We start from the raw sequence: 236857 nt of genomic DNA, 5'->3' as shown, positions 1-236857 counted from the left end.
AGTGGTACTTAAAGGCCAGGATTTTGGTGAGGAGATAAGCCCAGATATTCTAGCTTCTCCAAATCGTAGTCAGAACCTCATCTCTCCTAATATGGGTGGAGGAATGATAATTAAATCTAGGTCACTGAGTTCTCTGAGAATCAAAATGGGATAACCCAGAGAATGTGCGGTATGCAATGCCTTGCACATAGTAAATGCACAAAGAATCTTAACCAGTATTAATACTAATAGTCGTTTTACATTTATAAGCTGGGGGGACATGGTGCTAAACTTGCATCACTATTAGTTAAATAGCCTTATACTGATGTGGTCAGCTGCTCTTGGTACCTCAACTACTGTTTATAGCTGTGCCCGAGGCCCCTCCCTTCGCCCCTTCCTCCTCATTCAGAGCTGGGCACCACCTGTGCTATTCTGGCTGGTGCTAACGTTCACCCAACTCCTCAAATGTTCCTTAGAGTCCGCTGCCTCACCGTCCTGGAGAAGGAGCTGCCCGAGTCCGCCAAGCATACTTGGTCAAATCCCTACCACTTATATCCAATAAATATCAAGTGTGTTAACTGAAACCACATAGCACCATGGTTCAGGGTAATCAATTTTCAGAGGAGATTCTCAGAAGCGTGCCACCTTAGGTACATCCATTATGGAAAGAATTGTTTGTTCCCGTTATTTGGTCAAACAAGGATGTGTGGACTCAGCGGAGAGAAATGAGAACATTGGCTCCAGATAAGTAATATTCGGGGTGCCCACGTCAGACCGGAAGCTACCAGAAGGATGGGGGTTTGGGATGGAAACTTGAGGCTTTTGCCTACATACAATTTGAAAGTTTATTTTCATGACTAACAAAGATTCTAAGGATAACTACCAACAGCATAAAAAAGACGCAAGTATTTTACGCTGTCAGTTATACAAATTAGGGCAATACATAGAATGGGAAATAGTGAAATTCTTCCCTGCACACAGAGATACATAGATTTCTGAATAACCTCAGACTCCTGTCCTTCTGACTTCGTAAGATCACATCCTGTGGGCACCTTGCAGATCCCACTTTTATTGTTTTCCTTAGTTTCTTTTTCATCATTTTACTTCTTAGGAACATTTTCTTAGAATTCAGCACCTATTTCTCTATCTCCTTTCTTAGCCCTTATCCCAAACCCCCTTTGTCGTGACTGTGGCTAACACCTGCCTGTCAGAAGCAGTGCGTTCCCATTTCTGACCTCTCTCTGAACTCCAATTCTTGTCACCAGACCTCCAGTGGATATTGTCTCTTAAATGCTCCCCACTCATCACTTCAAATGCTCACCTATCAGGAACTGAAGCTATCATTATAATCTACCCTTAACTCCCTCAAAACTTTCTAGTTTCTTCTCTCTGACATCACTGCCTTGGTATCTGGTGCTAAAATTCTCTCATTTACTGTGAGTTGAAGCCATGGAATCATTTTAACCCATTTTCCTTCTTCATGGAGTCATGGTATAACTGAAAGACATCGAATTTGAAATTAGAAGACCAAAGTAAAAATCCCATTTTTGCTACTTTGTAGCAGTATGATCTTAGTAAATTTCTTAACCTTCCTAAGCCTCAAGTTTCTCATCTATAAAATTAGGTCAGGGGCCAGCCCAGTGGCACAGCGGTTAAGTTTGCACGTTCCACTTCTCGGCTGCCCAGGGTTCGCCTATTCCGATCCCAGGTGTGGACATGGCACCACTTGGCATGCCATGCTGTGGTAGGCGGCCCATGTATAAAAGTAGAGGAAGATGGGCATGGATGTTAGCTCAGAGCCAGTCTTCCTCAGCAAAAAGAGGAGGATTCGCAGTGGTTAGCTCAGGGCTGATCTTCCTCAAAAAAAAAAAAAAAAAATTAGGTCAATAGTACCATTCAAAAAATATGGCTTGAGCAGGTACTTATCTCAGCCTCTTGCTAATTAGATCAGACTCTCACCCTCCTCTCTAAAGACGTTTTGGACCTGATAATTCTTTGTTGTGGGGCTGCCTTGTGCATTGGAAGATGTTTAGCAGCATCCTTGATCTTACTACCCATTAGATGCCAGTAGTAACCCTCCTAGTCATGACAATCACAATTGTCTTCAGACATTGCCAAATGTCCCCTGACTGGGGGCAAAATCATCCCCTGTTGAGAACCACTGGGTTAGAGGAATTCTGGGAAGAGCAGTAGTGCCTTCCTTTCTGAGTCTCCAAGGATTGCATGAGATGAAGAATATGAAAGTGGCTGCACAGCGCTTGACCAGGTCAACATTTGCAGAATGTGGATGTCAACTCATTCTTGAAGCTCTGTCAGTTGAGGTGTTCTCTGAAGATCACATTGAAAAACATTTTTAGAAAAAAAATGAGTTTACATTGTATTGTCCTGAATTATTCTTATATCCTAGCCAATATTGTTTTTTAATTTAAGCAACAATAAAACAAATTTCTTATATTACATTTTTTTTAATAATTTTGCTCTCTCCCTATCTATTCTTACTGCTCTCCAGACTCATATCTTCTCCTGCATGGATCACTAGAATTTCCATTGCTTGAGTACTCCCTTAGTCCTGCCAATCTATCCAACTAGCCCTGCATGCTATGTATGCCTTACATTCTTTCTACCGGAAGCTCTAGTAGTTCCTGTTTCCCCTGTTTACTTTCATGGAAAGGGGACTCCTCTGCTGGTTGGCTGAAGTTTTCTTCCATCCAGCCTTCCTATCCGCCATTCCTGATCATGTTCCCTAACGCTAACTGTCATCCCCATCATAGCCTCCTTCTCATTGTTCTATGAGGTCATCATCCACATTCCTGCCACAGTTCTTTCACGCACACTCTTTCCCATACTTAGACTCCTCTCCTCTCTCTCTTCTGCCTTTGTAGACTTGATAACATCCTTCAAGGCCCAACTCAAATCCCACCTTCTACTAATGTTTATAACTTCCTTTGAAAGGCATCACAAATGTAAGCTGGGTTAATGGTGAGACGGAGAGATGGAGAGTTAGGTGACCAGTTTAGTAAAATGTTAATCTAGGACCTAGGAAGCAGTATATAGATTCACTGTATAATTTTTTCAATTTTTCCTATGTTTGAAAATTGTCATAATAAAATAAAAATAAGTGAGATAGAATAAAACAAGCATATAAAAGCCTTCCTACCCAACTTTGGCCCATAGTGGTTAAGAATCCAGGCTTTGCTATCACGCCGATCTGGGTTCAAGGCCAATTTCACCTCTTGCTTGCTGGGTGACCTTGGGCAGGTTACAAAACAACTCAAAACTTCAGTTTCTTTGTTTAGAAATGAGCTCAATAACACCTTCCTTGTGGGACTATTGTGAAAGTTAAATGAAACATATACTTGTGAAAAGCATGGAATAGTAGCTGACACATAGTAGGTACTTAATAAATGTTAGCAGAATTATTCACAATAGCAAAGATATGGAAATAACCTAAGTGTCCACTGATGGATGACTGGATAAAGAGAATGTTGTTCAGTCATATGGGGCCGGCCCAGTGGCACAGTGGTTAAGCGTGGACATTCCGCTTTGGCAGCCCAGGGTTCTCTGGTTCAGATCCCAGGTGCAGACATGGCACTGCTCAGCAAGCCATGCTGTGGTAGGCGTCCCACATATAAAGTGGAGGAGGATGGGCACGGATGTTAGCTCAGGGCCAGTCTTCCTCAGCAAAAAGAGGAGGATTGGCAGTAGATGTTAGCTCAGGGCTAATCTTCCTCAAAAAAAAAAAAAGAATGCTATTCAGCCATAAAAAAGAAGGAAATCCTGCCACTTGCAACAACATGGATGAACCTGGAGGACATTATGCAGTGTAAAATAAGCCAGACACAGAAAAACAAATACTGTATGATCTCACTTTTATGTGGAATCTAAAAAATTCAAACCCACAGGAACAGAGAGCTGAACAGTGGTTGTCAGGGGCTGGGTGGTGGGGGAAATGAGGAGGTGTTGGTCACAGGATATAAACTTTTAGTTATAAGATGAGTACGTTCTGGGGACCTAATGTACAGCATGGTGACTACAGTTAATAGTACCGTACTGTGTATTGAAATTTGCTAAGAGAGTGCATCTTAAGTGTTCTCACCACACACACAAAAAATGTAACTAACTATGTGAGGTGATGGATGTTTTAATTAGCTTGATTGTGGTCATCATTTCACAATGTATACGTATATGAAATCATCACATTGTATATCTGAAATATATTCAATTTTTATTTGTCAATTATACCTCTAGAAAGCTGGGGGAAAAATTTAAAACAAAATAAATGTTAGCTGAAAATAAAAAAATACAAACAGACCTCCCTTGACTACATAGAGTGTAGTGCCATTTGACGGCAGGAATCTTCTCTGTCTCATTTACTATTCCCCTAATGCTGAGAGAGTAGGAACTTCAGTAAATCTTTGCAGAATAAGTAAACGTTAGTTATGCATTACCTTTGTTGTTCATCTCTGTTGTTCCTCCTCTCGTAGATTCATTCAGTTAGTATTTGTGAAGCATTTACTCTGAACAAGGCAGCAACCGTGGGCAGGACCATGATGGCTCTACAGCTCACCCAGTAGAGCTCAGAGCAACTGTGCAGTCTGAGAGTTCTCTGACCAAGCCAATTCACCTCCTGAGAACACATCTGAGATAGAAATGCGTGTTTACATGGAGAATGCGAAAGACAGAAAAGCTACTGGTTTTGTTACCCAATCAGATACAGAGTATGAAAAAAAGGAGGTAAGAAATCCCCCATGATCTGACCCACAGATTATGTGACCTACCCTTTCTTGACCCGATCGGATCAGCACAGTAGGTCGTACTGATTTTAATAACATTGGGCCTCACTTCCCAGTTAGTTTATTCAAAATCTTTCAAATTACTGCTCCAAATCTTATGTCTTTTTTTTCTGAAGTAGGTGTTTGGTTTTAGCATTTTGTTTCTCCAAATTAAATTTAAATAAAATGATTTAATTTCCATAATATTAAGAGATGGTTTACACCTCTTTTCCTTCTCTGAACCTCTGGAAGGAGAGTTGTAAGGAATTTATTGATGTTTGTTGAGTTTCCATAAAGTCCCAGGCCCCGTGCGTAAATTTCTTTCAATTCTCACAGTACCTATTTTCCAGTTGAGGAAAAATGGCTTAGAGTGGTTAAATGAATTGCCCAATATTGTGTGACTCGAAAACAGTGCTGGTATATAAAACCAGGTCTGTCTAACTCTGGGGTAGATTGATTACAAAAACAGCTAGGATTCTCTCCACCTCTGTTTCCATATCCTTTGCAATGTGAATTTGTAGCTCCTCAAAGAACTGAGGCCTATTTCCCTGCCCCTTGAATCAGGGCTAGTCCCGTAATTGTTTTAGCCAGTGGAGAAGAGGAATACTGGTGGACCAATTCTGAGTCTAGCCCTTAAGGAATCGTGCCCCCATCCGGCTCTTTCTGAGAAGTCTGTATCACCATGAGAAAAAGCCTGGGCTAGCCTGCTGGAAGATGAGAAAACACGGGGGCTGAGCTCAGTCAGCTCAGTCACCCCAGCCAAGGCCCCAGATACCAGGAGAGCCAAGCCAAGATCCGCAAAGCTGGCTACTCTCCTCACAGCAGGCTTCAGATGCACGAGTGAGCCCACCGAGACCAGCTCAGATCAGCACAACTGCCTAGCCAGCCTACACACTCATGCACAAAAATAAAGGTTTACTGTTGTAGCCACTGAGGTGCTGTGGTTGTTTGTCATGTGGCATTATTTAACCAAGAGATAACTAATATAAATTCACAATGCCTGCAGATCTTGTATATGCCTTCTACTAGTGTAAAGAGAATGGTTTTTGCAAACACATCTATCAAGTCTTTTTTCCTCTGTTTTTATCATACTATTATGTTCTTTTCAATTACTCAAGAGAAAAAAACATGTTGTGAGCAATATATTAGAAGAGAAAAGGAATTAATTTTAATAGGCCAATTTAATGAGTGACTACATTCCAAACTGAACTACAGTGCATGTCTTTCCTTCATTTCTGTCATCAGACAGATCCAACACAAACAAATCAACCAGGAGTTTTGAGTGTCTAGTCTGTACAGGCACTATGCACAGTACAAAGGTCTTTTAAGACATGGTTCCTGTCTTCAAGGAATTTATAATCTAATTGAAATATAAGTAGCCATGCAAATGACAGAAGTTTATAAGTATAAAAGATTTCAAGAACATCTTCACCACAACCTTACATTTCCAGAAGAAAAGGTGCATGATCATTTTGATGAAGTCAACACTTGCTAGGAGAATAGAGAGGAGAAGCAGAAAGCTTAGGAGAGAAGGTGCGTAGGTGAAGGCTGACCTTACAGGTAGGGGTGGAACTCCTTCTTGGAGGATTTCAATAAGGAGATAAGAAGACTTTCTGGGAAGGTGAAACTACAGGTAATAATATTAGCAGGGGGAAAGTGCAAGGTGTATTTGGCAGTGAGTAAATAAGTCATTTTGATGAAAACAGAAAATCAATAGGACAAAGTGACTGATTAGACATGGAGTGGAAGAGACATGGGAAGCACGTGTGTCTCCAGCCAGGAGGATGGTGATCATTAACAGAGAGAAAAGTTAAGAGGTAGCAGCTGGTGAACTATTCAATATTAGACACGTGGAGCTTGAGATGGGAGTGAAATACCCAGCAGGCTGTTGGAAATTCAGGTCAGGGAACAAGGGAAAAGGTCAATGTCAGAGACATAGCTTGAAAAATCTTCCATGCTACAGAGCTGAGATGAACCAGAGCAGAAGGGCAAGGACTGGACCTCGGGGAATGCCGGCAATGTCTAGTAGGTGAGATAAGAAAGATGCACAGCTGACTACTAAGCAGGATGTAGCAAGTGCCACATGAGTCACCTAAGCATGATAACCATTCAGAGAAGGGAGAGAGGTTTACAACAGCAGAGCGGAAACATTCTCTTTCAAGAGAAGAATGAGTGATAATGAGCAGGACCTGCTCACAGTAGGACCAGGCGGCTTCTATAAGTCATTGAAGGGATGCATGGTTCCAGCTGGACAGCTCACCTGCTAAGAACAGAAACACAGTGGAGACTGATTAAACTTATTTGCAAAAGAAAATAAGCCGGCTTTGTTTGCAGCTGATTTACCCTTTTTGACTCCCTGTGTTGATCTTTGTAATGGATTAATTAGCAAGTTTCTGCTGCGTCTTTGTTCATTTTGATAAATTCAGAAAGTGCAAATTGAAGAAACTATTTGATGAGGATAAAGTCAATCCAAATAAATAAAGCCTCAAGGTAAACAAACAATGGCCAAATCTTTTATTTCCGTAGAGTGTGAAGAATAAAAAAGCACAACATGAAAGAAAAAAACTCTACAATGTTTTTTATAAAAAAATAAGTTCGCAAAAAGTAGCCATAAGTCTGCCAGCAAACTGCTTGCCAGTTGGGTTAGAGTATTTCCAACTGATTTCACGGTTAGTTGAAAGCAGTGGATCTGAAGTTCTTGTCACCAGACGCATCCACACTAACCATTCTGGTCTCTGTGTGCTCCAAGTGCTCTGCTCCAGGAGCACTGCACGTAGGAACTGGTATTTTAACAAGCTTTGCAAGTAGCTCAGCACCCTAAAATTTGAGAACCATGACATAGTGTTCTAGGGAGTTCCAAGGGCAGTCGGAAAGGAGGAAGGCATCCCAGGAGACAGGACCCAAACTCTCCCCTTTTCTTTTTCTCCTCTTTAAGTAGAGCAGCTCTACTTTGTGGTTTTATTATATTGGGCTTCCATCCCTTCCATTCATCAAGCCGGAAATCTAGCAGTCATCCCCTACCTCCCACATCAATTCATCAGCAAGTCCTTTCAATTACCTCATCAGAATATATCTCGAAATCTGCCTCACTTTTTTTCCATCTGCACTGCCAGCACCCTGATCTGGTCTGCCATCCTCTGTTGCCTACTCCAGCAGTAACCTCCTAGCTCATCTACGTGTTTCTACTCTTGGCCTCCTCCAGTCCATTCTCATTAGAACACCAAGAATGTTCTTCTCAAAATTTAAATTAGATCACACTGCTTCACAGCTTAAAACTTTTCTATGGCACCCAAAGCACTAAAGTAAAATCTGGGTTCCCCTGACCAAGGCTCATAGTGCATCATGCCCCTGCCTGTTTCTACATCATCTCGTGCCGCATTCCCCATGTCTCCCTGTGACTCTAGCCACACTGGATTTTCTTCTCGGCACCAAGCCAAGGAGGCGGAGGCCTCTGCATTTGTTCTTCCTCCTGCCTGGAAAGCTCTTCATCGTTTTTGCAAAGACCTCAGCTTAAGTGTCACCTCCCCAGAGGTCTTCCAAGACCATTCTGTTTAAACTCAATCTCCCTCCTCTCTTACTCTCCATCTTAGCGCTTTTTTTTTCCCCTTCATAACTTTTGTTGCAACTTGAACTTTTTCTTGCCGCTTGCTTTCATTTTGGTTGGCTCCAAACTAAAAGCCTAATGAGAACAGGAAGCCAAGTCCCTTATGTTCACCATTGCATTTCTGGCACCTCGCTTGGTGCCTGACATACACTAGGAACTCAGTCATTGGATGAATGGATGAAAGGATCCAAAGGTTTCAAGGTGTGGAATTCCCTGATATAGACAAGTTAGAAACTTACATTTTGGATGGGATGAGAGTGTGCATTCAAAAACGAAACTCCATCCCAGAGTTACGTTGGTGAGTGGTAATCTAAAATTCTCCAACCCATTGCTCTTCCAACCTAGTGGAGCTAGATCACATTGTCATCAGGAAACTTCTATGAAGCTAAAAGGTTGTTTTGCCCCTTATAAAGAGAGATTTACTAATGTTTATATGTAAGTACAAAGATGTCACATAAGAAATAAGAGGAGCTTGAGCTCTTTGAGGGAGAATGACAATTGGTTATAAAACACTCATTGTTAACACTTATTGTCATTGTATTAAAACTCATACAAATCCCATGTAATCTCATTGTAAAAGTGTAGGCCTTTGGCCAAGAACATTAGGACAATCTGTCTTGGAGTTAGGCATCATCTGGAGAGGGTTGAGTGCAGTATTACTGAATTAGATTTGGCTGCTTGCCAACTATGGCACACTAGTACATTGTATTTTCGATCACCAATGGAAGTGGATGTATGAGAGGAGGGAGCAGTGTCATACTCGGAGGGGTGGGAGTGGGTGCTGATGATGAGGACTAGCTTTAAGGTCCCTTCCAGTTGCTTCTGAATCTTCAATTCCAGCCAAGCCAATTCAGCCCAACTAAACAAAGTTATTGAAGGGCTTCTGAGTGCCAGGGACTGAGCTGGGAATATGACAGTGAACAGTTTAGATGTCTACACTGCCCTAACAGAATCTGGAGGCAGTAAATGGGAGGTGGACAAGACTTACCAAAACCAGACGGTGACATCAGCACTTGGCTCTCCTCTCAGAATGTCAGTTTGACACGAGAATCAGCCACATGTAGTGAACAATCAAAGACATAGCACTTTCTTGAATGGTACCAAAATATTTTTAGTCCCCAGTTCTATGAAATGACCACTAGATGCATTTGGAATGGCCCCTGAATTTGAAGGCCCAACTCCCTTCATCCCCTCATTCATTTGAGCTCCTTCACTATACCTGCATGTTTATTGTGTTTCCTGTGTGATATTCAGCCATTCTTTCTTAATTTAATAGTAAAATACATATGCACTTCTCTTATTAGATTTATGAAATATTAGAACGTCTGACTCACATAGAATTTCTTGATATGCTATCCTGCAGCTGTTTTCCAATACACTGTTGTGTTCCTACATACTCACATTTGATAGCACCATCATCTGCCTATTTGTAACCCATGGCAGCGAGTCTCAAATCTTTTGTTTTCTCACTCGCCCCTCTGCAATGATTCTCATTTTCCACATTAGTTACTACATTCATTGTTAGTTTAAACCACACTGTCTTGAACTGTCTCAGCACCAACATGGCCAAGTAGCATGGCTCATTTCAAGCCTAACTTATTTAAAGTTGACAATAGTTGTTTCACTAGATGTCAGACATTTCCTCCACTTTTTTCAACTGTTTATGAATGAATGGAAAGAATACAGATTATGTGGTAATGTTGGGCAAGTCATTAACTTCTCTGAGTCTCTTATTTTGTCTGTAAAATTAGAGGATTGAATTAGGTTAGAGATTAAACTACTGGACAATGAGGCAAATTTAGCTCTTAGATGAGCTTGGTTTGGCCCTTGCAGCATTTTAAAAATTATCATTCATTGGCAACCTTCTAAAATTGGGAGACTTCCCAGGAAACTCCAGATTTCCGGCTTCTCTTGAAAAGTCAGAATCTGAATTCTCTCGAAACTCTGGCCTTCGAGATTCCTTGCCTCGGTCTCACCCTCTTCGCACATTCACAGATGACAAGGGAGGAAAGCACAACTAACCCTCCTCGTTTCTCTCTGGTAGCACCTGAAGATGGTGATGCCCCAGGCCCTGTTCCTGGTGAAATCTAACCGGAGACTTAGAAGAACCAGATTCAGAAAAGGAAGCTCTCTTAATGGCCTAGAAAATTCTTTAAGGAAAGAGGAAAACAGAGACCTCACCTAAACCATAGCCTTTGGTCACTGTTCCTGTTGTGGTCTTGCATTGTTCAATATTTTTCACAGTTTGGGTTGAATAGGTTTATTTTAAAAATATATTTGGGGGGCTGACCCAGTGGCACAGCAGTTAAGTGCACACATTCCACTTTGGTGCCCGGGGGTCGCTGGGTCCAATCCCGGGTGTGGACCTACGCACCACTTATCAAGCCATGCTCACATATAAAGTAGAGGAAAATGGGCACGGATGTCAGCTCAGGGCCAGTCTTCCTCAGCAAAAAGAGGAGGATTGGTGGCAGATGTTAGCTCAGGGCTAATCTTCCTCAAAAAAAAAAAAAAAAAAAAAACTGGGGAAGAGGTGGGGTGGAGGACAAGGTGGTTTATCTTGCCACCTCGTCCCTCCTGATTCTCCAAATCCACCTTTTTTAGAGCAGTTCTTTCTGTTTGGTGACATTAGGAGAAGGGGTGTGGTGTGTTGAGGGGAGCAGGTCTTGTTTTTGGTTGTAAAAAAAAGAGAAGAAAATTCTAGCCTGAGCTGATTGGGAGGGAGTGGTCTTTAGATTGGACACCTGCTCTTCCCTTAACGGCAGTCCCCACCCAGCCCATTTCCTTTATTTATATTGTCTGTCTGGACCCTGGAAGCATCTGAGTTTCCACTAGATAATCTCTAAATCTCCTTCCATCTTAATAAATCTAAACATTTCTAAGATATTCTTTCAAGGGTGTTTAACCTCTGCAAGCAGGTGTATCCCATCCTCCTTCTCCTGACAGAATATCCACCAGGCTAAAAACAAAGGTACAACCCTTGTCTGTCTTCCTCACTCAAATCCCCAGCACCCAGAGAGATGCCCAGCACCTAGCAGGCACTCAGTAAATATTTGTAGAATGAGGTATTCAGAGTTAGCAGTTCGCTTTGGAAAGTGTCCATGATGATTAACAGAGCAAATTAGTGTTTGCGAGGGCACGGATAATCACCTTAATTGCAATATAAATGCTTTGTATTACCCAGTAAAGAGGGATAGCCAGCTTAAATTGCTTTGGTTTAAATATTTTGTTTAAACTCCCTAATAACAAATCCTGGGTACAAATACAGTCAGGCTTTTAAGTTTCATTTTTATTTCTACTGAAGGATAGGTATGCATTCCAGGTAGTAGGGAAGCAAAACCAGTAAGCCTGAGCCTTAAAGGAATAAAGAGCTTGCTTCCTTCAAGAAACAAACACATGGATAAGGAGAACAGATTACTGGTTACCAGAGGGGAAGGGCATGCGCAGGAGGGCAAAAGGGGCAAAGGGGCTCATATGCACGGTGATGGATACAAACTAGGCTATTGGGGGTGAGCAAGATCCAGTCTCTACAGAAACGGATACATAATAAGGTACACCTGAAATTACACAATGTTATAAACCAATATGACCTCAATAAAGCAATTTAAAAAATTGCTTCCTTGACTAAGACTAGGCTCAAAAAATGCACTTTCTGAAATTCAAGTTTCTGAGTGGAGCCCAGGCAGGGATAGGTGGCAGATCACTACCCCCTTGTGTTTACTGCTGGGACTTCCATCACCTTTCCAGCTGACAGTCTGCGACCCTCAACACTTTTGTGTACCAGGCACCGTGCCAGGTTCTAGGGAGCAACCATGAGCAAAACACACACAGCTCCTGAGATCTTCTGAGAGAAACACTCATCAATGACACAATCATTCAAATATGTATGGAATTTCAAACTGCAGTAACTGTTTTGGAGGAAAGAATATGGTGCTTTGAAAATGATTCAGCTTTATTCCCTGCCTCTCAAGATAATTAATATAACGCAGCTCAATTTATTGAGAGTTTTATATGCCCAGGCACTGTGCTAAGCACTTCTCTTGCATTATCTCATTTAATCCTCTTAAAAACTATATGCAGGTAATGCACAGATAAATAACTTGCACAAAATCACACAGATAGTAAGTGCTGAGACTAAGCTGTTTAACTAATGTTTAACTCCAATATTCTCTACTAACTGAAAAAAAATAAAAAGGTAAACAACCCAAGATATTACAACAGTGTTTCTTAAATATGAGGAATGTGTGAACCCCTTTTAAAGGAATAAAAAATTTCCTTCAGATTTCCCCATCACCACTTCCCAAGGTCAACTTAAATTGTTTTGATTATAATGCTTGCTGCTTTAGTACATGCAAAAAGATTAGGCATGAATTCTGTATGTCTTTAGCTCTTACATGAGTCTAAAACAAAAACAAATGTACAAGTTAAATACAAACAAAACTATCATTCAACAAGGTGCATTGTAACACCTTCAAATTAACAGCAATGATGTAGCACTCATTTAAAAATAGGAGCCAGCCCAGTGGTGCAGCGGTTAAGTTTGCACGTTCCACTTTGGCAACCTGGGGTTCACCGGTTCGGATCCCGGGTGTGGACCTACGCAGCACTTGTCAAGCCATGCTGTGGCTGGCATCCCACATATAAAATAGAGGAAGATGGGCATGGATGTTAGTTCAGGGCTAATCTTCCTCAAAATAAATAAATAAATAATAAATAAATTAATTAATTAAAAAAAATAAACATATACAGGGCTCAGCCCGGTGGTGTAGTGGTTGAATTTGCGTGCCTGCTCTATTTTGGCAGCCTGGGGTTTGCCAGTTTGGATCCTGGTGCGGACCTACACACCGCTCATCAAGCCATGCTGTGGTGGCGTCCCACATACAAAATAGAAGAAGATTGGCACAGATATTAGCTCAGGGCCAATCTTCCTCACCCCAACAAAACAAAACAAAACAAAGCAAAACATATATGAGTTGCCTACCATAGGTCAGGCACTGTTCCCATTATTGGAGTACACTGGCAGAGACACGTGACAAATAAGTAACCAGTAAAAGACAGTCTGCCCTCTGTATCTGTGAATTTCACATGTGCAGATTCAGCCAAGAGCAGACCAATTCGCAGCTGGTTGAATCCATGGGATTCAAAACCTGCGGATTCAGAGAGCCAACCATATTTATTGTACTACACGGTTTCATATAAGGGATTGGAGCATCTGTGGATTTTGGTAACCACTGAGTTTCTGGACCCAATCCCCCGCAGATATCAAGGGATGGTATATAAGTGTCAGTTGGCAATAAGTGCTGTGAAGAGAAACACAAGGAAAATGGTTAGCAGGGTGGTCCGGGCAGTGCCATTTACGCACAAACCTGAAGGAGGCGAGGGAGCATTCCTGTCGCTATCTGCAAGGAGAACGTTCCACATGAGCCTGGGGCAAAGGAAAAGATCCTCAGCGTGGAGAGTACTTGGTATATTTGAGGAAAAGCAAGGAGGCCAGTGGGATTGGAGCAGAGGGAACCAGGGAGGAAGTGGTAGGAAATGAGGTGGGATCAGGGCAAGGGCAAATTGTATGCCAGATAATGGTGTCTGCTGAAACCACCTCTTGGAGTCATCCCCTACCTCCCTACGTAACTAGTTACAGTTCTCCACATGGATGGTATTCATTCACCCTTCCATGCCTTCTCTGCCTGTCTAGGCTGACTTCTCTTCATGCTTCTAGTCAAACTTAATCACAGCCTTCTCTGGAAAATCTCCCTCCACCCTGATGGGACAAGCATCCCCTCCGAACACCTTGACACCTTGTGCACAGCTCTTTCCTGGTGTCCATCACTGTGTTATAGCTGGTGACTTATTTATCTGCTTTGCCCACTAGAAAACAGGCTTCTTGAGGGCAGGGAGCTTTTGTTCTTTTTTTTCTCAATATCTTCGATGTGCAAATACCTGTATGGTCATAATAGATAATTAAGATAGATAATGTTTGTTGAATGACTAAATAACATTGGTAATAGTTCATAATAATGCCAATCCAGATTGTAGGACCTGCTTGGCATGTTGTCACATAATACTTGCCAATTATGAAGAGTCACCAGGTACCAGGGACTGAACTGAATTAGGCTCTTTATCGTTGGTCATTATTCATTATCTTCCAATAACCCTAAAAATTAGATATTAGTATTCCCATCTTTAAATGTAAAAGGGAGAAAATTAGGTTAAATAACTTACATTTTACCACCCAGAGCCAGGATTTAAATCCAGATTTATCTAAATCCAAAACTATACCAAACTATAAACTGGACACATGTAAATTAGGAACTGCTTTTGGGATACTTTTCCAAATTCTTTGATAAATAATTATCATCCATAAGAGATTTACAGAAAACCTTTGCATTCTGTATTTACACTGCTTGATATCCCTGTGGTTTTTAAGGAAGAAGGATGCAAGTCTACCTGTCAGTAATTCAGTAACCGTGAAGAGATTGGCATAGTTTGAAACAAGGAATATATGGGAACCATCTGGAATGGAAGTAAAACGATGAGGAGGAGATGAAGACTGCAGATCCTATAGAAATATTCACTCTGCGGGGGAGCATTTATGCACACTGGCATTTCTGTAGTTGTTAAGTATTATCCTAATTTTTTTCTACACTGTATAGAGCTATATTTGTATACTCACAGAGAAAATAGGCCCAAAGAGTATAAAGCAAAAGTGTTTTAATTATTTCTAAGTTATAGAAGTTTTTTTTCCCTGTGCTTGTCTTCATTTACTAGTCTCCACAACTTTTTAAAAATATTATGGTGAAACTCAATAAGAAAATGAATCCAATTAAAATCGGGCCAAAGACCTGAACAGACACTTCACCAAAGAAGATGTATAGATGGCAACTAAGCATGTGAAAAGAAAAGGTAGTTAACATCACATATCATTAAGAAATTGCAAATTGAAACAATGAGATACAACTACACACCTATCAGAATGGCTAAAATCCCAAACTCTGACACCAAATACTGATGAGGACGTGGAGCAATAAGAGCTCTCACTCATTGCTGGTGGGAACACAAAACAGTACAGCTATCTTGGAAGACACTTGTGGTTTCTTACAAAACAAACATATTAGTACCACACAATCCAGCAATCACATTCTTTGGTACTTACCCAAAGGAACTGAAAACTTATGTCCACACAAAACCTGCACACAAACACTCATAGCAGCTTTCTTCATAGTTGCCGAAACTTGGAAGCAGCTGAGATGTCCTTCAGCAGGTAAATGGATAAAATAAACTGTGGTACATCCATACAATGGAATATAATTCAGCACTAAAAACAAATGAGCTACCAAGCTGTGAAAAGACACGAAGGAACCTTAATGCATATTGCCAAGTGAAAGAAGCCAATCTGAAATGGCTACTACGTATGAACCCAACCACGTGACATTTTGGAACAGGCAAAACTATGGAGACAGTTAAAAGATCAGTGGTTGCCAGTGTCCTGACTAATTGCCCCAACTGAGCCTGCGCAAACGAACATCTGCCTCTCCCTTTTAAATATTCATTCCCCACCTGAAACAAATGGCCCCTGCTTTCCCATGCTCGGGGAGTCACGGCTTTGGGAAATAATTCCCCTTGGGATCCTTATTTCAGGGAAATAAACTTTACTTTGTGTGACAACTACTTCTGGCGAAGGCTCTGATTTCAACTCACCAAGAAGCCGATCCACTTTGGTTCAGTAGCACCAGGGGCTCAGGGGAGGGACGAATGAACAGACAGAGCACAGGAGATTTTTAGCGCAAGGAAACTGTTAGATATGATACTATAATGGTGGGTACATGTTATTCTACATTTGTCCAAGTCCATAGAATGTCCAACAGTAAACCCTAACGTAAACTATGGACTTTGGTTAATAATGATGTGTCAGTGTAGGTTCATCGATTGTAACAAATGTACCACACTGGTGCCAGATGTTGATGGTGGAGGAGCCTGTCAGGAGGAGGGGTGTGTGGGAATTCTTTGTATTTTTCTCTCAATTTTGCTGTGACCCTAAAACTGCTCTGAAAAATAGTCTATTAACTTTTTAAGTCCATGATGAAAAAGTTTGCTATCCAGCAGAATGCAATCCAAGAACTCTTGTGTTTGTTTGTATTCCTTGCCATTCTGGCAACAGAAATATTCCTGATAAGAAAGTGCAGGTGACAGCAAATTCAAGAGATACAGAAGAATATACCTCAGACTGCGCAGTATTTGGAAAAGCACTTATAAATATTCATCTCAGAGTAAGAGATTGAGAAAACTAGCAATTTGACTTCAGAATAAACTAGCAATCTTAACAAATCAACTGGTAGTGCTGGAAGCAAAGCAAAGATTTGTAGACATTTCCAGTTACTTCATAAACTCACCCAACAAACGTGTATTGAACATCTAGATGGAAGTCACTGGAATGGAGATGGTGAATAAGATCACAGAGTCACAAGGAAAAATTCCACTCTCCCCCAAATTTGGATGGTTCTCGGTAGGGTTTAACTACAGTGTGTAGTCCCCCTTATCCACAGGGATACATTTGTTCCAAGACCCCCAGTGGATGCCTGAAACTGAGTATAGTACGGAACCCTATATATACTATGTTTCTTCCTATATGTACATACCTATGATAAAGCTTAATTCATAAACTAGGCGCAGTAAAAGATTAACAACCATGACTAATAATAAAATAGAACAATTATAATAATATGTTGTAATAAAAATTACCTTAGATTTTAGCAACCTCAACATACGATTTTTTTTCCTTATTAAGTCAAGAACTTTCACCTTTTCACTTAAAGGAATCACTTTATAGCTTCTTTTTGGCATATCTAAATTGCCAGCATCACTACTCTTGCATTTTGGGACCATTGTTAAGTAAAATATGGGTTACTTAAACACAAGGACTGCGATACTGATAGCTGATCTGATAACCAAGACTCACTAATGGGTGGGTAGCGTATATAGGATGGATCTGCTGGACAAAGGGATGATTCACCTGCCGGCAGGATGGAGCAGGATGGCTCAAGATCTCATCACACTACTCAGAACAGAGTGAAATTCAAAACTTATGAATTGTTTATTTCTGGAATTTCTGGGTTAACATTTTTGGACCATGGTTGACCTAGGTAACTGAAACCACAGTAACTGACCGTGGAAAGTAAAACTGCAGATAAGGGGGAAACTGCTATACTGGTCCTTCTCTGCAAGACCACTTGGCCATCGCACTCTCATCTGGGAGCTTTGTGCAGAGGATGACCTTTCCTTCAAAGCCTCACCATCCTAACTTCCATGGCTCAGGACCATTAAAGGATTGGCGCAATTTTTGCCTTGTCATTGAGAACTAGTCTAACTGGGTAATATTGAGAATAATGCCTAACATTTAATGGAATGTACGCCTTTGCCTTGCCCTGCTCCACGGGTTTTACATGCATTCACTTGTTTAGTCTGCATGATGACCCAGCGAGGTGAATATTAGCATTGTCTCATTCTACAAGTGAGCAACCAAGGCACAGAAAGATTATTCTGTTACCAGGCATCCGCTGGTCAGCTGGGGCAGCAGGCCAACCCTCTGTCGTGCCATCTCTTAAAGATACTACCTAGCCCCAGGACCTCCAAAATTAGCTCTGCAGGTTATGCATTGTGCAAGATTGCCGCCCAAGAGAGCTTAGGGAAAGAAATCCAGTCTCCACTCAGCTTGCCAAACTGTAGGCCCTCAGGGCTGCACCTGCCCAGAGAGGACTTTACCTAACTAGCACAAAGATACTGTGAACCAGGAACTGGGTTGAATGCTTCGTGTGGATTATCTCATTTAATCCATTTGTCTCCACTCCTCCACCCATTCTGTTTTCAAGAGCCCAGTGCTTCCTACGCATGCGAAGAACTCTGTGTTGCCTATATTTCAGGAAATTGAGGTCACATGAATCATTTATAAACCTACCTATGAATACTACCTCCTTGCTTTGGTTTTCTCTGTACAAAGATGTTAACTACTTGGGCAGCTTTAATTTAGCAACTAGGTCAACTAAGGGAGAATGAGTAATTTTGGAATAGGCTGTTAATAATTTAGAAACATAACAAACTATTTTAAACTTATATTTTCTGCAGTTTTAGTGGTAATCTATTTATCTGTTTACTTATTCACTTATGCATCCAATAAACACTTCTTGTAATTTTTGGGGGGAGGGCCAGGTAACTATTTGGTAACAAGAATTCAATAAACAATAAAACTGTTGTTACCTTAAAGAAAATCCTAGTGAAGAAAGGGAGAAATAGAGGAATTGGAACTCATTTATTCGTTTGTCCTTATATGCTTAAGGCTTATTATATGTCAAACTCTGTTGGGCACTAAATGTACGAAGAAGCTCTGAACTATTATCACTACTCAGGACAAATGTTTCTCATACCAAGATATATTTCAGTTAAGTCAAAGTTATCTCATCCAACTAAATTAAACAAACTAGGAATTTCCAGTACAGAGGTCACTTACTTAAAATTGCCGTAATTTCCTTATAGAATCTTCTCAAATCGTTCTCTCCAAGGGTAGTTTCAGAGAGACGCTCAAAATGGAATTATTTTTTAAACTGCCAAATTCCCAATAAGCCCTGAGCTTAATTACACTGATCACCTTAAAAAGAATAATATTTTTATGCATGATATAAATACTGATGAGTATGAATTTTTAAATCCTCAAAATTAGTAACAATTATTATAGTGCTTCCAAGATTACAGCACGTTTTCACAGACAGATTTCATTTGATATTCATGAAACCCTAGAAACAAGGTGTTAATGTACTTTCATCCCTTTCAGCAAGTCGAGTGAGGTTTGCCCCTGGTCTCTTAGCTAGTAGGTGGAGCCACGTCTCAACCAAACCAAGTATCATGCAGATTTCACAATGACGTTACAAAATCCCCATAGTATTTTGTAATTCCAGTCTTGACAGGGATATTATTATTCATTAACAGCTTAATAAAAATATTCATGTTACAATAATTCAATATGAAATAGATATTTTAAACACATCTGAAAAGTAGTATCTACTTTCCTGGAAGCCACTCTTGCTTATAACAACATATTATGGCTAAATCAAGACATATTGTGTGCTGTAGTGCCAAAGCACCCATAATGGCTAATTCATTAGGCGTCAATAGCTTTGCACTGAAAGCAGTTCTTGAACTGATATAATTTCACAGTTTAGTTAATTTCATTAACTAATATGAGCAACAACCAGGAATTCCCAGGAAAGTGATGCCATCTGGTGGTAAAATCCGGCAGATGTAATGTATATGCAATAAATTGCAAATAAAATACATAGAATAATTTATTCAGCCATTAAAAGGAATGAAATATTGATACATGCGGTATTGTGGGTGAATCTTGAAAACATTATGCTAAATGAAAGAAACCAGATACATTTTACGAAATATCTAAAACAGGTAAATTCATAGAGACAGAAAGCAGATTAGTGCTTCCTAAGGGCTCGGGGGAGGGGAGCATCCGGAGTAACTGCTTAATGGACGGGTGGGTTCTTTTGGGTTGATGAAAATATTTTGGAACCAGATAGTTGATGCATAAGGTTTTGAATATACTAAACCCCACTGAATTGCTTACTTCAAAATGGTTAATTTGGGGGGCCAGCCCCGTGGCCAAGTGGTTAAATTCATGCACTCCACGTCGAAGGCCCAGAGTTTCACTGGTTTGGATCCTAAGTGTGGACCTAGCACCGCTCATCAAGCCATGCTGAGGCAGCATCCCACATAGAACGACTTACAGCTAGGATATACAACCACGTACTGGGGGACTCTGGGGAGAAGAAGAAGAAGAAAAAAATTGACAACAGATGTTAGCTCAGGAGCCAATCTTAAAAAAAAAGGGTTAATTTTATGTTATGTGATTTTCACCTCATTAAAAAATATGTTTTAAATAAAATAAATATATAGAACATATTAACTTATAATATCTACATTTACAAAAACATATAATAAACCATATTTGTCCTGTCATTTGTTGGCTGAGGCAAGGTGCTATGTACTGCGAGGATATGAAGATGTATAACCCAGTTTCTATCTTTAAAAGTTACAATTTAGTGATGAAGATTTGTACATTCAAATAACAATACTATAAGGTGGAATATGATAAGTGGTACAAAGGAGAGAAAAGATAACTACTCTGGTCAACTGGAGAGGGTGACATTTCACAGTGGGGGCCCACGGGGTGGCGGTATAGAAAAGACTCTTAGAAGGTGGTTTCAGAGGTGGAGCTTGATAGAAACCAACACAGTGTGCCTATAGGTAGAATTATGATGAGCATGACATCTAGAACACAGACTAATACAGGTATATAGTGTTGGTAACAAATGCACAGGCATCCACAAAAACTTGTACAAGAATGTTCATAGCAGCATTAGTCACAAGAACTAAAAATTGGACACAACCCAAATGATCATCAAATAATGAATGGGTAAACAAAATGTGTATATCCATGCAATGGAATATTATTCAGCAATTAAAAAGAATGAAGTGTTGTTACGTGATACAACATGAAGGAACTCTGAAAACATTATGCTAACGGGAAGCCAGTCACAAGGACAACCTACTGTATGATTCCATTTATATGAATTGTCCAGAACAGGCAAATCTGCAGAGACAGAAAGCAGATTAGTGGTTACCTAGTGCTTGGGGAAGGGCTGGGGAGAAATGGAAACTGACTGTTATTAGGCATGGATTTTGGAGGGGTAGTGATGAAAACGTTCTAAAACTTACCATGGTGATGGTCAGGCAACTCTGCAAATATACCAAAAGCCATTGAATAGCACACTTTAAACTGGTGAATTGCATGGTTTGTAAACTATGTTTCAGTAAAGCCGTTTTTAAAAGCAGTTTACCAAATATATAATCTGAAAGAGCGCCCAGTGGCCAAGCTGGGACAATTTGAGCAACAAAATCAGTAAGTAGCATTGGACTATAACCTAAAGAATAAAAAAAAATCCATGAGTCCAGACTGATATAAATAAATGATTGAATAAATAAATAAATGGGTGAGAAGAGACAAGCGTCCCACGCAGAAGAGTTCCACATCAATTACGTAGAGGTGGAGTGTAACTCGCCTCTCCCGTGTTTGGGCTGCACATAGTGACTGCCTTCCAAAGACCACAGTATGGAGAGGGGAGAGAAAAGGAGAGACTTTACACGGAGAGATCTGACAAACACTACCTCAGCCAGGCGACCAAGGTCAATCTCATCGGTCATAAGTTATGTTGACAGTATTACTTTTGATATAATGTGATGACAATGGCGCTTTACCTCTGGGGTCTTCCTCCCCCAAACCCCTTACCCCAGTCTAATCATGAGAAATTCTAGTTGAGGGACACTCTACAAAATGCTTGCTCAGCACTTAAAACCGTGAAGGTCATTGAAGACAAAGGAAGTCTGAGAAACTGTCACAGCCAAGAGGAACCTAAGGAGACATGACAACTAAATGTAATGTGGTGTCCTGGATAGGAGCCTGAACAGAAAAAGAACATTAGGCAAAAACTAAGGAAATCTGAATAAATTATTAGTTAATAATATTGATTCATTAATTGTGACAAATGTAAAATGTTAATAGAGGAAACTGGTGCGTGGTATATGGGAACTCTTTGTACTATCCTCGCATTTTTTTCTCTAAGTATAAAACTGTTGTAAAATAAAAATATATTTTAAAATGTATGTGAACACAAAATGAAAACCTATATTTGGTACAATTAGAGAAGTATAGGTAATAACATAAAGGACACTCATATATACCCAAAACCCATCTTATTTCTCAACATATGAAACCACTTCCTGTTCACCTGCTATGTCTTTCTCCTCCTCTCATAACCTTACCTTGAACTTCATGTTTATTATTCCCATGCATGTTTTTATATTTCTAATATGTGAGTATGCATCCATAACATATAGTATTAAATATATCCAATATATATCCAATCTCTATGTATCCAATATTTAGTATTAAAATGATATATTTCCATGAGTACCTACAAATACAAGCAAGAAAAAAAATTGGAAATGTATATACCGAACTGACATCAGTGCTTACTTCTGGGGAGACAGGGAGAGTAGAATACGATACGAGAAAAGTAGGACTCTCATTTATATGCTATTATTGAATTATTAGAAGGAGGTTGTGTTACTCTTACATTTTTTAAATTGGCAAAAAAATTAAGAAACATGGTTTTGGTCACATCATCCTTCTGCTCAGAAAAGCTTTCACTAGTTTCCTTCACCTCATGCAGTGTTCTGCAGCCGGAAGCTCTCACGAAATGTTCATTGACACTGAAACATTATGAGTGCTTACTTCAATATTCTTTTTAGCCCATTAATCCAGTGGTTTTCAACTCTGATTGCACAGTAGAAACACTTAGGGAGATTTAGAAAAATACTGACAACCTGACCCCTTTCCCAACAAATTAATGGGAATCTCTGCAGATAGGGCCCAGGAATCTGCATCCTAAGAAGTCGCTCGAGTGATTGCGGTGCTCATTGCTGCCTATTTCACAGCCCAAAAGTTTAGGCAGGCTTAACTTACCACTTGACTGAAGATGCCTAGATGCTTCTTGGCCTCATTAGCAAAATAAGTATCCTGTGTTGTGAGAAAACCACTGACTACCAAACAGAAAAAAACGCTTGAAAAATTAAACAATATTTATTTATTTATTTATTGCTTTTTATTTTTTTGGTGAAGAAGATTGGCCGTGAGCTAACATCTGTTGTCAATCTTCCTCTTTTCTTTTTTTTTTTCTCTCCAAAGCCCCCCAGTACATTGTTGTATATCCTAGTTGTAGGTCATTCTAGTTCTTCTATGTGGGATGCCACCACAGCATGGCCTGATAAGTGATGTCTAAGTCAGTTCCAGGATCCGATCTGGTGAACCCCAGGCCACCCAAGTGGAACGTGCGAACTTAACCACTAGGCTGAAATATATATTTCTATAATAAAATCTTGTGGATAGAAATCAAGTATTTAGGTAAAATATTTGTCAAACTCTTTGCATTGTTGTGGGCTCTTAGTAGGCTCTCACAAGATGTCCTTTGGTTGAACAGATGAAAATATAATTGAACAAATAAAAAAATTACCAGTGTGTCGAAATAAACTGAGGAAAGTCTACCTTGAGGAAACATTCATTTGTTCAAGATTTACTGAGTACTTACTATGTGCCAAACTCTCTGCTAAACACTGGGGTCATTAAGGTTCTATCAAGATAAGGACTGTTGGGTCTTTAATAGCTGAAGTGGGGAGAGAAACGCTAGCAATATGCATTTTGCCTCCACACATTCTTCTATGCTTTTCTTAATCTTTTCTGATGAGGAAAATGAATTGTCTTAGTGTAGGAATATGTGTCAGCACCACATCTCCGAAGACTCAGAAAATGAAGTAACTCTCCTAGCGGAGGACAAAACAAGTGAGCCAGAAGGCGATGGCAGGCGAGAATCCTGCAGCTACCGCCGCTTACACTCACTCTCCTGAACAGCTGTACCTGTCTTCAGAGTCATTGTTTCTGAGTGAGCATTCCAAACCTTCTTTGTTCTCCCCCAAGGACAGAGTAAAAGAGGGTAAACTACGTCTTCTCAAACTTCAATGCAGGGAAACTTTAAGAAAGTTCAAATGGATTCCTTTACTATTAATGCACAGTGCCAGTGTCATCCTGTTGTCTGTTTTAAGATACGAGTGCCACAACTGTACATATCCTCAAATGAATATTTGAACCAGCTGCCAGGATGAAATTTTGTTAATAACACATTTTTAAATCATATAATTCCAAGTCTGATATTTAACAGAACTACGAAGAGTTTTTAAAAGGGTGGAAAGCCCTTTACAAGTGGAATGGAATGTAAAAGTCAATTATATGCTGATTTTGTTTCTCCCCTAAAACAAGAAAATTTGCCTTTCATAATCACCCCAGTTGACTTTTTTAGTTAGTGTGAGTTATTAATCACCATCATAACCCTTACTTGATTTAAACACAAAAATGTGGTGTGGTCATATGATTAGAATGTTCTTTATAGTCCCTGCCTTTGGTTAATTAAAATGCCAACTTTAAATCTTTTTGAAAGAGGTCTGTCTCCTACCTCATTCCTCATATCAGTACCTTCAGGAAAGTGAGGGTTATTGAAAATAAAGTAACGGGAGGAAAAGAAAGAAACAAACAAAAAAAGAGAGACAGACAGACAGACAGAAGTAATCAGTATGCAGTGTTGATTCTGGAAGCAGAGTATGTGCCTCAAAGTCTTAACAAACACCCTGCTCAGTGGGCGGGTGGGTAGCCAGCCAGTAGAACAGTCGGCTGGGACTTTGCAGAACAAGGAGTCTTGGCTCAAGTGATATGATTGGTTCAAATGTCAAAAACATTTGGGGATTTTGTATACCCCCTGTTGACTCTTTGTTTAGGTGCCACAAGGAAGCTCTAGGAGGTCATAATTGCGTGAAAGGCAACAATTAATAAAAGTTTAGTTTGAATAGAGTTTTTAATATAGTATAAATGTTATAGTATTAATATTTAGTATACATGTAGTATTAATGATAACATACAATAGCAATCTATGAACACACACTATAAGTCCATGAAACAGCTATATAGACACAGATGGAGATAGAGGTATACGTCTTTGCAATGAAATGATTCATATAGCTTAAGCTTTCAAAATGATGGACCTTATACTTTCAGAATAATATAGTGTATGCAGTGCAAAAACAAAAAGTAGGCTTTTTAAAAAATTTTTTTTAATTAAAGATTTTATTTTTTTTCCTTTTTCTCCCCAAAGCTCCCCGCCACATAGTTGTATATTCTTCGTTGAGGGTCCTTCTAGTTGTGGCATGTGGGACGCTGCCTCAGCGTGGCTTGATGAGCAATGCCATGCCCGCACCCAGGATTCGAACCAACGAAACACTGGGCCGCCTGCAGCGGAGCGTGCTAACTTAACCACTCAGCCATGGGGCCAGCCCCAAAAAGTAGGCTTTTTTTCTTTATATTTTCACTTCATTATCACCTCATTAAGAGGGAAAAAACGTGTCTCTAGTTCTAGATAAATTAAATGTCCCTGGGGAGAAAATTTTTAGCAATTACATAGGAAGAGTGGAAGACAATATGCTTATTTTAATAATTTTTAATTTAATGTGGATTAGGTTTTTCAAAGTAACATTGGTTATGGATATACTGGAAATTACTAAGGCTTTGTAAAGATACCTCCATACCGAGAGGAATAAGTGATTTGTAGTCATCTGGGAATTTTGACATTCCAGATCCTGAAGAATTTAAAACAACCCTTCTTCCCCTCTTCTCACTTCATGGGGAGCACTACTTATTTAAAAGAAGAAAAGGAAGAAGAAGACAAAGGTGACAATGACAACGATGACGACAGTGGAAACGAAGAAGAAGAAGAAATGATTCTTAATTACCTCTGTGTTGAAATTTGGGGGAAATGGAAAGACATTTCTCAAGATAATGAGAGGGCTGTGGATTCTGCCACCTCAGAGATGGGATTTGGAACTAAACACAGTGCTGGGCTCATGAGAGAGGGTTGATAAATATGTGTTGAGTTTAGTAGGCCTTTCATGGACTGGAGATTAACAAACAGAGTTTAGCTTAACTTCTGTCATGGAAATCTTTATAAATATATTCCCTGTTAGAAAACTGAGTTTTTTGTCATAGATTTTTGTTGCTGGAGAGAATTTGGAAGGTTCCTAGGTGGAGAAGGACGACATGATTGCAAGATCTAATTGTTGCTTCCCCATAGCCTAGAATAATTATACCACAACACTACCTCTGTGATTCAGTGTAACGGTCTTTTTGGAAGAAATGGAATCTTTAAGCTTCTGTGCAAATTGTCCTTAAGTTTTCCAGTGTGTTTGCATAGCAATACAAAATGTTTATTTGAGTAATCAGAGACGACAGCAATAAGAAGCGCAGTCTGACCTGATAAAGTTGTCTTTTATCACCTCCATATTTGAAAAGAGGATAATGGCTCACCCAAGATGAACTTCAGACAATCTTTTTATTTTATTTTACTTTTTATCTTTTTATGCCTTTTGGTGAGGAAGATTGGCCCTGAGCTAACATATGCTGCCAATCTTCCTCTTTTATTTTTTCTCCCCAAAGCCCCAGTACATAGTTGTATATCCTAGTTGTAAGTCATTCTAGTTCTTCTATGTGGGATGCTGCCACAGCATGGCTTGATGAGTGGTGTATAGGTCTGTGCTCAGCATCCCAACAGGCAAACCCTGGGCTGCCAAAGGCAGAGCTCGCGTGCTTAACCACTCAGCCACGGGGACGGCCCCTCAGACAATCTTAAGCAGAGTAACTGCCCAGTTAAGAGATTCCTTCTCTCCTGCAAACTAATCTCAGAACATTCCCTTCTTACACCAAAGGAGGTATTGAAAAACGTGGGAGTGGAACAGAAACTGAAAACCAGACTGCAAAGCTGTGCTGGCAAAATCAGTTTCAACATAATGTAGGGGACACCTTTGCATCCATGATTTAAGGGGTGCCAGTCACATACAGAAGCCATGGTTGATTGACGTTGGTGTGGTGCCTTCCTTCTGAACATAGAGACAGCAATTGGGTTTGTTTAATCAGTAGCTGATCATTAAACAAAGCTGCTTTCCTGCAACTGAGTGTGACCTGCCAGAGAATCAGGAAGGTTTAAGGATGGATACAATTTTTAATGCTGATAGGAATATAACCTTTAAGACCGTGAGTCTCAAACTTTAAGTGTTTAACGATCATCTGGGGAGATTTTTTAAAATGTGTTCTCGGACTCTACTCCCAGAGATTCAGATTCAGAAGGTCTCGGGGCAGGTCCCCAAATAGGAATTTTAAGCAAACTTTCAAACTTTTTCTGACGCATGTTGGCCTACACCACACTTTAGGATATTCTACTTAATAAACATCTTGTTCAATAGAAGTCATCTGACATCTAAGATGCTACGATTACTTAAGCAATTGTGCTGGGCTAAGTTATTGAGAACATAGGATTCCATTTTAAAAAAGAAAACTGTCTTTGACCTACATCATTACTAGGGATGAAAGAAACTGAACAGGAATAAAAATAACTCAATAAAAAATTCATTTTTAAACCATCTTTTTTTTTTTTGAGGAAGATTAGCCCTGAGCTAACATCCGCTGCCAATCCTCCTCTTTTTGCTGAGGAAGACTGGCCCTGAGCTAATATCTGTGCCTATCTTCCTCTACTTAACACGTGGGATGCCTACCACAGCATGGCTTTTGCCAAGCAGTGCCATGTCCGCATCCCGGATCTGAACCGGCGAACCTCAGGTCTCTGAGAAGCAGAACATGAGGACTTAACCGCTGTGCCACCGGTTAACCGGTGTTTAACCACATAGAAATTTAGTCAATAAGTTTGTAATTTTTTTTGTTTGTTTTATAAGCACTCTAGTGTGTACAAGTCTAGCATCAATATTTGTTTAGAGTGTGGTGGAAATATGATGAAGGAGAAAGGAGAGAAGGCCAAATGGAGAAATGTCAACGTTAGCTGAATAACAGAGAAGGAAGGTGCTTGAGCTAGGACTTCAGACCAACCAATGGGAAATTCTGAGCCTGGGCATGAAAAAATTTCATTGAGATGAATGGTAGGAGTGATAGTTACCTAGTCAGACATTGCCTCTATACACAATCCCTTTTGGAGTATGGAAGGAAACATCTGGATCATTTGGACCCGAAGAAGCTTTGATTTTTCCCAGAAGGCCATTTCAGGATTCTCGATTGTTAGTACGTGATCGTGGGCATGTTCCTGTACCTCTCCAAGCCTCAGTCTTTTCTTCTGTGAAATGAAGACAGAAATGCTCACCTCATGCATTGCCTCGAGACAATTCCACGAGAAGGTTAGGGACAAAGACTGCCAAGCAGGTGACAGGCTGAATCCATCAGAGCTGTCATTGCGATGAACTCTTTCACGTAAACACTTTTTATTCCCATGCGGTAGCTTTGCATAGGGCAGGCTCGGTGCCTGACTCTTAGAATCACACAAGCTCAGGTTTGGAAGGAGGTTAAATGTCATCTCTGTGCCAAGCCCTCCCACATCATCCAGAGCCAGGTCAGAACCTGTGAGAGTTCAAGAGTGTTCAAAGCAGGCTAATAATTTGGCACCGTCCTAACTGACGTTCCCTAAACAATTGTTCAACATTTATTTAGGAACTTAAAATTTAGAATAACAGCAAAAAGTGTAATTTCTACTTCTCATACTTGCCCAACCTTGCTTAGGGTAAGGCCTTTAGCATAGTTTTGTAACTTACCACTTGAGTGATCAAAATTAACTTCTGATTTGAAATGTAAGACTTGGTTATTGCTTCCAAAGTCTCTTTTGCAGCACTAGATCAATGAGTAAAAGCTGACGTTAAGACATGAGTAGTAAGTAATCAATAATTAGTATTATATAAGTTAATAAATCTCTATATCTTAAAGTTCGCATGCCAGTGTATTTAGAATTTGCTTGGCATCCAAAAATTAGGCATGGTTTGGTGTTTTCTTTTTAAAATCTTAATGCCATACACCCACTTAAAAAGGTTCATATCTTATGTCCAAGCGAGGTTATATCTTGGTAATATCTTTCTCTGTGGCCACTAAAGCAGATTATACTACAGATGCAAAGGTCCTTCAGGTTCTCTGAGACCAAGCTTTCTAAAGGCCAGGGAGCCCTACAGCTTGCTTTTGCTGACACGGTCCTCGTGGTTAATTAACCACCACAACCGTGACTGCCACGGACAGCTGAGGTCAGGCACGGGCTGCAGAAACACAGGCTAAGCGACGGGAAGAACTGTGTCGTTAACTAAATGTTCAGGGCAGAGCCAACAAAGCTCAGTTGTTTTGGACAACCAAACCATTTTCTCTGCATTGCTGAAAGTCGTGTGGGTGGGATCTACAGATAATTGCCTCCCGTCTCCATTTCATTTTGCCCGTCCAAACATTGCATCAATAACTACTTGATAAATTCAGTGTTGATGTTGGCACTCAGACAGATGATTGACAACTCATTTTAAATTTATAAATCCAGTATAAATAGTAATCAAAGCCCAAAGGGGAATGCTTAAAAATATTCCTGTTTAAAATTCACCATTATGTTTAACTTGCCTAATTTCAACCCATACACTTATATATAAAACCCATACACTTATATATGCACCTATATATAAAATAATGTGACATTTGACAAACTATTCAAGTATTGGATTTAAAAATATACTCCGCCTAAATTATAGTTTTAATACAAACTCTAGAGCCATTACTTGGAGGATTAACTTGGGATCTCTCTCTTCCCCAGTATACCACTTATACACACACACACGCACAACGCAAATACTAGAAAACATAGCCTGAGAACAAACTATGAAAAAGTATTTATGTCATAGTAAATAAACTTGATAATGGAAAACAATTATTTTAAAATTTGTTTTCTTTAAAATTAAAATTTAAATATCTCTTAAACATACACAAGGGGACATAGAACACCTGCCTCACTTGTGGGGAATGTGCTAAAATAGACACAATTCATTAGCCATACGTGGCAGCCAAATGGCATAAATTCTTTAGATGCCGAACCTGGTTAAAATAGCAACAGCAAATTTCATGAACTGAGTGCAGGGGAGGAAGGGAAGAGAGAAGAAAAAGGCTAACATGCAAAAAGTCCAATTCTTTTTAGTTGCTTTATAACTTAAGGGCAAATTTCAAACTCTTCTTAAGCCGTAACTGCAAAAATTAAAAAAGGAAATCTGTTTGTTTAAAAAAAACAAACTAACATATGCGACTGGGGCTGAGGCTGTTTGCGATTTTGTCATAGTGCCCCTGCTGTAACCACACCAACTTCAGGCCACATGAATGTGACTAAATGCAATTGGTGGCTGTGTCTAAAAGCGTGACAATTCAAGGAACATACACGGAAAATAAAGTGGAAAAGCAATAACAAATAGAATATTTTACAAAATTGAAAATGACACCAGTTAGATTAAAAAGAAACCTCTCCTATTAACATACATAATTTCACTTTTGTGCTATATTTGAAGGATTTTTTTCAATCTTCAAACTTAACTTGGTTTTGAAAAACAGCTTTATTGAAATATAATTCAAACTCCATTTAATTAATCCATTTAAAGTGTATAATTCAATGATTTTTAGTTGAGTTGTAAAACTATCCCCTCAATCAATTTTAGAACATCTTCTTCACCCAAAAAGGAAACCTCATATCTGTCAGCACTAACTCCTCATTTCTCCCAAATCTCCAGCCCTAGAAAACCACTAATTCACTTTCTGTCTTTATAGATTTGCCTATTCTGGACATTCTGTATAAATGGAATCATATGGTGTGTGGTCTTCTGTGACTGGCTTTTACACCTAGAATAATATTTTCAAGGTTCATCCATGTTGTAATATGTATCGGTACTTTTCTCCTTTAATTGCCAGATAATATTTACAGGTATAAATTTCCCCCAAGCACTGCTTCAGTTGTTTCCAATAAGGTGTTGTCATTTTCATTCATCTCTAAGTTTTCTGATGACCTCAATTTTCTGATTTCCTTTGTGATTTCTTCTTTGATCCATTAGTTATTTACGAGTATATTGTTTAATTTTTACGTACTTGTGAATTTCCTGTTTCTTTTGTTATTGATATCTAATTTAATTCCATTGTCCTAAGAGAGCATAATCTGTATGGTTTCAACCCTTTTAAACTTATTGAGGCTTGTAGTACGGCTGCACATATGGTCTATCCTGGAGATGTTCCACACACGCTTCAGGAGAATTTGCACTCTGCTGCTCTTCAGTGGAGGGTTTTATAGATGTCCGTTAGGTCTACTTGGTTTTTAGTGTGGGTCAAGTCTTATATTTCCTCGTTGATCTTCTGGCTAGTCGTTCTATCCACTATGGAAAGTAGGGTATTGAAATCTCCAACTGTTATTGCTGAATTGTCTACTTCTCGCTTCAATTCTATACATTTTTGCATCATGTACTTTGGGGCTCGGTTGTTATGTTCTTTTGATTTTTTTAAATCAGTAGACTCAGATTTTTCAGAAAGTCTTATAGTATAAGGGACTCTGAGATGGCAACTATTTTTAAGGATCTGTCCCTGCTATTAAACTATGGTCAAAATTAGGTTGGTTTGCCTTTTTGTAACACATTATAACAGAAGCTTAGTTCATCACTTTGCAGAATGGAAATGCGTGTACTACTACGAACAATAATTCTAATACATTTGTAAGGAAAATATCTGAACTATTTTGCACAGTTTCAAAAACCATTAGACATTTCAGAAATGAAGTATGTTTATGAATAACTGATATCTTCATTATAATTCATCCTCATTTACTTATTAGAGTAGGTATTCATATATTACACCAGATTAGTCCACCCCGAATAAGGTGACATTTTGACACTTAACTTTTTTTTTTTTTTTTATTAATGTTATGATAGATTACAAGCTTGTGAGACTTCAGTTGTACATTTTTGTTAGTCATGTTGTGGGTACACCACTTCCCCCTTCGTACCCTCCCCCCACCCCCCCTTTTCCCTGGTAACCACCGATCAGATCTCCTTCTCAATATACTAATTTCCACCTATGAGTGGAGTCATATAGAGATCGTCTTTCTCTGACTGACTTATTTCGCTTAACATAATGCCCTCGAGGTCCATCCACGTTGTTGTGAATGGGCCAATTTCGTCTTTTTTTATGGCTGAGTAGTATTCCATTGTGTTCATATACCACATCTTCTTTATCCAGTCATCAGTTTCTGGGCATGTAGGCTGGTTCCACATCTTGGCTATTGTAAATAATGCTGCGATGAACATAGGGGTGCAACGGACTCTTGAGATATCTGTTATCAGGTTCTTAGGATAGATACCCAGTAATGGGATGGCTGGGTCATAGGGTATTTCTATTTTTAACTTTTTGAGAAATCTCCATACTGTTTTCCATAGTGGCTGTACCAGTTTGCATTCCCACCAACAGTGTATGAGGGTTCCTCTTTCTCCACAACCTCTCCAACATTTGCCGTTCTTGGTTTTGGATGTTTTTGCCAATCTAACGGGGGTAAGGTGATATCTTAGTGTAGTTTTGATTTGCATTTCCCTGATGATTAGCGATGATGAACATCTTTTCATGTGTCTATTGGCCATATTCATATCTTCTTTTGAGAAATGTCTGTTCATGTCCTCTGCCCATTTTTTGATCAGGTTGTTTGTTTTTTTGTTGTTAAGCAGTGTGAGTTCTTTGTATATTATGGAGATTAACCCTTTGACACTTAACTTTTAAAATCTAAATTTCCATCCAAGGGGCAGGCCCTGTGGACGAGTGGTTAGGCTTGTGGGCTCCGCTTTGGCCCGCAGGGTTTCGCCAGTTCGGATCCTGGGCACGGACATGGCACCGCTCGTCAGGCCACACTGAGGCGGCATCCTGCATGCTACAACTAGAAGGACCCACAGCTAAAATATACAATTATGTACTGGGGGGATTGGGGGAGAAAAAGCAGGAAAAAAAAAAAGATTGGCAACAGTTGTTAGCTCAGGTGCCAATCTTTTAAAAAAAAAATTAAATTTTCATCCAGGATCTGCTACCAACTTACTTTTTTTTAACCTAGAGGAGTTGCTTTGGCTTTCTCTGTCTTGGTTTCCTCAGGTGTAAATTAGAGATAACACCACCTATTTGCTTAGTTCTTAAGGAGACTGTGAGGATAAAATAGCTAATAAATGAGACATTTTGAAAATTAACTGTACTTTACAAATTTATTTATTTATTTATTTTAAAGATTTTATTTTTCCTTTTTCTCCCCAAATCCCCCCAGTACATAGTTGTATATTTTTTAGTTGTGTGTCCTTCTAGTTGTGCTATGTGGGATGCCGCCTCTGCATGGCCTGACAAGCAGTGCCATGTCCGTGCCCAGGATCCGAACCAGCGAAACCCTGGGCCACTGCAGTGAAGCGTGTGAACCCAGCCACTCGGCCACAGGGCTGGCCCCTACAAATTTATTTTTATGACTTACGGACCTTGCATAAAAAGAAAATGATTGCTTACACATGAAAAAACAAATGAGCATTTTGAAAAGGCGAGAAAAGAAAGACAACGTGCCAGGTCACATCTGTAAGTCCTGGAGGCAGAGGCTGAGGCAGTGTGAACGGCTGCTCCCCCTGGGGGTGCCCATGGCTGGCGTGAAGGAGCGCTTTGGCCAGGCCCAGTTTTCTGCTCTTTTTCATTATCATTTAATCCTCACAATTATATAACGGAAGAATTAATTTTGTTCCCATTTTACAGATGAGCTGACTGAGGCTTTCAGAGGTTAGAGGCCTCACCCAAGGTCCCACAGCTAGCTTGAAAGACCGTCAGGCCTTAACCAAAGCAGGCTCATTACAGAGCTTTTGCTAACTTACTTGACTGTGCTGTTTTCCCAAAGACTCGAAGATTGCTTCTCTTTTGACCTGACAAAGTTGTTATAATTCCCAGCATTAGAATCAAAACCTCAGGATTAGGAAGATCTTAAAGACTTTCTATGCATATTAAAATGAGATACCATTTTACACCTATAAGATTGGTAATGATGAAAAGATTGATAATATGTAGTGTGGGGGAGTGTTTATGAAAATAGGCACTATTAAAAGTCATTTACAATGTGTACACTTATACTTTTTGGAAGAGAAATTTGGCAGTAACTATAGAATACATACAAAATAGAGGAAGATTAGCAACAGATGTTAGCTCAGGGCCAATCTTCCTCACCAAAAAAGAAAGTCCTGAGTTGGTCAATATTTGTCATCGTTGTGGGCAGGGTATGGTATTGAAAATAGAGGAATTAAGTCAAAGGACTGTTTGTGATAATAGCTAACACTTATTTGATGCTAGGATAGTCTTTTTAGCATTTCATGTATATAAATTGATTTAATCCTCCTAACAATCTTCGTTTGCATTTAACAGATGAAGAAAGTGAAACATAGAGAAGTTAAACAACTTGCCTAAGCTCATACAGTAGGTGACTCCAGTGAGCTTTCTCTTAACCGCTACACCTTACTGCATCTTATTCTGAATGTTCAAATTCCTCCCTCCTCTCCACTCCCAAAATCCTGCAGTCAAGCTTATACCCTCCAAAGAGGAGATGAGAAGTATCTTCTCTGGAGAACATGACCATCCTCAGAGAAAAGATCTAAAGATACTGACAGGGGGTTCTCCCAAGAAACGGCTGAGCTGGATCAACTTTCATTGAAATGAGAGAACAAAACAGACAGAAAAAAGCAACTTGGAAGAGAGATTCTTCAGAGACATGAAAACATAAAAGACAAATTATTTTTTGAGAAATGAAACATAGGCTACAAAAAAAAAAATCAGAGTCAAAAAAGAGTTCTTGGGAATTCAAGCATGATAGAAATAATAACTCAATAAAAGAGCTGGGAGATAAAGTTGAAATGGAGCAAAAAGATGAAGGATGGAAAATAGAAGAAAAAGAACATGAATGTTAGAGAACTAGTACAAGAAGTCCAACATCCAAGCACTAGTGGTTCCTGATGGAGAGGACAGAGAGGGGATGGAATTATCAAAGAAATGATACAAGAAAATTCCTTAGAGCTGAAAGATATGAGTTTCTAGTTTGAAAGAATCCATCATGTGACCAGTATAGTCAATGAAAATACATTCACACGAAGGCCTATCTTTATGAATTTTCAGGATACTGGTGGCACAGAGTAGTTTCTATCAACACTTCAAATATTTTTAACCCCCTCTCTTTTCACTTGCACAGTCTCTGAGGAGAAGTCCACTATACTTATAAATTGTTTCCCCCCAACCCTGGCTTCTTTCAGAATTTTCTCTGTCTTTGATTTTCTGCAGTTTGAATATCATATGCCTAGGTGTAGATTTTTTGGCATTTATGCTGCTTGGATTCTTGAGCTTCCTGGATCTGTGGTTTGATGTCTGTCATTAATTTTGGAAAATTCTCAGCTGTTATTATTTCAAATATTCCTTCTGCTCTGTTCTCTCTTCTCCTGCTGGTGTTCTAACTATGCATACGTTATAATTTTTGAATGTCCCATAGCTCTTGGATATTCTGTCTTTATTATTATTTCTTCTCTTGGAATTTCATTTTTGAAGGTTTTATTGACATATATTCAAGCTGACTGATTCTTTTCTGAGCTGTGTCCAGTCTCCTGATGAACCTATCAAAGGCATTCTTCATTTCTCTTACAATGTTTTTAATTTTTAGCATTTCCTTTTGATTCCTTATTAGAATTCCCATCTCTGTTTACATTACCAATCTGTTCTTGCATGTTGTCTACTTTTTCCATTAGAGTTTTTAATCATAGTTAAATTCCCTGACTAAATTCCAAAAATCTATGTCATATTGGAGTCCAGTTGTGAAGCTTGCTTTGTTTCTTCAGGCTGTCCTTTCCCACCTTTTAACATGTCTTGTAATCTTTCATTGAAAGCTAGCTATGATGTAATGGGTAATAGAAATGTAATGGGTAATAGAAAGGACTTTTGTGTGAGGTTTATGTTAATCTGGCTAGGAGTTAGGCTGTGTTTAATATTTGCTGTAGCTATAGGTGCCAGAGGCTTCAAATTCCTCTAGTGTCCTTGTTTTTAACTCCTCTGTTGTTTTTGTGTCTCCCTAATAACTTCTTTTTAAATAGAGTCTGCATCTTGCAGCTATTTCAACTGTAATTATATGGGAGCCCTGTGGAGGTGGTGGTAAGATGTGAGAAGGGTAAGCATTCCATCATCTTATGACAAAATCTCAGTTTTTAGTGGGCCTGTATTCTTGGGCTGTGATCTTCACAAGTGTCTCCTGGCAATCTCATTTACTCCTTCCCCTTCCGAGCCACCTCCTCCCTCCTTAATGAAATAGGAAGGCAAGATAAGCCTGAAGTTATGTAACTGCCCTTCTCCTTGAGGTAAGATAAGTCTCTGAAAAAAATCTCTTCCCTGGAAAGCAGCCCTTTGTCATGGAGAACACTCTCCATGTATTTCAAAATGGTTACTTTTCCTTTCCCTCTGCCAGAGACACAAGTGAACTTTTCTTGGCTCCTCACTATGAGAATCTGGTAGGGTTCCTGGAGGTACAACCCGTGAATGTGTGGAGACATCCCTAAGACTGTGAACCCCAGGAATTTCTCAATCTAATGCAAGTTCACACTCAGCCTCCACCAAGTCATCAAAATTACCATTTAAGTGTTCCTACCAGTTTATGGATGGTAGGTAGGTAAATTGATTTCAGCTGTGATTTTCTGTATTTGTCTGTCTCTCAGATTTTAGGGTGGCGGTTTACCCTATGACCTCAATTCTCTGAGAAAAGTCATTGTTTTTCAGATTGTTCTGCTTTTTTCTTGTTGTAAGGATGGGAGTGATGAATCACAAGCTCTTTACCTGCTGGAGCTGAAACTGGAGGTTGAAAAGTTTCTAAAAACTTCCAGAAAAGAGAGGAGAAAATAGTCATATACAAAGATCAGGAGCTAGAACAGCATCAGGCTTTCTCACAACAACACTGGAAGCTTGGCTGGGGCTATGCCTTCAGAATTCTGAAGAAAAATAATATCTAACCTAAAATTCTATACCTTGCCAAACTCTCAATTAGGTATGAGGGTAGAGTAAAAATATTTTTAGAAATTTTTAGACATGTAAATACTCAAAAAAATTTCCCCTCATCACCCTACGCTTTTCTGGGAAGCTGCTATGCTCAAAATGGTGAAATAAAACAAGGAAGAAAAGAAAACGCAGGTACTGCTATTTTTCAGTCTTGTGGAACTATTTGACTTTTTAGATTGTGCATGTAAAACTCGTTGAAATTTAAAAAATACTTAAAAAAAAGATGAATTCTCACTGGGGACTGGTTGAAAATTGTTTGACAACATTAACTGAAAAAACCTCCATTAATTTTAGTTTGGAATGTTTAGTGTTTACCTGATAGGGTGAGTATAAAAAGAGGCAAAGAGTTTTAATACAAATTTTCTTTTATTTTTGTATTGTAAGTGATGAATACTTGTAAAGTAGTCTTTTTAAAAAAGGCTCTACATAAAACAAATGATTGCACTGTGGCATCACCAATATACACCTTTTGGAAAATGAAACAAACAATCGAGCTCATTATGGGAGTAGATGCTTGTGGCTTGATTAAAAAGAATTCAGTGTCAATATCATACATAGATTCAAAACTGCTGTGTGTCAAACTTGGTGTGCTCTGGAAAATACTAAATGACTGGTCAAGATGAAGGCATTGACAATGAGGATTCAAATGAACAGTTCAAATAATATTATTTCATGAAATGAGTGAGTAGTAAAAAAGGTGCATTACTAAATTAATATATTATTTCATGTAATATGTGATTTTGAATACATATGTGAACTAAGTTAAATATTCTAAGTAAAATAAAAAGAAAACGAATTAGTTAGCAAACTGTTTCCCTGAAACATCTTTCATTTTCATGGAGGAGGTGGTAATGAAGGAAAGCAAGAGGAACTTGACTGTCATTCCTCGAAAGCCGAGGCCATAACTTATTCATATTTGTGTCTCATGCCCATATGACTAAGGAAGTGCTTCTCCTTCCTATCACATCTCTCTGTTTCATTCCTTCATAGCATTTATTGCTATCTGATATTTCCTTATTTATTGGTTTATGTGCTTAAAGTCTATCTCCCTCACCAGAATGTGAGCCCACTGAAAGCAGGAACCTTACTGTCCTATTCACAACCGAATGTATCCTTAATGTTATCCAATGCCTCCCAGATTACAGGCATTCAGTCAAAATTAAATAAAGAGTGAATGAATGAACACCTACTAGATCCAGTAGAAAACGTGCATCAATTAAATCTTCCTCACAAATTTGGGGTCATCTTCTGATCCCTTGGAGGAACAGAGCCTTCTCTCCAAACAATTCTCACGGGTAATGGAGTTTATGGTGATCACTGGTGTTGAACCTTCCCTACTCGCTGAATAGAATCATAGTAGAGTTGGATATATTAGTAGCCTTTGTCCTGTGGGAAAATTCTCAAGAGTTTATATAACCATCTTGGTTACAGAGAAATGTGGTCTACTGCATAAGGTTTGGCACAATAGAGGAAATAAACATGATATTGGCATGGTTTTATGTATTCAAAAGCACAATAACTGGTTTACTCATTTACCTCAATAGGACATTTTGCTCTATTATCACTAAAACCAGATTAATTCTAGTCTCAATTTACTTGAAACTCTTCAATGGCTCCACACTGACTACAGAAAAGACTGGAATCTTGAGCATGGAACATGAGTCCTTCCAGAATCTGGCTGATTTCCTCTCTCCCAGTATCTTGCTTCTCTCTCTCTCTCACTATGCTCCCACTGAAGGAAACAGCTTCCAGTTCCCTGAATAAGCCAGGCTGTTTCTTCTCTAAATGCTTCTCTCACCCTGCTCTCGCTGCTTGGGAAGCCCTCCCCTCCTGGTCCTACTTGTTGGTCTCTACTTGTTGGTTTAGACTCTGAAAATTTTTGTGGCAGCTTCCTCCAGGAGAAGTGACCAATCCCTCCTTCCAGAACAGCCCTCTGCTCTCACAGACTTTAGCACCTGGCCCACAGCTTCTCCTAAGACTGCATGTCCCACCACTCTTCACATTGTTTACTCCAGGCACACTGGCCTCCTTGCAGTCCTTCGAAACCTCCATTCTCATTTGCCAGGAGTAAAAAATTTTCTCCCAGGTATTTACATGGTACATTCCCAACTTCATGTGACTCTGCTCAAATGTCCCCTCCTTGGAGAGGTTAGCTTTGACCACTCTAACCAAAGAAGTTTCTCGTCTTCTCATTTTCTAAATAGTACTTACCCCCCTCTAGCCCTTTACCCTACCTTACTTTCTCTCTGTAGTACTGATCTAACATTATATATTTAGTAAGTTACCTGTCTTCCCTTCTAGAATGTAAGCTCTGCGAGGATGGGTCTTTGTTTCATTCACTGCTGTAAATACTTGTGAATGAATGAATGACACTGGTGACACTTTGCTACATGTTGGTTTGAGACTTCTTTCTCCCTCCACTGGACAGCAGGGGTTGCCCAGCTCCTTCCCGGCACAAAGTAACTTCTTAATATTCCTTATACGACTGAATGATGTCAAGTATAAACTACCCTTTACAATGGTTCCCAAGAAAGGGACTCTGACTCCATGTATACTACGTAAGCTGAAGACTACAACTGTATTTCTACAAGCCCTTTAGCTGAAACTCTTGGGATCAGATGTGTTTCAAAACTGAGAATTATTCACTACTTAACACTCCTAGTAGGGTCTTGAGCAGCACCCTGTAGTCAAACATATAAATAGCTTTGCAACAAAACATGTGAAGAGTCCTACAAACTGTGATAAATTATGCTCAAGTCAGCCTTTTCTGTCAAGTGAGTCGTCCAGATAAATTTTAAGAGTTTGGGATTCTGGAATTGTGGACACGGGCTGTGGACATGTACTAGCATATGGAGATCTGTGAAGTGTCTCCACACCAAATTGGGTTCCCTACATTCCAGAAGGTTAGAAATCACTGATTTAATGCATTTGCTTAAAACATCTGTTTTCTTCACTATAGGTAACGTTAATGAAGCAGTTACTATGTGTCAGCCCTTGTGCTAAGCTCTTTAAATATGGAGGTAAAAACTACTATTTGCCCCATTTTATAAGTGAGGAAACTAGGGTTTGGAGGGAGGGTTAGCAACTTATCGGCACAGCCAGTCAATGGCTGAGCTGGACCCAAACTGAAGCTTCCTCACCATCAAAGCCACGCTCTGGACTACTGACCATCCTGAGTTCACATAGTTCAAGATAAAAATTCTTGAGTCTTGCCAAGTTTCTTCGTGACGTTGAACCAAAGGAAAATTTCTGGAGTTCAAGTGAATGTAAAAATTCTCAGATTATAAGTTCTTCATGGTAAAAAAAAAAGACTGGCTATATGTAGCCAACATTTAACTCATATTTGTATAATGGAATAATTTATTCCTTCAGTTAAACCAATGTTTCAAACATTTGTATTGAGAGATCAAGCGATTCCAGATAATTAAAAAATTATACAGTCACACTAACTTGCCCTGATTTCTTTTGCAGAACCGTGATCCAAGGTCTGCTATTCCCTGACAGATAAGGGTAGGAATGGGAGAAGACAATAATCAAAAAAGGCACTAACATAGATAATATGTAGATTTTTACACTTATCTATTTCAAGAACATCTTAGTTGCTTGAATTTTTTTAAGCTAGGTAGAAGTTGATAAATGTATTTATGATGACCAAATTTTGAAACTCTTTTGGAACTACCAAATATAGTAGTGATATTTTGACAATAAGAATTAGTTGTATTCCAGAAAGCTATTAAAAAAAAATCCCTGCATAGGGCTACAGCTTCAATTGAAGACACAGTGTTTTGGACCTTATCACACTTATGTGAAAGCTTCAAATTATGAAACGTAGACTAGCAAAAATACAACACACATTCATTTCATGAAACAAAAGCAGATAATATGAACATGAAGATTAAGAAATGAAAATAACATATACACTAAAAACATCACAACAGAAACAGGCTTTATTTCAACCAGACAAGTGAATACTTCAGTTAACATCAACTTCTTCAAGACTTGAAGATATGGAAATTAAAGGTGGTGCTCAGAAGGCAGAGAAGGAAAGATTCATCATACAGCAAATATTCTGCCCTTCAAAAATCCCTTTCAACAATAAGTTCAACTCAAAGATGAATTAGTTCTAAATCATTAGATCTCATGCATTTCAATATTTGTACAAGACCCTCACCTGAAAGTTACCCAGCAGTCCCAATGACATCTTTCAAAAAGAAAAAAATATATATATATGGATCAGTATCATAATTTTTTTTTTAATTTTAGAAACTAAGATTGAAATACAGTTTTCATTTTAAAATATTTCAAATGAAAAAATTTCATTATTTAAGATGCCTTGTTACAAAGCTCCTTGGCATATACATGTACAAAACAAATAGATGTGACTACCTGACACCTCAACCCATGACTTCTCCTAAATCTCCCAGCGTGAACAGTTAATCTACTGGGAGACTTTCCTCCATAAGTCCCAACGTCCTGCACAGGGATTTGCTGCCATTCATATGCTGTGCACGGATGAGGACATTTCATCCTGGAACACTTCAATTTAATATAACCTAATATAAAATAAATCCAAAAAAACCCACCCCACTGTATATTCATAAGGGATAAGACTAAATTGCATATAATTTTCAACCTTTGCCAGACTCATTAAATTCATGAACTCTTTCAGAGTTTTTCTCTTCAAGGGAACTTTGGAGAGCTTTAGATCTCATGCTTAACTTTATATTGAATTGGTCAGCACCTTGATTAACGTGAACAATTACATTAAAGAAAGGTATTGGAGGGGAGGGGGAGTCGTCCGAAGACAGAAACAGCGGGAAGGACTCTCTCTTTCCATAAGACATTTGAACAGAAAAAACAGGATGAAAAAAGGTAAACAAACAAACAAAATAGTGTTCACAGTAAAACATGCCAGATTTGTAGTTTCATTTGAAACCAACAGCAAATCATGAAACGTCATGAAAAATATAAGTAAAGGTCAAATCTCCTAGAGTAATTACTAAATGAAGTTAAAATTACCACGCTGATCAGTAAACCCCAGAAGAAAAATAAACAGCACTTACACTTCAGGTCCTTCTTAAACATCATACAACTTTTCAAAGTTAATGCATACAATTGGTAAGTTTGGCCACGCTGCACAAGTGTTTTTTTTAAAAAATACAGTATACAGAAAAAATTCCTGTATTCCCCGTTTTGAATCATAAGCTCAAACCCCAAGAGTAAAAGATCAACTAGAAGGATTTTCAATTATTTACAAATCCAGCAGGGTCATCTGCCATAATGGCTTGGCTTCCATCCACAGCGGCTTTCACCTTCTCCAGCAGCAGTTCTCAGGGACCTGTTCTCATGGAAGGCTCTTCTTCGTCGACTGCTCATCTCTACTGGTCATCAGTCATTTTGAACAGTTCCAGCAGTGCCCCAACAGCTCCAAAATAACCCTGCCAAAGCAATGGGAACACTTCTGTACAGTTATCTCTGAACCTTATCCAAGTTCCTAATGTTTTTAATAATTCTAGAAATGCTGCCCTCTAATGTAGAGAAAAGAAATTTAAAACCTGAACTCTGCCATGAAACACGGTGGAATAATAATAATAATAAAATTTATTGGACATCCACTTGTTTATATCTATTAAGTAAGCTAACTCACATCTAGCACACAGTGTGTGCTATATAAGCGCTGGGTATTATTAGCATTAAAATTATTTTATTGTAATCCTTGCCATGGCAAAATTCATATTACCCCCATTTCACAGGTGAGAAATGGAAGGTGATAAAGTAAATGACCCTTTCAGGGTCACATGACTTGTGCCAAGGCTTGCCTTCAAATCTGTCTCACTTCAAAGCTGTAGTGTCTCACAGGAAAGAACTCTAAGCTTGGAAAGGCATCTAAAGCAACCCGAGCTTCACTCTGCTCATCTGTAAAAGAAAAGCCCACGTTTTTGGGAAAAGGAAAGGAACTGAAAAGTAAGCATTTTTAGAGAACCTGGCTTCCAAAAGGCAGGAGACCACTCCTCTGTCTTTGCCTGACTCCAACAGTTACTGCAGAAATGGGTGGCAAAATGTCAGGATGCTACATAGCAGGATCTTTGCTGCAGCCAGCTAACATTTATTGAGGGCTCACTATATGCTGGAAGTTATTCTAGGCACTTTACATGGATTTACTCATTTAATCTTCACAAGAACTTTATGAGACAAATTCTATTATCATCCCATTTTACAAACGCTAAAACAGAGATGGAGGGGTAGGGACAAGATCTAAGGTCTCCCAGTCAGTACGAGGCTGCGCTCTCAATTGCTCGGCTGGACCACTTCTCTTCGGAGACGTGCAACTAATATGCACTGAATGAATGAAAGACCGTGAGTGAGGACTCCTGAGGCAGGGCAGGAAAGCCACCATACCAGCACCTCCTGACAGTTCTCTCTCCACAGTATCCTCCAGTAAGGCCTGTCTAAGCCAGAGCGAACTTACGAATGTAGAGAATTTTCTGAGAAATACCTATAAGGGGTTATAAAAACCCTCTACTTGCATTGGCCATAGAGACTGAGTTATGATACTTAGTGACAAACCAAAGCCCAAGTCCTCAGAGGCCTGGGATTGTACAAAGTCACACAGGTGACTGCATTTTTACCTACAGAAGTGAGTTTCCCCAAAATATTCCCTACCGTACCACCAACTAACTACCCACATGACCTTGTAGATGGTTTTAAACCCTGACAGCTTCCAGTCTCTGTTTTCTGCATTAGTCCAAGAGGATCTGGACTTAGAGATGCTGGATAAAAATATGGATAAATGTGAGATAAAATACCTGAGTGTCCTGTATTTTTAATTGCTAAATATGGCAACCCCAGCTGGATTAGAAGAGTGGTTTTCTTTTTCATTTTAATTAATTTTTTAAAGCTGAGGTGCTTTTTTCTCTTTCAAACAAAATCTTATGTGGAAACGATAAATAAGCAAAAAAGATTTTTTTAGGCTTTCTTTAGTGTTAATTTCTATTATTCAGCCTTAACTATTTAGTATTTAAATTTCTGTTGCTTTCTATGCTTTAATAAAACAAAATATGGGCTTGGAGAGCTCAAAATAACTTATAAGTGCATCAGCGACTTTTCAAATAAATAATTCAATTTGGAGATGAGAAAAATGCCACAGTAGTTATTCGTTACAAATTTATCATTCTCGTTCTCTCCACGTTTTTTCTGCTGCAAAATACTGAAGGGATTTAGGAACCTCCTGTGATAAATAGTTGCTCTCTATAGGACTGATTTTAAAGGGAATGAAAAAGGAGGTTAGAAAAACGGAGGGCCCCCCTAACTTGCTCTTAGAAACCTCTGATTTATATTATCATAGAAACTCCACATAAGGGACTCTCTGAATTACCCAATACTCTCCATTTCCTGTGTAAGCAGGCTGGCTGATGTCCAGGCACACCAGCCTCTCAAGGCCACCAGGCAACTCTTAGTAGCCCAAGCTCTTCTGTTCACACAAGTCGAGGTGTTTATGTGCCAAGAGTCAGCTGTGTTTATCTTCAGATTTACTTATGATAGTTCTATTGTTAATGTTATAATCTAATATAATTAGATACCACCTAAACCAATAAAAAGAGTACAAAATGAATGGTCACTTCTATGAAAATCCAGTTAAATTCTTGAAAAAGGTCAATACCAAAAGTTGCTAGGAGAGTAAATCTTAAAAGTTCTCATCAACACCATGTCTTCTTGGACAAGGGAAATAAAAGAAAAAATAAACAAGTGGGACTTCATCAGACTCCATCAGACTAAAGAGCTTCTACAAGGCAAGGGAAACCAGGATTGAAATGAAAGACAACCTACCCACTGGGAAAAAATATTTGCAAATCATATATCTGACAAGGGGTTAAGCTCCATACTATGTAAAGAATGCACACAACTGAACAACAAAAAATAAAACAACCTGATCAAAAAATGGGCAGAGGATATGAACAGACATTTCTCCAAGGAAGATATACAGATGGCCAATAGGCGCATGAAAAGATGCACAACATCACTGATCATCAGGGAAATGCAAATCAAAACTACACTAAGATATCACCTTACATCCTTTAGAATGGCTATAATAACCAAGACAAAAAACAACAAATTTTGGAGAGGTTGTGGAGAAAAGGCAACCCTCATACACTGCTAGTGCGAATGTAAACTGGTGCAGCCACTATGGAAAACAGTATGGAGATTTCTCAAAAAACTAAAAATAGAACTACCATATGACCCAGCCATTCCACTACTGGGTATCTATCCCAAGAACTTGAAATCAACAATTCAGAGAGACTTATGCACCCCTATGTTCATTGCAGCATTATTCACAAAAGCCAAGACATGGATGCAACCCAAGTGCCCAATGACTGATGATTAGATAAAGACGACATGGTATATATATATATATATATATATATATATATATATACAACGGAATACTACTCAGCCATAAAAAATGACAAAATCGTCCCATTCCCAACAACATGGATGGACCTTGAGGGTATGATGTAAAGCAAAATAAGCCAGACTGAGAATGAAAAACAGGGCCAGCCCCATGGCCGAGTGGTTAAGTTTATGCGCTCTGCTTCGGTGGCCCAGGGTTTGTGGTAATCATTTTGAAATATAGTCAGTCCCCCACATCCATGGGTTCCATATCTGCAGATTCAATCATGTAGATGGAAAGGCCTATGATGGTTTCATCTTTACTGAACATGTACAGACTTTTCTTTCTTGTTGTTATTCCCTAAATAATACATTATAACAACAATTTACATAGCATTTACATTTTACTAGGTATTATAAGTAATCTAGAGATGACAAAGTATACGGAGGATATGGTAGGTTATACACAAATACTATACCATTTTATATAAGGGACTTGAGCATCCTTGGATTTTGGTATCTGTGGGGATCCTAGAACAAATCCCCTGCAGATACTGAGAGACAACTGTGTACACATATATCAAATCATTATGTTGTACACCTTAAACTTATACAATGTTGCATGTCAATTATATCTCAATAAAACTGGAAAATAAAATGAAACAAATATTAGGGGCCGCCCCGTGGCTGAGTGGTTAAGTTCGCGTACTCTGCCTGGGCAGCCCAGGGTTTCGCTGGTTCGAATCCTGGGCGTGGACATGGCACCGCTCATCAAGCCATGCTGAGGCAGCGTCCCACATGCCACAACTAGAAGGACCCACAGCTAAAAATACACAACTATGTACCGGAGGGCTATGGGGAGAAAAAAGGAAAAGATAAAATCTTTAAAAAAAACAAAAAAAAGATTAAAAAAAGTGGTTGCAAACCATTGCTCTCCATTTAGGTGGATCCCACACATGAAAGACTGAGGCAAAAATTTAGGATTCTGCAACCAAATTGCTTCTTAAGTATCTTTAATTTCTTGATCCACTTTAATAAAGGATCAAGACAACCAGAAATCAAAGAAGCTGCATAAAATTTGTGGATTAGGAAAAAAAGGACAATTGCACAGCTGCAATCAGCAGAACCCAGGCTCCAAAACAAGTGTTGGTCCTACATCAAAAAATTGGTGAGTGAATGAGCATTTATACATATTACGTTAAAATAAAATGGCTAAAGTAGGGAGATATTTTTTAATGATTACCCATTTTAACTGATTTTTTTTTTGATTAACCAGCAACCAGTCCTGATTATTGGATAAGAGAGCTTCCATTTTATATATAGCTCTTCCTTACCCTTTGCGTAAATGCAAACTAAGGGACGCATTCATGTTAGACAAACAAAACCACTCCACTTACGACAATTAAGTCCACACAGACTCAACCTACCTCATGTTCCAAAAACAGAGCTTTTAGCTGTCCTTTGGACCAAAAATCCATGGCATATGCTAGCAGCTTCATGGAAACCATATTGATTCTGAGAAAATTCCCAACAAACACAACTCTATCAATATTCTGGAAAAAAAAATTACAGGAAAACAATTAAACCATGGCACAAAAATAGCATTTAGCAAAGACCCAATGTTCCATACGTCATTGTACTCCCAGGACTTTGCAAAGTAAATTTTTTTTTAAGTAGAATTATTTCAGCATTTCAAGATGAAGTTGAACAAACATCAGAGTGCACTGCACAAGAACAAGAGGGTAAGACTTTTGTTGGGCAAGGCAGAGACTGATACTGGCCTTCTCTGCAGGTATTACATTAGGTTGCCTTAGTCCTGATAAGTAATTCAGCTGCCAACACACATCTAAAATTGTAACTGGAGTTCAAGTTTAGCTACATTTGTTTGTGCTTTCCTTCAATCCATCAAACTTCTAATGATAAAATCTTATCATAACCAACTCATAAATAAAAGGCCATGGTATAGGTTATTCATCTCCCAAGTTAGCTCAGTGCCAAACACTGGGAATACAAAAAGGAACACCATCCAGCTTCTACCCTTAGGATATATGGTGGAATATCCCATTTAGTCAACATGTGGGTTAAAATAGGGTAACAAAAAATACATTTATATTTTTCTTCTCAAGGACATTGACTTGCATTCTGAACATACACTTCACATGGAGCTCAGCTCCTCTACCATGCAGAGGCTGCTCACCCCTCACTCACTCACAGAGCAAGTTGCTATGGTCACTCATAGCAAAGGGAAGAGAGTCTTGGAAGCTGGCATTATTTTCTGAACAGTCTATCAATAGCAATCAGAGCCTGGGAACATCGCCTTTTAACTGGCTCAAGTTTTAACAATGCAAGTTGATGAGTAACCACTGTGAAAATTTTCTACCAGTGGAGGGGTGGCAGGTGGTTTTAATTTGTTGCTGTCAGTGCCCACAAGTTGATTCCGACTCCTAGTGACCCTGTGTACAGCACGGCAGGGTTGGCGCCATACTCTCACCTTCCGGTGCTGTATCAGACAATGCTCTGAGCCATTCATAAGGTTTTCATGGCTAATTTTTTAGGAAGTGGGGGGCCAGGTCCTTCTTCCTAGTCTGTCTTAGTCTGAAAGCTCTGCTAAAGCCTGTCCACCATGGGTGACCATGCTGGTATATGAAATACCAGTGGCTTAGCTTTCAGCAGCACAGCAACGTGCAGCTGCCACAATATGACCACTGACAGACCGGTCGTGTGGTTCCCTGACCAGGAAACAATCTAGGCTGTGGGGATGAGAGCCTGAATCTTAACCATTAGACCACAGGGGCTGGCTGGTGGTTTCAATAAGTTTCCACAAATAAGAACTGTTAGCCACAACTACTCAGACTGAGGGGTGGCAAGGAACACTCAAAATAAGAATCTCAGATTAAAGAGGAATTTAATAAAATTCAGGAGTTTCGCCTTCCCCCCAAAACAAGGGAGTCTGAATTACTCTGGTACAAAGCCAGAAGGAATAGAAGTGGCATTAAGAGCTTATGGACATTCCTTCTTTCAAATAAATTCCAAGTGGGTCAAAGGTACAAATGTAAAAAAAAAAAAAAAAAAAAAAAAGAAGGAAAGAGACTAGAGGCAAACATGGGAGAATTCTCTCTGAAAATAATGTTGAGGTAGAAAAGGTATAACACTCAGATGTATTATCATGTAAAAAAGCAAGAAGCAGTATTTCCAGAAGTGCATATTGAAGTATGTAAGGTGGACTGATATCATGTCTGGGATTTGCTTTCCAATATTTTAGCAAAAAGAGAGAAGGAGGAGGAGGAGGGGGGAGGAGGAGAGAGGAGCAGAGGGATGATGAAGAAAAAAACAGAGATAAAGCATGTGTGGAAAATCTTGATACCTGTTGAGTCTGGGTTGGTGGATATATGGAGGTTTTTTTATACTATTCTCTCCCTTATATGTATGTTTACCAATTTTGACAATATAAAGTTGATAAACAACCAAGGCAAGATGTAGAATAGCATGCAAAGGATGAATTGTATGGTATGTGATTGTATCTCAATAAAACTGTTGTTAAAAAAAAGAATGTTATATAGAGTTTGCTGCCTTGGGAAGGATGTGTTTATCTTATATTGCATACAGTATAGAACAAATGCAAAAAACCTAAAAACAATGGCTACCTCTAGTGAGGTGAAATTGAGGATCAGAGGTAGAAAAGCAGACTCACTTCCCTGTACATCTTCTGGTGTCTTTAAAACTCTGTATTATGTGTTTGTATTTTCTATTCAAAAAAATGAATTAAAAATTTTTAAGTTGATTGAGAAACATTTCATAGCATTTCAGTAATCACAGCAAAAATATTTCAGATTCAGTAAATGTGGTGTCCCTCTATGAAATGGCTGGAATCAAAGGTTCTCCGATCACTGGGTCAGGGAGCAAAGCAATGACTGGAGAACCTGCGTCACGGGTCTGACAGGGAACTTGACGCTGCCGGTTCCTGGTGCGTCCACAGGGAGGCTGCGCTGGCAGGATGCCAGCTAATGGAGCCCTTGCCCAAGGCGATCCGTGATTCCCCTCGTTCATTCCACTCCACAGAAACATCTAAAACAGTTATTCACACTAGCAGGTGACATGACTACCCTTTCAAATAGCCACTTTGCTATGCTCCAACAATAAATGGTATTGAAATTGAAATCAAAAGTGAAAAAAATCAGTTGCCTTTCCCTATAGTGATTACGAGACAGGTAAAAAGAACTGCTGGCTCACTCAAGCTCTGTGGAAAGCAAGGGAAAGGGCATCTATTGCTCTGTTGGGCAGGAGGTGTTCCCACTGAACCGCCCTTTGAGAGTCCATGAGTCCAGCCAACTACATGCATGTTTGTCTCAGGGCTTCTTTGGCTACTTGGAAAAACTCCCTTTAAAGGTTAATGTCGAAAGAGAAATCCTCTGTTATAGCAAGTCCCAGGACCAAAGCGGACTTTGAAAAGGCCCTTCTCTGGAATACATTCTTTCATCTAATATCAGCCCCACATGTAAACTCCGTCTTAAATGGGGACTTACAAAAGGTTACCACCCTGAAGCACAGACCAGTGACATACTCTATTTAATATCATGAAAGAAGGGTGGCTCTCTTGTAATCCCACAGCTCAAAGGCAGGGCTGGCACCCATCTACCATAAAGACTGCCTCATACCCTGCTTAACATCTCAATATTCAGCTAGCAGGGGGCTGGGCGGGATTTCTGCAGTACCCGTAATGTTCTGTTTCTTGATCTGAGTGGTGGCTATACAGGTGTGTGTATGAAAACTCTTGGCTATACATTTATAATTTGAGCCCTCTTCTACATGTATGCCATATTGCTATGAAAATTATATTTAAAAAAACCCTATTAGTGATGCTATGATTAATACTTCTCCTATTACTTTTTCCACGTCCCAGACCCTCTTTCTTGTCTTCCTAACTCAGTGACAGCTGTTTGACTTTACATATCTTGTATTTCAGATAAGGGTTCCATTTTTTCCAAAGGAATTTTGCAATGTTTTGAAATGTGTAACAAAGCTTTGTCAGTCACCAGCTCCACCCCTTCTTATGCCTGGGGCCCTGGCTGGCCTCAGCTGTAGCAAGGTCTCTGTGCTTTGATAGCCCTGTACAATGCTGCTTGAACTCCATGCCACAAGGCAACACTGTAAAGAAGCTGAAAGCAGAGAGAATATCGAATAGTTCAAGTGGAACACTTTACCTGCAATTATTTGCAAGAATGTACAAAGCTTTTCCTCTACTTTAGTAGGCGCATGGTAACAATGATGCTTAGAGAGACTATGGCATGGGTTATAATTTTACCTTGTTTCTATGGCTCCATGGTTTATCATTTGTCATCATCCAGTGCCTACTTAAAAATAAACACATACCCCTCCCCCTCCCCCACATTCTACAAGCTGTGACTACGATGAAGGGACGGTTTCCCAAGGATCTGTAGTTTTGTAAGGGTCAATGGTTACTGCGTTGCCAAAGAAGGTATGTATGAATGACACAGGGCTTTCCCTGAGTTAAGGCCTTACCTCATTCAATGCACACATCCGAGCAATGGAGCCAATGTTGTTGGTGATGGTGACCAGTGTGGCTCGTGCGAGGTCTTCCTTGCTGATGGAATCTCGCTTTTCCTTACTCATCATGTTGCCAAAGCTATGTTGGAAATATTAGCGAAAGTGTTCAAAATCATCCTCAGGCAGACCCCACGCTTCCACCAAAGTACTGTGGAAGGCTTTATGAATAACTCTGTTAAAACTCAAATGACCTGATTTGGCTACCATGATGTATAAGCAGACAGGATTACAATATGGATGGTTGGCTGCCCTTTTCTTAAAAGGGACAAAATAGCATGGCTATTGATGGGGAAAAATTTTTTTAATGCCTCTAGCTATCTGGACAAGAATGGAACGGGGGAAACTGTTGCAGTTTTCCAGAACCTTCTTTCAAAGCTGCCCTATTTTAAACACAAGCTTCAAGAGCTAAACATCTCATTGCTTCATAAAGGGCAGGAGATGGAGTCGGAGCTCTGATACCATAGTTACTTGCACCAGGCTGGTGGGTTGACATTTTTAGAAATAACTAAATGAATGGCCAGGGTGGAGAGGCTGCCTTGTGTTGAATCACTACTACTCCTAGCTACTTATTCTCTACCTTGATGCTACAGCAGATCCTTGAAGGCCAAATCGTTCATAGTCTCCTCCGTAAATGTCCTTCACCAGCTTATCAACATTGGTGCTGTCGCCTTTAGCTGCCATTTCCAGAGCTTCTTCAAAGGTCTCACAACCAGTCAGCAAGCAACATAGGCCTAGGAATGTTCCACCTCCAAGACTGAAGGAACAATAAGGTTTATTTTTAAATTTTACTTTAAGAAATGCTCATCCAAGTCCCCAACTAAATCAAGTCCACTAATATGGGTTAATCAAAACAGAAGAGAAACAAAGGGGTATTTGAATTAAAGTGCTAGGGTGCAAAACAGCTGTAGGGTAGATTGGATGAAAAAGAGGGCAGAGACTAAGACAAAACATCAAGGAAAGCTTGCCCCTACAGTTAAGAACAGAACCAGAGAAAGACTCTCACTGATTTCTGTTGTGAGACCTTCAACTAGCCACTAACCTAAGTGTTTCATTTAGTCTTCCCATCTATAACATGGAGCCAAATCATGATTTCTCTTATTTGGGCAGTCTGAAAGCAGTAAATAATCAGAGAAATGACTGCTATGTTAAAAAAAAATGTAGCTGAATACAAATTCTTAGAAAAAGAAACTGCGTGTACATGAAGCATAATTCATATCTCTGTGACGACAAAGCTGACCTAGGACTCTGCCAGGAATGGTCAGCCCAAAAGCTGTTATCTTTCACCTTATCTTGCTTCTCTAGCAGAAATAATCTCATTTAACCTCCTCAGAAATTTCTAAAAGGAAACCACTGATGGCTCACATATTGGTTTTTTTCTAGTAAACTCTGGGAAGGGTTATTAATACTTTACTTACCACCCAATAGTCAAAAATAGTAAAAAAAAAAAAAAAAAAAAAAGGTCATAAAATGGTTCCAACGCTCGAACTATGTTTTAAAAGCTTTCAGTTACTTTGAGGGAAATTCCTCTAAAATAGTCTTTTTGACAAAATTAGAAACTAATTATGTTGGTTGAGAATGAACTCGTATATTAATATCAAAGACACCTGAGGGAAAGAAAAACAGATTCAGAGTAAAGCTTCCACCAGTGAAGTCCTGGCAGGGACAGGGGCAGTGAGAGTGGCATGGTTCCACTCGTATCTACCATGCAGAAGAGCACATGTGGAGAGTAAATGGCTCTCACTGATTTGTTCGGAAGCCCCAAGAGCGGCTAGCCCTGGGACTCATATATGAGTGTGGGCACTGGCTTTTAATTCCAAGAGAAAATTCAAGTTGATTAAGGTTATTTTAAACTTAAATTTGAAAAAAGAAAATTTAGGGTAAGTATACTTAATAACCATTAACAAGAAGGTACCAGATTATAGACAGGCACATAGTCTTTAAACTGCATCTAAAGTGAAACTGTATGTAATATTTCTTAAGCTGTGATTCTTGAAAAAATACATACTTCATTGAAATTATAGGTTCTCATGGAGAATTATGTAGCCAGGCACCACCAGCAGCAGATACCCAAACTGTAGGTGCAGGACTGTGAGGAAATAAAGAGCTCCGTGGACATCATTGCCTTGACAGCTCTGTCACAGTAGAAACTCTGGATTTCCTCTAAGAGTTTATCTTTATTTACATTTAATGTGGTGTGTCATGCTATGTTATTGGTTTCAGTCTACCCTACAAAGCTAGTATGTTTTAAGGGGAACACTTTTTGGTTTGTATGCCACCTGGATTTGTCTTGTTTTCTCTCTGTATATTTTTAAAAAGTATTTACTCACATTTCTAGCTTCTATCTTTTAACCACACTAATTACCTCTCTTTGAACATCAAGCATTTGTACTAATCAAGGCATTCAAACACAGGCAACTGAAGTCATTGGCTTACTTAGAAAGAAGGCAACTTGACTGATGTGTTGGTATGAGTGAAAAAGGACAAGTGCTTTGCATGACTGGAAAATGACAGGTGACTCCAGACGAAGAATCAGAGCTGAATGGGGAAAGCGAGCATGCATTTGCACAACTGGTGCACTGCAGACAGGAGGAAAGAATGCACAGTCGCAAAAGAGCACTTTATTAATATCCTCAACCTGCTAACTGTTATTTTGTCAAGTGTTTCTCTGGCTCATAATCAGATACATCTGTTTGTTTCAGCAGACACACAGTAAGACCCTCAGTAAATCAGAGACATAAACATATTGCTAGAAACAGCCATTGAATATCATTTTTTTTTTTTTTAAAAAACCAACAACTTTGAAGTGAGGAATTCTAGGGAGAAGTGGAAGAAAGCTTCAGTTACTGAGTGCTTGTGTGCTTAAAATAGATTCCAAAACAATGAGATGAGGGGTACTGCTCTTTTCCCCGAAGTTTCAAAATTCTTTACATTTCTCTTTTAATAGACTACACCTTCTAACGATGTCAGCTGTAAAGTCCTAGTTTGTTTTTTCATTGACTTCTATAATAAAATTGGAGTTGTGTCAATAGAAAAAAAAAAATGTTGCTACCTAACCTAGGATGTAATAAAATGATACATAATCCTGAAATGAAGCAATTAAAATCATATATTTAAAAGAAAACTGGTATCCTGTAATGATGTGGCTTCCTAAAAATAAAAAAGCTTAATGAGAAAATAGGGTCTGATACAATAACAAAAAAACCGGGGTTACAGCCATCAATTCACAATAGGAGTAGCAAAACTTAAAGCGTAAGCCATTTGCTTAGATCAATGATTCCCAAAGTATGTTCCACACGCTGACGTTCACTGTTGACCAGAATAGTTTATATCAGTGGTTTTCTAACTTGGAACAAAAGAAAACTTTGGCAGAACAACTCTGGTTGGACAAGGAGGCTCTGGGGCCCACAGAATTGATGTTTCAACTCCCTCCTCTACCTGTGGCAGCCCCTGAAAGAGCTCTCTATTAACCTTCAGTCTCCTGGAGCACATTTCCAGAACTACTGGTTGAAGAGAACCTATAGAGAAGCTTGGACATCCAGACAGGATTTGTGGGTGATTGTAAAGCAGAAGTCATTAGTGGGCATTTACCAATAACTGGAATTCAGAGGCATTATTACACATGTAATAGAAGCCAAACACCATAATTAGCTCATTAATAGCTATTTAAGAGGATGACCCAGATCCCTGGAACCACCAAGTTTGAGAAAGTGTAATTGTGATGTAATTCATGAATTTGTTAAGTGTTAACCAACAAAATTATAAATATCTCTAATTGTGGAAAATAGTTAGCTTGTTGTTACCTTGGGACTAGCTCTACCAGGTCAATTGCTCTCTCTGCAAGGAAGTCTGTAGTTTCTTAAAAATTGTACGTTTATCAGGAGATCACTCTCCAAGGCAGAATCAGCTCAGCTGAAATATTCACGTGTCTCTGATACTCCTGACAGTCCTCATGAGGCCATGGGGTCAGTTGTGATTCTTGTGTAAGCAACTAAGCTTGGTTGTGTATTCTCAGTGAGGAAATGTATGCCTAGTGGCAACCAAAGTACACATGAAAGCCTATATCCTGGACACAAGCAGGATTCAGTCAGAATGTGTGTGTGGATGCCAGGGTTTCTCAACACCAGGACTACTGACCTTTGGGGCTCAATACTTTTTTGTGGTGGGAAACTGCCCTATATACTGTAGGATATTTAGCAGTATCCCTAACCTCTGGTCACTAGATGCCAGTAGCACCCCACTTCCAGTTGTGACAACCAAAAAAATGTCTCCAGACATTGCCAAAATCCCCTAGGGAGTTAAATCTTCCCTTCCCCAGTGGTAAACCACTGATTTATGCAGACTCATCACAAGTCATGGAAAGACAGTAGAAAAGCAATGCTTTTTTCCTAATGGGTCAGTAGTACTGCAGAATTTCAGTCCTGGAAAAGCTTGTAGAAACTACCTAAGAAACAAACCCTTTCATGGCACAAACAAGGATACCGAGGCCCAGAGAAGTTACATGATATCTTCACCTATCAAAAACAATGGTTTCAATACCATGGGGCAAAGAACATTCCACATGGCACTAGTTCCTTAAATTGTTCCTCCAAAAATGGGTTCTGTAGTTCAATAAATTGGAGAAACACCTCATACCAAATCCTTCTCTTAGAAGTAAAGAAAATCTGTTTAATTTTGTTTACGCTAGAATTTCTCAAAGATTTCTGACCCGGGATCCTTTTCCCGTGTTGAATCCCCATTAACAGGAAGCTGAGCCCATCTGCCCTTGCCGTGTGCACTAAAACACAAGTCGCTCTGCCTAGTTGTGTGGCAGGGCTGTTTTCCAGTCCGGTGCACTCCAAAATTCCCTATGAGGTGTGCTAACTATTCCAGTTTTCAGCTGGAGCATTTACCTGGGGGTAAAAAGCATTCTTTGTAAACCCAGTTTGGTTTACTGGTTGGAATGATGTATTATTTCAAGCAATTCATCCTGTGCTAGGCACCAAGTTGGTTCCAAAAGGTGGTTTCTGTTGAGGACCTCTCTGACCATCCCAAGCATCCCTCCATCTAGATTCGATTGTGTTTCTATTGTCCTTGCCATTCATTTGACCCTTAACGTGTACTGCCTTTTGGGAAAACTTCTAATGTGTGCAACCTTTCTTCCCCCAACTCGACCAGTTTCCAGCAGGGCAAAGCCTGTGTTTTATTAACATTTATATAAATCACCCTCTTTAACATATCCAATAAATTCTTTTTGGTTGGCTGAGGAGGTTAAGATCTTTCTTTAAAAATGTATTCAATATAAATAAACTTTTAATAAACTGGTCTTCAAGGAAGAGGCCTGGGTTTAAGTACAAAAAGGTTCTCCTAGCGGAAACCGTGTTTACCTGGTCCCTGTAACTCTTTTGTAGTTGTCCTTGGAGTACACTGCTAGAATGCTCACACCTGAGCCCATGTTCACCAGCAACATAGGGTATGGGTTATCAAGGCAGTACGGCTTTTTTTGACACAATTCAGGATTTGTGGGATTTTCAAAATAGTAACATTCCGGCTTGCCATTGAAGCCGACCGAGTCAACGTAAAGCAGGCCCTGAATCAGGCAGTCCAGTTCATCCAGTTTGTGGAGCTGTAGGTCAGCAATCTGAAAGAGAACAAAACTTTGTGAGAAAGGCTGCAACCACCTCAGGGGAAGCCCCACAGGCTTCTAGCAGGACTTAAAATGTGACATTAATGTTAACTGTGGAAACATCCTTGAAACACCAAGTTGTGAAATCTTGTTGAAAATCAGTCCCTCCAGTGGTAAACTAGCCTTTGGGACATCTGTCTGCCCACATGTGTGCTAAAGAATGGGAGTTTGCCTGGTTGCTGGAAGAGCATCCATTAGTGTGCATAGTGGGTTGAATGGTGGCCCCTGAAAGATATGTCCATGACCTAATTTTCAGAGTGAAATTTTGTGAATGTTACTTTATTTGGAAAAAGGGTCTTTGCAGATGTAACTGAGGATGTTGAGATGAAGAGAACATCTTGGATTATCTGGATGGGCCCTAAGTCCAATGACAAGTTTCCTTATATGGGACACAGAGGAAAAATTTGATAGATACAGAGGACAAGGCCACGGGAAGACGAAGGCAGAGACTGGAGTGCTGCAACACAGGCCAAGGCATGCCAACAGCCATCAGAAGCTGGAGGAGGCAAGGAATGGACTCTGCCCGAGAGCCTCTGAAGGACGTGGTTCTGCTAACACCTTGAGTTTGGACTTCTGGCCTCCAGCACTATGACTGCATAAATTTCTGTTGCTTTATGCCACCAAGTTTGTGGTAATTTTTAAAGCAGCCACAGGAAACTAATACAGCACGCCACTGAGACCAGGGTTCTCCCTCAGGGTGAGGAGAGTGAGAATGTTCTGAAAGCAGCACGAATCCTGCACTTCCTTGGCAGGACATGAGATCCTGAGGGAGGCAAGGTGAGCTTGGGAGCTGGGGACACAAAGCCCAACTCCCCTTTTCCCAGGCTTGGGCTTTGGAATTCAACAGACCTGGCTTTGAATTCTAGCTCTAACACTTACTCAGCTGAGGGATGTGGGGCAAGTTACTAAACTTCTCAAGCCTCAGTTTCCTCATCTGTAAAATGGGAATAATAACATCCACTACACAGTGTTGTTGTGAAGATTACTTGATAATGATATATGTAAATGCTTACACAGGGCTTGGTATGTACAAAGGGCTCAAAAAATGTTGGCTCTTTAAATAATAGCTAAGGTGGCACCAAAGTGTCCTTTCACGCTCCCATGAGACAAAAACTCCCACTCTCTTAGGTACAGGAGGAAAAATGTAAAGAGTTAGCTGTGGGCTAGACTTAGAGGTGAGTGGCCACTTTGCATCCTTAAAAGTTTAATTCATGGTCCTCAAGAGTGATATTATTGCTGGTCCAGAGGTTTGGGTGGATGCTTATTTTCCATGGACAAAAAAAAAAATCTAACAATCACCAACATGAAACTGAACCAAGGAAGGAAGATAATTTGTAAGATCTAACTTAAAGTTTTAAAAAATCTCTTTAAGAAAATAATAGCTCATATTTATTGTTTACTACACACCAAGCACTTGTACTAAATTATTTAATTCTCACAAAAACCCTAGAAGTAGGTATTATTATTCTTATCCTTTGGTTACGGCTCATAGAGCTTAAGTAACTTTCCCCAAGTGATACAACTAGCAAATAGCTCCCATTGACTCACTGTTCTTCCCTTGTCTCCATTCATCCTGGGTACTACTTCTGGGATCTGGAAACAACCTATGCAAGTCCTATACTCAGATATTTTGCCAAAAAGGCATCCTCTTCATTACAAAAGTTAACAGCTAGAAGAAAACTTTTGACTTTGTATCACTCATCTGAATTTCCCATTCAATAAAATCCACTGAAGCTATACCCACAGGGCAGAATTAACTAGAATAGGTTCGGCCACAGCAAGGTGGGAGAAGTTTTCTTGATACACAGAAACAATTATTCTAAGTGACATTTGGTAATAAAGTAAATCTATCTCGTTTATGATTCCAAACGCTTCACTTTTTATCAAGTGAAACTTTTGGGTGAGATGCATGTAATTATACACGTTTTAAGGGGGTAATACTATAGTTATAAAACTATCTGGAGACCTAAAAGACTATAGTGAGAAACAGCAGTATAAATGCCATCTTCTCAGTCCTCTCCGATTCCTTGGCCCTAGTAACCTCTTCCATTGCACTTACAGCACTGGTCACGTTCTGGCTTGTTTTCTGCTTCATTAGGCGCCCCTGACCACCACACTCAAAGCCTTGTCCGTAATGCTTAATAAACATTTGTTAAATGCAGCTGGGAAAGTTATCACCTCCCGGTTCACCCCAAACTGAGAAGTAGCAATTTCATCAGCCAGTCTTGGGACCATAGGTTAACTTGCTTAAAAATTAATCAGAAGTCCATCTACAATATTGACAGCCCTTTCCAGGAACCAACATCACAAACACAGACAGAGACACGGTTTGTCCACCTGGATATCCTGAAGCTATGCTCCAGGAAAAGAAAAACCTGTCAAGGCAGATAAACTCAGCACGTACAACTTTGACCTGAAAAGAAACATCATGTTCTCACCTTTCCCCTCAAAAACTATTTCAAAGAAAGTGCTAGCAGCAAGCAAACATCTCTTCTACCCATTTGAGAGGAATGGATATTTCTGAAGCCTGAGGTCATGCATCCCCAAACTGGGAAACAGAAATATCAGCCACTTTCATTGAGACCTACAGAGACCTCCCTCACAAGTCCTCGCCACCCAGGAAACAGGACAGATGCCCAAGAGTAAGCAATGTGTCAGATCATTACTTGGACTTTCCAACAGGCCATCTGAAATTCAGAACACGATGGGAATTACTCCTCAGATTTTGCAGTTCACTCGGACAATTGAATTAACTTTGTGCAAAGCCTGAAACAGCATGTTCAGATCCCAGCTTCGGAGAACCACTCCTTCTCTGAGCTTCATTTTCTTTATCTCAGGGGTAACAAACACAAATGCCTACAGGAGACAGTAAGAAAACAAAAAGGAGGGAAGCCCTTGACCAGATGTAAAGTAACAGGATGATGGGGATTGTGGCACACAAGATAACCCACACATTTAAAATTCACCTGCAGTCCAATGTTGCCATGTGGTAATAGGGCCTCAGTGTTGTCAGATGATCCTACTTTTCAAGGCCAGAAATCCAGATTTTATGTGAAATCTTCCAATTTTTAGATGCTGGCAGCTACTTTAAAAACTTTTTACTAAAAATATTGAAGGCCAACAAAACACATCTGTGGCCTGAATCGGACTTCCATCTTACTAATTTTACGTATATTCCAATGCTGATCTCTATAATCGGCCTTAAATGATGACACCTCTGAAATATCAGATCAGCAAATATGTAGATGAGGTTTCAGCTAATGTAACATAACCTGGTAACTAAGGTGTGCTGGTAAATGTTTTAACAACTGGCTCTCGGGGAGCAAAAGCCTTGGTTTATAGCATTTACCAGTTTCCGTGGTATAATCACCCCCACCATGGCCAATGTCAAGCTACCAACATGGTGTCGCTAACCACAGAGTTGAGAAGACAGGCACATAATGGGCTCCCTTAAGTCGTAGGAGCTGACTTCAGCACCCCACTGCTTGTAACTCTCCTCAGCACCTTCTTGGAGAGTATGAGTTCCGTCAATTCCTAAATCATTAAAGCTAAGTTTAGACCACTCCTCAAACTTAAAAACAACAAACCTAAGCTTGCCCTAAGGCTTAAACTCTGTAAATAATGGAAGCTAATATAAAATTGTATAGATTTCATCTGTAGTACTTTAGGCTAGGAAGCTATTATCATCACCCATTTTGAAGATGAAATATATCACTAGGGGTCAGCAGAGCAGGTTAAGGGATCCACTCTGGATCCCAAGGCTAGCGAGTAGGGGAAGAAATAAAGCAGAAAAAACTTTCAAACTACACCTAGGATGAACTGACATTGTTTTGCCTAGTAACCAAAGTCACCCAAGCAAGTACGGGCACAGCGGGGTTCTCAAAATCACCTGGAGGGTTTGTTAAATTCCACAGTGCTGGGCCTCACTCCCAGAGTTTCTGACTGCAATTCTAACAATATTCCAGGTGATGCTGATGCTGTTGGTCTTGGGACCACACAGATTTTGGAGCTGAAGAGCTGGGATGAGCCCATTACACACGCCAGTACAATAATAACAGGTGTTTGATAAAGTCACATACTCTCCGTAATAGCAGCTGCCCGAGCTAACTCGCAGGGCTGTTTTCAAGAATCAAATGAGACAGCTGTGTGAAAATGCTTTGGAAACTGTAAAGTACTATATACATGAGTTATAATTATGTGAGAAGTAAAATGATTCAGGTCTTCTTATGTCAAGTTGAAATGCATTTGGAAACACCATTTCCAAACTGAAGATTCTAATTTTTAGAGTTCAGTGATTCCCTTTATGCTAAAATTAGAAAATATTATGGGTCCTAAACATAAGGCACACTCAGGATACAATTTTAAGAGGCTCTCCTTATGTGCTTCAGCTCTGTCTGTCAAAAATAACTAAATAGCTAAATAAATAAATGTGGTAAAAACCATCCCAAGAGGTTCCATACCTACTCCCTATGGGAATACTCTATGGACCTACCCCTAACCAGTTATAACACTCCCTTGCAGTTGAGAAATGAATCACCGAATTGTATTTCAGAAATGAATAAAATACACATCTGTAAGATACCTTCCACTTCTCAAGGTGCTTTGCAGACAGTGGCTCCATAAATCAAATTGGAAGTGACAGAAAAGGTTATCTTACTAAACCAAGAACAATCTGCATATAAAATGGTTGATTCTGAATAAAAAATAACACTCAGGGCTCTTTTCTCTTCACAAAGGAGAATTAACAGAGACCTGAGAGAGAGATGAATTTCAAACATGTTCTGGGAGTGAGAAAGATAACAAAACCTCAAAGACAGCTTCTTCCGCCCCACATTCAATGATAAAAGGGGCCATACATGAGGGATCAAAAGTGTTAAGCCAGAACAAAGTGGAGAATGACACTATCTGCCAAACCTTATACTCCTGCAATATCACAAATCAGTCCCCGGATTAACAATAGGAACCAAGGTAACAAATATTCTTGAATGGTCCACTTAGATTTAGAATTTCACATATCTACAATTACCCTACCCCCGACCCCGATGATTTTTCCATCATCATTAACTTTTTTAGTTGTTTCCTTGGAGATTTCTGACTTAAGGAAGGCCAATTCTTAAGTCCTCACACCTTGAAAAAAAATATAATGAAGCAATCACAAAATCCTTTTCTGTTACCTAAATCTCATGTCAACCAAATAAGATTGTTGTTATAATCCTGTTTGTTCAAAGGGTAGGTCTTTGTTTTTTTTAAGTAACTAAAAGAGTCACTTCTAACTTCTAATTAGCATTAGTCTTGGACTGAACAAAACTGACAAGGGAAAGTATCTTTTCTAATGAAGAGCTAAGTGGACAGAAAGGATGACTTTTTTTCTATAAACTTTCTATTGGTAGAATACTTTGAATTCTAAAGCGTACTCTTGTTGAAGTTAGGAAGTGTAGTTGTGGATAAAAATATTAGAATTACATCATAAAATATCCTGGTAGGTTCTTTAAAACAAAACCCACAGAATATAGACAGTGGGGAAAAAAAAAAAAGTCAACTGAAACCTACAGCGTTAAGGGTCCCGGTGCACAGCTACTGGGAGTCTTCCTCTTGAGGACCATTTTTTTCAAATGGTGGGATTCCTCACTTGCTCATCAATTTTTAGACCACTTTTAGTTAGATTAAGTTTTTCTTTTGTGTTCCATTTTGTCAATCATTAATTTTGCAGGCTAATTTCTGCCAGTCAGAAATTTTTTGATAGTGATCCTAAAGTGTTAAAAGAATAAGGAAGACAGGAAACGAGGAAGGAAGAAGAAAAGGAAGGAAGGGAAAAATGGAAAGAGAAAAAGAAGAAACAAACGTAGCTTTGTTCAGTTGGAAGTATTCTACACAGCGGTCTAATTTAATGCTTGTCTCATAGTTTCTAGCTCTTTCTTATACATTCTAAATTGGATGAAGAATAGTTAACAGTTTCTAAGGATTTAAGTACATTTACTATAAATAGAAAAGATATAGTCATCAAACAACAATTACTAACTATTCAGGGTCTGCTGAACATATTTTAGTTAGCCCTAATTACTCAGATTTTTAAAACACTTATCTGTAAAGTTGTAGCAGACCAAAAACACTGATTTTATACAATAACAATGACAGGACTTTACAGGTATGTATAGGCACTGCTCTATTGTCTAACATATACAGCAGTATATATTGATTCTTTACAAGTAAGTAAGCGCTTTCCATTTCCTATTCTGGAAAAGGGAAGAGCTTGGATATAGTACGTCTACGAGCTTTAGCACTTACCATTCCGTCTGCCTAAAAACTCTTCCCTGGATACCAGCAGGGTTTGCTCTATTACTTCTTCTGGTCCCTGCTCCAATGTTACCTTATCACACAAAGACCCTCCCAACACTCCGTATCCCCCTTGTCCCACTTTTTTCCCAGTCATCGCCATTTGGTATGTCCTAAATGGCATGTTCTATGTTCACTTGCGTAACTGATTACCGACTGTCTCCCTGCACTGGAATATAAGCTCCAGGGCGCAGGAGCTTTGTTTTGCTCACAACAGTACTTGGCACATAGAAAGAGCACGATAAATACTAGTTGAGTGAGTGAATGAGTGCTTAGGAAAGAGGATGATCAAACCTATTCATCCTCATGAACTTTGGAAGGATGAGGGCACATTACTTCCAAACAGGCCATAGGAAGACCTCTGTCTTCTTCAATTCTGTCTCCACTTTGGCCAAGACTGAGCCTGGAAACAGAAGGCAGCCCATATATGACTGCTGTGCAAATATTCCAGGCCATTTCGCAAACACTCTTGACTTCCTCCCTGTTTAGGGATATTCATTAGGTTCTGGCAGCCTACCTGAAGGAGCAGAGGCTTCTTTATCTTGGTTGTAACAAGACACAACCGTTCTCAGTTCAGAACCTTGAGAAACATACTTGCTTACGGCCAACATATATTGAATAACTTTCTCCCCAACCTGGATTATCTCAGAGGAGGGACAGAGCCATTAATGGAGGTTACATAAATGCCCTAGGTTGTAGGTTCACTTCAGGCTCCCTAGTGGAGACGGCCAGACAGGGCGTCCTTGAGTGACCTGGGGAGCTCACAGCACTAGGGGTGGGTCAGCATTTCCTTCTGAATCAGAATTGAGCCGATGCCCTAGCTCTTACCCAGGAAGAACCGCGAGAGCCTGTCAATCTCTCTTTAGCTTTAGTTTCCTTGACCATGTAGCACAGGAATGCTATACTTCCTGTTCTCCAAAGGTCACTTCCAGTTCTGATGTCCTAGACATCCTTTCTCCTCTCTCCAACTTACGCCCAATTTTTTGCAGATGATGAAACTGAGGCCCACAGGAGGGCCCTGTGTCTCGGCCAAAGTCACCCACCTAAATGCAGAAACGGGACTAGAATTCAGGTTCAGTGCTTTTTCAATTATAGACTCAAAGGTAATTTTCATGACCCTGGACCTCAACCTTCTCGGTTTCAAAACTCTTTGATCATTGGGTCCCCTTTGGTGGGAAAAAGCTCCCATGGATTGTTTAAGTAAGTGGTGGTGTCAAATTCTGCTGCTGGAGAGGGAAAGGGGACACAGAAGAGAAAGCCAAAACTTGAATATAATTGGTCTCACTTAGATACTGCTCTAGGACTCTGTTGTCAGCTCTTGCAGAAATTACTTACTACAATCAATGAGATAAATGATGCTACTTTTGATGATACAAATAAAACTTGCATTTACAGCTTTATTAAATATCATGAATAATGCGTTGATTTACTAATTTATTCATTAATGGTAGACTTTATGGCAAGACTGGATTACATTAGCTCCATTACAAAATGCCAGTAATTTGCACTCTAGGCTCGGAGAAAATGCACTTTACAACTTACCTCACTGTATGTTCAACGACCTGGCAAGACTAATCCCCAAATCTTCCAACCCTTCCTTCTCCTATGTTCAGTCACTTCTGTTAATCTAGCTGCCTTTATTTTCTCCATCTATTATGTCACTTTATTTTCATTTTGTTCCCTGTGAGATGAGGCTGGACAGTAGAGAGATGATTTTGACTGTAGAAGATGAGGAAATTGGAACACATGGGTGTTAAGGCATTGCTAAATAAAGAAAAACTCTGGACTCCATGTTACTCATCAATATCTTCCATTTAGCCCAATTGGTCAAATCTAAACAAGCAACACAGAGCTGGTACGTATTGCCGGTCAGGATACAGCATTATTCTTATTATGTAGAACCATAATTCCTAAGTCATATTCATTCATAAAGGAATTCACCTATAAATAATACCCAAGATTTCATTTTAGTTTGTGAGCTAAACTTCTGAATGATATTCAGAAAAGATACTTGGAGTAAATGGGTAGACAGAAGTAATCATTTTCAGTAGGATTTATAGAAAGGCTTTCCTGCAGGCCTCAGTCTGTGTATCTATAAAACTGGCATGATTATGCTTTATATGATAGTGTAGTAAGAGTCTGTGGAAAAGTCTAACTGAAATACTTCAGAACGGGGTTTATATCGTCTTGTCTTCAGCATACTGCACAGCAGTAATTGTACCAAAAATGATGATGATAGCTAATATCTATTAAGCATTTATGAAGTGCCAGGGACATATTATCTCATTTAATCCTTTCTGTAACAACCCAATGAGGTAGGAACTACTTTTATTCTCCTATAGATGAGGAAACTGAGGCACAGAGAAGTGAAGTAAACTTGTCCAAAGTTCTAAGGCTAGTAGTCTAGTTCTTTGCCATGAGAAGCCATGATTACGGACATGTGGGAGGTTTTCTTTCTTTCTCTAAGGGAAGGTTTTGTCGTTTTAACGAGAACAAACCCAACGTACCATTCTGAAGTCCTCTTCGAACTTGAAAGCCCCGCCTCCTGTGGCACAGAGAGTGGTGTGAAGGCTGGAGAAGTTCTTCTCGCTGCCCATCTGAATGAACCTGTGCATAGCACAGCTGGGAAAGCGGATGAAGTGCAGGTTCCCTTTGCGCCCACACATGGTCAAGTTTTTCAGTTCCAGGTGGACATCTCGGATCCCGGTTTTCCCATAAGCAGTATTAGAAGTCAAATACTTCCTGATGCTCTTCAGGTTCTCCACTTCCTCTTGTTCCTCTTCAGCTGTAATATCCTTCGGTTCAAAGTAAACCAATTTAACCAGCGTTCCACCGATATCCATGCCAAACCACGGGAATGCTAGAGGACAGAAAGACAGAGTGCCGATGAATTCTGCACATTCAAAGAAATGTTCGATTTTGAATATTTAATAATGAAAAGCAGTAGTGTCACATCTATATGTGCATTTAATATTCAATTTACTATATGTGCCTAAAAGAAGACAGGCAAGGAGAAATTCACAATTTAAACGGTGCCCATGATTCTGCCCACACTCCACTCAATTAGAGCCTGCCTCAGAATTACGAGATGAGAAATAGGATTCTGCAGCTCCCATGTGCTTCTCAGGGCTTGACAATTTCACTGTGGAGAGTGCAATTCCAATACTTAAAGATACATATTTTGCATACACTGTGGCTCCCAAATGCTACTTATTTTACCAGAAACTCACCCAAAGAAACAGTGCTTTGTTCCAATGCCAGAGGAAAAACTGGCTATGCTACATGTACTGAGAGATGGTGTGTTGGTCTCTCTAAGCCTCACAGTGTCTTCCCAGGGCACTTTTCAACAATAATTTTTACAGTATTCAATGTTTGCCTCCATGAGCTGACTTTATAAGATGTAACTCCACTGTTAATCTACAGAATAGGGAGGAGAAAGGAAGAGAAAGGGGGCTATGAGAGATGATGGGCACGACATGATGACTCCTTGGTGGCAGAATTCTAAAAACAAAACAGCTGGTGTTACATCTCATTTCTTTCTTCATTAAGCAGAGACACTCTTTCCATCTCAAATAGCCAGCCCAAAAGTCCTCAACCCAACTGAGTGTTAGAATTGTCTTTTAACATTCCAATTTCTGGTCTCCTCTCCCACAGATTCTGACTTAATTCAGGGGTGGGAACTGGGCATTTTTTAAAAACTCCCCAGTACTTCCAATCTGCAGGCTTGGCAACTACTAAACCAGAAGAACCATGGCTACTGACAGGCAAGCCCACAAACAAGCACAGCTCTTGATCAGGTCTGCACACAAAGACATGCCTTTAGATGTGTGTGTATGTGTCTGTGTGTGTGTGTATAAAATCTACTGAAGATGTTTATCTATGATAAAATGAATCTCCATCATAAGTATTTTTATTGTTATTAAAAGAGAACGAGCTGAGCTCCCTGAATGGGCTGATTTTATTTAGAGGCAACGTGGAAATTTAATGCTGTGCTGTAAAACGCTCTGCAAGGAACACAGAGCAAACCTAATGGGAGTCCAAAATTTAGACTCTCCCTTTTCATCTCCCTCAGCAGACTCCATGGGCTAAATCTGAAACTGATACTAAAACTGAGTTTAAAGACTCAGGGAGCTAAAGTGACTTCTTTCAAAAAGCTTATTTTATTAAGCCCTAGAGAACATCCACCTGCGCCCTGGTCAAATTGTGCATATCATACCCAGAGATTAATTACACTGCCAGGAATGCAAGTGGGACCTACAGAAGTTCTTTCTTCTAGGCAGTCCTACTACTTAGCTCCCCAGATGGGCATGTTGGGGAGGAAGGAGGGAGGGGGACACGGGAGGAGCCCTGTACACAGAATCTTCTCTCCTGTGCTTCACTGTTGTCATTTTAGCTGTGATCCAAGCCAGCTGCTCCACATTTGGTAAGCAGTAATTCTAACAGTATGGAAAAATGAAATCCCAAACTCCCAAAAAGATTAAGAGGAGTCAATTCCATTGACAAGATCAAGTTAACCAATGTCCTATCATCTTGGTGGAAGTTTGCAAAGCAAATGCCACACAGCCCAGTATAGGTTGGGAAGTTTGCTTGTCCCAGCAGGAAACAGCTCATCCCTACTAATAAATTCAGCTCACAGATGACATTTCTTGGCCCATTCTCTAAAATTCACTGCCAGCATGGCCCACAGTGTGGGTAAGACGTAAACTCCCAGGTCAGGATTCAGAACAACTGCTGCCTGAAGCAGCAGCCAGTAACTAGCTCACTGTTACAACTCCCTCCACCTCTCTGGGTCTCAATGCCAGTACCTGTGAAAGGAGTGGCTTGCATTAGAATGGTCTCCAGTCTCCTCCCTACTATAAACTTTCTATGGATTCTTTAAGAAATACAAAAAATCACAACCACCCCCAATCATATAGGCTGACCAGAGCCCTAGTTTTAAACACCACTGAAATACGCCACCGCATATCAACAGGTGTCTGGGTTATGCAGTCACTGTTGTAGTTACAATCCATTCTTATCCAAGTAGGGAAGAGACCCACTACTGGATGGGATGGGGGAAGGGTATTCTGGAACATTGCTAGGATGACTATTTTGGCAAGACTCTGGCAACATCTATTAAAATTAAAAGTACACATACATTTTTAACCCAGCTAACCTTTCTCCTGGACCATATAAAAAAAGCACCAGTGTTGGAGGATAGGTATAGAATGTTGACTGCAGCACCCTTTAGAGTGGCCAAATTAAAACAAAACTCAACTAAACTAGAAACAAAGTGTGTGCCCTTTAACAGGAGACTGTTTAATAAAGTGTATGATTTCCAAACCATGGGATACTGGGTAGCCATTGAAAGAATGAATGAGAGCTATATCAGTGGCCTGGAGAGATATCCTCAATCTTCTGTTAATGAGAAAAGCAAAAGATGCCTAGAAGTGTAAATAATTTATTTGCTCTTTTCGCTTTGGAAAAAAAGGAGGGGAGGAAGGGAGGGAGGAAAAGAGGAAGAAAAGGAGAAAGGAAGGGAGGATGAAGAGAAGGGAAGGAGGGAGGGAGGGAGGAAGGCAGGCAGGCAGAAGGAAGACTCCTACATGATTATGATTACATGAGCCTGCAGAAGGGTACAGAAGGCTGGCCCTCCAGGTTGTTAATCCTGTTAGGATTAATCATGTTAGGGGCTGGCAGGATGAGCAGGTTGTGGGTAGAGGCTAGAGATCAGGAGAGGCGATGGAGAAAATTCTACACTTAGCACTTTCAGTATACGCAGAAGTAAAAAAATAAGAATTCAGTGATAATGGAAAACAGGACACATCTCAGCACAGAATGGACAGTACAACCTGTGTGAAATCCAGAAAACAATCTAGTTCTGCATCAGAAATCCAATATTCACCCAGCCACAGCTGTCACCAGCTCTCTGAGACGAAGAGTCCCTACATGGCTTTTTATTTGGTTGGATATTGGTAAGTACATGGAACTGCAAAGAGGTCTCTGAAAAATGTAACAGGGGACACATAAACATTTTATAGGTTATTTAGAATGCTGGCTTCTTCTTCTTTCCTCACCTCCTGCTCATTTTTGAGCCATTTCAAACCTTTTGTTGGCAACTCAACAAAACAGTGGAAAAAGGGATAGAGTTTTGAAAATTCAGTTAAACGTTTTATCTGCGATTTTAGTTAAGGTGAAAAACAGATACTAAGGATTGGAGTACTGTATTAGTTTAAATGGCAATAGAAATTGCTTTCACTAACCCACATTCATTTCTTACCTTTGCGAAAAATTGAATGCTCTTCTTTTCACATTTTAATGCTTTTACAGGACACTATCATATTTTAAATGTACAGTTTTATTCATCTTCCTGATACCAAAGTCTACTTATACCTATGCTTCCCATACATAAGCTGTAGATGGAGAGAGAAGGGGAAGCAAGGAATCCCAATGCAGCTATCACCCACGGCTCACATCCTCTTTAATCCAGGATGTCCAGATATTTTGATAAATTCCGCTGAACTGGTGATAAGAAGAGTCTATTCTGTGCTTGCCAGAAGTGATGCTGGTTCTAGACATAGAACATTTGCATTCACCCTTTATTCCTCCTTCTCAAACCAGGTGTCTGTCATTTAAAAAAAAAATTTCTAGAATTTTCATCAAGGATGCTCAGCAGGAGACTCTATTCAAACTGCACAAGACGACTTCTGCAAACAAGTTAACTGATCTCATTCAAAATGGTTTCTACCATAGTGAGGTGTGCATAAACCAGAAAGTGATGTTCATAAAAGAAGGTGCTATAGGTAAGTGGTTGACTTTTGGTGCATCTTCTCTCAGCATATTCCAAAGAATAAAAGGAACTATTTCCTAATGAAATTCTTGCACATGTGCACTAAGAGAAATACACAAAGATGTTCACTGCAGCAATTTGTAGTAACGAAAAACTGGTAACAATCTAGCTGTCCATCAATATGTAAATAAAATGTGATATACTTATATGATGGAATACTATATAGCTAGGAGAATTAACTAGATTTCTATGTCTCAAGATGGATAGAGCTCAAAAACAATGAAAGAACACTGCTTTAATGGTGAGCAGAAGTGATGTGTAGCTTGTTAATTCCAGGTCAGACCATTTAGTTAGAGGCACAAGAATTTCCAGAGCTCTCCCACAGGCATGGGGAGCATTCCCGATAGTGGCTGCTCTGTCAGCCCAGGTCCTGGAGTGAGGACACAGCCAATCCTTAATGCACATACAGCATGAGCATGAAATAAACCTTTTTTCTTTAAACCACTGAGATTTGGGAATTGTTACTACAACAGAACCTGGCCTATTCTGGCTGCTACTTGAAGTGGAGTGCTGCTTTAACAGCAAAAAAATATTTGTGGCATTGGCTTAGAGGCCAGGCAGCAGGGAGTGAGGAAATGGATTTTGGAGGCCAGCAATGCATTTGGTGAAACTATCATGTATGATAACTTGGAAGGCAGATAATAAACCCAAAGAATCAGTAGCTCTCATCAAAAAGGTTGAAAGTCAAATGTTAGTAGCATGTGTTGGTTTCTGTTGGCTACTGTTGGCTGCATTTTAAATGGTGTGACCAAAAAAAGAGAGGGAGAGATAGTCTCAGAAAGTAATTGGCTGGTTTACAAAGAAAAAGGAAAGGGAATAGAGTCCATCAAGTCAGACTTGCAGGGTTGGAAAAGCAGCTGCTTCTCTTCCCCAAAAGGTAAAGAAAAAACTGAGAAAGTCTTTGCATGAAAAAGGTCAATGAGAGCTTAGCTTTGGGGTGAGGTTCAAAGGAAGAGAGACTGGCTAACACACCCACTCTTAACACTTAGAAAGGGTTAAGATGTCTCCAAGTAAAGATGCAGTTAAGGTTGTGGCTTCTTATTTAATTCTTTCAATTAGAACGGCTCAGGGAAAAAGGCTTCCCCACCAAAGCCTAACAGGTTCAAAGTATCGTCAATTAAGTCAATAAAGAAAGACATGGAAGCCGAAACACATTCATTACACAGTGATTATAAGTATGTCAAAAACTGAGGGCTTGATTGATTGGCGTATGGCAATAAACTGGAGTTAAACAGATAAGAAACCTATTTCCTTTTGAAAAGAGTTGTACTGCCCAAGAAACCAGGAGCATGAACCTAAAAAGGCTGGGGAAACTTTAAGACCTAGAAGAACTCTTGAGTCCCCAACCCTCTAAAGTTAGGAAGCAGCTGAGAAAGCTGCTCAGCTCCTATGGAGGGCACATTCTTCAGTGCTCACTTCAGATGTGATCCAGGAGGCTGTTGGAAAAAGCCAACAGCTGAAGAGAACAACGCACTGGGAAGGCCCTCCCAGAGAGAAGAATTAGGACCCCAAAGGAGCATTCTCCATCTACAAGTCAGGGAGTCCAGAGGGATCTCAGAACCGCTTCAGCATTTTAGAATGACTGAGGACCCGTGAATGGTGTCTCCTATTCACACCCCTTCTGAATAGGAGTGTATACTGGGTTTTCCAATCTTTGTTTCACCATTATATATTAACATACAATGTGGAAGGTGGGGGGGGTCAATACCAGGTAACTTGCCTCTTCAGTTCAGAAATCACTAGATCAAGAGGACCCACATTGAGGGGCCGGCCCAGTGGCACAGCTGTTAAGTGTGCACGTTCCACTTCGGCGGCCCAGGGTTTGCTGGTTCGGATCTGGGTCTGGACATGGCACCGCTTGGCAAGCCATGCTGTGGTAGGCGTCCCACATACAAAGTAGAGGAAGATGGGCACGGATGTTAGCTCAGGGCCAGTCTTCCTGAGCAAAAAAAGAGGAGGATTGGCAGCAGATATTGCTCATGGCTAACCTTTTTTTTTAAAAAAAAAGGACCCACATCTAGAGTTCATGTTGAAACGACTTTGAAACACCCCCTAACTTAGTGCCAACTGTGCATCATCCAGATGCTGGGACTGGGTGGGACTTTGGGGTTGGCTCCTTTGGGGAGGGGATGAGTGTATTTCACCTGCGACGGGGAAAGTGAGCCAAAAGTCTGGTAATCACAAGAGCAAAGTGTGCTAGTCATCAGTGCTGCTGGGCAAATATTTCAGTGAGTTGTGAATGGAAATGGTGTGGGTCACTTCCAGGTGTGTGTCACTGTGGCTGGTGCGAGACGCTTCAGAACTCTGTTACCATAACCAGCAAAATTCAAAATAATGATTGCTCTATCAGCTGGGATGCGGAATGAAGATGAGCCAGAATGGAGCCGCCAGCCACGCCTCAACGGACTGACAGTGTGAATGAGAACTAAACCTTGTTGTTTTAAGCCACTGAGATTTGAGGGTTATTTGTTACTGCAGTATGATCTTGCCTGTCCTGAGAAATATACCCTCCAACAAAATCTTTGGCTGTTTTTCCCCCTGGAACCCTCCCTCTCCTACAGACCAAGATCCAGGGGCTGCCAGTATTGCTGATAAACATGTGGTAGCTGAGTGTTAATAAAAAGGTATGTAGGTCTGGTTGCATTTATTTCTATCTAAAAATTTCTCCAAACACAAACCAAGATTGGCAATCTGGTAGTAGTTAGAACCATGAAATGAATCTGTATTCTAAATATTGTGGTGAAAATATTTTAAAATTTTACTGGTAGTCGATGGCTTTAAAACAAAGCCTGTTTCTTAAAGATCTTTGCAGAACACTAGAATAGTCCCTGAGGGGCAGTTATGCTTCCTGCAGTAAATTTCAAGAGTACACTGAACTCCAAATAGCAAAAATGACCAAAGACCAAAAAAAAAATAACCCACAGAAAAGGTTTCCTACAAGTCAAAGAAACAATTTTAAAAAGCTAAGGGAGCCTGATATGAGAAAATCTACCTCCTCTTGAACAACCAGCCACAGAGCTTGAAGAGGTGTTCCTGGAGAGGCAAGGCTCCCTGACACCAATATTTCTCCCTGTATGGAAATCAGGCACCTAGCGCTCAGGATCATCTCCTCTGCGTACGGGTCTGACTCAGCTGCCTGTTGCTGTCATGCACAGTTAAACCGTTCCCTCAAGGTTCCACCAAGTTGGAATTTGTTGTAATAATTATGAACAGGGAGCAGGAGAACCAGAAATTTTTTTTTTTGGAAGATTAGCCCTGAGCTAACTGCTGCCAATCCTCCTCATTTTGCTGAGGAAGACTGGCCCTGAGCTAACATCTGTGCCCATCTTCCTCCACTTTATACGTGGGACGCCTACCACAGCATGGCTTGCCAAGCGGCGCCATTTCCGCACCCGGGATCCGAACCAGCGAACCCTGGGCTGCTGAAGCGGAACATGCGCACTTAACTGCTGCACCACCAGGCTGGCCCAGAACCAAAATTTTTACCCACCATTTATGAATAGATTTGTTAAGCAACCTAATGGGTGGAAAAGATGTTTGAGGATTCTGTAATCAACAGAAAAAAAGGCTTTCAAAGCACTTTGGGGGTATTTTTACACTATATGAATGCTAATCATGTTCAAGTGGCCTAAGGACCTCTACAAGTTACAAACAAAAAACAAAAAAACAAAAAACTTTGTTAACTTAGAATTGTATTTCTTTGAAAATCTGCTATCTGAGGGCTAGCCTTCCCTTCACCAGGTCTAAACTTGGTTGATAGTATAATGTAATTCTCTGCTACTATATTCATAGAAACATTTAACTTTAAGAGGTGGAAGTGGCCTTTGGTGAGTCCAACACCGTGTTTACAGATAAGAAAACTGAGGCTTAGAAATATCAGAAGTGTCCGAGGTTAGTAACAGTAGGGATCAGAACCCATTTCCAGCTTCATCAGCCAATAAATTCCCCATTTTGCTAGGCTAATCTGAGTTGAGTTGCCTGTCACAACAGGCATGACTGTGGGCAAGTTTCTTTCTTGAGCCATTTACTAATCTGTAAAATGGAGGTGAATTACCCTACCACTAAAGTTCTGTCTAGTTCTCACCTTCCATCATCCTAAATACAACATACAAAACCCTCCCAAACGATACTTTTAACAGCTTAAAACATGAGAGCTGAAAACCTAAGAACTATTTAAGGACCTTGAAGAAAGTAGGAAATGTAAAATTTAATAAAAGGGTTTCCATAACACTGTAAAGAAACCCATAATTATTGCACACAGAGAAATCTGCTAAACATTAAATACTCTATGCAAAAAACTTAAGTCATGGTTTCTTTCAAATTAATGTATACCAGATTTCTTTAGTTTGAATTTTAGTCACATGGCAATAACCAGTGTTGGCAAGGGGACAAGGACACAAGCACTTACAAAGTACCAATGGGAATGTAAACTGCTGTACTCTTCCCTTGGGGGCATTTGGAAATATATATTAAAAAGCTCCAGATTCCTATACCCTTTGATATATTAGTTCCACTTTAGCCTAAAGAAATAATTATCCATGCATTCCAAAATTTACCTTCAAAAAATCTTTGAAGGTTTACTAATCATAGTGAGAAAACTAATTTGTTGTCCAAAAATAGAGGGCGGGTTAAAATAAATGATCATCTGTTAACACAAAGGAACAATACACTGCCATTAAAATCATTTTCTAGGATGGCACTTAATGATGTGAGGAGAATGTTCATTATATATTGTTAGGTGAAAAGAGCAGGTGATTAAATGGTATATTTTGTATGATTACAATTTTGTGGAAAAAGTAAATGGCTGTACACAGAAAATGAGACTAAGGACGTTAGGCCAAAACATTAACAGCACTTATCTGCCGATCGTGAATTAGGGTGATCTTTTCCTTTTGCTGGCTTTCCTGATGATGCTTATCAATTTTTTACAACCAACATGCTTAATCTTCATAAACAGAGTTATTTTAGGGTTCTCAGTCAAAAACTTGTCTTTAACGATGCAAAAGAAAAAGACATTGTTTTAATTTTGCTTCAAGGAGCAGACAAGCAGATCTGTGGTCCTGCCCATGGAAAAGAGGATGTCAGCATTCCCCATCTCAACAGTTCCTTCCCTTCCCATGCAGCACCCTACCCACACCAAGCCTGTCTTCGAAATCCTTAGACACAGCCATCAAGAATGACAAGGAAAGCCTGACACCCAAGAGCAGAGTTGTTCAGCCAGTTGGATGCATGACACCACCAGGGCTCCCTCAAGAAGACATCTGACTGACCCACCGGCACTGCTGTCAGGGCAAAACTTGTATGTTCAACTTGGCAGTTCTAAACATACTTAAGGGCACACAGGTATGTTTGTGGGAAAGGTCACACCCCGCCCACCCACCCGTGTGACAATAACCCTTCTCCCTCTGGCACAGCCTCAGATTCCCATCAACTTTCTCCCTCTTGCCCAGACAAGAATGGGAACAAAAGAGCTGACCGTATCATATGCAAGAGGGAAAAAGAGAATAGCCAGGATTCCTTTCAGAACTTCTGAGACAAGTAGAAGTATTATCTGTCACACGCGCCACCAGAATGAAAGTCTGGATTTCATCACCTCTGCCATGCGAGCCCAAATCATCTATTAGGCATAACAGGTTCAATGTCTAGGACCTGCGACATTTTTAGGCACTCGTGAAAATATTTTAATTTCTTTTAAAATTAGGAGAAAACACGTGAACTTTCGGGTCAAAAAATACTGTAATATACCATATTAATACATTCATCTTTATACCAATGCAGTCATAAAGCAGAATTTTTCTTTACTTTTTAAGGAGGAAGGGGTGCATGAAGGCAAAAGTCCCTGGAGTCCATGAAAATCAGCCTTTTCACGGTTTGCTCCACAGCCAAGCCCAGCTTCGAGCTGGCGTGATACCATCCATACCAGAGTCTACTTGTCACTTGCAATTTGAACTGGATCTCTACGGTTTCTTCACAATTGTATTTTCTTAAAGCAACTTCAATTTTAGTATTTAGTGCAACTAAATTTTAAAGTAAAGTTTTAATTATTTCAAAAAACAGCTGGCTCTGTTCAACCACATTCTTTCTCAGATTTGCCTCATCATAAAAACCACCTAAGGCACTTGTTAAAAATACCGACCCCCAGGCCACTGCCTGAAGATTCTAATGCAACGGGACTGGAGGAAATGTTTTCAATGAGGGGGCCTGTAATTCTCACTGGTCAAATTCAAAACCACTGTTCTAGTGGAATCAAAATGAATGCTTAAGTAGCCGGACCATGATTTAAAAGTGAGAAACCCGGAGTCTGAATGAGCTGCCCTTGCTTGTAACTGTGAGGGAACTCTGAGGCTGACAGCTTGAGGGCAATGCACAGTAATGACCCAGCAGCTGGTCCCATCCCCAGGAGGGTCTTAACACATCTAATTGCTTGTTAATGAAATTATTTACGAACAATTTATAACATGAGTGCCGCAGGTGATTTTCAAATTTTAAATACAGCTTTTGAAGTTATCATCCATCCATGGCTAAATCCCATGGCTATGAGTTTAGAAACGTTGTACATGTAATCAGATTTTGTCCACGTGCTCTTCTCTCCCAGTGACTCCCATTTGAAAGGTAACCATGCATTCCTCCATAAAGAAGATAGCTCTGGCAACAGTATTCATGTATTTAGGTCAGGCAAACAGACATTCTTTGATTTCCAGCCCATGTGGCTGACCTTGACACAGACAACCACATGAAATCAGAACAACAAACAGAAACACTAACATAAAAGCTACGGTACTGTTTTTTTTAAGCTTAAGATTTGGGAGAAAGAAAAACCTCTTGCAGGGCGCCATTCTGGCACCAGTAAAGGTATTCTCAGCTTGGATCTGGACCAGGAGGAAGCAGGGGCAAGATGAGCTGAAGATGAAGGGATCCAAAATGTGAAACCCACAAGGTTAAAAAAACTTTTCCTTGAGTCTCTGCCTCAAGTTCCTGAGCGGCTCAGTGAGGTGCAGTTTCTTTCCCAAGGTTCTAGGGCCTTTCCCTGCCACCCTTGCAAAAGAAACCAGACTAGAAGGAGGGGTGTCACTCTAGTGAGCACCAAGATCATTTTCTCCCTATCATCTCTGCAGTCAAGCCCTGTATTTCTGCTCCAGGAGAAGCAGTAAGCAGATGAAATTTATTTCCCATTCCAAAGTAATGTTCTCAGGCTCAGGAGCTGGGAATAAAACACAATTACAGACAGTGACGATCATCATCCCTATTTCTCACCAAGAAGATGCCCGTCGTGCCCAATCTAGAGGCAACGGAAGGTGAATATCAACCTTCCATGTGGTCCTCACCTTTAATTGTGCCACGTTCTTCATTAGAAATACAGTCCCTGGACTAAAAAGAAGATTCCACAGTTGTGACTGTGCAGAAATATGCCCAAGACGACGGCTACATGCACCTGTGTGACTATCTCAGTGTGATCATTTCAGCAACCAGAGCTGATCACAGCTACCACCCAGCACGGCTCCTCTATCTACCTAATGCCCTGCAATGAGGCTCAAGATGGTAATCTCATTACTTGCTTAAACAAATCCCAGTTTAAACCACCAAGAGGTTTAGCTTTTTGTCTTGACAAGCCACCAGAGCATGCTTACTTACTCCAGGGGTGCTACTGACAATTTAATAGCAGGGAGTGGCTAATTAAAGCAGCTTTGGGGAGAGTAGCATTGCTAGGTGGCACCACCAGGCAAAACAACAGGTCTCCCAGAAATGGGCTTTGATCATTTATTTTAGCTCGACTGTGAAAGTCTGGCAAATCTTTAAAGATGGGTGGGGAAAGATGTGCCAACTGCTCACATGGCAATGGAAACTGAAATAAAAGGGAGGTCTTTGCACCCTCCTCAAATAATCTGAGCCAAACTCCACGCTTATGCATGCATCGGTTCACTGAACAGATATTTATTTTGTTCCTAGGCACTGTGGCACAGAGTCGGGAGGCAGCAATGAACCTGTCCCCTTGGCACTCACATTTCAGTCCACAAAGACTGACTGTTAATCAAGAACAGCCTGGAAAGAAGGTGTGAAAACTCTGCTATGAGTGAAATCCACATTGTCCTAGTACCAGACTTCATTTGTTAATAGACTTAATTAAAACAATCTTTTAATATTTACAAATGGCAGCTCTATGCAGGGTTCCCTCTTAACCAGAGTAACTATCAAAACATAAAGCCTGACACTTTCTAGCCATTTGAGAACCTTATAATTAAACTGGAGATGACACTCAAACCTGCGAAAAGTTTAAAATCATAGGACATTAGCGTTGGAGGAACATAAGAGCTCTTTTAGGGAAATGCACCTCAAAACCACAATGAGATAACACTTCAAACCCACCACGATGACTATAATTTAAAAACGGAAAATAATGAGTGTTGGTGAGGATGTGGAGAAATTGGGATCCTCATAAACCCCTGGTAGGAATAAAATAGTGCAGTCCCTTTGGAAAACAGGCTGGCAGTTCTGCAAGAAGTTAAACCTAAGAGTTAGTGTATGATCTGGTGAGCCCACCTTTAGGTATACGCCTAAGAGAAATGAAAACCTATGTCCACAGAAAAACTTGCATGCAAATGTTCATAGCAGCATTATTCATAATAGCCAAAAATAGAAGCAACCCAAATGTCCAACAACTGCTGAATGGATAAATAACATCTGATGAAATAGTATTTCCATACAATGAAATATTATTTGGCAATAAAAAGGAGGAAAATACTGATACACACTACAACACGGATGAACTTTGAAAACACTATGCTAAGTGAAAGCAGCCAGTCACCAAAGCCATCACAGATTATATGATTTCATTTATATGAAATGTTCTTGATAGGCAAATCTATAGAGACAGAAAGGTTAGTTGTTGCCTAGGATTGGGAGCTGTGGGGGAAAAGGGCAGTGACTGCTAAGTTTTTGGGGGTGGCAAAGTGTTCTAAAATTGATTGTGGTGATGGTGGCACTCTGTGACTATGTTAAAAACCACTGAAATATACACTTTAAATGGGTGAAATGTATGTGAATTATATCTCAATAAAGCTGACTTTATACATATCTAAAGCCCTGGCCCAATCCCATCATTTTTTTTTTTTTTAAAGATTTTATTTTTTCCTTTTTCTCCCCAAAGCCCCCCGGTACATAGTTGTATATTCTTTGTTGTGGGTCCCTCTAGCTGTGGCATGTGGGACGCTGCCTCAGCGTGGTTTGATGAGCAGTGTCATGTCCGCGCCCAGGATTCGAACCAACGAAACACTGGGCCCAGCGGAGTGCGCGAACTTAACTGCTGGGCCACGGGGCCAGCCCCGCCCAACCCCTTCATTTTATAGATAACTTTTAAAATATAAATGCCAAATTATAATAGTTTTCAAAGGAAATCTTTCTAAAATGCATGACCCACTTTCCCATATTCTTAAACAAAATAGAAGAAAATTTTAGCTCTTTCTGATGACTCAAGGTCATATGAGAATCAATTATTGTGCCTGTTATATAGTTATGCCCTTAGGAACCACATAAACCTGTGTTTCCCAGCTGCTATGGTCTGAGTAATTTTTTGTCTCTATTGTAGCTTTCTATGTCTTGCTTTTGGGGTGTTATTGCCTTTTGTCTACTAAGAATATGCTGCATAGGAATGCAGAGCAACCAGAAAATCAAGACTGTTAAAACTGTAAATTGGTAAAGGTAAACAGACTCAGAGAGAGCACAGGAATTACTCCAACTGTAAAATGCATAAGCATCTCCAGTTTTATCTACTTTCCAACACTGATTTTGGTTGTTCAGAAGTATTTGCTTCCTTCCAGGTTCTTACCTGCCTTCTAGGTTATCGCTGGTAAGTTGCCAGAGTTGCTGATCACTGAAATTAGTAATAAATGTTTTTTTTACTGTAACAATTTTTTTTTTTTTTGAGGGAGATTAGCCCTGAGCTAACTACTGCCAATCCTCCCATTTTTGCCGAAGAAGACTGGTCCTGAGCTAACATCCATGCCCATCTTCCTCTACTTTTATACGTGGGACGCCTACCACAGCATGGCTTTTGCCAAGCGGTGCCATGTCTGCAACCAGGATCCGAACCGGTGAACCCCGGGCTTCCAAGAAGCAGAACGTGTGAACTTAACCGCTGTGCCACCAGGCCGGCCCCTACTATAGCACTTTTTCCTGAAGGCACAGCTAGATGTAATGTCTAATTGGGAAAAGAGATTAAAACTTAAAAAAAGTAAATGTGAAGATTTGAAAGATTTTACTTATCTAGCACCATTTAGTTTGGGGGCATAACTAGCCTTCTATATCATGAAGGTGAGATTTTCAAACTCTTAGTACTGGAACTTTTTTTTTTATTATATCTTTACTCTGGATCTCATCTTTCAAAGAGATAAAAAGCAACATCTTATTTACTTTGGTTTATTTTACAAATCATATCACACATTTAATGTGAAGTTAACAAGACTGATGCTGTTTTGATGAATATAAAGCCTGGAAAATTATTACTTAACGGATGAGAGCTGCAGTTTCATGAACTTCAGCATCCAATTTATTTCTGTACGTTGGTTGGATTACACAATATGGAGAAGAGCTTGATTCACAGAGGGCAGGTGCAAAATCCTAACTGTTTTTTTGAACAGCATTCCTTGCCATCTCAAGAATTTCTTGCATCAAAACTGATTCAATAGCTTGAAAAGACTTACAGAAAATGTTTCACAAAAAGCTGAATACTAAAAATATCTAACAACTCCTCGCTTTGCTTGTAATAAATATAAAAATCAAACAAAACCCATCTGAACCTTATAATAAGTGCTAAAACCCTAAGACAGCAAAATCAGGACTTGACAGGTTACCCATTTTCTTGTTATTATGTAACTGACCGAAGTCACAGTGAGAGCATTTGCCAAGCAAACAGGCCTAGGCCTTGCCTAAAATTTAATCCAGTGTGGTACATATGTGCTGAAGTGCTGTACTGGCTTGTACAATTTTATGCTGACACATATGCACAGGTCAAATTTTTTTAAAGACTTCAGAGCTACACACTTGCCAATCAATGAAATAAACAAAAGAGCAAACCCAAACACTTTGTACACCATTACTTATACAACCCAGTATAAAAACTGATATTAATGATGTCCCTAAATTATTAGAAAATATTAAATGAGGGGCCGGCTCCGCGGCCGAGTGGTTAAGTTCGCGCGCTCCGCTGCGACGGCCCAGGGTTCGGATCCTGGGCGCAGACATGGCACCGCTCATCAGGCCACGTTGAGGCGGTGTCCCATATGCCACAACTAGAAGGACCTGCAACTAAGATATACAACTGTGTACGGGGGGGGTTTGGGGAGATAAAGCAGAAAAAAAAAAAAAAAAGATTGGCAACAGTTGTTAGCCCAGGTGCCAATCTTTAAAAAAAAAGAAACAAAAAAGAAAATATTAAATGATACTCTTCTATTGAAGAAGGCAGGGATGTATAAAATGCGTGGAAGCACATTTTTCATAAAACTGAAAAAGCCTTAAAACTGACAAAAGTAAACTGGTAGTTATACAGATAAGAATTCAGTGATGTTTAACTGGTTTGATCACCAGGAATGCTTGATAAACAAGACTGATACTATAGATTCAGGATCTGTTTTTCATTCTTGTGGTTAACTTAAAATACAGAGGCATAGGTCTAAAGATTGTCTGGAATGGCATATCTCACAAATTTCAGCAATACCCCTCCTGTAAACCTCAGGTTCAACCCCGACTCCAGCACCTCCAGATTCTCAGGGCTAAGCCCAATCCTACGCCCTAGTTAGTTGTCTTCAGGATAAATGCTAGCTTGCCTGCTCCCACCCTAATGACTTGAGAGGAAAGGAGAGGGTTGGAATTCTTTTAATACTGTTCCTAATCGCTCAATCTGAAAACAAAAATGATATAGGAGTTTCTAATCACTTCTAGTCCAGTGATTTTGGGGTGATCCCAAAGCACCTTTTCTGGCACAGGACTATTTCATTCCAAGAATGAGGTTTCAAACATCAGATTATGAAGCAATGGTTAAAAAGTAATCATAAACAAACAATAACAGGTACTGGCAAACAAAGGAATCTTCTAGAGCAACACAATATCAGATTTTCATCTATCAACAAACAGATGTAACAATTTTAACTGAGGTTAGTTAACTGAATTTATTTATCTAATCTTATCTAAAGCATCATAAAATACTATAATCTCAACTGGATAAAATACATTGTTAACTTTTTCAGCAAATAACAGATTATGGTTATGTTTTTTAAAAGTGTTCTTGTCTTTTAGAAATATATATATGAAAACATTTACTATTGAAATGATATGATATCTGAGATTTGCTTCAATATCATCCAGTTTGGGAAGGGAAGTCTCATGTAATAGATAAAATAAAATACGCTTGGACATGAGTTGATAATTATACAAGCTGAGTGAGTAATAATTAGCAATTAGTTATACTATACACTCTAGTTTTATATAACATTTGAAATTTTCCTAAATAAAAAGATGTTTTTTAATTCCAAAAATCTCCATATATTCACTCAGGACAGTGAAAGGACTAACGGAGCACAATGAGTTATCTTTGGAGTATAACTCAAAGGGTTAGGAACCAGGGAAGTTTCTTGTTTGCTTACAGATTCTGCTTATGGAACCAAACACACCCCGTTCCTTTCCCCCTTGGCTGAGACAAATTTCAACCTGCCTGCCTAACCAGAAACATGAAATGAAGATATGTGGCAACTCCACCATGCCATTTCAGCAGCACTAAATAAACTATAAATCACCCTGGAAAGGTGTGAGGCTCAACCAAAGCCAAATTTATACCTGTTTAAAGGTATAAAGGATTAAAGGTATAAAGGATTAAAGGTATAAAGGATTGGGCGTTCCCCAATCCACAAGTAATGAACATGTAACTCAAAATAATTCAAGTCATTCAAAATAAAGACAATAGTGAATCATGAAATAAGTATAAAGAAGGCCAAAGTTATGATTTTCCTGTGATTAATATTTTGGTGCATGCATGTGTATATATCTATAAACATAAAGACGTGTATATTATTTTCTTTTCCTTGCCTTGGTTCCCCGGCTGGGAACTGCTGTACACCAACACCTGCGTGTTCCACCTATTGGGTAATCCAGCCCTGAGCCCAGCTATATTTGGGGCAGCAATTTAAAAGGCAGGAAGAGAAGCAGATAACAATGTGATTCTAAGTTCCACCCTTACACCATAGTGGGCCCTCAAATATTTGTAGAACAGTTTCTTTCCTGAGAATGAGGCTTCCTTGTCTAACTTCTCATCTTCTGGCATTATCCTACTTAGCAGAGGACATATTGACCTTTTCTTCCCATTCTCTGCCTCAGTGGGACTTTTCTCTGAGGGACCTGTGACCTGTATCCCAGCCAGAGGTGGACTGATAAATGTTTAACAACTGGCTCTCTGAAAATAAAGCCCTGATTTTCAGCATTTGCCCATTTCCATTGTTTAAATACACCCACCAATTTCAAGCTATCAACACAAGGACTTTGAATGTAGAGTTGGGAAGTAATGTTTACAATTAGCTCCCAGAGCCTTTAGGAGCCGGCTCCAGCATACCACTGGGACTCCTGGTTTGTCCAAGATAATACCAATTTATGCCTATAGTCCTGGCATAATTATTATTGGTACTTCCCAACAGTCTCTGCAAGTGTTGATGAAACATGATGTGGTCACTCCAAAGAATAAATCACATTTGGGCCACTTCTTCACAGTAAGGACCCTCCATAAAAGGTAAAAAGATGTGATATCTCCTTGCCCAAACTGATATTACCTTCTCTCTCCTAAACGCATAGCATCTCTTTAGATTTTCATCAAGCATAGGTAGTTGGGGAAGTATGAATAGTAAACAGTCCCAACTGTGCTCAAGTCCTCTGACTCATACACACAGAGTTGAGTAACTCGTGGAATTGTCATAGCATTTGAGTAAACTCAAGCCAGAGAACTGACTTCAGGCAACACCACCAGCTTGGAACCACATGAAACCAAAGATCATATCCAGAGTCTAGCACAGTGCTTGGTTCAAAGGAATAAAAATTGTTTGGCCCCTGTGGGACCATGAGGATTATTAAATGTTAGCATTCAAGGCGACCCAGGTCAATACTTACCTGATTCCCTTTATGACAACCCCAAGTGCTATCCTCCAGCCTAAGCTTTAATACTTTCCAGCAACCCAATACAACCCACACTAAATCTCATGGGTGATGAAATGTGGCAAGGGAGAGTGTGGGTCTTGGTTCTTCAGAGGGTAGGACCCCAAGGAAAAGTCAAGATACAATAGCCATCTTTAAATATCTAGCGAGCTGTCACGCAAAAGACAGATTAGATATACCGTATTGTCAAGGAACATAGGGTAGAAGTTATGGGGAGGCAGATTTTGACTTTAGAATAGGGAAGGACATCTAACCCTCAAATAATAGCTAACATTTATTGAGTGCTTATGTTTTGCTGGAAGCCTCACCACACTGCTGACCTTGAGCTTGAAGTCAACTAAGTCCATCCCTGCCTCTTTCAATCCTGGCCTTCCTCCCTCAGGCTGCACAGGAGTTGTTTGTTCAGAAGCCCCAGAGGGTTCCTAGTAACTGGCACTTCCCAGGCTCGACAGAGCTCACAGAGGTTCACGCAGGTCCAGAGTGTCCTGAGCCTCCATCTAAAGTCCTTGTGGCCTCAGATTCAGCATAGGGTCAAGGCCAGGCACAGCAGAAGGTTCACGTGCTGCTCTTGAAGGCAACAAGCACCCAGAAATATCCATCCCATCATCTGCCAAAACCACGTTTGCTAGGCTGTGGGTCAAAAGGAAGGCCCAAGAACTGGATGCAGTTGTTTTGAATTCTGAAGTCTTGTTCAATTCTGCAGCTTTTATAAAGGAAAAGTGTTCACTTTTCTAATGCCTCTCATGTCTTTTGTACATATCTGCCTCACTCAAGGGCTCAGATATCAAACAGTAAAGATCAAAGGAAGATACTTCCTTTTTTAAAAATAACTTTGTGCTGACACTAGATTAGCAGTAAAATAAATTACGCAGTCTTCTTATTCACAGAGTGGCCAACATCATTCTCAGACAGGGCACGCTGTACTGGGTCTCAGGAGCTGCAATGGGGCAATCTATGAAAACGACAATGAGGTCAAGACTTGTGACACAGGCTGTGTGCCCTGCTTCTAAAAACGTCAGAGGGAATTAGAGGAGCTTCTCATTCAGGAGGTGATGTCAGATCCACTTGGAGGATATTCTGAAACCCAGTCCCAAAAAGGTCTCAACTGGGGCAAGATGGGGTCATGGAAATCTTGAGATTTCCAAAAGTTTTAAAAGCCTCTGTGACTAAATAACAGCAATAATATTAATAATAAATACCCTTTACTAATAGTAGCTAGTATTAATAGTAAAACATCTTTTACTGTGCACATACCAGAGTTCAGGCATTCTACTATACGCTTTATATACATTTTCTACATTTGGCCCTCAAAAGTGAGAAGATGGGCACCATTATCTCTATTCAACAAAGTAAGCCTCTGAGAAGTTAAGGATCTCATGTAAGTCTACACTGTTAAAAAGTAGTGGAATGAGGATCTGAATCCAGGTCTGCTGGCTCCAAAGCTCTTCCCAATATAGAACACTACCCACACTTCCTGGAAACCCTCTAGGGTCCTGAGTCTGGTCCCATGGCCCAGCAGAGTAAAAATCTGAATTCAGATAGTTTTACCCTGAGTCCTTGAGACCTCCCTTAGTTTCTTGACCTGTAGAAGGAAGATCATGCTAGTACCTCTGTCTTAGTCCATTTGGTCTGCTATAAAAGAAATACCATAGACTGGGTAACTTATAAACAACAGAAATGTATTTCTTACAGTTCTGGAATCCAAGATCAAGGCACTGGCAGATTTGGTGTCTGGTGAGGGCCTGATTCCTAGATAGCTGTCTTTTCACTGTTCCCTCACATAGCAGAAGGGATGGGCTAGCTGTCTGAGGTCTCTTTTATAAGGGCACTGATCTCAATCATAAGGGCTCCACCCTTAGGACCTAATCACTTCCCAAAGGGCCCACCTCCTAATACCATCACCTTGGGGGGTAGGATGCCAATATATGAATTTTAGGGAGACAAAAGCATTCAATCTAGAGCAGTACCTATCTGACAGGGTGCTGGGAGTGTTTGATGAGATAATCCATGTAAAGTGCTTAGCTTCCCAGCACAGTTAAGTGTCCCTTAATGTTGGCTACTGTTACTTCCACAGACACAAGGATGAGTTTTTTGCCAAAGGTATAAAAACTGCTTCCACTTATCTTTTCTGAAAGTTTACAGAACACACTTCCTTTTCTCAACATAAATAATAGGTTTCTTGTGGCAGAAAAGAAAGCCAACTGACCAGCAATGAGTTAGACTTGGGTTTGTGTTTTGGCCCCGCCATTCACTGACTACAGGTCCTCAGGCAGTTTGCTTCACTTCTCTGGGCCTCTCTTTACCCATCAGTACAATGGAGAGTGGGAGTGGTAATTGCATGCTTTTGTAAAAACACATATAGAAAAATGGATGCATAGCTGTTGCTCAATAATAGCCACTCTAATCACTCAGTCAGTCAAAGCGACTACGACTGCCATGAGTTTTTCCACCTCTTTTTAAACTACAGAGAAATCTGTTAGAGGCCCAGATCATTATTTTGACGTAACTGCCTCTAAAAAGAACTTTCTCTCACTCTTTTAAATCATCTGCTACTTTCACAAGACGTGGAAGCAACCTAAGTGTCCAGCAACAGACGAATGGATAAAGAAGATGTGGTACATATATACAAAGGAATACTACTCAGCTGCAAAACAGAACAAAATCATTCCATTTGCAATAACATGGATGGACCTTGAGAGAATTATGTTAAGTGAAATAAGCCAGCGAGAGAAAGATAATCTGTGTATGACTCCACTCATATGAGGAATTTAAAATTATGGACTAAGAACAGTTTAGTGGATACTAGGGGAAAGGTGGGGTGGGGGGTGGGGGGTGGGCACAAAGGGTGAAGTGGTGCACCTACAACATGACTGACAAACATTAATGTACAACTGAAATTTCACAAGATTGTAACCTATCAATAACTCAATAAAAAAAAAAAATTCATCTGTTACTTTCAAATACATTCCCAAGGAGAAAATACACACACACACACACATACACACACACACAGGACTAGCCGACTTTAAGTACCGAACAGATGTCATAAATTAAGTAATGAGATACCAAGCTAGACAGCTGCACTATCAGAGAAAAGGTCTGCTTAGAAATTCTGTGTGCCACGTTGTGTACAATGAACAGTTTTCATATCTGATTCAGAACATTGTCATCCCAAGGTGAATACTGGCTTATATACTAAAGCTAAAGCACCTGCAACTAAATATAATAAAATCCAAACCTTGATTTATTTTCATGGTAATTGGTTTGTATTGAACACATACACATAATTAAAAGCCAGGCTATCACCAATACACACATACACATACACACACACACAAAACCCCCAAAACTTGTCACTTAAAACCAATACTCCTTTGTTTCCATACTAATTTTGCTTCCAAAATCATGATGGATTTTGTTTTATTCATTTGTTGAATGTCCCACATGTTAAAAATTAACAGCACTCTTTCCATCTTTGGTTATTATGCCAAACAAAATATGCTTTGTCTTAATGCTGAAATTCATTTACTGGTCTTTGGGGGAAAAGTGTGTTCATGTGTCTAACAGATCCTGATGTCCGACTTAACCAGTTAGACACTGGACCTGCTAGGCCTTTGATTCTTAACCTTCCATTCTAATGTGCCTTGTACGCTTCATAACTTCATTGACAAACCTGGAAACCTGACCATGTCCCAGAAGGTAGCAATACTACAATGTGCTCTTGCTTTCCAGTTTAGTCTCTTGTTCTTGAATTTGCAATGCTTCTCTTCCATCTAGAAGTACTGAATACAGTAAAAAAGAAAAAAAAAAAGTATGTATATCCACACTCTATGCAGATACAACCAGAAAATTCTATCTATTTATCTTTTTATCCTGGTTTTTCTAATTATGCTGATTCAAAGGTAGCGGAAAACTCAAATGCCAAAGCTAACTATCCTAATATTTAGAAAATTGAAGCCTTGTCCTGCTTTCACAATGGTGGCCACCTAAAACTGGTAACAGATTTGGTTTCTTCACTTTGCACCCACAGGATTGTTAGGTGCATTGTGAACTCTCACCCATTTTCTGCTCTTGCTCTGTCTGGAGGATTAGAGAAGTAAGATCTTCCAGGAGGCCGCTGGCACTGATTCTACCTATTGCCACACACTGAGAAAGAAGAGGGCAGCTTACATTCTCCAGCCTTCTGACGATGCTCAAATATTTGTCTTTCTCCAGCATAGTGTTTGGCGACTCAAACAATTATCTCCCTTGCATTTTTCTTCTCTCTCCACTAGTGTGGCTCATCTAACAGCATCCTTGGCCTTGAAAATATCCAGGATTTCACGGCAACGTTTATACACTACTTTGTGCCATTTCTGTTCCTCCTCCAAAAAGTTGCATTCACCAATTTCATCAAAAATAACTTAAGAAAGAGTTATGTACAAAGTTGTTGCTGTAGCACTGTTTATGATATTGAGACCCTAGCTGCAGCCTAAAGCTATGAGAGACAGTTTAAATAAATTATGGTATATCCATATAAAGGAATGTTGGGAATATAATACAACCACTAAAAATGTTGTTTTAATGCCATAAGAAAATGCTTATGCTAAAATTTTTAAATAAAAAAGTTATCAAAATCTTATCTTAGTAGGATCCAAAATTACCTTTAAAATATGGCACATTTTAGGTAGTTGTTTTCTCTGAGTGATGGGACTATACTTTTTCCTGCTTTTCTTCTACCATTTTTTCCCCCCACAGAGGAAGATTTGTCCTGAGCTAACATCTGTTGCCAATCTTCCTCTATTTTGTATGTGGGCCGCCACCACAGCATGGCTACTGACAAATGGTGTAGGTCCATGGCTGGGCACCAAAGCCAGGCTGTCAATGCGGAACATGCCAAACTTAACTACTAGGCCACTGGGGCTGGCTCTTTTTCTACATTTTTCTACTGTCCAATATTTTTACTGAGAAAAGGTGAAAAAAGAATTTTGGGACTAGCAGTGTTATAACTAATCGAATAAAATTTTTAGTCTTTCTTATTCTAGGCCTAGATATGTAAACATTTTTTTTTTTAACTAAGAAAGTCAGTCTAAGTTGTCTCTGCCTGCTCAGTTGTCTTGTGCTATGGATTACCAGCAGACAGTGTTCTGTGTGGTGTGATGACAGCTGGCATTTACTGAATGGCTATGTGCCAAGAAGGAATCAAAATTCTTGATATATATTATTTCATTTAATCCTCACGTCAACCAGATGAGGTAGTAGAATTATCTCCATCTTAACAATACTGAAACTGAAGCATACACATTAAATCACTGGCCCCAGGTCATCCAGTTACAATTCAAACTCAAGCCCTGCAGAGTTTGAATAACTACACCATTTGCAACACATTAGGCTCTCAAGCATTTTATTAGCACCATCATTAGTTTCAAAATATTTGGGAAATGAGGTAACTCCATAAGATGTTACTATGTATGCTTCAAGGAAGCAGAGCACCAAGAAGCAGACCAAAGGAATTGCCCTATTGGTACCTTATGGAAACTCCACCGAAGGACTTTTGCGAAAGTCTGTCCTAGGGATGGCGACAGCTACCTCAGTGAGGTGGTGATGTCCCTTGTACCTTTTTTCTGCAACATCAATTGAATATGCATGTACCCAAGGTACCCAAAAAATATATATCCTCTATAATCAGGCTTCCAACTTAACTGGGGAGATAAGACAAATAACACACATGAAACAACTGGTACAAGGCGAAAACAAAAAAGCATAATTAAACGCTAAGTCATGTGGCAGAGCGGATAACTAGCGTGGAAGTCGTGCAGGAAGAACTGTCAGCTCTGAAGTATCTGAGAATTTTGAAGGTACAAGAAACAACACTTGGACATCACTTAGCCAACTCCAGCATTTCAAGATGAGCGTTAGTAACCTGGGTGAGGTAACACAGCTGCCAAGCAGCAGGTAAAGGAACTGAAGAAGCTTGATGAAGCAGTTAGTCTTGGAAAAGCTTTCCAAGGACAAGCAGAGGTAGTGAGGTGACAGCACATTAGATGAACACAGTGGACAATATTCCCCTCTCCTGGTTTAACAAAATCACCTGCCACTGGTCTGGTTTTTAGATTATAAGATTGCGAATAGTCCCTGCACTGAGGGGTCAGATTTAAAATTTTTAAATAATTGAAAACTACTGAACCGTTTGTTTCATTCCACCCACTGTTCTTAAACATTAAGTATTTTAAGGTGTATTGCACTTTACCCCAAATATTACCAAACAGAAACACACCCATCTACCTATGCGTTCCAGGTGCCTGTCTGAGACAAGCACTATGTGGCTGTCCTTACACACCTCTGGTTTGGACAGAAGCAGGTATCTGATGTTGTAAACTCCTAAGTAGGAATTATTTGTCCAGCTTTGATGCTTCCACCACCAACATACTCTTAAATTTCATTTAAAGCACCTAAATACCCTTCATAATAACTGCTTCCGTAAAATCTGTCATCAGAAAATGGGGAGATGCTCACCTCTAAGCAGATTCATCTTAGAGTACCTAAATATCAACTCATTGAGCAAATTTTATAAAATATACCTGAATGTTAATAGGCAAGGTATAAAGAGATTAAATTAAGCCTAGTTTTAACTAAGAAATTTTGGTGGTGAACACAGCAGATGTGACTCAGAGCATGTAAAATCTACTTCAGAAACGTTTGTTCAAATTAGAGACAAGAAAACAGGGTAGGATAACGAAAAGTCAACTTTGATGAATCCTTTTTAAAAGTTTTTAAATAACTATGGTCACTAAACTTAAAATAACTCAGGTTCCTATTTTTGTAAAAAATACAAACCACTTTAGTTCTTGACAAAGCACACAGGCATAAAGTTATATTTTCTGGTATTCTAAAATAATTCCTATGGATTTGCAAGCAAAAGTGAAGGCTCGAGGTTATTTTTTCTCTGCCTCCAAGCTATTGTTAAGAGAATGTATTTACAATTCCTCAAAAATTATTTCAAGGGATGTTACACCCTCAACTAAACATAGACCATTTAAGCCAGCAATACTAAACAAAAGCTCAATATAGTCTCTTTCTTTATATTTTAGTTATTTACATTGTAAACTCTTGAACAATTTGTTAACATGGATCAGAGAAATATTTAAAATGTGGTTTCAAAAGAAGTAAAACAGGTTAATAAATCATAAATAATATTGTCAATAAAGAAAGTCATTTTCTAACAAGTCTCAAAAATAAAAGTAAATACAAATTCAGTTGCTAGATGCCTTCCTTACAACCATAGCCAAATCTGCTGTGTGGCTTTAAAGTTCCAGAAAACTTTCAACCTAACCTAAACTTCATTTTCAACCTAAACATTTCAGATCTACAAAATACATGTATCAGAATTACGTCCTATAGTCGGATTAAAATGCTTCCCAAAGTCTCAGAAACTTTAATTGAATGCAGAAAAGCTAAGAGTCTGAAGTGAGAAACAAAAAGGAACAGAAACAAAGTGAAGCTGTTGTCCAAATATCAAGCTTTTACGACAAATCCAAAATATATCTAGCAATTCCCCTATATCAAACAGAATAACCTATATGTAAAAGGTGCATGTTTGAATGCAATCACCTATTAGCATGCATTTTACTTACTTTGCTTTTTGCCATTTATCAGCTTCATTAAAGAGACCCAGAGTGAAGTAACCAGTTGAATGAGGTTTGGCTCAGAAAAGAAAAACCAGTTGTTAACTCGATCTACAAATTTACAACTCAGAACAGCCTGCGGGGAAGGCACTCTTTACAAACTAATATCATATACATAAGCTTTAGATTCCGAAATAATGCATTTCAGCTTTCTGCGCTGTACATTACGATTAGAAATCCTCAACTCTACCTCCCCACTCCCCGAAAAAAAATCCACCTCCGATCCTCATTGGTCCACATAGTTCCGGCCCACATGGTATCAGTGGGTGTGTCCCTCCCATCAGGTTCTCTCACTGGCTGCGAAGAAACAGCATTTAATAGGCTGTGATTTGGAAGGTTGTCAAGCTCCACGCCTCCAGGCTTTGCGTACGCCAACAGACCCAAGGTGCTGGCCGCTACGCTGCGATTCAAAGGGCAAGCAGGCTGCCTGAGCGCCAACCCCAGAAAGACGAGCTCTGACAAGGGAAAGGGGCAAGCAGAAGGGAGAGGGCAGCTCCGCCTGTCCCTCCTGCTCTACCCCTACTCCCAGACCCCAGCAAAAAAATGTTCACCCACGTGCACTTTCCCACCGACAAGTTAGAAAAGCAGGCAGTGCGTTCGCCTTTCATAGAGCTGTGAAGCTCTGCGTCCAACCGGCCCATTCTCCAGATGGAAGGAAGCAAAAGTCAGGCTCAGGCAGTGATCTTTAGTGCTTGGCATCCCGGGGGAAAGAATCAGCCCCGGGCGGCCCCTGCGACTACTCCCCGACGGCGGGCGCTGGGACCCACCGGGTGCACCGTGGCGCCTGCCCCGCCGCTCCCGGGCGCCGGGCCCCGCGCGCCGCGCCTGCCTCGCGCCCGCGCTCCCCTCCCGGCGAGACTTACGCGGCCTGTTCTTCCTCCCCGAGTCCATCCTCCTCCGAAGCCGGCATTTCTTGGCTGGAGAGTCGTGCTGAGGGGGCGGCGGCTGCGGCTGGAGCTCGGGCAGGAGCGGGAGGCGTGGGGGCTCCGCGTCGCCGCCGCCCGCGGGGCTCCGGCTGCAGAGGCGCGGCGGCTGGACCGGCGGCGGGTGGAAGCCGTTGTGCAGCAGCAGCCCGTTCACGGCGGCAGCGCCGGCGTCGGCGGGGGCCGCCGGGGCGTGCGAGGCCGAGCGCTCCGGCTGCCTGCCCCGGTCGCCCATGACCGGGGCTGGTGGGCCAGCGCGCTGGCCCCGGCTCAGGCGGCCTCGCTGGAGGTCATTCTCGGGCGTCTTTATTTCCCCGGATCCTCCCTGCGGCTTCCGATTCAGCAGCCGCAGAGCCGGCGCCGGGGGATGGCGAGCCGGGCGCTCCTCCCCTCCTCCCACCGACTCCCCGCCGTCCTCCGCGCCCTGCCCCCCGCGCGCCGGCCCCGCCGCGCCGGCCTGGAGCATGCCCGCCCCGGGCGCGGAATCGGGGATCCCCGTGCACCCGCAGCCGGGGCCCCCGCAGCCCGCCTTCCCCGGATCCCCCGGCCGCGCGACTTCAAACGCGGCTTCCTCGCCTCCTAGACCTGTCCCCGCTACTGAGCATGCCCAGTCCTGCCCGCCACCGCCACCGACGAGTTTCAACATGGGGACTGAAGTTCTCTGGGTTTGCAAAGAAGAGAGAGGCGGGTTGGGCTTTGTATGGCGGAGCGAGCCGTGGGGGGACTTGGGCGAGGCGGGCGCGATGAGAGCGAGCAGCTTCGGGAGGAACGCAGCGGGAAGACAATAAATATTTGTAGAGGTTTCAGGTTTGCTAATCCTGTCCCCCGTGGACCAGATACCTTTGCAAGGTCATTCACGTTGTCCCCTCCTCCCCGAAAGCTTTGTGAATGTGTGTGTGTGTGGTTAAGTGACCAAACTACTCACAGGCTTGAGGGGAGGGAGAATGATTATTTATAGAAAGGTAGGCCGATTTGAGGAGGGAGAGGACTGAAATTTCTTTGCTGGCACACTTAGAAACACCATTTGGTCTCGTGGATGGTCTTTTGCAGGGAGGAAACCTAGGAATACAGTGTAAGGACAGCGAAGGACACAGCTGTAGGCAGGATTAACCAGTGCTGGAAGAGACCAAGTAAACAGACGCGGTCCCAAGCTATAAAAAGCACTTTCCTCACCCAGAAAGGACTTCAAGAGACAATGTCATCCTATTTATAGATTAAGGAGTTGCCTGTGTTTTAAGAAGAGAAGGCAGCATCGCATGGTGGTCAACACCATAAGCTATGGAGTCAGCGCTGGGTTCAAATTCTTACTCAGCCACTGAGCAAACCCGGAGAAAATCATGGCTCAAGTTAACGCAGCGGACACTAGGAAACACGACAGGGCACGCTCAGCGGGCAGGACAAATTTGGGTGGTGAAGACCCTCCTAAAATTGTGTAATCCCTTGAAGCTTCAGCTTTTGACTCTATCAAGGAGCTGTTGAGAAATCAACCTAAATGTACCTGGTACAATCCTGGCACACAGTAAATGCTTAAAAGAGGTAGTTATCCCTATTACACTGTTACTATTAGTGGTTCACCCTTCATTTCAAATGAGGAGAACCAACCATGCCTAGAGCCATATTTACTGTGTGGTTTATTATGGGTGATGTTCTCCATCATTTATATTCACTTAATCTACAGAGGAGTCAGAGGCCAGCAAGTGCTGGCTGGGCCACTAAGTCGCCAATCCCCTGGGCCTCAGTGCATTCAGCAGCAGCCAGGGCCTGAACCTCCGAATGGCACTGCCTTCCAGCAGAGCCTTACCTAGAATCCCAGCTTTAGAACCACAGGGGCCATTTGAGAGCTCTGGTCCATCCACTCATTTTTTTCAGATAAGGAAAGAGCCATAGAGAGATGGCTGAGGTTATTAAGAGCAAAGCAAGGGCTAAATCCTAAATCTTCTAACTATCTCTGCTTCCCTGACCTTATTATACTATTTGAAGGCACAGAGAAAAAAAAAAAACCTAGGTGATATGGCCCGTGCCTAACCTCTCCTGCCTCATCTCTGTCTCCCTGTGCTCTCGCTACAGGGCAGTCTGTCAGTTCCTCTAACAAATGATTATCCTTTTGCGTCTGTTTCTGTTGCCTGAAATTCTCTTCCCGCAGACCTCTTTGTCTACTGGATTCCAACTCAATCCTCAGATGTCTGCTTCAACCTCTCATATTTAGAGAAAGCTTCCCTGACATTTAGGCCTACATTAGGTCTCCCTACACTTTACCTTCATGATTCTATCAGTTGGTACCTCTGCAATTCATCTGTTATGGATAACAACAGGACATCACTGAGGTGTTAAAATGATGAAATGAATTAATATATGAAAGGGCCCAGCACATTGTGCTATGAAAACATTAGATATTACTATTTGATTGTTCATCTCCCTCACCAAACTGTAATCTCCATTAAGGCAGATGACTCTTTGTTTATCATTGTATTCCTAGGAAACCCTTGGTAATTATTTGTGACTGAATAAATGACTGTGATATTTTACCCAGGGTGTCTCTCACTTCCTACTGTAAATTTGCTAAAAAATTTCTATTGCTATTCTTAAATATTCAAATATATACTTTTCAAATTCCCACATAATTTAAGCTAGGTCGTTTAGGAAGCAATTTACATCAGAGATGCCAGTAGAAGCTTTAGCAGTGCGGTGTCTCCAAGGACATATTCTCTCCAGCTTGATTCCCAGGCATGGTGAGGAAGGCCTGAGCCAGGTGGCTCAGACCCAGGTAGGCCAGAAGTACTGGTACTGGGGGACAGGACGTCCTCCACCTGCTTCCCTTCTCCAGTCCTTGTTGGCTGGTGCCCTGGATCAGTTACAAACGGCATGTGGTAGGGAGGAAGTCAGGCGGCATCTCACAGATTTATTCAGGGGGGTGTGTCTCAGAGGTTAGCTTTGAGGCACGAGAGATCATGTGCTCCAGCAGGGGCATGGAACAAAATGTTTGGAAGAGAGGGAGGAAGGAACCCGCAAGCCACTTCTCCCTCCCTCCATTCATTCATTCATTTACCAATCATTTATTAAGTTTGTACTATGTTGTAGGCACTAAAACAGATAGTGGGAATACAAAGACAAAATAGGCGCCTTCACTGCCCTCTATGGGCCTACAATTCAGTAGAAAGAGAGAGAAGTCAATGGTTCTCCAACATCAGTGTACAAATGAATAACCCAGGGAGTTTTTACTTTTAACTCTTTGTTGAAAATAACATACATAGAGAAATATATACACATTCTAATGGTAGAGCTCAATGAATTTTACACAAATGAACACCTTGTATAACCAGCACCTGATTAAGAAATGCAACATTACGAGGCAGCTAGGAGATTTTTTAGGAGTAGATTCTGGGCCCAGGTCCATAGACTGTTTCAACAGGTTTGGAGTACAGGAGTCTGCATGGTGATGAAGAAAATGGTAAGTATTTTTAAGATTAAGGAAACAAAACAGTAACGACAACTTTTTAAGAAATGTGATTATAATGCAGATGATCCTTGTTTGGAGAAACAATGATCAAAGCAAAATACAGTCATGTACTGCATAACGATGTTTTGGTCAACAACGGACCACATATATGATGGTGGTCGTGTAAGATTAGTACATATAGCCTAGGTGTGGAGTAGGCTATACCATCTAGGTTTGTGTAGGTACTGTAGAGGAGGAAGGAATCTTCCTCTACGCTTCTAGGTTCTTCTGGCTGGTCTAAGAATTAAATTGACATGAGACATATTAATAGGATAAAAACAAAGAAGATTTTAATAATGTGCATATATAGGAGAAATCCAGGAAAACCTAGTAACTCGCCAAAATGGCTGATGCCCTCACCTTAAATATGATCCTCAGCTAAAGACAGAAGAAGATGTTGGAGGTGGGGAGAGTCAGGGACTTCAAAGGGAAGGAAGGCAATTCATAGGTAGGCGAAAACGTTTGAAAAACAAGTGTTTGTTTGGCCACACAGAAACAGAAGATGACAGAAGGGAGCCCAGCAAACAGGCTTTCCTAGGTTCTTCCCTATTATCTAGTCTATGTTATGCTAAGGTGACAGCTCGCTTCCTGAGACAGGTTTTTTTGTTTTTTTTTTTTTTTTAAAAAAAACTGGAATTCTTTTAGGTAGTTAAGGGGGAGGTAACAAGAAAAATCTTCTGAGTCTTTTGTTTCTTAAAAATAATTAGCCTAAACGTGATCCTCATGGTAAAAAGACACATTTTGGGGTGGCATATTTGGTTCCCCTTCAGTACACTCTATGATGTTCACACAACGATGAAATCAACTAAAAATGCATTTATCGTAATGTATTCCTGCCCTTAAATGATGCATAACTGCATGTCACCTATGCAGTGGGAGGTAACTCCAGAGGAATCCAGAGAGTGAGCTTAGGCGAGGAGGAAGGGAGGTGGTGCTGAGACGGATGTTAAAATTGTCTTCAGGGAGGAAATGACCCTTAAACTGAATTTTGAATAATAATGAGATTTCTTCAGGGAAGTTTATTAAAGAAAATCTGTTCAGAAATGAGGGAGTGGAGACTTTGCAGGTGGGTTTGAAACCATCTGGCATGTTTGGGAAACTGCCAGGAGTTCAACGAGGCTGAAGGACAGCTTATGAAGGAAGAAGGTGAGTGATAGCAGCTGAAAAGGTTAGATGGGGTCCAAATCTCAGATGGCTTTCTGCCCATAGGAAAGAGTTTGGACTTTTTTGTGAGAGCCAAGGGAAACTATGGAAGAGTTTATAAAGGCTATAGAAAACTTGCATTCTGGAAGAATCTCTGGTAGCAGCCTGGAGAATGGATTGGGGGAGGAGGTCCCTAGTTGGGGATACCAGGTAGAAGACTATCAGAAAAGATCCAATAAGAGATGATAAAGGACTGGGTGAAGGTCACAGCAGTCAGAATGACACATCAGGCATCAGGTGGATTCAAGAATTGTTTAAGGGTAGAATCCATAAGACTTGGCGACCAGTTGGAGGGTGAAGGGGAGGTAAGGCTAAGATGATTTCTGTTTCCAGTTTGGGCAACTGGGAATATGGTGGTTTCAACATGCATGATAAAATTAACAGAAAAGGAGCAAGACCTTCTGCATATATTCTCTCTGCATCTGACACTTTAAAAAGGATGATGTTTAAAAATATAGATCTGATCATGACATTCTCATACCTGAATTCCTTCATGGATGCTGCATATTTCATAATACATCTAAACTCTTTGGCAGGGCACATTCAGGGCCTGCACGCCCTGCCTGCCTTGCCTCCTGCACTCCCACTCTCACCCTGTGCTCCCATGAAATCACAGATGCAGGTCCCCAAAGGTCCTGTGTGATTCTCACCTACTCATTGCTCAGGACTCAACTAAAGTACTCAATGGAAGGCCTTCTCTGAGCAGATCTCCCCAGATTGGGTTGGGTGCCTGTCTGGTGTATGCTTCTCTGGTATCACTCTTTGCTTGTCTCAGTCTAATTTCAACACTTATCACATTTCATTGTAAATATTTTTTGGGAGGGGTCTTTTGAAGGATGAGAAAACAAGAAACCAAATCTCCCTCCTAGCCAAGATGTGTTCTTTTTGACCATCTGGGTGCTTTAAAATTAAAAGTTTGGATTAGAAAACAAGTAAGCTAAATTTATACTTGCATGCTACCTGCCTGGCCCCTGAATCACTTCTGACCGCTCTCATTCTCCCTAACCGGGTATTGGGACTCTCATCCTTGAATCCTCAGGACAGTGCTGGGCACAAACTGGAGCTGATAAAAATGTGCGTTGAATCAATGGAGGATGCAGTTCCCTCACTGTACAGATGAAGAAGTTGAGGTCGAAGAGTGGAAGACAGGTAGAAGCCCCACTTTTTGGTGAGCATGGGCTGTAAAACTCCCCAAGGAGGTGGGCCCAAACTCAGGACAGCAATCCTCATTGGCTTAAGTCTCTGATTGACTTAGGAACAGTCTGGCTAATTAAGTATCAGGGAAAGTCTGTGGAGTCTGAGAAAGCTTTTCTCCCATAAAAAGAGGGAGGTCAGTACTGTGGGTTAGTAAGCTAATTTTTAGTTACTCTAAATAAGACTTGTAATTTACTGTTATTTTCTGAAGACACAGGTAAAACCTGTCCACCATGCCATCATTACACATTATCAGTGAAGAAATTCTAGTTACTTGCTAAAATGGAAATAAAGTCAAATATGCCCAAGCTTTCATCCACCTAATAACTACCTTGATGCTACAATGTGAGCTCAGAGAAAGGGTACACGTCAAGACACAGTTTAAAAAGAATTACTAGGACTTTGACTGCCAAAATAATATTGACCCAAGATGAATTTCTTTTTCATTTTTGCTTCTCCGCTCATTGTTGATGTTGATGCGTTCCTTAGAGATTCGCCATGAAGACACCTCATACAAAAGACTATTTTTGAGTAAAGTGCTATTTTTGATTACAGTGCTTTTCATACTGCTTTCTAAAATACTTGATAAATAAAAGGATGAATTGACCCTGTCCCTCTCAACAGGCCAAAGCAAATGTAAGGCAAATTACTCACTGGATCAAAGCATTAAAGTGGGTTTAGGCCAATCCCTTTCTACTGTTCTTCTGTATTGGTTGCTTTTTTTCCTGATGATGGAGTATTTTCTACTCAATACGCTTATTGCCTATTTAAGTGGGGGTGTTTTTGATCAACAGAGATGGAATATATAGCATCAGCAGCTGCACATACCAGTAATAGCTGTGTGTACAGGAATGAAACACTTGCCATGTGAACAAACTTCCTGTCAGTCACTAATATTTTTTGAGCATCTACTAATCACGATCTGGTGAAGGGGCATGGAGTGTGGCTGTCTAGAAATTTGATAAGCTATAATAAGAGTAGCCCCAAGTATTGAGCATAATTTCAGGAATGGAGCTGGGTTTAGCAAAATTAAAATTTCCTAGCTATAACAATCTCTATTTTGTATATTTATTCAATAGAAATTTTTAAGTGATGCTACCATGTGCTAGGCACTGTTGCAAGTACTGAGGTTACAGTGATGAGCAAGGCAAAAAGGTCCCTCCCATCATGGAGCATACATTCTTCTGGGGGCGGGGGCAGGGGAAGACAGACAATAAACAAGCAGATAAATAAATACAGACAAAGTGAAATAAAAATTAAAGAAAATTATGTGAAAGAGAATAACTGTAAGAGGGGGGCCAGTTTAGACGGGGGTAGCTGAGGAAGCCACATTGATGCTGGTACCTGAAGGTTGAGAGACTGAGATGAGAACTGTCACATAAAGAGATCTGGAAGAGCACTCCAGCTTACAGAAGAGGGGAAAAATGTGTGTATATCTAGCTAGCTAGCTAGCTATATCTATATTTCTATATCTGTTTCTGTGTATGTATATGTATGTATATATATATAGTCATCTTTCCATAACCAAAGTTCCAGTATTTTGGGTATGTTAGTGATTAGGGAGTATGCACATTCCTTCGAGAAGGATAGCAGTGGTGGAGAGAGTCGTATCTTAGGGTCCCAGCATTCGGGACATTCATATTTGTCTTATAGCTTCCCTGTTTTCCAGGTAAAGTCCCCTCTGAAAAGTGAAGGTCCTTCAGCTGCAAATAATAAAAGTCACTTTAACTCAACTTAGCATAAAATGAATTAATACAGTGTGAATTAATTGGGTGAATAAAAATCACAGGAAAGGCTGAAGGAACAGCCTCTAGGCGAGGTCCCAGTAATGATTCCCAGAATTCTGCCACAGAATCAGCTTACCAAGGGAACTGCTGGACAGGAGCGGCTACTTCCGGAACAACAGTAAACCAAGAAATCAGGGAGTCATGGCTCCTACTGCTGGTCCACGACTGACTGTTTCAGACTGAATCTACACCTGCCAAATGCACGCCTCGTATTCTGTGTCTCCAAATCCATGATATCCAGGACAACACCCTGGGACCTCTGCTGCTTTTGCACTGCCCATCAGACAAAACAGCAGAAGTGCAGCCTCCTCCTCAATTTGGCCTTCCAGATGTTGCCCAAGTGCATCTGCTTGGCTGTGCTAAGCCATGTACAGAATCCAAGCTCTAAGGGAGTCTGGGAAATGAAGTCTTCAATTTTCTCTCTTCTACCATGCCATACAGCAGATTACAAGGGGTCGAAATGGTATTGAGTGAGCCCATGTATTTACTGGCCACAACCCTCAATAGAGAATTTTGATACTTAGGTAGCATGGTTTGCCCAGGACCTTTTGGCATCCTGGGAACTCCCTGAGTCCCAGGCAAACTGGGACAGTTGGTCCAGCGATGAGGTAGCCAGGTTTGAAGCTCCCTGTAAATTCTTTCATACGGGTTGAAATCGAAAGCAGGACTAAGCAAGTAATGATAACTATGCTGTGGTGTTAAGAGTTCTATCCCTAAAGTCACTCAGACATAGATTTGAATCCCAGCTCCTCCTCTTAGTAGCTGTGCGACCTTGCTTAATTTACCTCTCAGCCAGTTTCTTCTTCTATCCAGCACTTTCCAACAGAATTCTGTGATGAGGTAAATACACTATATCTACATTGTGTTAGTCACTAGTCACGTGTGGCTTTCAAGTGCTTGATATGTGGCTAGTGCAATAAAACTGGATTTTTAATTTTATTTAATTTTAATTAATTTACATTTATTTTTTATTTACTTATTTTTAAGTCACTTTATTGAGGTACGATTGATGCACAAAAAACTGTACATATTTGATGTGTACAACTTGGTGAGTTTAGAGATAAGTATACACCTGTGAAACCATCACTACAATCTATGCCATAAACTTATCCATCACTTTCAAAAGTTTCCTCTGCCCTCTGTATTTATTACATTATCATTATTATTATTAATGTGATAAGAGCACCTAGCATAAGATCGACCTTCTTAGTAAATTTATAAGTATACAATATAGTATTATTAACTATAGGTACAATGTGTACCATAGACCTCTAAGACATATTTTGCATAACTGAAACTTGGTGCCCTTTGGCTGACACCTCCCCATTTCTCCCTTCTCCCAGGCCCTGGAAATCATCATTCTATTCTCTGCTTCTGTGAGTCTGACTATTTTAGATTCCCTTATATAAGTGGTATCATATAGTATTTGTCCTTCTATGTCTAGTTTATTTAACTTTGCATGATGTCCTTTAGGTTCATCTGTGTTACTGCAAATGGCAGGATTTCCTCTTTTATAAGGCTGAATAATATTCCATTGTATGTACATACTACATATTTTTATCCATTCATCCACTGATGAACACTTAGGTTGCTTCAATGTCTTGGCCCCTGTGAAGAATCCAGCCATTAACATGGGGGTGCACATATTTCTTTAAGATCCTGATTTCAATACCTTTGGATATATACCCAGAAGTGGGACTGCTGGATCATATGGTAGTTCTGTTTTTAATTTTTTGAAGAACCTCCATATTGTTTTCCATAGTAGCTGTACTACATTTAAATTTAAATAGCAACATGTGCCCAGTGGTAACTGTATTGGGCAGCACTGTATACCATGGGGATAACAGTAATGTCTACCTCATTTATTTATTTATTCAACAAATATTTATTGAGTATCTTCCATGAGCACCTGCAGGTATTGTGCTAAGGAAAACATCATGAAGCTTATAATCCAGTGAGGCAGTCAGACCTTAACAAGTTAACAAATAAAATAACCTCAGTTTATGGTTAATAAATAGTATAAAGCAAGTAAACAGGATAGAGCTCTGCAGAATAATAGGGGGTGTATTCTTTAGATGGGGCATCAGGGGGACCTTCCTTGAAGAGATGGTGCATGACCCAAACTTCATCTACCACTGTCTCCCAGCTCAGAGTGGCTATGTGGCACAACTCTGCCAGTGAGATAGAAGTGGAAACTGGCCAACTGATGTTTCAGGAAAGTTTTTGTTTTTCTGATAGAATAGGAACAGGTGAACCAATTTGAGGACACTCCCAAAGGCCAAAGATGGGATAATTTGAGCATCAATAAGGATAATAACTGCAATATATTGAAACACATCAAATATGTCTAAATCCATAAGTTCACAAAGACAGTTTTTTTAAAAAAAACCTTGACTGGTTATCACTGGAGGATGCTAGTGAATCAATTCATTATTTTGGAAACTGGTAAACTAAGGAAAAGAATCAAGCATTTATTTTTCCTTATTGTCTGTACCCGTTGGGTAACCTAATAAGAGAGGGAGTAAGTTTCTCTTTATAAAAGTATTCCAGCTAATAAACGAAGAAGGAATGATAGACTTCAAACATCACCATTTTATAGCATAATGAATTAAGGAGTCTAGACATTAATCATCAAAAGCTGCTAATATCACAAAAAGAGAGACAACCAGACATTAGATGCTTCCAGATAGCAGAACATTACACCTCCTACGAAGTGTTCTTGCCAAAAAAGACGACAAAAACAACAACAAACAAACCTGAATCTAGTCAAACCTATAGCTCCAAGATACAGAGGACAGAGGACACCATCTGGATGCGATTAGGAAAATCCAGATTGTGGGAAACTCTATAGGCAAATGACCTGGTTTCTTAAAAAAATAAATTAAGAGGGAAAAAGAAGATGAAGGGGAATCCTCCAGATTAAAAAGGACTTCAAGGACATATCAATTGCAAGTATTGGTCTTATTTAGATACTTTAAACTGTAAAAAATACTTTTATGGGACAATTGGAAATTTGCATACTGTATATTTGATGATATTGCAGAATTGTTGTTAATTTTTTTGTGATAATGGTATTGCGGTTATGTTTAAAAAGGAAGAGTTTTATCTATTAGAGATACACAGTGAAATATTTGTGGAAAAATGATACAATGTCCGTGATTTGCTTCAAAATAATAATATGAGAGGGAGAGGTAGGTGGGCAGGGTTAAACAAGATTGGCCACAGGTTGATAATTATTGTAGCTGCATGATGGATCCATGGAGAGGGTGTCTTAATACTATTCTATTTTTTATGTTTGAAATTCTGCATGATAGAAAGTTAAATAGGGGCCATCCTGATGGTGTAGAGGTTAAGTGTGTGCACTCTGCTTTGGCAGCCCAGGTTTCACAGGTTTGGACCCCGGGCATGGACCTAGCACTGCTCATCAAGCCACACTGTGGTGGCACCCCACATAAAACAGAGGAAGATGGGCACAGATGTTAGCTCAGCAATAATCTTCCTCAAGCAAAAAGAGGAAGATTGGCAACAGATGTTAGCTCAGGACCAATCTTTCTCACCAAGAAAAAAAAAGTTAAATAAAAAGTGGGCTTTGCTCCTTGACCCTCCCCTTCTTCTGCCTGGAAGATGGAGTTAAGGCCTTAAGGTGGAGCAGTCATCTTGTGACCATGAGGCAGCAAGTATGAGGTCAGACATGAGAGGTCAATATACGAAGGATGGTGGAGCTGAAGACAGGAAGAGACCGAGTCCCTGTGATCTCATGGAGCTCCTGTGCCAGCCCTAGAATGTCTACTTTTGGAAATTTCATTATAGAAGATAAATAAACCTCCATGTGTTTAAGTCTATCTTTGATGAGGCTTCTTTTATTTGCAGGCAAAATCATTCATAACTCATATAGCTAAGACCCAAACTATGAGAAGGAACAATTTAGGTGAAGAGCAAAGCAGAGGGCACCATGGTCAAAAGGGCCTTGGACAGGAAAGAATTTGGAACTTACAGAAGGCCTGTGTGACTGGAGCATCATGAGGGAAGAGAAGAGTGGGATAAGATGAGGTTCAAGGTGCAGACATGGGCTTGAAGACTTGAGTCACAGCAATCCATAGTAAGCAGTCTGGGTTATGCTAGGCATAACAGGAAACCACTGACAGTTTCGAAGTAGACAAGTGACAGCAATTGATTTATTTATGCTTAGAAAGATAACTCTGGCTGCTACATAGAGAATGGACAGTGGCAAGGGCACGAGAGAAAGCCTGGAGAGACCAAACAGGAGGCAGCCATTCAGACGAGAGCTGATGGGAGCTTGGCAGTAGAGATGGACAGAAGTGGACAGTTTTGAGACCTATTTTGGAAGTAAAATCAACAGAAATTATTAAATGGATGTAGAAGATTAGGAAAAGGGAAAAGTCAAAGTTGACTCCTAGTTTTCTGGTTTTAGCAATAAAGTAGAATTGGAAGAGGTAAGCTTCATATGCCAATTGGATATCCTAAAGACTATGTCAATTAGGCAGGTAGATATGAGTCTGGAGATGATAAGAGAGGCCTGAACTATACATTTGGAAGCCATCAGCATAATAGTGTAGTTAAAGCTTGTGATGGAAGAGATCACCTAGGGAAATGGTGTAGGTAGAGAAGAAAAGAGGACCAACGATTGAATCTTGAGAAATACCAACATTTATCCATAGAGCTGAGAAAGGAAAAGAGACTGAGGAAGTAGAATCTCATAAAAGAGAAGAAAAACCAGGAGATTACGGTGTCACAAAAATTAAGAGAGGGAAATATTTCAGAGTCCAAGTGGGCCTCATGCTGCTGAGAAGTGGAATAAGAAGAGAACAATAAAGTGGACATTGTTGTTGACAGTAAGAATGTCACTGGTGATCTTCACAAGAACAATCTGAGAGGAGTGGTAGAGCTGGAATCCGAATTTGAGTGAGCGGAAGAATGAATAGGAGATGAAGTAGAGATGATGTATACAGAAACTTTCTTGAGAATCTGCTATAAAAGGAGCAGAGAAACAGGGCAGTAACTGGAGGGAGTTTAGGGGTCCAAGTAAGGTTTTCAAAGATGAGAGATAGTGGAGCCTGCTTGAGTGCCGATAGAATGACCCATTGGAGAGGGGGAAAGGTGATGGGCTCTAGATCACAGATGGAAGGAAGGTCTTTAATGGGAGGAGGGGCACTTCCTCCATTGCTGGAAGAGCAGAGGAGAAGTAGATACAGATGCAGAGAGAAGTCTAGATTTGATGACTGAAAGATGAGGTAGTTTCCTTCTCTATTACCAGTGAAATAGGAGGTGAAGTCATCAGCTTAGAGTGTGAGAAAGAGAGTCTGGGAGAGGTTTTAGGAGAGAGGAAGGGTATGAAATAGTGGAAAATTCAGTTTACTTCTGAAATTGCCAGGCACTGTTGAGCAACCACTTGAGGATGGTGAACAGCAAGTTAAAGACATTTAAATTTAAAGACATTTAACTGAGATGTTCAGTAAACATTAGCTTTCATTATTCTTAAATGCCAGGTAAGTAAGACTCATTTAACCCTAACAACATACCCTAAAGTTAGGTGTTATCCTCATTTCTAAGAGAAGAAAATTTAGTCTCCCCAAGGTCATTAAGTTGCCCAGAATCATACACTAGTTTAGGTGGTAGAGCTGGGATTGGAACCTCGGTTGGGCTACCCTGAAAGTCAGAGCTTTCCTCCACCAAACCATGCAGGCTGAGGCAGCGTTGTCCTATCAGGCTGCAGAGTGGGAGTGGCTGGAGCGCCCTCTGGCAGTTGGAGGAGAACTAGCTTTCATGGATCACTCCTGGTCCTACGGGCCAAAGCAGTTGAAGAAAACTCTTCCAGGATAAGCTTTCAGCTGCCATCCCTGTTGCTGCTCTGCAGAGGTCACACATATGACTTTGGACCAAAGTCAATGCCAATGATGCACATCTGCTTTTTACATAGGGGGCAATTCAGTAGCTAGGGTAGGATGGCATTTATTTTCAGCCAGCATTTCTCATTCAAACATCTTTTTCAAATCCTTTGGCAGATAAGAAAAGGTTTTGCTTGTTTAGCGGCATTAGACAACATTTATTACACTCCTGATTTTGTGGATCTGGAACTCGGACAGGGCTCAGGGGAAATAGCTTCTCTATTTCATCATGACTGGATGAGTAGGATGGCTCAAATGGCTACAGATGGTTGGGATGGTTTAACTGAGACCACATATCTGAGGCCATAATTCTGGTTGCTTGTTTGGTTCCTCAGTTTTTCTCCACATTGTGTGTGCTGGCGCTGAACTATCCAAGAAGGCTTCTTCACTTCCATGTCTGGTACCTAGCATGAACTGGCTGGAGCAGTCTGGGCTAGCTGATCATCATTCTATTTCCATATGACATCTCTGCTGGGATAGCTTGGGCTTCTCCACAACATGGCAGTCACAGGGTAGTCAGATTTCTGTGGTGGCTGGCTTCAAAAGAGAATATTCACACTGCTTAGATTAACCTACTTTACTGCATAAACAAGTGTCATTGAGAAGATTGGGGCAGCAATTTAGCCACTAAACCATTAACATTTGGACATGTTTGAGAAGAAGCAACATAGAAGTGTTTTCCATTCTTTTATCCTAAAATTAGATCAAAGTCTGCATGTGAAGTTAGGCCACCTGTGGGCCAAGGCTGGTTCACACCAGTCTACACATTCTTCTCCTTGTTCTGCAGCCGTCTTCAGTCTTCAGAGTACTTGAACCAATCTGCCTGATTATGTTTCAGCTGGGATGGTTGACGGTCTTGAAACTTTCACCTCTTTGGCACAAGCTACATCACATTGTTTAAAGTCGTTATTGGACATACGAAGATCCAGAAAAATGGCCTCATCTGGTAATGCATCTTTAAATTCTACTCATAGGGATTTATCTTAAGCCAAATTCAAAAGAAGAAAAATAAGCCAAATATACAATTGTGTGTTATAGTACCATCTATATCAGAGAGAGGGAGGGAGGGAGACAGGGAGGGTGGGAATGGAGAGAGAAAGAGGGAAAGAGAGAGAGAGAGATGATTAGAAGTAATCTACGTCTTCAGCAATAAAGGAACAGTTTACTTTATTTGTTGAAGAGATAGTATAGTATAGTGATTAGGAGCATGGACTCCAGAGTCAGAGTCACACTTCATAAGTTCAAATCCTGGTCCTGCCACTTACTAGCTGTGTAATGATTTTGGGTAAGTTATTTAACCTCTCTGTGCCTCAGTTTTCTCATCTTTAAAATGGTAATAATAATAATAGCTACGTTATAGGGCTGTTTAGAGGATTAAATGACATAATATGTTAAAAGGAATTTGACTAGTTCCTGGAAGATAGTGCTGAATTAGCGCAGAGTTATAATTATTAAGTTATTGAAATACATTTATTGAGACCTACTATGTGCCACATGCTGGAGTGCTAGAAATAGCAAGCTGAATAGGACGTAACTGCTACTTCAGTAAGAGAGGTAAGCATTGAGCATGCCTGGAAAGTACAGTATAAAATGAAGATATGTACAAAGGTATCTAGGAGTGTGGAAGTGGGAGCATCTCCCTCTTTCTGGGGAGGACGTGACATGCTCCCTGGAGGAGGCAATGTTTATGCCAAGACTTAAAGGATAAGTGAGAGTTTGCCAAGTAGATGGGAGACGGGAGGGGTGGTGGATGAGTTGTTTTGGGCAGAGTAATCCCATACAGTATGGTGAGTGCTTTTCAGGAAACACAGAAAATAGATTGGGGGTGGTGGACAGGGGAGTATTGAGGCTGAAAATGTAGGCAAAAGCCCAAACCTGAAGGATTCTGTGAGCCATTGGAGTAGTTTGGCCTCTCGTGGTTGGGAGTCATTGAAGACATGCGTTTTAGGCCTGGCTGCTGTGTGGAGGATGGATTGCTAGAAGACCACCAAAAGAGCAAGGGCACCAGTCAGGAAACATCTGCAGTAATCCAGGCAAAAGAGTACGCTGTTCTGAACTGGAGTAGTAACAGGAGCAACCTAGGTGTAGCTCAGGTTTCTGGCTTGGATGTCTGATAGACAGGGGAATGTGGCTAGATAGATGGAATGTCATATAGTCTTTAAAATGATCACTATGAAAACTGTCGCAAGATGGAAATATGTTCATGATATAATACTAACTGATGAAAGCAACCTACTAATCACATCTATACCATTTATGACTATAAACCAAGCAAATACACTCAAAGATGAGTTGAGGAAGGAATAAGAAATAATCAAAATAGTTTGATTTCTTAGGATATTAAGATTGTGGGTGATATGTTTCTTTGTTCTAATTTATGTAAATGCTCTTATAACTTTGAAGAAAAAGGAGTATACAAAAATTATAATGAAATATTGTGTTTGAAATTTTGCCTTTGTTTTATATTTCTCTTAATTCCTTAACTATTTTTTGGCAACAGTTTAATGAAGATATAAGTCACATACCATACAATTCACTCATTGAAAGGGTACAACTCAATGGTTTTTAGTACATCCACAGAATTGTGTAACCATCACCAGAATCAATTTTAGAACATTTTCAGCACCCCAAAAAAGAAACTCCATATCTATTAGCAGTCACTCCCCATTTCCCCCTAACTCCTAGCTCTAGGCAAATACTAATCTACTTTCTGTTTCTATAGATTTGCCTATTCTAGACATTTCATATAAATAAAGTCATACAATATGTGGTCTTTTATGACCGGCTTCTTTTACTTAATATAATGTTTTCAAAGTTTATCCATGTTGTAGCCTGCGTCATTCTAATGTTGTAGCATTACTCCTTTTCATAGCTGAATAATATTCCACGGCATGGATATACCACATTTTATTTATCCAGTAATCAGTTGATGGACATCTTGCTTATTTCCATTTTTGAGCTATTATGAATAATTCTGCTATGAAATTTTATATATAAGTTTTTGTGTAGATGTATGTTTTCATTTTTCTTGGGTATATATTGCCTTTTAAAGTCAAAGGGGCATGAGGGATAATTTTGGGGGCAATAGATATATTCTATATCATGATTTGATAGTAGTTACATATGTGTATATTGGTCAAAATTCTTGACTTGTATACTTACATTGATTAAATTAATTGTATTTAAGTTATATCTCAGTAAAGCTGACCCCCAAAATAAAGGATGGAATGGTAGGGAGACAGATTTGGAGGCATATTAATATGTGTAATGGTTTAACATTATATAATGCTTTTCTGTATATCAATATTTTCATGTATATCGTCTCATTAAAACAAACAAAACTATGATCATCCCAATAAACCAGTGAGATAAGAAGGAAGGTAGTATTGTGTTCATTTTAGATATGAAGAAAATAGACCTGCAGAGGTGGGTTAAATGGTTTGCCTAGCATCACAGAGCTGCTAAATAGCAGAGGCAGAATTTCTTCTACCATTCACCTCTGTAGCTTTCAAATGCTTAAAACTGCTTACAAAACTTGAAGGAGAAAGAAGCTACACCTGTGTGGATTTCATATTTGGACATGGAATAAAGAAGCTGCCCCACATGCTGGCTCTTCCATGACCTAGAATAGAAATGAAAGTGATAACTTAAATCACAATAAGTAGAACAGGACCTCTGAAAAGCAAGACAATTTAAAAATAGCCCACCTTTGATCACAATACTCTTTTAAGTTGCTCTAACACTTGAGCTTTGATTTTATTAAGAATAGAATGTTTTGTATCTCTTCCTGTTTTTAACAGTTTCTGTGGGTCCTATGCTTGTATGTGCTCACATCGTTTGCTGCCATTCTCCTGCCCAGCTCAGTAAGGCTAAGGGCTGGCTTCTGCAGGCTGTCTTCCTCAGGCTCCAGTGTCAGTGGTCTTCTAGCTGGCTTTAGTCAATGGGAGGCACCGGTGAGAGAATGGCTGGGTCTTTGTCTCTTTCCCTTGCTGCTTTGGGTGGCATCTCCAAAGCTGCTGTCCTTCTTCTGAGGTCTCCAGCACCTCTAGCACAGGACATGTCTGTCTTAATTCTGTCTTCTGCTGGGTGATCTTGACCCCTGGGCTCCGATTATACCACCTTCTCCCTGTGCCTCACCAGCCTAAAGGTGACTATATGACTAAAGGTGGTGATGGCTTCGTGTTGATGCTAATGTCTGCATTGCCTCACTGTCACCTGATTACCTTCTTTTCCTCTTCTTTCCCGCACCACAGTTCCGCTCTTCTGGACACCCAAGGTGGTTTCTTTTCTCCTGGTTGGACTTTGAATGATAGACCATCTGTGATGTTGACTCAGGATTGGACCTAGGACCGTAACTGAAAATAGTTTTAAAGCTTTAACGACTTCACTTGGCATCTCTTTCTGACCCACCCCTCAGGCTCACTTAGATATGGCATTCATTATTCCACTATGGATGGGTATATTTATGTCAGAAATGCAACCCTTAGAAAACTAAAATTTATTTCTCAAATCAGCTGTTTTGCGATCATCTAACAGCTGAAATAATGTGTTTAATAGGTCTGGAATCTCTGAATAAACACTTAGCTGCCCATTGGTCATCTAACATTTTACACGTTAAATTAGTGTGATATTGTGATTTATAAGAAATATATATTTGGTCATTGGATGGGGCCATGAGGTTGAATCAGTCGCCAATGGCCATTGACTTAGTTGATCATGATTATGTAATGAAGTCTCCATAAAAACCCAAAAGGACAGCTCATTGGTCCTTTTTCAGAGAGCTTCCATGTTGGGGAACCAGAACACTTCCACATGCTGTGGTGCTGGGCCCCAAGCTCCATGAGGACAGAAGCTCCTTTGTTCGGGACCTAACCCTATATATCTCTTCATCAGGCTGTTGATTCATATCCTTTAATATCCTTTGTAATAAATTGGTAATCTGGCAAGAAAAGAGGTTTTCTTGAGTTCTGTGAGCCATTCTAGCAAATTAATTGAACTCACCGAGGAGAGGGTCATGGGAACCTCTGACTTACAACCAGTTGGTCAGAAGTAAAGGTAACAACCTGGACTTGTGATTGGCATCCTGAGTTGGAAGGGGGTCATTGGAACCTCCACTTCGTAGGTGGTATTCAGAAGCACAGGTAACAACCTGGACTTGCAACTGGCATCTGAAGTGGAGGACAGTCTTGTGAGACTGATTCTATTTCCAGAATTGTGTTGAATTCTTGGACACCCTGCTGCTGTCCAAGAACTGCTTGTGTGTGGGGAAGCACCCCCCCCCCCACCCCCACCACACACACAGACACACACACATTGGAATTGGGTCCAGAAACCCTTTGCAATTAGTATAGTGGAGATTTTATTAGTCAGCCTACTTCAGACTAGTTTCTAGAATAAATGATTCCAAAATCAGTGGCGTAATACAATAAAAGTTTATTTGTTGTTCACAAAGAGTTCAATGTGGTCAGCTGGGGGTTTCTGCTCCATGCAGTCAGGTAGAAACCTACTGCTGCCCTACAAGTTGACACCTGGTTAGCTGATGAGGGACAACAGAGAGTATAGAGGATTGTGGGGGATGTTTTAGGGAATAGAACTGGAAGCATCATACATCAACTTTGTCCACATCTCACTGGCCAGAACTCAGTCACATGGTCCCTACATAACTGCAGGAGTGGCTGAGAAATGTACTTTAACTTAATGCCTAGGAGGAAAAACAAATGACCTTGGAAAACACATGGTCAGTCTGTACCACCATTTGCCCTTCTGGTCAACAAATTTCCATTTCACTCTTCCTTCCATTTATAGAATAAACTTCTCCCCACCCCTGTCCCCTAGAACATTATCCAAAGTCACTGAATCCAGCTAAAAGCCTTGGGTGATGCTCAGTCATCTGGTTCACGTGGGGTTCTTTTTGGTTGCATAATTTATAAACTAAAAAGAAAAGCCATCTGCCCTCCGCTTCTTTCTTATCCTCAAATATACAATGGCGCGCAGGAACAAATAACTTCAGTGTCCCATTTGGAAACATAAGAAATGAAAGACACAAAGCCAACACTGGTCCAAAGCAGCAGGGCAGGCACTGTGACATTTCCCTGACCAGGAAGCACTGGGAAATGTCTTCCATTGGATTCTGTTTCTCCTCCATGACAGGAATTATTTTGTCCCTATTTCTCTGTGACCTCTAGTTGCACTCTTTGGGAATTCTCTTTATTATTCCTCATCCTCCATGGCAGTATCTGAAGGGGGTGATGGGGAGTAAACTATCTCTGGGACTATGCAAATTTTGGAGTCTGCTCCCTTCTCATGGAAAGCTGGTAGTCCAAGGCTGCTTGCTGTTTTGTGCCTTGACTAGTCTTTGCGTGAGACTTTTGTTTTCTTTGGAAACATTATTTCCTCAGAAACTTAACAATTCTCATTGATTTCCTTCTGGACAGTTCCTATGCCTCAAACCACAGCCCCAAAACTTTCCTAGACATAGTTCTCAATATTCTTTATGTCTTTTTTTCCTTAACCTCATGTCTCTCTCAGCTTAACGGCAGCCATCTTGATGCTGTCAGGATTGAGTGGGAAAGCCACTTTAATGTGATCTTTGCCAAAACATGGTTACCCAGCAGGCCTTTGTTGCTTGCAATTTTCTCAATCTTATTTCCTACTATTTGGGGTCTTGAAGTAGTCTTCCTCAAGACATCAAATTTATGTAATTTTCCTATTTTCTTTCATTTTTTCCTGCAAACTGCCAAAACTTGTCAGCCAATAGTGGCCAATACACACTAACAGTTTGGCTCTTTCCAACTGCTTCTCTTGGAACTGACAGATTAGTAAGCATATGGCCTGCCTCTTAAGTTATTACAAGTGAGAATTTTTGCCAAGTGTTTTGCCATTGCACAGCATGGATTGCCACCTTTTCTGCCTCTGGAATCAGTTTCCTTTCGTCTCACAACTGGCATGCTAAGCCAGTGACATTTATTTTAGTTTTTTTTAAGGAGCGTCCCACTTCAAAGTCCCATTTGCGGTTTTTGTCATAGTATAAATGCTAGCTGAATAAAAAGAACTTCAAATCTCAGTGGCTTAACACAACAAACACAATAACACAATAAAGTTCATTTCTCACTCTGCAGCCCGACGTGAGTTAGGGGGTGAGCGTGGAGAGAGGAAACTCTGCTCTGCGCAGTCAAGCAGGGCCTGAGCTAACAGAGGCTCCCCCATCTTCAATGTATGACTTTCAAGTTTACCCTGAGCATAGATATCTCCTACCCGCTCTGGGTTCAGCTTTCATTTGTTAACATAGGAGAATTCCTAGAGACCTCTTCTACCTTTCTTGAGATGAGAAATACTTCACAGAGCGTGTCCTACCTGGGATCTAGCTGTTGTGGAGTGGGAGGGTCCACCATAGCTCCTAGTTACCAGATATTGAAAGCAGAATTCCCCTACCTAATAAATGGAATTGCAAACAACTAATTTAAGTCCTTTCTGCTTACATACCTGCAGTTGTCTCTATTTCCTGACCCCTGATGGACACAAATGGCAAGAACCATGAACTCGGTGGTAGATGACGTGAGTCACTTAAAAGCTGGATTTTGTCAGGCAAGTACCTTAATTGCTCTAAGACTCAGTTTCTTGATTTCTAGGGTGAGGAAAATCACACCTACCTTCCCTACCTGTGAGGTATATGAGGTAACAATGAAAATAAATCATTGTTGTACAGGACAGGACCCCTGAACTGTGAAAATATTTATTGGGTGTTTTCTGTCTGCCAAACACTATTTTAAGCATTTAATAACATTATTTCATTTAATTCTCATAACAGCCTTATGAGGTAAGTTCTATTGTTATCCTTATTTTACAAATGAGAAAATTAAGGGTTCAAATAGGTTGAGGTACTTGTGTAAGGTCACATGGCTAGTAAGTGGCAGAGGCAAAGTTGGAACCCATGTTAGTCTCACTGACATACTTGCTGTATTATTCAGGACTCTCGGTTACTCTAATAGAAACCTAACTCTAACTCAAACCTACCTCTAACTCTAACCTAACTTTAACTCACAATGACTAAAGTTTACAAAGGGAATTTATTTGCTTATGGGACTGAAAAGTTCAGGGATAAGTTAGCTTCAGACATGGCTAGATCCAAGTGTTCAAACAGTATTTTCAGGAATCTGTCTTTTATCTTCTGTATTGGCTTCATTCTCAGGTGGGGCTTCCAAACACTTCAGAAAAAGCTTTGGGATCAGCCATGATTGGTCCTGTTGGATCATCCTCTTCCATTGATCCACGTAGCCAGGGGAATTCAGGCTCTCTTTACCAGGATTATGTCACATGCTCAATCCTAGAGCTTGAGGCCAGGGTCAACTCCCTCTGAAGTTGCATTGAAAGATACAAGATGTGGTTCCCTCCAAATAAACAGCCAGAATAGAAGAAAAGAGATATTGGAAAGTCAAACCAATAGATGTTTATTACACAGTGATGCATAATTAGAGAATGATGGGACAACAACCAGCTAAAACAAGGCCAAGGCATCATTTCCCACTTCCCCATGAGAATATTTCCCTTTACCTACCTGGCCCTTGTCATGAAACTATCAGGGTATAGACAGACTCAGGGAATTTATCTTGATTACCTGCCTTGAAAAGATTATGTACCTTCTCTCCATGAAGTGTTGCCATATGGAATAGTCTTCCCCTTCCCATCTCCAAACTTCTCTAGGAGTTATGTTTAGTAACTCTCAAACACAGCCTCAGGGACAGAGTAACTAGCAAACAAAGCAGAGGAGAGTAGAAATGGGAGTGGCAGGTGGGAAACAGGGAGAGGTGATGATAGCAATCCAACTGAGAGAAACATGGGGATCCCAGAAAACCACATGACTTTATTTTACATTTTTTTCTTCTGTTATTTACTAAATTGCTCCCAAGAACAGGGAAATCTCGGGCATTACTTTTACCACAAAGCAGGTGTCACAAGAGCCGAGCAGGTTATGTAAATGAGTTGAATGGGAACTAGGATGAATCCAGGTAGTGCATGCTCTTTCTAAAGGGACAGTAGCTATTCAACTCCAACTAATTATTGTCATGTGAGAATGCGGGCCCAGGGTTGCCAGATCTTATTTTTCAAGAGAAGCCAGAAATCCAGATTCTTCTGTGAAATCTTGTGATGTTTAAATGTTTATGTGGTAGTCAGTCTCTGAGATGGCCTCCAATGATCCTCTCCCCATGGTATTTATGTCCTTGTGTAGTTACCTATACAAGGTGTTCTACTGCATCAGGGTTGGTCTGAGTGACGAATAAAATATGGTGGAACTGATGATATGTGACCCTCTGCCAAGGCTAGCTCATAAAAGATATGAAAGACGATCTCACTTTCTCTGGGATTACTCACTCTGGGGGAAGCCAGCCACTCTGAAATAAGGACACTCAAGCAGACTGTGAAGACGCTCATGTCAACCTGCAAAAACAGAGACCAGTTTAAGAGGCAAAGTGTTTATCTGGGATCAAAGAATTGCAATTTGGGAAATGCAAACTGTAGCAAGCTACAGATGAGTCTGAAGAGACAAAAGGAAAGTCAGCTTTAAGTTTTCAGAGGAATTTAAGGAGGGTTGTTTTGAACAGAAGTTCACTGGAGAAGAACAAGAGTTTGAGGTGTGGTGGTTTCTCATTGGTTGCAAGTGGTGGTTAGTGTGTTGTTGCGGGAGCAGAGAGGGATCTTCCTTCTTCTTAACAGCAGGAGATGAAAGTCCCAGGTGATTGGTGTCCTCCTTTGTCAAAATAATTCTTATCTTCCTTCCCCCTGCTGGTTATGCAGGCTGCAACGAGTGGTATGTGCAGGAGAGCTTTTCCTTCAGAGCTTCCTGTCTCCATTTTAAGTAATGTTTCTTTTATTTATTTTCACACCCACATGGGGAGTAACTGAGATCTCCCACCAACAGCCAGCACCACTTTGCCAACCAGTGTGAGTGAGCCCCACTGAAAGTGAATCATCCATCCCCAGTCGAGCCTTCAGATGACGCAGCCCCAGCCAACACCACATCTGCAACCTCACAGGAGACCCTGAGCCAGAACCACCCAGCTAAGACACTGAGATAACAGATTTTTATTGTTATTTTAAGCCACTAAGTTTCTGTGTATTTTGTTGCTCAGCAATAAGTAACTAATAATGGTCATAACTAATTTTTAAAAATTTAAACGTGTAAGTAAAAAAAAAATTTTCTTGGGCTAAATTTAGGTTGATAGTTTATAATATCTATGGGGAGGAAAGCAAGATACAGTAGGCTCCCATTTTCTGATTCTTGCTTGCTTTTTTTTTTTTTAAAGATTGGCACCTGAGCTAACATCTGTTGCCAATCTTCTTTTTTTCTTCTTCTCCCCAAAGGCACCCAGTACACAGTTGTATATTGTAGTTGTAGGTCCTCCTGGTTGTGCTATGTGGGATGCTGCCTCAGCACGGCTTGATGAGCGGTGCCATGTTCGCGTCCAGGATCTGAAATGGCGAAACCCTGGGCTGCCAAAGCGGAGCACACAAACTTAACCACTCGGCCACGGGGCCGGCCCCCTGATTATTGCTTGCTTTGAATTAAATTTTCAAGCATAATAAATCCAAGAGGAAAAATGATTTAATAAACTGAATTATTTTTTTCCAGATTTTGTTAGACTTCCGTTCAAATATGATTCCACCACTTACTCATTATGAGACCTTGGAAAATTTACTTAACCTTTTTTGGCTACAATTTCCTCATCTGTAAAAGGGGAATCACAATAGAAGTACTTCTCAGGAAAAATTCTGAAATACTTTGAATTGAGAATAAGAAAAGATTAGTGAGCGTCCTATCCATTTTACACATCGAGATACATGAGGCATTTCATTGTCTTTGAGCTATTTTACAACTCTATAAATTGTAGAAAACAGAGTAATGCAAACAATTCTTGTCTATGTAAACTGTGTCTAGAAATGCAGATTGTGTCTAGTGGTATGAAACCGATTATTGTCCTGTGGCTATAGATTAGTTTTGCACCTAGAAAGCAAGTTCACTTTAGCATTCCTGATAAGCTAATGCATTCATCTGCTCTTCGGATTTTCATTTGAACTGGTTGTAATATCTTCCTTATTACATCATTAATTGATATGTTAAATAAAATCATAGACACGTTGAATTTATATTTTTATGTGAATCATGAGTCAACTTAAAAATATTTATCCTTCAATGGACTTCAGAGTTTTATGATGATTAATTCAATCAATGCAGGTAAATCCCTCAGCATAGTGCCGGGGACATAGTGCTCAATAATATTAGCTCATTTCATAATGATAAGGAAAAGGGTAGTGAAGAAGCAAAGATGAAGGTCACCAATTTAGGTGAGACAAAGGTCCACTGGTGTACTTATCCTACCCATTCCCATTTTCTGAAAAAGAATACTCAGAGATAACAGCTTTGCAAATCACAAAACAGCAGTAAAAATTCTAACATAGTAATTCCACAACAAGATCTCATAAAAATGATCTAACCTCTCCCATCCCAATGAGAATGGTAATATCTACTTTAATAGTTGCTCTGAAGGCTTGCTAAAGGAACATACATGAAATGGGAGTACTGTGAATGAACTAGAAAGAAAGGTTGTGATCTGAAAACTGATTTAGAAAAGCATGTGTCTGACTGTTCTTTCAACTCTGTGTCTCCTGGCAGGTAACTGAAACACCTTAAGTGGGCCAGGTATAAGAAACAGATAGCTCTATGCATCTATTCTTTTTTTTTTTTTTAAAGATTAGCACCTGAGCTAACAACTGTTGCAAATCTTCTTTTTGTTTTTTAATTGCTTTTTCTCCCCTAATCCCCCCAGTACATAGTTGTATATTTTTCAGTTGTGGGTCCTCCTAGCTGTGGCATGTGGGACACCACCTCAACATGGCCTGATGAGTGGTGCCATGTCTGCTCCTAGGATCCCAACCAGCGAAACCCTGGGCTGCCAAAGCGGAGTGCACAAACTTAACCACTCAGCCACAGGGCTGGCCCCTCTAACCATCTATTCTTGTTTTAGATAGAGATCAAATATCTGATAGAGATAAATTTTTTGTTGTTGTTGCTGGGAAAGATTCGTCCTGAGCTAACATCTGTTGCCAATCTTCCTCTCTTTTTCTTTCTTTCTTTTTTCCTCCCCCAAACCCCAGTACCTAGCTGTATACTCCAGTTCTAAGTCCTTCTATGTGAGTCCTTCTAGTTCTTCTACGTGAGCCAACACTACAGCATGGCTACTGACAGACAAGTGGTGTGGTTTCCTGCTTGGGAACTGAACCCGGGCTGCTGAAGTAGAACATGCTGAACTTTACTCACTAGGCCATCAGGGCTGGTTCTGAAATATTTTTTATTGTAAGAAGAACAAGAGAACAAACCTGATGATAGCTGGAAAGAGATACTGTGGCTCAGTGTCAGAGAAACAGTATGGAATGGAATGGTGCAGTGGAGGAGTGGCAGCTCCAGTTAATTGTTGCTACCCAGGAATTCAGGCCCAGAGTTTTATAAGAATAGCAAGAAATTTCAACTATTATGTGATGTTTATTAGCTCAAGCAATTTATTAAGCATCCATGCCAGCCAATCAAAATACATCTACCATCCTTTTGGGACCTTTGACTTATACCATGATGTTTTGGGTATGCTCTTCGGGTGGCAACTCCTTGTTGATGACACTCAACACAAGTTGCTTATCACTGTTTGAAGCCTTTGTTATTGGCATGAATAGAAGATGAAGTGATAGAGAACGTGGTCATTTTTGCTGATCAGACTGGAGTTGTTAGTAGTCAACAAAGAGAACATGTAATATTTGTAGCTCTGCTGTCAAAGATATGGACACTTTGTTTTTCCCATTACACTTTGCTTTGTCTATCATGAGGTGTAAATGTGAGAGAAAGGGTTCTATATATGTTTACCCTTTTAGGAAGCTTTGTACTATAGCAGAAAATAGATGACTTTGGAGTCATACAGACATAGATTTGAATCCCAGCTACATTGCTTAAGAGCTAACTGACCATGGATAATTTGATTTACATCTCTGAGCCTCAATTTCCTCACCTATAAAAAGAAAGTAATGGCTGCACAAGGAACCAGGCTCCTTTTACTTTCCTGATCTGCCATCTTTATTTAGTGTGTGGCTTTCAGCTCTTTGGTTACAAGGTGGCTGCGGCATCTACAAGTATCGCTCCTGAGTTCCAGGCAGGAAGAAGGGAGGAGATTGAAGGTTAAAAGGCACGTGTCTGGTGAGTATGTCTCTTTTATCAACATTCAATAGCTTTTCTAGAAGTCATCCCTAGCAGACTTTAGCTTATTTGCCATATCAACCACCCTTGGTTGCAAGGGAACTACAGAAATAAAGGCATTTTTTAGCTGGGCATATTTCCATTTACTCATACAGCAGAGTTCTAGTACTGTGAATGGGAGATTGGCTACTGGGTAAAAAAAAACCTGGTAGTATCCAGCGAAGTGCTCAGTAATCCTAGATATTATATTAATTTTTATCTCAGCTAGTCTCTCTCCTGTCATGATATCCAAAATGCTGGGCATACGGTGTATTTGTGTGTGTGTGTGTTCAATCTGGTTTCTCGCCTTTTAACCGGTACATTAGAAGTATATTCTTGCCAGGAAGATTTCATAAAAGGCTAAAAATTAAAAAGAAAGAACATTTTTTACATAAGTAACTATACCAAGAAAGTACCTTTGGGTTTTCATTCTGCTGAAGACTGCTACAATAAAATAACCATTATCAACAGCAGCTAGAATTTACTGAGCATTTACTGTGTGCCAGACACTGTGTAAAGTTCTTCATATTCATTATAATTACCATGGAAGCTCTGTAAGGTAGACTCCACCATCCCTAATTTACCACAAAGGGAACTGATGCTCAGAGAAGTTAATTTGCTAGGATCACACAGCTAATAGGCAACGGAGCCAATATTTGAACTTGAAATCTGTCTGATGGCAAAACTCCTGCCCTTAGTCACCAGATGACACCATCAGATTGCCCAACGTTTCTCACCCACTTCTGGGGATTCTTTCCAAACTTTATTCAAAAGCTCAAATCTTGGCCTCACCATTTGGCCAATGCCACAGTGATAATTGTTGTAGGTAAGAATCATCAATGGATGGTAAAATTAGTGGGACAAAGTTTGATGAGAAACAGGATATATGCATATTTTCAAAGTGCCTTCACATAAGATACTTATGAATTATAAAGAAAATAAGAGTAACTTTACTGTGGAGAAACCAGGCACACACCACCAAAACTGAGATCAAAGTTAACATCAGCAGTAATGAGACGTATCAACATCACATGACTCCTGACATGATGCACTGAGAAGGGCGCAGCATCGCTTCTGAGGTATTCTTGCCAAAAATGGATAACCTGAATTTAATTATATGAGGACATCAGACACACCCAACTTGAAGGACATTCTACAAAATAACCAGCTAGTACTCTCCAAAAGTGTCAGTGTTATGCAAGACAAAGAAAAATTGAGAAACTGTCTTAGACTGAAGGAGACTAAGATAATATGACAACTAAATGGAATATATGATCTAGGATTGGATCCAGGACTATAAAAAAATTAGTGCGACAATTAGTGAAATTTGAGTAAAATCTGTATATTAGTTAATGGTATGATATCAAAGTTAACTTTCTGATTTTCGTAATGTACTATCATTATATATGTTGTGAACACTGGGGAAGCTGGGTGAGGGGATATGAGAACTGATTTTTGGTGGCTTTTTTTTTTTGCAACTTCTTTATAAGCCTGAAATTATTACAAAATGTTAAAAAAAAGACCCTTATCTCCCCAGTTTACTTGTTAAAGGTGCTTACTTATTAAAATTTTGTCTGAACTAAAAGTAAATGGACTGTAAGTATGTCTCCATCAGCTTTCTCATCTGTTCTGCACCCTGTGTTCTGTCTCTCTAATAGGCTGCCATGTTCCTTTGTCCAGATGGCGTCATGCTCAAAGGTGCCAGATGAAAGAGAGAGCTATTTACATCCTAGACAGCATACATTTGTATATTCATTATGACAATTTTCTGACAAATCAAAGAAAAATGTTTTGTGCTAACAAAATCAATGCATTTTGATAGTTTACCATCATGTGGAAGTCAAGTGTGTTGGGAAGGGCATTTTTTCCCTAATTCACATAAAAGAACAATATGGCTAGCAGTAGCCCTATACTCCATTCCCTCCAAAGCCAACACCAAGATACAACCTCTCCTCCTCTGAGTTAGATCTAGTCACAGGCTGTCTCCTGGCAGGAGGGAAAACTCTCTTCCTCATTCTTCAGCAACAGAATGGAAACCTTCTCCCAGATTTTAAAATGTCCTGAGGTGTGACGTCCCCAGGTTGGTTGTGGAAAGATTACATTGACCAGCCAATGGGTAAAGAGGAAATGTAGTGGGGAGAGTTATAAGATAGCTAGGTGATTCTCAAACTTCCCCAAAGATTCTCGAACAGCAGAGGAGAGTTATATCAGGTAGGATGTTTTAGACTGCAAGTAACAGAAAACCCAGCTCAAACTAGCTTAAGCAATGAAGAAGTTTATCAACAGGCAGTCCAGAGCTCAGAAGGGCTCCAGGCCCAATACCATAAGGGTTCCAGTCCATTTCTTTGTTATTCTCTTGGTTCAGTCTTCCTTTGTATATCAGTTTTGCCTCCAGACTAGGGCCCTCATTAATAGATGGTTTACAGGAGAAAATGGAGACACATGTTTCTTTGTTCATGTTCTACAGGAGAAAAAGACAGACTTTCACTTAGCTGTACTACAGAAGCCTTTCCCTTCAGTTTGACTGGGCCAACTTAGGTCACATGCCCACTCCTCCACCAATAACATTCCTGAAGGGAGAGCTGTACTCTGAATGACTGAAGACTGAATTCCTAAACTATTCAAAGGCAAGGCAGTGGGGACTGCCATGAGTGGTTTAGCATAAGCAAGATATACTCCCAAAGCTGGGGATGAGGTTAAATTCCTTTGAGTCATGGGTCTTCTGAAGGAAAAATGGATACTTGAACAAAATCAGAGCTTTGTTGGGGGAAAAAATGGGGACAATGGAAGCTGAGGAAGTGAATTGCTGCTTCCCCTTGTGAATCTAGGATGTTGGTCCCACATGAACTTCTACAAACATGATATTTCTTTGCCATTTCTTCTTCCTTTTTAAGTGGGTTATACCGCTATGGAAAAGAGTATGGAGGTTCCTCAAAAATTAAAAATAAAACCATCATACAATCCAGCAATCCCACTACTGGGTATATATCCAAAAAAATTGAGTACAGGATCTCGAAGAGATATTTGCACACCCATGTTCACAATAGCCAAGAGGTAGGGGCAACCCAAATGTCCACCAACAAATGAACAGATAATCAAACTTTTGTGTATATTTACATAAAGGAATATTATTCAGCCTTAAAAAGGAAGGAAATTCTATCACAACTACGACATGGATGAACCTTGAGGACATTATGCTTAGCGAAATAAGTCAGTCACAAAAAGACAAATATTGTATGATTCTATTTACACGAAGTGTCTAAAGTAGACAGATTCATAGAAAAACAAAGTAGAATGGTGGTTACCAGGGGCTTGGGGGAGGGGGGAAAAGGAGAGTTGTGGTTTAACAGGTAGAGTTTCAGATTTGTAGAATAAAAAAGTTCTGAAGATCTGTTTCATAACAATGTAAATATACTTAACATTACTGTACACTTAAAAATGGTTAAGATAGTAATTTTTATCTTATATTTTTATAATCACAATACAATATTTTTTATTTTGGAAAAAGTGGTTTAAAAAGCCCCTTCATAAATCCATTGTTAAACAAAAGACCTATTTCCAACAACAAAAGAAAAAGATTCAGGAAAAGAATAAAACTAACTTCAAATAATGCAAAAGGAAAGGCAAATAACGTCAAACTACTCAACAATAAAGGGCTCTTTTCTTGTTTTATTATATAAAATACAAGCAAGGATACACATGCTTAAAAGAGGCATGGCAACAGATACACAGTCCTAAAAATTCTTCAATAAAAGTAAAGCAAGGTTTGGTTTTGTTTTCTTATGTATTCATGCAGACACTGCTTTCTTATGTATACATCGAGAAGATGTAATATTAAATATCATGAAAGACTATCACATAGTTTTATCAATGCAGGTTGCATCTATATTTCACAAATATGTCAACAAAATCATTTTCTCTTCAATCACATTTCATTTAATTTTTAACATCCTTTTCCTGCTTTAACTTAAAAATTCATATACATTTCTAGTTCTATTTTATAATATGTCTGGGTTGGGCTTATTTTAGCATGAATCTCCTCTTCCAATTTTGTGGAAAATTGATTACTCTAAGAAGGTATTTATCCTGTGGCATCCAGAAACCTCTGGCACTTAGCCACGTCCACCAATGCCACTTGGAGAGGCAAGGTATGGTATCTAGAGAAATGAATTTTCTGGAAGACAATCCCTCTGTGTCCAATAATAGTCAACTAGTTAAGTGAACTCTAAGGCAGCCAAATCATAGACTATTAGACAGCTGTTTAAAAAGCCTTATGAAGAGTATATTTTCTAAATGTGGGGAATGCTTACCTCATAATAAGTAAAAAAGAAGAAAAGAGAATGCAATGTTGATCATTACTATAAAAGAAAGAGGTAACAGTAACAGCGAGAATTTGAAACATATGGATACAAAAACACCACAAACAAAATCAATTAAAATGTTAATAGTGGTAGTCTTTGGGTGGTGGATCTTCAAAAGACTTTTTCTTTGTATTTTCAATTTTCTTTTTTTTTTCATAATTTATATGACACGTATAAAATGTTTAGTAAGAAAAGTGAACTGGAGTGAACACAAAGATTGTAGGTCCAAAGGTCTCACTTATGAAAACTTGAACATTATAAGCACTATTTTGGCTGTTTTGAGGACTCACGCCACCTCCCCCACTCCTGCTTTTTTTTATTTTTAGTATGTTTTTGACAGTTGACGTCAATATAAAAATACTACTGTAAACATACAAATAAAGATAGATCCAGAATTAAGTGGCTCAGTTTTCTATGACTTAACTCCTTAGGCTTTTAAAATTTATTTCTGAGTAATAACAAAAAATTCCTATTGACAATGCAAGTAAATTAATTTAGAACAAAATGAAATTCTTGATTGTTTGAAACAGGATTAAAATGAAAAATCCTCCACCTAGAAATATGAAATTATTGTTCAAAGGGATATAATTTAAAAATCTGAAAGCATATCTATGTGTAAAAAGTCATTTCGTTTTACCTCTTCTTTATATAATGTATGTATTCCAATTTGAGAAGGTGCCTGCGCTTGTTCCATTTAAACACTTTTTAATAGTGTTGTCATTCTGCTTCTGGCAAGCACAGCTCTACATAAGCATAACCCACGTGGAAATCCCGACATTAGAGTAATTTAGGTTCTGTCCTTGGGACAGCGTTTATCTAGTGTAAGATGATGAATGTCCCATCTATAGGTGAAAGTGTTGTGGGTTTGAATTGCAAACTCTGTTAAGACTCAAGCCCCTGGATCTCATCCATTTGCTGTCTCCATCAGAGTGACAGGGCAGCTCTCAGCTGGAATCTGCAGCTGCTGCTCTCCTATGCCCAAGGGCACCTGCTCTGCAACAACTGGAGCTTGACCTTCACATGCATGTTCTATTTAGGTGGTACACATAACTGGAAGTGTTTTCGAATCCTAGCTCTGCCTCTTACTACTAAGGAGCTGTGGATGGATCGGTTACCTAATTTTTGTGGCAGGAAAAGTTTTTGAGAATCAATTTTTCATATTCTCCATCTCCTGTGCTCATCACTCCCTTTTTAAGAAGATGACTCTTGGTATTTTCCTGCCTCGTGGTTTTTTGCACAAGGGGAGCAGACATTTCCATGGAGCAGCTTTTATTTTGTGCAAGTTCAAACTCTGCTAGATTCTGTTAGGTGTTCCTAGGAAAGGGGAAAGGGAGACTCTTTGAAGGCAACAAGAAGGAAGAGGCAAATATGTCTCTGTTACTAAAAAAGGGGTGCCTCGGGGTGAGACGATTCCTGAGAACTGAGTACCCTTGGTGCAGTGGCCAGAGGAAGAAGCTAGTGCTCAGAGGATGGCTGTGCGGTGAGGTGTACCTTGAAATACTGAAACCTAGCGGCTGGGACCTCACCCTCTTAAAGATCCTTGACACTGCAGGTCACACAGAAGCCTGGAGTGGCCCAATCCAGAGGAAACTTGTCTGGTACAGAAGACGGGCATCCATCAGACACTTGTACGCATGGAAAAGAGATGACAGGACAGGCCCTTTCCATGCTTCAGCACATTGGGCAAGACCCAGAATCCTGAGTCAAGTCTTGGGAGAGAAGCCCCTGAAAGGCTGACGTCATTTCCTGCCATTCTAGTGGAATCATGCTAGAAGTTGGTTTTAATTAAATTTAAGAAAATAAAATCACTGCACATTTCTTACACAGCTGAATTTGTGCACATTCCTGCTATGTCTGTCTGATCCTCTATTTCTTCACCATATCCTAGAGATCCAAACACTTGCCTCATAGAGTCATTGCGAGGATCAAGTGAGATTAACATTTGAGGCCTGGGCGAGGGCGTAGGCATACTTACTAGGTGCTCAGTTGTTGTTCTCTTACATTTGTCTTTTTAGTTCTTTCTCTCTGAGATGAGACTGCCAGAAAGAATAGCGGGGGCTGGTATCAGGACCTCTGGGAGGCCTTGGGCTGGGAAGGTTGAGGGGCGATGTTTTTACTAGTAATAATAATGATAGCTACCACTTATTATGAATCTTTTATAGGCCAGACACTCCTGCAGCATAAATCATGTCAGCGGTTTTTAAACTGCTCTGTAGAGTTCTAAGATTCCGTGGAGGGTCTCAGGAGCTGCAGCAGAGAGCAAAAGGGAGACTAATAAGTTCACATTAGGGCTGCTTCCTCTGTTTCAACTAATGGGTTTTATTTTTATCTGTTTAATATATTGATCTCTATATAAGATTTTGTTTGAAAAGTAGTATGTTTGTTAAAAATGTTTGAAAACAACTTCTGTCATATTGAATCAAGATGGCAATATAAACAAACATGTTCATCCAGCCTCCCTCTCCTAATCTAAACCCGAAAACGAATCCAAAGGACATACATATGCAAATAGATATATAGCAATTTGAAGATCATGCTGACTTAGAAGATGAATTGCTCTAAATGGACCAACAATTCTGGGGGAATTGTTGAAAAACAGAAAGCAAAATTGGGATACCACTGAAGGAGGGAACCACTGGCCAACATTAATGAAGAGGGCACCTGTAAATTGTGAAACAGGCTTCAGTGTTGCTCCAAGCTTGGGGAAAGTGGCTAAACAGATAAGCACTCACCGACACACAGGCAGGCTAACAGGTAACTGAAAATGCAAGCATAAGGACACAGCCAAGAATCACCAAATATTTGAAGAAAACTGAAGCAGAGTTCCAGAAGGACAGAAGGGAGGGAATGGAGGAGAGAAAATGTTAAAAAAAAAAAAAAACACACACAAAAGAATATCTCAATGTCAATGAAAGACTTCAAAGGGCCCATGAGTGCTCCTTAGACTGAATAGAAAAACAAATTCAAAAAACCCCAGATCACACCTAGACACTTGATGGTAAGTAACATTTCAGAAAACTAAGGACAGATGATCCTTTTTTATTATCCCTTGACAAAAAAGTTAATAGTGAATGTAAAGCATATTATTTGGGAGAGGAAAGAAAACATTAACATTAAAATTTTGTAAAAATTACAGAAAAAGTCTGATATAACATGATAATAGGGTCCCAAAATTCAATTACATAAGGCCAGTTCCTAGGGTCTGGCTCACACTACAAAGTTTAGCATCACCTGGGGGCTGGTTGTTCACTCTGGCTAAAATATCAACGGGCAGACTTTTAACCATGGTCCTGGGTGAGATTTCCATGGCAGCACAGTGACTCCAGGCATCTCCCAGTTAGTTCAGACCCGTTTCAATGGCTGATCCTATGAGACTGGATAATACTGAAGACACAGGACCCACCCTTCACATCCCTACTTACCGATTTGGAGTTGCTGCTGTTTCTCTCCCAGCTGAGACTCTCTCTCCCTTCCATGTCATGCTTGTCCTGCACTACTTTCGCTCACTTCAATCCAAGAACAGCGCTGAGTGGAGAATGGGAACCAATCGCCAGTCAGGTTACATGAGTTCACATGATGGTGAGGGTTTCCTATGCCTTATAAGAGCAGCTAGCAGAGAGCTGGGGCATGAGCTAATGAGAAATAAGAGGGGCGGTTCTGATGAGAGAGTGGTGAGGACAATAGAGAAAGGAAGGCTGGTCCGGCAAAGGGGCTGCACAATATTTACTGGGAGGAGCAAGTTCCAGAAGTAGAGGATAAGCTGAATGCAGTGTAGAAAATTGATTCTGTCAGATCAAATAGGATTGATATGGGAAAATGCTCCCAATACAGTGTTAACTAAAAAGAACATGGCCAAAAAACCCTGTGAATATAGTTTGATCCCTGAGTGTGTAAGTGTGTTTTCTTTACACACTTGCTACTGTGAGATGCTGAGGACACGGCAGATAACAGGAATGAATGCACGGAGTTTCTACTCTCGTAGGGCTTAGAGTTTAGCACGATAGCTAGCTTTGAAAGTAAACACGTTAAAAGTGATTATCACTGGTTGTAAGATTAGGGGTGAGTTTCTTTTCTTCTTCATAAATCATTTTTCACGTTTTCTACAATAACTATGTATGCCTTTTTATAATGAGAGAAAAGCAATAAATCTTCTATTTTAAATGAACATACACTACAAAGGAACCCAAACAAAGGAGACCAGACTATAGGGAATCGACTTACATTCATCAGGCTAACAATAGCTTTATTTATAAAACAGAATGTCAATTTTATTTATGCAGCTCTTTTCAAGGTGTTACAGTAGGACCTGAGGTTGGACACAGGGTTAAGAAGAAATTCTTGCTCACAAGAAAGATTAAATTATTGTTTATGTGGCGCTTATGGCAGAGGGAGCTGAGGGGATGGTTAGCAGACAGATAAGCAATTAATTATATTTCTTTGATGAATAAATTAAGGACTAAATAGAGGTGTATGTACTTTATAAAGATGCAATGCAGTTCGTTGTAGCATAAGATTTTCTATCTTCCAATTTGGAAAATGCTTCAATCTCTTGGGTGACAATTTAGGAGGCACTCTAGTACATATTATCAGCAGCACATTGCCAAAGCATCTCCTAGGGAGATAAAATTTGAAGAATGTTTATTATTACCTATGCTAGGCCGACTTATTAACTTCAATGTCAAAAAGACCCTGTCCTACATTTTATTCTTAAGAGTAGGGAAATGGAATAACAACAATAATAGCAATTACATTTAATGAGCATTTACTTTGTGCCAGGTATTTCACACTGATTACCTCACTGGATCTTCACAAGAAATCTCTAAGGTAAGTATTACAGGTCCACAATCTCTTACCTAAAACCCCGGGGACCAGATGTGTTTCAGAAATGATTATTTTTTGGAATTTAAAAAGAAATTTGGAATATGGTACATATATTATAAACTTTGTAACACTCCAATGGGTATGCAACACAATATTTCTCAGAGAAATGTAAGAAAATTCATGCAAAGTGGAATAAAGACCATAAACAATGTTATAATTTATTTACATAAATAAATTAGCAAATTTATTGGCATACCCAAGAACAGTCAACCTTTGCTTGGCAGCCTTGAAATCTGTTGGTGCCCTTTCATCAAGCATTGCTAAAGTTTTTCTAGGAATGTAGCACCAGTACAGAGCTGTTTCATCAGCATTGTAAATTTGTTTGGGGCTAAGGTCCTCATCAGATATTATCTTAGCAAATTCATCAATGCAATTGTCAGCGGTTTCATAACCAACAGAAGCTTTTTCATCACTGATTTTAAGATACTTGATACCATGACGCTTTTTAAATTTCTGCAGCTAGCCTTCTGAATATTCACACTCCCCTTCAATGTTCAGTTCTTCGTGGTATATTCTAGCTTGTTTCATGACCAACAAACCAGTCAGTGGAGAGGGCCGGCCCCGTGGCCAAGTGGTTAAGTTTGCGTGCTCCACTTCGGGGGCCCGGGGTTCACCAGTTCAGATCCTGGGCATGGACCTAGCACGGCTCATCAACCCATTCTGAGGCAGTACCCCATAAGAAGAACTAGAATGACCTACAACTAGGATATACAATTATGTACTAGGACTTTAGGGAGGAAAAAAAAGAGGAAGATTGGCAACAGATGTTAGCTCAGAGCCAATTTTCCTCACCAAAAAAAAAAAACAACCCAGTCAGGAATGACTTTACTTCTTTGTTATCAAATCCATTCAATCAACACACAGTCAAGATCTTAATTTTTGGCCCTATGCAATATTTTTCTAATTTTCATTAGTTCTTGATTATCACTGTCACTGTAAAATTCCAACAACTTATCTTTTGGTTTCTTTAAGTCATTAGTGATTCCCACACTATATTTTTCAGTAAGACGTCTCACAGACAAGCCACCATCAAGCTTCTGCAATAAACCCACTTTCTGAACTATTGATCAAGGCAGTGAAACCAGCAAACAGCCATTGATGATTAAGTATCTAGGTACTAAAGTTTTTCCTTTTTGCAATTACTGATTATAGGTTTTAGCTGTTTAACTCACCCATTGTTAACTGTGCTGCTTAGGCAAAATGCTATCTGACTCCCACTAGACTCCTATAGATAACATCTCCCTGGAGCCTGGGTCACCATGGTAATGCGTGTGTGAGCTGTTTTTCAGGAATTAGAACTCCTTGTCCATTTCAGGCCAGTTGAGACCACCAACTCATCAAGTGGGCCCATGCCGATGTCCAATAGGCGACCTTTTGATGTCAAGAGGCTAAAAACTCCACCCTCAGATCATGCTAATGCCGCCATTTTGTGAACATGGGTCCTGTGAAGAGACATGGAGTCTGACTGCGCTTGCACAGATCATCAATTACCTCACCTCTCCTCACCTCCAATCACCTCTCTCCACCTTTCAGACCACCTTGCCCCCATCCCATAAATATCCCTGAGTCCCTGTTTTCAGGGAAGCAAATTTGAGGCTCATGCTCTTGCTTCCTCACGTGGCTGCCTTGTGAGCAAACTCTCTCTGCTGCAATCTCATCATCTTGGTGTTCGGCTTTCTGGGCGGTGGGCAAAAATGAACCTGGTTTGGTAAGAAATGGTGAGCGAGCCAGGAGCTAAGCCCAGTTGGACCTTTTTGCCTGAGATTCGTCAGCCCCTTGCCAGAGTGCAGAGCCTGTGGAAGAGTCCAACAGGTGCCGGGAGCGTTCCTCCCGGGACTGTTCCGGGATTCTTTCCTGGCTTGACGCCGCTGACTCCTTGGTGCATATCCTCACTTTGCAGTAGAGAGATGGTTTCTTGGTTTGGAAGACGTCTTTTTGGTGAGTAACTTCAGTACAAGTGACTACATTCTTATTTCTTCTTCCTTTAACTCTGATTTCCAAAAGAAAGCCTTGGTTTGGCAGGGGACGCCCTCCGTGACTTCTGACAAAGGAAGCCTTGGTCTGGCCTTCACTGTGAGGATCTTGGTTTCGAGGACGCTCGATAATAAGGAAAAATTAGTGGATCTGCTCCAGAAGTGCTCTTGGCTTGGCGTGGTTTGGTTTGGTTTGGAGATCTGGTTCTAGCTGCAGCATAAGTATACTTTGACCCGCCGTGTCTAAATTACGCTAATTTGATTCCCACCTGCAGCCCCCTAGGCTGCGTTCTTCAAAACTGGATAACCTTCAGTTACAAGTCCATGAAAAAGAAAAAGATGGTATTTTTCTGTAACATCAGGTGGCCACAATCAGAGAGCTGTTACAATGACTAGTCTTAAGAACTTAACCAAATTTGCAATCTCAGCTTCCACTTGTGGTCTTACAGATGCTAGTGAAAGCTCCACACCCCACCCACACCCCGCCTCTGCCTGGTTTTGAAGATTCCATGTTCTACCCCGGGAGCTCTCCTCTGCCTGGTTTCAGAGTCCTCATTCTACCCTGGGAGCTCTCCTCTGCCTGGTTTCAGAGTCCTCATTCCACCCCTGGGAGTTCTCCTCTGGTTTTTGGGCACCTGGAGTGATTCCAGGTTAGCCCCTTGGTCAATCCTTTGACAATCTGGAACCCTGTTTTGTCTCCTGTCAAGAGCTTGTTGAGGGTTTTAGGCGCCTACTAAGTCAGTTGTGGGGACAGACCTGTAACTTATTCTGTAAACTGTCTTGTCTGGGAACTGTTGTTTGTGCCACCTTTATCTTGATAACTCTTGGGAAGAGGGTGGGAGCGTGAGGCCTAATCACCTCTTTCCCTTCTTTGTCTTGTTTGTCACCTCCTCTGTTGTCATCAAGTCGGGGTTCAGTTCAGGCTGAATCTGAGCAGAACCTACACCCTCTGTAAAACCAAAACTTGAAAGCTTTCTGCTAGGGACTCAACTCTCAATCCTGGCATTGGGAGCCCGCCCTCCCCAGCTCCAGGCTTTTGCCTCTTGCCTCCCTGGCTTGCCTTGTGCTTGCTCAGGGACTAAGAGCCTGGACTGAATGGGACTTGACCAAATCTTCTAACTATGTTGACACCTGCAGTTGGGCTCTGCACCCTTCTCCGGCCCACTGTCAGCCAGATACTGACTGTGCTTTACCACCATGGGGAACGTCCCAGCATCCCCGGAGACTCACCAATTGGGCGCATTTTAATTAACTGGAAACACTTTCAACTTTGGATGGGTTATGCCCCAGAAACTCCATCTTGGAGAAAACTTGAGTGGTTTCTCTGTGCCTTTATGATGTAGTTGGACAGGTAGGCCAACCCTAATGTCATTTGAGTTACAATGTAATTTTCGAGAAATCAAGAGCAACTGCCCTAGGAAAATCCTTGTAAAACTGGAAATGCAGCTTTAGAGGCAGTTCCACCCATTTCCCTATCTCAGAGAGCTTACAAATCCTCTGGAGACTATCTAGCCCATCGCTAATTCCTAAGACTGAAGGAAAAAAAAGGAAAAAGGCCAAAAAACGGCCAGAAGAGCGCCCTCACCAAAAATATTCTCCACAAATATTAGTAAAAAGGCTCAAAACAAAATTTGGATTCATAACTAGGGAGCCTTGTACCTGATTCATGGCAGTAATTTTAAAACGGTAGCTGTGCAATCTCTGTGTATGTGTGTCTATATGTAGGTTATATGTGTGATATTTTAACCTCAGGATGTTATGGCCAAAAATTAAGAGCTCAGTTTAATTGGCTTAAAGTAAGGACTTACCTAAATTATTTATAAATGGAGAAGAAATTAACCCAAATGTCTTTTAAGTTAACATGATATAAAATTAATCTTTGGTAAATGAAAGCTTACTTAAATTTGTTGGGTTGGTTAAAATGGACATATCCTCCAGAGTTAGCACTGGATATGATGCAGACATGCAGCCTTTATTCTACATTTATTGGTCAAATAAGCTGATGTTCTATTACAAAACTGGTTAGCAAAAATAATAATTTGAAATGATGGCTAATTTGTCTCACGTCTCATGAACTTTTATAGGCAATCTAAATAATTATTGGGAACGCGTAAACTAAATAGATGTGAAAAAGACAAAAGTGTTGGGTGAACTTTTTAAAATAATTCTGTCTTACGACATGTATATTTAAAATAACTTCCCAAATCTTTCTGGTAACTTGACTTTGAAGTGTTGCTAGGTAAAATTGAATGATAAAAAACTCAGTGAATATCTGGGTCATCTTTGAAATAAGATAAAATACTGAAACATTATCCTTGGACATGTCTAGAATTACCTACTTTTGGTTTCTTATTACAAAGAAACTAAAAGGTGTTGGGGTCTATTAGTAAACACGTCTTGTATTTTATTAAGATTTTACCATGAAGAAGCATGTTTCTAAAAACTGTAAGATGTATTTATAAATCTGTCAAGCCACAGGGTGCTAATGTAAAGGACAGTTCATAATTGCTTACTTTTTAGTTTTTACTAGGGTCTGTAAGGGTTAAAACTTCTAATTAATATACGTAATTAAAGCTACTAAAAATTAATAAGGCAAACAGCTCTGTATACAAGGAAATGTTTTCAGTAAAGAAGGTATAAAGAATGGAAGTATTTTCGTTTGTTGGGTTAAGAAAGATAAATTTGTCCTCTAGTACTAGAAGGGAAGAAAGCAAGCATGGGACAAATTCTGAATGTAAAAGGAAAGTTACAGAAGGTTTGTGAAAGAAAAATTCTGAAAGGAGTTTTATGCCTGATCAAGATGGATGAGACTAAAGTAAACCCAATTAAGTAAATCAGTTTTAATGTAAAAAAAAAAACCAAGATGAGCTGGTGCAAAAATTAAAATTTGGTTTTCTCTCTCAAAAGGATAATTTTCTTGAACTTGGTCTGCTCTTGTTACAGAGGTTATAAAAGGGTTTTTCATTATTTTTGTGAAAGTCTACCTAAAAGACAAAATCTATGTTTTGTTAAAATAATTTCTTATGTTCAGAAAGACTAAGGTCTATTAAGATTTTTTGACTGTTTTAACTGTTTGTCCTTGACTGCTTCTGTTGTCACTTTGAATAGATAACTGAGCGTTGTTTCCTATCTGAACAAATGTTTTAAAATCTTTTAATATTTTTGACAAGGTCCCCACCACCAAAATATTCAAATCCTGAATAAAGGCTTTCCTTTGGCCTGGAAGAAGGAAGAGAATTTCTCTGAGGATTTTCAGAGGGCCCCTGAGACTTCTCAAAGAGATTTGCTCTCTCTTCCTATAAGAAGGAAGACACTAAGCTAATTAGGCTTATTTGGTACGTTAAATTACATGGGAAGCATTGTCAAATAAGTGATGATAAACTTTCTTAGGTGGTATTATGTGAGTAAATGTTATTGATATAAAGTTTTAAAAATTATATAACATTCCTAAAATTCTGATCAGTCCTGGTTGTCAGCCATAATTCTGGTTATTATTTTAAAGTACTGTATGTCAGAAAATTAATCCAATTTCTTTGTCAGTTGCCATTTGGGGATCTTGTTGTTTACAGACAGTGTTTTACTCTGCTGCTTTTGCAAAATGTTTCGTCTTCAGAGAAATTCATGGAAAGGACTCTGACACTCTAGAATACAGGTTTCTGATAAACTTTCAGATCATAAAACTTAACTGGGTAAGAAATTACAGAACTCTAACAGAGAAACTGATGACCTCATAAAACTGCTAACAGAAGATTAAGACCAAGATTAAGATTAAGTCTTGCTAACACAGGACTGAATGAACTGATGAGGATGACTATGATTTATATGAATTTTCATTTGAGATATTGCTCACTTTTTGATGTTCTGTTTTGTTTCCAGATTTAGGAAGTTTTTTTCTCTTTTTCTCTCATGCTAACTATGACTTATATCAATTTCATAAATTATACCTTTGTAAGCAGATTTGAAACATTTATTTTTCTCCCTACCTGATCCCTCCAGGATTTGGAAACTCTTATTGAGGGAGTATTATTTTCATGGCATTGTAGTTATTTGCATAAGTTCAATAAGAATCTGTTCTCCTTACAACAGGACACAATTGGAAACACTGGTTATCTTACCAAAGCTTTGACTGGGATGCCATATTTGAGAGAAACAGGAATAGACTCAGATATGACCAGACAGCTTTTGAGAGACAAGGATTGGACTTTGTGGAAGAAAGCCACTTGGAAATATTGGCCTGGTACCTTGTTTACAAGGATTCCAGCACCCCGGGTAAGTAAGGAAGGTCACTTATCTGGCAGGTGCCTGGAACCTCAAAAAATTTGGGGGGAGCTAGAGAAGAGAGGAATCCACCCAAATCTGTAGGTATCACAGCCAAAATCTGTTGAAAAGTCTTTGGCTTGGCTTTCCTGGCCTTTACAGAGAGGCCTTTAAAGTTCAATCTGAGATTCCTCTGAAAGAGTTCCAGCAAAGCAGATTTGAAAGAATCTATATAACCAATTGCTATTCTTGCTGTACTTATGTAAATAATTGGGCCAAAGGTTATTGAAACTAAACTTATTTTGCAAACCGATTAGTCTTAATTTGGCTATCTTTGGTATAAATGAGGGTGATTTTAGAGAGAAAAATTATGTTTCAATAAGAACTGTAGTTGTTATTATATTCATGGATATTAGGTTTTAGTCCTGATAATTGTTTTTGAGGTTTTTATTTTATATCTGTTAACTGGACAGGATCCTGAATTCTTCTAGCCTCTTGAAATATCTGGCTACAAATCTCCAAATTAACATTTTCAATTTTTTCCCATCATTTTCATTTGGAATCATTGAGAACTGAATCTGCTCTTTTCCTGAAGCCTTGCAAACTGAAGCTGGACAACTTGATATAAACTTAAAAAGGCTCACATCTGTTGCTGTGTAAGACACTCAGTAAGATACCTGAACACCTGATGACATCATCAGAGACATTTCAAACTGCAAAAGATGCTTCGACTCTGACACCTAGAAATCTTCTGACTGGCTGCTGCCTGGGCTCAGAAAGGTTTATAATTTGCTCCCATGATTAACCTTATTTTTCTTTTTGTCTCTCTAGAAATATTTCTTATTAAATACCTGATTACTTGCTAACACAACATAGGCCAAACTTTGGGAGCCCACCTGCATCACCATCTTACTAAGAGACTGGTTCCATGAGATGGAACAACCTATGGCCCTCATCAACAGGATAATCCCTCAAGATTGAAGATGAACAACAAAAGGGGGGATTGATACCAGTCAACACAAGGTTGACATAAGGGAAGCCATATTATAAAAAAGAAAACATATTGTAACTTTGAATGGCCTCTGATTAACTAACCCAGACATGCTCTGTAGATTTTATGGACCCCCTCAGCTGCTATAAGTTGATAAACTTGTTCTTTTGAGTTCCTTAGGAATGTGATGACCCCCAGGCAGAGTCTGTGCTGATGGCCATCATCAATGACAACTGAAAGACCAGGGTACAGGCCGTTCCTCCGGTCTTTGATGCATATACAGTAAAACAAAAGACTATCAGGAACTGAGACCAGATGTCTGCCCCCACCTGGAGATCAGATGGAGGCCCCAATGAGATTAGGTCTATTTTTCAGGGACTGTTAAAATTTGAGTTGTCTATATTTCTTACCCTCTGGTAAGCCAGGAACAAGAGAATATTTCCAAATGAGTGCCAAAGAGTCACATTCCTTTAACCCACATCTACGCCCCAATTCAGCAGGAAGTAGCTAGATGGGTTGTCACCCAAAATCCCTCAAGAATGAGGAATGACCAAAGAATAGGGGAGACTGAAACCAGCAAACAGCCACTGATGATCAAGTATCTAGGTACTAAAGTTTTTTCCTTTCTGCAATTACTGACCATAGCTTTTAGCTGTTTAACTCACCCATTGTTAACTGTGCTGCTTAGGCAATATACTATCTGACTCCCACTAGGCTCCTATAGATAACATCTCCCTGGAGCCTGGGTCACCATGGTAATGGGTGTGTGAGCTGTTTTTCAGGAATTAGAACTCCTTGTCCACTTCAGGCCAGTTGAGACCACCAACTCATCAACTGGGCCCATGCCGATGTCCAATAGGTGACCTTTTGATGTCAAGAGGCTAAAAACTCCACCCTCAGGTCATCCTCACACCACCATTTTGTGAACGTGGGTCCCATGAAGAGCATGAAGTCTGACTGCGCTTGTGCAGATCGTCAATTACCTCACCTCTCCTCACCTCCACTCACCTCTCTCCACATTTCAGACCACCTTGACCCTTCCCATAAATATCTGAGTCCCTATTTTGGGGGAAGTGAATTTGAGGCTCACGCTCTTGCTTCCTCACATGGCTGCCTTGTGAATAAACTCTCTCTCTGCTGCAATCTTGTTGTCTCAGTGTTTGCTTTCTGGGCGGCGGGCAAAAATGAACCTGGTTTGGTAACAACAGATGCTTCCTTTTCTTCTTCTCACTGTTACTCACAGGCATATCTTTAACTCTTTTGGGCACTTTCATGGTGCAATTAATCCCCAAGTCACAAAATGTCAGCAAATAGCAGAGGGTGTACCACTGAAGGATATGAGTGCTGAGACATAACCGAAGCTTTGCATTCGTCCACAGCAGGTTTTGCTGCCAAATAGTCCTGGTGACAAACTTACAAAAACACTTTCAGGTTTCAGAGCATTTTTGCTTTTTTGTTTTTGACCTATTTTGGACTTGTGGAGTAGAGACTCTGGACCTGTATTAAAAATATCATTTTAATGGCGAAAACACAGGCTCAATTAGTAACTTGCCCAAGGTTATGCAGCTATTACTTGTCTTTTCTGCTTCTATTCAGTCTCCTAAAATTTGGTCATTTTACCAGAGAAAGAATGTTTCTTTTGGGGGTATTGTTTGCCAAGATAATTTGAGTTGGAATATTTTTAGCAAAGGAACCTGAGATAGTCCTGGCCATTTGACTGACATGGTCAGTAGTTGAGCTCCATGCCGGAAAACGTGAAGATTGCCTTGGCAAGAAGAGGCTGGACATGGTAAATTTATAGTCATTGAATACAGACGATTCTTTTTGTACTAAATTATTGTTTGATACTTATCTGCCTGGTTACTTCTTGCCCCACAACGAACGATCAGGAAAAATGAAAGAAAATAGCTTATTTTAGATATGTCCCAAACACTCCCACAAATTTCCCCTAAATATGCACTCATTTGAAAGGTTTTCTGTTTGTTTTTTTAAACTGTTCCACAGATTGTACATCCGAGTATGACTCAGAATTATGGTTAATCAAGTTCAGAATTAAAACCTACTTTAGACATTCTACTAAAATACTTCCCTCAACTTAGACAGAATTTATTAGAATTTTGAATGACTTTTAAGGTTCTGTGTTTTCAGCCCTATTTCATGTGTTATTTTATGAATTCTTTTTGGAGAGCTGACTTTTCTTCCTCATTCTCGTCATCTTCATATTTGTTTAGATCTTCATCAAACATCTACTATGAACTATTGTAAAATCTTGAAGACTGTTGGTTCAGTCCCAAGTCTTTCCCTCTTTTCCCATTAGGTGCAAGAGCAGTACTTAGGGCTGAGGGGTATATAAAAATGAGTAAAGCACAGTTCCTGTAATCCCAGAAGAGTTTAAAGTCTAGTAAATAAACATGAGAAATGAATAAAGTCCAGTGAGGATTCTCTCCCTCAGGAGAGGAACAGTTCATAATTGTTAGGTGGGGCCAGATCCCTCTCATATTGTTTTTCTACACTAGTCTCTCCTGTTAGATTGTAATAATAACTACCATTTATTGGGTACCTTCTGTACTAAAGAGAAGCTTGCATTTAAGAAGCATCACACTCAGAAAGGTCTGTTGACCTTGCCCAGTGTCACTAACCTCTTAAGTGACAGAGCCTGGAATCCATCTGTCTGTCTGACTATAAAGACTTAGTCATTTATCCCCCTTACTTCGATATACTCTTTCCTTTGCCTTGAGCAAACGTTCTGCATTCCCACCTCTCCCTTCACTATAGTCCATCCTCCTACTTTATAAAAGAGAGGCATACCCTCACTTATCAGGAAACTTCTTATGGTGTAATTGTCCCAAGGAGTAAAAATCTCCTGATTGCCGGAGAAAGGACAATTCAAATGACTGGTTTTGGGGAGGCCTCCTTGAATAATTAATCAAAGCACATAAAAATCTGCCTAACGCTTGTCTTTCTTATACATATTTCTGTTAAGGGCAGAGTGCTACTTTAGAATCTGGGTATTTTGGCCAGTGTTGGGATATTCTGACTTAGAATGAGTTGTAGGGGTGGCTTCTGTCCTTTTTTGGACTACTACTAAAGAATGCAATGCTCTTGAGAGTTCTAGGATAGCAAAGCAAAGACAGCTCTGAAAAACTTTTTAAAGGAAAGCAATTCCTTTCAATATTTAAAAAATACTCATCCTAGTACTTGTCATTAGCTGGAAAGAGAAACACCTCCAAATAGTCTAAACAGTAGTGGTAGTGACAGTGAGATTATTTTCTAATGTAACTGGAACATGTTTTAGGAATACCAACTTTTTAAAAGAAACATTGGTTAACATCCACAGAGAAAATTTTTTAAAGATTTCTCACAAATTAGTTGTAGATCATCTAATAAGGGAGTTAAAACCTATTTTATCAAATCAGATCATGATATGTTTATTCCGATTACAGTCCATCCACATTTTATTTCATCTTCTGAATTATTTAATTTTTACTATCTCCTAATAATAACACATGAATCTGCTAGCTGCTAAGACAATTAGTTAGCTATGTGACAGAGACTGGCTGTATGCTCATCAATTGGATTTCTTCTTCCTGAGTGTACAGGAAAATCACATTTCCCATTCTCCCTTGCAGTTAGATTGGGGCCACATGCCTGGGTTTCCACCAAAGGAATATGAGCAGAAGTAATGCACCCCTCTTCCAGGCCTGGTTATAACCCGCCCCCGTTATTCAAGCTCTCTCTTTCCCTTTTGCTAGGTCTATGGAGGTCAATACTGCACATTAGCAGACGAAAGGAACCAAGCCACTGTTCTAAAGACAGCTGCCAGGAGAGTCACCACACCCACACTAGGGCTATGCAATGAATGAGAAATAAAACCGTGTGGCAGTGCTTTTTACAGCAGCTAGCTTGAATTACTCTGATTAATATAAACAATAGATACCTTTATCTTTTATTAAACACATAAGAAATGTTTGGTTATGATGTCTGATGCAATTCGTGATTTTATCTTGGACTTTTTTTTTTTAATTTTTTTTTAAAGATTTTACTTTTTTTTCCTTTTTCTCCCCAAAGCCCCCCAGTACATAGTTGTATGTTCTTCGTTGTGGATCCTTCTAGTTGTGGCATGTGGGATGCTGCCTCAGTGTGGTTTGATGAGCAGTGCCATGTCCGCACCCAGGATTCGAACCAACGAAACACTGGGCCACCTGCAGCGGAGCGCGCGAACTTAACCACTCAGCCATGGGGCCAGCCCCTATCTTGGACTTTTAAGCATGCTTTTTATTATGTTCAGAAATTTAATATCAGAGTTCAAATCATACATATGTACTTTTCCTATAGAATATCATACCTACTCTCATAGGTTTTGCTTCATAAGTAACTCTATTTTTAGCCGGATACCACATGGTACTATTGCAAATTAAGTAATGAAAAATGTATTACTTCATTTTAATTAACTAATGTAAAATTAATTATATTAGAACTGCATCATTTAATCCTGATTGCTTTTAGAAATACATTGGACGAAAATGGATTCTATAACATTTCTCAGTGTTTTTGATACTATTCCTTAAAACAAACATTAACACATTTATTTGACCTAAAAAATAAAATCAGACTTTTTCTGACAGAAGATGTCTTATTTGCTTAGTTCGACAGTGAGGACTGGCTTTGTCAATTAGGTTATATGGCAACACACTCAATAAATGAAACCTTCAAGATTTTGACATAAACATACTTAAAACATGTGACAAAAGAGGTTTTATAAAAAAAACTGTATTAGTATCGATATTGAAATTAATATTTCCACATTGTACTGAGTATATTGGTTTAAATGAAGTGCCACTGGGTGAAAGAGTAAAAGGTATAATTAATAGTCACTTGATGATCCTTGATAAAGCCTTTTTTGGTGTAGTTTCTGAGATTGAGACTCTAATGTCTATGTAATAAAACGATTTATAAATCAGATGGTTTCTAATTCATAGCTTTAAAATAAAATTAAAAAGAGGACCTAACTGAATTGTTAGCTGATAAATCTTTAAACATAATTTTGAATAATAAATCACTGTTATTTTGGCATCTAATTTGAAAGAAGTTTGAAGAATTGGGTGAGGTCATTATAATTAAATTCTTTCTTTTCCTAAAATATTTGTGTGTATAAGATAACTTTACGTTTACTTCTATAAAAATGAAAAACAGCAAGAGAATCGAAGTGGTACTCTGTCTCATTTTAGACATAATATGCTTCCATGAGTACACGAACTAATGGAAAAATAAATCCTCATTAATGTCAATAAGAGGTACATTGCTGAAAATCTCTACTTACATGTTTAGTAATTATCAAAAATATTTAATATATTTATATTGTTTTAACTACTTGTATAATAATAATAACTGTCATGATAACTACAAAAATGTCTTTTCAACTTAGAGGGAATTAAAAAAATTAAAATCTATGTAAGTATTTTTGTTCGAGAGATATGATAAGGTGATCAGTAAAAGCCTGTTGAGCATGAACACTTCTACATTAGAAAATTTATATCGGGTAAAATTCTAGGGGAAGTGGAAAAAAAGTTCAGGATGTAAAAAGGAACAATGCTACTTTTCTGATTGCTAAAGAAGGCTGATTCAGGTATTTTTAAAAACTGTGTGCTAATCTCAAAATTGCTAATATGAGATCATACTATACTAGTTATTTATAACAATATTTTTCCTTATGTAGTGATTTTTAAAAAGTTGCTTATGTTCTGAGCATTCATATTCTGGCTCTGCCACTCACTAATGATGAGTGCTTGGGCATGTCACTTAATTTTTCAGGGCCTTGGTTGTTCCCTCTATAAAATGAGAAAGTTGAACTAGATCATTTGCAGGTGGCATTATATCTCTAATATTCTATACCTCTGTGACTAAAGACTCAGAAATATTCCTTTAGATGACTGAAAACAGTATCTAAAAATGCATTTCTCTTCTTTTTCCTTCCTCTCATTTTCCTTCTTCCCTCCCTCTTGTCCTTCCTTCCTCCCAATATCACTAGGGCCCTGTTGCCATGGCAAAGATTGTATTTTTTGAGGGATTTGCTGAAATCGGTCTCGTTAATTATCAATTAATTACAGTAATTCAATGGCTTCCCTTAACCAAAAATAATCAAACTATTCATGACATCATTTTCCCTAGTACTTGAAATCTGAAAAGTATACAATGAAGATAATATTTTCTAAAATAAAAAGATCATATTGCATGATCCTATTTCCTCCTTCTAAGTTAGAATCTTAAAATAGCTCATCAGAAATAAAGCTCTTTGGAACAGACAGATTCACTGGAAAGTCTGCAATTGTTGAAGAACGTGTATGTGAGGTCCACTAGCACTGCCTTATTCTGTTTTGAAAACAAGGCAAGATATAATTTACAAACAGTGCCATTTTGGTTTTAAATAGTTCTATTCCTGTAATGGAATGTTGTGGTTTTTCATATTTCGTATGTAATGAGCAGTGAGAAAAGGTCTTGAAATCTTAGTGCTGGGCTTTTCTTTCTTGCTCCACTTCCAGGTAGTCAGATGCATCCATGTTGACTTGTGGAGACTGAGATTGTTAGATCAGGGATATAGAGAAAGAAACAGTTAATATTCAACTCACTGACTTCCAAAAGAGGGCAGAGCAGGGGAGAGAGCCCATGTGAAGAGATGGTTGCTAGAGATAGATGCTAGCCCTGGAGGGTTATTTGGAAGGCAGGCCAGTGCCCGTAGACCATGCCCACCATTTGAGTGAGCACGCCACTTTGCGTAGAGAAGCCAAAGGTGCTGTTGTCATCACTGTCAGGTCATTATAGCACCTGTACTCAGCCTCTTGGATCATCCAGGTGAAGGATGTCCACCCGTGCCCTAAGACTCTGCTAGGCTCCCAACTGAATGGCTCTCTGTGGATTTCACCATTGTCAACAGGACACGCTTTTCAAAACACGTTTTCAAAACAGTGTGAGTTCCTGCATCACCAGAGGGCACTGAAGCAGAAGCAGAAGCCTCAGCTTTGGCACGTGGAAGGTTCTGGACAGTGGAAAACCCATTGCTGGTTACATGTGTATATCTTTATGCTGGAGAAATACTAGGGTCTTAAGACCAAATGAGATGGCATATAAGAAAGTGCACAGTATTAATTCATTCATACATTCAAGTCATAAACTTTTATTGAATACCTAATGAAAACTATAGTTATATTTAGCTTATATTTTGAACCAGGCCCTGTGCTGGGTACTGGACATACAATCATCATAGTCCTTAAAGAAGTCACAGGATGCTAGAGGTCACAGTCCTCAAAGAGGTCACAGGATGCCAGACATGCTTATGACACCTGCAAGACTTCAATCACTGAACGAATATTTATTGAGCACCTACTTTGTGCCAGGCACTGCTCTAGGTACTAGAGATATGGTGGTGAACAAGATGGACGAGGTCCCTGTCTTGTAAGCTTACACTGTGGTGGGGAAGACAAAGTGTAAACAAACAAATAAGGTAATTTCAATTATTATAAGTGTTATGAAGAAAGTAAAATAGGCCAATGTGATAGAAAGTGACTGTCTCGGGGGTAAAGAGAACAACTTCAGGTAGGGTGGGTAAAGATAGCCTCGTTGGGGAGGGTATGTTTAAGATGAATGCTGAATAATGAGAAGGAGCTAGTGATGCAAAGACATTTGGCAAGGACAGATAGAGAGAACAGAAAGTGCAAAAGCTCTCAACCAAGTACCGGCTTAGTGCGGTCTAGAAAGATGGCCAACGATGCAATCTCTACAGGCCCAGGAGTGGAGAGCCTCCTAAGAAGGTGATAGGGTCTTACAGCCTCACACACAGTAAGTGCTTAATAAAGGAAAGCTTCTTTTCATATTGGATTAAAAGAAAGTTTATTATAAATTCAAAAATAGTTTATTATAAAAAGCCCCCTCTTCCACACCTTCAGTCCTGCTTCCCAGAGGCAACTGCTCTTATCATTTATTTTTAGTTCTTCTGGCAGTTACTATACATATATTTGAATAACATTCTCCTAATGTTATTTCTTCATGCATCAATTATAGATGTTATCTATTTATTTCCTATAATGACAGGTAAGCATTTAGCTCAAGAGAGTTAGGGTTATTTTTTCTTCCTCTAAGGCTACCTATAAATAATATACTTAAACTGCTATGTCCTTTTCCTTCATCTCTTGACTTCTACATCATAAGATTGAGATATTATAGGCCCAATACTTCCTGTTGTTTCTCTTCCTCCAAGTCTTTGCTGGGCACAACTTCCTAAGCCTTATAGAATATAATTCCAACTCTTTTTTTAGCGAGTCACACAGGGCCCTTTATGATCCAGGCCCTGACTACTTTCTTCATCTCACATCATTATCCACTTTAGCTACAGTCACATAGAACTATGTACTTACAGTTTTGGGAAACTTTTGCATGCTTTTGTCATTTTTCTCATTGCCTCGTATGTTTTCTTTGCCTAGAATGGCCTCCCTCTGCAATTCACTGGCAAATCCCATGCATTCATTTTAGCCTACATGTCACCTTAAGAAATCTTCCCTGGTAGATGCCATTTATTAAGTTAAAAAATATTATTGAATGGCTGTTACGTGCAAGGCACTGTTCTAGGTGTCAGGGCTATAGTGGTCCAAGACAGACACTCATGAGCTTGCACTCCAGTGACTTAATAAAAATAACCATTATGAAACCTACTATGTGTTAGGACTGTACTAAATAACTTATATACTAATCTATTTTAATCTTTGCAACTTTATGAGACTCAAAGAAGTTAAACATCCTTCCTGAGGTCACTTCCTGTAAGTGGTTGAGTTTATTTTCAAACTTAAATCTGTATGACTTCACAGCTCTTATTCTTAAGCTACACTCACTCTGCTCTTATTATTCCTTGTATATTTCTATCACAGCATTTGTCATATTTTTTGCAATTGTGCATGGAGTTCTCCATATAAACCACAGGACATAAAAAATGATTTGTGTGAATACGTTCTCAATTTCTCGGGATGGCACAGAACTAGTACCATTCTAGATGCACAGGAGAGAAACTAATAAATTACATACAGTGGGTGCCCAAAGGAGTTAAGGATTAACTCTCTCTTGGAACCCCAGATTGAGAAAGGCTGCTTTAGACTGAAGGCTTCTTAAGGGTAGAGACATCTGCCACATAGAGGATGCTTAATAAATTTTTGTTGAACCTATTATTCAAACCTTTGTACTCAATACATACTCAGATTTTGGATTGAAAAATGAATTACATTAGCCCTGCTTTTGGAGGTAACTTTGCAGCAGGAGCTAGGCACACAGTCTTCCTTTAACAGAACTCCAGGGGTGTGGGTCCAAATTCTGAGAGGCAGTAGAATGTGGTGGTTAATTACACAGGTTCTGGAGCCAGATCACCTGGATTCCAGTTCCAATTCCACTGTTTACTATTTATACAAATTTAAGAAGTTATTATTTAACATGTGCCAGGCACTTTAATAAGAACTTTACAAATGTTACCTGAATTAATCTTCTTAACATCTCTATGTAGTAGATACCTTTACTATTCCTTAGTAGCTCCATGCCTCAATTTCTTCCTCTGTTAAATGGGGATAATAATAATAAACTACCTCATAGGGTTACTGTTAGGATTAAATGAGTATAAAATGCTTAGAATAGTATTTGGCACATAGAAAGTTGGCTATTACTACCAATGGAGGCTGTGACCAGGGCAGGAAATCAGCTTGACGTTAACAATTTTTTCATCCTATGCTAATGTTCATTTCAAGGGCACAGATAGAATTATTTGGAATGAGTGCTAAATCTTAAGCACCTCCCAGTCAAGTTGGCCCTGGTTCCTAAGGGAAAACTCAGTGGTTGGGTTGAAATGGAAACCATAGGAAAAAAATACCTCTGAAATTCATCCAGCTTTGGGCATCTGCTCTGCCACCTCTCAAGTCCACATTATCATCATATCTTGCTGGGATAGCTGCAACAGCCTCTAACTGGTTCAACAGCATCTTCCTTGGGTGCCTCCATTCTCTCCTCCAGGAGATTAACCTTTTCAAAACACAGAGGGACATTGGATTGTACTGTGCTCATTCTTAAAACAGTCCATTGGTTTCTCATCATTCTTAGAATAAGGACCCAAATCAGTAACTTAGCTGACTAAGTCCTGTAGGATCTGGCCTTGGCCCATCCCTCCAAACTCATCCCCAGTCATCCTTCCCCACCGTCTCCACCCTAGCTACATCAGCCTTCATTCATTGTTCAACAAATATTTATTTGATCACTATATATTTACAGTCATTGAGGATGCATCAGTGACCAAGAGAAACATAGTAATTGTACTCATGGAACTTACATTTCAGGAGGTGGTGCAACAAGGACAACAAAACCCAGACAAATATAATTGCTGGTTGAAATAAGTATGAAAATGGGATTGATCCTACAAACAAAAAAGAGGGCCTATTTGAGATAAGGTGGACAAGAAGTCTTCTCTAAGAGGGTAATATTATACATAGGATCTAAAGGAGGAAGACAAGAGAGGCATATAATGAATGAGGAAGAGAGAACTCAGTTGGGGGGAACAACTTATGCAAAGGTTCATATATGCTGGAAAGATCCTGCTGTGTTTGAGGAACCAAGTAGATAAACTTATGCACAAAGTTAAGTAAGAGAGGAGGGAGGTTGGCTGATGCCTGATTTTGCAGGGCCTGGTAGGCCACTGTAAAGAATCAGAAATTATTTTCCCTCTTCTTTTTATTTCAGAAAATCTCGAAGTTATTTTAAGAAGTTGAAAGAGTGGCACAATGTACAGTGTTATACCTCTTATCTAGATCCACCAATTATTAACTTTTTGCCACATTTGCTTTTTTCTGTTCTATTCTCTGTGTTCTCTATTCTTTTGTTCTCTCTCACATTCCCTCTATTTTGTTTTTGTTTTATCTTTTGGCCAAATCTTTGGAAGGTAAGTTGCAGACACTGTGACACTTTTCTGCTAAATACTAAAGCAAGTAGCTTTCAAAAACAAAGACATTCTTCTATATAGTCACAAATTATCACATACAAAAAATTTAATACTGATTCAGTATCATCTAACATATAGTCCATATTTAAATTTCTCCAACTATCCACAAAATGTTGTTTGTAGTTACTTTAAAAAAATCTATGAACCAATCAAGATTCATGAATTTCACCTGGCCAACGTTTCTGTGTCTCCTCATTAAAACAATCCTCCATCTTGTTTTTGTTTTCCTTTTTCCCTGACACTAACAGTTTTGAAGAGCCTAGGCCTGTTTTCTTGTAAAACGTTCTACCTTCTTTTTTTTCTGATTGCTCCTTTGTAATTAGATTCAGGTTAAACATTTCTTGCACAAATAGCATCAGGTGATAGATAGAATGCCACATTAGTGGTGATGCTAAGTTTCCCAACTTGGTTAAGGTATGTCCGATAAATAAATCTTACCTTGTAAAATTATCTTTCCCTTTATAATTAGAATTGATTCCTAGGGTGATTCTGTGAGATAATGTTAACATCCTGTTCCCCAACAACCTTTCAGTCAATGGTTTTAGCATCTTTCATCCATTGTTTTAGTACTCATTGATAAGCCTTACCTATATCAAGTTTTACACTGGAAATTGTAAAATGAGGATTTTCTATTTATTATTTGTTTTGCATTAATTAACTGGCATTCTTGTGTAAAGAGCTTTTCGTTTTTATTCCCTTCCCCCTCTCTCTCATAGAGAGAACTTAAAAAAAAAAGAAATCTGTTTTAATCTATTACCATCATTATTCCTTTTGATCTTCAAATTGTTCCAAACTTGGTCAGTGGGAGCCCCTTTAAGCCAGGTCTGGTGTCCCTTTGAAATGACTCTATTAATCTCTACGGACTTTTTTGCTTTCTGTCAAGAACGTTCCAGGCTCACTTTGCAACTTCCCTGCTCCAAACTTGGAATCTGCTTTCTCTCTCCAAGGAGCACCAGCTCCTTTTAGTGTTAAATGGTATTAGAAACCATCTGGATGGCTTGGCACCAGGTGTGCTCATTGTTACTGGGGTGTCAGGGCTTCCAGGCCTCTAGGCCCTCTTAATGGACCCAGTTAACATAAAAAAAAATCACGGCTTCATTCCACTACCTCCAGTTCAAATCCAACATTATGCACTTCTTCCTTAACTTCTATCATTCCTTATTTATTTCCCTTCTCTCACAATGAGAATCATGGTTCCAAACAACATAAATATATTGACTCATTTGCTTTTTCCCATAACACACGCATAATAGTTTCAAAATTACTAAACCAATACCACTTTCAACATCAAACCTACTAAAGTTATCGATTTCTATGCACTTTTTTCCTCTTACACTGTATCTCACAACTCCTAACTCCAGTACACAGAGCACTGCGCTCAAGTTAATTGAACAAATTCTTTTTCTCCATACGGGCATGCTAGCAATTTAATATACAGGTAGGTTCACTTCTTTCTTTGAATTAAATTTTAGGGCTTATTTTTATTTCCATTGCTTTAGATTTATTTTGAAAAGGCAAAACTATATATATATTTTTTAAAACGTTCCTCAGAGAAGTCACACTCCCATCACTAATTCTTGTAAAACCTTCTCAGCCCCTATAGGTAACCATTTTCAACTAATTTTTTTGATTTATAATTTCTGTATTTCTCTCCTCAAAAATAAGCCGAAAATGTGTGTGGCATATATATGTATGCAGATTCTCATTTCTCCTTCTTTCTTACACAAAAGTTAGTGTACTTTGTATATTCTTTTGCACATTTCTTCTTCACTTAATATAAAAACAATTTTATTCTAAAAAGTATTGAAGGGCTTTAAGTCAGGGAGTGACATGATCATTTCCATGTTGATAAGATTAGTTTGGTTGCCGTATAAAGAATGGAGGGGAGCAGGACATGAAGCAGGGAGACCAGCTGGGAGGCGGTACTCGTCTGGGGAATGAAAAGGGAAAAAAGTAGTTACTTCACTTGTAACATGAAAGTACAACAGGTACATTTGTGTATGAACTGGATGAGGGTGGTGAGGGAAAAGGAGGACTCAGAGATGATCCTCCTGTCTTCTGTAACTGGGTAGATACATGGTGGTGTCATTTACTGAGATGGAGATTATAGAGGAGAGGACTTGGGTTTTGGAGTGAAAGGACAGTATTATTAAGTTAGAGATATGGGTTATACTTTCCAGTGGAGATGTGAAGAGGGTAATTAGATATCTGCATCTGGTTGGAGCTCAGAGGAGTGGTCTAGGGAGGATAAGGAATTTAGGAGTCACCAGTATAAAGATATTTAAATCCATGGGAGTTGGTAAGGTTTCCAAGAGGAAAAAGAAAGAGGAGAGAAAAAGGGGGCTCAGGACCAAGCTCTGAAGACTCCCATAATTTAGAACGTAAGTAGAAAAGAAAAGGAAATTCAGATGGGTGCCCACTGGGGTTAGAAGCAGACAAGGAATGAGTGAACTTTTGCTGACCCAGAAGCCAAATGAAGACTGTTTCAAGGCTGAAACATTTAACTGTGTGGATGAAATATTCAAGTGTGTGGAATGCTTCTGGGAGCTAGACTAAAATAAGACAGAATCCATTGGATTTTGTATTTATCCTTCGCCTGTGCCTGGTATTAGGCTCCCTATGCCTGTTTTGCCCACTCCTAACATTTTTTTTTTTTAAACTAGTTAACTCCTTGGAGATCCAAATCAAACATCATTTGCTCAGGTTCCCCTGCAACATAGTCTTAAGCTCTTTTTTTTTTTTTTGAGGAAGATTAGCCCTGAGCTAACTACTGCCAGTCCTCCTCTTTTTTGCTGAGGAAGCCTGGCCCTGAGCTAACATCGTGCCCATCTTTCTCTACTTTATACATGGGATGCCTACCACAGCATGGCATGCCAAATGGTGCCATGTCCACATCTGGGATCCAAACCGGTGAACCCCAGGCCGCTGAGAAGCAGAACGTGCAAACTTAACCGCTGTGCCACCAGACTGGCCCCATAGTCTTAAGCTCTTAAGAACATTTCCTTCAAACCACTAAGTATAGTTGTAAATTTCTCAATTACTTGTATTTTTTAACTTGTCTCTTCCATTAGAATGTAAGCTCCTTGAGGGTTAGCATCTGTTTTGCTCACTCTCCTCCACTGTTTCCCTAACTCCTAGCCTAGTGTTTGGCACACAGAGGTTTGCAATAAATATCTGTTGAACAATAAACGTAGCATCTGGAGGGCTCAAAAGCTAGGAATCAGTAACACCAAGTAAAAGCAATAAAGGCATTGCGAGGTATGACAGGAAGCATGGATTTAGTGGTAGACTTGCGTGAAGGAGCAATGGAGACTTTGACACAGTGCCCACTAAAGACTTGAGTTCCAGCTTTGACAGGAAAACCAGTTTTTATTTTCCTTTTCCTCCTTTCTTTTTTACATTGACTTTCCTCGTTCATTTTTATTCCAGGCCCTGCATCCTCTTCTGTACTCTAAACTGGCTCACCTCAAATATGATTATTTTGTGGGGAAGGAAGGCAAATTGAATGAGACAGTGGGAAGTTAGTGAGGAATGGGGGAGGTTATGGAAGATATACATATAGAATGATAAGGAAAGGTAGGCAGTAAGCTCATCAAACTAGGTATTCTAAAAATTCTACTAACCAAGTAAAATAGTGGAAAAACAGACCACGTGTAAGAGGGTAGGTCTTGAAATCCTTCAGCTGAGTTTAAAACCCCAGCTCCACCATTAATAGCTGTATGCCTTTGAGCAAATTACTTAACCAAATGAACTCAGTTTCCCCGCATCTATCAAATGAGGATAACAGCACCTGCCTCAAAGGGTTGTTCTCAGGATCAGTAAGAGAATCTTTTATATGCTTAGCACAATGACTGGCACAAGGTAAACACTCAATTAACATTAGCAGTTATTTTCCTTTAAAACGAAGTCCAGCAGGGAGAGAGGGCCTAATAGTAAACACTTGTTATATGAACGTGATAATATCACACTCAAAAGAAATGGATCACTTTAAAAGAAGCAGAGAAGATGTACTGGCACTTATATTTTGGGCACTGCAAAGACCTCGCCTATGCAAGGAAGACAGGCTGTCACAGTATAGCGCCTCACAGCGATAACTGCTTTATATTTTCAGAAAGGCAAAAAAAAAAAAAAAAAAAAAAAGAACAGAAAGAAGAAAATGCTTATAAAAATCTCTTCCGGGAAAAATTTATTTCGTCCATGAGGACCGCTGTGGACCACAGGTAGGGTCACGCAGCGAGGGAAGTGACCCTTCAGGTGCGGCAGCGCTCGTTCTAAAGGACTCTCCGGATGCGAAGCCTGTTTCTGCCCGCAAGGACAGGGCCCGGTGTTGAACAGCCCGCCGCTCCTCGGCCGGTCCCTAGGGGAGTCGCGGTGCTAAGCGTAGCAGGAGAGGCCTCACCTCCAAGCCTTCGCCACGTCTTTTTGTCTCCAGCACAGAATGTGAGATCGGCGTCCCAGCCAACAGAAGGTGGTACCCATCGCAGGAGAGGCGCGCCGTCCAACGCTGCGAGTCTCCGCAAGCCGGCCGCCCACGAGGCCGCCTGCCCCGATTTGTTGGCCGGCGTGCTGAGATCCGCCCCCAGATTTGCAGGCTTCTTCCGGAAGCCGGTCCGGCAGCCCACAGCGCGAGCCTGCGGCGATCACCGGCGCCTCTCCGAAAGCCCCGCCCACTCCCAGCGTTCAGTGCGGTGCCCTGGCCGCCATTGTTTGAATTTGAAAACCAGAACGTCGCGTTGCTGCGGGCAGGTCCGGCAGACCAGGCGAAGTTTGCGGGAGAGGCGGTGGCCCAGGTGAGAGTGCGACAAAGGAGGTTCGGTGACGGCGCGCATTACCAGGCCTGAGGCGGGGAAACGGCTCTGGCAATGTGAGAACCGTCCGGCGGAGCTCGTGACGCCCCTGAGGTTGCTCTCAGGAACTGGGTTGCGGAGCGATGGGGGCTCCTGGGGCACTGGGTGCACTTCGGAGAGTTGAGCCCTACTGCTGTGAGAGTTTAAATCTCGTCTCCACCGCGTGTTAGCTGAGTGACGCAAGGCAACGTATTAAATCTCTCTGGGAGTTTCCTCATTTATTAAAGGAGGGTAATAATAATAGTACCTTCCTCTTCGGGCTCTTAGGAAGATAAAATGGTAATACGTAAAGTTGTTTGAAACAGTGCCAGTATGTAGTAGGCACTAAGTGTTTGCACTGAATATTTTTACTGTTGCTCCTGCTGCTGTTGTTGAGGCTCAGGCCTCCACTGCCAAACCTAGTAGCCTGCATCCCTAAGGTGAGCACTTTGCTCGGCAGGCGACAAGGTCTCTTTTTGGCAGGAGCCCTGTTGTGGCCGTCTGTGCATTTATTTCCTGGCTGCCGTCGGTGCCTGGGGCTTGCCCTTCTTGGGCTTTGCAGTGCCAAGCGGAAGGGGGTGTGTGTGGCGAGTGCAGTGACTGCTGTCATCGCCCAGTGTAGAGGGTTTCGGCTATCGTTGTATTTTCTGGTTCAGTGATCTCGCATACAACAGCTCTCTAATATTCCTTGCTGAAGGACTAGTTGACACAAGTTCATGCCTTATGGGGGAGCTTGTTTTTAATCCCTGCTTAAGGTGATCAAATTCAGGTTTGCTTTTGTTTTTAGAACAAGGTAGCATGTTTACCCGGAAGCAGCATAGCAGTGTGTATATTTTATTAGATGTTTAAGACCTGAGACTTCAAGTTGAAAAATAATATGAGGAACTCATCACTTAGTTGAATAGATCTTTTTTTTTGAGGCTATATTTTATGCATGACATGTAGAAACCTCATTCAGCAGCAGATTTTGTTATTTTTCACCAGTTTTCAACCGTGGAATCTCACTGGAGAGAAGATAAGATGTAGTTTCTCAGTCATGGGATTCTGAAATGAGAAATGAGGTCTTGAACCTTGCTGTTGCTAAAGATAACATCACTAAAAGAGTAGGACCAATATTTTTTTTTTGTATAGAGAATTTTATCTATCATCATTATTTGTTATTAGACAGTCACTACATAAATTTCTGAATTTGTTGTAGGGAATACAGAATAGTATAAGACAAGGTCCTTGCCCTCAAGAAGTTTCTAGTCTAGTTAGGGAGGCCACGCATAAGTAGAGGTTGACTAAACGTACAGAAAGTGACAGTATATCTCAATAATTTTGTACATGTCAAGAAGCAGTTTATTCATTGAAAACTGAACATATGAACAAGTATAAACTACTATAACCTTACGTTTCTTAGGAGGTAAATATTCTTTTTAAGTAAGTAACTTTGTACAAGATTTATCAACACTTTTTTTTTTTAATAAAAAATTAATTGAAGGTGAAGAATGAAGTTACCTTCCAGTTTCCTGGGCATTTCCATGAAATTTGAGTTATGAAATGTCAAGTCAGTACTTTAATGTTTTTGCAAACTTTCCCCCCATGTTCTAGAGAAGTGGTTATTTTTGACTCTATCAGATACGCGTTTTCTTAATTTTCACCCATAAATTGCATGTTTGAAATATTCCATCAAACTGCCGTTATTTTCCCATTTTCATGATATCAGTGATTATACAATAAAAACAAAAGCAATAAAGGTGTTAAACTTATTTAATTGTCTGGTTTGTTGTTCCTGTGGTTTGCTGGGCCATGTTGAAGGTAAATGTGTAATATCTTTTGTCTTTATGAGATTTAGGAAAAGCAAAAAACGAAAACAACCCTATCTTATTGAGTTTGGGGGTTTCAAGGCTGATCAAGGAAAAAGATATAACCACAAGGTGGCAGTAGCATAGAAGGAACTTTACTAGGGTAGCATTTTGACAAGATTGCATGCAAGGTAAGTCCCCCTCGGCCTGAGACCCTTACTATTTGATTTCTGGGAGGATTTCAGGCAGAGATTGAATGTTTTATACTGTCTTACTTTGTGCATTACTTTTACTCATGAAATCTCTCCGGATGAATCTACCCATAGGTTGGAGTATATGAATAGTAGTGGTAGGCTGTGTCCAATATTATTTGATTCAGAATCTGTAAATAATTTGATCTCTTGTCTTTTCCATGGATCATCATGTTGTAGATGAAACGGTCTAATGTTTTCTTCTCTGGAAATCTAGTGTTATGCAGGGAAGTAGTGGGTTGGACTCATAGGCTTTTAAAACTATGGGTGGCTTACATCCTGATTTATTAAGTTTGTCTAAAGAAGTTGCTGTTATTCTTGCAGAATGGAATCTAACTTAAATCAAGATGGGGTGCCCAGACCATCTTATGTTTTTAGTGCTGACCCAATTGCAAGGCCTTCGGAAATAAATTTTGATGGCATTAAGCTTGACCTCTCTCATGAATTTTCCTTAGTTGCTTCAAGCACTGAGGTAAGTACAAGAAAAGTTTTAGGTTGATTTTCGTGATTGAGTGGAAATGTGTGAGCGTGCACACACGCTTGGGGACAGGGATGGCTAGAGCAGAGCTTTCCAAATGTTGTGGTTTTAAGGCAACCTTCTATCTCAGTAATTTTTTCAAGGCGTCTTAAATATATAACAGTTCCTTTTCAAGTAGTAGGTCCAAACAATAACTATCTATGCCCTAACCTAGTACTCATTTGAAAAAAAAATTACAAAAAAAATATTTAATTTCATTCTTCAATAACCACAGTTATTTACTAATGAGATATGGGTGCCTTTTGGGCACTGCACAACTTCTCAAGCTGTGGAATCAGGTTAGACATTGCCACTCTGGTTTCCTATTCCTCATTGCTTTGGGGTAGTTACTTTTTATCAAAGCAGGCACTGGAAAATCCGGCTTCATAAAGATATGACATCATCAAAAGGAAGAGTGATCAAATGTTGAAACTGTGAACTACTTCAAGCTAATAGTTCATGGTATCCAACATATGTCAAGTACTGCTGTGATTTCCTTAAAAATGTAAAGTATTCCACTATGTCTCTTGGAATTGCAAGCCTTAGTTTAAAAAAAAAAATACAGGTTTTTAAAAATTAACTTAGTAGTATTTAAGAAGTAAAAGTCTTTCCACCACCCTACCTACTACCACTGTAATATTCACTCTGTGTCTTTGTAGATTTTTTCTTATACATTTACTTTTCGATCCATTTGTATTCTGTTGTTAATTTTGATGCCTTAGAAAGATGGACTAACCCATTTTATAAAGAAGGATGGAAGAGGAAAGGGGAGTATAAGGAACACAGATAAAAGAGTAATACTTATTCAGTATCCGTGATGTGCCAGGCTCTCGTACTTTAGCTCATTTAATGATAAAGAAAGAAAGAAAGGGAGGAAGGGATAAGTGCATCTTGGTATATAAATGGAATCACGCATTATGAAGTCTTTTGTGTCTACCTTCTTTCACTTAACACAAGGTTTGGTAAACAATGGCCTGTTTTTGTGTTGCTCACAAGCTAAGAATGGTTTTTACATTTTTAAATGGTTGAAGAAAAATAATGTTTCATGACATGACAATTATATGAAATTCAAACTTCACTATTTGTAAATATCAAGTTTTGTTGCATCACAGCCATAGTTGTTGGTTTACTTGTTTTCTAAATCTGCCTTTTCACTTTAATGGCAGAGATGAGTAGTGGTGACAGAGACTGTAGGGCCTGTAGAGCCTAAAATATTAGTTATCTGGTTCTTTATAGAAAAAATTTGCTGACCCCTAACTTGGCATTATGTTTTTGAGATTTATCATGTATCAGTAATTTGTTACTTTTAATTGCTACGTAGTAGTCCATTTTGCAGATATGCCACATTTCCATTTACAATTTGATGGACATTTGGGTGGTTTCTGCTTTTGGGCCATTGCAAATAATACTGCTTGGAACATTCATGAGGAAGCCTGTCTGTGAACTTGTGTTTTCATTTCTCTTGGGTAAATACTTAGGAATAGAATCCTTGGGTCAAATGGTAAGTGCATATTTAACTTCATAAGAAACTTCTAAACTGCTTTCCAAGGTGGCTTTACCAACACCAGCAAGGCATGTGGGTTCCAGTTTCTCCACCTCTTTGCCAACACTTGGTAATTTTGGGAGTGTGTAGTAGTACTTTATTGCAGTTCTAGCTTGCATTTCCCTAATGAGCACTTTTTCAAATATTTGTTGGTCGTTCCTATACGTTTTTTTGTAAAATGTCTCTTCAAATCATTTTCCCATTTAAAAAATTAGGTTGTTTGTCTTCTTATTGATTTGTGAGCAATCTTTATATTGTGGATATGTGTACTTTATTGGAGTAATGGTGTCTAGCAGAGATTTTTAACTTTAAAGAAGTCCAGTTTAACTTTTTTTCTTTTTATGATGACTTATTTTGTGTGTCCTCTCTAAGAAATATTTGCCCAAGGTTGTGAAGATTTTTTTGTACATTTTCTTCTAGAAATGGTTATAGCTTTTGTTTTAATGGTTATATTTGTTACCCATCTGGAATTATTTTTTGTGTATAGTTGATGTAGGGGTCCAAGTTGATTTTTTTTTTTTTTGAGAACTCCATATCTAATCACTTCAGCATTATGTGTTGAAAAGGCTTTCTTTCCCCATTAAATTATTTTGGTACCTTTGTTGACAATCACATGACTGTATATCTATGTGTGGGTCTATTTCTGGATTATTCTCTTCCCTTGAGCTTTTTGTGTATCCTTAATGCCTATACTTCACTATCTGTTTTTGTAGCTAAAATTCTTGAAATCAGATAGTGTGAATTCTCCAGCTTTGCTTTTCTTTTTTAGGAATATTTTGGGTCTTCTAGGTTTTTTGCATATTCTTAAGAGAATTGACTTAACCAGTTTCTACAAAACAGCCTGTTGCGATTTTTGACTGGGATTGCATTGAATCTATAAATTAATTTGAAAGAATTGTCATTTTGATAATATTGAGTGTTTTAATCCATGAGCACAGTCTATTTCTCCATTTATTTAGGTCTCTGAAGTCTTAGCAATGTTTTGTACTTAGTGTAGAGGTCTTTTGTATCTTTTGTTAAGTATGTTTGTAGACATTTCATGGTATTTGATGCTGTTGTAAGTTATATTTTTAACAGCTTTGTCGTGCAATAAACTGCACGTTTGAAGTATAGAGTTTGACAAGTTTTAACATATGCATATGCTCATGAGACCGTTGCTCTAATCAAGATAGTGAATATCTCTATCACCGCTGAAAGTTTTCTTGTGCCTCCTTGTAATCCCTCCTTCCCATTACACTTCCAGGTAACCACTGCTCAGGGTTCTCTCAGTATACATTAGTTTGCACTTTCTAGAACTTTATATAAGTGGAATCATAAAGTATATACTCTTTTTTTTGGTGAGGGGATCTGGTTCATTCACTCGTAATTATTTTGAGTTTCATGCATGTTGTGTGCATCCATAAATCATTCCTTTTTATTGTTCATTGTTTGGATATGCTGCAATTTGTTTATCCATTCACTTGCTGATGGACGTTTGTGCTCACAGTTTTTGGCCATTACAAACAAAGCTTCTAGGAACATTTGTGTACAGATCTTTTTATCGACATATATTTCCTTTTTTTCTTGGATACCCAGGGATAGAATGGCGGGATCATTTTTAAGAAACTACCAAACTTTTCCAAAGTGATAATATCATTTTACATTTCCAGCAGCAGTATATGAGAGTTCTTCCTTCCTCTACCTCCTCACCAACACTTGGTATAGTCAATCCTTTTATTTATTTATTTATTTTAAAATAGACTGTATTTTTTAGAGCGGTTTTATTTTCACAGCAAAATCGAGCAGAACGTACAGAGATTTCTCATATACCCTCTGCTGCCTCACATACATAGCTTCCCCCATTATCAGCATCCTCCATCAGAGTGGTACATTTGTAACAGTTGATGAACCTGCATTGACACATCATTGTCACCCAGAGTCCATCGTTTACATAATTTCACTCTTCATGTTGTACCTTCTACAAGTTTGGACAAATGTATAATGACATGTATCCACCATTATGAGATTGTACAGAGTATTTTCACTGCCTACAAGTCCTCTGTGGTCTGCGTGTTCATCCCTTCCTCACCCCACCAACCACTGATTTTTTAACTGTCTCCATAGTTTTGCGTTTTCCAGAACATCATATTGTTAGAATCATACAGTATATAGCCTTTTCAGATTGGCTTCTTTCACTTAGTAATATGCATGTAAGTTTCCTTCCATGTCTTTTCATAGCTTGATAGCTCATTTCTTTTTAGTACTGAATAGTATTCCATTGGTGGATGTACCTCAGTTTATTTATCCATTCACCTACTGAAGGACATCTGCTTGTTAGAAGTTTTGGCAATTGTGAATAAAGCTTCAGTAAACATCTATATGCAGGTTTTTGTGTGGACATAGCTTTTCACTTTTTTTGGGTAAATACCAAGGAACACAATTGCTGGATCACACGGCAAGATTATGTTTAGTTTTGTAAGGAACTGCTAAACTGTCTTCCAAAGTGGTTGTACCATTTTGCATTCCCAACATCAGTGAATGAGAGTTCCTATTGCTCTATGTCCTCATCAGCATTTGGTGTTGTCAGTGTTCCAGATTTTGGCCATTCTTATATGTGTATAGCGGTATCTCACTGTTGTTTTAATTTGCATTTCCCTGATGATGTATGATGTGGAACATCTTTTCATATGCTTATTTGCCATCTGTTTATCTTCTTTGGTGAGGTGCCTGTTACGATCTTTGGCCCATTTTTTAATCAGGTTGTTTGTGTTCTTATTGTTGAGTTTTAGGAGTTCTTTGTATATTTTGGATAAAACTCCTTTATTTGACAGATCTTTCGGACATATTTTCTCCAAGTTTATGGCTTGTCTTTTCGTTCTCTTGGCAGTGTCTTTCACAGAGCGGAAATTTTTGATTTTAAGGAGATCCAGCTTGTCCGTTATTTCTTAATGGATCGTGCCTTTTGTGTTGAATCTAAAAAGTCATTACCAAGCCAAGGGTCATGTAGGATTTCTAGGCCTTTAATAGTTTTGTGTTTTACATTTAGATTTGTATCCATTTTGAGTTAATTTCTGTGAAGGATGTAAAGACTGTGTCTAGGTGAATTTTTTTGCATGTGGATGTCCCGTTGTTCCAGCACCATTTGTTGAAAAGACTGTCTTTGTTCCATTGTATTGCCTTTGCTTCTTTGTCAAAGATCAGTTGACTGTATTCATGTGGATCCATTTTTAGACTCTCTGTGTTGTTCTATTGATTGATTTTTTTCTTTTGCCAAAACTACACTGTCTTGATTACTGTAGCTTTATAGTCTGTCTTGAAGTCAGATGTTGTCAGTCCTCCAGCTTTGTTCTTCTCTTTCAATTTTATATTGGCTATTCTGAGTAGTTTCTTTTGTTTTGAGGAAGATTAGCTGTGAGCTAACATCTGCCACCAATCCTTCTCTTTTTTGCTAAGGAAGATTGGCCCTGACCTAACATCTGTGCCTATCTTCGTCTACTTTATATGTGGGATGCCTGCCACAGCATGGCTTGGTAAGTGGTGCATAGGTCTGCGCCCGGGATCTGAACTGGTGAACTCTGGGTCCCCAAAGTGGAGCGCACGAACTTAACCACTATACCACTAGGCCAGCCTCTGAGTAGTTTCTTTATTTTAGCCATTTTAATAGGTATGTATTGGTATCTAATTGGTATTTTTGTTTACCTAACAACTAAAAATGTTGAATATGTTTTCATGTGCATATTTGCCATTTGTGTATCTTCTTTGGTAAAATGTTGATTTAAATCTTTTGCTCATTTAAAAAAATTGAGTCGTTTTCTTATTATTAAGTGTTCTTTATAGTATTTTCCAGATACATATCAGCTATATCCTTTGCAAATATTTTCTCCCAGTCTGTGGCTTGTCTTTTTATCCCCTAGCAGTGTTTATTGAAGAGAAGTTTTTAATTTTGATGAAACCCGTTTTATCAATTTGTTCTATTATGGATTGTGCTTTTGATGTCATATCTAAGAAATCTTTTCCTAACTCAAATCTTTGCCACAATGATTTTATTCTGTGTTTTCTTTTAGAAGTTTTATAGTTTTAGTTTTATGTTTAGGTCTATGATTCATTTTGAAATAATTTTTATGTACAATGTGAGATGTGTATCCAAATTCTTATTTTTTTATATGTAGATATCCAATTTTTCTAGCACAATTTGTTGAAAAAGCTATCTTTTTGTGCTGCATTTCCTTTGCACCTTTGTCGTAAATCAAATGTCCTTGTATATAAGGATTTATTTCTGAATATTCTATTCTGTTTTATTGATCTATTTGTTTTCCTGCACTGTTTTGATTACTGTAGCTTTAAAATAAGTGTTGAAATCAGGTAGTGTTAGTCCACCAAATTTCTTCTCTTTTTAGACTTGTTTTGACTATTCTAGGTACTTTGCATTTCTATGTGAAATTTTAAATGAGCTTGTCAATTGCTACAAAAAAAGCCTGGGATTTTGATTGCAACTTCATTGAATGTGTAGATCAGTTTCAGAAGAATTGACGTTTTAACAATATTGAGTCTATTGAATGATGAACAACGTGTGTCTCCATTTATTTTGAACTCCTCTAATTTCTCTGAGCAACGTTTTGTAGTTATTAGTGTATTGGTCTTTTACATCTTATGTAAGATTTATCCCTAGGTATTTCATAATTTTTGATGCAATTGCAAATGGTATTGCTGTGTAAAATCAATTTCTGTTTCTTCCCAGTATATAGAAAAACAGTTGGTTTTGCATATTGATCTTGTATCATGCTACATTGCTAAACTCATTTAATAGTTCTAGTAACTTTTTGTAGATTTTGTTGGATTTTTTTATGTGGATGTTCATGTTATCTGTGAATAAAGACAGTTTTATTTCTTCCCAATTGGGATAACTTTTATTTCCTTTCTTTTCTTTTTTTTTTTTTTGCCTGATTACATTGTCTGGAACCTCTAGTATAAAGCAGAAGTAGTGAGAGTAGAAATTCCTGTCTTGTTACTCATCTTAGATTTACCCTTTCACCATTAAGTATGATGTTAGCTATAGGTTTTTTGTAAATGCCCTTTATCAGATTAAGGAAGTTCCCTTTTAATCCAGTTTGCCAAGAATTCTTATGAATGGATCTTGAATACATATGTCAATTCATATCATCATTCAAATGCTTTTTTTACATCTATTAGAGATAAAACTTTCTTTTCATTTATTCTTTTAATGTGGTTAGTTACCCTAATTGATTTTTGAATGTCAAATTGACCTTGCACTCCTGGGATAAACCTTTTTTGGTCATGATGTACTACCTATTTTATATATTGGGTAATATTTTGTTAGGGAATTTTTGCATCTATCTTTTTTCTTTTTGGTGAGGAAGATTGGCTTTGAGCTAACGTCTGTTGCCAATCTTCCTCTTTGTATTTTTTTTTCCTCCCCAAAGCCCCAGTGCATAGTTGTATATCCTAGTTGTAGGTCATTCTAGTTCTTCTTTGTGGGATGTCACCACAGCATGGCTTCATGAGCGGTGTATTGGTCTGCGCCCAGGACCTGAACTGGTGAACCCTGGGCTGCTGAAGTGGAGCATGCGAACTTAACCACTCAGCCATGGGGCTGGCCCCCTTTTTGCATCTATCTTAATTAGGGATATTGTTATGTAATTTTTTCCTGAAGATATCTCTGTCAGATTGTTGTTAGGATTATGTCAAACTCAAAATTAGTTGAGAAGTATTCTCTTTCTTAAAGAGTTTATCTACAATTTATATGATTATATCCTAATGTTTGAGAGAATATACCAATGAATTACTGGGGCTCGGAGTTTTTTTGTGGGATTATTTGTTTGAATGTAAATTGAATTTCTATAATAGACATAGGATTATTCAGATTTTTCTACTTCTTGTGTCTTCCTTTTTCCTTTTTAAAAAAAATTAAAACATTTCTTTAAAATTATTTTCTAAAATGAACTAAGCTCATTTCTTCCCCAAAGGAAGCAGCAAAAAAATTCTAACTGTTTGGTGGAATTGGACATTTGGATTAATAGACTATTCTTGTTATTTGTGATTTATTCTAGAGTTCTATGTTTTTAGTGACTTAGAGCCCTGTTATTTTTATTAGTTTTAAAGGTTAGGATTTTATGAGAAAAAGGCTTATTAAAAACTTAAAGTATAAATGTAGAAGGTGGAGGAAATTAAATCTTTTGTGATGTATTTTTTTTTCAGAAACAGGTTTGCTTTTCTTTAAGCACAAAAAGGTTAAAAACAGAAGACTGTTTGCTTAGAGGTTCTGCGTAGTCTCAGATTATGTAACAATCAGCCACTTTAAACACAGACGATCTCTGAAAAACTGCATTTTGTATTTTTTAAATACAGTTATTTTGTACTCTTTTTTAAGGCAAACAGTTTGGAATCCAAAGATTATCTCCAGGTTTGTCTTCGAATAAGACCCTTCACACAGTCAGAAAAAGAACATGAATCTGAGGTTTGTGTTGAATTTAATTGGAATTAAATATTCTACTTTCATTAAATGGATAAAATACTACTGTTTTTATTTATTTGTTGTGGGTTTATTTTATTTATTGATTTATGTGCTCTAGGGCTGTGTGTATATTCTGGACTCACACACTGTTTTGCTGAAAGATCCTCAAAGCGTCCTTGGTCGGTTAAGTGAGAAAAGCTCTGGGCAGATGGCACAGAAATTCACCTTTTCCAAGGTAAGTAACCATGTGAAACTGAAGATTTTTCTTTTAAGTGAAAGAGACTTGGCTTAGGCTAAATTTCTACATAATTGTATAATAATGAACTATATGTATATCTTGCACTTAGGGAACTTAGATCTTTGGCGTGTGTATTTTTTTCTTAAGGGTAGGACTCAAATTTCAGGTCTGTAAATATATAATTGGAGGTAAATAGATCACTGTATAGTTCTTAAAATCCTTCTTTTTAGAAATGTTCTTTTCAAAATTTCGATGAAAACTTGATTGGCTGGGTCAGATTTCTGTTTTGAAAACTCAGTAGTTACGCTTTTGTGGGGGTTGGGGATATGGTTCCTATTTTAAGAATGAATCTTAGAAAACAAATCTTTTTAATTTTTAAAACATGAGAGAGAGGGTAGAACTCATTGTCAGTGTTAACTTGAGTTTTCTAAAAAACTTGTTTTAAAAAAATTCTAATTTAGGTGTTTGGCCCGAAAACTACACAGAAGGAATTCTTCCAGGGTTGCATTATGCAACCAGTGAAAGACCTCTTGAAAGGACAGAGTCGGCTGATTTTTACTTATGGGCTAACCAATTCAGGAAAAACTTACACATTTCAAGGTAAATTGTTTTATTTTTGCTGGAAAGGAAAAAAAGCACTAATATTCACTCATTTTCATAATACTTGCATGTAGGTATGTTTCCATTACCTAGTACATTAGCTCCATTTTTTGTAGTAGTAGCATATTGGATGTGTATTGCCAATGGCTTTTAATTCAGATCGATTTAATTAATTTGTGAAACTACTTTACCCATGTGATAGAGAATTAGATGACAATGAAAGTTCAGAATAACTATTGATGTGACATGGTGAATTAAGCATGGGTATCCAGGGAAACACTTATTTCATTTTACTTTTATACTTCGTGATTATGAGTGATTGCACGTCTTATGGCCTGATCTGAATGTAAAATTTCAGGTTTTGCCTCATAATAATAGTTGGTAAAATGTCGATTATAGGGTAAAGACCAAAGTGATGGAAGACTGAGTAATCCTTCAGCTTCTCTCACTTTGTCTTAGCTGCTTCCTGTTGTCCATTGGTGATATAGAAGGAGCCTTGGTAGTCCAGGAGTGTTTCCGCTTTCCTAATATTCCAAGAGAGTAAAAACAAGAATTCTTTTCACAGGCACAGAAGAAAATATTGGCATTCTGCCTCGAACTTTGAATGTATTATTTGATAGTCTTCGGGAAAGACTGTATACAAAGGTGAACCTTAAACCACATAGGTCCAGAGAATACTTACGGTTATCACCAGACCAAGAGAAAGAAGAAGTTGCTAGCAAAAGTGCATTGCTTCGGCAAATTAAAGAGGTATGGAAGTATTTTAGTATGTAAAATACATATAAATCTTGACCTTTTATAAGCTCTTCAGTTTGTTTCAGCCTATATTGGAATGTTTTGTGGTTGTGGTGGTTGACTTTTCTTTTTGAGAAAAGTATTAAAAGCTTGTTTGAAGGGGCTGGCCCCGTGGCTGAGTGGTTTAAGTTCATGCACTCCACTTCAGTAGCCCGGGATTTTGCTGGTTCGGGTCCTGGGTGTGGACCTAGCACCACTTGTCAGGCCATGCTGGGGCGGGGTCCCACAGAGCACAACCGGAGGTACCTACAACGAGAATATACAACTATGTACTGGTGGGCTTTGGGAAGAAGACGAAGAAGAAAAAAAAAAGATTGGCAACAGATGTTAGCTCAGGTGCCAAAAAAAAAAATTGTTTGAAGACATTTTATATTGTACAAATAGCAGAAATGTTCAAATAGCACAAATGTAAATGGTTCTGAAATCTTTTTGTTGTTGTAGAAGCAACATTGTATTTTCTATGTAATGATTCTTAAAAATTCTTTTTTTAATTATAAAAGTAATATGTATACACAGACACTAAACAGGGGAATGTGAAAAATAAAAAGTGAAAATTTCTTATAATTCCATTCCTAAAGAGAAAACCACCATAAACAGATTGGAAAGTATTCTTTTTAATCTTTTTCTCTACAAAATCTGTATACAGAGTTTTCTGTATGTGTCTGTATATACACACACAAACGCAGTCGTATATAGTTGCATGTGTATTCATATCTTTTTCTTTGTGTAGGATATAGCTTTTTTTTTTAAAGATTTTATTTTTTCCTTTTTCTCCCCAAAGCCTCCCGGTACATAGTTGTATATTCTTCGTTGTGGGTCCTTCTAGTTGTGGCATGTGGGACGCTGCCTCAGCATGGTTTGATGAGCAGTGTCATGTCCGCGCCCAGGATTCGAACCAACGAAACACTGGGCTGCCTGCAGCGGAGCGCGCGGACTTAACCACTCGGCCACGGGGCCAGCCCCAGGATATAGCCTTTTTTTAAATGAGATTTTAATATACCTATGTTCTGTAACTTGCTCTTTCATTTGACATATATTAAATCACTTACTACCTTAATACACGTCTGTTATCTGTTAGATTATATGTTTACTTCCTTTCTTACTTTCTTTTTTTATTAGTTTTTCATGAAAAATTGCTTTTATAAAGTTATACTTGTCTATTTATTCCTCTTGTGCCTTCTCCATTTTGTGTTATGTTTTCAGGCATCTATCCTAGTCAAGGTTGTTAAAAGCTATTAACAGCTTTTTAAGTATTTTCAAAATATCAATGAGGTTTCTTTCTTTAAGACATTTAGAAATCAGTGTTTCAAGGTAATAAAAAGTTGTTACTTAGTGGAGTTCAAAGTTCAGAGTCCATGATATGATCTCTGAAAGTAAAAGAGTGTTTTAAACAAAAATTATGGAGATCGGTGGATAATTGCTTAGATAATTCATAGAGGAAATTAAAGTCATTAATGAAAAACATTTTTCCTAACAAGTTATGCAGTTAAAATAAAATATTATTTTGCCTGTGAAATTATTAAAATGTTAAAAAAATACACATTTTCATACATTGTTTACAGAATATGTTTCTAGAAAGCAATTTGGTAATACTATATTAAGAATAAGAACTTAAAATATTTTTGTATGTTTTCATCTCCCAATTCAGGTTTAGGTATACATCCTAAGGAAATAATTAGAATGCAGAACAAAAAATAATATATTGTTTATCGTAGTATGTACCAACAAAACTTCGTAATATAAATGTACAGAATAGAGAAATAATTGTCATTTCACAACTATTAAATTATGCAGCCACCAAATGTTTACAAGTAATTTTTAATTATAGAAAGAAAAAACTTACAGTATAATAAGTGTGGGGAAAGGAATAGAAAGGAATATATTGAAATATTAATAGTAATTGCCTCTTGAGTGACAGGGATTATATATGATGATATTCTTTTTTTTTTTTTAAAGATTTTATTTTTTCCTTTTTCTCCCCAAAGCCCCCCAGTACATAGTTGTATATTTCTCGTTGTGGGTTCTTCTAGTTGTGGTATGTGGGACGCTGCCTCAGCGTGGTCTGACGAGCAGTGCCATGTCCGCGCCCAGGATTCGAACCAACGAAACACTGGGACGCCTGCAGCGGAGCGCGCGAACTTAACCACTCGGCCACGGGGCCAGCCCCCTTTTTTTTTTTTTTGGTTTTAAGATTTTATTTTTTCCTTTTTCTCCCCAAAGCCCCCCAGTACATAGTTGTATATTCTTCGTTGTGGGTCCTTCTAGTTGTGGCATGTGGGACACTGCCTCAGCATGGTTTGATGAGCAGTGCCATGTCCGCGCCCAGGATTCGAACCAACGAAACACTGGGCCGCCTGCAGCGGAGCACGCGAACTTAACCACTCGGCCACGGGGCCAGCCCCATGATGATATTCTTTTTGATACTCTTCTGTAGTTTCCAAAATTTCCTATTATGTGAATGTATTATTTAACTAGTAAAAAAATTAATAGACGAGGTCATTGAATTGAGTAGATGAAAGGTTGTGGTTTGGTTGGTGACTTTTTGGATAGATAATTAATATAGTGGTTATTTAACAATGGCTTTTATTAAAGATTAAAGATTTTTATTAGAGATATAAAGATTAAAAACATCTTTCTTTTTTAGGTTGTTATACATAATGACAGTGATGATACTCTTTATGGTAAGGTTTCCTTTCTCACTTAGCTTTAAAGTGTTGATTATATGAAATACAATGAAAAGCTTTTAATTTTTGAATCACTCCTAGTGTTTAATTTCTTTAATGACATAGTAATACTTGGTAAATGGTACATAACTATATGAAATGTCAGTCACTGTAAGGTTTTATTTGGATTTAATATCACAGATATCTCTTTCACTGGTTGTAACTTTTCATGTTGAATTCAAGAGACAGTAGTTTTTCTGTCCTTTACATTTACTTTCAATTTGGTTCATCAGCGTACTTTCAAAAAGAAAAGAAAGAAGCCAAACCTTGGTTAATACAAATCTTGTTTACATCTGTGTGGATGCAAGAAAATATTTCACATTTCTGGTCAAAAGATTAAGGATACTTAGTTTTTCAAGTCCAGTAATCTTGTCTGTCCTATTGTCTCATTTTTAGTCAAATGCTTAATTTTGTGATGATCCTCTTTTATTTTTTGTAGGAAGTTTAACAAATTCTTTGAATATCCCAGATTTTGAAGAATCCATGAAAGATTGTGAACAAGCTAGCTTGAATATGGAAAATAATATAAAGTTTTCTGTGTGGGTTTCTTTCTTTGAGATTTACAACGAATGTATTTATGACTTGTTTGTTCCTGTATCATCTAAGTTCCAAAAGAGAAAGATACTACGCCTTTCCCAAGATATAAAGGGCTATTCTTTTATAAAAGGTATACTAATGAGTATTTTCTATTTTATTGTTCTGAAGTTCTTTTCTAGGCTTTGTTAAAGCTATAGGAAGACAAACTGGAAATTTTAAAAGTTTTATATTTAGATTATATTATGTTATATTTATATTTATATTAATTATTAACATCAAGATCGTAAGAGAAGTTTGTGCTTTGGAAGTATGTCTTAGGGGTCTAGTTTAATATTGTGTTTGCTTGAGTATCACTGATTGGGTTTTGGGGATGGGAATGCTGTGTGTTAATATTTACATTATTCTGCTGGTTCGTAAGTGTCCAAACTTTGGAGCTATGAAAATGTTTCTGTTTCATCCACAGTGGTGTTTTCCAACCTTTTAAAACTGCTACTCACAGTAGGAAATACATACATGATTAATAACATACATGTATTAACATTATGACCCAGTGTCTGCATCTGTATATGTGTATGTGTTTACAACTCAAAGTTTCATTAATTGTACTCAACTTTACTATAAGGAATGCACATTCATGTTTTCTGTACTCTACAAAGTGCTGGTTGTGACTCAATGAATTTGATTTCATGATTCACTAATGAATTGTAATCTGTAATGTCTCACGGCTAGGTAATTTTGTACGTTAAATCTGTACTGTATTTTGTCTTTTTTTTTTCCTGCATGTCTAGTTCTAAGGAATCTTACCTATTTTTAATTTTCCCTTTGGTAGACTCTTGAAGAATACTTACTTTGTGTGTTTGTATACAACTTAAGTACTGGAAAATCATTATAATATCCTTGTGTGTACCTCTTTTCTAGTGGAGTATGGAATAGTTGAATTGACTCCACCTAGGGCATGTTATTAAAAGAAAGATTCATTATGTGTTTTTGGGAAAAGAGATAACAAATCTTCAAAGAGATTACATTACACAACAAATGCTGTGTTTTTATAAATTGCTATTTGTCCTCTTTATTTTTTAAAGATTTACAATGGGTTCAAGTATCTGATTCCAAAGAAGCGTATAGACTTTTAAAACTAGGAATAAAGCACCAGAGTGTTGCCTTCACAAAACTGAACAATGCTTCGAGTAGAAGGTAAGGAGTAACTCTATGGTGTGAGCCTGAAGCACCCAGGGTATTTTGTGCTTATTTAAATATAAATAATTTAAGATTAAAGTGGGCAATAGCTTCTCTGATATGTTCAATGAATTCATAGGCATAAAAACATTCTGTAAACTGAAGAACACTGAACACATGAGATTGTCAGGACTATTTCTTGTTCTAATGTAAGATTTACTAATTTGCATGAAGTCTCTGAGGTCTTTTTGCAAGTTTTATGTGAATATATAAGCTCTATATTTTCAGAGTTGCCTATAATGGTGAACTTTTCCCTTTGTGTCTCCCACTTACCCCATGAGCACAGACACTACATGCATACTGAGTTATGACAAAATCTCAAGGGGTTAAGGAAGGATGTTTTTGATGAAAGGGATTGGAGGATGAAAGACAAAAGGAAATAAATTTAAGCAGTGAGATATTAAAACAGGTTCTCTCTTAATGAGAAAGAGCCCTGTCCTGCATACTCTGTAAGGCATGAGGATAATATATGATCCAGATAAGCCTCTATTTACGCCAAGTGTGTTCTTTGCTTTAGGTATATATTCAAAGAAGAGTAGCTGGATATAATACTATTTTAACTAATAATATGATCTTTGTAAGCAATTTGAGACTTTATTATTAAAGTGATTGTATTAGTAGAAGTTGGAATTTTAAGAGAAGGAATAGATTCAAGGGATTTGGGGCTAAGGGAAAGATAAGGTATTTGGTTTTAGGTAGTTGGGTATGTAGGTGAGAGTGGAACACTGGACTGAAATATCTGGCAGCTAGTTGGAAAATGCAGTGCTGTATTAGCGTGTAAATAGATACTGATTTAGATGCTTGCCTCTTGTATTTAGAATGCAGAAAATAAAAATGAAAGATAACATTTGATCTTTGTATATTTCTTTTAGTCACAGCATATTCACTATTAGAATATTACAGATTGAAGATTCTGAAATGCCTCGTGTAATGCGAGTCAGTGAGTAAGTTGAACATTCCTTAAATTGTAATTACTTTGAATTATTTTGTTTTGAAGAACTTTTAAAGTTTTTATTTTTTTATTTTTGGTAAATTCAGATTGTCTTTATGTGATCTTGCTGGTTCAGAACGAAGCATGAAGACACAGAATGAAGGTGAAAGGTTGAGAGAGACTGGAAACATCAATACTTCTTTACTGACTCTGGGAAAGTGTATTAATGTTTTGAAGAACAGTGAAAAGTCAAAGTAAGTGTTGCTGAAAGTGTTATTAATATATTAAGTATTAAAATATTTAAACTTTCAACTTTGCTAGTTTAGGAAAGTTCTTATTTGTTTTTAACCTGCTTATATTATGACTGTGTAGATTACGATTAAATAGTTAGAGATCTTGGATTAAAAAAATGATAGAAATAAAAAACAGTGTCAGCTGATGCCAGTGACTTGTCAAGTAAGCACAGTATTTTCCATAGCAAATAGATATCAACAGACACTGTAGATAATAAATTTCTCATGATGCTGGTTTAGCATCTGAAAAGCACTTTATTCTCAGTAATGTATTGTGTTCTTCTACATGTGATACATTTCTGTATTAATTAGCATTTTAGGCTGAGTAAATTATAAATCAGCCTTCATTATTTCTAGTTAGTGTTTCATGGCATATATTGTATAATTGCTTTACGCTAGAGAACACAACCCAGTTCAATGTGATTTTCTTTATATTTTGCCTCATGGGTTATTATTATTAGTAGTATTTAAAGAAAACAACATAAACAGAAAAATGACTATTTCAGGTGGAACTAATCACTAATCTAGAATTTAAGTTCATGATAGCTAGATTAAATATTTCTTTGTAAAATTTATCAGCATTCTGACTTAATCAGATTTGTTTTAACTTAAACTTTTTCCGTAGGTTTCAACAGCATGTGCCTTTCCGGGAAAGTAAACTGACCCACTATTTTCAAAGTTTTTTTAATGGTAAAGGGAAAATATGTATGATTGTCAACATCAGCCAGTGTTGTTTTGCCTATGATGAGACACTGAATGTCTTGAAGTTCTCAGCCATTGCACAAAAAGTAAATATATTCATTAAGCCTCTTATTACTAGACTATTAACAACTTTTTCTTAGAGTAAATAATTCATTTTGCTCTTATAACTGTAAATCTAGGAAATAATTGAAAATTAAAAATGTAAGTATTTGACCAAGTAGGAGGACATGGGAAAAGATTGAAAGTTACCCCTGCTAGGATTAAATTGATGTCAAGAGTTAATAATAAATACCTGTTACAGATTACAAGTATTGTTGCAACAAATTGTCTGTGCTGCCATCCATCTGGGTCATTTAGTGGCTAATCAGGATATCCCCTCTTAGGAATAGTACCAAGAACTTAACCCAGGAAAGTAAATTTACCTGTAGTATACGGGCTTTTTTCTTACCAGAATGTTCATTTAAGGATGCTAATTCCTTCCTGTATGTTTGTTTGTATAGAAGTTTTTAAAAAACACTTGAGTTGTCATTTGATCTAAATTTATAAAATTATTTTTTAGTGGACAGTTGTTGCCTTTCCTGTTTTAAAAACTACATTGGATATTTTAACAGGTTTGTGTTCCAGATACTTTAAATTCCTCTCAAGAGAAATCCTTTGGACCTGTCAAGTCTTCACAAGATACATCACTAGACATTAATAATACAGATAATAAAATATTAAATGTGAAAAGAGCCACAATTTCCTGGGAAAGTAGTCTAGAAGATCTGGTGGAAGATGAAGATTTGGTTGAGGATGTCGAAGAAGCTGAAGAAAACCAAAATATGGAAACTGAACTTACTGATGAACATCTAGATAAAACATTAGAGGAAGATAAGGCTTGCATTGGCTACGAGAAGAGAGTATGTATTAAGAACTCATACTTCTAATCTTGGTTTGTTATTATACTGAAGTTAGGGTTAACAATTCTTAAGGCCTTCTCTATTTTTTTCAACGATATACTTAGTTTTTTATATCTCAACTTTGTATTTTGAAAAATTTCAAACCTACAGAAAGAGTAGTACAATGAACACCCATTTATACTTCACCTGTATTTGCCAGTTGTTAATGTTTTACCGTATTTACTTTAATTCGCTATGAGTATCTAAATACACCTCTTCTTGCCTGTCCATTTGAAAACAAGATGCAGACATAACGACATCTTACAACTAACTACTTTAGCATATATTTCCTAAGAATGTGGGCATTTTCCTCATGATCACAAGACCATTTTCATATCTAAGCCATTTAATGTTGATAGAATATTATAATCTATTATACTGTCCATATTGAGATTTCTCTGGTGGTCCCAATATGTCCTTCATAGCCACTTTGTTTTTGGTCTACAACCAGAATTAACATGTTGCTTCTGATTGCCATGTTTCTTTAGTTATCTCTAATGTAGAATAGATATTTTGAAAAGTTGAGGCTAGTTGTCTTGTAGAATACCCCCAGTCTGGTTTTGTTTGATTATTTCCTCACAGTTCACATTTAACACTTTAGGTAATCCTATTATATGGATGGAGGTGTGAATTTCCCATTGTATCACTTCAGGAGACACATTGATGTCTTATTTCCCCTTTCTTGGTGATGCTAAGTTTTGCTCACTTAGCTAAGGTGTTGTCTTTCAGATCTCTCTTCAATGTAAAGGCATATCATCTGTGGGATAACTTTGCGACCATGTGAATGTCTTGTTCCTCAGTATCCTTTCACTGAATGATTTTATCATACTCCACCAGATGTTTACTTTACAGTCTTAAGTACAACTACTCAAAATGTCTATCCAGTACCAATTATTCTGTTTCTTGAAAAACAGGAATTGCTTGGTCATCTTATTTGTTATGGTAAATAAGATTTTACACTGGTTAAATCTTATAGCCTCTGCCCAAATACAGTTCACACATATATTTACGTTGTATTGATCTTGAAATCTAGATCATGCCCGCAATACCAGTTCCCCTCGTTAACTGGCCATGACTACATATGTCTACATGGAGTCTTCTTACCAGTGTTCCAAGCATGTGGTTAACCTTGTGCTCATGGATGTACTTTAGTCTTGACACATCTCACATCATAGTACTCTTATGCCCTATAGAAGTCCAAGTAGATGGATGATGTATTGAGTTAAATATTCTCATTTTAATAATTTACTTCACAGTCCCTGAAGGCCATCATTGCACCCATGTTGTTTGGAAATGAGAATGAAAGTTCCAGATGCTACTAGTCCTTGTTTATCTGGTCATTCTGTGATTGGATCTTGTTTACTTTGGGCCTCTATAGTGTAGTACTTCCCTCGGTGACAAAAGAATCTATTAATAGTCCTATTTTAATTTCTGCTGATCTTCTCAAAGCTGAAGTTTATATGTGCTATTGATTAAACTTGAAATGTTAGTAAAATTTCTGAATTTACTAGGGAAAAGTAATACTATAGTTTATATTATATTACATAGTGTAAATGCGTATCTTATGACATTGACTAGGTACTTTAAAATAAAAATTTCATCAGAGTTTCTTCTAATATTTAACTTAAAAATGAAATGATTAGGCTTTGCATGCTTCATATTAGCATTTTAATTGGAGGACTGAGAGTATTAAAAAGCAGTATGAAATATATTGATATTAGTGTATATAAACTTACAGTTATTTAACTAGAATAATCAAGTAGAATTTTTTTAATCAAAGACTTTATCAGATGCTAACAATGATAGAAAACTAATTGTTGAGCATTATTAAAATAAACCAAAATCCCAAGGTAGTCCCACATTCACGCAGAATTCTCTTAAGTCTCCCACATTTCTCCTTCAGTAGTTACTATATTATTTTAAACAGTGGGAAAGTGTGATTGTTTAAAAATATAAAAGTATTATATAATCATGGTGGAGTGTGGAAAAAGAAAAAGAGGAAAACAGATATAAAGATCTCTCTAATCTGCCACTATTGTTAATGGATTTTACTATACATTACTGGTTTTCTTCATTTAAAAATAAGTTGTGAAAAGTGTGAATTGTTACTATGTCATCATTATTCGTTACAGTAGTTTACTGTATGACGGATCCATAATTGAACCAATCTCTTATGTTTGACTCTTGAGTTGAGTTTCACTTTTTCTTTGTTTAAATATAGCCACTACCAGAAAACAACAACGCTGTGATAACCATTCTTAGAGTCAAAACACTGGGTCCTATTATATAATTATTTCCTCAGTGTAAGTTCTTAGAAGTGGAATTTCAAAGTTAGGATAGCTATAGAAATATTTTCAAATATAAAATTGAGACATTGAAAGATCTGTAGCTTTGAGAAGGTTGGTTGATTTATCGTTGAGAAACTTTAATCAGAAAGCTTAGAATATCAGGTTGTTTTCTTAATGCCAGAATTTATTTTATTATGAATCTATACTGGCCATATCAAGTGTTAATTGCTTTGTTTATTCATTGTCCATATTACATGATTATGTGTTTTCAAAGGCTATAGTTGTTGCTCACATTTGGATTGTTAGAAAAGTCCAAGAAGATAAGTTTATGTAACACCTCTCTTTGCCATTTTGAAAAGTGTTTGGGGGTTCTTAGTAATTACTCTATATAACACTTAGGCTTTAGATTTTCACAGACTAATTTAAAATTCAGCCTTAAGCATTTACCACAGACCTGGTCCTTACTTTCCCCACCTACAGAATATGGATGCTGCTACCAAGCTCACAGAAGGTTGTGTGGATTGAATGAAATCAAGTATGAACCCCCCAGAGTAGTTCCTGGTGGATAATAGATGCTCACATTTTCTTTTCCTTCTTTTCTTAGTGTAGCTAAATAGTGAGACATTTGAGTTACTATGAGTCTTTCTAAAATTTAATGATTTTTCAGATTAATGAATCTCTGTAAATACATAATTTTCAGTGAGAATATTATTGCTATTAAAAGGATACATAATTATAATCGACTAAATGAAAAGTTTTATTTTTGAAGATTCACATAGTATTTCTCTTGGGATATATTCTTTTATTAGAATTTTAATATTTATATGTTTTAGAAACTGTTGAATTTAATAGAAGACTTGAAAAGAAAACTGATAAATGAAAGAAAAGAAAAGTTAACATTGGAATTTAAAATTCGTGAAGAAGTTACACAGGAATGTACTCAATATTTCGCTCAGCGGGAAGCTGACTTTAAGTAAGTTATTTCTTTCATGTCCTGATAAAAATTGAGACTTTTATTTACTTGTTTAATTTTTTTATTTACTTATTTTATATTAGATGGCCTCTGAATTCTGACCACTTTATACAGTCTTGAAAATAGCTATTACTAATCCCTCTGGATTCTGAATTATACGTGAATGATTATTTAAATCTCCTTTTAGTTTATAATATACTTAATAAAACATAAAATAGTGCTTTTTCTGTTTCTTAATGGAATTAATTTTTATTATGAAGGGAAACGCTCCTTCAGGAACGAGAGATATTAGAAGAAAATGCTGAGTGTCGTTTGGCTATCTTCAAGGATTTGGTTGGTAAATGTGACACTCAAGAAGCACCAACAAATGAAGATTGTGCTGTGAAAGTTGAACACGAAGTAGGTTCACTGAAATATTAAATCCAGGATACGAGGATTTAGTGTTCCACATCAATGATGAGAAACATTAATATACTTTACAATTAAAAAAACTTACTATTTAGCTTTATTATAATGAAGCATGGTTTTTTAGGAATGTAAGCACAAATGGTTTAAATATAGCTTTGGGACTTGAAAAACATTATCTCTCTGTTAGATATATATCTCATTTTGGTGTTGCTTGAGTCATTGTATTGATTATAGGTAGACAGGTTCTGTTTTGTCTTATTATGTGATATCCCTCTCAGATTTGTCTTAAAGTTTAAAGGTATAAGAGACTTAAGGGGTCATCTACTTACTGCTCTGATGAAAACAAAAACGTTTATAAAAAGGATTGCTTTTCCTGGCCGACTGACCGTTCCCTCTTGTTGAGGAAACATTATCTTTTCCTGCTGCTTTCACTGAAGCTGAAATTGATCACATCTTTTTGGGATTGCTGTTTGTTTTTGTTTTGTTTTTTAAATTTCTCAATTTCGGGGCCTGGGATGATGATATCCACACTCTTGCTGTGGAACCATCATTATGTGTGCCTGACATGGTTTAGGTCTTGATCTGAGTTGTGAAAATGGAGGTTTGTTTCCTCGATTGTCCCAACAAAGCCTTTTAGGACTGGTTGTATTACTGAAAGTATACCTGAACCTAGATAGTTATAATTGTTCTATAATGACATCACAGTTTATGACATTGTTTTTATGGGGAAATATGTATATGTTTCATAAAACAAAAAATGACAAATGGAACACAACTTTTTCATAATTGGAATACTTTGATATAGTTTATTTAAAAAAATTTCAGGTGAATTTTTTTGCTGTGTGTTTTTAAAACTGTTTAAATCAGATGGTACCCCATGGTAAGAGTGAAAGCCACTGTTAACTTTAGGCATGTGGTTTTTGCTATTTTAGGAAGCGCATAATTATGTAGGAATTGAAGATATTATTGATTCTCTTCAAGATGATGTCACTGATATTAAGAAACAGGCTGAAATTGCTCACTTATATATTGCATCTCTTGCTGACCCCCAGGAAGCTATTGCTTGTTTAGAACTAAAGTTTAATCAAGTTAAAGCTGAATTAGCTAAAACCAAAGAAGAATTAATCAAAACCCAGGAAGAGTTAAAAAAGAGAGAAAATGGTAAGTAGATGTATTTTACCCGTATTTATATGTTATAAATGCATAAAAAGAAAGTTGGTGAGTATAAGAGATTTATGCAGGATAGCGACCAGAAAATTCTTTGATCTAGGTAACATATTCAATATTTTACCATTTGTATGACTTTATAGTAATTTGCTATTAAAAATTTTTTTTGCTTTCATTTACTTTTAAACTAATAGTATTAGGAAATGGACTTCTCAACAAAAAACAAAACCAAACTAAGTATTAGCTTTATCAGCAAATTAAGAAATTTCATAGGAAATTGTAAAGCTGTAGATTTTGTTCTTCTGTATTCTTTATGAACTCTCATAGTGTGGAAGATTCTGCTCTGGGCTCGCAAGTTTGGGATAGAGTCACTTTTGTGGAGTGATCTTAAGAAGGCTCTTAGATTGGTGCTTCATTCTAGCTCTGAGAGTGATATATGATTGTCACATCTGGGTTTTAAGAGAGTTAGATGAAATATTCTGCCCTTTTCTGTGTGAAACAAGATGCGTAGAAAATAGTAGGTAAGTGGTACCTCTGCATTATGAAGTGGACCAGAAAGGTACTGGCTTCTTTTCTCTGAAGTTATACCATAAGCTTTTTGCTATTTAGGATATGTCAATCATTTTTACCCTGAGCATTGAAAGTGGCTTTTTCAGAAACACTACCCTTGGTGGTAGAATTAGTAGCTGAATGCTGTGTGCTTCTAGTCCCGTCAAAATCCTTTTTCCTAAATGTGACACTAGTTAAAGTGTCTACTATAGCAGCTTATATTTCATGATTATTCAGTGATAAATTGTTTTAGATGCTTAGGTATTTATTTTCAATATTCTTATTTTTTCAGAATCAGAAATGAACTTAAATTCATTGGTTCAAGAGCTTGAGAAATCTAAAAAGGTAATACTTTATGATTTATTTTATCTTGATAAGGGACTTAATAAGTAATTGAAGGAGCATGAATTATGACAAGGTACATTAATGAAAAGTAATAAATGAACATGGTAAAAAAATTGAAAAGTTTAAATGCCTTCACCTTCATACTTCTTTTCAATGATGGCCGCTAGAAAGTTTCTTTAGTCCTTCCAGAAAAGATTTATGTATATATATATATAGAAAGAGGTATAGATATATAGACATGACACATACACATATACATATACCTTTTAATAAGTTTACACAAGTCGGATTGTATTTCTGTGTCTTGCTTTCTTTCCTTAAAAGATGTCTTGGAGGTACTTCTCCATTAGCACATACAGATCTATTTCATTCTTTCACTAGGTGCATAGCATTGATTAGATATGTTTAAATGGTGTTTATTTTGTCTGAAATTACTGAATGTTTTAAAATATAGAAAATGGCCTGAGCAATGTGCAGCATTGGGATCCTGAAAATCTCTAGCACCTTTTATCTTCAGATCAGATAGTCACTCCAAATGATTGTAGATAGATTTGACATTGATGGGTCTAGAAATGAAATTACAAGTATCCATGAAGGTGAAATAAATTTAGGGTTCTAAACCTTCTATTTTTCCTGACCTTCTCTGGCATGGGTCTTCGTATTTTAAGTTTCGTTTATCCTTCTAAAGAGCTGAATATTTTAAGCTATGATCAGATATAAATAATTCAAGATCTTATCTAATATCCGGTATTTAAAGAAGTAACCAAAATAATGTACTTAGCAGAAGACATTACAGCTACCATTTACACAATTCCTAATGTTTTCATTTATTTTTTTCTAGTTATAAAAATAGTAGATACTAGTTCTAAAAGTTGAGTTATATTAAACTATGTAAGATTGTAAAATAGTTAGCCATAATGTTCTTCTTAAATTAAAAAAAAAAAAAAAACCCAAGTTGGTTCCTGGCTTTTTTAGACTTTTACTTTGTATATATTTATTTTTATAGAACACTTACTGTGTACTCTTTTAAGTGCTTTACATATATTAACTCATTTAAATCTCAAAACAACTTCATGATGTAGATACTGTTGTTATTTTCTATTTCTACAGAGACATTAAATAAGTTGTCCAGGGTCACACAAATAGAAGATAGAGAAGCTAGGATTCAAACTCAGGCAGTCCAGACTCCAGATTCCTCTACCCAATAGCCTGTATTGCTTCTTTTTCCTTTGTATATATAAACATATATTATTTGTTAAAAATAAGATCACGCTATGCATAGCATGTTGCCAGTGATATTTTTGCTTAGTTTTAAAATTTCAAGGAATTCTAAAATTGCATCATATTTGCATTCTAGTTATCCCAAAATATTTTCACTGAACATTGCTATTTTTCTTTTTTCCAAAGAAAATAATTATGCAGAATCAAAGAATTCAAGACTTGATAGATATAACTGATCAAAAAGAGAATACAATCAACAAATTTCAGAACTTAAAGTATCGTATGGAAAACACATTTAAAGGCAGTGTAAGAACTTAACTTTATTTGTCCATGTTATAAATTACATTAAAAAAGTCTCTGTTTTGGTTTGACATAAAATAAAATAATTGATTTGAAGTAAAAGAAACTGATTTACTAAGTAGGTTAAATTGCTTATCCTGGCATTGAATTCAATTCACTATCATGCAAATCTGAATTTTTGAGAACTTAAAAGAGGGCGTTTGACTTCCTTGTATATAATATCCCACCAACTAAGCTAGCAGTACTTTGCACATAAGAGGGGAAAGAATATATAGCCCTTGGAAGTTTAGGCCTCAGCTAGTAGGAAGTGGGGGGCTCTGGGGTGACAGGAACTTAGATGTGCTTACATGTCCACAGATCATAAAAATCTCTGTCTCTGTCTCTATAGAACTATAAGTGAAATTCAGTGGAATCAGTTTTCTTCCTTAGAGGCTTTTTTTCCTAAAGATTGGCCCTGAGCTAACATCTGTTGCCAATCTTCCTCTTTTTGTTTGAGGAAGTTTGTTGCTGAGCTAACATCTGTGGCAGTCTTTCTCTGTTTTATGTGGGATGCCACCACAGCAGGGCTTGATGAGTTATATGTAGGTTTGTGCCTGGGATCCGAACCTGTGAACCCCAGGCAGCTGAAGTGGAGCACGTGAGCTTAACCACTATGCCACCAGGCTGGCCCCTCTTTTATGTTTTTTGTGGTAAATGCATTCATATTATTTTTGGAAGTAGAAATGGTAAAATATATGTTAATAGACTGAGTAAACTAATAGCCAAACCTCTCTGCTTTGTTTAGAAGCAGCAAGAGTGATATCTTGTAAAAAGTGACTGTTGACCCTCCTTTGTATCTTGACAGTCAAGCTCCAGTATCCACCAACATTCCCTGAATCATCTCAACATTAGGTGGGCTTTTGATACTATAGGGGTAAATAAGGAGCATTCTGGAAGAGTAGCTTACCCCCTGTCTAATCTTTGGTAGCAGGCTTCCTTTTTGGTATTTATTAGATGCATTCGTCAGTCTGACGTTTCTGTACCTTAATGGGAGAAGTACCCTTGTAATTAGGTTGAGAGTAAGGATGAGAAGCGTCAAATGATTTATTTCAGTCGAGAAACACTTATTGAGTGTCTGCTCTGTGCCAGGTACTGTACAAGATTCTGGGAATTACACAGATTAATAAAAACTGGTCCCCTTAATGAATCCTCAGTAAGGGAGAAACCACATAAACATAATGAAATGCACAGTGGTGGTCAATATGTGCAAGAAGCTGAGAGTAGGTGGCGATTTAGGGAATACTCTGTGGAGATGAAAATGATTTAGTTGAGCCTTAAAGGATGAGTAAAATTTAGGCGGATGCAAGTAGGAGGAGGGGTCAGTTGGTAGCCATGAGGAGCAAAAACATACACCGGTCTTCCAGGTAGAGGAATCAGAATGTACAAAGTCATGGAAATGAGAAGCCTTTCAGTCACTGTAGGAAAGTACAAGCAATTTGTTGTTCAAGAAGAAAATTTGAAACAAGGAGACGTGAGAAATGAGGCTGGGACTAGTAGATTGGGGTAAGATGGTAGAAGGCCTTAAATATACTGCATTGAAGAGTTTAGGTTTTATTCTATAGGCATTGAGGAGTCAATTTTGAGTAGCAATGTTGATTTTTAATTTGAATAGATATCTTTAGAAACTCGAAGGATGGGATTGAGATGAAATTAGACTAGATGTAGAGAAACCAGTTAGAAGCCTCTTAGAAGAATTCAGGTGATAGTTGATGAGGACATTGATTTAGGGTGGTTGGGTAGTGTTGGTAGAGATTAAAAAAAAGAAATTGATTCATCGAATAGGGGAGGGGAGACACCTTGAGATTTGGGGCTTGACTTTCTCCAGTAACTGGATTGCTGGGCCTCCAGGCTCAACAATTTTATTTGATTATTCACCACCTGCTTTTGCCCTGATCACTTGATTTGGGTTTCAAGTCTGGTCTTCGGTTTGGTAAAGGAAAATAAGAACAAGAAAAAGAAAAGTCAGAGATTACTCTGGTGACTACAGCTTCAAAGGAAGTTGTTGAAAATTTAACAAGGAATTACATTTGTTTCTGTAGTATGTTTGCATACCATAGTGTGTTAACAATGTTTAAGTAGTAGTAAAAAAGCAATATAGAATAAGCAATATCCCTAATTTAATAGTCCTTTCCTATAAATAAACTTTTTAGATAGGCTCTAGACCTCATCTTAGCAACTCACTTAAAACAGCTAAATTGTTCACATACACAGACAAACGCAAAGTGATTTGAAACTTATCCTGACTGCTGATTTGCTCTTAATCTAGGGTCACTGTTCCAGAGCTTGTCTTGAAAGCAGACTCTTTCTAATGATGGAAAAGTTTATTTTGAGTTTTGGCTCTCTATCATCCTTCCAACCAAGCATAAGCTTAGGGGCAGAAAGCACTCCTTTCAATAACTGTGACTTGTGGAGGACAGATTTTTTTGGTGAAGATTGTATAATTTGAAGGAGGAAAAAAATGATCAGGTCATTATGCTAGGTCTAAGAGTGGGAGAGGACACAAGTTGAATCTGTCAGGGAGTGTTTGAAAACTCAAGCTCTCTCAGAGGTGTGATCCGTTTGTCCTAGGATTTTGTTATTTATCAGTGACACCAAAGGACTAATTGTGAGAAAGCATGAAGCTTGTTCTTCATGAGGTTCTGTTTTAGGGATAGCTAGGAAAAACTTTGCTTTTGTAAAATAATTCATTACTTTATGACTTAAAAAACTCATTTTATCTGTAGCTCCTAAGAATAAAACATTTGCTAGTTTTATGATGTAAAATGGTGCTTTTCAGATGCTCTTTTTCCCCAAGATGGATTGCTACCAGTATGTAGGGATTTAATTAATCTCTGCATTTAAAAAATCCCTCCCTTTACCGTACCTTTGATTCCTGTATAGACTTGCACTGAGCTATTGAGTTCACCTGTCCTCTTTCTGGATAAGACCATATTGTACTATTTTTCTCCTAGCCTTTTGGGGATGCATACTATTTGCCTTAAAAAATAAAAACCTAAGTGATTTTTATCATTTAGATAAACAGAGAGCTCAGTTTTAAAGCTGTATGTAGACTGTATATCTTTGAATATTTGTAGACTAGAAGCTCAGGTCAAAACCATCTTTCTGAGAGTTGTTAAAGTGTAAGACAATGCTGCTTATCTTTGAGAGGCTTTGGTTACAAAACAAAACAATTGTTGAGTTTCCAGAGTGGGACTCAAGATTTTAAGTAAAAGTATCTATAAGAAACAATTTTGTCATAGTGTTTTCATATTTTTCCTTTCAAAGCGCATTTTGGTTGTGACTTAGGGTAAGTGTTTTAGGGTTCTGCAGTAACCCCCGAACAAGTCTAACCCACCTGATCACCTGGGGAAATCTGAAGATGAATTCGTTTGTAGGTATCAGGGTGAAGCTACATGCTCAACTGATTGTAGGACAAGTTTTTTTTGTCCTTAATGAGTATACAAGTTAGTTAATATTACTTATTTGAAGAGCCATCAGTTATTTTAGGGTGAGACTTAAATAACCAAGAAAATGTTTGAACAAATTTGAAAATAAAATTTTTATGATACACTATTGAAACATAATTTATATAATTTTTGCATTGTAGCTTTCTATATGTGAACTAATCTTAGTTTATTTTACTTTAGGATAAGGCTGGTCCATCTTTAATAATAAATAATAAATTGGCTTGTAATGAAACAGTTGAAATGTCTAAGGACAACAAAATGAAAACCTGTTTACGAAGAAAAAGATTAAATGAAGATGAGCGTCAGCAAGATGAACCACCAGCAAAGAAAGGTACTCCTTCAATTGCCAGCAGAAGGCCTTTAAGAAAGCTAATTCCTAAGCCAGTAAACAGAAAAGTTGCAAAAAGGAGGAAATTTACTTGTCTGAGGAAAAAACTTGAGGAAATTTAAATGTCACTAATTTTTACTCTAACATGTTATAAACTGTCTAGAGGATGGATGTATTTAAAGATGTCTTTCATTTTAATAAATACGTTTTTAGATGTTAAGCTTTTATCACTTTTGCACGCCTATAATTCTTTTACTTCTGTGCTTATAGTAGTTAAAACTTAGTGCTTTCATTTTCGTAATTATGCTACCTTTTTTTGCCAAAATCTCTTCACATTATTTTCTTCCTTTGCATTCTTTATTCGTTTGGAGTAAAGGACATTTGCCAGTAAGACTGTGAGCTGACATTGCTAAAGACAAATGTGCTCGGGTTGTATTTGCTATAGTATTACTAAAAAAAAGTGGATGCATGCTTACTCTATACTATAACTCCCTGTTTATGTGGAATAACATAGCAACTTTTATGTTCTCTCAAAGATGTTCATTATTTCTTTTGGAAAACTTTTATAGTATGATACAGGGAGGTAGGGCTTCTAAGAGAAAGCACATTAGCTTTCAAACTGGATTAGCAGCTTCACCTTGAGAAAGATGGGTAAGTTAAGTCTTACTTTTGTGATTAGTAAAATAAAATAAATACTACCTGCCTCCTGAGGTTGTCAAGGCTGAAAACAATTGGGTAATACACCAATATAATACACATCTCATTGAACCTCAGTAAAATGAATGTTTTCAAAAGTAGATGCCTTAAAGGATAATATAGCATTAGATACGTGGTTTATAGGATGTACAGTGCTTATGTGAGCTAATAGATTGGGACTAATATGCATAGTCAGCCTTCTGTTATCCATTGAAGGAGGAGTGCCTTTGCTAGTGGGAGGATAACCTTGCTGTGATTTCCATAGCACTCTTCCTCTCTTTGTTTCACCTTGGTCAGTGCCACAGAGTAGTTGAGAATGTAGGATCTATAGTTCACTGGGAAGTGGAAGTGGCCAGGAGCAAGTGATATACACAGTGTGACTAATCCTAAAGGTAACCCATTCATGAAAATAAGATTATGTGAGAACTATAGTTGTTAGCTATAAATAACTTGGATGTGGGTAGGTTTAAATAAGTTCAGGTAACATAGCAATATTTTTTTCTCCTTAAATTCACAGCCAATTTGACTATTTCTTTTTTTTTAATTATTCTTTTTAGATTGGTACCTGAGCTAACATCTGTTGCCAGTTTTCTTTTATTTTCCTTCTTCTCCTCAAAGCTACCCAGTGTATAGTTGTATATTCTGGCTGTAGGTCCTTCTGGTTCTGCTATGTGGAATGTCACCTCAGCATGGCTTGATGAGCAGTGCTAGGTCCACGTCCAGGATCCAAGCTGGCGAAACCCTGGGCCATGAAAGTGGAGTGTGCGAACTTAACCACTCAGCCGCAAGGCTGGCCCCTGGCTATTTCTTAACTATTCATGTTAGTAGAGATTATAGGGACTACATGAGGGATCATATGAAAATCGGAGATAGACCCACCCTCCTTCCCCTCTACCTGCTACTAAAAAATCTCCAGAACAAAATATGTGACTCCTGTAATCACTAGGATAGGATCGGGACGTTATAGTTTCAAGGATCGGGATGTTATAGTTTCATAGAAGGCATGTTTTCTGTTCTTAAAAGGAAATACAAAAGCCATTTCCCTATGAAAGTGAGTATACTTGTTTGAGGTCACTGTATCTGTACTTTGACGAAGCTGGTAAGCATGTAAATAGTCTAAGAAATAAGCCTTCAGATAGTATAAAGGAGACAAACTGGAGATTTGACACAATCTACTTAACCTGTGATTTTTCAATCAAAACTGTAATTTTTTGTAACAAAATATAAGCAGTATAAGTATAGTTGAATTTAGTGTAAATATTAAAGTCTTGATGGTACTTTCTTCTTGTTGTTTATGTTTACCTTGTATAAGTTAACTGTAGATACTTTAGTCTTTTTCCTGTCTTTGTTGCTGGACTGATACTTTAACTTCTCCCTGACAAAGCTGTCCTGAATATATTCTGTAAATCTGTTGATATAAAACGTTTTAAAATTTCTGAAAGAATAGTATGAATATATATGAAAAAGAAAATCAGGTGCAAAACAAATTAGTTTGATTTACTTTATATTGTGTAATTATCCTAGTTCTTAAACTATAGTGAAGTTAAGAAAACAACATTGCTTGATCACAAAAAGTTTATTGAGCTTTCTCTATTCACTTCAGGGTTTAGGGACTACATCCATATGATATGCATGACTCAAATCTCTTCACTGAGCATAGTCGGGATCTAATGTGAGCTCTGAATTTCTGATTGTTGTCATTTTTACCTTGCTTAGATCCTGTCTCTCTCCTGATGAAGGGTTCAGACATTTTATATAACTTGTCTTTTTTAAAGGGCAAGAAGATTTTTTGGGTTTTCTTTTGAGGAAGATTAGCCCTGAGCTAACATCTGCTGCCAATCCTCCTCTTTTTGCTGAGAAAGACCGGCCCTGAGCTAACGTCTGTGCCCATCTTGCTGTACTTTACATGTGGGACACCTGCCACAGCAGGGCTTGACAAGCGGTGCATAGGTTGGCACCTGGGACCGGAACTGGTGAACCTCGGACTGCCAAAGAGCAATGTGCGAACTTAACGGCTGTACCACCAGGGGGCTCCCAAGGATTTTTTTTTAAACGTTTCTAAGTTATGAAAAAAGAATACAGGACTCTTAATCATCATCGTTTAGTTTCCTCAATTAGTCATTACCACTGGTAAAGTCATAGGTGTGAAGATATCATCCTAAATAGAGATGTACATTAAATGGAAAGTACAACAGAAGTCTGAACCAGTGGAGTAGTCCAGGTTATTCCCCTTTGGGATGACTTGCCACAACTTTGTAAGATGCTGGGAGACAATCAAATGAAAAATAATACGTTGGTTGAACAGTGTTAAAGAAAAAATCTGAGAGCTGGCCCTGTGGCCCAGTGGTTAAGTTCGCACACTCCGCTTCTGTGGTTTTGCCCGTTCGGATCCTGGGCATGGATGTGGCACCACTCATTAGGCCATGCTGAGGCAGCGTCCCACATGCCACAACTTAAAGGAGCCACAACTGAAAAATGTACATCTACGTACTGGGGGAATTCAGGAAAAAAAAAAGATTGGCAACAATTCTTAGCTCAGGTGCCAATCTTTAAAAAAAAAAAAAAGTCCATAAGAGTAAGTGGGCAAGTTTGTTGTAAAAGTAAATAAGGACAAATCTTGATGCCAGAGTGGCTGGAATCCTTAGAATAAACTGAGAATCTTGAGGCAGTAAATAAGGAAGAGGTAACTACAAACGTAAGAAAAGCTTCAAAAGTAACTCAGCAGCTTTCAAGAAAGTAAGGTTATACAGCAGGGGCAATACTATGTTTTTCCCATCCTTTTTGAGGCAGGAGAGACAGTGTAAGTTACAGATAATAAAACTTTGTCCAGTGAACTTTTAAAATTAGTCTGTATTAAAGAAAAGGGATCTTGGGATCCCATAATAAGATTACATAATTATAGCTGCCTAAGAACATTTAGACAATTGGGTGAAGGGAAAGAATATGGATTGTATTTGAAAAGTGAAAACTTACTAATAAAGCTTGTTTTTGTATATACACTATGGAGTGTAAAACTAGATAAATTCTTGGATAAGAGTAGAGAGGTAAGATTCTCAGATTATATAGTGATTTTTGGATGGGGGCATACTTTCACTGGGGATAAATCAGTATCTTGAGAAATCTGGGATTTTTTCCCCCAGCTTTGATGAAGTATAAATTGACAAGTTATATTGTAATATATTTAAAGTGTACAACATGATGATTTCATAAACATATACATGATTCCCACCATCCCATCATTAATTAACACATCCATCACCTCTCATATTTACCTTTTTTTTCTCATTTTTGGCGAGAACACTTAAGTTCTACTCTTTAAACAAATTTCAATTATACAGTACAGTATTATTAAATATAGTCACCGTGTTATACATTAGATCCTCAGACCATATTCTCTTATAACTGAAAGTTTGTGCGCTTGTATCAACCTCTCCCTATTTCCTCAACCCCTGTCCCCTGGCAACCACCATTCTACTCTGTGTTTCTATGAATGATCCTTTTTTCCCACACGTATAACTGATACCATGCAGTATTTGTCTTTCTCTGTCTGGCTTATATCACTTAGCATAACATCCTCCAGGTTCATCTATGTTGTTGCAAATGGCAGGATTTCCATCTTTTTTTAAGGCTGAATAATATGCCGTTGTATATATACAGCACATTTTTTTATCCATTCATTTGTTGATGAACACTTAGGTTGTTTCCATGTCTTGGCTGTTGTAAATAATGCTGCAATGAACATGGTGGTGCAGATGCTTCTTTGAGATAGAGATTTTGTTTCCTTTGGATATTTACCCAGAAGTGGGATTGTTGGACCATATGGTAGTTCTACTTTTAATTTTCTGAGGAACCTCCATACTGTTTTCCATAGTGGCTGCACCAGTTTACATTCCCAACAACAGTATAGAAAGATTCCCTTTTCTTCACAGCCTCACTAGCCTTCTTTATCTTGTCTTTTTGATAATAGACATCTGAACGGGTGTGAGGTGATATCTCATTGTGGTTTTGATTTGCATTTCCCTGATGATTAGTGATGTTGAGCACTTTTTCATGTATCTATTGGCCATTCATTATATGTTCTTTGGAAAAGTGTCTGTTCAGGTCCTTTGCCCATTTTTTAATTGCGTTGTTTTTTTTGCTATTGAGTTATATGAGATCTTTGTATATTTTGGATATTAATCCCTTATTGGATATATTGTTTGCAAATATTTTCTCCCATTCTGTAGGTTCCTTTTTTGTTTGGTTGATTTCTTTTGCTTTGCCGAAGCTTTTTAGTTTTATGTAGTACCACTTGTTTATTTTTGCTTTTATTGCTTTTGCTTTTGGTGTCAAATCTAAAAAGTCATCTTCAAGACCAATGTTGAGGAGCTTACCCTCTATGTTTTCTTCTAGGAATTTCAGGATTTTTTTTTTTGTATTTCTGTGAAAAATGCCATTGGAATTTTGATAGGGATTGCTTTGAATCTGTAGATTGCTTTGGGTAGTATGGATATTTGACAATATTAATTCTTATAATCCATGTTCATGGATTATTTTTATGTTTATTTGTGTCTTTTTCAGTTTCTTTCACCAGTGTTTTATAGTTTTCACTGTACAGATCCTTCACCTCCTTGGTTAAATTTATTTGTATTTTATTCTTTTTGGTGCTGTTTTAAATGGTATTATTTTCTTTTTTTTTTGCTGAGGAAGATTAGCCCTGAGCTAACGTCTGTGAAATCTTCCTCCACTTTATATGTGGGTTGCCACCAAAGCATGGCTGATGAGTGGTTTAAGTCCGTGTGTGGGATCTGAACCCGTGAACCCAGGGCATTGAAGGAGAGTGTACTGAACTTAACCACTATGCCATGGGGCTAGCCCCAGTACTGTTTTCTTAATTTCTCTTTCTGATAGTTTGTTGTTAGTGTATAGAAATGCAACCGAGTTTTGTATATTGATTTTGTATCCTCCAACTTTACTGAATCCTTTAATTACTCCTAATAGTTTTTTGGTGGAGTTTTTAGGATTTTCTATATGTGACATCATATCATCAGCAGATGGACAGTTTTATTTCTTCCTTTCCAATTGGGATTCCTTTTATTTCTTTTTTGCCCAACTGCTCTGGCTAGGACTTTCAGTGCTATGTTGAATAGAAGTGGTGAGAGTGGATACCCTTTTCTTGTTCCTGATCTTAGAGGAAAAGCTTTCAGCCTTTCTCTGAGTATGATGTTAGCTGTGAGCTTGTCATATATGTCCTTTATTCTGTTGAGATATATTACCTCTCTACCCAGTTTGTTGAGAGTTTTTATTATGAAAGGATATTGAATTTGTTAAATGCTTTTCTATCTCTATTGAGATGATCATATGATTTTTATCCTTCTTTTTGTTAATGTGGTGTATCATATTGATTTGCATATGTTGAATCATTCTTACATCCCTGGGATAAATCCCACTTTATCTTGGTGTATGATCCTTTTAATGTACTGTTGAATTTGATTTGCTGATATTTTGCTGAGGATTTTTGCATCTATGTTCATCAGGGATATTGTAATATTCTTTTCTTTAGTGCCTTTATCTGGCTTTGGTATCACAGTAATGCTGGAAGAGGGCTAGGATTTTAATTTATCTAAAGGGGTGATAGGATTAAAAATCTTAAGAACAATCACTTAAGTTTTTTCCCTCATATTGTATAATAGTATCTGAACAACCTTTTATAAATGCTTATGCTTTTCCTTTATTTTGCTTACAACTTCAATAGTGATTAGTATATAGGAAGATAGAAACTTAGTTGTATATAGGATGGTAGATTTCATCTCAAAGAGCTTTTTATGATCTCAAAAATGTTGCCTTCTTCATTGAACAGATTCATTATGTGTACATCCCATGGGCTATTATCATCTCTCATCCTGGAAACACAAGAGCCTGCCAGAGGCAGGGGAAAAATTTGTGGGCTTGAATCTCATAACTACATGAGATTTGACATTTATCTCTTATGGAACAATTACATGGAGCAGGAGTGCCAGATAGGGGCTTCAATGTGAAGCAGACTGATAAGTTTAGATTCCAAATATGTTGCAGAGGTGACTGTCAACTTCTTCCAGAAATTTTTAAAAATAAATGCATAGGGCAGTAATTCTCAAAGTGTTACATGTATAGTATACTCCAGATTTACCAAATCAGTATCTTTGGTATTTGTTCCTAGGAATCTGCACTTTAATAAGCTCCCTTGGTAATTCTGGCCAATAAAGCTAGAGAATCCCTTTTATAAAAAGATGTAAGGAGAGGACCTTAAAATTTTAAACAAAATTACACTAAAGTAACCAAGTTAATGTAACTGAGGCATGTCAGATTGTGAATTTGCATATATCTAGAACCAGAATAGGTTACTGATTGAAAAAATTATATTTTTCTGGTACAATGATATTCTTAGAAAAGAAGAACATATGTGATGCAGCTAAATTTCAAAAATATTTCATTTAGGATTATTGTTCAGGTTTGTAAAGATGAATAAGACACAGTCTGCTATCAGGGAGTTTAGAATCTAGTAGATGAGAGCAACAAACATTATTTCAATATAATATAATGTGCTAATATGCATAGGATAATATGAGGGGCTCACTAAAAAGAAAAGATACACTTCTTATATTCATTGGGCAGATACCAACCGTAAGTAACAGGTTTCTTAACAAGGAGGATTTGAAGCCAACTCTTCCTTATAACCATCTTCTGCTTTTATGGATTAATACTGCTTGTACTTCATAGGATATCTCAGACCTTTAAGCATGACGAATTTAATTTTTAAGTGCTTAGTGAGGATATCAAATAAAAATATAGGATATCGACTAAAAATATTGACAGATAAATGATCAGTAAGGGAGTGAATGAAGCTCAAAAGGACATATGCAGTTGATTATATCAGAGCAATGACTTTGGAAAGTTCAAGTATAAACATCAAACCATGGAGTGAAATAAAACAGGAAAAAATTTGAAAACTTGGAGAGTCAGATTCTTAAATATTTTGAAGTAATTTTCCTACCGTGAGACACTCATCAGACCTCACTATAATAATGGAAATTGTATGGAAACATAAAAAGATAAATTTGTGTATCTAGAGAATTGAGGATTGTTGCAAGATTTAGTCATAAAATCTACGAGAAAATCTTGAACATGCAGTCATGTGCCATATAATGATGTTTCGGTCAGCAGTGGACTGCGTATCCGACAGTGGTCCCATAAGATTCATACCATATAGTTTAGCTGTGTAGTAAGCTATATTATCTAGGTTTGTGTAAGTACACTCTGTGAAGTTCGCACAATGACGAAATTCCCTAACAACCCAGTTCTCAGAACATATCCCCATCATTAAGCGATGCATGAGTGTAATTTATATTAGATAGTTGTGGAGGTGAGTTAATTTGTCTAAATGAATGTTAAGAGTTAAGTTTTAGCTAATAGTGCATCTACTCTGGGTATGGTATACTCTATTAACTATAATTGTTCAAGTTTTTGTATTTATAACATTTACAAAATGCTTTAACATACATTATATGTTAACACATTTTAGCCTCTTAACACTTGCCTGCAGAGTAGGTAGGGCAGGTAGAAATATCCTTATTCTAGAAATGTAGATATTGAGCCTGAAAAAGGGTAACTTTTATTCAGTTTTAATTAGCTGAACACTTCTGTACAGATTTTCAGTATCTAATAATAGCTAATAATATCCCAAGCACGGTGTTCTAAGCTCCTTTCTTATCTTGACCTTCACAATAACTCTGAGATAGGTGGCAGTATTATTATTTCCGTTTTACATTTGAAGAAGGAGTCGTAGGGTTAAGCAGTTTATTGACAGTTAAACAGCTTGTGAAGGGTAAGGCTACACTAGACTTCCCAGAATTTCAACCATTTATTCCCTAATTTTAGCTATGAGAATTCAAGATACTCAGTTTTCAAATTACTAATTTAGTAGATCTGTAATATAATTGTACTTTAAAACTGTTCTTTAGGATGTGAGATGTCTGCCTTGGGCTGTCTCATGTGATCTCCCCTCTGTGCCATATTCTAATGATAATAAAGATTTGTGGCAGAACATTTGAATAATATTGAAAGTTATAAAAGAAAATAGAAATAACTGGTAATCCTACTCAGAGGCAGCTATCATCGTTTTGGTATCTCTCTCTCTGCATTAACTTAGAAACTATAATTTTTACATAAATGGGCTTATACCATGTATGTTTTGCAACGTGCTTTTTCTTTTTCACTCAGTAGCTTATTTCTGTTTTTCATTAAGAGTTTGCTTTCTTATGTTTCATATGTTTGAATATTGGCTTATATGGTAACTTTTTGGTTTTATTGAGGTCTGCCAGACTACTAACAATTTTCTTATTTTTGCAGGACCTATACATGTTAGTCCAACTATTACTGAAGACCAAAAGAAAGCTGAAGAAATGCAACAGAGCATTTCAGAAGATGAGGAAGACGTTAGAGTTTTACAAGAAAATAGTGAGCTGAAAACACGTTTACTCGTTGTTGAGAATGAACTTAAAAATGAAATGGAAGAAAAAGCAGAATTAAATAAACAGATTGTTAGTTTTCAGCAGGAACTTTCTTTTTCTGAGAAAAAGAGTTTTACTTTAAGTCTAGAAATCCAACAAATTCAGTCCAATTATGACAGTGCAATTTCTGAATTACATGTGCTGAGAGGTATAAATCGAGAACAGGAGGAAAAGATCATGAATTTGTCAAAGGAGTTAGAAACCGCTAAAAGAAACACCACAAATAATGTTTCACAAATAAAATTAATGCAAGCAAAAATAGATGAACTACGTACGCTTGATTCAGTGTCTCAGATCTCAAACATAGACTTACTCAATCTCAGGGATCTGTCAAGTGGTTCTCAAGAGAATAATTTGCCAAATACACAGCTACACTTTTTGGATAATAATGATTTGGTAAACAAGCAGCTTAAAGAATATCGTATTCAAGAACTCAGTAGGGAAAGTTCTTTCCACTCTAGTATTGAAGCCATTTGGGAAGAATGTAAGGAGATTGTAAAGGCTTCTTCCAAAAAAAGTCATCAGATCCAGGAACTGGAACAACACATTGAAAAATTAGAGGCAGAAATAAAAGGCTACAAGGATGAAAACAATAGACTAAAAACAGAGGAGAGGGAGAATAAAAATCAGGATGACCTTCTAAAAGAGAAAGAAAGTCTCATACAGCAGCTCAAAGAAGAATTGCAAGAAAAAAACATTAATCTTGATGTGCAAGTACAGCATGTAGTTGAAGGAAAGAAAGCACTTTCAGAACTTACAGAAGTTGTTACTTGCTATAAAGTGAAAGTAAAGGAACTGGAAGCAATCTTAGAAACTCAGAAAGATGAATGTAGTCGTTCAGCCAAGTTAGAACAAGAAGTTTTGGAAAAGGAAACTATCATCTTAAAACTAGAAAAAAATCTGAAGGAATTTCAAGCAAATCTTCAGGATTCTATCAAAAACACCAAAGATTTAAGTGAAAGGGAAGTCAAGTTAAAAGAAGAAATCACACATTTGACAAATAACTTGCAAGATGCAAAGCATTCACTTCAATTAAAGGAAGAAGAAAAAGAAACCAACTGGCAAGAAACAGAAAAGTAAGCTAAATGTTATTAAAATATGCAAAGCATTCATTTTACTGATTTTCTTATGTAGCTTTTAAATAATTTAGGTGGGCATAACTTAATCTGGTAAAGTATAGCATGTACGATGAGTGAAGAACTTGAACTTTTGTTTCTATAAACCTTTGAAACCTTTGAATAAAACTATATTCAAAGATCTGTTTATAAAATCTCCTGAAATCCTCTCTGAAGGACTCCTTCATGGTTTGGACATTCTGAATTCGTGAAAAGATGTAATTTTGTAGATTGTTAACAGGGGTCACATGGATGAGCCTAAGTGGTTAGTGGTGTGTCGCTATAGAAAAGTGATCTGTGTTTTTCAGGTTGAAAGAGGAGCTCTCTGCAAGCTCTGCTCTTACCCAGAATTTGAAAGCAGATCTTCAGAGGAAGGAAGAAGATTATGCTGAGCTGAAAGAGAAACTGGCTGATGCCAAAAAGCAGATTGAGCAAGTCCAGAAAGAGGTAGATTATTTGAAAAGTTGTATGGCCAATTTAAATGATAAAGATTGTTTTCCTTATATAGCAAGCTGAGACACTAATTTTAGGATTGAACCTTCAGAACATTTGACAACTCTGTAATTTTTCTTAAAAAGATGAGAATAATTCACAAAAGAAAACTTAGTCAGGTTAAGTAACCTGAAGAATGACCAACATTAAGAAAAATATGTGCCTAGTGTAGGATTAGTTGCCCCTAAAAAGTGAAAAGCAAACTTTTGTTTACAGATGGTATTTAGGAGAGTATGCAGTGCAACTGTAACCAGTTTTTATTATTTATTAAAACAGGAAATGCAATCATATGATTCCTGGTTCACAATACACAAAACTAATGTATAGTGAGGGAAAAAACTCCCTCTGACCCATCTTCCAGCCGTTAGGTTTCTCTCCAAATGTTACCAACTACTTTCTTTCTCTTTACTTCTCCTGCCTTCTCTATCTTTTCTTTCTCTTCCTATAAAACATGAAAATATCCTATAAACATTGTTGTGAACCTTGGTTTTTTCACTTAATAATTACCTTGGCTGTCATTTCGTATCAGGAAATAAAGAGTCTCCAAATACGCATTTTTATGACTACAAAATGTATTTACCTTTAGTAAATTGGTCCCCCATTGTTGGACAATTCAGGTAGTTTCCTGTCTTCTCCTGATTCAAATTATGCAGCAATGTCATTTTGAACATTTGCAAGTCTTTCTGTAGTACAATTCCTAAAAGTGGAATTTATGGGTCACTGTTTTGTACATTTGTAATTTCGATATTTATTATGCTTTTTAGAGATTATGCCAATTTACATGCCATGTGTAATGTATGAAAATAAGACAATATCTTTTTCTCTACACCCTGGTATAAAGTAGTATTTTATCATATTTTTTTGATATTTGCTAATTTGACAGGTGACTAGTGTATCTCTCTGTAATTCTAATTTGCATTTCTCTAATTATGAGTGAGTATCTTTTTGTTTAAAAGCCATTTGTATTTTTTTTCTGTGAACTGTGTGTTCATATCCATTGCCTTTTTAGTTTGGGTTATTTTTTTTTTTTATTACTGCCGCTTTATAGGAGCTTATTACATATTCAGGAAATTAGCCTTTTAAGGATATGAATTGCGGATTCCATTCCTTTGCCATTTTTCTTGATTTTGATTATGGTTCTTTTTTGCCTTGGAGTAAATTTTGATTTTCATAAAGTTAAATTTACTAATTTTTCTTTTATGACTGCTTGATTTTTTATGATACTTAGACCTTTTCTAGAAGCTGAAACAGTTTTAAAGAATTATCTTTCATTACTTTAAGTTAGTTACAAAAGAAAACTTAAATGTATAAGGTCAAAAATTGATAGAACAAATGCTTATGAGTCTCATCTCTAGTCCATATTTCCTACACCCACAGAAGTTACTATACTGAATGTTTTGTGTTTATCTTCTCTTAACTTTTAAAAATATAATTTAACACATACTTGCTTTTTATTCTAAACAGTATATTATAATCCTCAGAGACTTAGTTTTCACGTCGTATTCCTGAAATTCACTTCTGTATGGTTGTAATTAATCACTTTCGCTGCTGTATAATACTCCATTGTGTGATATACTGCAATTTATTTATCCATTCTTTTGTTGACCATTTAGATTGTTTCCTTTTTTCTCTTAGAAACAGTTTTCTTATCTTATACATACCCATGGCACAACTGTGCAAGAGTTTATATTCCAAGGGGCAGACTTGCTGGATCAGAGGATATGAAGAGGTGTCTCTCTGTGGTTTGAAATTGCCTTCATCTGATTACTAATGAAGTGCAGTATCTATTCATGTTTTTATTGGCTATTTGTCTATTCCATTTTCCACTCTGAAATCTGTTGTTGATATTTTCTTTTAATTGTGCTTTTTTATTATTTTTACTATTTTGCAGGATTTCTTTATTCTTGATTCTAACTCTTTGTCAGTTAAATATGTTGCAAATATCTTCTAGTTTACCTGTTGTGTTTAATGATTGAATTTCTTTATTTTAATAGCGTTTTTACCATTTCTTTTGAAAATCAGACCACCTCATTCTGTGAGTGTCCTCAAAACAAAAGCCAGCATCAGTTCGTCCTCCACTTATTTCTGATTCTTTTCTCGTTTAGTTTTTTAATCTCAATATTTCTTACTTTTTTTTGCTAGTTCCTCAGTGCATTTAAGAGTATTGCAGTTTTTTTTTAATCTGGCATTTTTTTGTTTTCAGTAGTGGATTAGTTTCTTCTAAACTAATCGAAGTTCTGGGACAATTTTTCATTTAACATAAGAAAACTTCCACAATAATATAGTATTAATGTGAATTAAAAATGAATGAAAAAATAAGAAGGAGTATGAACTTTTTGACTAAATCATTGTCATGACTAATAGGCCTGTGGCAGTGAAGAAGAGGGAGGGGAGAGGAGCTCTTGCGTCTAGTACCCTCTGCATTTCTGTGAACAGAGGTTCCTTCTTTCCCCTGCCAGCTTCTTAAGCACTCTGATGCCTGGAAGCTTTCGCCTAAGTTCTGTTACTTCATTTATAGTGATTTGTAGAGATGTGTAAATTGTGTTTCCCATAGCTTTATCAGTGGTTAAGTTCCCATATTTATTGTCAGTATATTTAGCAGGATTCTGATTTAAGTACAGTGATAAGTTCTAAGTTTTTATGATATTATGGGAAAATGCTTATGTGATAATGTTAAGTAATAGAAGCTAGACCCAATTTTATATACATAGATTAAAACTATGTGGAAAATTTGCATAACAATATAGACTGCAAAGAAATATATCAAATATAATTATTATATATTTTGATTATCTTAGGTAATGGTATTATAGGTAATTTTAAAAAAATTTTACTTGTCACATTTCTTAATTTCTTATATTGAATATGTATTCATTCATAATAAGGGAAATGTAATAAAGTTTTTAATCAATGGAAGAAAAATACAAACAATACCACCATAGATAAAATGCAAAATATATGTTCTTTCTGATAATTACACACAGAAAGTTTCCAGGCCACGTGACAGATGTTTCGAAGGCAGATTAGTTTAGAAATCTAAGACAGTAGAGGTGACCTAGACTGTAATTAGGCAATAGAAAAGTTTTTAGTCAGATCAGCAAGTTAAAAGCAGTATAGCATAATTTGGAAAAGCCCTTGTTTGACACTCAGAAGACCTGGATTGTTTGCTTTCTAGGCAGGTAACTTCCTGATTTATTTAACATCGTGATTGTCAGTAAGCTTTAGCAAGCATGGCATAATTGACTTGTGTTCACATGGAACCAGTTACTCGGTTATTAAAAAATAGCTTCTTTTTCCAATTAAAAACTTACGGTAATACATTATTAGGAAATTTTTTTAAGAAATGAAGATAAAAGTGAAAGCCTTTCTAAGTCTCATTTCTCTCTTCTTAATTATGAACCACTCTTGACAGTCCATCTGTGTTCCTCTAGATCTTTTTATATACGTTTAACATGATATATGTATACAGATAGTTACTGCATGTACTTGTGTATTTTTATTTTTTATAGATGAACTTAACTATATATAAATATTGCTTTTAAATTTATTCTATTTTTAAGATTTTTTTCATACCACTATTTATAGAGTATCTCTTTAAAAAATGATTTATTATATAGATGACTATTTCACATTACTCTGATGATGGGTATTAATTCTGTTTCTCAAAATAAACAATGTGTAGTGTTAATGCTAATAATAATAATAATAGTAACAGCTTAGTCTAGGTCGGTTACTCTGAGTTTACGTATATCATCTCGTTTAATTCTCAGACTGATATTAGTGGTAGGCAGCATTTTTAACTTCCAGTTTATGGATAAGGAAATACACATTGAGAGAGATAACTTGTCCAAGTTCACTTAGCTAGTAAATGGTAGAGCGAAGATGGAAACTGAGACAGTCCTTATGTGCATCTCAGTGCAACACATAGTCTCCATTTATTCTTGGCTGACAGTTTATGTCTGTAAAATCAATGAGGATGGTATTTATTACTGGAAGTCCCATATTTTTAAAAAGATAAGCAGGTGAAAATAAATATTATATATGTATTTATTGTAGTAAATTTGAAACATACAGAAAGCCTAACAAACAATGTAAAATAATATCCTGAAACCAAACCATTTAGAGCTACTATTGTTATGGCATCTCCATACTTTTTATGAGAGGGGACTTTTTTCAATGAATTTCCTTCAGTTTTTGAGATCTCTAGGATTGTTATGATGGAAATTGGCTTAAAGATATACATAGATTACCTTTCTTTCTTTTTTTTTTTTTTGGTGAAGATTTGCGTAGTAGTTCATAGTGCTTCTGATTTCTTTTTAACAAGTTCATAGAATTAGTTTACCAGTAACACCAAAAATCAATTGACCTTCACTTGTATGGGTACCTTTTGATCTTGCAGTTGTTCCATTTTCATCTTCTATATGCCATTATTAGCTTTTAAAATATTTCTTGTATTCCTGGATCACATTACTCAATAAACCTTGGAAATGCGAGCCAGTATTTTCCCCCTAGAGTATCTCGATTGATTTTTCTGTGATAATGATTTTGCTGTTACACCCAAGGTGCTATGTTGATTTTTTTTTGAGAGCACTTACAGAGTTTGAGATTCTTAAAATACTGTAAGAACAAAATAATCTCATCATGTGCATTCTCCTTTAGAGTATTAAGAGATTTTCTAATAATTTGAAGCCATATCATGTAGTCTGTTAGAACTTGTAATTTTTCTAATGGGTTTTAAAGAGTGTGAATCTTTGAACCAATGACCATGAATTTTAAACAACAAAAAGCAACTGATATTTTTAAAAATGTTTAATTTGTTTTATAAACATTACTTTGTAGGTGTCTGTAATGCGTGATGAGGAGAAATTACTGAGGATTAAAATTAATGAACTGGAGAAAAAGAAAAACCAGTGCTCTCAGGAAATAGAAATGAAACAGAGAACCATTCAGCAACTAAAGGTAATAGTTTTGTTTGTAAAGATGGTTTACATAGAGTCTGTTGCTATATTTTAATGTTTAACTAAATGTATCAGCTTTTTATAACAAATTCTCTTTTGACCTTTTTTGGAATATAAAAATAAATTGCTTAAAATTAAATAAGGCCATAGTGATTTGCTTCTAGAAAGGAAAAAATGGTAACTTTATAGTAGAGAAACCTGGCAGACATCACCTTAACTGAGTGTTCAAGAATAGCATCACTGGTAGCAAGTCATGTTGATACCATGTACTTCCTGATTTGATGTGATGAGAGGGGCACATCTCTTCTGTGATATTCTCCCCCCAAATCTGTTACTTCAGTCTAATTGTGAGAAACATCAGACCACTCAAACTGAGGATGTTCTACGAAGTACCTGACCAATAAAAAGTGTCAAGGTCCTTAAAGAAAAGGATTACCAAGGAACTCTGTCACAGATTGGAGGAGACTAAGGACCATGATAACTAAATGCAGGGTTGTGTCCTGTATGGGATCCTAGAACAGAAAAAGGACATTGGTGGAGAAACTGATGAAATCCAAGTAAATATACCAGTGCTAATTTCTTTTTTCCATACAAAGATGATTGTTTCCATGTTCTAAATTATAGAGTTCTGAGACTCAGCTGCTCTTTTTTCTGTGTCCAATATTAGTTTCTTGATTTTTAAATAAATGTACCATAGTAATATTAGATGTTAACATTAGGGGAAGCTAAGAGGAGGTTACACAGGAAATCTCTGCTGGTATTTGCAACTCTTTTATAAATCTAAAATCATTTCGAAATAAAAAGTGAAAAGAAAATGAGCTCAGGTCTTGTAAAAAATTATTTTTTAAAGGGACACTTAGGGGCTGGCCCCATGACCTAGTGTTTAAGTTTGGTGCACTCCACTTCCGTGGCTTGGGATTGGTTCCCAGTTGCAGACCTATACCACTCATCAGTGGCCATGCTGTGGCGGGGACCCACCTATAAAACAGAGGCAGATTGGCACAGATGTTAGCTCAAGGTGAATCTTCCTCAAGCAAAAAGAGGAAGATTGGCAACATATGTTAGCTCAGAGTGAATCTTCCTCAGCAAATAAAGAAATAAATAAAAGGACACTTAAAAAGCAAAATCCATTTATAAATGGTTATATTTTGCTTCACATCAGTTCAATGGATAAGGCAGCAATAAAAAATGGATTTGTTCTATCTTTTGCGTGTTTGCTTTTAAATGAAGCAAACTAGTGAATACTCAGATGTAAATATATGATTTTAATTTTTAACTGAATATAATCCTAATAAAGCAATCTGTACTTTCATAATAGGATTCAGAGATTTCCCAGTTCTGTAATGATTCATTCTGAGACTTACAAAGTGAGGAGATAGTGCTGAGGATAGACAAGACAAAGAGTGAGGTTGGGGGCTGGCATGGTGGCGCAGGAGTTAAGTGCACATGTTCCGCTTCGGTGGCCCGGGGTTCGCCAGCTCGAGTCCCAGGTGTGGACATGGCACTGCTTGGCAAGCCATGCTGTGGTAGACGTCCCACATATAAAGGAGAGGAAGATGGGCACGGATGTTAGCTCAGGGCCAGTCTTCCTCAGCAAAAAGAGGAGGATTGGCAGCAGATGTTAGCTCAGGGCTAATCCTCCTCAAAAAAAAAAAAAAAAAAAGAGTGAGGTTGGAGTACCTGACAGGTTAAAACTAGACTTGGAGGATTTCCAGTGCTCATAATTTAGTTTTGCCTCTTAAGGCTCTGTTATTTTTTCTGAACCTCCTAGCTATTTTCTACATAGAGGGGAGGGAGGGCCCTTTTTTTTTCTGAGTTTACTGATAAGGGAACTTTTTTTATTTTTGTGGTTTTTCTTGTTCCTCCTTTGTTAAATAGTACATAGTAAATCTTCATTTTCCTGTTTCTGCTTTTTGTGGTGCGGGAACATGGTAAACTTAAAATGTTAAGTAAAATGACTGGGCACTAATTTTTACATAGATTAAAGGTATAACATTTTCTTTTCTTTTCTTTTTCTTTTAATTACCACTGTCAGCCTGCCCTTTTCCCCAAGGTGAAAGAAACTTGAAAGCTGAGACTAGTAGTCAGCCTTGTAGGCGAAAGATTTCAAACCTAATATTGTACCCTGTTTTCAAGTCCCACTATGAAGTATTGCTGTGTGTTTCAGTTACATTTGCATTTAATTCATATCCTTTCATTTTGCAGGAGCAGTTAAGTAATCAGGTGGAAGAAGCTATACAACAGTATGAGAGAGTGTGCAAAGGTCAGGAACAAACCTCTACTTCCAGTACTAAAATGGCTGCAGAGTAGGTTGTTGTGGTACTGGTTGGTTCAGCATTGTCCGTTGAAAATTCTAAAGTAAAATAAGGGCAACATAAGATGTAACTTTATCAAAAGAGAAAGGTGTTCATTCTAATGAGTAACTCATCAACGTAAAGTGTTTCTTCTTGGAAAAATAAAACATTAAGAAATATTCAGTCAAAGCAACCATTGATTTCTAGATAATGGCCAGTATATTGTGAAAAATAAAGTCAGTCAAAGTTACGTAGGTCACAAAGAATTGGAATAGATTTATAGACAAAATCACGTAAAGAATATACTTCAAGTAAAATGTCTTTAAAATTAATATATTTTACAAAGTTTTTTAAAACCATTTAATACTTCAGATTCAACGTATGTGCTGAATTATGCTGTTTTTACTCAAATTGTGTTGACTTTTTATTTGAAATATTATAAAATTACCTTTGTAGAAGATATACATATATATTTCTGTTCATAAAATTATGCAGATTCCTCTCCTCCTCCTCACTCACCACTTAATGTCTTAGTTATGTGAATAGTAGAGCTGGGATCGAGCAGAGGTCTGTTTTACTCTAAAGTTTCAGAGTCTCTTCAGTAATTCATGCTGTTTGTACTTGGCCACCTGAAGAGAAGGGGTAAGACAACTAGATTGTTACTTATTTAAATGACTTGGGCATTTGTGGAATTAACTTGTGTCACTAACTTGGGTGTGAAAATCTCTCTCTGCTTACAGTCCTTTTTTCTCTTGCCTTTCTTAGACCTTTGTCCCTGAACATCTCCTATTTCCATAACTTTTTTAGGAATTCTTTTTAATTTGGCTTCTTTGTCATTGTTGACACATGTGAACAGATCTTAGCTATTTTGAAAAAGCAGGTCGTTGGACTAGGATATAGTTTTCATCGTATTTTAATTTTTCCTTTCTTTTCCAAATATTGAGAAGTGTGGCATAGGCTCATTTTGACTACTTAATCTGACTTTGTCTTCTCCATGCTCTTGAAACTTCCCCGAAGATCACTTATAACCTACATATTTTTAAATCGATTGGCTTTTTGCAATCCCTACTTTCCTGTATTTTTTATATCATTTTGACATTATTGTCCACTATTCTTCTTTTCCTCATTTTCATCTTTTACATAGTATTTATTGTGTATGAGTGTATTTTTTCTAAATATAAAGGTAATATGTAGCTTCCCCCTGTTTGAAACTCTCTTGCCTCAGCTTTTGTGATCTATTCTTTACCAGTTACTGCCTTTCTCTGAGACTGAGCCTCAGCCACTTTGGCAACTTTCCTGATTAAGGTGTCATCTTTTTTCTCTTTGTTTTCTCCCCTGAGAGTTCATTCACTCCTGTGATTTCAGTTGTGCATGAGACATTCCCCAACAAACAAAAAAGTGTTTTTTCAATTCTTAAGGCTTTCCCTGATTTCTACAGTTCTATTTAAATACTGAATGCCATTCATTTAGTTATCGTAGTTCATTCTTTTTTTAAAGAATTTGAGGTATAATACATATATACCATAAAATTTACCTGTTCAAAGTGTACAATTTAGCGGGTTTTAGTATATTCACAAGATTATATAATCACTACCACTATCTAATTCCAGAACTTTTTTAATCACCCCCAGAGGAAACCCTGTACCCATTAGTAATCACTCCCTAGTCCCTGTCAACCAGTAATCTACTTTCTTTCTCTATGGATTTGCCTGTTGTAGACATTTCATGTTACTGAATTCATATACAATATGTGGGCTTTTTGTCTAACTTCTTTCACTTAGCACGATGTTTTTAAGTTTCAGCTATATTGTAGCATGATCAGTACTTCATTCCTTTTTATGGCTGAATAATACTCCGTTGTATGACCATACCATATTTTATTTACGCATCAGTTGATGGACATTTGTATTGTTTCCACTTTTTTTGGCTTTTATGAATATTTATGCACAAGTTTTTGGGTGAACATATGTTTGCAGTTCTCTTGGGGATATATATATATATATATATCTAGGAGTGGAATTTACTGGGTCATGTAATAACTCTATGTTTAACTTTTTGAGGAACTGTCAAATTTGTCCACGGTGGCTCTGCCATTTCACATTCTTACCAGCAGTGAATGAGGGCTCCAATTTCTCCACATCATTGCCAACACTTGTTATTTTTCATTTTAAAAATTAGAGCTGTCTATATTAGTTTCCTAGGGCTACTGTAGCAAAGCACCACAAACTGGGTGGCTTAAACAACAGGAATTTATTCTCTCACAGTCCTGAAAGCTAGAAATCTGAAATAAAGGTATTGATAGTGCTACACTCCTTCTGAAGGTTCTAGGGAAGACTCTTTCCTTGTTTCTTCTAGGTTCTGGTGTTGATGGCAACCTTTTGTATTCCTGGCCTTGTGGCAGCATATTTCCTGTCTGCCTCTGTTTTACCTGGCCATCTTCCCTCTGGGTGTGTCTGTATTGGTATCTTCTCCCTATGTGTCTGTCCGAATTTCCCTCTTCTTATAAGGACATGAGTCATATTGGATTTAGGGCTCACCCTAATTCAGTATGACCTCGTTGTTAACTTGATTACATCTGCAAAGACCCTATTTTCAAATAAGGTCATATTCATAGTGGGTGAACATGAATTTTGGGGGAACACTGTTTAACCTAACATCCTGGTGGGTATAAAGTAGTATGTCATTGTGGTTTTGATTTGCATTTCCCTATTGACTAATAGTAATGAGCATCTTGTCTTGTACTATTGGCCACTTGTATATTTTCTTTGGAGAAATATCTGTTCACCCCTTTGTCCATTTTTCAATTGGGTTATTTGTCTTTTTCTTATGGAGTCGTTAGAGTTTCTTACATATTCTGGATACTAGACCCTTATCAGATAAATAATTTGCAAATATTTCTCCCATTTTGTGGGTTGTTTTTCACTTCTTCGATAGTGTCCTTTGATGCATAAAAGTTTTTAATTTTGATTCAGTCTAGTTTACCTATTTTGTTTTAATTGCTTGTGCTTTAGGTGTCATTTCTAAGAACCTGCTATCTAGTCTAAAGTCATCTAAGTTTTCTTCTAAGAGTTTTATAGTTTTAGCTCTTACATTTAGGTCTTTGATCCATTTTGAGTTAATCCATTTGAGAATAATTTTGTATATTGTGTGAGGTAAGTGTCTAAATTTTTTGCGTATGGAGATCCAGTTGTCCCAGCACCATTTGTTGAAAAGGCTATTCTTTCCCCATTGCGTTGTCTTTGCACCTTTGTTGAAAATCAGTTGACCATAAATGTAAGGGTTTATTTCTGGACCCTCAATTCTGTTTCATTGAGCTATTTGTCTATCCTTATGCCGGTACCACACTGTATTGTTACTGTATCTTTCTAGTAAATTTTGAAATTGGAAAATGTTAATTGTTTCACTTTTAGTCTTCTTTTGCAAGATTGTTTTGGCTATTTTGGTTCCTTTCATTTCTACATGAGTTTTAGGATCAGCTTGTCAATTTCTTCAGAAAAGCAGCTGGAGTTTTAATGGGGTTTAAATTTGAGGATCTACTTGGGAAAATTGCCAGACTAACAGTATTAATCATGAGCTCACGATATCTTTTTATTTAGTTAGGCCTTCTATAATTCTTTTCAGTGATGTTTTTAGTGCATAAGTTTTGCACATCTTTTGTTAATTTATTTCTAAGCATTCTTTGTAATGCTATTGAAAATGTAGTTATTTCCTTAATACCATTTTTGGATTGTTTATTGCTAGTATAGAAATACAATTGATTTAATTATATTGATCATGTAACCTTGCTGAACCTGTTTATGAACTCTAATAAGGCTTTCTTCCTCCCTCCTTCCCTCCCTTCCTTCCTCCGTCTCTCCCCCCGCCCTTCCTACTTTCCTTCCTTAGGATTTTGTGTATACAAGATCATGCCATCTGCAGACAGAGATAGTTTCACTTCTTTCCAATCTGTTTGTCTTTTATTTCTTATTCTTGCCTAATTGTGCTGGCTAAAACTTCCCGAACAATGTTGACTAGAAGTAGTGAGAGTGGACATCCTTGTCTTGTTCCTCATCTATCACAATTTATTTAATATGGCCTCTTTTTGTTATTATTGGAGAAAAGAATTTTATTCTCTTGAAGGAAAACCTTAAGTAATGTGGCAGAATTAATTAGGATAGAGGAGATAAAACTGACTCTAATATGCCCAGAAGAGAATGCTATTGCAAGGAACAGAGTTCTTCATTTGACCAAACATGTGGCTTGATGGTAAAGGAAACAATTTCAAAGTCCAGTAGAGGGAATATTATATACTAATTTAAGGTACAATTTCAGTTCATATTTTTCCAAAATTCAAATTAAAAAATAAACATTTGCAACGGAGTCAGAAAGGCAATATAAAGAACACCTGAAATACCCCTTAATAGATTCACTGTTTTTTATTTTGCCATATTTGCGTCTCTCTCTCTCTTTCTCTGTCTCTTTCTTTAATAAATATTTATACATTAAACTGAGCAACTTGAAAGATATTTGCAGGCATTAATGATAGTTTGCACTTAAATAGTTTATCATGAAATTTCTAAGGAAAAGACATCTCACATAAGCACAATATCATCTTATCTAAGAAAGTTAACAACACATTCTATAATCTACTCTCTGGTAATATGACCTCTTTTAATGAAAAAAAGTATTTTTGGTTGTTTCAGATATAATTTTTTGTTACTGTAGACATTACCATGAATATTTTTGTACAAAAGTCTTTGTGCACACATGTAAATATATTTGTAGGGTAAGTTCCTAGTAATGTAATTGTTGGCCCAAATGATGTGTATTTAAAATTTTGATAAATATTGCTAAATTGCTCCCTAAAGTGGTTATACTAGTTTATATTCACAGTAATAGCGTATAGAGTGCCTATTTCCCCACAATTTGCTAACTAAGTATTAACAAACTTTAAACTTACTGCCCGTGTGATGAGTAAAACATGGTATCACATGGTTTCAAGCTTTTGTACTTGTTTTATATATGTCTGATATACTGATATTCTGAAATAAATTTAAACAGTCACTAAGTGAATATTTCTAATCCAGGGTTTTTACATGACATTTATATGTCATTTCTGCCCCTAGCTTGTGTGATGTCCCTTCTTTCTACTTCCTGCCTGTTCTAGAATGGTATGCTTAAGCCTTTCCTCCTTGAAGCCTTCCTAGGACACTATGGCTCTCAGTGATCCTCTCCCCTGAATATTAAGCACTTGATTGCTGCGTCATTTGACAGTCACTTAATTTAGCTATGATAACTCATAGCTATCTTTAGATAGCCATAATGAGATACCTATCTTATAGCTGTCTTTATGTTGCTTTTTTTCTGTTTTATTTGTTGCATATTTCTGGATTCTTTTATTTGTTGCATATTCTGCATTCTTTAAAATGCAAATTATTTGAGGCAGTGACTGATAAAATAATTCTCTTTTTTCATTTACTGGTCCTGCCTTTCAAATAATAGATGCATAGCCATTAGTGAAAGTATCATCAGTGTCTTGGGACTTTTCTAATTGATAAGTATATATTTAAACTCTTTATTTCTAGTCCTCTAGAAATAGAGCAAAATAGAGTGTAAGAGGAAGGAGATTCTTTGAAAAAAATTATGATTAAATTAATTGTATAATCTGAATATGTTTGCAAATCATGCGTTTTGAAAGAAAGAGTTTAGATGATAATACTAAGACTCCTTTAATCCTAGTTGGAATTCTGTTTTGTTAGCACTCCTGGAAGCTTACATCAGTGGACAGAAATACTGAAAATTACTCATGTAATTTTTTCTTATTGTTTTGTTTTTTTAAAGCTTGCTTTATGTGCTCTTTGAGGAAGCCTTTTTTGAGATTTGTGTTATTTTTAATGTCATTTTTAGTGACCTGGGGTTGAGCTGTGCATTTGTAAGTTTACCACCTTTGACATCAGTAATAGTTTTGGTAAGAGGTGTCTGAAATGAGCCTTGCTACTATATGGCCCTCACCAGAGGCAACAAAGTAATCTTTCCTCTTTATCTTTGAAAGCAGACAGGATTTAAGTAGAATTGTTTATAAGTCATTATTATAGTAATTTTTCAAAGACCAGAAACAATTCTGGTAAGGCTAGTAGCAGTCATTCCTGAAGAACTGGTTTTAAAAACACCAGAAGTAAATATTTGGCTTTGAAAATTTTTCTCGAAAAAATAATTACTCGAGATTTAAAAAAAATAAGTCAGATTGGGATTGAGCCTTTCTTTGTTTTCAGGAGGTAAAAGTTTTAGTTTTGGTTTGAGAATATTAACACTAAAAATAAATGTTTTGCCAAATAACTTTTTTAATAAATCCTAAGATTTGTGTTTATTAGTATTAATAGTTTCTTTATGTGAAAAATTATTGATTTTATCTGAAAAGATTCCTTTTCCTTGTATTTATCCATCTATCCATTCTTAAAGTCATCCCTCTGTTCATCAGATATTTGATACTTCAAATGTGCCAGTACTGTTCTAGGCATTGAGGATACAGTAGTGAACAGGACAAAGTTTCGGTCTATATGGAACTCTTATTCTATTACAGTTAATAAAAGTATTTTAATTTTAGAAGAACTCAAGAAAAACTGGATATCTGGTTGTAGATATTACTAACTTCTAAAATGTTCTCCCCAAATTTTTAGATCTAAATGTTAAAGAGAAAATAATTGAAGACATGAGAATGACACTGGAAGAACAAGAACAAACTCAGGTAGAACAAGATCAAGTGCTCGAGGCTAAATTAGAGGAAGCTGAAAGACTAGCCACAGGTGAAATAAGATTGCATAAATATCTCAAGACATAGTGTTCAATTTTCTTTATTTTTCTAGATATCTTTCCTTTTGAAAGTAGTTTAGTATTTGTAATAATTCATAATGAAAAAGTATTTGGTGTGTTTTTGGAATGTCCTGTCACTTGCCATTTTCCAATGTGATGAAAATTGTTTTATCTAAGTAAAATGCTATGTAGTAAAGAAGGAATACAGTTCCTAATATCTGTATGATAATTTGCAATGTTCCCCAGATATTGAGTAAACTTTCAACTGAGTTTCACCTCTGTTCAGCTTAGTATCATCTTACATGTTTATCTCAATAAATACTCTGATTCCATCCTTCAGAATACCATCACAGGTTTGTTTTATTTTTTGAGGGGGGGAACTACTTGATGTTTCCTATATAATTAGATTGGCATACATTTATACTGTATTCTCTGAACACTATTCAGTGGGTTCCTAGGAGGACCTTGTAGTTTCTTTTCTCTAAGAATTTGGTAACAACTCTCAAAATTGCAGCTCTTGGAATAGTCTCAGTTCTGTCTTGGTCAAGATTCTTTTTCTGGGCTCTGCTGATTCATGTCTGTATCCCATGCCATATATATCTCTAAATATACAGTATAACTTTTGCGTGCGCTTTAAAAAATAATTTTATGTTTTCAAATCAGAATTGGAAAAATGGAAGGAAAAATGCAAAGATCTGGAAACCAAAAGTAATCAAAGGTCAAGTAAAGAACTTGAGGATAACACAGATGTACTTAGTAAACAGCTCAGTAAGCTTCAAGATGAGTTTCAGGTATGATTTTATGTCTGTATATGCATGTATGTGTCTACTCTTTGTATTTATCATGAGAGGAGAATTCAGTAAATATTTTATAATTAATTTAGATGTGGGTGGAATAGTACCTGGGAAATGTTAATATGTTTATATGTATAATTTTTCAGTACATTGTATATTTCAGTATATTGTATATTGTACATTTCAATACATTCAGTACATTGTACGTTTCAGTACAATCAACTGACATAGGGAGGAAATTCCCAAGATACAAAGTACTAAGTACCAATGAAAATATAGTGCTTGGGTCTTCAGTTTTATGTGTTATATATTAATTCTTAAATCACCACTTCTTACGTCTTTGTATGTATTTTTCTACTCCTTAAATTTCTTACATCAAATACTGCTGTCCAGAAGGTGACTATTAGAAAATTATTTTGATTATTGTAAATAATCTTTTCAATTTTTAGTAAGTTGGAAAAGAATAGAGTTGTATATCTGGATACTGGAATATTTTTGAAACCACCCTATATAAGAGATATTCTGTTTTGTGTTTATATTTTTCCATATTCAGCTGTAACATACTGTGTGTAGAATACAACATATGGGGGAAGTATTTTTTTAAGGTAATTTGCTAAATACCACTTAAAATTTTGTACGTTTTATTAAAAGTTGTATTTGTGACTGTAGTTTTTGATTGACGAAAACATAATGATTTTGAAAAGTTGGCTGCATCTAAATGTTTTTCTTAAATTCAGGCTGTATATAATCAGATACTGAAGAATACAAAAAAATTAGTTACTTTCTTTTGTAACTGTTAATTATACATTCTAGAATTTACCCTTTTCATTATGAAAACCCAGAAGCAGCTAGAACAAAGTAAATACTCCGCTAATTAGGAATAAAATACATTAACTATATTGGGAATGTTCCTATGAAGGTATGAGTCAAGTTCGTACTGGTATGTTTTACTTTGTTCTAAAATGATATAATCACATATTTTGGATTATAAACTTTGTGATCCCGGGATGAACTGTCATAGTTCATCCAGCACAGTGGTTTCACAGGTTTTGGGAACAGTGGGATATATATATATATATTTTAAGGTGGTGTTATTGTTTTTGTTTTAAATGAAGTTTTGCTTGGATTTTGAATGCATAAATTAGTTGCCTTTGAACCCAAAGTCTCTATGGAATCCACTTTGAAAATTACTATCAGCTATATTCTCTGTTCAGCTGTTCCCAATGTTCCTTAAACTAATAAATATTTGACCTGTTGCACAAGATATTCTTTATTTGGCATCCCGAATACCCAAGAATATTTTATTTTTGGAACCATACAATTAGAAATGACCACCACAAGCAAAGTCTTTTTTTTCTGGCTTTTAGGAAGACTTGGGTCTCTGTAACTCAGAAATTTAAATCGTTATTTCTTCTTGAGCTCACCGATGAAGGAAAGTCCTTGAGTGGACCTCATAGCAAAACGGAGTTTATAAAGGAACTACTGTTTAGGAAAGCAAATCAACAATGTTCTTTTTATAATCTGAAGTAAACTCTGATCTTGTCATTATTTAAGGAAAACCACTTATTTTTAGGTTTTAAAAACGATGAAAAGTGATGGGTTGTATAAAAATGTTATAAAAACAGACTGACTACTTCTTAAGAATGTGGTAATTACTTGTACTATTTATATATATAGGAATCTGAACAGAAATATAAAGCTGATAGAAAGAAATGGTTAGAAGAAAAAATAATGCTTATTACTCAGGCAAAAGAAGCTGAGAATCTACGAAACAAAGAAATGAAAAAATATGCTGAAGACAGAGAGCGTTGTTTAAAGCAACAAAATGAAGTGGTTGGTAACAATTATACTTTATCTTCAATGTATTTCACCTGCTTTCTTTGGTTTGTTAGATTTATCCTTGGGGTCCTTATCAGTCTACATGGTTGCCTATTTTCCTTTTTTTTTAAAGGCAGTTTATTTGTAAGATGACTTTTCCGTCTCAACTTATCTTGAAGTTCACTTATGTTCTTATTTTAATTTTTTTCAGTCCGTTTAGCAAATTGGGAAAATACCTAATTACATCTCAATATCCAGATGCCAAACTTAAAAATGTCTTCCTTTTGACTGTCACAGGGTTATCTCGACATTGTAAAGCTTTTTGCATTTTAAACTGTAGATTGACATGGTGTGTGATTTTACCTCATAAACCAATTTTATCAGGACTGTTTTTTAAGTCCACTAAATAGTTTCTCGAAGACTACAGGTAGAAATAACTTTCAATTTTACATTGACTAGCTGTAGTTCTTACAATGATTCTATCTTAGCTTTTTTTCCTCCTGTTTTAAATGACAACTTAGTGTGTTTGACACCCAATGTTGCCAGTCAGAAAAAGGAAGTTAAAACACATCATGGATCCTAGGAAAACCATTGAACAACACATTAACATTGTCTTTAAATGAAAAACTGGTTCTCTATTTACGATAATAGTAACTTTGGAGTATTACATTGTTGTCTGTTGGCATTTCCTTCGTTTAAGACAGAATTTTACTGATAACAGCTAAACTTTCCTGTATTTTCAATAAGTTAAGGATGATTTTCCCACTGATACTTAAAAATATTTTTATCTTTTTATTTTGAAATCATTTTATTTATAAAAAAGTTGCAAAACTAGTACAGAGGCTTCCTATATACCTATCACTCAACTTTTCCTGATCTTAGCATCTTACATAACAGTACTACAATGATCAAAACCGAAAAATTAATATGATTCTAGTACCATTAGCTAGATTATGGACCTTAGTAGAATTTCACCAGTTTTCCCACTAATGTCTTTTTCTGGGTCCAGAATCAAATCTAGGATGCTACATTACATTTAGTTGTTTTGTTTCCTTAGACTCTTGACTCTTTGTCATATGCCAAATCTTGTGAGACTAATACTTATGATTGCTACAGCTCTGAGATGACAATATGTTTCATTTCATTTGCCAACTTCATGTGATTCGGGTACCTTCAGGAAGTGTTGAGTTGAGCAGGATTCTCGTGCTCCATCTGTCTTAACAGGAAAGGCTGCTGTTCTTTCTCTTTTCCTGTTCCACAGCCCATCAAACCTTCCTGTGCAATAGTAAGGGGCAAGAAGTGAAATCAAAGCTGTTGGCTTCACGGTCACTCCAATTCCAAACCAGAAATGGAGCTACTTTCTTTTCCTAGTCAGTGGTCTCTCTAGCAGCAATGCCACAAGTAAATCTACTTTGAGTTTTTAATCCTAGAGAAAGCTAGCTTCCTCCTTTCTCCCATATATTGTTTTACAGTCATATGTAATACGTAGGGTGTGTGTATCTGCTATATTTAAGAAATGAGTTGTTGATTTTTAAAATTCTAACATACAGCACAGTAAGTAAACAAAATAAACATATCATTCAGTGAATTATTGTAAAGCCAAGTTACTATTGTAAAGCCACTTAACTACCATCCAGTTCAAGAAATAGAATAGTACCAGCGCCCCAGAGGCCCTCTCTTCTGCTTCTTTCCCAAAGGTACTAACTATTCTGTCTTTTAATGTTAGACTTTAGTTTTGCCCATTTTTGAATTTTATATAAATGGAAGTATACTGAATGCATTTGTTTGTGCCTGGCTTCTTTCACTCAATATTATGTTTATGATAATTATCATGGCTGGAGTTAGTTCTTTCATTGCTGAATATTTCGGTGTATGAGTATACCACAGTCCATTCATTTTAATGTTGAAGATATGTGAATTGTTTCCTGTTTTTGAATGTTATGAGTAAATTCTCCTGTAAATATTTTTACACATTTCTCTTACTGCACATGTGCATGCATTTCTGTTGCATGTGTGGCCAAGAGTAAATTACTAGACGATAGGGTATATGTATGTGGAAATCTAGTAGAAGGCTAGACTGATTTTCAAAGTAGTTGTACTCATTTATACTCCAATTAGTATTGTAGTCGATGGTATTGTCAGTAATTTTTTATGGTTTTAATGTTCTTTTTCCTGATTACTAATGAGGTGAAGATGTTTCATTTATTTATTGGCTCTGCCTATACAAGTTCTTTGCCTATTTTCTCCAGGACTGTCTAGCTTTTTCTTGTTGATAAGTAGGCATTCCTCATGCTTTCTGGATAGGTGCCCTTTGTCTATAATGTGTTGCAAGTACCTTCTTTCAATCTCAAGTTTGCTTTTTTACTTTCTTATTTCCTCTTTATGAATAGAAGTTCTAACTTATTTTAGTTTATTTTCTCAGTGTTTTCCTTTATGAATGCCAAAGACATGAAGATGTTCTCTTACGTTATTTCCTGAAAGGTTTGGGGTTTTACCTGTCATATTTAGATGCTAGCATTGATTTTTCTGTTGGAGTGAGATAGGAATCAAGGCTCTTTTTTGTAAAATGTGGATTACCTGGTAATATTTATTGAGCCTGTGTTTGTCGTTGGAGCTGAGGTGTGTTTCCTGGAGGCAGCAGATTGTTGGATCTTGTTCTTTAATCCATCTTGCCACTCCGTGTCTTTTTATTTGGAGAGTTCAATCTGTTTACATTAAGGGTGATTATTGATGCATGAGACTTAATGCTGTCATTCTGTCACTTGTTTTACGGTTTTCCTGCATTACCTGTGTTTCTTGTCCTGTGTGTTTTGGCCTACCCATTGACATCTGCAGTTTCTTACTTCCTTACTTATTTTTTGTGTTTCTGTTCTGTTTTTAAGGTTAGTGGCTACCCTGAAGTTTGTATTCAGAATCTCGTGCATAACATAGTCCGTTTTCTGATGGCCTCTTATTTCCTTAGCCTAAACTGATTCAGTCCCTTTCCTCCTTCCCTCGTAAGTTATTCTTGTCATCTCTTATTCCAACTTGTGTTGTGAGTTTGTGGTTAAAGTGCTAAGATTGTCTTTGTTTTTGGTGTTTTCCTTCCCTTTCTCCTAATGCTATAGTTGTATATTTGCTATCCTATTCTGATTCTATTTGTCTCCTTACTCTGTGTTTTGTGACCCATTTCCCCTTTTTTTCTTTTTTCAGATATGAGGACCTTCTTGAGGATTTCTTGTAAGGGCGGGGGGGGGGGGGGGGCGGCGGTGTCTCGTGGCTGCAAAGTCCCTTAGATTTTGTTTGTCTGGGAAAGATTTAATTTCTCCCTCATATCTGAAGGATATTTTTGCTGGATAGAGTATTCTTGGCTGAAGATTATCTTTTAAAGTTTTGAATATGTCATTCCAATCTCTCCTAGCTTGTAAGGTTTCTGCAGAGAAATCTGTTGAAAGTCTGATAGGGCTTCCTTTATAGGTTATTTTCTTCTGCCTTGCTGCCCTGAGTATTCTTTCTTTGTCATTCAGTTTTGCCAGTTTTACTACTATATGCCTTGCAGTAGGTCTTTTTACATTGACATATCTAGGAGATCTGAAAACTTCCTCCACACGTATTTCTCTCTCAGTCTCTAGATTTGGAAAGTTCTCTGCTATTATTCCTTTGAGCACACTTTCTGCTCCATTCCCCTTTTCGTCACTCTCGGGGATTCCAATTATTCTTATATTGCATTTCCTCATTGAGTTGGCTATTTCTTGGAGATTCTCTTCATTCCTTTTTATTCTTAATTCTCTCCTTTCCTTTGTCTGGAGCCATTCAACCTGTCTGTCTTCGATTATGCTGATTTGCATCTCTGTGGCATCCACACAGGCACTCAGGGAATCCGTATTCTGTTTTATCTGATCCACTGTATTTTTCATCTCTAGTATTTCTGATTGATTCTTCTTTATAGTTTCAATTTCTTTTGTGAAGTAACTCCAGAACTCATTGACTTTTTTCTCTCTGTTTTCCTTTACCTCGAATTTTTTGACTGTGGCTATTCTGAATTCATTTTTATTTAGTTTACTTATTTCTGAGTCCTCAGGGCATAATTCTGGGTGCTTGTTTTCCCGCTGGTCTGGAGATTGGATGAATTGATGGGTGGTGGAAGAAGGACGGGTCTTCCCCATGGTGATATTATTCGGTTGCAGTTACAGCCTGTCACCACTAGATGGGGGTTGAGAGCCACGTATTCTGAGCCCTCTGCCTTCAGCCCAGATGGTGGCGCACAGGACGGGTTGGGGGAGGGAGGGGCACCATCTCTAGTGCTTTCCTGATCAGCTCTTGCTGTCTGCTCTCCTGGGGTCTTGGCTTGCTGAGGTCACCCCAGGCGAAAGCTTTCCCCTATTAGAGGGCTTTCATCTGGGCTGCACGGCTGTGGGAGTCCTGGGTGATCCCCCAGGCTCGCGGCCCCTCCCCCGCTCCCCTTCCCTCACAGAGCCTCCCGTGGAGATCCCAGTCTCTAGGGGAGGGAGCGAAGATCTCTCTTACCCTGTTCCAGCTCCTCCGAGGGGGTCTCCAGCCTCTTCACCCTCCGTTGTTTGGCTTCTGTGGGTCTCCAAGGATTTCTCTGCTATTAGGATATTTTTTTGTTGGAATATGGTTGCTCTTCTTTTGTTGTATGTTGGAGGGGAGAGAGTCCTGGGCAAGCTCACTCTGCCATGACTCTGACGTCCTTGGTAATATTTATTGAAAAATCTGTTTCTTTTCCAAAAACTGTTCTGCTACTTTTGTCATAAATCAATTGTCCAAGGGTTAATTTTTATGTATCATATGAGATTAGGGTTGCAGTTCATTTCTTTTTTTTCATTTGGCTATTCAATTTTTCTAGCACTATTTGTTGAAATACTGTCCTTTCCTCCAATGAATTTCTTTGGCATTTTTGTAGAATGTCAGTTGACCATATGTTTGTGGACCCTGTCTTCTGTCCACTGATCTCTGGAATTCTTTAACATCAATATCACACTGTCTTGATTATTCTATTAGGTTTGAAGTGACATAGTGTGATTGCTCCTGCTTTCTTCATTTTCAAAATAATTTCGGCTATTCTAGATCATTTGCATTTCGATATAACTTTTAGAGTCAACTTTTCCATTTTACACACACACGCGCACACACACACATGTCGCTGCCTGGATTTTGCTTGAAATTCCCTTGACTCTATGGATCTATTTGGGCAGAGCTGACATCTTAACGATACTGAGTCTTTTGACCTTGAACACAGATTATCTCTACATTTATTTAAGGAATGTTTTGTAGTTTTTCATGTTTAGGTCTTACACAAATTTTCTTTAATTTGCCAGTAAGTACTTAATGATTTTTGAACTCATTGAAAATAGTATTTTTAATTTTTATTTCTCTGTTGTTTGTTGCTGTTAGTTTTGTCATTTGTTTTACTGTGGTTTTACCTTCTCATTTCCCAAATATGAGGAAAATGCTGGTATTAGGTTAAAAACTGTAATTGTTTATTGAAAGAAGTGACCAATAAGCTAATTTTTGGAATGAAGTGGATTAGGGATAAATATATCATGTGGACATTAATGTATATAAAGGCATTATATATTATGTTTTATAAGCAAATATTTTATCTAGACTTAACTACGTAATTTGTTATACATCTTGTTCACAGTTGTATTTAGGTGTTATTTATAATAAAAATTTCAAAAAAGTCTTAGATTCATAATGTTTCAAGGTTTACTTTAAAATTTTCTTTATTTTCTGATTAGGATATACTTACAGCACAGCTGTCAGAGAAAGATAGTAACCTTCAAAAGTGGCGAGAAGAGCGAGATCAACTGGTTGCAGCATTAGAAATACAGCTGAAAGCACTGATTTCTAGTAATGTACAGAAAGATAATGAAATTGACCAATTGAAAAAGATCACATCAGAGGCTTCGAAAACTGTGAGTAAAATCTTGTTCTTGTACAATGCCTTTTTTTTTAATTGAACATAGGAATTTTTCAAAATTATTTAACAGCTTAATTCTGAAAGGGTAAAGTAAGTTTCAGTACACCAGAGAGGAATCAGAGTTGTAAATATTATTTGGATATTTCATGTGAATTCTGAGTTTTCAGAGTTATTATTATGATTGATTTGTCAATGCCTGAGAAATAGCGCTTTCTCCAGTATTGTAGTCATATCTCCCTGGTAGAATATTAGAAAATTTGTGACTTAGTGTCTAATCTACCTTTAAAATGTAGAAATGTGATTCAACTTGAACTTTTGGTAATATTTAAATACTTGAGGCACACTAAGTTTATTGTATTAAGATACAAATTGTTCTTTGAAAATAAGCATAATAATAAGGAGACGTGAGTCATTCAGGAGTTATTTTTGTAATGTTACCTTGGATCTGGGAACCATGGATGAAGAGAGGATTGCATTTCACAGATAGCTACTTCCCAGTTAAATGAATCAGAGTTCATCTGAAGCTAGTCTTCCCAGAATAAATGATCTGTGCTGAAAAATCTGCTGCTCTCGAGCCTTCAGACAATAGGAAAAGAAATGTGTGTGTGTCTGTCTCTTACATCAAAAGACTTCATGATTCTAAGAGAAAGACTGCTCAAAAATCAGGTATTATCATGTGGTGTAAATAGCACAGACTGAAAAGTTAGAAAAACTAGGTATCAGCTGCTGTCACTGTGGTTTTGGGACCTTTGGGAAAATTACTTAGCATTTCTGAACTATCTAAAACAGATAATAATGTCTTCCTAGTAGAGTTGTGAAAATCAATTGAGAGTATTTGTAGAACAGTTAGCATAGTTCTTAACCATAGTGGAAGTCACTACATGCTAGTTGCTTTCTCCATTACAAATTCAATAGAATCTTTCTTATTTGGCAATAATTGGTAGGTGACATATTTAACTTTTGATTTTGCTGGTAATGGTGAGAAGGCCCACCTTGGAATTTATCAAATTTAAAAATGTAATGTGATATTTCTTCATAGACACCTTAAGTAGAGTTTAGGAATAGAACATACCCTATGACCTAGAAAGTGGGATGAAGAGTGTGCTGCAAGGAAAGGTTTAGTTGTCAATGTGTTATTTTCTACTCTAATGGTATAGTCACATTCCCAAGAAGCCTCTAGCTTTTCAGAACTCTGTTATCAAAAGCAATTGTTGGGGTTCAGATTGCAACTCAGTACAGACCTTTGCTATGTCATTTGACATCTCTAGGTCTCTTACCTCATCTGAGAAGTAGGAATAATGATTCTTGCCAAATCTATCTCAGAGAGTTGCAATGAAAGTAAAATGAGGGAATATATGTAAAATACTGTGGTAGTTGAAAGTAATCTTTCACATTTCTTTTTGATCAGACTCAGAAGAAGCTAGAAAGTTGCCCAGCTTTTCCTGAGTCTCTTAGGATGAAAGAGAGGAGGAAGGAGAGTTACCTGGTCATTGAAGAAGCCTTTAATCATTTCCACTATTTAGTCCACCGAAATCTTGATTTTTATATTCTTTATGTGAAATGTTTTAATATATTTTCAGGACCAATGATTTGTTGTTTTAACATTTCCTTACTTTAGGAAAAACAAACCATGGATATTAAGCCATGTTCAACGGATCCTGGCAGAGTTGAAATTGAACCTCAATCAACAAGTTTTGAAATTTCCAAGAATGAAGTAGAGGTGGGTATTTGGTAATGTAGTCCACTTCTTTTACCCTCTTTATCAGTGACCATCAATTACCAAATAATAATTGCAAGTGTAATTTAATCAATTGTTTTGGGTAGCTTGCTGTACAATTAGCTCTATGTACTCTCAGCTGTGGAAAGGAAAAGTAAAGGTTTTTGAGGAGAGGTGAAATTCTTTTGGGAGATTAAATCCCCAAAGGATATTAATCTCTTCTCAAAATGATATTGATCTCAAACAACAGATCTATTACTATAAACAAACTTGGTGGTCAGATATAGGAAATCCCACAAGAGAGAAAATAAGGATGATTGTTTACCCTCATTCTTATAAGAATTTTATTAAATAGTATTTTTTGAAATTTTACCCATTTAATAGTTCTGTCACCAAATCTCGATAACTCACAGTGAGTTTCCTTAATATGCAGTGGGTCTAGGGTTCTTTGAATCACCTTGGATAATATAGAGATTCTCACATTGCATATGAGATAGATAAATATTCTATGTCATTTAAAGTTTTGAAGATAAAATTATTTTTTTAATGTATATTTAAAACCCATTTATTGGGAGCATTCAGTATTGGGAAGCTTTGCCTAAGCACTGAGGATAGAAACATAACTAAGACCTGGTTGCCAGCCTCAAGGAGTGAGGAATCTAGTAAGACAGTTAAATAACTGACTACCCTGTTTGATCCTACCTTATGGACTAAGTGCTATTGAAGAGCGCTAAGAAGGAACACTGACAGAGGAGGATATGATGAAATTTGCCTGAGTGGTTGTAGAGATGGATTAAAGAAGGTAACATCATACTGGGTCTTGAAGATGAATAGAAGTTTACCAAGCAGAGAACGGCAAGGGAAGGACATTTTAATCTGGGGAAATAACATGAGCCATTCCTTTTCCCTTGGCCTTTCTTTGATAGTTTTTGGTTGAGTTTCAAATTATTATCATTGACTTTAGAGACTAATACAAATCATATTTTTTGTAGAAAAGTTTTAAGTTGATACATAAACAAGATTAATTTTTGATTACATAGGTAGTCACATATAATGGAACATTTCTTTCTCTGTAAATTTATGTCTGCTGTCCTAAAACCTCCTGATTCCAGTGTCCTATTAAGAATTCCAGCAGTTATTGAATATTCCACAGTTTTGAAGAACCATATTGTTAATGCTGTTTTATATATTTTTATTGCCTTCATGAAATTAATATGCTTGTCTGGGCTGAAAGTCCAAAATGATTCATTCACAGAGCCAATAGTTGATTCTGGGAGCTCAGCTGTACATGTATGTGGCCTCCCTCTGGCTAGGGCTTCTCATAGCACAGTGGCTGGATTCTGAGCTGGGGCATTTTGAGGGGGAATGTCCTGAGGGTTAGTGTTCCAAGAGTGTTCCAGGGCAGAAGTTACAAGGCTTCTTATGATGAAGCCTCAGAAGAATCATGAAGTTACTTCTTTCACATCCTATTGGTTGTGGAAGTCATTAAGGCCAGCCCAGATTCAAGGAGAGGGGAATGAGACTCCATCTCTCAATGGGAAGAGTAGCAAAGAATTTGCAGCAAACGTTAATCTTTCATAACTAGGATTCTTGTTAAAAATCCTAGACTCTTTCCTTGGAGATTTTTGATTTAGCAGGTTTGTGGTAGGGTCCAAGAATCTTTTAAACAAGTTCTCTAGATAATTCTTAACAATCATATGAGTTTGGGAAATACTGATCTCTAAGTTTCCCCCAGTTTTAACATCCATGTATAAACCTGGAGAGGGTAGATGATAACTAAATCTTTCTGTCTTTGCTGTGGCAAATTTGACCCGCACACTTTTTGTCTTTTCCAATTCATTGTCTTTAATAGGTATTTGAGAGAGTTAATTCTTTGCATTGTATAAATTCATATTGTGCAAATAAGATTTGTTTCCGTTTTTGATTCTGTTGTAGGATGGATCTGTAGTCCTTGACTCTTGTGAAGTGTCAACAGAAAATAATCAAACTACTCGATTTCCAAAACCTGAGTTAGAGATTCAGTTTACACCCTTACACCCAAACAAAATGTCAGTGAAACACCCTGGTTGTACCTCACCAATGATGGTTAAGATTTCCAAGACCCGGAAGAGGAAGAGTAATGAAATGGAGGAGGTAAAAACTTAACTCATGAGTGAATTTAACAAGCAAACCTTATTGTTATTAAGCTCAGTTGTAATATATAAACTCTGTTACACTGCTTTCTTCTTCATGAGCACTGTTGTTAGAGACTAAAATCATAATATATGGCATATTTTGTACTCTTTAAGAATGTCACTGTAGTTTGTGGTTTAAAGTCCTCAAACAAAAAGCTTATGGATATTAAAATACATAGCTTATCCCTTGCTTCAGTGAAGTTGTGATGGGTCATATGATGGTAGATTTTATTGGAAAGCTGTTTCAATATATGAGTCCTGTTCAAACTTAGTCACTTTCCCTCCAATGGAAGAGAAAAATAGTTAAGAAATTAGAGAAACTGAAATGGCTAACTTGCTTAAGTATATTCTTTGTCACTTATCTGAAATCTTAGGTTTCTATGATCATAGCAGGTTTTGGAAGAGAAATTCTTTTTCTATCAGCCAGTATTAAAATTTGGGCCTCTGTTTATTGGTAGGCTAAAAACTGTTTACTTGTCTTACTACAGCTTTCTGACTGTAGGGTTACCAAAGCTTCTCCGTATCCTAGCCATGCACATTAGGCAAATCACATAAACTTTCTGATCCTCAAGTTTCTTCCTTTTGCAAATAAAGGATTAGAGATAATATGTTTAAAATGCTTAGCTTTTGCTCCAAATGTGGTAGGTACATAATAAATGGTAATATTTATTTTGAAAGTAACTTGTTTTAGGTTTAAAACTATAAACTCTTAGCACAATAACTTTTTATTCAACTTTTTTATTTTTTACTCCTTTAAAGAGTAGTATATTTTCAAGCTGGTGGAAGAGCAGAAATAGTATTAACCATACTCCTGAGGCTCTCTGTCAGGTAATACGTTTGCTGAATGAATATTATTTAGTGTATTTCCCACTACACATAGAACACTTTTAGAGATTGTTTTGTAGAGCCTTAGTTAACTTTTATCCTATATTTATTTAATTTTTATTTAATACATTTTAGATACCATTAAAATACTAAATATTTTAATTTCATCATCCTCTGTGCTAAGTTGACTTTTCCTTCATTCATTTTTTTCAAGGAAGGAAAAATCGGTCTTGTACTCAGAGGATTAAAATATAATTATTTTATTCATTTTACTATTGGCATATACTCCCTATGTATATTTCAGAATAAATATACAGATTATTGTAGATAAAGCATGTAGAAGCTTAAAAATTTTAACTGATTTTGCTAGCTGTTCACTGCTGTAATAAACTGAGTTGTAAGGGCCTCATGAAAATCCTTTTTACAGTGCTATATTCTCATCCAGTGAAGACTCCAGAGGGCTCTGTGTAGAACTCCACAAGTGTGATGGAATTAAAATCTTTGTGCATGTCTTCGTATGATTCCCATCAGCTTTTCACTTTTCAGGAAGTCTGCTTCTTATGACTCGTATTGCTTTTACTTTGTAACTTGAATTCTGAGGGGCAGTCATGATTTTTCTTCTATTTCTCTTCTTGCCTCCCCCACCCCCCTCCTTTTTATGCTTTTATCTTTGGTATAGCTAGGAGTTGCACCAGTTCAATTCAGTTCACATACTATGAAAGTCTTTGTCTTAAGTGAGATTATGTGGGGAAAAGAAGAGTAAGATGTCGTGACGATGTAGTAGGGAAGACAGATTATATTTCTTAATTTTCACATTTTACCTGTGTTTATACTGAAGATTTTTGTTGTTTTTGTTTTTGATGTTGCCAAATTTCAATTAGAGGTCTTAGACATAGATGCTCTGCATGATTTGGGAATTGGGGAGAGGGTAGGTATATTGCTGTGCTGTATTTTTTTTTTCTTTTGGTGAGGAAGATTAGCCCTGCCCTAACATCTGTGGCCGTCTTCCTCTGTTTTATATGTGGGATGCCTGCCACAGCATGGCTTGATAAGCGGCACATAGGTCTGCACCTGGGATCTGAACCTTCAAACCCCAGGCCACTGATGTGGAGCATGCAAACTTAACCACTATACCACCAGGCTGGCCCGCTGTGCTTTATTTATTTATTTTTTTTTGAGATTTTATTTTTTTCCTTTTTCTCCCCAAAGCCCCCTGGTACATAGTTGTATATTCTTCGTTGTGGGTCCTTCTAGTTGTGGCATGTGGGACGCTGCCTCAACGTGGCTTGATGAGCAGTGCCATGTCCGTGCCCAGGATTCGAACCAACGAAACACTGGGCCGCCTGCAGCAGAGCGCACGAACTTAACCACTCAGCCACGGGGCCAGCCCCCCGCTGTGCTGTATTTTAAAGATGGGGTTCACATAAAACATGTTATCCCTTCTGCTGTTTTTCATCTAGCTCATATAATTTTATTTATGATATGTGTGAAAAATTCATACCTTAATCATTTTGCACTATATATGTATATTAAATTATCACATTGTATGCCTTAAACTTATATGTCAATAATATCTCAATGAAATTGGAAAAAAAATTCATACCTTCACTCAGGATTTCTCAACTTCAGCACAGTTTGATCCAAATACCTCTTTGTTTTGGAAGGCTCTCCTGGGCTTTGAAGGGGTGTTTAGTGGCATTCCTGGCTCTACCCACTAGTTGCCAATAAAACCCCCTTTCTCCCAGCAATGACAACCAAAAATATCCCAATATTGCCAGTGTTCCCTGGGGTCAAACCGTTACGTTGTTTTTCTTGTTTTTTGTTTTTTTGAGTTAGAGAAAGAAAATATTGTCAAGAAATTAACCAGTGGCTGAAATTCATTATTTTTAGGACTTTGTGAAATATGAAAATAAGAAGAATGCTACACCCAGAACTAATTTGAAATCCCTTATTTCTGAGCATAGCGATTCTTCTGTCAAAAAGGAACAAAAGGTTTGTCTTTTAATTTGTCCAAAATTGACCATTTTCATAACTTATAAAGTAGAAGATGAAAATAAAGATATCAAATTTGACTGGTAATTATCTAGAAATCCAGTTTTGTCTAATTGTAACTCATTTATCTTCCGTTTCCTATTCTTATTCAGCTTAGAATATAACCTTTAGCATTTGGCCAGTAGCAGGCACTTCTTGATGTGTTCACTTCTGACTTGGCTCTCTGCCTGTCACACTTATTTTGCTATTCTCTTTCATTCCTCTCCTCATATTCTTAATCCCTGGTTCCCTGCCTGAGAATTCATAACCTGTGTCTGGCCTTAACTGTGGCTATAAATATTTCCTTCTAGCATTTCTCATTAACAACAACAACAAAATGTTTGTTTATTAGGTTTCCACACGTCCATCATCAAAGAAAACATATTCTTTACGGAGTCAGGCATCCACACTTAATACAAACTCAGCCACTAAGAAAAAAGAAGGAACGCTACAGAAATTTGGAGACTTCTTACAACATTCTCCAACAATTCTTCAATCAAAAGGTTTGCAGAAAATTAATTAAATGACCTTTTATGTTAGGTATAGGGTGTTTTCTAATATCTGATTGATGTGTAAACTCAACAACAGTGATTATTATATTTCAAACAGACATTGTCCTATGTTAGGTACTGTGGGAGGAAATATGAAAGGATGATATGCCCAGTGTTCACCGTGTAGTTGAAGAGAAAGACCTATGTTTAAGGAATTGATCCAGAACAGGCTGCTTAATGTGGTTATAGAGATACAAGCAAAGTGCTATGGTAGTATGGGAGGGAAGAGAGCTGTTCTGATTGGGAGGCTATGAGAAGATTTTATAGAACAGATGGGATTTAACCTGGGTATTGAAATGTTGGCAGGATTACACCCTCTGGAGATCATCACTGTTAGTATTATGGTGTATATTCTTCTACTGTTTTTTCTATGCATAGATAAACATTACCTATTCATATATATCAAAAACATATATTTCTATAAATATCTATTGAGTTCAGTTGCTTAATCCTTTTTTCTTTATAATACAATGTAGACATATTAATACCTATATATTAATATATGCTAAGATGTATACTCTGTATACACATATATGTAAACATGCATGCGTATGTATACACACACGCACACACACACATGCACATCTACCAGAGGGAACAGTTTTAACACAGGTAGAGTATCAGGAAAGTGTAGGGAATGTGCAGGCAATTGCAGGTGGCAATAAGCATCTGGCATGTAGAATGTGGAGAAATTACTGGGTGTCAGGGGGCAGATGGAGGAGTGGGTTTTCGTGAGATTACCTGAGTGGTAGCAGTAGGTTAAATAGGATAAATTGGACATTGGAGGCAGGGAGAATGAGGAGGGAAAGAGACTAAAAGCAGGGGACAGTTTAATTGAATCAAATAGATTGTGTAAAAATAATTTCTGTAAAAACTTACCACAGAGGTTCTCAAACTTTCTTGGTTCACAGTGCCCTTAATGTCTCAGTAAATTTTTTTTATTGTGTCCCTGCACCCAAACAAACACCTAATATATATCCATTAGTACTTAAGGCCGAACAACTACTGAAAATTCAGGTTGCAAAGATGTGTCATCATCAAAAAGAATGCAGTGTGCTGTCATTTTGAAATTGTGAACTACCTTGAGCTATTGCGTGTCACTGTTTTCCTTGAACATTTAAAATATTCTGAGGTGCTTCTGTGAGTTTGCTGTGGCATGTCTTATGCACGATTTGTGAACTTCAGACTTATCAGACCCATTTGTGTAAATTTTTCAGAAAATGTGTACTTTTTTTTAAAGGTATAGTTTGTATAAGCATAGGAAATATCTGGAGGGACAAACAGCAGACTCTTAAATGTCTAAATTTGGAGAGGCAGTACTTGTTATTTTAGATTCTTATGTATTTTGTTTAAATTGACCATCACTTATATATTGAAAGGAAATATGTTTTCAAGGGGAGGGAGGTATGCATATGGTAATGACTCCGTTGCTTGGTTGACTCAGCTCCCTGACAGCTTCCCTACCTCTATACCCTTCATGGATTTTTTAAAACTTCTTTTTAGGAATATAAGATATTCCTATTTTGGATTGTAACTATAATACATGTCTGTTGTTGATCACTTTGAAATAATAGGGAAAAGAGAAGAAAATAGAGATTAATTCTTCAAATTATTCTGCTCTGATAACCACCATTAATCCATTACTCAGTATCATTGGTTCTCCCAACTTTTCCCTCTTGTCTGCCTCCTGTCCATTCAGTACATGGCAGCCAGAACAATCTTTTCAAAGTGCAAGTTGAATTATTTAAGCTATAAGTTTTTGTTTTCTTATTATCTTTTCCACTGGAATGTAAACTCTGCAAGTAAAAAATGTCAGTCTAGTTCCCATCTTCAGCTTTAGTATAGTGGCTGGCAGGTAGTGGTGAGGCGTTTGGAGGCTCCAGGCCAAAATCCTATGTGGTATTTTTCAGGTGGACCTTAAGCAATTACAAAGGCTTTACCTGTTAGGCCTCAGAGGGGACAGCTGCCCTCTGCACACCAAACTTAGTACACAGCCAGTGCACTGCAGTCCCTGAAGGGAGTTACAGTCAAGACTCAGGGGCCCTGCCAGCGGTGCTCTTAAACATGTCTGCGTTCCTAGCCCAGGTGCCTTCATTTGGATCCTCTTTCTTGGGGACCTTCAGCAGAGAACTTCCTCAGGTGCTTCTGCCGGAGACCTTCTTAGAACAGGGAAGGGGAGGGAACCTGGAGGACAGTTTTCTCCACTGTGACTCTACTTTTCCCCTCCTAGCCCTTCCTCCTGGCCTCCAGCCCTAAGGTCCATAAAACTACAAGTGCAAGAGCCTTTTGTTCAGGGCTCCCTTGGCAATGAGTTGACCCCTCTTCTTTGCTGATCCTCCTGACCTGACCATGCACCATTCCATGGAGGAATCTGGAAGAGGGTGGGAGGTGGCACTTTCTCAGGTTTAGCTTCTTGTTTATTCTATTTCAGTAAGTGGTTAAAGGCTTGAGTGTGACCTATTGGCTTGTTGTAATTAGCTACTTTGACATATGGCAGCTCAGCTTTCTCAAGCTCATTTCAGCCCTTGACAAGTACACCCTCAATCTAACATATTTCCTTAAATGTTTTTTCTATTTTTTAAAACATATAGTTGATATTTTATGTATATATATTTTCTATCCAGGAGTTTTCTCAAATGGAAATATGTTTTTTATTAAACTCAATGTGTATCTGTTAAAAAAATAAAACAAATGTGCAAAGTCAGAAATTAAAAAATTGCTGTTCTGCTTCCCGGAGGCAATCAACTGTAACAATTTGGTTGTCTTCTATACGTGTGTGTGTGTGAATTATAAGTAAAGGGCTCATAATTGCAAACTACTTTCACTTAACATTCATTGTAGACATCTTGATATATAGGTATTGAACTAGACCTACCATCTTATTATTTTTAATGTTGTGTGGTCCACTAAAATGTATCCTGCTCTTTTTCTTAAAATAGCATAAACCTCGTCCAAGTCATTAAAGACGCTTGAGTTTTACTGGTTGTATTGTAATTTACCAAACCTTTTCACTATGTTGAACATTAGTCAAATGATACTTTATTTATTTGGTTTTTTGTTTTTGCTGTTGATCATTTTTTCAGTGTTTATTAGACATTTAATTTTTTTCTTTGTGAATTTATTAATGTATTTTCACCATTTATAAGTTGCAGTGCTTTACTTTTTAATTTGGTATGTTCTTTTTTCATTAAGGATGTCAAACCTTTGCAGTTAGAAAATTATCTATTTCAGATTTAACTAATGTATTTTTTTCATAGCAAAGAAGATAATTGAAACGATGAGTTCTTCAAAGCTCTCAAATGTAGAAGTAAGTAAAGAAAATGTGTCTCGACCAAAACGGGCTAAACGGAAATTATACACAAATGAAATTTCATCTCCTATTGATATATCTGGCCAAGTGGTAAGCTACTATTTCAGTTTTCTTAAAAGTAAAACTGTTCATGTTCTTTTTAATTCTGAAATATTCATAACAATATTTTAGAATGGTTTGAATTTTTATTCTTTAGGTCAAGTCTCTTAAAGCATGCTTTAAAGTGTTATACTTTTGGTATCAGATGTGTTAAATTTAAAGTAATTATATATGCTGCATTAATGTAATGAGTGTCATATGCATTTACATTTGTAAACTCATCAGAGGAATTTTAGTTCTGAGAATAGATTTATTACTATTTAGTAATTTATTTGCTTCTAACATCTATTTTTCTCGTTGTCTTTATCACAAGAGTTGTACAAATCTGGACATAAGTATGCCTGATAAAAATATGGAATTGACATTCAGTCATTTCCTCCCACCTTCCCTCTAAGCCTTCCAGGTTCTATTAAGAAAAGACTGTAGTTTGTCATACTGACTCTATGACTCATTCTCCTCACTCAGAACAGACTGTGCTATTACAGGGAAAGTTCTAATTTTCTGTCATGCTTGCATTTGCCTGGTGGGTGAAAGTGAAGATAGAAAAGTAATTAAAGGAAAAGCCTTCAGCAGGAAGTGGCCAAGAAAAATCAAAGACCTTTTGCAACAGTAGCTATCAGATATAAGATAGACAGTTGAAGGCAAGTGGTAAAGAATTAGGGTCAATTAGGACATGCTGTTGGAAGTACTGTTCTCTTGGTCACTTTTCACCATCTGTCTGGTTAGTACATCATTTCCTCCCTTGGCTGAAATTATTTCTTTTCTTAGTTGCAAAATAATACTCTTTTTTTTTTTTTTTTAACAGCTTAATAAATGTTTATTATAATTTCGTTGTCCAGACTTCCTAAATACATTTCATCACTTCCAAACAAGTATTTGTGGAATTTTTTCAATTTTGACACGTATCAGTGATTCTATGATTCTATTCCCCAATCTTGTACAATATTGAATTTAAGTGTTCAATTGTGGGGAGGGTTGCCAGAGAAAATACAGGTTAAATATAAACATATAAATATATTTAAATATAAACATATATAAATATGCCTGGTTAAATTCAAGTCTCAGATAAACAACAAATACTTCTTTAATATAAGGATGTACTTGTACCAAAAAAAAAATTTGTTGCTCTTCTGAAACATAATACTCTTTCTGCTTTCTGAGTGGTATATATACTTGTTGGTGCGAATGATCATTTCTTAAAGTTATTTGAGGCACTTGTCTGCAAATATTTCAGTAATTATTTCAAACTATATATATCCTGAATTCAATAAAGAGTGTAGATTATTTTAATTCTAGAATTAGATATGTTGAAAGAATCTTTTACAAAATCTATTGTTTTAGGCATGCTTTTTTATAAAAGATATTATATCTACAGTCCAAGAGGACAAAAAATATAATGTACCTATTATTTCAGTTACTAAGCACATGAAATATAATTTTATTAATTATAATTAAGCTTTCATTTTTATTTTCATTCATTAAAAATATTGAAATTGTTAATTTCAGGTTTTGATGGATGATAAAGTGAAAGAAAGTGATCATCAGATTCTCAAACGACGACTTCGGACTAAAATAGCCAAATAAGTCACTTATGGAGAATGTTTTAATATAAATTTTATAGTCATAATCATTGTAACTTACGTCTTGACTTTTTAAAGATAATTGTATATGATGCATTAAATCCCTCTGTATATACATTGCTATTTTATACATAGTATAATTTTAATTCAATAAAGAATATGTCAGCAATAAATTTACTCGTCTACTTTTCTAAGGCTTTTTAATAATAGCTTCTTTTCAAACCGTATGTATTTTCCTGTTATCCCAGGCATGGGATCACTGAGGATCCTAGGAAAGATTTTTTAAAGATTTTATTTTTCCTTTTTCTCCCCAAAGCGCCCTGGTACATAGTTGTATACTTTTAGTTGTGGGTCCTACTTCTGGCATGTGGGACGCCGCCTCAGGATGGCCTGATGAGTGGCACCAAGTCTGCTCCCAGGATCCGAACCAGCAAAACCCTGGGCTGCTGAAGCGGAGCTCACGAACCTAACCACTTGGCCACCGGGCCAGCCCTATTTTTTTTTTTTTTAAACACATAGATGTCATAGGTCAGATACTTGGTTTACTTACATTTAACAGTGACTTATGAATTATTTTTACAGTACCTGTTAGGAAATACAATTAATTTTTACATATCTGTTTGGATTAAAGCTAAGATCCAGGGAATAAGTATGTACAGGTCTCCTAGTTGCCAAAATTTATATGCACATAATTTAGAAAAGATCTCAAGTCTTTAATTAGAATGTCTTTTAATTCTTAATAATTGAAAAGTTGGCTTTTTGATTTTTCCAAGACACACAAGATCAAAAACAGAAAGTTAGAAAAGATAGCATCTAGAAGCCGGAAAACACTGGTAGCTAGAAAAGATAGAATTTTAGACCTGGAGGGACCTTAGAAGTGCATTTTCTTCATTTTGTAAATGAGAAAACTGAGACCCACAAAGTTTACTTTGTCAAGATCTTACAGCTAAGGTATATTGAACTTTGGTTTACAGAAACACCAATAAGAGGCAAAAAACAAAGCAGAGGCCTTAAGAATTGTTGCCAACTGGGGATTTTTAATCTAAGAGTATTCATTTATATATCTAAAACCTTAAAGGTTTCATTGGGTTTTAGCATTGCTTACTATTGTTTATAATAACACTGAGTCAGGAGGAAAAGTTATCTTTGGTGTCTAATTTAAGAGACACTTATACCATGTTTAGGGAAAGTTTCCATCAAAATAGTTAATTTAAAACTTAACCTCTTTAAGCACTAAAATGTTTTTATTATGCTACCTGGTTTCATTATGCTGAAAATATGTACACAGTTGACCCTCATTGTTCACAGATTCCATATTTGCAAGTTTGCTTGCTTGCTAAAATTTATAATCACAAAATCAGAACTCTGGGCACTTTTTTAGTCATTCTCAGACATGCGCAGAATGGCAAAAAATTTGAGTCACCAAAAATGCATGTTCCCAGTTAAAGTTGAACAAGGTGACACTGCCTCTTGTTTCAACTCTCATGTGTCCACATCCCAGAATATAGACTGAAGTCAAGCCTCAACAAGATCTGTGAGGGAGACAGTTTTCCAAATTAGAAGGGCTTGAAAAATACCTTGGGCTTTCCACAGATTCATACTAACACATTATAAAACCAAGCCTATGTAAGTTGAAAGGCATCAGTCAGTAATAAAAATGCCTACTGGAACAAAAATCAACACCCTTCAGAGGAAGATAGAATAAGTAAGGATTCTTTACAACATGTCTTTCTTGTATAATGTATGATATACAATCAAAAATTACTACATATGGAAAGAAAAAGGAAAATGAGTCACATGGTAAAGACAAAAAAAGCAGTCAAGAAAAGCCTCGACACAGCCTAGATGTTGAGTTTTGTAAAAACTTTCAAACAGCTATTATGTGCATGTTCAAGGATTTAAAGGAAATTTCATCTTGATGAGTGAAAACGTGGAATCTCAGGAGAGAAATGGAAAGTATAAAGAAAGTCAAATGGAATTGTTACAACAGAAAAGTAAAATAAGTGAAATGAAAAATCTACTAGATAGAGTTAACAGTCTATCGGAGATGTCAGAAGAAAGTGTCAATGAATTTGAAAACATCAAATTACCCAATCTGAAGAAAAAAAAGTTTGAAGAAAGAAGAACAGAGCCTCAGGGTCCTATGGAACGATATCAAATGCATTAACACACATGCAATTGGAGATCTAAAAGAATAAAAGAATGAAAATAGGGCAGAAAGATATATTTGAAGAAATAATGGCCAAATGTTTTACAAGTTTTATGAAGAAACATTGACTTTGAAGCTCTCTGTAAACCCCAATTAAGATAAATCCAAAGAAAACTACACCTGGGAAAATCATAGTCAAACTACTGAAAACCAACAATAAAGAGAAAATTTTGAAGGCAGAAATATTAGCAAACTTGAGAAAAACAACACATTGCATACAAGCCACTGACTGGGAGAAAATATTGCAATATATAAATCAGACAAAGGATGTATGTACAAGAATTTATAAGGAACTCTTAAAATTGTTATAAGAACACAGCCAATCCAATAAAAATCTAGTAAAAGATGAATAGATGCTTCAGTAAAGAAAATATAGGCAGTGATCGGTATACATATGAAAAGATACTCAAGGTCATTGGTTATCATGGGAAGGCAAATTGAAGCCACAAGTAGAGGCAAAACTATAGCAAGAGAAGGAAGGTCAGTGATTGCCCTGAGGCTGGGGTCAGGAGATGAGATCAGAGGCAACTAGGAGACCTGTACATACTTATTCCCTGGATCTTAGCTTTAATCCAAACAGATATGTAAAAATTAATTGTATTTCCTAACAGGTACTGTAAAAATAATTCATAAGTCACTGTTAAATGTAAGTAAACCAAGTATCTGACCTATGACATCTATGTGTTTAAAAAAAAAAAAAAATAGGGCTGGCCCGGTGGCCAAGTGGTTAGGTTCGTGAGCTCCGCTTCAGCAGCCCAGGGTTTTGCTGGTTTGGGTCCTGGGCGCAGGATCTATTAAAAGTCAAGGGGACAACTTCAAAGAAATTCAGGAAAATATTGGTCGGCATGTTAAGCCTATCATGTTTGGTCCCTATGGCTTTCAGGAGGTTTGTTCATCACTTGGTCCTTTTGTAAAGTCACAGTCCAATATACTGAATATTCTCACTTACAGGAGTCTTGAATCTCAGCCAGAAGGAGGCCCCGATGAGCGTGATGTCGTGCTTACCGTGATTTACCGTATCACATTGTCCTTCACCTCCCACTGCCTGGCTTCCCTCATCTTGATCTTCCTCCCGTCACTGCTTTGGAGCAAGATGGAAGCACTTTAGCTTTTTGATCTCTGCTTACAGCCATCACTGCGGCTGCAATTGCCGTGATTGCAGTTTGATCCAGACGGGCATTTCCCTTCCCCTCCACATGTTTTGTAAGGCATGGATGCTGTCAGCATATCTGTTTTGGCCAAATCCCAGAGTGACCAGATGGGGCGCTAGACTGGAATTTTACTGGCTAATTTGATTCTTCAGAGCCTTTCATTTATTATAGGTGACTAGCACCTTTGAACCAATATCTGAACTCTGTCTCAGAGTTCCACACACACAACAAAGTCCCTACTTTACTGAAACATGGAACTCCTTAAGGAAATTTAGGCTTTGCTTAGACCTGTTTCGTGGCCACGTAGGCTAAACTTCCATGAATGGGAACCTCCACTTTGGCTTTCCGAACCCAAGGCTTGAGCTAGCAGAGCTTAGTCTAATTAATGGTTAGCTTTTTAGAAGTTTAGTCTTTTGCTTCTAGAACTCACTTTTTATTTTCTTTGGTTATACCTTCCATGTGTATCGAGAACAGAAATCCACATAAAGTAACAAATGGGTTTATGGTATGGACTTGGCATGATTAGGTTCTATATACAATCTAAGCTCAGATCTATCATTTCTGTGCAGTTTGTACCCCAACTCAGCAATATGACGATTGGTGGTTGCTAGTCCTGTGAAACTAGTGCAGTTAGGCCAGTGGCCTAGTAGTTAGTGGTTCAAGAATGCAGTGTAGATACTAACACTTAGCCCCTTGTATTATCACTCCACGTATTGTTTACTTTGGGATGCTCCTTGTCCTTAGATGACCATTTTAAAACTAACTGGCAATGAATAACACCAAAAAGGCATTCTTGATATAAAATATGTAACCACTCACAACACCAAAAAGGCATTCTTGATATAAAATATGTACATGGATTATTGGTTAAAGTTAAAATTAATGTTTGAAATTTTTAATAGAAAACAAATGAGGGATTTGAAAATGTTTTCTCACCACCAAAAGTCTAGTTTCCATCTGTCGCCATTCAGATGTGCTCGTTTACCCCGTGTCAGTGTACACATAAGGTATCAAAATCAGATTGAAACTACTTGACAGTTTTGCCCAGTGACAAGTCTGATTGTATGTGTGTGTATTCGTTCAACACATTCTGTCTCATCATAGGGAGAATCACACAGGAAGTGATTTAGGTTTAGATTTCTTTTTGTTTTGTTTTTAAAGATTTTATTTTTCCTTTTCTCCCCAAAGCACCCCCCCCACCACCCCCCCCCCCCCCCACCCCCCGCCCAGTACATAGTTGTATATGTTTTTTTACATGTCGGTTCTTGCAGTTGTGGCATGTGGGACACCACCTCAGTGTGGCTTTGATGAGCGGTGCCATGTCCGCACCCAGGATCCTAACCGGTGAAACCTGGGGCTGCCGAAGTGGAGCACGCGAACTTAACCACTCGGCCACAGCGCCAGCCTGGTTTAGATTTCTTATATTCTTAGCAACAAGTTTCCGATTTCCCGTCTGGAAGGTGGAAAAGGGCCTTTGGAAGATTATAGAATTTACCCACATAGATTGCTCTTTTCCCTTAAGATGTTCTAATAGGAGGAATGATTGTCCAATAGTCATCACCGATTTAGAACTTCTAATTCTTAATTGCATATTAAAATTACCTACGTATATTTTTTTTAAAAAATACTGATGCCTAGGTCCTATCCCAGACCTGACTGAATTAGTCTGGGAAGGGGCCTGGGTACTGAGATTGCTTACAAAGCATCTCTGGTGATTACCTAAAGTGCAGCCAGGCTTGAGAACTCCTGCTGACAGTGCAAAGATAAGCTTGTCCACCAGATGGAGACAAAGCACTTCTCCGTGAAAAGGGCTCCATACTAACAAAACCCATTCTCTTACTTTACAGCTGCACCAACTCCAATTTATGTAATATACCAAGCAGGGCAAACATGTGGGAAGATAGGTAAATTATCTTTGGAACTGTTGCTTGCCAGCCAAGGATATTCTTGCCACAACTGGGGAAAATTCCAGGAACTAATTTAAAAAATAACATGGCTAAAAATATATCTTGTTCACCCGATTACCTGAACTAGCATTTAGAAATATTTTCAATCCTTTTCCCAGCTCACTTTGATAAAACAGACCATATCAAAAAGGAGGGTAATATTGTTCTTACAGAGTGGGAAATTTTGATATAAGATCACTCCAAGAATCATGCAAATAGAAATCAACATCAGCACAAGCAAATTAGCTTAAGATATGCTCACAAGATTTTAGGAGATATGCAAATATAATAATGTGACTTAGATTGATTCTTAAGCCTGAAGTAGTTGATTGGCAGCTCCCAATTTTCTTTTCTCCCATCTCTTGCCTAGCTCTACCATAGAAGCTGTAAAAGCTTTAAGCGTGGTCTCTGTCCAGTTGTGTCTGGAGATGGTCAGTGAGATGTAGTGAAAATCACTGAGGAGGGCTTCCCTTCCACAATAAAATGACAAATTTCTCTTCTCCCTTTCTCCTACCCTTCTTCCCCCATCTTGGGGACATGAAACTTGGAGGTGGAGCAACCATCACTGTCCATGAGATGACAAGTATGAGGACAAAACCAGTATAACTAAAGATGGCACAGAGGACAGGTAGGAGGAAGCTGGGTCTCAGTGTGTCCCTCTGGGCAGCTACTGTGCTAGTCTGGGACTGCCTATCTCTGAACTTATTAAGGGAGGAAAAAAGGCTTCCTGTGATTTGCAGATAAATTTATTCCTAACTGATCAATCTCTGAAAAGTTATTATATTGGCACATAGACATAAATATAATTTATCATATTGACCTTAGATGTTATCCTTTCTAGTTATTTTTTTAAACTTTCTAGTTAAGGAAGCCCTGTGAGCTTTAGGAAAAAGCTGGCAATTTAGAAGCTCAACTTCCTTTTTCATTTGTTATTTCTAAAAAGCATATATTAAGTGCCTAGTTGTAAATACCAGGTAATCTACCAAGCCTTCCTCCCCTAACCACATTTTCTGAGCCAAAATGCATAGTTTGATATATCACCTGGTTATTGGGTGAATATTTTCAACAGAACGTACTAAAAAATCCAGGATGTCCTGTCACCCTACCTGACACAGCCTCTGATTCTTCAGGGTGTGCACAGGGTCAAAGCACACAGACAACAGAAACAATAAACGAGACAGCAATAGACAGCAGGTGTTTACATCAAGACAGGCCTAATTTGGTCTTAAAGGTAGATGACAAACAAAGGTATCTAACTGAAAAAAGAACTGGGAAAGAGTAAGATTTCTACATTTTGATTAAGCAGAGTGGCAATTTGCAATCTGATGGCCAGAATATTCAGAATAATTGCGATTCTGTGGTCCAGCGTGGGAGGATTTCATGGAATTCGGGGGCTGTTTAAAGGACTGGGAGCACTTTGTTGGCAATATGGGGGAAAGATAATATAGGCATACGATGTTGCCTTGGAAAGGTCATAAAGGCATAGGATGGCCCTCCATGGAGCACAACATAGAACTGTGTCCCCTGGAGTTGTGTCATGTGCCAGCTTTGTGAGCAGCCCAGGGGACAGTGACTGTGTCCTTCTAAGTGGCAAAGGTAATTGACTAAGAAATAGGAAGAAGGAAATCCCTGTAAATGTTGAACTTTATAGGTGCTGCTCCTCATGCTCTTCTTACTTTCATGCTTTTATTACATGAATTTCTAAATATTTCTCAAACCATCTTCTCTTTCCCTTTCTCGTTATCCTATCTGAGACTGTCTCCATTTTCTATGAAAACTTTTTGATGCAGGGCTTTGTACATTTCCCCCTTTGCCCTTCATTCCGCCCTGCATCCCTTCCCATTCTGCTTCCAGACAACTTTATCCCAAACCTATATCTGACCATGTTGCTTTTCTGCCTAAAGCTTTTCTAGTAGTTTTCTATTTTATGATTAAAGTCAGCTCAGATTTTTAACATCATCATTTTTTTCTTCATCCTGAACTTTCCACTCAAGCAACACTGAACTGTTCATAGCTCCTTGAGCACACTATGGCATTTCGTGCCTCTGTGCCTTTGCTCATGCTGTCCTGTCCCTCTGGTTCCCCCTCACCCTCTCATCTTTGTCTAACTTCCAATTTGCTTGTCTCACATGCCCCTCCTGTGCTCACACTGGTTTGTGCTTATTTACCCTCATTACAGCACTCGGCACATACTACATTGTGTTTGTAGTATGTAGTATGTAGTATGTAGTGTCAACTCGGCGTCCAGCAGTATGCTTGGCAAATGCAGTTTGTAGTGGAGATCGTTACGGAATGGAACCGGAAGTGAAGAGATACTAGTTTACATGGGAAGAAATGTAATTTGATGCCTAAGACCTGGAAGCAATTGATGATTTATGATTTGATTGTGTAATTGGCCCCAAAGGCCAACAGCACAGATGTTACAGCTCCCTTACATAGATACATATTCACATCAATCCCAAATGGGCTCATCCACTTGATCCACTAAATTGCGAACATGTGTGGGGCATTATCTTTAAGGTAACAGTAACTAATTTTGCCTTCCACTTTTAACAGGAGAGCCCTCATTTTATGCTAATGAATGGTTAGGGTTGTGCTGCTAATGGCTGCTTGATGCTGACTCCTTCCATAACAGCACACTGGAGAGTATGACTTATGGGCTGGGTTTTTATTGTTCAAACTGGGAGTTAAACAATAGTCTCTTGGTAGCAATACACTGAAAGCCTAGGTGCTGCAGCAACTTCTGAGATGGAGCATTTGTGGACCCTGGTCTTTGGACAGTTGGACAAGTGCAGCTGGATTTGAGATATACCAAATCTTTTGTTTATCTGATATTCAGACTTAATGGGCATCATTTATCTGGCAACTTTACGTGGAAGTGACTTGAAAAATCTACCTCAAATTAGGAGTTAGGAAGAACTTTGGAAAAAGTGTCAGAATAACTGGTTTCCAGCCACAGCCCTGCGGAGATCTCTCAGCTGCTGTCTCCTTACCTTATGAAATGAGAGAGTTTCAGATTCAGTGGTTTTCAGATTTGACTTAGTTCAAAAACGTTGCACAAATGAAACTGTATTAGAAAGCCCAAAACGTAAAACAGATAAAAGCTGAGTTGCTCTGATCGAAGCTAAGTATGGGTCACTCCCCACTCCAAGGTCGTAGAAGGGAGCACAACTTGAAAACCACTGAACTTGATGATTCCTGAAATTCCGTCCACCTGTGACGGTGTGTGAGTCCAAGAGAATTTATTTCACAGGGAGTGACCATCCAGTTTATGGTTAATCCTACCTTGTCCTTTCCTATTTATAGTGGCAACGGCTAGAGAGATAAGGAAAGACAGGTATGATTATCCATAAGGTGGCATTTAGGAAGGACAAAATAGAATTATTACCTACCTTCGTTTATTCCTTCAACAGACATTTGTTGAGCGCTTACTACAGACAAGGCAATATCTTAGATACTTTGGAGGGAGAATACTGAGAAAACTTTAGGAAGACCTCTTAATTTGGTAGGAGAGCTAAAACTTGTGTACAAGTAATTATCTGCCTCTATTGAGATTTACTATGTGACA

General features: G+C 38.0%; 2 protein-coding genes and 1 non-coding gene across 21 annotated transcripts; 1 reads left to right on the top strand and 2 right to left on the bottom strand.

The window, feature by feature from the left end:
• Positions 1-40896: 40896 nt before the first annotated feature.
• On the bottom strand, positions 40897-151387 carry PANK1 (pantothenate kinase 1). 4 transcript variants are annotated; one of them, XM_070224422.1, is made up of 8 exons: positions 151257-151387; positions 145739-145887; positions 65423-65775; positions 56284-56537; positions 51498-51674; positions 50876-50999; positions 46783-46908; positions 40897-42405 (listed from the first exon to the last, which is right to left on the bottom strand). In XM_070224422.1, the coding sequence occupies exons 1-8, from the start codon at positions 151334-151336 to the stop codon at positions 42346-42348; spliced, it is 1323 nt and encodes a 440-aa protein (XP_070080523.1). In that variant the 5' UTR covers positions 151337-151387; the 3' UTR covers positions 40897-42345. The 4 variants fall into 4 exon arrangements, with proteins under 4 accessions (XP_070080523.1, XP_023498727.1, XP_023498735.1 ...); XM_023642959.2 differs by lacking the exons at positions 145739-145887; positions 151257-151387 and adding an exon at positions 92459-93359; XM_023642967.2 differs by lacking the exons at positions 145739-145887; positions 151257-151387 and adding an exon at positions 91545-92042.
• On the bottom strand, positions 50445-50525 carry MIR107B (microRNA mir-107b). The gene has a single exon (NR_032773.1). It is a non-coding gene; the product is annotated as a microRNA mir-107b (primary transcript).
• Positions 151388-151450: 63 nt separating the features above from the next.
• On the top strand, positions 151451-228156 carry KIF20B (kinesin family member 20B). 16 transcript variants are annotated; one of them, XM_070224373.1, is made up of 35 exons: positions 151451-151647; positions 153515-153661; positions 154046-154193; positions 162149-162235; positions 162351-162467; positions 162932-163070; positions 163636-163820; positions 166510-166546; positions 167028-167255; positions 168208-168319; positions 169234-169305; positions 169400-169546; positions 170211-170373; positions 170899-171186; positions 174347-174486; positions 174747-174885; positions 175947-176055; positions 176903-176955; positions 178363-178482; positions 182142-182292; positions 191353-192589; positions 192937-193075; positions 197960-198079; positions 200284-200341; positions 207029-207154; positions 207825-207952; positions 209633-209788; positions 215515-215691; positions 217315-217416; positions 219349-219546; positions 220347-220415; positions 222303-222404; positions 222796-222946; positions 226252-226394; positions 227910-228156. In XM_070224373.1, the coding sequence occupies exons 3-35, from the start codon at positions 154047-154049 to the stop codon at positions 227985-227987; spliced, it is 5418 nt and encodes a 1805-aa protein (XP_070080474.1). In that variant the 5' UTR covers positions 151451-151647; positions 153515-153661; position 154046; the 3' UTR covers positions 227988-228156. The 16 variants fall into 16 exon arrangements, with proteins under 16 accessions (XP_070080474.1, XP_023498665.1, XP_070080505.1 ...); XM_023642897.2 differs by having other exon boundaries at positions 175827-176055; XM_023642922.2 differs by having other exon boundaries at positions 151520-151647; positions 153521-153661.
• Positions 228157-236857: the final 8701 nt, after the last annotated feature.

The sequence above is a fragment of the Equus caballus genome, chromosome 1 (assembly GCF_041296265.1).
Source record: "Equus caballus isolate H_3958 breed thoroughbred chromosome 1, TB-T2T, whole genome shotgun sequence".
NCBI classification, from domain to species: domain Eukaryota; kingdom Metazoa; phylum Chordata; class Mammalia; order Perissodactyla; family Equidae; genus Equus; species Equus caballus.
This window is presented reverse-complemented; position numbering and strand designations above follow the sequence as displayed.

Bases quoted from the DNA above. Each gene is read 5' to 3' on its own strand.
- KIF20B (XM_023642897.2), top strand. From the start codon at position 154,047: ATGGAATCTAACTTAAATCAAGATGGGGTGCCCAGACCATCTTATGTT. The intron at 215,692-217,314 runs GTGAGTAAAATC...TCCTTACTTTAG, and splicing joins CATCAGAGGCTTCGAAAACT to GAAAAACAAACCATGGATAT. The intron at 220,416-222,302 runs GTAATACGTTTG...CATTATTTTTAG, and splicing joins CTCCTGAGGCTCTCTGTCAG to GACTTTGTGAAATATGAAAA.
- PANK1 (XM_023642959.2), bottom strand. From the start codon at position 93,164: ATGTTGAAACTCGTCGGTGGCGGTGGCGGGCAGGACTGGGCATGCTCA. The intron at 51,675-56,283 runs GTAAACACGGTT...TTGTTCCTTCAG, and splicing joins AAAAGAGTTACAGGGACCAG to TCTTGGAGGTGGAACATTCC. The intron at 42,406-46,782 runs GTAGGTTGAGTC...TTGCTTTGGCAG, and splicing joins CTCTGTTTTTGGAACATGAG to GGTTATTTTGGAGCTGTTGG.